The sequence below is a fragment of the Amphiprion ocellaris genome, chromosome 12 (assembly GCF_022539595.1).
Source record: "Amphiprion ocellaris isolate individual 3 ecotype Okinawa chromosome 12, ASM2253959v1, whole genome shotgun sequence".
Lineage (NCBI taxonomy): Eukaryota > Metazoa > Chordata > Actinopteri > Pomacentridae > Amphiprion > Amphiprion ocellaris.
This window is the reverse complement of record NC_072777.1, coordinates 31,127,340-31,391,605: the sequence shown is the minus strand read 5'-3', so window position 1 is coordinate 31,391,605 and position 264,266 is coordinate 31,127,340. Positions and strand designations below refer to the sequence as shown.

At 39.4% G+C, this 264,266-nt stretch overlaps 3 protein-coding genes and 1 long non-coding RNA gene across 8 annotated transcripts in view; 2 read left to right on the top strand and 2 right to left on the bottom strand.

The window, feature by feature from the left end:
* Positions 1-24,240: 24,240 nt before the first annotated feature.
* On the bottom strand, positions 24,241-29,895 carry bmp2b (bone morphogenetic protein 2b). The gene is made up of 3 exons (XM_023271946.3): positions 29,501-29,895; positions 28,268-28,635; positions 24,241-25,354 (listed from the first exon to the last, which is right to left on the bottom strand). Exons 2-3 carry the CDS (start codon positions 28,620-28,622, stop codon positions 24,459-24,461), a joined length of 1,251 nt encoding a protein of 416 aa, XP_023127714.1. The 5' UTR covers positions 28,623-28,635; positions 29,501-29,895; the 3' UTR covers positions 24,241-24,458.
* A 40,333-nt stretch (positions 29,896-70,228) lies between these two features.
* On the top strand, positions 70,229-247,978 carry LOC111569671 (1-phosphatidylinositol 4,5-bisphosphate phosphodiesterase beta-1). 4 transcript variants are annotated; one of them, XM_055015912.1, is made up of 34 exons: positions 70,230-70,676; positions 77,560-77,637; positions 125,008-125,076; positions 168,619-168,759; positions 170,949-171,028; positions 174,203-174,256; positions 177,729-177,804; positions 179,928-180,028; positions 180,716-180,882; positions 191,889-192,035; positions 193,169-193,326; positions 199,034-199,116; positions 199,388-199,472; positions 206,326-206,500; positions 208,984-209,070; positions 209,494-209,564; positions 209,804-209,900; positions 211,305-211,389; positions 212,272-212,396; positions 212,498-212,652; positions 212,741-212,905; positions 213,263-213,362; positions 213,907-214,011; positions 214,096-214,211; positions 215,943-216,081; positions 217,270-217,323; positions 218,103-218,322; positions 219,613-219,781; positions 222,189-222,265; positions 222,364-222,453; positions 222,581-222,638; positions 224,136-224,222; positions 226,061-226,085; positions 243,864-247,978. In XM_055015912.1, the coding sequence occupies exons 1-34, from the start codon at positions 70,578-70,580 to the stop codon at positions 243,959-243,961; spliced, it is 3,636 nt and encodes a 1,211-aa protein (XP_054871887.1). In that variant the 5' UTR covers positions 70,230-70,577; the 3' UTR covers positions 243,962-247,978. The 4 variants fall into 4 exon arrangements, 3 of the variants coding, with proteins under 3 accessions (XP_054871887.1, XP_054871888.1, XP_054871886.1); XM_055015913.1 differs by lacking the exons at positions 226,061-226,085; positions 243,864-247,978 and adding an exon at positions 224,358-224,522; XM_055015911.1 differs by lacking the exon at positions 226,061-226,085 and having other exon boundaries at positions 70,231-70,676.
* Positions 118,562-128,730, bottom strand: LOC129350189 (uncharacterized). The gene is made up of 3 exons (XR_008603517.1): positions 128,451-128,730; positions 126,446-126,588; positions 118,562-119,480 (listed from the first exon to the last, which is right to left on the bottom strand). It is a non-coding gene; the product is annotated as an uncharacterized LOC129350189 (long non-coding RNA).
* Positions 247,979-251,680: 3,702 nt separating the features above from the next.
* LOC111569680 (1-phosphatidylinositol 4,5-bisphosphate phosphodiesterase beta-4) overlaps positions 251,681-264,266 on the top strand; it is a 109,510-nt gene continuing 96,924 nt past the window's right edge. For both annotated transcript variants that reach the window (XM_055015818.1, XM_055015817.1), the window contains exons 1-2: positions 251,681-252,020; positions 260,385-260,430. The gene's annotated coding sequence lies outside the window, so the exon portion shown is untranslated. The remainder of the gene's footprint in view (positions 252,021-260,384; positions 260,431-264,266) is intronic.

The following is a 264,266-nucleotide window of genomic DNA, read 5'->3' as shown; positions in this document are numbered from 1 at the left end:
TCACTCTAACTAGGAATCTTAAGTTATATCTCTTTACAAAATCCTCTGCAGGGTGAATTTAGTAAATGATTATCTGGTTTTCTGTCTTAGCACTGCCGGTGAACTGTGAATGACAGCATTACTATCCCTAGTAGTCAAAACTCTTTTTCTGCCACATGGTGGCGCCATTAGACTATAACAGAGTTGGAGGAGAAAAGGCTCCTGAGCTTAAGAACTAGTTTTAAAAGGAAAATTGTTTATTTCTTGTTGAAATGGGGCACTGTTGGCACTCCCTCAGTAGTTCTTTATAGTACGTATTTACTGTCTGTGTTAACATTTAATTTAAAACATCCCAGTTATTACATTATATTTATACTTTGGAGGAAAAAAAAGCAATAGCTGATGAATGCCACTGTAGTTATCACAACACAAAAAGGGAGCTTAATTGACCACAAATTCAATTGTTTTAATTATTGTGAATTAGAGTCATATCTCTAGCTGCTCTGTCTGTCTAGGTTGTGATTAACAGTCCATGCGAGCCACCTCAGAGGAAGTCTGCAGTGGTGTCTTTTTCAACAGAATGATATCATACTGTTTTAATTAAGTGACAAACTTGTCTCTGTGTTTGTCCCATCCAGGGAGGACTGGTGTCAGAGTCAGCTGCAGAAAAAAAACAACCCTAGATTTGGTAAATGTTCAAGGACACCTTAGCATAGCGGCCGTTCGCCAACCCACAGACTTAAACCTGGGCACTCCAGTTGAAGGACACTTTCTCTGACCATTTGACCATGTTGACCACACCCTACAGTTTAGGTGTAGCAAACATGCCTGTGAGTCTGTCTGCTGCCGCTGAGGGTTTGGTGCTGGCACATGAGGTCGTCTTGAGTCCTTGTGTAAGAGAGGAAATGTAAATTCCATGACAAAAACAAACAAATAAACCCTGAGCCTCATAAACTGTGTCACTCGTGTAAGGGCACATGGAAAATAACATAATTTGGACCTGTCAGGCTTGGACACCATGTCATCATGACACCTGCGGTTCTAATGGCAACTTGCTACACACAGTCCCAGTTAAAGGAAAGGACAAATATTAACTTTACTACAGCGCCTGGGAGAATGATAAAATGCAGTCTTTAGAGTGATGAAGAGAGAGAAGGAAAACTTTTGGACTGTGGTTTTAGACACAATAAATTACATCTACTGCCTGAAGCTGGTCTGAACCTACTTGGAAGCGGGTGGGAAACAACATCTGTAGAAGCCTTCGTCGGCGCTCTGTATTTATGGAAAGAGAAACCTCCCGGTGACCTGGGAACACGCTTACCCAATTAGCAGCCTCGCCGACGGATCAAATGGAAGTGAAAACATTCACTGCCGTGACGGAGACGCATCACAATGCTCCATTCATGCTGCCGGGCCCTATACTTTGGGGGTGAGGTGGGGTGGAGGGGCAGTTCTTTTAGGCATGTAGTGGGGAGATGGGATAGGTGAAAGGGAGTAAGCAGTGCAACAAGAAACTAACTTACCTCACCGGCTTCTTTGACGTGCCAGTGGAGACCTAATGCGGATTCAGGACTTTTCGAAGGTGTTGTTTTCATAAGGTTACCGACCACTGCTCACCTTTCCATATCCACTTCACCTCATCCCCTGCAATACAACACAACCAGGGGTTTTATCCTGTGGGACTCAGGGCTAAGGGGGTCAGGAGAAGTGAATTGACAACGCGGGTCTCGGGAGAACAAAGGCTACACTGCCTTGCGGCCTGCAGTGTGTTACAAGCTGGATTCATTGTCTTTCTTTGAATCTGTTAAAGTCATCTCAGGTCTGTTTCTTACTGTTTTTTTTTTCATGTGAGTTGATTTATTTGTCAGCCACAGACCTCCCTAGTTAGCATGAAAATGAAAAACACAGGTTCCTTGTTCGGGAAATACCGGCATAATTTGAAATTCAGTCATAATGAGAGTCCAGACAGCCCAGGTGTGAATGTCAGAGGAGGACAACAACATTAAAACCACCTGCCTAATTTTGTGTAGATCCCCCTCCTGCAACCGAAATAGCTCTGACTCATCGAGCACAGATACGAGAACTCTGGGGAAGTCCTGCTGTGTTTAATACTGGGAGGCTGGGATGGAGGGGATCCTTCGGGTCCTGTGGGTTGTGGGATGGGGCCTCCGTGGATTAGGCTTGTCCCACAGATGCATTCGGAAGCTGGCCTTGGGCTCTTAGTCATGTTCCTCAAGCAGTCCCTAAGCAGTGTTTTGGTCTGTAACAATAGGTTTTTTCCCCCTGCTGGAGCTTGCAGGTCGTTTTAATGTGGCTTTAACCTTTATACGTGTTCTAATTATAAGAAGCGTCTCTGTATAACCTCTCTTAGAGCCATTTTCCTGCGAACAGAAAGTGCAGACTTCAGGGTAGATACTTTTGTGGTGCGCTAAGCTCAGAGAGGAGATGACACTTACGTTCATTGATGTCCTCGTCTGGTAGCAGTCTTTTCTCTAAATCATCAACAACATAAAAGTTGCCACCTCCATTGTTCTATTTTAATTTCCCATATGCTCATAGAACTCTAGTTAGTCCAGTAACTATTGGTTGTTGTTTTTAGTGCACTCCGAACACTGCATTGTAACAAGAAAATCAATGTTATTTACTTATTCTGTCAGTGGGTTTTAATGTTGTGGCTGATCAGTGTATAACTGATATATATATGAGCAAGCTAAATATAGACTCTATGTGTTGCTAAAAGTGTCTTTGTTTCCCTGAATATTATTGAGTTATCTTCAGATAGACCGTGTGATTCCTGCACTGCAATGAAGCTGCTGTATAAAGGATCTTTTATTCCTAAAATTAATTGTTTATGAGCCAAAGGTGCTTCAGTAAATTCTGTCTTGTGTTCTTGCTTGTGGACTATTGAACCTAAAAATTAAAAAGGAAAAAATGTCACCAGGCAAAGGTCAGTGCTATAAAAACTCTAAATACTTCAAAAAGTGGTTTTAAAAAGTGAAAGTGACATTAAAACATACAAGTTCATGCATTCTCAATTACATTTTCCGTGCCATACAGCCAAAACTGATACTGTTTCTTTTCTGTTCACCTCTTCTCGCATGGAAACATCTGATAGAAATAAAACTTTTCATGGTGTCAGGTCAGATAGCCATAAATACAGGTTGTCAGTGCAGTGTGACCCTCACATTGAGAAGAGAGGCTGTTCTGAACTGTGGTTTGGAACAGGATATCATATGTTTAAATATTGCGCTTCTTTCTGAAAAGTGGCTACTGTAAAACAACTTCCATCACAGAGTATCGCTTTACCTGTCACTGGCAGTATATCATCCCTTTGCTGCCCAGAAGCATAAAAGATATAAACGAACACAGGCAGACAGATAGATGATCATTCACCTCAGACAGATACTCGGCTTGTCCAAAATTGAAAGGACTGATAGATGACATTTTTCAGATATTAATCCTGATGAGTTCACTGTCCTTTGCTTGTGAAAACTGTGTCAGTTTCAGCAGGTGTGCATGAAAGTTTGAAGCAGCTGACAGGTTTGCTTTCATGCGAATCTCACATATGTTGAATAAAGCCATATGCAGTGTTGTGACTTTTATTAGGTTTGTCAGGGCACACAGACACACGGTGGGAATGCTGCCCATATTATGTTAAAGATAAAATAACACCTTTTCTTGCAGGTCCTGCATGCAGAGGACTGTCGGTGATCCGGCCACATGTGCACGGAAGCTGTCCAGCCACGTCCGGTGCTGCTCGGCCGCATGGAAGAAACAACCGTTGACACTGGCCTTGAAGTTGCCGTGACTGATCTCACAGGTACAGCGTAAGAGGAAGCGGGCGTTGTGTTCCTTTCCCCACCACATCAATTTGCCAACTGGTTTGTGAATGGGTGCCATTTTGAAACATGCAAATATGGGGTAGCCTCTGCCTGTATCAGCTGATGCAGGTCAGTGTTGTTCTTGGCCAGGCCTTAAAGGCCCGAGGGGAGAAAGACGTACTGAGTTAGAAAAGGTCGCATAAACTCTAGCGGGATTACTTTACCAACACTTTCCATGGCTGAGAGCCCGTGAATGGATCCATTGTGGGGTGGGTCTCTGCTCGCGGAAAGCAAACCCTGTCAGGATCCAGTTCATTAGCACCTAGTTTACTGTTTGAAGTTATTTATCCGGTGTCTAAAGGGGAACCCCGTTCAGACGTATGCAAGTGTGTGTGCGGTTGTGTGCGTGTGCATTCGTGCATACATGTGTATTCATGTGCAGGCATGTAGTATGTACTTGTACTAGACTTATAGGATCTACAGGGGGTTTCCAGCGCAAATGGCTCAATAAAACTTTCCATGGTGCAATAAAATGTATGGAGAACGAACAGGAGGTACATTGGTGCAGCTCTGAAGGTGGGAAATAACCTTGAGCATTTGTTGAAAAAATATATCCATAAGGGCTTGATGTATTTGGGCTCTGACAGTCACTGACCTTGACTCTGTAAATGTAAAGCTGATATCACAAGGATGATAGTTAGAAATGTTAAACAAAGCACTTTTTTATTTCTTAAAAAGTGAACATCAATTTCTATTCAATTTTATTTATATAGCAGCAGTTACAATTTAGATTGTCTGAAGATGCTTTACCCAATCAAGGTTGTATTACACCATTTTGTATATTTAATATAAAAATGAATTGGTATTTGTAAACACTTCTGGAAACACTGTTTACTTGTGGATTATAGCAGCAGCAGGCTGAGTTATTCTACTGTATTTCTAACCATCATGTGAGAGTGCCTGTGTGTGTTTTCGCTTCTCTTTTCTTTTGTGATCTGTTTGTTCTTTGGAAGGCGTCCCTGTGCCTCTGGTTAGACAAAAGTGCCGCGTTGAGCAAAACCTCCACTCCACTTTTATGGTCTGTGTGGGCCGTCCTATTTGTACATGCTTAGAGCAAATTAGACCAGCAGCTGCGCATGGCTGTCCTATTCCATGTTGGCTTTCATGATAAAAATATGCTACGGTAAACCTCGCAGCTTGGTTCCAGAAATATGCGGCCCGTTTCTTCTGGCACTGACACCTCTCCATATTTACAATCAGCACTTCTCCTTTTTCTGGCCAAAAAAGAGGCAGAGAATCAGAATGGAGGGTTGGGATAAATTGAGGGGAGTGGAGAGAGAGACACAGGGGGGCAGAAAGAAAAAGAGGGACCACCTATGCAGATGTTTTCCACATGTAGAAGGAAAACAAGCTGCAGCAAGATAAGTATGGGGGGACGGAAGTAAGAAGGCTGCACCTGTTGTAAGGTGATGATCTGGCCACGGGTGACATCAGTCCTTAACATGTCATGCTGCTTGAGTCATTCACCAGCTACGTGCTGGTGAAGTCTCCCACAATAATATGTCCCCAGTTCACCTTGAGTTCACTTTGAAGTTCAGAAATGTGGAAGAAAAAAGTCTACTGTGTATTTTTAATGCTTAGTGATGGAAATATAGGTAACAAGCTACAACAAAAGCTTCACAAACTGCAAAAGAAATTCAATTATAAAGAGGCAGCATGCTTTTTAGTGTACTTAGACTTTGTAAATGCTTCCAAAGGAAAACATGTAAAACAAAGAAAACATTTAGGATGCATTGGTCTGTTCACACAACACTGTAAGCCACTGTATCAAACTAATACCAGAGCAACAGTAGCAGCAACAGCAGCAATACTTCCTAACTTTAAAATATTGCTGTGCATGCAACAAAACAGTATTTTCTTACATTATTTATATCTACAGAGACACACTTGTTGATTTCTTGTATGTTGCACACTATGTTCTCTCTATGAGTCCAATAATCATAATACGTCCAAGCTTTTCGGCTTCTCCAGTAAAAAAAAATAAAAATAAAAAAAATGGGAGAATGTTAAGGTGTTGAAGGAAAATAGTAAGACCTATATACAAAAGCACAACTCTGTGTTGTCATTTTTTAAATTATGCAGTAAAAGAAGAAATATCCGAGTTAGTATAGAGGCTTTTTGACAGCCCAGGGCTTTGGTAGTTTTGGCTCGCTTTCTGCTTCCCTCTTCAGGTCCTAATCCTTGGCTTCTGCTGCCTCATTGAGGGATTGTCCTCACCTGCTTTTAGTCTGAATAAGCCGGTTTCCTCCCAGAATGTCTCTCTGTCTCCCATCTGGAAGACTGGAAAGCCTCTCATCTACCCGACTTGGTTTCATCTGGTTTGATTGTGTGAAGTTTGCCCTGCATTTAAGCTACATGTCATTTTAGGTTAGCACCCACTTATATTCTGTTTGGTTTATTTACTCATAATAAATAGTTGGGTTAATTAAATTGTTGCTTTTTTGCCTGGAGGGATATTTTGGGCTCATTATTGCTGCTGTACAAGTAACCCATCATTTGACTGCATATATCAAGCCCACTGAATGAGCTTTACTAGTATATAGAGGTGTTTCAGGTAATTGTCCTCATGTAAACATTTTTCAAGGGCAACTGTGAATCTCTGTTTTTGTGGATTTTCCCATGTTGTTTGGCCAAATATTGAACGATCTCATTCTCCTGGACATGGGATGTTGAGATGGATAGAGGGATCATGATGGACAAGTTTGTAAAAACATTTGAAGCTAGAAATAAGGTTTGCAGTTGCGGAATATGACCGAATTTTGGATTAACAATGATAATTTAACATTTTAGCAAAAGTTTCGTGAGGCGTTGAACCCTTGCTTAAAGCTTAATATTTACATAAGTGTATCGGAGATCTCCATTTTATGCAAATGGCAAGTGAACAACACAAAGCCTTGTCTCTTAAAACACAATGCGATGCTAGCAGAATGCACTGCGGGTTGTTTCACATTGAGAGTTAAGCAGAAAACTATTGAAAACTATTGAACTATTGAAGTTGAAACCAAATTGGTCACCTTCTAAAAAAACAGCACGCTTTTCTCCCTTGGTAGTTGATTCTTGGTAAAAAGGAATTTCTTTTATGACTGTACAGTGATGATAATGTTAGCTGATGTGCTGTTCAGGTGAGTGCTTGCTAGTAGATGTTGCTGTATTGATAGACTGACAGTAAATGCAAAAATCATGTAGTATTACTGTCAGTACGTCGTACAGCAACTCAAACACTGGGTCTGGCAGGCAGTAGTAACTGAAAGTTTCCTAGAGGTACCAAAATTCATTTATTGACTGTTTTACAGATCAGTCAATTGATTTTTTGATTTAAAATTTTGGAACTTTGTCAGTGTTTTAGCAGCTACAAACAAACTATATTAAAAAAGCTCCTTCTACTAATGAACACACAACATTTCTGGTGTTTTTTCTGGTGATGCATCTTCCAGAGTAGTGTTCATGTGTTTCTCTTCAGGTGCTAGTGTTGCTGTGGTCTGCCATTAAAACTTTGCCCAGTTTTCAAGCCACCTTTTTGCTTATGCTAACTTTTAATATTCTCATACTTTAGAAGCCTTAAGTTGGACTCTGATGCGACTACCGTTTTCTGCTGCACTGAATGCAGCTTAGCTACATCTGGAGCCATGAACTAATTATGGAGTGATACGGAAGAAAAACATTTGTTATAATGGAGTGAAACATTTCAGAAGAAAATAATAAATCAGCACACATATTGCCATATATAAATGATGCGAACTTGTCTGTTGTTTTATTGGTGCGGATACAGGATGTTCTAACTATTTCCTCTGTATGACTGACAAAAGGCAGCCACATCCGCTGGAACCTTGTCTGATCTTTTAGTGCGCCAGATTTGTTTCTTTCCATCTCCTCAGTCCACTTGTAGCACTGAGCTTCCTTGGATTCTGTTTGATAGAGTTTTGTCACATCAAACCGCACCTTATTTATCAATCTGATTAGACATGTAGGCTGTTCTAATGCCAAACGTGTCGTCAGCATCCCGACAGTCCTTCATAGTTTGTTGGCTTAATTAAACTCTTACTGTGTGGGTCCTCCTTCTTTGTCATGACCTGAAATGATCCTGGAATCACAGCTTTTAAAAAAATTCTTCACTCCCTACATCACCTGAATGTGGCCCGTTGTGAACTGCTGTGTACTTTTTAAATATGTAAAATAAATATCACACCTGCATGATTTCCATTGATCAGTCAAGTCTCTCTTTATGTCCTGAGACAGTTGGGAAAAGTGGTAGGTAAATATAATTTCTGACAGTGTGACAGGAATAAGGAATAGTCCCCGCTCGGAATTGAGTTCTTAGGCTAATCATGCATGATTATAGCCCTGCAAGCCAAAATACACTCCATGTGAAAGAGGTTGTTTTCATTTGCATGCTGCAGCAGAGCGACTGGCTGACAGTGTTACCTATTCTCCTGAGGGCTCTCACTCTCCTTCTGCCTCCATTCGACTGGCCTGCAGCAGGTCTTGTAGCCCACAGGGACTGTCCTGGGAGACCTGGACAACATTGGCAGCAGGCAGCTTAGCGGTGTCATTTCGCCGCGGTGAGCCGGACAAAAGCATCTCTTGTTGTCGCAAGCTGTTTGTGGTGCTGCTTTCCCAGCCCTGTGGAAAGGAAAGGACAGCCAATGACCAATGCCAAACAAACCTGCTCCAGCTCACCTGTGCGCTGACTGTGGAACTGAGTGACCCAGATCTGGATGGAAACCATTGCAAATATTTCCCAGCAAGGTCTGTGGAAGAAACATTTAACAGGGCCTCTCAGCAGGGAATTTAACTAACTGTAAATTACTTTGACTCCCTCTAGTTTGTGTCATCTGTTCCTAAGAAGTAGTAAACAGTCGCTCTGCCATCAAGCCATCCAGCACGTAGCCCAATGCGGTGCAAGGTTTGGACTGCACCGTAATAAAACTTCAGTGCTTGTGTTTTCACCTCGCGGAAGAATTTATTGTACAACAGAGCAAGGAATGAGACTGACAGTGTGATTAGATGCAGAACTGTTGCTGATGAGCAGTGAATCTGTTTATTGCCTTGTCCGTGCAGTGCTGCTGGTGAAGCAGACCTCTTTTACCCAAAACTACAGCTCAGTTTAGAAGTGTAAGCCATGCTGCAAATATTTGGCTTGGCCACAGAAATTGAATTATATTGGCACACAAGGCCTCGAAATAAAAAACAGCAACCTTGGGAACAATTATGCAAAGTGAAACGCGGTTAAACCAAGTGCTACTGGTTTTCCATTCCATCCAAAAGGGTAAAAAAAAGGAAAAAGCTGTTTTAGCAGAGTTTATCCACCTTCATAAATATGTTGAAACATTTACTCTTGTCAAGCAGTTAACAACAGCTCATTTTTGTAGAGTTACATAGCTTCTCTGTGTAACATGCAGCCTTAAAAGTGAACTCATCTTGTGGGGAGTTCATTCATGTGAACCCAGAGCTGTGGTGACTTGATGGTCCATTTCAACCACAGATGAAGTCTCATAACAGATAGCATTTAATAAATGTGATTCCTGTTTCCACAAAACATTTGATACGCTGACAACACAGTCAGCGTGATTATAAATAAACAGCAACAAACATCAACTCTGCTTCTACAATGAAGTATGAAAACAGGATGATTTATTCATGTGTTAAAGTATTAATTTATTTTCTCCTCTCAAGGTTGCTGTTGAGAAATAAACAGACCACAGCTGTGTAATAACCGATAGCAAATAATACCAGTCACAGTGCCATATTTTCCTTTAGCAGATAATGAAATCGCTCATTATTGCTGTACATGATGTGACTGTGTAATGTGAAATCGTTACCAGTGTGCAAGTTTGATGAAACCGTTGACTGGAAAAAAGGTGGAGGAATCCTCCATGACTTCACCTATAGTTTACCTGAAGAGCAGTTTTAAAGCTCAGTGTGGTGACATCATCATCTTGGCAGCGACCGATTCTCTGTAACTTCCAAGTAATTCAAAAATCTGTGAAGTGGTGAAGCGTGACTGTCCAATGATGGCTCCAATGATGGCTCCAATCTGTCACTCAAAGCATCCACCTTCTTAATTATGCACAACTTTAAGACATGTTTATTTCTGTTTTTAAATGGGACATGAAGGCCTATGGGGACTGACTCTCATCTGGAGTCAGCCTCTAGTGGATGTTTGAGAAACTGCAGTTTTTTGGCAGTTCAATGCTTACTTCATTTTTCAGCCCTGGGAAACAACTTTTTTTGCAACCCGTGGACAGAATGCACAGACTAAGGTTGGCTTTAATAAAAGAATATATGTATATATATATATATATATATATATATATATATATATATATATATATATATATATATATATATATTCAAAAATAATATATATATATATATATATATATATATATATATATATATACATATATACACACACACACACAGGGAATAAATTAAAGTATAAACCAACATAAAGTGTCTGAGTAAGGCATGGGGCCACCAAATGCCACCAGAATAACTTCAATTTATCTTGGCATTGCTTTGCCAACTCTCTAGAACTTTACTGAAGTGATAAATAGCATTTTTTTAAAAAAAAGATTTTTCCTCATTTGGTGATTTGATAATGATAGTAGAGCACTGTCTAACATGCTGGTCCCCTTTCTGAAATATGCTTTAAGGTGATTTATGATTTGGTGATTACAAAGTACATAGCATATTACATAATTTTGATACTCGTCAAAGCGTTTAGTGACCCCTCTTGTCCTTTGGATGGAGGCATTGTCATCCTGGAGGACACCAACTGTCATCAGGATAGAAATTTTTCATTGCAGGACAACTTTTTATTGATTTGCAGTGGCCCTTTCCTCTAAGGGGGCAAGTGGACCCAAATCATGCTAGCATAATGCCTCCCACAGCATAATTAGAGCCACTAAATCCCCTCAATGTAGGGGTTCAGGTTTCGTATTTTTCCTTTAATTTGTGTTGAGATGTGTGTTTATGTGATCAAAAATCAAATCATGACTAACATATCAGACTGATAATAGATTCACAAATACTGTAAACTTGAATACGTCATTGCAATATAGTGGACATTTATGCTACTGTGTTACACATTGTTCTAACAGTCTCCTCTTGTCAGTCATTGAAGGCCCACCTGCAGAACACAGGAAACACAAACTCCATTGCTCTCACTGACACAAACCCTAATGCGGCTAGCCAGCTACCTAGCTAACCATCATGCAGACCTTTAAGCCATCTTTGTTTGCTCACAGCTGAGGCTCAAAAGAAAGGCAGGACCGGTGCAGAAAAGGGCCAGCTTTGACAATTTTCACACAAAGAGAGCACTGTTGGCTAACAGTGAGCGGCCTGTTTCTGGGAGGTTTGCACTGTTCCTGGGGCCCATTTCATGGAACAGTTAGCAAGGCCAAAGGCAACCCCGTGGACTGGAGTGATAGTTACGGCCTTCGGGGCCAAACCTGGGTCTGGCCCTCTTGCTCTCCCCTCTGTCCCCCACCCAGTTCCGAGGCTTTCACAAAGCTGACTGGGGACGCTGGGGTGCTGCAGGTGTCCTCTCATAAAGGCCCACATCACACGGGCTGGTGGACCGACTGACTGAGCTGGCATGTTTGGGTTATTTTTTTCTCCTCACCACGGGTGTTAGAAAAATCAAGACAATAAAGAAGTTCCTTATATTCATTCCTCGACTAGTTGAATTATTAGTTGTATTTTTCATTTTCTGTTTTCATATTGCCACTAAATGTGAAATACTACTTGGATAGGCAATTCTTTATCAGCCAGTTTAATGATGTTGATGGATGTCGGTGATGTGTGTGTGTGTGGATTTAGGAAGAATGCGGTTGGCCTCGCTGGTCTCAAGTGTCAAGGAGAGTGTGGTTGACTTATTCAGGTTAAAGCAAAACAGCCCAAGCAATTATTAATGGACAGATTAACATTAAAACATAACCCAGACCTCAGCTTGAGTGGCTGGCACTATCCATCACTTGGAGGCCAGATCGTTAATTCCTTTCTTCCTCTCAACCGCAGTGTTTGAGAGGATGCTTCCTCCAGCTGCAACTGCAATTGCGACAGCTATCAAAAGCAACACTCTGTGCCTTCATGTGATTTAGCAGTAATGGGGATGGAGAGCCCAGATAGGCAGCGTGCAAAAGGGGAAGGAGGAAGAAAACATGCGAGTAAAGACGAGAGAGAAAGAGATTAATATCCAGGCTTCTCTCCTCCTGACCACAGAGTGGGCATAAAGAGCCCGGCGCCTCATTGATGTCAACCCTAGCTGTGCCTGTCCTGTAGTTTTCAGTTTGGTTTGGACAGAACAGGCGGCCTGGCCTACAGGAGTTGGGAGGACAGGGCCCAGGCTTTCCCACATCACTCAAGGGCCTCTGATAGGCGGTCACACGGGCCGATAATGACAGGGGGAGAGATTTAGTATTAAAGTCTCCTCTGCTGCCTCCTCTGCTCCTGTCTGACGTCAGACTGTTAAATACGGGGATGAGAGCATGGCATGGCCTATGGGGAAGGGAGTTAGACCTGTCTTAAGTATAGAGTTTTGTGTGAGAGAATCCTGGCGAAGTTCCCTCGGACTGTTTCTGAGGAGTCAAGCTGTACACAGCAAGGGGGAATTTAGGATCACGCTTAATCATTAAAAGGATTTGCATTTGCCATAAATATGGATTCAGTCAAGGTAAATGGTGATAAGATTCATGAAGGAGGGACTTCCTACTAACATAATGACTCACTGGTGGTTTAAATTCACTGGGTGGACTCTGGGTTAGAAACACAATAATACAAGCCAAGACTACCAGTGAAATTATTCTCTGTACTCTTTAGTTGTGCGGAAGTTTTGGCTTGCCATCTTTTCAGTTTTTTAACCACTATCCCACATACAATACTGAGGGTTTTTCCCTGGTTATTTGCAGAGCATTTCTAATATTTGAGTTCATGACTAATGAACTTGGAAAGCCTGGGAAAGGAAAACTACATGACTGGAGGCTGGTTTTTGAAAATGTCATATACTCACCAGTAAAAGACCTCATTGTCTTTGCCAGTTTGCAAGTCAACCGTACAACCAATATCCAAAGCAGCTCAGCTACATAAAAGCAGCCGAATGCTGCACCTGCATCCACAGATCATCACACCATTGTGGCATTTAAAGAAAAGGCCTCAGTCGAACACGCCCCCTGACCTTCTCCAGCTAACATAAACTAATTAGGGTGGCTCTGAAAGGAATGGCCTACCATTGGATTAATCAGTCTCCGCAGATCTGGACCATGCAGTCCTGCTCGAGCCTGTTCTCCCCACTAGAACCTCATTATCTCACGTTTTCAAAGGAGCGCCACGGCGGATGGAAGGGGCTGAAGGGATGGAGAAATGGAGGAGGTGGTGGTACAGGAAGGGGCTTCCCCAGTTCCTCTCTTCTCACATTGGACTCAGAAAGGAAATGTCAAGCGTGAAGCTCCAAGAGTGGTCAGTGCTGCTCAGTCCAGCAGGTAGCACAGAGGGGGCCTTTGTCCACCATCACTTAGCGCCAATTACAGCCCGTCAAAATAGTTTTTCTGCTGTGGGGCGACGTGTTAATGGGCCCGGCGTTGGGTGTGAGGAGCGACCTTGTCCACACACACCAACCAGGGGTCAGGGGTTAATAGGGCCCCTCTGATGTGGCGGATGAGATTTTGGCAACCTTTAGCTGGTGAGAGAATGCCAGGACAAAGCCTGCAGAATGTGATACAATTAGGCGGACAGCTAGCCATGCTGAATGGAGTTGCTCTGTGAAAGTGGGATGACTGTGTTAGCTGGGAGCAGATGGGCAGCCGGACGATCGCCAAACAGGTGCCTCGGAAGGTCAAAATCCCTCCCAAATGAGAAAGAGGTCCCAGGTGAGGACACAAACACCAGCCAAACTCATGGCTTCACTTGAAGTGAGCAGCAATTAAAAATCCTGTTGAACAAATGACTGCTCTTCTGAACACAAAGAAGGTCCCATTGTACTTGTGAAAAGGTCAGAGACCATCCAGTCTCCCGTAGCATTTCCCATCCCAGTACTGAACCCACGGAGCTGCAGCTTGGCTCAAACAGACGACTGGGCCAGCAAGCCTGTAGATCGCCCTCAGCCAAACTTGGAAACTGTCTGCTCTCCAATATGAGAAAGCGAACTTGGCTCGGTTGACGTCTGACCTACACTGTATTTCCTGAGTTTAAGTAATCAGTGATTATCTGATGCAAGATGAAAAAAAAAGTCCTGGCTAAATAAAATGTGCATAACACTGAATCGTGCTACGTGTGTTTGGTCTGGACATGAGAGCACAAAGCCAGGCCTCCATTTACACCATAAGTGTGGGAACCGCACACATGCCGAACTACCCATGGGCCCTTAGAAGGTTCACAACGCTCTGCCAGGGAGAGCTGGAGATTTTTTAGAAAAATACCCAACACCACACTGAGCAAATCCAACCACATGCAAGCCTGTGGGAACTAGCGGATGACATGTATCCGCATATAAATATTCTCAAAATACTTTCTGGACTTACTGGTGCACAGTTCGTTCCCCTTGTTCGTTCCCCTTACCCGATCCTCTTGGAAATGGTAGTGGTGATCTGGCCCCCAGCTTCATCTAGTTAATGTTGAAATAAAAGAGGTGATTGAACTCAGCCTCCAGATTGGATTTGTTTAATCTGCATCAAGTTTGAACATCCTGTGTAAACACAAGCGTGTGCAGATGCCGGAAACGCCACGGCTGGAAACGTAAATGCCCGTGGTTGACTTTGGCAGAGAATCAGAAGAGCAGAAGGGGGAATGAGGCCTGAACACAGGCTGGATAACGTCCATTGTTACTATAGGGTCAAAGGCTGCCTCTTCAGTGTACAAACGAGTAGACAGAAATTGTATAGATTCATTAAAAGTGACAGGGTGCCAAGGATTAAAAGAGTAATTACCAGATTGAGGATCCTCTTCAATATTGTCGTCATTTAAAAAAAAACTATGTTCAGAGTGTTTGGAAGTGCTCCCTCTGGGAACAGAATCTCCAACCTCCCCTCATAACCTTTACACCAAATTCTACTTGGCCAAATGATGTGGAAGCAAAATTGAATAAACACAAACATCATTAAGAGTTCATGTGTTCCAGTTAAACAACCCTTTGGTTAGACTCTCATTTCCTTAATGGCTTTGCAGCTGTATTTCACCCTTGTGTTAAGTCACAAATCATTGGCAACCAACATGGTTTCTTTTGCCTTGTTTTTCTCACAGATACGTGAGAATATGACTTAGCTTTGATAGGATTTATTTGCCTTACAGCTGAGGCTGCACCCCTTCAAGCCCAACTCATTAGGGAGTGTGTTTTGGGGAAGGGGGGAGAAGTGAAGGTCACCGAGGTTAATTCCAATCGCAGTGCCTCCTTGAAGCAGCATGACAGCATGTCTCCTCTGCTCACAGATTGGATGAGTTCTTGGCTGTCAGGCTGGCTTGATGACAATGTGTGCAAGATTGGGTCTCCTGCTCACACACATATTTTTCCTCCTTCTCCTGCGTATATGTATGTATTGTGCTTGTTATTTAGGGGATTTGTATTGTGTGTGCACATATCTCTATTGTATACGTTAAATTTATTCAGGATGGTTGCGACTGCGTAGAGATTTGTGATATTATGTCTGCCACAACGAAGACAATTTCAATAGACCAAATTCTAGACCTAATTTGTGTGTTTTGACAGTTTTATGTGATTTATCAGATCAGATGTCTGGAAAGGGCTGATATGTGATTGTGCTGCCCTTGTTCTTGCTGTTGTCTTTTATTGTTTTCATTAGCACAAGCTGCCGCTTTATGACTTATCAAAGTGTACACCTTGATCTTCAGGAAGGCAAAAAGAGCAAAGGGGAAGAATGAAAGAAAGAGATGAAGGAGACAAAAGAGTGACCACAGAGTGGTGAAGACATAACAGCAAAGAAAGAAAGAAAGTATTTGAAGAAAGAGGGAAAGAATGGCAGGCAAAATGAAAAAATAAGAATGAAAGGAAGAAAAAAGAAAACAAAGACAGGCGAGAAAGAGTGAGATGTGGGCCATTCATAAGCAGACTTCTCCAAGGGATCTCAGGCCAGCACACCTGCTACTATTCACTTCAGAGGAAATAGACACTCTGTGGAAGAGAGGCTCTTGGCCTCGGGACAAAACCGCTGCAGCGCCAAATTAGAAACAGGAAGGACTGTGGGTAAGGCTCAGATTAAAAACGCACTCCCCACATGGACTCAATATACTGCAGCCCTGATCCCGCTCTGGAAACCCAAAACCCAACAGCACTATTTTATGTCCCAGTCAACAGAACGCCCGCTGTTTGCACAGTGACAGTACCGAGATTTAGTCCAATGTCAACCCTTGAATGTTGGTAAACTGTGGTCCTCTAAATGCTGCCCATTCTAATGAGGAAAAGAAGTTTCTAAGTATACTTTCGGCATTCTCAGTATAGCATCAATTTCTGCAGTCACAGCTGTATTTTCACTAAGACTTCTTTGTTCCATACAGGTAATGATTTACCTTCTATGAGGAAATTGTGTGGACGTCAAAAAGTAAACCAGAGTGGACCTGAGTCTTCCTTTTCTCTCGCCTCTTTCTGGTTTGTCCCATCCATCAGCATCAGAGCCACACGATGTGATGCGCATGAACACACCTAAAGGAAGGGCACATAGCTCAGTTTCCCACAGACGGCCATTAGAATAGCTAATGTTGTCAACAGGCATCGAGGAAGAACTAATGATCCATAACACGCACATAAAGAAGTAAAACTAGCAAGAGGTCTGGGAATGTACCAGAAAAGGAAATGAATATTGATATATGCCTGCTGCCTTCCTCTTGCGACCCTTGACCTCAAACAGGGTTTCTCCTCCGCTTACGGGAGCTGTAAGGCATTTCCTGCCCATTCACGTACGTTCACATTCAACGTGAGGGAGAAAAGAGCAACAAAAAAAAAAAGGAAGGTTGGTTTTCTTTCATCCCAGGATAAGGGAAAAAATTATTCACTCATTCTCATACAATATTTCCATTGACTCATAGGCCTGTCCAAGTAGTGTGTTCCCCTCAATCTATCATATTCACTGTGGTCACCGACGGTAGAAAGGCCTACTGTAATTATTCCTACAGATATTGAGGACATCTAGAGGTTGTTTCTCATTGGAAAACGGAGCTACTCCTTTCTCATAAAGGTCAAGGTTCTATTAGCTCAGTCAAGGAGGCAACAAAAGGACATATTTGTATGTTACGAGGAAAAAAACGAAGCAAAAGGGGGAAAAAATTACAATAATCCAACTTTGGGAATGAATCCATGTTCCATCTAACGCTGTCCTCTTCCTCCCCGCCTGTTTGATGTGCCTTTCTCTGCAAAGACTTCGCAGAGGAGGTCATCACTAAAAGCAATGAAGGGCCACATTCACCGCAGTTCCCTGCGACTGATGTCTGAGCCAGGCACACTGATGGATGTATGCACATAAACACACACTTGTGCGCTTCATGCCAGATGGGGGAGTGTGTTCGGCAGCGCGACTCCGAAGAGGAAAACCTACCATGACATCACCCAGGAGAGTGCAGGTGCAGGGCCGGGACCGAAGTGAGTCACAGGAAGCCTGGTGAGGCAGAGTTTGCCATGCCGGTGACAGGCTGTGGGAGAGCGGGGTGAAGGGACTGTGAGTTGTAGCTGAATTTACTGGCACCCTGCAGGTTGTAGAGCTGCTCTGTACGTAAACAAGCGGCTCTAGTTTTTCTTTACAGTCAGATCAAAATAACTGTGCAAGATAGATAGACATACATATATATATATATATATATATAGATATAGAGAGAGAGAGAGAGAGAGAGAGAGAGAGAGAGAGAGAGGAGAGAGAGAGAGAGAGAGAGAGAGAGAGAGAGAGAGAAAGAGAGAGAGAGAGAGAGAGACTTTATTCATCTCCTTGGGGAAATTCAAGATATCCAGTACCCCACACATGTTACATACAAGATGGATAAAGAAACAGTGTACAAAAGAGTGTGCAATTAACATGCAAATCATTCTTGGTCGAATACATAGCACAGAAATGTGCAAAAATTGTTAATATTTATAGCAAGGTGCAAATTGGTAGTATTTGGTTTAGTTGCGTTAGTACAACTAGGAATTGCATGATTTTCTTAATTTTTTTTCATCAGCTGAGGTTGGCATTTGTGAACACAGAATCTCCTAGCAGAATATTATTGTTTTCTATCGTAATTCGCAAGGACATGTGTGACAGATGTATTGTATGGATGAATGGATGGATGGGTAGGGGAGATGGATGCGTGTGTCCTTGACAATGGCAGTCCAGTGGTTTATACAAAGCTTATTACTCCTAATGAGAAAAGTGTGGGGGAATGAGTTTGTCCCATACCACCCAGGGAAAGAGAGTCTGTTTCCCTACTGGTGCACTGCATCTGGAAGTAGCCTTCTGGTAATCTGCTCTAAGTACAAAAGGTTCAGCACCAGCTTGTTCTCATAGACCACAAACTGAGGCCCTGAACTCCATAACAGGTCTCCCTTTCATAGCTAGGGATCAACCGATGCTTGGTGGACTCTCTTGGTGGGTTCGAGGCCCGGAGCTCCTCAAGGTGCCACATCGAAGCTTTGAATCTGGTGACGGTGGTGTTAGTGTTAGGATTCTGTAACCTTACACTGTGGAGAAATGTAGTAAAGAAGTCAAACATGCTTTATCTCCATAGCTGCTGGCTGGAATTGGTTCTTTTTGTTTTTTTTAACTCTCGTAACCCCAAGCAGTTTGTGGGCGATGTTTGCTCCAATCATGTTTTTGCTCGCCGTAGGCTCATTTTTCACTGCAGTATAAAGTCCTGCAAGTCCTGGAAACAACACAGCCATGGCAGAGAGCCCAAAATGTCTTCTGTTATAATCCCATAACTCATAAGAAGAACCGAGGAGCTTCAGAAAACAAGCAACTGGATTTTTAGATTCTTAAAGAAGTTTCACCTCTCATTTAAGAGGCTTCTTGGGTGAGAGGTGAAACAGCTTCAAGAGCCTAAAAGACAAGTCCAGTTGTTGTTTTTTTACTGAAGCTGATTGGATTACCATGACCTGGGTGACTGAGAGCCTACAGAGACTTAAAAGAAGAAAAAAAAAAAAAAAAACGAAAGGTCATTATTCATTTTACAAAAAATGAAATAAACCTGGAAACAAGATGTAAAACATTTTACCCACAGGTGTTACCAATCCCGGAAAAAAATGGTAACTCCACATACTATAGATGTTTTTCTTCTTACATTTTTAATTTGTTTCATACTTGGTCTGTGTAAACATAGTCTGCAGTTCAACTGAAAAGCCCCTGAATTTTTGTCAGGTGACTATGCCCACAGGTGTTACCATTGCTGGAAAAAAAATGGTGACTATATACTATAAATCTTTTACTACTTACATTTTAGAACCACTGAAAACTAGGTGCTTTTACACTCTGAAAGACATTTCATCTGAATGTATCTTTCAACAACGCACTGACAAGATCGTCTTTATGCTGTTTTAAAGTCATGCTGTATTTAATTTATTGCTCAAGTAGCTTTAATTTTCCTTTCAGTCTCTCTAATTTGTGCCTATGCTCATCTCCTCTCTGCTCTGTGTAAACACCGCCTGCAGTTCAGACGAAAAGTCCCTAAACTTTTTACACGCAGCTGTTGATCACAGCAGAGTCACCAATGGTGTCGCGGTTATGCGGAGAGGGCAAAATTTTCTGTTTTTTGGAGAATCTTGTGTACATGGTTTATTTTTGGAAAAAGTGACACATAGAACATAGTGATTTTGATGAAACGTCACAATTTTTAATGTAGATTTAGTTTAAATTTTCCAACAGAATGGCATGCCACAGATGAGTACTTTGAAGGCTATCTAAAAGTTGTTGTCTTTCTGGTTTGGCGGTTTCTGACAATGATAAATGGCTTAAAATTGGCGAATTTCATTAAAGATAACATGCCTTTCATCCCTTGGTTTAGAGTCCAAAGGGTTAAACCTAAAGAAAGTTAATTGAGTTAAATAAAAACTGTGCAATCTCCTCTTTTTGTTTTATGTACAAATTTGACATAATAACTTGAAATATTAATGTGTGGGTTTGTTCTGTTTTAAACTATTCGTCATTATTCATTGTGTATTGTCATTTTTTGTCAACTCTTCTGTCATCAGACAAGACAGTTAAGTTCAGAGCTTCCTTTTCATTGCCAGCTCAGAATGGGAACATCACTGTTTTGAAGTCGTATGCGTGGTAATGTGCGAGATTTATTGTGTCTGAGATTGACATTTATTTAACAGGCATGCTGGGGGATGTCATGTAGCTCCCTTTGATTGATCTCTTTACTTCCTGTTACAAAGATGGAGGCTGCTCCCGTAACCACACGGCCCCTTTCAAGCTCGGTGTGTAGGAGACGCCCTTCGGCAAGGTTCCAGGATCAGTCGGGTTTAACCCTTTTACCCCAAACCTAACTGTAACCATCAGAGGAGCAAACATGACACTGACCTTAGATCAGTGTCTAGAGGCAAATCCATCCTCGAGCCTGTTGGCCCATATGTGGCCCATATGGAACTCCTTCCTGTGTCCTCTGTAGAAATGTGTGAGCCCACAAAGTGCAACGTACACACCTTGAGCTGCATTCTTGCTGGAGTTAAAAAATAATGCGAAATTAATAGTGTTATCAAGAATTCACACTATTTTCTGTCTCTGTAGCAAATATTATTTACTTTGATAAATGCAGAGGAAGCAGAATACAGAGAGTTTTGCACAAAATATCCAGATATAATGAGAAATATGTGGGTTATTCAGGCCTTTAATGAGAGATGAGCAACTATAAAGCTATTATCTATTGATATAAAGTGTCTAAAGATTAGTTCATAATGGCAGACAGGCTTTTAACTCTGTGCTATAGCTTAACAGCGAGATCATTCTGCTCTGAGTGTAAGACCATATAATAGTCTATTCCACTGAGTTCCAGCCAGAGGTAATGATTTCAGCATGTCACTCCAGGCCAACTCCACTGTAATTGCATGGATGATTAGCTCTTACAGTAATGGTAGTAGCAGAACATAGTTCAGAAGTTAGTTTTTAGTAATGTTGTCATTTCTTACATGCCTTTTACAATGTGAAACTGCCAACATTTAAGCAGTCAGAAGTAGTACATCTGTGGCACGTGCCCACAGGTAAGCAGTAATTCACAGACATATGCATGTGGAAGAAAGAAAAAAGTCAAAGATTGTATATATGTAAAAGCACCATCATCCGTGCAGTCATTCTGGAAAAGTAATTTCCATATTTGTCTGCTCCTGAATCTGTGGACGCCCGTCTGTTTGATGTGTTCAGAGCTGCAGCACAGATGCCACAGTCTTAGCTATGCTGGACGTCATCTCACTGGCTGTTCTCGGAATACAGAAAAAACACTATGTGCACCACCTCTAAAATTAGTGTGTGCAGCACATGAAGAAGAAAAGACCCAAAAAAACCCTCTAAAGTGGCCGCTGTCTCTCTTCACTTCTCTAAATTTTCGTGTCCCACGTTGGCGCTCGGCCAGCTGAGATCTCCGTTTCATCAAGGATACACGGCACACCACATACTCTCCAGTTCGAGGCCGGCCCAGAAATCTGGAAATCTGATTTTTATAACCCTTCGCGATTTGGGTTGTTTGGAGCTGCAGATAGTTTTGGTGTGGTTTTGCTGCTGCACCAAACAAAATGAATGAGCCCTGCCACGCTAGTAGGTCCCAGCTCCCAGTGTTATGCTCATCAGTTGTGTGGCTGTTCTGTTGTGTGTTTGTGCGTAAACAAAGACAGCGAAGGACACCTTTAACTGATTTACCAGATGTTCATGGAGAAGGAAGGGGAAAATCTGTTTTCAGAGAGCGACTTTGCAGAGGTCTGTGTAGCAGGTGAAGACAGCCCTGCCAAGAACACATATCTCACACACAGTTGTGCTTTTATAACTTAATCATGAAATTCTGTCGCCCTCAGACCCAATTTTTAGCTCATCATCAGCTCTTTCATGCTGTTAAATAGATGATTTTCTAATCCTTGTAAAAAGAATAGACTCTAAAACATGATCACGCTAGGAGTCTGTGATGAGCCTGGAACTTGGTCGGAGATAATAGGTCCTTATTACTTTGACCCCTGAACCGTCTTCTTAGTGAGAAGTTCAGAAGTGGTCCCTAAGGAGCTGCCTGATACTAACATGGCTCTAAAAGGAGAACTCCTTGAAGATGGAGGAATAGTGGCCGACTCATAGCACCGACTGGAACCCAATTCAGCTGGGATGGGGTGCAGGAGGGGAGTTTCAGGAGTGCTGCCCATGTGTCACCCACCCTGGGAGCAGTATTTCCGCCCAACCCAATGAAAGGTTTATGGACTTGAACTATAAAGGCACTAAATCTCACACTTTTTTTTAAAACGCAAAAAAATTCTCCCCCATCCTGCTCCTTTTTTTTTTTTTTTTTTTTTTAAGTTAAGGTTTTTTAGTGTTGATTTTTATCAAGTGTTCATTAAGTGTGCCAGCAAAGTGACTTCCTCCTAAAGTCCATTAAACTGGTGCTGCTACTACTGGCGGAGGTATGTGCAGCACCATGTGCAGGGTTTGTGGGATATGGTGGGATCCACAGAGGGAAAAATGGACACCAGATGGGACCGAGGGGGGTGGAGATGCAAGGTAGAATAAAATAGCACATGCAGGAGATTGAAATGTGGGAGGACGTGTGTGTACGGTTGTGCTGGGAGGGTGTAATGTAATTAAATAGTTGCATCATCTTGAGTAGACGGACCCCCTTGGAGGATGAGAATGGGCGACCAGACGTGATCTGAAGCTCGTGGAAAAAAAACACAAAAAAAGTGACATCTCGGGTGTTTTTACAGCCCTTGAATGAAGTCTCACGGCTCCTTCTAAACGTTTTGATTTACATTTCCTATATAAGTAACAAGCGTATCTTTGTTCGATGCACATTTGTTTTTGAAGAGAAAAAGCCCACCAGGAAACCCTTGAATAGATGATTGAAAAAACAACCACGTTGGTTTTCCATGCAAGCATATGCATGTGTCTGAGATTGAAAACCAACATTCCACGGTCCCAATGTGCGCTCACATAAAAACAGTCTATTTAGAGCATTTTCAGCTGCCTTGTGATCCCTCCAAACCCTTTCTAATGCAAACACAGCAGAAAACGCAGTCAGTCAAACTCCGCAAAAACTCTCTCCTCCTCTCTGTTTCTCTTCTCTCTCTCTCATTATCTGATCTGCTATTGTGGCTGCACTATAAATTCTCATCTGTGTCTTTCTGGAGCAGTTTTAGTCATTTCACTTTGATTTAGATATGACATTGTTTTCCTTACACTGAAAACACTGCAGTTGTATGCCTCCAGTTCTGTTTTTGCAACATATGATGTTTTGTGTGTTTTGTTTTTGCCGTTCTTTATTGTCTTAGTGGACTTTTGGTGTCAGTTTGTGATTTTGATTCCGTTGCAGTTCATTATCTGCTGCTGCCGAGTTGTTTTGTGAAACATTCCGAGATTTTTTTCCCCCTTTAGTGCCGAAACACATTAGAGCCTTATGACTCAGAGATGACAAAGGAAGGCAGCCAAACTCTGAAGTGGGAAGAATCTGTCTGAGCATGTGCAGTATGTGGACAGGTGCAGGTGTGTGTTTGTTTGTCTTTATTAATTAAAGTGCCAGCAGAGTCTTTTTCTCGCTGAGGGCCTGTCAGTGCGTCTGTCTGCAACAGTTTGCAATCTTTCTGCCTGCACTGTAAATAAACCTCATGTCCTGTCAGACCTTCCACAGAAGTGCTGCTGCAGCTTCACTTTTCATCCGATAATATTGGTCGGGAACAGAATAAACACACGAGCTAGTTTTTAGAGGAGTCTTCCCAGGGATCTTTGCAGTGACATGTAATGCTTAAAAACATGCTCTGCTGCTTTTCTAATCCTCCCCTGGGAGTCTATCACATTTGTGGGCATGTAAATTGTCCTCTACCGTACTACAGTTCATTACACCAGTGACCCAGTCTTGTCAGTTTCCTCTCCTAAACTTCTATTATTGTTGGTTTCCAATTACATTTACCCAAATAGTTGAGTGCTTGGTTTGCAATCAGTGTGGTGCGAGCTTCTTGTCATGTGCTGTATTTTCGCAGGTAATTTCTGTCTCATTTTCATGGCAGCCACACATGTCGTCTCCCCCCCCAGCGGATGGTTCTTGGAAAACTGGATCAACCACGTTTTTTTTTCACGATAAATACACATTATTTATTTACAAATAAAGTGGTTATAATAGAAATAAATACAAAATAAAAATCTGAGCATTATACTTCATGTGGTATTGCACCCATTTCAAAATGTACATCAGAAATACATTTTCAAAACCAGTAAAGGAATATTCCTTTGATTAAAATATTTATTTTTCCCAACTTTTACGTAGACATAAATATATTCATATATAGTTTTTTTTTCTTCTTCCACAATAGCTCTGTTTTATGTTTTTCTTTCATATAAATAAACGTCTTCATTGGGAAACCGGGTGTCCATAATAACCTCTGATCTCTTTCAGTCTCTCTTGCCCACTTGTTCGCTTTCTTTTTCTATCCAGACCACCAGTTTCTCACCGGCAACCGCATCCCTCCACCACCATGTCCTGGTAGTTTTTCAGAATGACTTTCTCATATTCGTCCAGGTAGAGCAGGGAAATGGGGCTGAGGTCAGTGGGCACGCAACAGGCTCTGGGGATGTTTGAGTTGACTGAGTTGACAAGCGTCTGCACAATGGCATGATTGGTAGAATTGAGGTGGTCTGCAAGGGGGAAAGGACATTCCCCATGGCAATAAAAGGCATGGTAGCCAGGGGGTGCCACTATCCACTCATTCCACCCCACATCACTGAAGTCCACATACAAGGCATGCCTCTTGCAGCTCGCCTTGTGCTGGTGCTTCCTGCGTTGTTTGCGGAGCGCCGCCTGCCTTTTTTCCCGTGTATGGAGCACCGAGTCCCCGCGGCCGTCGTGGCCGTACGTCACCAGCAGGGGCCGAGCCTGAGGCCACGAGTCCTGGTCCTGGTGCAGGGACCGGCTCACCCTCACATGCCTGCTTTGTCTCTTGGCATGCTCGCCATCCGTCTCCCCTTCCCCTGGGTGAAGCACCTCCACCACGAAGCCGTGATTGTGGCCTTTTCCAGAGGCCCACTGAGATACAGCGGGACTGACGTCAAAGCTTTCCCAGCGGCTCAAAGAGTCCTGCACCAGCCGAGTGTCCAGCAGACGTGTCAGAGGTTCTGTGGTGTGAGGAACTCCGAATATCTCATAAATGTTGATGCGATGGAAGCCGCCAGCGGGAGCACTGACATTAGTGCTGCTGTTGTTGTGGGCTGCAGCTCCCATGACCTGATCCCTGTAAATGCGCAGCTCTGCAGAGGTGATGAGCTCCTCAGTGGGGATGGAGGTGAGGTTGAAGTAGAACTGCTGGGTTGTTTTGCCTTTCAGGCTGGCCAGGGCCTCCATGGACTCTATAGAAGACAGCAGAGACACAACCATAGTGTTAGATGAATGGGCTGTGAAATGCTTACTAAATATGAGGCAAACAATTTATACATGGCAGAAGAATCTGTGATTGAATCCCAGCTGGACTTCTTTCCAGCAGGCAAACAGTTTCTTTTGCTGTTTCTCACTCTCACACAACTTCCAGCTTTCGTCTGTGCAGCCACCCAAGCTGCCACGTGGTTCAAGAGAGTGGCTGTGGGCCATTGTCACACAGGTATATCAACACTTTGCATGTGTGATTGCAGGCAAATGCTCATTCTGATGTAATTCTACCATTACTGTCTCTCACTCATAGGTTCACCTGGCTAAATGTCAGCAGATGAAAGCAGAGCGCTTCCATCTATCGATAAGATCAAACGGGCTCGTCTGCCTGCTTCCAAATGGCTCATTTGCACTGTGACAGTTGGCTGCTACACACAATATCCAGCAGTGTACATGAAAAAAGTTGCACTATATAATCAAAGATGAGTATGGTCAGTAGTAATCAATATAAAAATGATTGAATAAAGGCCAACTGTTGCATTAACCTTTACAGAACTTGCAAGCTCTGAAATATCACTGCTAAATGCTGCAATGTGAAATTTAATAATTCATTCTAAGAGCCATTACAACGACCTAACATACTATTAGTGTCTAAATTCAGGGGAACATCTACAGACAGATGGATATTTTATTATTAACTGGGAGCCGGGAAATGCTATCCAATATTATCCATCTGTTCGTCTATTGTAACTGTTGTCCTGAGGCATATGAAAATCATATGTATGTTGGAGTTCATTGGTATATAGTGTGCAGTAAATGTCAGAAGTCTTTGTAAAAGCTGCAATTTTCTTTGAGGCAGCCACACTTTGAACTCTAACTTATGAAGATCACAGATGATGTATAGACACACTTTTTAATCTGTTTGGTGCGGCAAAGTAAACACAAACTTTGAACTTTTTTTTTCAAAGGAGACATTTAGGAAATTCCACCATCTCATCCTAAACCTCCCTCCAGAGGCACAAAGACCTCAATTAGGCCCATCACTCCTCATTTGATGTGGGAAAGCCCCCTGTTTCTCGTTCCCTCTCCTCTGTCCCCAATCCCTCTCTTTCTTTCCCTCCTCAGCTCCCAAATCCCATTTTCCCTCTGTTCTCTTAGCCCCAAATCCTCTTTTCTTTTCTGTCTCCTTCTCTTGTCACTCTTTTTTCCCATATTCTCTCCGCAATGGCGTTTCTCACTCTCTCTGTCTTTCTCTCCTTTGAGCAACAAGTCAAGGCTTGTCAAAAACGTGTGAACCACAGATATGAGTGTATCAACATTCCTAATTTCTTTTTTGTGCTGCATGCCAAAACAAAAGATAAAGGCTAATGTCGGGTCATTCATCAGGGACCTGTCTCTGGCAGCTCACTTCCTCTGTAATAGTGGAAATGTTCTATTTGGCATGGAAAATGGTTATTTTTTGAAAACTGATAGCGGTGCAGCTAATTATCCCAGTGAAATGAATATCAGCCGCCAGATGTGATGAATGATTGGAGCTGTTTACTTTGATGTGCCGCATTTACATCTGTAGATACACGCTTATTATATGGAGCTGCACATCTCCTGACATGGGAAGACGAACAACCCCGCAGCTCTGTATGTAAACACAGCCTGAGCATGTCGGTAACGGCCGGTGGTGTCAAGGTGTGTTGGCCGGGGTTGCAGAGGTTTCCAGTGGCAGGCTGGGAGCAGTCGGCTCAGACCAGCTGCCCAGGCCAGGCTTGTTTGTAGTGTGTCAGTGTAGCCACTTGGTGTCATTGCACTGGGCCTCTGGAGAGCACCCAAGCAACCACTCAACCACCCCTCTGACTCACCCCTCATGGAAACTTCCCCAGTCAAACACTTAGGACTCTGTATGAGGACTCTGTGTCGAGCCCCTATGGACTCGGTAACTTGTATGCTGTAAAAACTGGAATATAGGAAGTGGAACCAGTTGCTGTTTGTTTTAGAGTTAATATAAATCATTTAAATATCACGACCTGGTGCATCACTCTGATGTTTAGCTGTTCAACTCACGTTTGAATTCCATCTGTTAGATTTTTTTAAAGATAGCCACACTTCATCATTGTGTAAACACAGAGTAACTTTTGAACCCCTGTGAACCTCATTCATGTGAGCAGCATATGTTGTCCTGGAAGTAAAATGAACTGAAATACTAAATTTCAACAATCATCCACCATATAAACTAAGTGAGCAATTATGGTGTTATTGGAACGTGCGTAATGGCGCAAGGCACGGAGAGAGGGGGTGATTTGGAAAGAATAAGGCGCGCTAACCTCCCCCCCACCCCCTCCTCCGTTACTAATTTCAGTCTTGTTAAAAATGACTCAGAATTCAGTCTGACACGATGACTTTGTCATAATGCGTGTTAGTGTAATGTCATGTCGTGTGTTATTGAAGTAACAGGGTGATGACTATCACCTGCGCAAAAAGGCACACCGCCCTTTATCCTGCTCCCGTGGTGCGTGTCTGGAAAAACTGTTTTCCGAGCCCACGCAAACACCATCAATTATTAAGAAACAAATTACCCCAGGGATACCACCGCCCCTTCATGTTTTTGAAGCCGGTGACAGCTGCGCCAGTGGGATGTTTGCGTAAAGGTTGCATCACTGCACATATATGAGAGTTGGTTTATATTCGTGCATGAGCTGCTTGTTTGTAAATCGAGGCAAACTTATTAAAGAGTTACAAATAACTTGGACGCGTGTCACCTGTAAATGACTAAAGCTCGATAAAACAGCGAACACTCTGAAGTTCAGTCCTGACGCACTGAGTCATGTTTAAATATAGGTTTGGGTTGTCTGAGAGCTCCGAGCTGCTCCCCGTCTGACAGGTAAAGGTATGTCACTAATACATACCTTCATGGTGAAAGCTTCTAATCGTGTTGGCCTTGCTGGCGGCTCTCTCTGCGTGTTTCCCCATGCTCTTGGGCCGTTTACTGCTGTGGTCTCCGTTGGCTGAGTGCATGCGGTAAAGGTCCACCATGTACTGCGGCACCACGGCTTGCTTGCTCGGGGTCGGCCTGCGCCCCAGTCCAAACATATTGAGAAGCCGAAGCTCGAACTCGTTGAGGAAGCTCTCCGACTGCTCCGCGGTCTGCTTCCCGGATTCGCTGTATTTCCTCCGGCCGACCTCGGGGATAAGTCCCGTAGCACCTTCCAGCAACACCTGAGCGAGCAGCAGTACCATGAGAGAGCGGACCACGGCGACCATGATCAGTCAGTCCCTGCGGAGAAAGTTTGGTTTCTGTCAATACAGTGGCGCTGAGGTATTGACATGTGGTGGACACAGCAGGAAAAAAGGGGGCTTCAGTGCTGCAGCATTCTCCAAACTGTGTGTGATCCCCCCCATACAGTGATTGAAGGAGAGCAGGTTAAAAAAAAAAGGGAAGACACCTTGTTCGCTTTGAAGTAGAACCAAAAAGAAAAAAAGAAAAAAGAAGAGAGACAACCCCACCGGCGATACAGCGCGTCTAACTGAAACACAAGTTCGGTCTTAACATGAAGTGGAACATGAAAAATATCAAGGTGAAGAAGTTATGAAAGAGGAAAAAAGACAAATCAAAGGGATCGTGGAAGGAGGGGGGAGAAAGACTGCACACAGTCTCCAATTAGAAGAGATAAGAAATGATGTTCGGTGAGGTGAAAAAGAAACGTGCAAGATCACAAGAAGCGTTTAAGAATGTGGAAGAGGAGAAGAAAAAAGGGGGTTAGAGTGCACAGGAGCAGCAGAGGCAGGCAGACGGTGCAACAAGCGTCTGTTTGCAGAGGCTTTGACGGTCATGTATAATCATAAGGGATAGAGTTACTTCAAGAGGCTCGCAGGTGTTAGATCTGACGTGCGTACCAGGGCCAGATGTAGCCCGGGAAAGCACATCAAAAACAAAAAGAAAATCATCCAAAGAGACTAACTTCTCCCTCTTTTCAACACGCTTCAACTTTTACGCACACACCCCGTAATCATATATAGAGAAAGAAGCCCCGAGATCCAGCTGTAAAGTCAACTTTTCCTCACAAAGCAGCTGATTTTATAACGTACTGAGAGTTTATTTCTACTTGGAAAATAAACAAATCCATGCCTTTTCATTTTACCTGACGAGGAAGCGCTGTGTCCGGTCGTCGTTCCACCTTTGGGCTCCGATAAATTCCACATTAATTCGTGTTTAATCCACGTTGCTTCTCCTTGGGGGACCAGAGACAGCCCATACCCTTCGCCGATCGCCTCTCGCACATATTCTCACCAGCTGCAAAAAAATCTGGTTAGATCTTGGTCAGGACGGAGAGGAGGAAAAAATTATGAGGAAGCGAGTTCGCGTAGCCGATCTAAAGAATCCTGACTGAACATCTTAAAGTGAGGCAAAAAAGTTTTCTAGTTGCTCTTTTTTGGAGAGATTTTACGCACTCAGCCGTCGCTCCTTGTGGACGTTTTGCTGGAGAGCGCGTCGCCTCTCCGCTGTGCGCCACACCGTAGTGGTTCAATTGATTGGTGCCTTCTCTTCCCACAGCGACGCTTTTTGTCGTACAGTGATGTCACCAAGGGGCTGTCAATCATTTGTCCACTTTAAAAGCGCCTCCTGCGGACCTCAGCCCCTCCAGGCTCCGCACTTTTTCACCAATAATGATGTCAAATAAACACACATTAGAGGCAGGGACCCCCCCAAACTTTCAGTAAGATTTAGTCAAAGGGAAATTTTAGTTTTGTAATTTAGATTGTAGTGGAATTAAATGATTCCACAACATGTTTTGAACTCTTTTGGCCACCAGTGTATATATAAATATAGTCTATCTATAGAAATATGCATATATTCCTCATTACAAATAATTTTATCTCCTGCATCATTGCAAATCCTGGAAATTCAGTCCTATAAAAAAAGTTTTGCATTATTTCTGATATAGCACAAGTCCCCCACAGGTAGATAGTGGAATGAAATGATTCCACAAAATGCCGGGGACCCTTTTGGCCACCAGCTTATGTATACATACAGGCTGTATATGCATTTATTCATGATTACAAATAACCTTTTTGCTTGCATCATTACACATCTGTGAAATTCAGAAATGTAAAACAGTATTTTAGTCATTTTAAGTTACAATGAAGTGATTCCACAACATGTAGGGGATCCTTTAGGCCACCAGAATGCATTTGAATATAAGCTATAAATGCACATATTCCTTTTTACAAACAACTTTATCTTTTGCATCCTTCCACATCCTGAAAATTGAGACCTATAAAAAAAAGTTTTACATTATTCCTTATACATAGCAAGCGATCCTCACAGAAAGATTTAGTTTTTTAATGGACATTGCAGTGAAATGAAATGACTCTACAACATGCCTGGCACCCTTTTGGCCACCAGCATATGTATAAATACAAGGAATATATGCATATTTTCTATATTACAGTAATCCTTTCTCTTGTATCCTTACACATTCTAGAAATTCAGACCTATAAACAAGCTTTAAAGTCAACATTTCAAACCATTCTTTTGTTTTTTCTTCCATTGACAGGAATAGCAAGAGACTATCACAGATTTTTGTTTTGTAATTTACATCATAGTGGAATTAAATAATTCCACAACATGCTGGAGACCCTTTTGGGCACCAGCATATATGTAAATATAACCTCTATATGCATATATCCCTCAATACAAATAACTTTTTTCTCTTACATTTTTACATATTCTGGAAATTTAGACTAGCTAACAAGTGTTAAAGTCAGTTTTAGGTACAGTAAAATGATTCCACAACATGCAGGGAACCCTTTTGGCCACTAGCATATTTAAATACAGGCTCTATCTCTGTCTGTATAAATGTATAGATCATTACAAATAACTTTTTCTCTTGCATCATTACACATCCTGGAAATTCAGACCTATAAAAAAGTGTTTAAGTCAACACCTAAAACCACACTGCTGTTTTTCCTTCCATACATAGGAATAGCAGTCGTCTGTTTGCCTAATACTTCTTAAATAACATCAAAATGGCTTGTTACAGTCAATAGGTGGTGTAATATTCCAGTGAATGTCAACTGCACGGAGAGCAAACATGCCAGCTCCTGCCGTTTCATAAACAGATAGTTGATCAAGAGGCGCTAATAGCCAGGATCAAACGCACTTAGTTTTTGGATTAAGGCTGATAGGTAATGGCATTATAACGTGGTTGCTTGTGTGGTTTTGAAGGATTAGACCCCACGAAGGGACCGTCGCTGTCATTCTGCTGCTGAATTTCACTGAGTGGGTGCTTGTGCATGACATCAGTACTGAATTATGCGTCATGTTTCCTCCTGGATGGATTAATCTTTGCGTTTTACTCCAATTCACAACAGAAAACAGTGTGTTAGCATCAGATTTGGCTGCATGACTATAATAGTCAGAAAAGTACAGATGTTTTCCCACCTTCAACTTGCATCTTAGAAATGTCCATCGGTCATGTGTAAACTCTTAATAAACCTGACTTAGTGTGCTTCATGTATTTTTACATCACACACTGTCACTCTACTGCTGAATTTCACTGTGTGAGGGCTTGTGCATGACACTAGTACTGAATTATACACCATGTTTCCTACGGGATGGAGTGATCTTTTCATTTGCGCAGTTAATCAATGTATTAGCTCCAGATTTGACTGCATAAGTACCTACAATACTCTGACAGTCTGAAGAGAAACCTCTGAAGTTTTCCCACTTACTTTTACTTTACCTAAAAATGCTCAGTGGTCAAGTATAAACCATTTTTAAACCTACAGTATGCATAATATTTCTCATTTATGTTGATTCAGCCAGGTTTTGGGAAGTACTACTTGTATTTTTATAGTGCACACCGTCATTCTGATGCTGTATTTAACTCTTTGGGTGCTTGTGCATGACACTAGTACTGAACTATATGAAGGATTAATCATTACATTTTGTCAGATGCGAGTGAAAGAAACTTTTTTTTTCTTTTTTTTTTTTTTAACCTTGTGGGGTGCAGCTTTAATGTTTGGCTCATCTCTATAAGAACAACCTCCACTGATTCCCTCTATAGACTTCCACTAGGTGAGGATAATGGGGCAGAACGCTGTGTTTTGGCCAAAGCACTGAGTCTGTTTTCTTCGCGAGATAGCAATAGATTAAATCCCACAGAGATCACAAGATATCTTTGTCTCCTTTCAGGACAATAACATTTTATGAGGGATAATCCCAGATCATCCACTTAGCAATTAAAATACAAGAGAGGCCCGTGGGTGCATGCTGTTACCTGAGCGGCATTTTTTTGGCCTTCCCCTGCTTGGATCTAAGCACTTTTGTTGTTTTTGAATCTATTATGCTTCTTTTGCTTCCCAGTCTGTGTTTGCTTTTTATGCATTTACAAGAATCAAGCATTTCTGTCCAATCTTTTCCATTTAGCTTTACACCCCCACAGTTCATCCATTCATAAAGTCAGGGCATGTTAATTCATTCACACTGCGCAGATTTTCTCTGTTGTCATGTTAATCTGTTGGCAGTGATAGTTGGGTCTGTGCTGTTGCCAAAACACCACTTGGGTGAACCAAGTGCTCTAAACTCAAATCCAGGTAAAAGCTGCTCGGCATTTAGGAGCTGTAGATTGGAGGATAAGGCCTCCCACGGCAAGCTGTGAGTATTTTTAATTATCGAGTGAGAGGATTAGAAAGAGAAGGCTTTATCTGATGCTTTCTCCCCATTTTTCTTACTGTATCTGTGTGTGATTTCAATGAGCGTGTGTTTCTTGGCACAGCTTTCGTCGGGTCCGTACTGAGGAATGTGTCTAGCTGAGGCTGTTGACGGACTTGATCAGCAATGCCCAGAGTGGTTTGAGAAGATCATGCAGCTTTGACACTGTATATATGATTGCTTATCAAATCGCTGCCACTGATCCAATTACAAGCCGATTGAAAGGACAGCATGACAGAGTGAAACCCTCACGGCTGGAGAGGACTCGTGGAGATAGGCTATCTGAAACGCAAATGAGCAAGGGGGAGAGATTTGAGAGCTTAAACTGTGACTCAGCCAGACAGTGTCAAGCCAGCACAACCACCAACACTAGCATTGTTATTGTCTCTTCAGCAAGCATTTGCTTGTTTGTGATTGCAGTAAATAGTCTCTGCACGTTACAGCATAAAACTCAAGGTCAGGACACACATGAGTCTCTGCTGTTTCTAAAGCCTCCCGGCTCCTCAGGACAGCGGTTTACAAACTTTATCTGGCAGTATTTCTAGATGCGCCACTACGCCGACCCTCTGCTTATAGAAAAGGGAAACATTATTCAGTTGAAAATGCACTTTTGTCAAAACAAGCACACATGCTCTGAAGGGTTTCCCACACTTATGTTTAAGTTCGGATCTGTATTTTAACAACATACAGACAAAGAACGGTGCTCATCTCTCCAATAGAGTTCCAGAGATTTAAAGAATCAACACTAAGGTGCATTGAAGTGGTTTTGGTGGCACATTTTTGCCCAACACCTGAACAGATTGGTGACAAATTAAAGGAAAAACTAACAAAGCCAACATAAACTGTCTTAGTAAGGTTTTGGGGCATGTTAACAGCTTCAGTGCACCTTGGCTTTAGTTCTCCAAGTCTCTGGAACGCTCCTGGAGGGATAAACACTGTTCTTGCAAAAGATATTCCCTCATTTAGTGCTTTAACGATGGTGATGGAAAGTGCTCTCTTAATACCTCCCCTCCAAGTTAAGTGTAACTTCATGATCTCTGATGCGTTTACGAAATACCTCTTTCTGTTTTTTCCAGTCTGGATTTAATCTCAAGACAGTTAAAACACTGCTGTGACAGATTTTGAAAAGATTGTACTTTATGGCAGAAATTAAAATGAGGTAAAAGGGTCAGAGGTTATTCTGCTGCTGTGTGGGTAGTCAAATTGTGTAAATTTATAGTTAAAAAGAAACTAATTTTGCTAGTTTAACATGTGCTAGCTGAGCATAGTAGTTAAATATTCACAAAAATGGCTCCATACCTCCTTACTTATTCTTCACCGTCCATTATTGGTCCGGTTTTTTGTCACAAAAGTTGTGAAAGACTGAAAAATTGCCACTCTCCAATGGCTGCCGTGTAGTTTCCATCCATCAGTAAAGAACAGAATTTTCTCGTGTTGAACACTAGAGGGTGTGTTGTTCATTTATCATACAGAAATACACACAACAAACAAAGCTGTGTGCAAAGGCGTAACTCGTAGCCCAAAATCTCTTATAGATGATCGATTGAGTTGTGGTCTGGTTACTGTTAAAGCCATAGCATACATCATTTTCTCTTTAAACCATTTGATAAACCCTCGTGCCCGATGAACGGAATCCTGAGGGATGTGCTACAAAGCAAGCAATGACATAGCCAGGTTTTTTTAACGTGTTAGCCCATTCGTCAAAACCTAAAACCCCACTTAGAGTCACGGTTGTCATGATGGTGGTTATCACCTGTCAGGCTCTGTGGATGCACTAATAAAAGTGAATTTAATAGGAGTTTAATGTGTCATACACAAAGTAGACAGATGCTGGAGCTCTTAAACTTTAAACGTAAGTGTATTTTGGTCTGACACTGACCCATAATATTGGATACGTGGAAATCCCTTTAGTTTTTTGGCCAAATCAGAAATTAATGTCATTGATTAAATATTATCTGTGCTAAATACCACAAGAATAATCAATTTTCTAGTCTATGTTCTATTGGCTGCAGTGCTAGCAGTGGAAAACGATCTTAGTAGCCTGCTGTAACGGCAAATTCAGTGTCGCTGCTGATTTACAGCAGACAAAAAGGAAATTTTATTCGCTTAGCTGAAAATTTGTATCACTCAGAGAGAACAGTCAGGCAAATAATTGGCAAAATTGGCTTTTTACAGCTGATTTAAATCTGAAATTTTAAACATAGCCTCCTCTGGACTAGGTTAGCTGTGCAGCATCAGTTGCCATGGTGATTTAGCAGGTTTCAAGAGAATGAAAACTCTGATTTTAGGCTACCTAGCTAACCACCACCATCACAACAGAAGTACTACATCATTGGACAACTTTGTTTTGATTTACAGTGACCCAAACCCAAAATGCCCTCTGTGGCACAACAGAGCCACCAAATCCGCTTTCTGTCCAAGTCACTGGTTCAAGTTTTTCCTTTAATTTGTCACTTGTCCATGTATGTTCTTTTTTTGGTTTCTGTTTTACTATACACACAATCTTGAAGACATTTTATCTAAACTTTCATATTAAGTAATGTTTTTAACTTTTGGTACTGCAGGTAGGAAGCATTTTTGCAGTTTTGGTTCAAATCTTCATCTGAAACAAGCTAAATATTTTATCATCCCTTGCAGTTTTTTCCAAGTCTCCCATGACCCACAGGTGGGGTGAAAAACAATGCTGTGGACCATCTGTACATCCTCATAACAATCATTTAGCTATAGACTGTAGTTATCAGATTAAACCGGTGTTCTTGGAAATCCTTTTGTCCCTGCAGTCAGGGCTAATGCGACCGGTCTCTGATCCGACCCCTGAGGCCTCCAGTCTACACTTAAGAAAGACTAAACTGACATTTCTCAGAGCTAAACACTGTCATGAATCACTCTGCGTCCTTTCTTCTTTGTGCCATCTTTTCTCTCTTTTTCTTAGCACGATGTTCTGATCCTTCATCGTAATTTATTGCCCTTCTTCCACAAGACAGTATGGGTTTAGCGGAGCACCTGAAGAGCTTTTGTATTATGAAACACGCAGACCTTCACCTGTAAATTAAATATTTTGCGAAAGTCAAATTTCATGGGGAAATCAGCGGCAGTAACCACAAGAATAATATACAGTGAACCACCATCATGTACTTTTTGCTTCACCTAAAAGATGGATCTTTTTCTTCTACGGAAACCCCCTCAAAGGAGAACAATGTGTAACACTTATAATCAAAGTATAATGAACGTATTGAAGTGGAGGATATTTGAGGTTATCTGGGGGGGGGATTTGGATAGAATGTGTTGTTTTAATACATTCTGATGAAGAGGAGAAGACTCGGCTTATTGTCCTGTATGTTCACCACAGCATGTTCCACAGTATGTGTCCGTCTGCACATGTTGCGGTGAACGTGGACGGCGCTGCCTTCGCTTGTCATCGCATACATTCCTCGAGTCACTGGGCAGACAAAGCCCCGAGATGACACCGCAGATCCAACTATTAGCCTTTCACCTGCTGTTAACAGTAGCTTGGCGAGACACGGCAGCCTGCATTCCTCTGCCTCGAGCCAGATGTAGCCCTTAACGCCGCAAAGGAGATAATCCTCCAAGAGATGCTGCTCAAAAAAAGAAAAAAACAGGAAATGATGTGTTGCCGTGACTCACCTCTAATTCAACTCGTGGAGCAGAGTTGTCTTTTTAATTTAGAAAAACCAATAAAACCTTCATCAATCCACATGTGTTTGACAGCAGAAGCACGACTGCCGGACGACGCCGAGCACGTGCGCGCTCTGCATGACAGGGATTGTGGCGAGATGGGACACATTTCATATAGGTTTGTCCCAAAATGGAAACCCACCAAGGTCAGAGACGGCTAGCTAGAAAGCCAGAGTCAATATTTATGGATACTGAACATGTGGCACACTTCTCTACCCACTAATTTGAGCAACAAGTCCACCTCCAGATTATACGGCCTCTCAGAGATCACAAGAGAGGGTCCAAACCTTGCTCGCATGCTTCAAATATTGTGAAGTACGCTGAGGTTGGTCGCTGACAAGAAGCTAAGTGCAATTTGGTAAAATGGCACATTGTTTATTTGTTTGTGTTTTAATTTCCTGTGTAAATAGGAGACGAGGAGGCTTTGATCAGTCTCCTTTATCCAGAGCTGTAATTATCAGTGTCATTTGTATAGATCGTACTATTTATCATATTGTGAAGTGACTTTTAGTGGGATTTTATTAACCCTCTAAATGCCAAGCAGTTTCTGGGCATTTTTGGCCATTTTTACTCACTGTTTTTTCACTGCAATTTAAAGTCCTATACGTGTGTGGAAACGGCACAATCATGACTGCAAGTATGTAGAATTAAAAAGATCTTTTGTGAAGTATGACGTTGTTGTAATGCCAAAAAAACAAAATGGAAAGATCAAAAGTTGAGTTTCTTTGGAATCATAATGTACAACATTTTTCAAATTTACCACAGGTGTTACCAACACTGGACATAACAGAAATTTCTCATACGTACATAGATATTTTACTACTTACAACTTTATTTATTTTTTTTTTTATACTTGTCTGCCATTCTGTTTTAATGTGAACACTGCCTGCAGTTCACCCGAAAAGCCTTTGAATTTTTTGCCATTTTACTGGTAGAGACAGCCGACACAGTCATGGCGTCACAGTTGTGCAAAGAAATGCAGAAGTTTCATGTTTTTTTACATAACAAATGGTTTAGTTTGGGCAAATTTGTATGTATCTTCTTTTGAGCCTCTTCTTAAAACATTCTTTTGCCTGACAGCCTTGATTTTAATCGCATTTTAATTCCTTTTGAACTGTATTTCATTGCGTTCAGTAATGTTTTTTCCTCTACTAACATTCTTGGTTTTTATTCTGTCTTTTAAATTCCGGTGATTTTAAAACATTTAGTATTTTGATTTTGAAAACTGCTAAAACTGCAAAATAGAATTATTGTCATTATCATGTAGACTGAAGTAATTTTGCTAGGATATCATGATTTTAAGCTTAGATTTGGTTAGCAGATGGGCAGTTTAAGGACCATCAGATTCTTTTTGATGATCCCTCACTCTGATAAATGGTGTAATTTTGCTCATTTTTCATGGACAACATACTTGTCAAAGCTGCTGGTTGATTTTAAGGTTCACAGAGCTGAAACCTAGAAAGATTTAGATTTTAAGTCCTCTGTTACTTGTGTCGTGTTAGAAAAACAGAGGTGTTGGCAGGCTTGCTGTTAGAGAGACTAAAGTGAAATCTGCTGCCTGGTGCTCTAACTACACAAGACACAGCTATAAAATCTGTACGAAACCTTTAGCTGTGCGCCGACCTCCCGCTTTAACAGCTTACAATAGGAATCATATAAACACACACGCTCCATTTAGCAGAGTGGAGATGAGATGCATCTACTTCGATTTTAAAGAGAGAGAGAGAAAGACATAAATACAGGGATCTGCCCTTTGAATGCAGCTCCACTCATAAAGACACCACGCGTCACTCAATTATACGTCTGCATGATTAGAAGCTTGGGCTACGTAAACAGCCAGCGTCAAGATTTACATTTTACCGCTTAAGCACAAGCAGCTGTTTACAGGCTAAGGAAGGAAGGAAAACACTTAGCACGTATCCATACATGTGAGGGGATCTGGAGCTGACATCTCCAGCAAAGATGGTTTCAATTAATAGCTGTTTAAGTAGCTCTAATGCAATACTCGCTTGGAATAGTAAATTGGCTTTTAAACCCACGGGGGCTGCTGCTTCTAAAGTTGTTAATGTGTGTATATGCACCTGAGTTAAACTTGGAGTGTAAAATGCTTCTGTGCAACTACGTGCCCTTTAAAGGTTCACGGAAATTAAGAAGACAAATAGAAACATCCTGATAGAAGTGTTGTGACCTTCACAGGCAAAAACACAACTGACAGCATTTTCAATCACACGCTGGACAAGATGAAAGAGCAACAGTCTTCATATATTTCATCCGCAGTGTCAAGCCATAAGCAATAACACGCACTGTAGCTTCAAATGTTCTGCACTTTCACAAAGACCATTTCAGCCACGCAAGATGAGATTAGACTGTGGGATGACGTAGGACGTTTCTTGAATCTGTGGGTTTTATCGCATGTGAGATACTGTGAAGGTTAGACGAAGCTGAACATCTTATATCAAACAGAGCAAGGTCAGCGTAGAAACAGCTATTACTCATAATCACTAATATATTTAACACCAAAAGCTGTGCAGATTTCTTTCATATGTACATAATACACTGTAAAAACAGATTCTACAAAAAATCTGGCAGCAGGGGTGCCAGAAAAAATGTGTTTAAAAAAACTGTTGGAAGACTGTAACATTCAAAAACATTGAAAACACTTCGAAGTGTTTGTAAAGCAGGGATGTCAAACTCATTTTAGTTCAGGTTCCACATTCAGCCCAATTTGATCTCCAGTGGACCGGACCAGTAAAATCAGAGCATAATAATCTATAAATAACCACAACTCCAAATTTTCCCCTTAATGCAAAAAAAGTACATTCTGCAAATGTTCACATTTAAGAAATTATCTTTTTACGAAACATTATGAACAACCTGAAATTTCTTAAGAAAAATAAATTCAATTTCAACAACATTATGCCTCAGTTTATCATTTACACGTTACAACTTAAAGATCACAGAATGTCTACAAAGGCACAAAACATTCAGTCATCTGGAACTGAACAATGTAGTATTTTACTTTATGATCAAAACGACAAAAGCCAGACAAAAAAAGACAAAATATTACAAAAATGAGACAAAATTACAAAAAATGAGACAAATGACGTGAAACAAAACAAAAAAGAGGCAAAAAATTGGACAAAAAAGTTAGGAAGCGACAAAAAAATGAACAAATGACAAAAACAAGACAAAAAATGACAAAAGCGAGGAGCAAAACAACAAAGTATACAACACAAGCGAGACAAAAAAACACTAAACAACACAAATGATGCACAAAACAGCGAATGAAGCTGACTGACTGTATTCTGGTTTTAGATATTTCTTCAATAGCCCATAATAAATTTTACTGCTATAGTCAATTGGAATGAAAACATTAACTTCACATAAACAGCATTTGTACGAGAGATGCCCTGTAAGCATGTTTGAAAGTCGATAAAAAATACTCTGCTTTAAATGGTAATTGTCAGAAATGTTCAGTTACATGGTGAGAACTTTTTAAAATTATGTCTGCTCCTCCTCAGTCTGTGAAGACTTCTGGACAAGGATATCTCCAACATCACTCAAAGACCATTTCTCAGAGTATTTGCAGTGTCAACTTGCTCTCGTTCCTGATACTGTTTAGTCAAAGCTGCTGACGTCTGACAGATATGCAAAATCCTCAGTTAGACGTATTGCAGTTTTTTTCAGTTTAAAACAGCTACAGGGAGGTAGGGTGGGTGGAGGCGGCAAAACTTGTACGACTTTTACCCACAGTACTGAGGTTTGTGTGTGATCTCGAACCCTCATTTTTTCGTTTAACTTCACTTCAGATTGTGATGGATGTTTGGTTAAGTTTAGGCACCAAAACTACTTGGTTAGGCTTAGAAAAAGATCATGGTTTTGGTTAAAATACACCCTTTCACAACACTAACCACATGTTAAAAGCAAAACTTCTCCTAAAAAGTAGCAACAGTGGCAACACCAGCCAGAGATTTGGCTACGAACTCATGGCATCTATTTCTGACATTCATAGATCTTCACGGGGTTATCAGACTGCTCTGCACATTGAAAAAAAAAATGGTAATTAGGGTTCTCCAGTGCATTTAAATATGACACCAAAGGGTCCTGACAAAGCGGCAAGATGTGAAAATTTGGGAGTGTAACTGGCTTTTTTACGAAACATTTAAGTTGCTTTAGAATTAGCTTGTAACTGCACAAGAGTAGAATATTTCACAAATGAAGACCAAAACAGAGCTAAAAGAGAGTAAATATTAGACTTACCTGGTAGTAAAAAACACAATGCCAAATTAATTTTGCTTTGAACTAGTGCATGACAATTCATCACACCAAACTGTGTACTAGCTATGTTGATTCACAGTCCAGAAACCCATCAGCTTTACAATAAAAGCTATAAAAGTCTTGTGTTTTTTTTACCTTTTGCTTTTATTTACCTGTGTCCACATCATGTGTTTCTTTGAATTTCTTTCAGTTTACTCATTTAAAAAGCAACAAAGTCCGCAAAAGGAGTCACAAGGAGTGAAAGAGGCATAAGCCAGGAAGCTTTGTGACATTTTCATTTGCTGTTGACCTTTATTTCTACTTACTGTCCTTTTCAGTCACTTTTCACTTGCGTTTTCACTACAAAACAACTTGGTTACTTTTCAGTAAAAAACGTGTAAATGTGTGTCCGTTTATTCTCACCTTTGTTTCCTGTAGCTTTTTTCAGTCGCTGGTTTCTTTTTTTCACTCACTGTTTGTTTTTGTTTGCATGACAAAAGCCAGTTAAGGGAAGGTACCATAACTACTTGGTTAGACTTAAGCAAAGTTTAGGATTTGGGTTAAAATACAACTGTGCAAATGCGTTTCAGTCGCTTGGAGTGTGTGTTTTAACTTACTGTTTTCTCTCATTTTCATTCACTGTTTGCTCTTGTTTCTACTGTAAAACTACTTGGTTAGACTTAGATCTCTGTTTGGGGTAAAACTCACTCAGTACAAACGCTATTCAGTTGCGTTTTACTTTAAATTTCACACATTGTTTTCTGTTATTTTTAGTCACTGTTTGCTTTTGTTTACACTACAAAAACGTTTTGTTAAATTTAGCCACCAAAACTACCTGGTTAGTCAAAGGAAGAGATCAGGATGTTGGTTAAAATACATTGTTGTTCACTGTTTTCACTTGTTTTCTGCCATTTTTATTCACTGTTTGCTTTTGTGTAGGCTGCATGGAGTAAAATTCACATTTTCAGCCATATTTACTTTCTTTTGTGCTTACCGTTTTCTGTTGTTATCATTCTCTGTTTAGTTTTGTTTAACCACTGACACACTTGGTTAAATTAGGACAACAAAACTTCTTAGGATTATGAAAACGTCATGGTTTTGGCTGAAATACAGCGGTACAAATGCTTTTAATGTCACTTTTAAAAGTCAGTCATGTTTTAACTTGCTGTTTTCCTTAGATTTCAATCACTGTTAGCTGTTATTTGCATTGCATAACTACCTCGTTATATTAAAGCACCATAACTACTTAGTTAAGTTTAGGAGAAGTTCATGGTTTGAGTTAAAATACACCCATATAAATGCTAGATACAAAGTTGTTTTGAGTCCTGCCTGATGAATAGCCCATGAAAACATAAGTATCTCACAATTTTATAGCGTTTTTATGTGAAGACATGCTTTGCACTGTGAACAGGCACACTGGGTTTTATGTGAATAGGATTGCTCACAAATTTGCCATATCAGCTTAGAGAATCCAAGCCATCTGAAAAGAAAATTACATGTTATTACACGCTGGCTGTGCTCCTGCTAATGTTGTGGCCCAGCTTTTAAAAATAGTTTTCAATTTACTATTTTCTTTTCAAAGGTGAATAGGTCACTTCTGAAGTAGAAAAATGACTTCTCCTCCCTTTTTGAACACCTACACAGTCTTTGCTGTGGGCTGGTAGAAGAAAAAAAAAACACCCATCTACAACATCTTTATACAAATATATACAGCTGTAGGAAAATGCAAACACCGACTTTCTCATGGTTGAAGTTGGTCCGGAACAAACGCATTTCATTGTCACATTTCATTATGGTGGTGTCGTGCTGAGTCTGATTCCAGTCGTTCAGCCTTGAGGGAGCAGAACAGCAGGGTTGTCTGACAGAGCGAGAGGGAGAAGGCTAGTAGGCTATAGGGAGGACCTGATTGTACTCTGGCATCCACAGAATGACATTATAGCTGTGTGGTTTCATGATAATAATAATCTTCAGAGCAGCTGTATAAACATTTAACTGACATCCACTCCCTGGGCATGCTGTATGTATCTTTAACTTCTGCTAGGGCCAGTCTGATGCAACTATTCATATCTCCGCCCCTCTCTCTCTCTCTCTTTCTTTCTTTCTCTCTTCCTTTCTTTCTTTGTCCCTCTCTCTGCTTGAGATACATGATCCATGTTAGAATTTGCTGCAAATGTCAATGGAAAACGAATGTTCATATCGCACTAAACCCTAAGAAAAGCACATCATGTTACGAGAACGAGCTCAAGGAGGCTGATTTACTGTGCAGAGCTGTTGTCTTGTTTCATTCACATTTGAAAACCAGTTCTCAAAAAAAGAAAAAAAAAGAAATTTAGAGGACTCAACAGAGGCCAATAAATTTAGACAAACCCTCACTCCGGCCTCTCACAATGTAGACTATTTCCTGGTAACATTTGTCTTAATTCGTGGCAGTTTGTGTAAATATTTATGCCACTAAACTAACTGTTCTGTATACAGTAAGCCCCCCAATCTTCCCTGGAATGTGATTTAATTGGCGGTTTCCTCTGTTTATCCTGTTTCATACGGTTATGGGCCAGCTTACTGTAATGAATAATCAGGTAGATAAACTGCAGCCTTAAATTAAATGTCCTCCTTAAAGAAAATCAAATGAAGGTTAATACCTGTTTCATGCTCCTGTCTGTAATTCACATTCTCTCATCACATGCCAGATTACCATTATGTGTCATTTGTAATACAATAAACAGACTCCAGATGGCTTGGATTCTCTTGAATATACACAGAGTAACAGAAGCTATGGGGAGAGCTGCTGTATTTTACTGTGTAGTCACTTTGACTCAGACAGCCCAGGCAGCTTTTCTTTTTAGTTTCTGGCATGTTATGTCCTGAAACCTCATAAAGTAAGACAAGGAAATGAGGACAATCATTAAAAAAAGGATTCAGAGTTTGAAGATTAGTGCATGTTTTGTTAGTAGCAATGAGAGTAGATGACTAAGCTCGAACAAATGCAACCTTACGGAGTGTTTTTCCTGCGTTATTCATTCATAGATGTTTAAATTTGTCAAGCTGGCAGTGCAGCGAGCTATATCAAAGTAGTTTCCTCGTTGCTCACGTCTTTGACATTGTGCAGCAGAGCAGGCAGCGTAAAGCGGACGGCAAGAACTGAGTTTTCTTGATCTCCCGGTTCATCTTTTACTCTTGCCTTGTCATTGCACGCTGAGCTTTTTATATCCATATCGTGGAGTTTTGCCACCGCGCCGCAACACAGACGTGCGCAAAGGCTGGTTCTTCTCGAAAGCGCACTGAAACACATGCATGACATATGAGATGTGAACTGCAGTCTTACCTAAACACCTCTGTTATGATGGCTATCTCACATCCGACAGTGATTTATCTGTGATTATTTGGCCTCTCTGCGTTTGGGGCAGGGGACAAGGAAAAGACCACTAGTTCAGGTTTAAGCATGGATCATTGAGGAACACTGGGCCTCTTGTCAGTATGTCAAATTTTACCCCGGAATGAAACATTGTATTTTCCTAACCTGGTTAAATAATCACATTACCTAAGACTCCATAAAGTGGAACAAACAGTAGCATATTGCCCTGACTTCTTTTTATGTGCCATGAGTGACAGATTGGCTTTCATCAAAGCAGCAGCGAAAAAAAAGTTATAAAGCCGTTTTGCTATGCTAAGAACACTAAATTGATCCTCATATGTAGAACATCTGGTGAAAAGCAATTTCCACCCAAGTGTTTTAGTATTTCCTCCTAATTAATTTCACATGTACATGACAAGAGTGAGCGGTCTCCCAGAACCAAGGCACAAAAGCCAGCTTTGTTTCGCCATTAAAAAAGTCATCTGTGGTTCGTAGTTGAAAACTGGCTGCCGCTTTGACACTTGGATCACCTCTGAAAGCAAAATTTCTGAGGAGAAATGTCACATCGTGCTCCGACGCTCAGTCGATTGACCGGTGGCTCATGGATCGATGGTTGCAAGGTGAGAAAGAGCAATTACAGAGCCTGCAGCATAAAGTGAGCGCTAAGCTGCCAATGCAAGCCATAATGAAGGAGTGTGTGTTAAAAATGCAGAGTATTAGAGGCACTTCTTGGATCTGAGTGAAACGCTTGAATCAGTGCCTCGCAGCGCCTTGAAGTAGTAATTATGTTAGAGGAATCCCCGTTAAACTGAACTTTTCTGTAGCGTTTCTCACAGATGATCTTGCAGGAGATTAAGCCCCGGTGTCATGTCGAAGGCCTACTGTATATCACAACTGTCTGAGCAACAGGCGCCGCAGCGTGTGAAGGTGATTGTGAGACCGCTGCGAGACACAACACTTCTTGTTATTACTTGTTCACATGACAAGTCAAAAGAGCTCCTCTCACATTTGGCGTCGACAGATGAAAAGTTGGCTCGATCAGATTAATCATTAAAGCGGGGAGATATGAGCATACTGTGCCATTGTTTTTAACTCAATCTTGACGCCGCTCAATCCGAGACGTCCGTTTGGATCGAGCGTCTGGGACCACCTGGATGAATGTAACTTTTGTTTTGCCAAAACCGCACATTTTCTCACCTGAAGCTCTCTTCTTTTACAATGGGTTTCCCCCCCTGAGAGTCAGAGAGTCTTTTCATCTCCGCCAGCTCTTCATCTTGAGAGGAGATGTGACGCATGGCTACAGAAGAAATAACTGTCCAGAGGTACAGCTAGCGGAGGTCTTGTCTGTACATAGACGAACAAGAATGGGTGGTATTTACACACAGATGCAGGAGCGAGATACAAGCAGGTGTTTACAGGAATGTTTGAAGTTGAAGGGAGATGTTGTGTTCCGATTAGAGCCCTGAGGAAGGCAGCAGACACTGTAGGTGTTTCTGCAGATACAGAATGAAAAGTCCTCATCCCCTCCTTATCTTTTCATTTCTTCTTCCCATCTGCTATGTGTTTTTACAGCTAAGCTTGACTTTCAACTCAATTTGGCACTGGTGAAGCATGACATATTGCCATTCCAAACATACTCCTGCTTTCCCTTTATATATATATATATATATATATATATGTATATATATATATATATATATATATATATATATATATATATATATATATATATATATGTATATATATATATATATATATATATATATATATATATATATATATATATATATATATATATATGTATATATATATATATATATATACACACCACCAAACAACAGTAAAATAGCCACCTCTTGGGAAAGGATCAGTCACTCTAACCTCCCAGGTCAGCGGCTGTAGTAAAGAGGATTTCTATTGTCCGGTGTCCTCTCTTGTTGTGAAGTTTGACTGCAACTCTGCGGCGCTGCACTGGCTGCAGCGAAGAAGCCCTCCTTTCTATTGCAGCTTCAAAGCATTTTTCCCTGGGCGGCAGAGTTACAGGCTCTTTGTGGCATGGCTTATTTGTCAGAGGGTTTGGAGAGTGACTTGTTTCGCTCTGCTCCCTGCAAAAGGCCTGTGCGTGAGTGCCGGAGCAATCTAAAGTTACAGCCATGAGCCCCGGTATTACAACCTGATGACTGACAGGAAAAATGGGGTGAGCTCTTTTTTGCTGGGCTCTAACAAAAACACCAATAAGAAGGAGAGGGAAACAACAGATTAGACTACTGATCTCAATCTGCTCTCCTCTGGTTATTGGGAAATAATAGCTCTGAAAAGGAAGTCATTTAAAAAGGGCCTTTAATCAATTCTCCTTTGACGAGCAAAGCAGCATGAAAGGCTGCAGCGAGAGCATGCTCCTATAGCTCTGAACATTATGGTGTGGGGGAAGTACGGCAGAGATGGGCTCTAATTTGTGTTCTCATGGTGTCCAAGCATCTCCAAAGCACTTGATCGCCACCACAGCAGGCCTTGATGCCATGTGTGAGTGTAAATGGTTCCAAGGCTCCCCGGTGGTAAAATCACATTGCCAAAATGACCACCAACTCTAAATGAAACACTACCCTCTTTTTAAAAGGTCCTATTCAAAACCCTGTGGGTTTTTTTTTTTAAAGGCACATAAGGTAGCAATTTCCCTCAAATATGGCGTAGCCCAATAACTGTTGAAGTAACTGACACCATGTCACCACGAATGAAGGAATTTTTTACAATGCATACGAAGCTAGATTTAAGATTTGTGTCATTGTAACTGTATGCAAACATGTTCAGCCTCAGGAGCTGTCCTGTACTACATTCTTGCCATCACTGTAATTCTTTGCCTCTTTTTTGTTTTATAGTTACAGCCGGAGTAGAAAGGTCTGCGCACGGAGCGAGTACTTTCTTCATTCCAAAGCATGCACAAATCTGTTTTAAGTTCAAGGGAGGAGGAACCCTTTAATTTAAACCCTGAAATGAAGTCATTCATTCCCTGCTAAACTGCACTGTGACCCATAAGGTTAGGTAAACAAGTGTCCCTTGCATTACTGTCAAAAAAGACCCAGCCCCTCGCTCTGCCGTGATGTATATTATCCTGTTACAGTTGCACGAGGGGGAAACTGGCTGAGATGGAAGAAATGCATTCATGTGTAAGTTTTCTTTTTTGTGACAACACGGGGAGGGAAAGTCGGTACCTGAGGCTGTTCTCAGGAAGGTGTCCTACAAGGAGAAACGCTGTCTTGTTCCAAAGCAGAAAACTGAGGAAAGGGGAGGACGGGCCACAGTGCGCTGAGCCCAGCAGGCCTGCTCAGATCTATTACCAGCTCCAGCTCCAGCACGGCCTGGAATGTGAAGAATCCTACTGGGCTGGGGTTCTAGTGCAGGGGTCCAAACCTCACAGTGCTGCTCATACTCATTTTTCCTTCTCTTTTAGTATTGTATTTGGATAGGTGATTGTAATGTAGCAGGAATGTGGAGTAACAGCGCTGGGGATGGCTGAGACTTTAAAATATACAAGGGATCTGTTCTCATGCAGCCTGTGCGTTAGGCGGGTTTTTAACATTTTAAAACAAGAGTGAGTTGAAACAAAGCAGCTGTTTATTTAAAATAAAATGAATGAGCAGCAGAAGCAGCAGCAGGAGCAGCTTTGGCATGAATAAGAATTATATTGTGGATATCACTAATGTGACACTAATTGCTTCTTAGTCTGTCAGAGGACTAGCGAGAGAAGAGACAGAAAGACAGAGGATGAGAAAAAAGGGGGAGAGAGAGTACCAGGTGCTGACTGAGGGCAGTAATGACTGCCAATGGAATGCCTACACCCATAATCCTCTCTGTCACCGCTGACAGATCCTCTTGACCTCTGAACCCCCGATGTAAGGAAGCAAAAGAAAGGAAGTCACAACTTAATAAAATTACCTGGTGGTTAGCACTTGTTTCGGAGTGGCAGTTGTCTTTGGCTGTTGGACTGTTTACATAGGTGAAGCATGCTCTCTCTCTCTCTTTCTCTCAGTATCCCATTTGATAGATGGAGTTTAACCTCCTGCTGTTTTGAATATGCACTTTGATTGTTGCTGTGTGCATGTGTGCACTCCAATACGAAAGGTCAAAGGGCACGGATTTCATAACGGCGGCGGCGAGCGCAAAAGCCGAGATCAGCTCCATGTAACTCAAACTGAAATCCAGATTTTTCAGATTTCCACTCCTGCTCTCCGTTGCTCTTGCTTTCCTGTGTCTTCGCCTGGCTGATCACTCACACATTACACAAGTATCTGCAGACCTGACAGTGTGTGTGATGTGTGTGTGTGCTGGAGGTGCACTGCAATCTATATTTCAGCAGGCAGCCCAGGCCTGAAGACACGGGCCAAAGCTGTCAAAAGTTTGTCATCGATTCCCTGTGCCTTGTCATCAGTCTTATCTGATCACACTGTGTTGCTCGCTGCATGTTCTCCTCCCTCATGGCTAATGGAAACACAGACTCGCAGTGCTTAGGACATTCAAGGTAGAGCCTCCAGAGGGCTTCTTAAACTATTTGTTCTGCTGTTTTTATTATATATGTCCCTCTGTGCTCTGGACGCCAGGTTGAAGTTGAGTTAATATGAAATAATGCGTCCTGGAATATTTGTAACTTCAATTTTAGCCCTTTTTTTGCATCTTAAGCATTTTAAAATGTACTTTGAACAGGAAAGAGATTTGCACTGTCAATATATTTTCAGATAAAAGTACATTGAGTTATGCAGATGACCCTTCTTTTGTTGACCGATGCAGTTTGGTAAAATTACTGTGACAAGTTTGACACGAGTTGAATGTGACAATATTGCAGCAAAACCAGTAGCTGGAAGTAACCAGTTCTGCTAAGCATCTTAAACTCTCTAACTAGTAAACTACCACCTATCCAGCCGCTCCTCGGATGCAGGGGCGGAGCAAAGAAGTGGCCTGAAGTTGCCACGGCTACCACAGACTAAAATCATGGTCATCCAGCTCAACTAATAGTGAAGCTGGTTAGAGGGCTGCACACATAGAAAAGGAGCTACAGCCAGTAACTAGAATGTTTCTACTAGAGTTTTCTTAGTGTTCTTATACAGATGCATTTAAACAGTGCAAGTATTCCATCACACATACAGCAAGTACTTCTGACCAACCAGGAAATATTTACTTTGATTTTGTAGCAACGCAAAGACTTAATATTAATTTCATAAAAAGTGTACTGAGAGCATAAAAATTCATTCATTCAACCTTTATTGAAATCTCAAGGAATCATATAAAGGCAACAATCAACGAGACAACAAAGAAAGGAGCACAGGTAGAAACAGTCATGTTCATTAGCAGTATAGTCAATGATCATGGCTTTGAACTGGGCAACATACAGCTGCAGCAAGCGTTAATGTTTTCTACAACATGTTCCAACTATGTGCGAATAAAAAGCTAACAGCATTTTTACCACCAGCAGTGAATGTACGTGGGACTTCAAGTGTTAGCCAACTGCTTGAGCGAGTTCAATAGTTACTTTGGGATGAACTTAATAAGGAAGTGATGTCTTGTGGCATTATTTTGCCCATCAGTGTTTTATAGATAAACAAAAACAAATGCTTGTCTTGTCTTACTGCTAGACGTGGCCAGAAATCTTTTTTTAATCCAGCAAGCAGTGATGAGTGGTATAGCTGTAGCAGGTAATGAATCTGAGGACTGAGTGATAAACTGAATCTAAAGCTTTCAGAGTAGAGGTGGAGGCGTTTCTGTAGATGGTATCTACATAATCTAGGATGGACAGAATATAGGTGAAGTGTCTCTGTGTCTGTAAAAATGTCAAATTTACTGCCCTTGTTTGCGGACTAACATTCCAATGTGATATTTAAATGTGAGTTTTTTATACTGCATCTGTTTTGTACACTTAAATGATCCATTTGTACATGTTTTATTCATTAAGGTGTGCATGGTTTAGCTGTAGATTTAGTTGGAGTTCTTCTATAGACTCTTAAAGACTGTAGGGATGAAACCTACTTTGAAGAAACAAGTAGTACAAATTGCAGAACAATGCAAGACTGATGCAGAACCTGCAGCTGAAATATGGCAAGAAACATATAGATGGACAGAGTGTGATGGCATCCTGAGCTGAATGCTTTGGAGATATTAGTCATACATATAATTATCTGTCTGTAATTTAAATTGTAATTATGTTCTAAGCTTTATCTGCAATTAAAAAACATACCTTAAACCTATATGATCTTATTACACTCTATATGAGTTCTCATCTCTCAACAACCTTAAAGAGAAGTCCGGTTGGCTTTTACTGAAGGTTCAAGGATTCACAGAGGGACTAAGGATCTTTGCTGTCTTCTATATGTTATGTAATTTAAACTGTAATTATCTTAACAGCTTTATCAACAGTTGAAAAGTAACTTTAGCAACCGAGGGCTACAAAAAAAATAAGTATTTTATAACGTATACGAGTCTTTGGCCTACAGCGATTTGCAGAAGACATTTTAGCACTGTAATGTAAGCGAAGGTCTCAGTTTGGTCACCGTTTTGAAAGCTGCTCGGATGTTTACATATGTACTATTTTGCACATTGGTGTCTTTATCATTCATCCTACAGATCCTATAGGACTACAGGATGATACTATTGTGCAGGCTCAGTGTATGAGAGTGTCATCATCATGTTTCTGGCCTGCGCTCTTCCTTCTCCTGAGTCTGCAGCACCGACAATTCGTTTGACAAACATGCAATCACCATAGTCACAGACAACCCCTTTAGTTAGAGCAGAGCGCAGTGTGAATTATAGTTGAGATGGAAACCTTTGAATTATGGGTGAGCTCTGAAGTGCCTCTCGTCCAGGGAAAGAGCAGGAGGAGGGATCTTTGCAGACTTGTGCCACAGAGGAGTGCTGACAGAGACCTGGCTCGGCGAGCTGCAGCAGAACCAGAACAACAAGAGGCTAACCCAAACACGGACCAGCAGAACCGGAGAAACCCAGCCTGGGCAGGGTCAGACGGTGCATCTCACCGCGGAGAGGTTGACGGCGTGTAACCTCTCACCATTCAGTCCGCCGTTTGCTCAAGCCAGCGCTGCGAACACACGCTTGGAAAACAGCATTGCAGGCATTCCTGCCTAATTGTACATTTGTCCTCTTTCAAAGGGAAGAAGTGTTAGGCCAGATACAAAGAATCTTGGGATAGGGCGATAGCGCCAGCATCCATCCCTAGCCTCCTGAGGGCTATTTAAAGGTACAGTAGGCTGTATTTTCCGCTGCACAGTGAGGCACCCACCCTTCCGCCTGGCTCCATATTGGAACCAGATGCTGCTGGATGCGAGGCCCCACTAATTTAAGTGGACAGGGCAGATGGAAGCGACTCGCCCTGTATGCATACCACCCCCTGTTGGCTTTCATGTGATGAAAAATCTCTGCAATATGGCGGGGGAGGTCCACTCAGTGATGCACACATGCGCTGTGCGTTGTACACATTAATACGGCATGAACACACACATAGCATGTGCTCTTGGGCCTTTAGTAACTGTTGTACACAACCACAGAAACATAGCAACACAAACACAAACTCTGGAAGATACTAGAGTTTTCCAGATAGACAAAAGGGCATTTATACCCTGTGAAAAAACAGTGAAGTGCATGTTAAAGTTGTGTTAAATAAAGAATCTGCACACTGAGAGCGCTGAGAGACAGTCTGAGAAAATATGTGATGTTGTTGGCCGGCGCTGCACCGCTTGTTTGGCAGAAAATTTATATTAAATTCCTTTCAAAATCTGAAATGGTCCAGAAAATTTGCTGCTAGCCTCAATAGAAAAACACCACCTACCAAGTTACTTATAAAATTTCTTTTTCTTGTTTATACTCCAAACACTCAGCAAGTGATGAGGTCTCCTCTGGCAGCTCTGTGTTATGCTGAATATCTCGGCTAGTTACAGGACGAGGACTAAAGCCCTGTCAGCAAACGCTCATCACCTGGTGGGAAGACACTGATGCGACGCTAAGCCTGCAACCCAATCCCGCCATAAATTACAGCAGCGCCTGGCAACCATAAGAACTATTGTATGGTACCTCGATGTGTGTATCTGTGTGTGTGTGTGTGTGTGTGTGTGTGTGTGTGTGTGTGTGTGTGTGTGTGAGTGCATGCATATATGTCTGCATAAGAAATTGCCCTCCGTAGCCCTTTGTCTGGGGAGGTGACAGGTAATTGAGTCTAAGAGGATGGAGGAATTATGGTTGGGAAGCAATTTGAAACGTTGCAAGGCTTTAGAGCCAAACCATCACTGGTGGTTAATTGCTGTGGGATGCAGCCGCATGCAGTCTTTCTGCTGGGTCGGACCTGAAACGAAAAGGAGTCGCGTATACTCTAAATTCAAATACAGTGTTTGAAAGTTACATAAAGGCACCAAAAAGGTCTGAAAACTCTGCATGGGTACATTTTTTGATGCTCTCTTTTCCTTACTGCTATATATGATTCCAAGATAAGCATTTACAGTATATACATTAAGACAACCAGTTAACAAAGTTTCCTCATACTGACAATCATATGCAGTGGTGGAAAGTCACAAAGTACTTGTGCTTTAGTTGAATATTTCCATTTTATGCTCGTTTATACTTCCACTCCACCACATTTCAGAGGGAGATATTGTACTTTCTAGTCCACTTTGCTTATCTGACAGCTCTTTTAAGATTTAAAGTTCACAAAATGGATTATCTAACACATAATTAAAGATCAACAGAACAACCTTTTTGGCTTCTTCCAAAAAGCAGTGTGTATTCAGCTCACATTTCAGATGTCTATGAGTTGTTAAGAGCTCCACCAAATAGTGATTTTTTCCCTCTAAATGTTCCAACCGTGTAACATCTCACCAATAAATAAAAGATCAGAGAAAGCATCCAAAAACTGAAGATTTCTGCATCTTTTTTTCCTCTTCCTTCCTCTCACATTAATCATGTTTGGAGCTCTCAGATTTATCCGCTGTCCCCGTAAATAAAACTGGATATGAAGTAGTTCAACCCTGTAGCAGCTCCAACAGTAACCTGCTGCTGATAATCTAATCTATCAGTCAGAGGGACCAAATCAGGACTTTAACTGCAGTACTTTAACTTCATTTACCTTCTATGTACTGTTACTTAAGTAAGATCCTTCAGGCAGCACGTTCACTTGTAATGGAGTATTTTTACATTGCTGTTGTGGTACTTTTACTTAAGTAAAGGCTCTGAAAACTTCTTTCACCGCTGATCATATGTACAAACCCACTGTCTCATCCCTTGGGATCATCTGGTGAATGTACACTAACTGTGAAGCGAAAACTTGCAGATTGGACAGGAAATTTCCTCTTTGATAGTGTATGTTTGTTTAGCTGGACTCGGTTGACCTGTGTTGACCTGTCTTCTCAAGTTCAGCAATCTGCAGCCAGAGCGCTGCCTCGCACCAACAGCAGTCCACCAAGGAGGGTTACTACACTGCATTATACTACATACACATACAAGTACTAACCAAAGTGTTCCATTTACACCAAAGGGGAATGTGTATACATCAAAGTAGGGCTGCAGCTAGTGAAATGTTAGTTGTTTGATCCATAAAATGTCAGAAAATGGTTCAAAATGTTCAGTGTTACCCAAAGCCCAAGATGACAGTGTCTAGTTTTGTCTAAAAGTTACTCAAAACTGGACCAAATTGAAAAAAAATCTTGTCTAAAAATGACTCAAAACTGGACCAAAACAATAGGTAACTTGTCCAAACTGACTCAGACCTTGTCCAAGATAACAAAACTTTGAACAGCACCATTAAAAAACTATCCAACATGACTCAAAATGTCAAAAACAATTAGCTGTTTAGTCTATAGAAACTCAGAAAATGGTTAAAAATTTCAGTTTCTCAAAGCACAACATGAAAAATGTCTAGTTTTGTTCACAAAGTCAAAAATATTCAGTTGACCATAATAGACGATTTTTTAAAAAAAAAAAAAAGAAAAAATACACAATTTTAAGAAGGTAAACTTTGCAGATTTGGAGTTTTTGAACTAATTAATTATCAAAAAAGTTGACAAATAATTTATTAGTCATCAGCTAAACAATCATTGCTGCATCAAACAGATTGATACTCAGAAAAACAGAATTTGAACCATGATTGCTGGTAAAAATCTATTTCATGGTTACATAGATTGAGTTCACTCAGAAACTTCTGTACTTTTAATTAATCTTATTGCATTGCATAGTTTTCCAGTATTTTGTAAGAAAAGCAGGAGATGAACCATGATGTAAATGAAAATAAACTTCTGTACTTTTTTATTTTACACCGATTTCAGTGTTATCTTACTATTTTAAGTAAAGAAAGCAGAGCGGTAAAGAAAAGTTGATCCAGATTTGTAAACTAAAACTATTTTTGGCCACTGTACAACCTTCAGCGCCTTTCTCCGCATACAGTAGATTTTGAGAATCCATCTCTATGAATACATAAATATACCCGATCTGTGTGGAATTACATGTGATTATCAGAACAGGTTTCTCACTGATTCTGGGAAAATTAAGTTGCCGACTCCTTCAGAATCAATCTCCTCTGAATGTTTGTGTTAAAAAAACGGTGCATGAAATCCTACCATGGCAACGATGAACCACACACACACTCACACGCATGCACACATACATTAAGGAGCACACACAAACGCAGAGGGGTTAAGGGGTTGCATTGTTATCATGGGGGTGCCCTGTGGCTGTGATTAAGCGTTGTTTTCACGATCCCTCTGGTGTCCTAAAGCTTAGCTAGATGTCACAGCTATGGCAGGAATGCTTGAGTGAAGAGGCCAAGAAGGGGTCACGGCGAGGATGTAAACATCAACATTTTCTTTCTTAAAAGGATTTAGGTCCACTTGAAGGGAAAAAGGCTCTACCACAGCACAAAGCCTGATCCCTAGCACCTGGCCTTAGGCGCAGACCTATGACCAGCTTACCCCCACCTAATCCTCATTTAAAACCATTTGCGGGGCACAAAACTGACCTCAGATCAGCTTCTTAGCGTGGCCTAGGCTTAGTCAGCACTGGGTTGTTGCAGCGTGTAGGGATTGGGAGAGAGGCTTTAGCTACAGATTGCTATCAGAGCAGACAGGAGTTTTACGCCCTCTCTGGATCTGTGCCACGGCGGGCCACGGACAATAGCCCCTTTGTGCATTTCTGATTGGCAGATCTACTCATAACAAACACACTAAATGGTAAAGTCACAGTGGGAGGAGCGAAGTTCTGATAAATCCTGCTTCTCATTTAGACACAATGATGCCTTTCGCCTTGTCTAAAGATGTCAGTTCTGAAGTGACAATTGGATATTGTGCAACCTAAAGATGACTGGGGGAAATACCGTACGGCCAAGCCATGACTGTGAAAACAACAAATGTCCAAAGAGGCATAAAACATGTTTCTCTTCGTTTTATTCCTCTTCAGAAAAGAGCCCACTTCTCTCCTCCAGCTGTGCAGAGATGGTTTGAATTAACCTCACCGTCTCCCCAGAGGATGAGCTGTAATGATGTAAATTTAAGGCCTTTCTGACAAGACCTGGACACTTGATATCTCGGTCAACTCCCCGTTTCATGTCGGTTTTAGTGATCCATAAATACTGAGTCTGCCGCTGGCAAAGAAGGAGAAAAGAAAAAAGAAAGACTTGTGTTTGTGGTGATACAGACCTGCAGCCCCATCTGCTGTTGCGCCACACAAAAGTAGCAGAAGAGGCACAGACGTCTGGGAGGGGAGTTAGTGACAATCGATTTTGCATTTCTTCCTTGTTTGTGTTTTTATTGTTCAGTAAAAAACTTCCAACATCTCTTTCTCCCTTCCTCCCTCTGCCTCTCTGCCTCAAACATGTGACCGTGGTTATGCTAGCACAGCATGGGGATGTGAACCATTTTTAGGCTGCGGCTACAACCATGGCATCTGCAATCCTTCCACTGGCCTCATCTGGAAGTTGCAAAATCTTGGATTCATGTGGCCGACGGATAAATTTAAGCAAATATTAATTCAAACGCATAAAAACCCGAGGTTTGTTTGCAAAACCTCGAATGCCTGATGTCTCGTGACAACATTTAGTCTCTTGGTTTGTATGTAAATAGAGCTGCAACATAACAACTGCTGCCGTGAAGATACTCACATTCCTAACACCAAAACACAAACTTTATAAGATGCAAAAACATGCAAAACGCTTTATTCACTCCCCTGCTTTCATCTTGAGTGCCTTCTGTATTCTGAGGGCTGCAGGAGCTGTGCAGACAAATACATCCACAGAGGTGGAAACAAGCAATCGCTAGTGTTTGTTGGCGGTTTGAAGAGGCTGTGTTTTCCTTCTCTGATCATTTTGACGTGCAGGTAATGAGTTCTTTGTGACAGAGTGAAACTGGCCCAGCTGCAGCTCTGCAGGTGAATGATGTCTCCTACTTCCTGGCTGTGAAAGGGCTCTGTGTGGTCCCAGTTTCTTTACATCACAGCAAAATGTGCGCAGATTGAGGGGGAACCTGTCATCCCCCGTTGCCATTTGATATTCAAGAATACTTAGCTGATTGTTGACATTACCAACTGACCTTTTTTTGTTTTTGGTACCGTGTGTGTGTGAAGCTTCTGTGGAGGTGTATAGTATCCACAGCTGTGAGGAAACTGTGCCTATAATCTGTCTCACCAGAACTGTGTAACCTGAGTTAGAGCGAGGTTAAGGGTCAGTTATTGAACTTGAATTACACTGGGAGAGGCCTCCCTCGGCCTCTCGCCACCCCTCTCAGCCACCCTGTGGGGTTTGTTTGTTTTCTCTCCCAGTCTCTCCCAGAGCTTACCCAGTCCTCTGTAATGAGTATTTAATACACACCCTCAGACATGTTTACACTGCATGTAACAGCACTGACTGTGTGATCTTGCAACACACTTAGACATGTGTGTCAAAGTATATGCTTGTGCGTATATATGCGTGTGTGTGTGCATGCATGTTCCCTTTCATTGTGACTCCCACTCTCTGTTTTCCTCATTTCTGAAGTCTGTAGCCTGAGGCAAGGAACACCTGCCAGTTTTTTCCCTCCTCAATCTCAGATAAGACAATAGAAGTAGTAGAGGTGTTTGGTTACGCACAGAACCAGAGCGAGGAATGAGACGTATTAAAAACCTCTCCTGTCTCTCACACGGTCGCTGCAACTCTCCAGATGTGAACGCCGTCAAAAAAACAAACATATTTGTGTGAGTCGAGTCGGGTTGGGGAGCGAAAGAGCTTCAGCATTTTTTTCTTTAAACTCATAATTTGACCTGAGCCACAGGCCCTGGGCCCCCTCTGCAAGCTGTTAAGTTTTTAACGTATCGTTTTTCACTGCACATGTTCCGTGTTATGTTAGTTACCAGGAATTTGGATTGAATGGACAATGAAGTTCCTGAACCTTGAGAGAAGGATTATTGTTAATGGTAAGCAGAGGAGAGCCACTGGGTTTGGTATAAAGTGGTGCCACAGTGACCTCTGTTGGTGAACTCGCAGCACTGCCCCCATTAAAAAAGAAAAAAACCTTGAAAGTCCCAGTATGACTTTGGTCTTTTTATAGGCCAGAAACCACATCCCTGGTGTCTTTGAAGAGCTTGTATTCACTAAGTAGTAGTTAGGGCTGCCACTACTTACTCACTATTTTATAAGTATGAGTGGTAGAGAAACCCTTTGAACTGAACCCATTTAGAATCCCAAAGCTGATGGCTTTATAATACAGAAGTAAATACACTATAGTCACATAATTAGCAGGGATGCCTATGAATTACTGTTGAGTGTTTTCCCTTGCACAGGTGGATAAGAGAGTGTTTATTCCACATCCCTGTAGTTGGTGCCCAACATACACTGTGTTGAATTTGCGCACTTACATATATACCACACACCTTTAGCTCAGGACGTCAATATGCAGCAGAGGTTGTAGACACGTCCTGCCCAAGTAATTGTCTGAGGAGAAATCTCAGTGTCGGGTCTCTGAAACCACACCAGAAACACCACAGGAAACAATTAACTTTTAACCTATAAAACCTTCCAATTATAGCACAATTATAACCACTTATGTCCGAATTTGGCACGACACATGAGTGCAGAATATGTGTCCGACCCGCAAGTTCACTTCAAAGCATGTTTATGAGCGAATCATAGCGAGTCATTCCGACACGTTAACAGGAACAAAGAAAAGTCACAAACTAAGTCTGTCCATTCATTTGTCCGCCCGTTTGTCTGTCCGTCCATCTGTCCGTCCTTCCATCCATCCATCCATCCATCCATCCATCCATCCATCCATCCATCCATCCATCCAACCATCCATCCATCCATCCTCTTGAATTATCCAGAGTTGGATCTCGGTGGCAGTAACTGAGCACGACATTTCAGTAGGACTGGACCCGAATATCCGGTTATTCGGTCGTGACGGTGGTATCCGAATATTTATTTTGAGATCCGTACATTCAGATCCCCACCCCTACCTCTGTCGGACAATGTTGCGTGATTGATATTTGTCTTGTCAATTTGCCCAACGTCGGACGTGGCGATATGCACCGATCCTAACGTACGGTTCATCACCACCCCCCCGGATATTTGTCATTAATCAGGCCGAATATCCAGAGTCCAGAAACTGCTATTCGGGCCAGCCCGACATTTCAGACGTCTTTCTCTTCAGCAATGCTTTCTACCTCTTCCTGGGGGAATTTCGATATGTTCCTAGGCCAGATGAGATATGGAATCCCTTTAGCAACTCCGGCTCTACCTCAGGGCTGACGTTCATTCACTGAAGACACCTCATCTTTCACGATCCGAAGTAACAGCTGGGTTACATCAGAAAGCCCCTGAAACTCCTAGTTGAGTAGTAGATACTCCATCATCTATTGGATGGCCAAAGCCATTAATAGTCATTGATGGAGGATTCTAGTGAGACAGAAGTGACACTTTGCCAGTAATATAAAAACATATGTGCACAGTAAGAAGTTCAGCTATTTTTTTTCTGCAAAGACAATTAAGTCAGCTCTTTTGACAGTGCATAAGACATCTTCATAATGTCTCCTTGTTGGATGTCCCTTGAAAACCCCCAAAGGAAAGCACTCGGGAGGCATCCGAATCAGATGTTAAACCACTTCAACTACCTTCTTTTGATAAGAGGAAGCAGAAGCTCTACTCTGAGCTTCATCTGGAGGTCCAGGCTCCTCACTCTATTTCTAACACTAAAGACCTCATTACAATTGGTGAGGGCTGGAATGTAGATTGATCGATAATTTGAGAGCTTGACCTTCCAGGTCAGCTTCCTCTTTACCATGACAGTCCAGTGCAACGTCTGCATTACTGCTACTGATGCTGCACCTATCAATTCCATACTTCATTTTTACCTTCAATCATGAACACAATCCCGACACAAACTCCTTTATAGAGGAAGCACATGACCTGTTGCTGGGATAGAAGCATGAAGTCCATTCCTTAAATACAAAATATACTGGAGAAAAGGAAACATGTTTTGTGTTTTGGTCATTTTTTAGTATTCTGTCAGTTCATTATGACAATGAAAGCTTCAACTAGGGTTGTGGAACATTTTGATCCTAAGTTAATATATTACTTTGTTAACTATCGGAGTTGTTGGTTATCTACTGGAACTGGTGGAGAAAAGCTTTCCAGCTGTTGCTACAGAAAAGTGAGACATTTCATCTCTTTAATATATGCACAAATGGAGGCACTGAAGGGCATGGAGAACATAGAGAAGCTTGAATCAGCAATCGCTCTGGATTTCAATGCATTTCAAACTTTAACATTTCAAAAAGCCTCCCTTAGGCAACACAGAGACGTTTCTGCTGACATCTTCAGCCCTTTCATGCATGAATTATTAAAAAAACTGAGTGAGAATTTTTTGTTTCAAAGGCTTTTCACAGTTCAAAACAAGACTTAAAACATGTCCAGTTCGATTTTTGTGGTGAGATACACCACTGTAAACATTAAGGGGAGGCACTACAGGTGAATGAGAAAAATTCAAACTAATAGACATGATCATGAAACTTCCTCAGTTGATTATTTACAATCAGGCAATTATTTTTTGTATTGCAAGCTTTGTCTTTTTTCTGTGTTTAAATACGCAAATGAGATATTATGTCATTAAACATGCACTATTTTGAATACATATCTAAAAACTGGATAATGTTTACATATTAGAGTCAAAGGTTTTTACTGAGGACATTGTGGATATTTCTTTTTAAGATTCCATAAATCAGAAAATACCATCAACAGCAAGAGAAGAGCACAGTTTTGCCATGTTTTTAGCGATAAAATATTCTATAAATCAGGTTGTGAATGTTACATGAACAAAGCTGTCCGTGAAAGCCGTCAAAATATAGATCTGAGTAAAACTTGAAGGTTGCTAGTCTGAAAGAAGACGTGATATGGAAGCAAAATATCCCAAAATCTCACTCCAAATCGACCAGGGCATGAAAAATGTACGTTTTTGTGTAAAGTATATATTATTTTGACATACATAAATACATGTACGTGCTTGCATTACATTCACAGTTTTGTTTCCTGCATGTGATAAGATAATACTTACATCTCAAGATTAATTAACTAATATTATTTCAGTAAATACCATAACCAGAATATAACCACAACAGAAGATGTACAGATCACGCCATATAGATTAAACTTTGCTCAAAGGATACCATACGCTACAGTTAATCATGTTTCTTGTAGAATAAAAGCTTTTCCACAGGTGACAAAAACCTTTCACTTTTATGTTGCAATTTCAGCATGACAAGTTTTAATAAAGACAGTAATCATACAGAAATACAGAGATGGTTGGTGAGATTGTTCCCTGCTGGTTTGAAGTGATTATTACAAGTGATGTGGTTTTACTTGTTCATAATAACTGTCCACTCTAGAGAACAGCAAGCACGAAAGGACTAGTGATGTGACGAGAAAACAATCATTCCACTGATGATGAAGTGTTAAATACATGATGGCCAGGCTTGGAAGAGGCTGAACCAATGCTTTTTTTGTATTTTATCTGCCATTCATGCCATTTTAGCTACCGTTTTACAGCGATAACTTAATTTTTTTTTGCACAAATTGGCAAACCAATTATTGGTAGTTGAAGGGGCAGTTTTTGAAAAGCCACTTTGAGCCACAAGGTTGTCCAGTTGACAATAATTTGTTTTTTGGACTTGTTTCCATTTCACAGCTTTTCACTGTGCATCCATCTCAGACTGAAGAATTACTCACAAATCCACACTGGAGAACAGTTGATTTGACTTGTCTCTCCGAACAGACATAAACAATTCTCAGTTTTTGCACAGCAAAACATATCGTCCTGTTGAACAAAATCATAAACCATACTGCATTTTTATTGCATTTTGCCTCACTGTCTAAATATTTTGTTCATAAGTCCATATGTAGTGTAGAATAATGTTGCCACATTATTATCCACATCATTGTTGTTTCTCTGTGAGCAGGATAACTAACAGACAGATTCTATTTAAACTTAATGCAGAGGTAGAACTATGGAGGTGGAGTAAAACTGTTGTGAAAAAAATATCCACATATTTATGATGAGTTTGGTTATGGATTTGCAGGTCTGTCCCCTCCAGGTGCACTTTTAGTTCATTTAAGTTTCAATTAAGTATCTGTCACATTCTTGTCTGTGATGGAAGTTTACCTAGCTACAAGAGCATCGGCAAAATAGGCTACTAAGTGGGAAGCCATTCAATCTCTTTCATGATTTAGGTTCAAGTTTTAAAACCTTCAGTAGCTATTTTGAACAAAGCCTCAAAGTCTGTTCCACATATTCCATGCATTAAAGCTTTTTACTGTCCACAGTTATTTATAGCCGGTCGATATTTATTTAAATCCTGGATCTTTGACCCCTACATTGAGGTAGCTCTGTTACGGTGTTGGGAGCATTTTATTGTCATGGTCTGTGTCCACTTGCCCCTTTAGAGAAAAAACTCACAGCAAATCAGTGCAAAGTTGTTATTACTGATCACCTTTATCCTATGCTGAAACTTTCTATTTTGGTGGGAGTGATCTCTTTCAGGATGCCTCCATCCATACGGCACAAGGGCTTACTGAATAGTTTGATCTAAATTACGTGAATTATATCCTACAGGAAAGGAGTTTCATCCCTCCAGTCCGATTCCACAGACTTGTGGACCAAATGTCAAGATGTTCTGCTGGTAAATGGTCGCCCAACACCCAACGAAGACACTTTACCTTGTGTTTTCCTTTAATTTGTCCCATATATTCACTCACGCTCTAGGGGGAAAATAGTAATCATAATCATACTTTAGCTGTTTTCTACCAAGTTCACTCTAGTCTTCCATCCATCTATAAGCTACACTTGTTTTTATCTTGTAGAAGGTGTCAGGGGCAATACAATTCATGAACCAGTGTTAAAAGACACAAAACTGCACTTGTAGGAAATCTCCAGTAGATGCTGCTAATGTGCTGCCTTTGTACTGTGAGACTACGTTAGGGTTCATTGAGAGGGCAATGCAGACATCATCTTAAACAGACCCTTTGCCATTCCCAGAGGCCTTGTTCATGCATTTATATATTGAAGTCCTCTGTACTCCTGCCCCAGCACATCTAAGAGTACAGTAGATTACTAAAGGGGCGATTTTCCTGTGAAAATTTAAGAGAATCTTGGATCGATTTTGGATTGATTTTGCCGTGAGGTTGACAGAGAAATGTTAGTTCCATGCTGCTGTCAGATCCAGGCAGCTGAGTGGTTAAACAGCACTGCACTGTCCTCACGTAGAGCTGTACTGGAACGCTGAATTTACAGAGATGAAGCCCATCTAAGCTGCAACTTCTCAGCATTTTCTCATAAAGACACATATTATTCTTATGTGATTTCAGACAGCTACACTCTGTAAACATCCAGCCTGCTGCAGCATCTAAAATGACTGATGCTTGACAAAATAAATAGCTAAGATGGCAAAAAGGCACGGAGGTTTGACACACTGAGCTTCAATATTCCACTCCATCACTGGTATGCTGAATGTGCAGCTTTGGATGGATCTTGAGCTAATATTGATAATGAAAGCTCCAGGAGGCAGTCATTTGAGAACATCTGTTACTCATCATGTGTGGGTAGAACCGCTGCTGCGACGCCGTTCAATCTGTCAGGAGATATGAAGCAAATCACTCATCTCACTTCCTCACCAGTACAAGCGTAGGTCTGTGGAAGCGTTTGTATGTCAGGTCCTGCAACCTTAACTTAATTGACGGTCAAGAGCAAGGTCAGAGCAGCATCTTAAATATTGTGTGCGGATGACGACGTAGACCTCGAGTAGATCTTGAATGATTCAGAGCCCCAGGTCTTGTCCTGAATATAAAAACGTAGCGGGACTTTCATTAGTAAGTAACTTGCCAGTCAGTGAACTTGCCCTGCATAAAAATATAAGACGATCACACTCCACTGAACAAACATTTCTCCTTATATGCAGGAATCATTCACCATGGTCTGATTTGTGGTATTTATAAAAGTACATACTAGAGGTTTGTATGGACATTGTTGAATTTTTTGACATATTTGCACAAGTAAGCACTTTTTTTTGCCAAAAAGTGGTAAGAAGGTACTCACCTGGAAACACGGGATGTGACCTACATATTGGGGCATAACTGTAAACTATAAAGCCTTTTATCACTGTCCACAAAATCTCAAATGTTTGTCATCATTTCATTACAGGTGACACCCTTTAAAAATAACTAGATGAGAGAGAAACCCAAAAGTACAGCACAAATAGCAGAAGCAGCCAGATCATCTCAGAACTTCACTATGGTCTGACTTGCACAGTTTGCAAGAGCACAAACTAGAAATCTATATGGACATTGTTTACTTTTTTTGACATATTTGGACAAGCAAATATCCTTTCTGAGAGAATGCCGAGAAGTGGTACAAGGGTACTTCAAAAAGCTGTCTGACTCATCCAGGACCAAGGGCCGTGACTCCCATTTTGAGGCATAACTGTACACTATTAGACCTTATGTCACTGCTATCCACAGAAAACTCAAATGTTTTAAGTCAGTTCTTTGCAGATAACGCTCTTTGAAAATCAGTAGGTGAAAAGTGAACAAAAAAAAAAGCGTAGCACAGGTGTCAGAAGCAGCCAAATCATCTCAGAAATTCACCATTGTCTGACTTGTACAATTTGTGAGAGCACAAACTAGAGGTCTGTATGGACACTGTTGACTTTTGGGACATACTGAGACAATCAAACATCCTTTCAGGTCCTTCAACCTTTTTGAAAGAGGGCCAAATGGTGGCACGAGGATACTTGAAACGTTTGTCGTGATATCTTTGTAGGTAATGCCCTTTAAAAATAAGTAGTTGAGAGGGAAACCAAAAAAACATAGCACAGGTGGCAGAAGCAACCAAATGTGGCTTTGAACTGCTGCCCCATGACCCTTACTCACCCGACCTGCACTGTCTGTTTCCCAAACTGAAATCTCATTTGAAGTCAAGTATGCAGTTGAGGAGAGTCTGGAAGCTCGAGATGTGACCTTCTACGAAGATATAACAAAGTGCATTGAAATTAAAGAGGACTTTGTTGAAAAGTAATAGAAGAACTGTCTTTCTCCTGTGATGTTTTCTGGTAATGCTGGGAGCTTTTTGAATACCCTTATATGCCTGCACACTACCACCAGGAAAATTAGCATTTAGCGTTTTCAAACATTCATCCAAAAAAAATATCAATATATGTAATATTCTGTGGAAAAAAGTAACTACACCCTTTGCATCAGAAGTTAGTATTACCCCTTTTAGCAGGAATAACTTCTTGTAGGAGTTTTGCGTAATTGTCCACCAGTCTCTGACGTTCAAAAGTCCTTCAGTGACAAGGTGTTACAGGGTTTTCTTGCATGTTCTGCCCGTTTAAGGTCACTAGACAACGTTTCAATGCCGATTAAAATTTGTGCTTTGGCGAGGCCATTTCTTGACTTTCCTTTTCTTCTTTCTGAGATGTCCTTGGTGGAATTGCAGTATGCTTTAGGGTCATTACGCTGTTGAAAAGTCATTTCAGATAGACAGCCTCACATTATCTTCAAGCGCTCTTTGATACGATGCAGAGTCCATAGTTCAATCAATGACGACAGCTGTCCAATCCCAGAGGTAGCAAAGCAACTCCAAACCAGAACATTTGTAGCACCATGTCTAAGGTTCACAGCTGGCTTTGGTCTGCACCAAACATGTCTGCTGTTGCTGTGGCCAAATAACTGTTTTTAATTCATCTGCCTTGAGCACATATTCCAAAAGTCCTGCTCCTTGCCCGTATGTTCAATAGTAAACTGTAGTTATGCTTTACTGTTCTTTGTACAACAAAGGCTTTTCCCCATGAAAGTCAGATTTGTGGAATCTCTTTCTGATTGTACACGCTGTCTTTCTGCCACCAAGAGTTGCAGAGTTACCTGCAGATTTTGTCATTAAAATTTTGCCTCCTCTGGACTTCTATATCCATCAAACGCTCTGCCACTTGTCTGGATTTGCTGGTGTGGCCTGTCCCGAGCAAATAGGCAATCGTTTTGAAATCGACGCCACTTGAAGATGAATTTCCTCACAGTGGAATGATTTATTTCAAATCCTGAAGATTTTTTGAAATCCCCTGCCAGACTCTTGGTTAGGCACACTTCAGACAACCAAGCTATGAATGTTAGAGGTTGAAATAAGACAGTTTCCACCTGTCACTTCTTAAGGAGTTTTCAATCATTGGCAACTAATCTGGAATTCCTGCTTCTAGTTTACTGTATTTGAAGATGAGAAATGTTGTTACTTTTCCAAATGCGATTGATCTTGTTTGTTTAAATTCTGCAAATGACTACAAAATGACAAATTTTGTTTGAGTGCATCACCTTTTCTCAGTTTGTTGCAAATCTACTGAATTAGTATACTACGTTTTTTGGTGTAGTTGTCCTTTCAGCAAACAAAACAAAAAAAAGCATGAATATTTTACATGATAACCTGATCTGGCAGACTGGCACCAATGCACTGGAGATATGGAAGATGAATTTCATCATCAAGATTAATGAAAGTCAGAGATTTCTCCTTGTGAATATATCATCAGAATCAGCATGTGGAAAATGTGGAGAAATTTCACTCCATGAAGACACAGACTGGAAGTAGTCAAGTTTAAGAGAGACTAGACTTGTTCTGTGGCCCAATTCCAATCCAGTCTGTCTGCACAATGGGGTCCGCAACAGTCTAAAGCAACTAGAATGAAATGGGAGTGGGTTATAAAACCGCAAACACTGACTTTTTGCATCTGGAAAGAAGAAACACCCACATACCTACAAATGTGATTTATGTCTGATTAATTTAGAAGGAGCTGCCTCAAGATCAATAAATACATTGAAGTTACTTTGGTGTAAATGTATTATTTAAAAATACACTGGCAGTTGTTTGTGTTTAAAAGCAGAATCGATGGAATACTAGTTGTGTTCAGAAATGCTTCCACTTGTCTTTCTTGCTCTCCTTTATTAACCCTCAGAATAATGATACACTATATTTATGCCCCGTAGGTCATTTCACATGACAAAAAGAAGAATCAATCAAATAAAAAATACAATGCTCTGAATAAGATGGGGGAACACGACAAGCTACAAAACAGCATTTTAATTTTATTTATTGAATTGTTTTATCAGAAATTTCTTGTTGAGCGCTTTGTTTCTCTGTCCTTCATTATTTCATTATTATTGCTGATGTCGTTATTAAAAGTACAGACCCAGATAAGAACGAAGGCGAGCGGAAAGCTTTTCAGAAAATGTTTTTTCTTGTAAACGCGACTCAGATAATGATCTTGAAGCAACCGTCTGATAACGGTATAAATCCCCACAGATGCTAATTGGAAGTTCCTCTTTCGGTGGGAGGACTTCCTAAAGCTCGCCGCTGTGTTTATGCCCTTTAATTAATCAGCCTTCTACAGACTCGACATGGAGCTACGCTGTGTGACAGAGTGGGAGGGCTGGATTGGACCTGGGCCTATAAAATGGGACTAATCTCTCCAACAAGTCGCTTACTGCTGCCACTTGTTTAAGAACAATGTAAAGCAAACATTATGACACATTATGATGAGAGCTGCCAAGTCACTTCCTGCCCACAATAAATAATAAATGCCTTCTTAATTTGTCATCTACCTTAAGTGTTCCTGTAGCAACATTGTCAGTTTCCCCAAAATGGAAAAAGTGAAACGCTCCATTTGCAACTTCGGATGACTTCATTTTTATAGCTCGTAGCAAGGTAATAGGAAATTTGTGGTCTTAATGCTTTTATATACTCACTATCTAATTATTTCTCCTTACTGGGGGCCTTTGTCTTTCACATGAGAGTGCTGTGGCTGATTTTAGAGCCAACTGAAACCTCCGGGCTGATAGGAAGACATGACGGATGCCGAGGTCTGAGGCACGCAGGATAACAATGACTCATGCATCTTATGAAAACATTTGTGTCAGGAGCCTGGACATTTGTTGTTCTTGCTGGAATAAGTGCTTCTACTTTTGAATTCTGACTCATTTGAAATATTTCTTTCTTAAAATCTGACTTCCCCCTCCTCTTTCCTGAGCCGTCATCCAGCCATGACTCTTTATTTAGGGCCTGGTCCCCAAACTGTCACAGTTAATCAATCATTAATGACAAGGGGCAATTTCAAACAAGCTAGTATTACAGACTAACATGAAAAGTGCCAGTCAGGATTTGACAAGTTTGAGTAGTTTGACATGTCTGACGGTTAGTTCCAGTCAGCGACTGACCAGAGAGGCTCACAGAGGGAACGCTGCTTGTAGTCCCCTTTTGGAAATGGCAGAAAATACACAGTGTGGGTGTTGCAAAAGCCCAGAGGAGTTGTATGTTTTATTTAATAAGAAAGTTAAACTCTGAAAAAGTCTTGCAGGCAGCGAGGCACTCTTGGCTCACCAAACTTTAAAGCAGTTTAGTCATGAAGAAGTAAAAAGGCCCAGAGCTGTGTGTGGGCACTGAGACAGAAGTTAGCGTGGATTGTAGCTGATGGGTGTGGACAGATTTGTGAAGTTAGCACCTGTTACCTTGATGCAGGTGTGAAGCAAATCGATCATATCTGTCTTCTGAAGAAGATAGAAGGAAATGAGAGTTTCTATACAGTATAATAAGAGAAGATGAAATTTATTGATCTTTTTCCAGGGAAATTCACACGTTACAGCAGCTGGATACAGATAAAGCATTGTAAAAAGTAAGGCAAGAAATACAGTAGTATAAAGATATAATAAAGACTATGTACACGTTTTACATGTACAGATATGGCATGATGAATGTACCCAAATTGTAGGACACATATTGTGTGTATAATTGTACTTTAAAGTTCTAGGAGCATCCGTTTACATTATGTTATTGCGCTCGAGGAGCCATAATAACAAAATTTTCATGTATCTGCTATAGATTGCATTAATGTGATGTAAACACCATAGTAAAGATTTTAGAAATACTAAAATATTGTGTGCAAATTCGCAACTTTCCCAGGTGAGGGATCAATAAAATGTTATCTCAAATTTCAGCTCACCTACTGAGGCAAAGCCAAGAGCTTAATTAGAGAGTCGACAGCCACCACACAACAAATGGTGACACCTGTAGAAGACTACACACATAAAACTGGAGTTATAGCTAGTATTCTGGCATAACATTTTTGCAGAACTATTTATCTGTCACTGTTGTTGCTTCAAAGATGCATTTTAACAGTGCAACCAACCTCTATGTAACCAAATGAAGCCAAGAAGCTGTGACCAACTAGAAAGTGTTTCTACTGATTTTGTGGCATTTTGAAGATTTCTTTAAAATGCATCTGTTTCTTTTTCACATATAAACTAAGAATCTGTGCATGTTTGTATTAGTTAAACTGATTTAGCTGAAGCACATATACAGACTGTAGAGATGAAACCTACTTTAAAGAACTCTGGAAACGAACACTAAGCAATGCAAGACTGATGCAGAACATGCAACCAGAAGACAGAAATAAAAACCTGGATGGACACAGTACTATGTAGGTGGGTGTCCTGAGCAGAACAAAGACACTGTTGACACAATAGTCTTATGTAGTTTGTATAAGCTTCAGCGAAAATGCAACTGGACTTCTCTCCTGGACTGGATCTGGGGGATGAAACGTTTTGCAAAACCAGTTGCTTTTTGATGAAGCTCAACAGAAAATGGTCTGTATTTATATAGTGCTTTACTGTACCTGAAACGATACCCAAAGCACTTCACATTATACATCATCATACATTCACACACTGATGGCGGAAGCTGCCATGCAAGGCACTAACCACGACTCATCAGGAGCAGTTAGGGGTTCAGTGTCTTGCTCAGGGACACCTAGACATGAGCTCTCCAGGCCAGGATAGAACCAGCAACTCTCTGGTTACAAGACATCCACTCTACCCACTGAACCAAGCTGCTTAAATAATGTAAATTGAGCAACATAAGGTTAGATGAAACAGCTCATTATTAGTGTATATGTGTTCTCATGTACTTCTACATGGCAATCTTGCCTTTCTATGCAAAAATGACACGGAAATCTAAGGAGACATTGTGCCACTCCAGTGGGATTGAAGGCCTGAAAACAATGTCCATCTCCTCCCCCAAAAAAGACCAAATCCTGCCTGATTTACCAAACACAAAACACAGCATTCCTACTATTGCGCAGCCTACTTTCATTATTCTTCTGTTACCAAACGACAGATTTGCATACACCTGCTCTGAGCCTCTCATTTGCTTAAAGCCTGCGGTCACTAAAAGCCCGTCGTGTTGCCTCGGACGCACGGAGGCGCTAAATCACTTAAAGCATCGATCCGGTCCCTGCGCTGACTTGTACAATTTGTAACCAGACGTGCAGCTCATTTAGATGCCCCCTCCTTCTCCTTCTCCGCCTTTCTCTCTCTCCCTGTCTCCCCCCTCTCTCTTTCTCCTCGTCTTTAGCTGCATGTCGCTCACTCAGTCAATCAGTCAGTGGCTCCGCTCCGCTACACGCCTGCGTCCGCCTCCACAGCTCTCCAAAGCCGAGACGCGCCACCGCCACCGCCGCCACAGCTGCAGCCGTCAATGCGGGCATGACACACTGGCAGCAGTAGTGGGCTTCCGTCAGCCCGCTTTTTAAGGCAGATAACACAGAGGAATAAAGAGTAGGAGACAGTGAAGTGACTCCTTGCTGCTTGTGCCGTGCGTCGAGACGAGTAGATGAGCCAATGGCTGGGGCACAGCCGGGAGTTCATGCGCTGCAGCTCAAGCCAGTGTCCGTGCCCGAGAGCCTGAGAAAGGGCAACAAATTTATGAAATGGGACGATGTAAGTAGAGATCAGCTGGGCGTCTTTGTTTCTTTATTTTGCTTATTTTTTCTTGCTTTGCACAGAATGGATTACATGTAGAGGCTACTCGTGCAACAGTAGCAGGTTCATTTGTGTGGATCTGCACTGACACACGGCTGATTACGTTTGGCTTCCTGCTTTCAGAGAAATGCTGTAGTGTCTACTGACATGTGCTCTGTTTACGTTTCCCAATGCACAGTATGTGTGCGCGCTTGTAGGGAGTGCACGCGTCTTTGCCAGTGCTTGTGTGTGTCATTGAATCAAATTAGACATTTGAGCTAATCTCACCCTCCTTCTCTGCACTGGAATCAATTAACTGCAATTAATTAGAGAATCTAACTGTTGACAACACTTGGATGAAAGATGCAGCATTTATTATTATTTTTTGCATGTTTTTATTCATGTTTTATTGCTTATGCAGTGACTGTCCAGCCGCAATGACATGACCTTGATTAAAATTGATTGCATCCCCGCTGCTGAGTAAAACATAACAGTAGTAGCCTTTTAACAGACAGCTATAGCTGCACTGCACCTCTCCAGAGCAACAAATCAACACATAATCCAGTCCAGGATTCACTTACAGCAGCTGCACTGCAAACTGAGTTTAAATGAAATGACTTTATTGCACTTATTTGCTGCTTATTTACATCTTCTGCGTTCCGTCTTCGTGCTGACAGAGCTTTCTGTGACATTTGTTTCCATGGCCCACCCCATTTGAATAACAGCATGCATTCCTCTGGTTTGCCCGGCCTTGATGTGTGTTTATTGTGGGAGCATTTGAATATGATTGTGACTGCTTTTCATTCTGGGAAATTGGTTTCTCTTTTCCACTCAGAGAAAACATACAGTAGAAAGATGCCCCCACCTGTAACCTGCTGTTCACCATGATTCTGATACTGTCTCGTCTTGTGGGAACTCAAATCTGGTTACAGATCTCGCTGCATGTAGAGCTGTAGTTTATTAAATAAATCATCAACTGCTTTGATAATGGAATAATCAGCTTGAGACATTTTTTTACGAAGCTCAGCCTCCAGCTTCATAAACATGAATGTTTTCTGGTTTCTTCCCTCCTCTATGAGTTGTTATGTTGTGGACAAAACTTTGGCTTCGGGAAACACTGGGTGATGGTTTTTTTTCACTTTATACACCAAAAAACTAATAATTTTTGTCATTTTGGACAAATTTTGACTCATTTTGGACACATCATTAATAATTCGGAAGTTTATGTCATTTTGGTCTGGTTTGGAGTCATTTTGGTCTGGTTTGGAGTCATTTTGGGCTGGTTTGGCGTCATTTTGGGCTGGTTTTGAGTATCTGATCAATTAATTCAGAAAACAAGTTAATCGACAAGGGAAGTAATCATTAATCGCAGCACTATTTGCTTGTAAATCAGACATGCAGACCAGCGTAAGCAGTCGGGTGCCACAAATAAGTTAAGTATAAGTGGCAGTTTCATGTATAATTTCAGGAAATCTTCCGCGCAAAGGCAAGTTCAGATTCACTGAGCTCAGTTGTCGGGGTCGACCAGGTACGTTTTTCAGTACTGATGTCAGTTATCAGCAGTCAAGGAGATCAACAACTGATACTTAGAGCTGTAAAAAGTAGGAACTGAAACAAAACAAAATATTGTTGAAGTTCCTTTGTTTATTAATGTTTTACACATGTTTGTTGAAGATTGTCAACATTTATCTTTTAGCGTTGACTGGCTATTGCTCACCCAACAGCTAATAATTATTTTTATTATCAGCTAATCTGTTGGATATTTTCTTGACAAATAGATGAATTGTTGGGTAATTGTATAAAATGACAAAAAGTAGTGAAAAATGTTGATCGGTGTTGTCCAAAGACAAAAATGACTTGTTTTGTCCACAACCCAAGTATATTCAGTTTAGTGTCACAGAAGAGGAATGAAATCAGAAAATATTCATATGAAGAAGCTGGAATCAGAAGATTTAGACTATTTTTTTGTTTAAAAAATCACTTAAACGGATTAATCAGTTTTCAAACAAGTTATCAATTAATTCAATTACTGATAACTAATCGATTAATTTTTGCAGCTTTCGTGATGTGTAACTAATCAGATACTCATAATTTGTTCAAAATAACTCAAAATCTGACCAAAATTACAAATGAACTTTACTAATTTGTGACCAAAAATGACTCAAAACTTGACAAAAGTGACTCAAAATGTGTCAAAATTACTCAAAATCAATTTATTGATGCATCTTTAGTGGCATGTATCCAATCAGAATTTGCCCAAAATGACTCAAATTCTGTCCAAAAGTGACTCTAAGTATGTCCAAAATTACTCAAATGTTGTCCAAAAATGATTCAAAATGTGTCCAAAATTAGGATGATTTGGTCCAAAATTACTCTAATTTTGTTCACAATTATTCAAATATGGCCCCAAATTACTCAAATTTGGCCTCAAATTACTCAAATTTAGTCTAAAATGTTGTTGAAAATGACTAAAATGATTAGCTGTTTGGTCTCTAAAATGTAAAAAAAAATCTGAACAAAAATTGGAATGAGAATTTTTGCTTTCTTATTTTTAATTTTTTTGGAAAAAGTAATCAATTCTCCAAATAGTTAGTGATTGAATCATACAGGTTGACAACTGATTCATTAATTAATCATGCAGCTTTAGTGCGGTGTCACCACAGATGCAAAGAGGCAGCAGCATCAGAGCTGAAGTAGCACATTTTAAAATTATTTTCTTTTATCTGGAATTTACCAGTAAATGGAAAAATACTGAATATCAGGTCTGATAATCGGTTGATTCCTAACACATACCACATTGTACGTAACTCGTAGTAAAGGTAGTCAGGTTCTAATAAAATATGCTGTTATGGTATATAATCTATAATTTAATTAGATTATGCTCACAAATACATAATCAAATCCCAGATCTCAGGTGAGTGGAGCTCAGTGCAGATGGCTTCAGTGGATGAGTGTTCTGAGAGAGTGAACGTGGTCAGTGCAGATGGCTGAGAGGAAACTGTGCTCGCTCTGTCAATCATCAATCCTCAGCTTGAATAACAGCACTTGAGTAATTACTAATGAGCTCTCATTCCTTCAGCCTGCTCTCTGGTTTGTTGTGAGAAGGGGTGTGAGGTGTGAGTCTGTTTCCCCTGACAGCCCTGTTTGTGTACCGTAGTTTGTACATGTGGGCCAATGTCCAGAACCAAATGCCCACCAGGCCTTTCCTGAGAAAACACACTATCGAACACAGATACTTTCTCTGTTTCATTTCCCATGCACTCCTTCCTTCCTCTTTCCCTTGCGTATCATTTCATGGAAAGAATCACAGAGGAATCCAGAGCCAGGCTGAACTTTTTTTTTTTTTAAAAAGTGAAAGAAGCTTGAATGAATTATCAGTGGGAAAGGATGAATTAGATCATTTTCTTCTTATCTGGGCTTCGGATGTTGGGCTCTGCTCTAACCTCTCGCTGCAAGAAATTGTAAAAGCAACAACACGGAAAAAATCGGATGTACGTGCTTTAATTTATTGCTTAATTCTGTTGGGGATTTTTCCTTCACTGCTAGAATCCAACGGGGACATAAAAAGGTGTAAAGTTTGTTTGCTGTGTAAGGACACAGTACTGCAAGGAGTTTTCAGAAGCTGAGCTGGTGAAAAGCAACTGCAGACTCACAGTATTTGTGGATGAAAAACGACTAGAAGAGCAATCAGAAAATCTCTTTAAGTCCCAGACCTCACCAACCTCCCTCTTACAGACACCTTGTACTTTTGTTGCTGCCACTTGTAGACAGCCGGTGGCTTCTTTAGCTCTTGAAATGCCTGGTTATGGCCTGAAATATCGCCTGGATTGTGCTGTTATTTCTCACTCAGTTCAAATGCCACATTTAGCACCAATGGCTGCGACAGAATGGAGGACAGGCAGCCGTCCAAATCCTCTCGGAAAGAGACCCTCCGTCTTAAGGATCACTGACGGAGAAGATGTGAATTTTGTGAGAGATGATGCTGGGCCTTTGTAAACACAGATTTTTATAAGCTTACACTTGCATCATAGCCCCTTTGGTGTGGTGTGTATTGAATAAGATATCATCGGGCTCCACGCGGGAGCAGAAAATCCCTTAAAAGTAGTAGAATATGTCATTAGCATACAGAGCAGAAATATGCTGAGCTCAAACGTGTGCTCTAGCTCACCCCCCCTCAGGTGACGGTTAATGGTACAGACTCGTCACTAAAAATAATGGCAGCGTCTCCTGCCTGGAATCGGCTCCCTCGGGGTGTTTGTACTTTCTCAAGTCAGCCACTAATCTCATCTTAATTCAGCAGAAAAAAGCCGGCCACTGCTGCCTAATGTTGTCCCATTAATGACAAATCCCCAAAATAGCCGACTGGCAACAAAAAACCTGGAGCAGGGCCGTTGTGGAGGTAGTAATCTCAGCAAATCACTCTGAAGTCTAATCCACAGTGCTATAAGTACTTTTTGTTTTTCTTGTAAATGTGCAGACCCAGGAGAAAATCTTTGCTTCGAGTCCATAATGGCTTAATGTGTTTTGTAGCGGTGGCCATGGAGAGTTGGGACATTAGGGAAGAAGATGGGGAAAATGACTGCTCTCACTTCATTAGGCAGATTCCCGGTGCTCTCAATCTGTCTTCTTTTGTTCTTTGACATCGCAGATGAGCCATCAATCACCCCGTCTTACCCGCTGACTTGATTTTACTGGGAATATGAGCAACTCGCTGATAAGTTACAGATCCGACTCAGTGTCGTGTCATGAATGTTTGTAGGAGTAACTAGACCTGGATGATAAAACATTTTATACAGAGACGGATACTTCATCAGTAAGAACAAGAAAATTGTTTGAAAGATGTTAGATAGTTTCACTTTAACCCTCTGAACCCCACGCTTTCTTTCTCACATCACATTTACGTCACATGGTGTGATTTTGGTGCTTTCTTTCTTAAATACAACACACCTTTCAAACCTGCTGACTGCTTTTTAGGATTCAGAGGGTTAATGAAAATACGAATATTCGGATCTCAAAATTAATATCCGCATACCACCATCGGACCGAATATTCGGATATTTGGGTCCAGCCCTAGCAGCAGGTTGACGTTTCATGGAGAAAAGTAAGCAATGAAATTTTTGTCAAACTTTTCAGAGAATAACTGAAAACATGCTTTATTGTGGTATATTGTGATATATATTGTTATCATGATATAAAATAATCCATATCGTGATATATGATTTTTTCCATATCGCCCAGCACTACACCAACCACTGAATTTCAACCTCCGTGTGTTGTAGCAGCTTCACCCTGGTCACCTCCAGATTTGGTTGTCAAGATCATTCTTCTATCTTTATTTGTTTCCATTTAAGTGCCTACATTTCATTGCTGAGTTAACCCAAAAATTGTTACCCGTGTTCCTTAATTAATCCCCTTTCGTGGTTCATTCAAAATAAACTTTTTCCGTCTTGCGTTCATTAAAAGTAGGTCATTAGAAATTATCAGTGGTTATCGATACTAGCTGAAATTGAACATTTTATCGTCTTTGGAGCAACTCGGACGAAACAGAGATAGTCATCTGTAATAACTAAACTGGAGAAATTGAACTGTGGATTGTGAGCTCAGTGCAGATCACTGATATGAACCGGATTAGGTATGAGATTCTTTATCTAAGAACTACGATCAAAGACGCGTTTTTTTCCCTCCTCCCTCGGGCTATGAATAGTGTGTACTGCATGCATTCAGCGCTATGAGCTGCATCTTTGTCATTCAATCAAGCCTGCAAATATTGCGCAATCATGTGAACACGACCAAAATGATTCCTCTTGAGTCTCTAATAGATTTCTACGGGAACGGTGGGTTGCCATAGCAAACGTCACAATAACAAATTCCTCTGATGCTGCACCTTAGCATTTTATTTGCTTACCGCTCACTTCCCCTCTTTCTTTTTTTGTCTTTCTCTCTGCTTTGGTGAATTTTTCTGTGGATTTTAGGTTCATGATGGAGCAGCTGTGGCAGATTGTCTTATTTAGACAGTATGAAATGATTTCTAATGCTTCTCCACATGTCAGCACAGACTTCTCTGTCGTCTCTAGTCTCCCAGCTCAAACATTATATGATATTCTTCCCTACAGGTCGTGTAGGGTCGCATCCGAACGTGACAAGTGTGTAGCAGATGCAGACCATTAGCTCTGTCTCCCAGTGCTGTGATAGGGAAATCATTAGAACCCTCATGAAGACACTTTGAAGATTTTCTTGCTCTGTGCAGCAAATGCGGCTTCCATCTCTGTGATCTCGTAGCCATGGCTGATTGAAGAGGACAATATGCTACTGTTCAGCTGAACCACAGCCACCATGGACACAGGAAAAAGAAATAACAGGCAAAGGCTCTGTCTTTTTATAGAAGCATCCAATAATATCTGGTGTTGCCATGTTATGCCTCAGGGTCAAACTGTGTGTGCGAGACTCAAAGGCAACTGTATGTAGAAACTGTGGGAAAGCATTTGTCTGATACAAGAGAGGGGAAATGGAAACATCAACTGTGAAACAGCCGTCAGTTTGTGATTGCTGTCATCACAAAGAGTCGCACCAGGCTCTGTGGTCATTTGTGCTGATGGCAGGTCATGGTTTGGAAAGTTCCCTAGAAGGAAAGGATTGTGTGCGTGCTCGCAACATAAACAGCACTTTTATTGTCATTTCAGTTTCTGGTATGCAAGTGGTATTACAAAAAATGGTGCTTTGATCCCCACAAATGATTTTTTATTGGTTTAGCTAGAAAGTATACCATCGCACACATCAAAGAACATACTCATGTAAAATACTCAGGCAGGGACAAACAGATATCCACACACATTGACTCCAGATGTTTTCTGTTTTACTTCAGGATTCTACCACTGTGACCCCAGTGACTCTGACAGTTGACCCCAAAGGTTACTTCTTGTATTGGACCGACCAGAACAAGGTAAGACAACACAACAACAGGAACAACTGTTTAGTCCTTTCAATCCTTGAATCTTGGACTTGTAAAGCTTGTGAAACACTGCTTTTGCATTCTGTTGAATTTTGAATTTCAAGATGGAAATTCAAATGTATAGAAGCCTAAATTTAAACCTAGAGGGCAAAATTTTTTTCTCCTCCCCAAACATGTAGAAGCTTTCTGGGTTTTTGTTCCAAGTTGCTCTTGTCACGACTATGGATGCAAATTTTGATAGTGGACAATATTATTAATCAGTTATCAGTTAGTTGTTGAATCATGGATATTGGATAATTTTTGGTATGCTGGTAGAGCTTGCTGCTTGATAAGCTTTAAAGCTTATCAAGCAGCAAGAAATCACACAGTGTTATATGCTACATTGTGCCCAGACTCATTCAGCGCTATCACAGCTGCAGTAATTGTCTCCTCCTTCTCTGTTTTTGAAATGTTAAATAAATCAAATTAGCACAACGCTCTGAGGTGTATGATACATGCAGGTTTCACACTTGGACTCTATCAGTGCATTGCCAGAATTTTGAAACCACTTGCCTAAAGTTGTGCAAGTCCTTTTTATGATGTCATTAAAGCTCTAAATTGATGGGGCATGGACATTGGACCTGTAAGGATGATGATGGAAGCAGATTCTTTGGGTCCTATGGGTTGCAGGGTTGGGTTTTGTGGATTTGGTTTGATGTGGTGCATCCCAGAAATGATCAATCAGGAGTTTGCAGGCTGGACAGGCTCATTGTTGTGTTCCTTAAGCCAGTTCTTTACCAGTTTTTGGATGCATTGTCCTGCTGAGGGAGCATTGATGCTGTTACGGCCTTTGGTAGCAGGCTGTTTGGAAATGGACTTTGAACAGCCTCTTTGTCTGGAAGTCTTGCGGAGAGTGGATTGATTACACCTGACCGAAGACTCAGCTCCAGATTTCCACCTGGCACTGATGAGGAGCTTGGAGCTCCAGACCTCTTCCCAGCCCTGATCCTCCACACCGAATTATTGGTCCGTCACTGGTTTGATGTAACCAGTTCATCCTGGTGCCTCTTTGTGATTCGTTTGTATTCTGGTATGGTCCGTCTGTTCCGTAGCCACTAAGGGGTGACTACAGACATTTAGAGCTTCTGTTGGTGGCTGCTAATTCGGTGTGGAGCCTCCAGTCCTATTGGAGACTGTTTCTCCTGTTAGCAGTCTGCCACCTTCGGGAAAAAGCTATTTTGTAACTTGAGTCTTCGTGTATTGTGTATTAAATGTGTGTGTTCTGAGGCACCAGTTATGTTTACTTAGTTCTGTGCACTGTTTGTATTAGTTTCTGTTGTTTGTGGTGGATGTTGCTTCTATGTTTAAGTTTAGCTAGGGTGTATAGTTGTTTTGTTTGTGTTTAGCTAGATTAGATACTCTGTTAGCCTTCCTTTTATTTTATTTTCAATTTCAATTCAATTCAACATACTTTTATTGTCCCACTTGGGGAAATTTATCTTGGACTCAAAAGCTGTGCCATCAATGCCATCTCAACAACTACAAAACAGTATTGCACATATCCCAAACATTACACATAACACATACATACACCATAGTAAAAACACTAAAAAAATTATTGCACAATCTTCGGCCTAAGCAGCATTGTTCCGGAATTTGATGGAGGCTGGAACAAATGAATTCTTAAAACGGTTGAATCTGCAGTTGGGGACTCTATATCGTCTACCTGAGGGTAGGAGCTCGTATTCTGAGTAAAGGATATGTGACGGCTCAGTCACTATCCTCTGGGCTTGCCTAAGAACAATTTGTTCATAAATGGACAAACTGTTTTTTGTTCTTTAATTTAGCAACACCCACCAATCTTGTTTTGCTTTGTTTGATCACTTTTATGTTGAATTTGCTACTGAGCAATAAATTGCTTTGCCTGAACCAATAACATCTGGTTATTTTGTTACAACCAGCTGACCCTAGAGGTTGGATCATAACTGTTGCCATTGGGTGTCTTTCTTAATGTGGAATAATGTTTAGATAGATGGTAAGAGTTAAAGTAACTTCCACATGAATGCAAGGATCCAAGATTTTCCAACAGAGCATTGGATTGCAACAAGATGATCAGTGTGATTCACTTAACCTGAGAGATTTAACTTTCATGCTTTTCTATCCACATATTTTTCCAGAGTTTTTTTTGTATCTGGATTCTGTGATGCACTAATGCATTAGTCTTATTGAAACCAGGCATTTTTGTCACAATGCCAATGTCAGTCTAAATACTCAAAGTGAGCAGTGAAGGATGTAAAATTCAGACAGAATATGAGAAAGTGTGGGATCTGTTACTGTGCTAACAGATGATTGACAAGGAGAAAGTGTCAAAGCACTAAACTACTGTCTGTTTGTTGTTGTCTAAAGTGAAAGTCAAACCTGCCGACGCATCTCATTTTGTTTGGCATCAGTCTGAGCAGGTGTCAGAAGACGATACGGAGTTGATGGAGTGTGTGTCTGCAGGCAAAGTTGAAGAAAACAGAATGGCCTTTGTGTTTACAAACTGTTTATGATATAATCTTACCTCGCGATACAGGTCAGCCGTCAGAAAACTGATTTCTGTAGTATTTGAATGAGAAGCTGCTGTGCTTTGGGCTTAGAAAGCTGCTATATTGCCAGGGCTAAGGTGTCATCTGTCCACAGAGTTCATGGAAAACAAACAAGTTTTTCATTCACTGCTGCCATGACACGATCCAGTGCTCATTACCATGGCAACACCGTTGGAGTTTGTTGAGGCCACATTAGGCGTTAGGGCTGCACGATGTTGGAAAAAGGCGATATTATGATATTTTGTTTCACTGCCGGTATATAGCACAGGTGTAACTTCCCAGCTGCGGCCAAAACACTACACTATCTGCTGTTATGCAGACTTGACATCTGTCATTGAGACTCCAAACAAATTCTCTCTTCCCTGTTGTGATGTTTTTACTTGTATGATCATCAGAAAAAAAATGCAAACAGAGAATTTCCAGTTGGAAGTCCTCATAAATAAACAGTTTGACTTATGTAGAGCTCTGTTGTTGTTGCATAATATTCCACTCTGACAGCTCTATTTCAACTTGTGCCTTGCACTTTTCATGCATCTCTTGAACGGCAATTTGAGAAAAATATTACGTACTGCTTCTGAAGCTACTGCATCATGTTTTTAAAATCCCTTTGTGTTAATTAGTATCACGTCTTTTGCAATGTGAATATATTTCCCTCTGCTGTCTGGAATCTTTTATATGGTGTAACACTGACAAAGGCATCTGAAATAGTTTTTTTTTTTTTTTTTTTTTGCTTTGGATGGCAGCCAGATCTGGGTTTGTACTCATCATACAGAGCTTTGTGGTGCTGAGGCAAAGGAAAAGCACCTGTTTTTGGTCAACATCGTCCTTTCTGTTGCTGAAATATTTCCATACAACTGACTTTGTGTTTCTTATTGACATCAAATCTTCCCTCCTGTTTCTCACCTGTTCTTCACTCATTTATCTGTGCACATGTGGAACCTACATGTCAACAAACTCTGTGTCCTTTAAATAAAATTTAAACAAGGACCTTTAAATTGAAATTAATTATGTTCAACAGACTTTTCTTGTAGACTGGACAAGGAAAATAACAACTATATGAGTTTTTGTTTGCCTTACTTCACTTCAGACTTACTGTGTACACATTGCAGTGTTGATGCTAAAATACAATTTTTAAAACGGTTTATTCAAGAAGCCATACATCGGAGTAAATTGTTATGTTTTGTTATGCCAGTTTTTACCTCTAGATTAGTCCTAAGAAATGAAGATGAGATCAAGCAACAAAAAAAGTTGCAGCCTGAAGTGTTTGAGTTAATTTTCTTTACTTCAAGACACATTCATGCATCCATCCACCCATCCATCCATCTATCCATCCACCCATCCATCTATTTTCTTCCGCTTATCCGGGGTCGGGTCGCGGAGGCAGCAGACGAAGCAGGTCATTCCAGACGTCCTTCCCCCCAGCGAACGACAAAGAGTAGTGTCTCTTAATCACTTTTGAGTGTCACTATTTTCTGATTCCTACGAATGGAACTGAGGTGAAACGAGTTGAATCTGTTTCTGTTTTTGTATCATATCTGGTGAGGCCAGTGAAAGGAAGTTTTCTGATTTTGTCTGCTGTCTGTAAGAGTTGTTTATATGTTTATATAGAGGAGAAATGGAGTTATTCTGTGAAGCGAAATCCTAAATGCTGAAAGTCCAAATAGTAAAAGCAAGATAATTGATGGTCTGAAAAGATGAAGATGAGATCAAGCAACAAAAAAAAGTTTCAACATAAAGTGTTTGATTTAATTTTCTTTACTTCAGGGCACATTTCCTGTGGCGTGACTATTGAATATCAATATATTTAGCACTTTTCTTAGGCGTTCCATTTGTAATCATCATGGGACACCTAAGATTCTGAGGGAGAGCACTGTTGGAAGCACTTGAAACTTGAACCAAACCTTTATTGTGATGATTTATCTTCTTTTTTTTTTACTTCCCCAGACAGATTTGAGTTTGATCCTTAGTTTTTAGGACATGCATGGCTTCTATTCTGTCCTTGATATTACAGGAAGTGTGGTTGCTCTTCTCTATTCTTACTAAAACCAGCAAAAGAACATAGCTAGAAAACAGGCAGAAATCTGAACTGCTGCACCTGCAGAGCTAAACTTGACACCTGTGAGAATATTCCATAGCTCATTGTGTGTGTTTTTTTTCTTTTTCCTGCACTCCAGTTATGGTGAAGAGTTTCGTAAATACCAGGAACAGATTAGAAACTTAAGATACCGGCCTTTGTTACCTTATCAAACACTTCCTCTCAGGTTAACCTTGAAACTTTTGGTCAGTTGATTTGTCCATACAGCTGCTGATTCCTTCCAGTCAGCTAATCTAGTGCCTCCAAACAGACGTAATAAGATCTGGTTCTATTAGTGCCTATAACTGTATCCAACTAATTAATAGCTTCCATTAACTTGATGTTTTCCTAGACGAGGGAGTTCGCTGCAGTGATATCAGAGCAGAAGCAGCTGACCGAGACTTTATCTCTGAACACACACCGATTCCTGCATGCACACTCTGAGTACACGTCATTTACCACTGCACCGCCACTCCTGGTTTGTAATAGAGAAAAGCTCTGTTATGCTGCCAGCTTACTGTAAATTAGGACACTGAATGTGGAAAAAGAGATGCTGTCTTCAGGGTGTATACGCTGTTCTATTAAACCATCTCTTTCTCCATGCTGTGAAAAAAAAATCTGCCAGCGAGGAAGCAGTTGAAGACTGTAATGTTCAAAAACAGTAAAAAAAAAAAAAAAAAAAAAACAACAACAAAAAAAACAGCATCAAAAAGTTTGGTGGAATAGTGGCAAATATCTTTAAAATAATTATAAGTGGATTTAAATACAGTAAAATTATTACTGTATGGTAAAAATGGTTATACATTGTAGAAAAAAAAGAACAAATTAATGCTCGAAAAACAGATTTTTTTTTAATGTACACATTACGTACAGTTTTGGCCAATGTTCAAAACAAATTATATTATTATTATTATTTTTAAATTTGTTTTTGCTCGATTTTTTTCTGTAATTTACCAAAACAAGGAAAATATGTAAAATGTGTATGTAAAAACATATATATATATTTTCAGTCCTTAATATACACAATGTTTGTTTCAAACAATGACAAATATCTATACAATATTGATATTTTTAGCTAATTTATTTACATTAAAATGGAATTTTGTTTTGCACGTTTTACTATTTTTTTCAATTAATTTTTAAATCATTAATGTCTTTCATAATTTAATTTTATGTAGTATTATTTTTTTTAAAAATATGTTATTTTTTACATTTAAAAAAAGTTTTTTTCTGCAAATTTACAATATATTATTTGTAATTTAACATAAAATCATGACTTCAATTTGTCATTATTTCCTGTACCTCTTTCATAAAGCCACAGTTTTGAATGATGTGTGTGTGTGTGTGTGTGTGTGTGTGTGTGTGTGTGTGTGTGTGTGTGTGTGTGTGTGTGTGTGTGTGTGTGTGTCTGTTTTGTCTCTCAGCGCTGACAACAATCCTGCTTCACACATAATAACTCAAATTAATACCAAGCACAGCCAAAGACAGAACTCTATTAGGGCACGAGGAAAGGCGCCGGCTCCGTTCCTCTGTGTCACCGTGGACACACAAGAACACTCGCATGTGTTTATAGAGACGTCTTGTGTCGCGTTTTCTCCAACGTTTGTCCACTATGGGGTTGCACATCTGTTCAGCAGGCTGGTTTTAAACAAGCTGCGATGCTCCGTCCAGTTGATATGTGTGCGTTTGTGGGAGACTCAGCCGGACGGCCTGCCGAGTAAAAGCATTCCTCGGATTCTTCAGGAGCACAGCAGAACCGTTTGCCCACTGTGCCGACTTCCAGACTCACAATGCCACAGATGGAGACAGTTTTTACTTCATTTTCACTTCTGTTTCTTACTGCAGGCCTTAAAGAGGCACTCACTTATATTTATGTTTAAATCGTTTCTCCTCCTTATAAAAGAAAACCCCTTTTATTAGTTTAAATATTTGTGTTGATGCAGACTGAGTCAAATAACACTTAAAGTCTGTAAACAGCGTCTCATTAATGTGGACGTACGTTGGACATGATTCAGACTTGAGTCCCAAATCTGATGACTTTTAGACTTGACAGATTAAAGACTGGCAAGACTCCAAGGCTTTCAGACTTATTTAATATAAAGTAGTGTGTGAGTCAAGTGTGGATTTATGGCATGTCAACAGGTTTACTGCAATATCTTTATAAATAGCTTTCAATTTCAATTTTACTCAGTTGTATATAGAATATTTAGAAGAATCTTTCTGCAAAAATGCCATGTGGTGTTTGGTTATAGGCGGCCATGTTGATTTTAGGCCTGAAAACAGCAAAAATGTCAACTATGATACAAAAAGTCCCACAATTATATATTGACCCTCGTACAACATTCCACAAGTCTACATTATTACAACGTGTCTACTTTACTACTCTGCACATCAGCTGTAGAAAGAAGTTTCACCATGCTGGATGCATCTTCCAACAATTTGCTCCTCTATATACTGTTTTTCAGTCATGTTGCATTTATTTTGTTGCTTCAGTATGTTTTATTTTGCTCTTAATCTCTCTAACTTGAGTCCATATTTGTGTTCTTTCTGCTCTGTGTAAACACTGCCTGCAGTTCAATCAAATCCCTTAACTTTAGTCACGTGACTGTTGGTCACAGCTGAGTCACTCGAGAGAATCTGGTGCAAATAATGTTTTATTAGCAAATTTTTAAATGACACATGTAGAGAAAAGCGATTTTAATGAACTATTGAGATTATAAGATTTGATTTGGTAAATTTGTGAAATGAAACAAATTGAAAATCAGATGATTCTTTTTTCACTTTGTGGCTCTGATAAATGTAATTAAATATATAAATGTAGCTTTGGTGGTTTTAATGTGCATTTTAAACCCCGTTCGGAGGGTTAACAGTGAGAAACCGCCAGCAGGAACAGTCTCGGGGATGATGTGAGAGCAGAGGGGAGAGAGAAAATGATAGCAGAGAGAAACAGACAATAAATAAGAGAACAATAAACACTGTGCAGGTCGGTGAGGTCGGTAACCACAGATCAGTATCATGCTGCTCTGTGGACAGAGATACCTGCAGAGAGAGAGAGGACAGAAAGGACAAAGCATAAAGTACTGGAGAGAAAAAACAGTGTGAATAACACGCATAAATGTGTGGTAAGTAAAGGAGAGAGTAGACAAGAAGTGTTCAGTGCATCATGGGAATATCGCACAGCAGCATAGGCCCATGTCAGCACAACCAAGGTTCACCTGAGCAGCCCTAACTATGAGCTAAGGAAAGTTTTAAGCGTGATATTAAAAGTAGAGAAGGTGTTCTGAGCCTAAACTGAGAGCTGATTCCTGAGCAGAGGAGCCTGATAGCTGAAGGCTTTAACTCCCCGTCTACTTTTGGAAACCTCAAGCCAGCTTGAGAGCAGTGTGTTCTGTCGGGATATTAAAATGCTACGAGGTCCTAAAGATAACCTGGAGCTTGTTCATTAGGGGCTTTGTATGTGAGGAGACGGATTTTAAATATTCTATTCTTGAATCGACACAGAGCCAGGGAAAAGAAGCTAATGTGGGAAATATGATCTCTCTCACTGCAGCATTTTAGACCAGCTGGAGGCTTCTCAGAGCGTTATTTAGACGTCCTGGTAGTAAAGAATTATGATAGTCCAGCCTGAAGTTAGAGCTGCATGAAGTAGTTTTATAGTGCAGGTGAAAGATGTAATCAGAGGCAATGTTCCCTTCCATTTGAAGCATTAAAGAAAAAACTTGTATTTACTAACATTTACTAATTGTGTCTGAATTTCCACTATGAAATTGATGCAGAAAAGGCACATAATAGTGCATGAAACGTCACCAGAATGAAGGAAATTAAGTTCTAATGAAATGTATTCCTATGGATGTACTTTGTAAAAAAAAAAAAAAAAAAAACAAATCCTGTAAAAACTAAAAATGTGACAGCAGGGTTACAAGAAAAAATACACTGAAAAACCTTGGAATAATGTAGCCTTTGACATCTGTAAAAAGTGGTGAAAATAATTACTAATATCATTAATAATTAAAAAGGATTAGCAGATTTAAACACAGTAGAACAGTGAAATTTTATGGTCGCAAAATCAAATCACTATTTGGGAAAATATTTCATATAGACATTTTTTATTATTATTTGGAATGCTTTTTTTGCAGTCAACATGTAAGTAATACTTTTTTGTGATTTTACGTGACATGTATAATTTAAATTGTTTTTTTAAATTAAAAAAATCAACATAATTTATTTAAATATATAATTTAACAAACCAAAAAAAGTAAAATAATTTCTCTTCAAAATATATATTTTTCTGCTGATTTAAATAAAAATAAATAAACTGACCACAGGTTTCAAAGTTAACCCGAGAGGAAGTTTTTGATAAGGTAACTAAGGCCGGTATCTTAAGTTTCGCATTTGTTCCTGGTATTTACGAAACTCTTCACCATAACTGGAGTGCAGGAAAACACAAAAGCCAAATAAACTTTTGCTGCTTGTCCTAATTGACTCGTCTAGGACGTGCAAACCAAACTTTTGGACTTGACTGGAGACTTTGCAGTAGGGACTTGAGTTTTAATTTGCACTTTGTTATGTTGGTTAGCTTGACTGAGATGCTGGGATACAGAGAGGATGAGTGGGAAAGAAGTCTCTGCTGTCTTTTCCCTTCACCGATCAGCTCTTCTGTCAGATCCAGCCGTGGATTTCAGCCATGTTCTGAGGTCAAAAAGGCAAAGCTTAGTTTTGACGGCGGTGTCAGATCTGTTTAGGTGTGACGTTCTTTGCTGTTTCTTCCTGGCTAGCCTTTCGGTCGATGACTCAAGGCCCCGGGATTCTGCTGGTTTCATCTCAACGCCTTTGGTGTAGTCACAGTAAGTTGTGCTGACAACCCGGCGTCAGCTTCAAAAAGAGGAAGAAATGTCAAAAGTGTAATCAGATACTTTCATTAATTCTTGTCAGGGTGTGTCGGGGAAACTTGAGCAACTTAACAATGGCAGCAGCTATGAGCTAAAACACCCTGGATCCAGTGATAAGCTCAATATGATTGTTCACTTCCCTCCCTGTAGTAGTGGACTTGTGCCAAAAGGAGAGCTGGAATAATGCGGCTCTTGTTGAAGGTAGTTAATATAACCTGATGCACAGTATTACACTTTATCTGCTCTTCCTCTGGATAGAAACAGGTGCACACTCTGCAGAGTCCAATGTGATGTGAGCTGCGTCTCCATTTATGCACACTGCTGTATTTTTAAACAGGCCACTGCTATGTAAACTCCTGCAGTCATAACTCTCCCATGTTTGTATGTGTTTGGTTCAGAGTCCATTTGGCTGGCTTTTTTATGTTTCTGTGCGCTCTCTCCTTCACCTTGAAAGACAAACTGTTTTGAGCACACACAAACACACACATTCACACGGGCAAACTGACAGATGGAATAAGTGAGATTTCACTAACAAGCATGATAAAGATCAAATCAAGTCCAGTTTATTTATTTAGCATCTTTAGAAACAACTGGGGTTAGCCAAAGTGCTGTACATGTTATCAGCAGGAATGCAAAAACAGTTTTGTTAATTAATCGTTGGCCGTGCTAACAGTCAACCGATTAATCACTGAAATGAATGCAATACAATTTTTCCGCTTGGGTCAGATTATAATTGAGGGACTTTTGAAATTCATGGGATATATCTTGCATACATTTTTATTAAAAGTAAAAAAAAAATGAAATAAAAATAATGTTTTCATGTTCATTATGATCATGTCTTTACAAATTCCATAATTATTTGTTATGGAAGCAATCACTTATTAATAAAAAATGACTGGATATCACTAAAATGTCAACTAAATAACTGTCCCAATTTAATAACAACCACCTTCTAAGTAGCTAAACAATAATAAAACTAATGTATTGTAAAATTGTTTTGATTGTGTTCTTTTTATAAAGTTGAGATAATCATGACAGATATTTCTTTTTTGGCAATATATCAAATTTTATATGGAAAATAACAAATTCTATCTGTGTCCCAGAAATGACTTTCAACTAAGTTCCCCATTACAAAAACACCTCTCAAGGAAGTGTGTTAATTCCAGATCACATGACCTGCTCCACATGATGTCATTTCCTCCTGAAGAAAAGTCTGGCCAGACTCCAAGGCTTTCTGAGTTATTTAATATAAAGTAGTGTGTGATTCAAGTGTGGATTTATGGCACGTCAACAGGTTTACTGCAATATTTTTAGAAATGATTTTCAGTTTCAATTATACTCAATTGTATATATAATATTTAGAAGAATCTTTCTGTAAAAAATGCCATGTGGTGTTTGGTTATAGGCGGCCATGTTGATTTTAGGCCTGAAAACAGTGAAAATGTCAACTATGATACAAAAAGTCTTGCAATTATGTATTGACCCACTCATGAAACCATTTTAACCACTGACCCTACAGATGCAGTAAACACGTTACATTTGCAGACTGTCTTCTAAGCTGCTGCTGCATCATTATGCTTCCAGTGTGATTAATTAAAATGGCTACAACAGGCTGTGTGAGCAGCATAACAACCAATGCGTGCTTTCTGTGTGTGCAAGATAATGCTTTATGCTACTTTATGCTAACTGTCGTTTTTAAATGTCAGCTTCTCCTTGTGTTTATTGCACAACCTTATTGACAAACCTAACATTTCACAGCGCTGTGAAGGGTCCAAAAATCAAAGACGGAACAATCTCACAACTGAAGTTCAAAATCTTATCTTGCCACAACCCAATACGTATACTTTAGGTGCAGTTGGTAAAAAGGTCAACTCTACAACAAATTTGCTCTACGAATGGTCCCTAAACCTTCAGTGTAGCCGTGGCATGACATGTAATGCCTGCCACAAGAGTGGATTAGTTTTATTACAAAATTGTGTCAACATCATCATCTACATTAGAAATACATGAACTACAGCCTCATAAACATTTATGGAAGTCACTGTGTTAACTTTAAAAGTGTCACCAATAATCAGCAAGAAGTTAGAGTTCAACAGTTGCCTCGTTTCTCTCTGCTCTCAAACAACAACCCTTTAAGATGAAAAGCACTCTGCGCTTAAGAACAAGGAACTGGAACATATTTTTAGTTTCCTCATTCAGAACTCTGAAATTAAAGTCCCTCTTTGGAGTTTTTCAACAGTGAGTTTAAAATGGGCAGTTGCATGGTTTTAGTTCAGCTGTGTTGGTGACAGATTGGCAAATTTATGCTTGAGTGTATGATTGTTTGGCTTCTGCTCACAATCAATTTGGGGTAAAAAAATTGTCACCGATGAGCCTCCGAGTTACTTGTGCATTCTTGTAGTGACATAAGAGACTACTTTACATATCCTGGCTACAGTGTCATGGTAACTAGAGACCAGTTATTTAGAAGCAGCTCTTTAGACCACATTCACATACATGCACTGTATATGTTAGACCCTCAAGAATCACACTTGTAAGCACCTACACACACACACACACACACACACATGAACGACATTCCTGTAAAGTCCAGCCAAGAACAGGTGCTTCTTTCGTGAGTTAAAAATAATGTTTTCTCTGTTGGTAGCTTTCAGAGGGGAGGAGCTCTGCAGCCCTGAGAGTGGACTGACTCAGTCAAATTAACAGCCTTTTGGTTTAGTCGCCATGGTTGCCATGCGACAGCACACACCTTGGAAATGTCACATTCTCTTTCAGCCCCCGCTCATATTCAGGAGAATGTTTCCGCTTTGAAACTGATATCATTGTTTCCTTGTGTGTGTGTGTGTGTGTGTGTGTGTGTGCGCACGTGCGCATTTTTATGTATTCTCCTGAGCAGGCTGTGGTTATAACAAAAGGTTAAACGCTTTCTCTCGGGAGATTTATGTTTCAGCGATGTGCCAATTTCAGGCCGTTGGCCGGACAGGCACTCGGCATATGGCGCTGAATGATGTTCAGAGGTGAAAGACGGCTCACCCCGGGCCAGAACCTCGCTGGCAGCTGCTATGTGAAGGGCATTCCTGAGCGAGCCTCCAGTTTGACCTAATCCAGAACAGCGGCAAGTCTCTCTGGGTTCATGTTTGGGCACACTTGATGCACAAACGCCCTTTTTCTCTCTCGTCTGTCACAGCAGAGTTCACACATCTGCTTTCCCCCAACGCAGCAATTTTCTGTGATTACAGAGGCTGCTGCTCCTCCACCTCCGTCAGCACTATATGGGAGTGAGAGACGAGGCATAAATCTGCAGCCAATTTACCAAAAGTGAATTGTGACCTCTGCCAAGTCATAGGCTGGCACACTGAGGTCCTATTTCATCTGGACTATGAATCGGAGAGAGAAAAAAAGAGGAAAAACAAGAAACAATAAGAGGATGATGATGATGATGATGACTGTGGTTTGTTAGCTGAAATACGTTGTCAGTTCATTTGCTTTACGAATCACTTTCATGCCACATTAGCATTTCGGTTGACATAATTTAGTCTGGCATTTTGTTTTGAAAGAGATTTAATGTATGCTGATGTAAAACTGCCACACCGTTGTAAAAAATGACCGTCTCTGTCCCCCACTCACCTAAAAAACATGACATAATAAAAATAACGAGGAGTCCGGGAAACTGTGTCACCTTGCAGGTAAAGTTTTAAATTTCATAAATTTGCTGAATGTTTTTCATATTTTAATAATGTCGCACGCACTTTGGTAGGACTGCATGATATTGATGAATAATGAATGCTGTCAGACTGGGGCATATTTGGCTGGTTGCCTGGTAACCCTGGTGGGATAAAAGTGCGATGTAAGTGTGACGTGGGGAGAAACACGCAAGAGAGTTGGCTTGAAAGGGGAAAGGGAAGCTTTAACTCCGCTGCACTCGACTGAAGGGCAGACTATGGATTTTCTCTTTCTCTTAGAGACTGTTTGGGTTTAGAGTTTTGTGTCTGTCTCTGTGAATTAAGTGGAAACCAGAGTCAAACTAGCCCAGATTGACACATGAACATTGAGCTGCAAACTGACCAAAAGAGACCAGACTTCCAGTGTACTGGACTCCAACATGTCAGGACTGTTGGGAGTTGTCAGTCTAATAGCTAACTTGAAATAGACTCCCATACTGAAAGAGTAAGTACAAGTCATCAGTTCTGAAAACCAGGAAAACATCTGAGAAAGCAAAAGAAATACTTGAAATTCTATCTCCTCAGAGTGGTTGATGCAGTAGACTATCAGGCTGTCATTCTTCTTCTTCCTCTCCGTCTTCTTCTCCTTCTTCCTCTTCTCCCTCCTTTTCCTCTTCCTCTTCTCCTTCTTCTCCTTCTTTTCCTTCTCCTTCCTCTTCTCCTTTCTTCCTCTTCATCTTCTCTTTTCTCCTTCTCTTTCTTCTTTGTTTTCCTCTTCTTCTTCTTATTCATCTCCGTCTTCTTCTTTTTCTCCTTCTTCTCTCTCCATATTTTTCTTCTCCTTTCTTCTCCTCCTTCACCTTCTCCTTTCTTCTCATTCTTCTTATCTTTTCTTCTTCTCCATCTTCTTCTACTTCTTATCTTTTCCTCTTCTTTTCTCCTTCTTCTTCCTCTTCTCCTTTCTTCTCTTTTCTTCTTCTCCTTCCTTCTTCTCCTTCAAGTTTCTTCTCCTTCTTCTTCTTCCTCTCCGTTTTCTTCTCCCTCTTCATCTTCTTCTTCTCCATCTTCTTTTTTCTTCTTCCTCCCTTCTCCGTCTTCTTGTACTTCGTCCTCTTCTCCTTTCTCTTTCTTCTTCTTCTTCTTCGTCTTCTTTTTCTTCTTCTTCTCACAGTAGAATCAACCCTTGTCAAGTAAGACATCCAACACATAAAGTTTAACAGTTCTGAATTTAACTTCTCCAGAGTGAGACCTGCTATTCTGCAAACGCTTAACAAGTAAAACGTACAGCTAAAGGTCAGAACAGGTTTATTGCATCGGTCCGTACCTCTCAGAGATGACTGTTAAACAAGCCACTCGGTGTTTTAACATTCAAGAACAGCAAATGTGTACACAACAAATGTAAAACAAGGATCCAAGTTCTAGTTTTTATTAGGTGTCCTGAGCAACTGCTTGGCTCAAAGCAGCCAACCTAGAAAAAGAGAATGTAAACCGTCAATCCATCTGCTTAGCAGGGCAGAACTGTAATTGTAGAGAAACGGTGGCCTGGATGTTGGCTCTGGGAACTTGGCACTGCAGACTGAAGGAGCTCTTTAGCAGCGCTGGGAATCAAAAGCGGAAAAAGCAAAGGTGTTAAATGAAGACAGGCGTTGCCAAACTATTAAGGATTAGTAGTTCCTGGGTGACTTGGGGAGGCTTTGTTTGTGCTTGAGCACATCCTGTTTTTCCTCTTATAATTCTGATTAGGACGTCTCCTCCGCTGCACTGTGCAGGTTTGGTAAACAAGTACACGCTCAAGCACCCACAGTGACACCAAAGAGGAGGAGGAGGGACGTTGTTCTGTTCATTTCCTGTCCGCAACAACTGCACAACTTGGAGGCACTGATCCGGAAAGAGGAGTTTTTGGGCTGTTGTCGAGCCTCTCGGCTGATTAAAGGTTTCCTCGGTGCCAAAGCTGTTCAGTGTGAATCTGTCTGAGTAACAGAAACGGAGGCAGCTGCTCTGACTGGGCAGCTCAGAAGAGGAGCTAAGACCCTGGATTCAGGTGATAAGCTGAGCTAATCACGCTGCCTGTAGTTGGTGATGATGCAGCAAGTGAAGGGTAGCAGTTGTGGCCCAGAGTCAGTATTATCAGTCAGGGATGAAAGCAGGAATATATTATATACTGGTAAATAAATAACTCTGTGCATTAAGAGTTTATCATGCAGCAGAACATTTTTCTAACTTTGCCCACTCTGTGTGACCAACGCCCCTAAACAAAATGTTGACTTTGTTTGCTCAGACTGATATTTAAAGGATCAGAGAGGTATAATTTGAGTATTCTTCTATTACTGTTTTTAGTTAGAGTCCAAATCATACAGTCAGTTATCGTAACATTTGTCAAGCAGAGGTTTTTATATAAAATCTGCATTATGTATTACACTTTTTAAGTAAAATTGTAAGAGATCATTGTGTGTATGTACTTGGTGTGGAATTCTGCTGCTAAAAGTGAGCCCATAATTATGCTTTTTGGATTTTTCCCTTTTCTTGCATTAGGCTAATCTATGAGAAAAATCAAGACTGATCTAAAACCACAGACCAGCCTGAAATATCTTTGTGAAACTCACCCCAGATCTGGACTATAGCCCTAGCAGAAGAGGTTATAGTGAGAGAATAAAGTGAGGAAGTTACTCGTTCCTTCTGCTTAACTAGCTGTTAGACAGGTGTTTAGCAAATGTGTTACATAGTGATGTAGATAAGTAACAAAATACTTCAAAGGCTCAGGTAGGTGAGGAGCAGTGTTGTGTGTGGTCCAGAATAACTGCATTTAGTAAGGATTTTGTAAGTTTGTAGACCTTTCATATATAGACAACAAAGCTATAACAAATATATAGTTATATGGTTATGTTTCTTAAAAAATACAGACTGATTCATTAAAAAAAAGACACCTTACCCTTAGGCTAGCTTAGACTTAAGACCCATGTTATTATGGTAACAATCACTGACACCTGACACCCAGTAGCACCCAACAAAACAGATGGAAGTGTAGCTCATCATTTGTGTTTAGCTAGCATTGTTAAATAGTGCAATAATAAAGGAGAAGCTTTGGAGACTAACCCGCTAGAAATATACAGCATTAAGGACATCTCCAGTTGTTTTCAGCTTTTTATCTTCAATTTAATGAAGCCAGAATTCATTGCACCACAGTCTGATTAAAGATAGTCAAGGACTAAACTGCTTTGTGCCTGTCTGAAGTCTGACTGTTTGCTCTATTTAAGCCATATTCAGAATCTGTCTTTGTTAAACAAGTTATCCAGCTGTCCAGCTGTCCAATCCAAGCAGACTGGGAGCCTTAAAGAGACAAAAGAGTATTTCAAACAGAAGCTTAAAAGAAATGCTACGGTAATGTATAAAATAATGTGTTTTTTGAACATTAAAACATATAAAAATATTCGAGTGAACCCTAAAAATACAATTCTAAACCTGGAAATATGCATAATATGGCCTCTTAAAAATAAGATGTGTTTAAATTGCACACATAACTATCATTTTGCCCACTTTACTGGCTGCAGAATTCAGTAAAACTATTGCAATGTGGCAAAAAATGTGTAATTAGTTAATAAATAATAAAAATCATTTACTGTACTTATTTGCAGTTCTACTTTACTTAAGAATTTCCATTTTCTGCTACTTTACACTACCACTCCACCACATTTCAGAGGGAAATATTGTACTTTTTTACCTCTCAAATTAAAATTAATGATGCAAAAAAATAATAAATTATGATGTAATACAGTAGCTGAAAATAAATGTATTGATCTCTGAGGGGAAAATCACAAGCTGATCAGGAGAGTCGCTGTATAAAGTATTTAAATCCTCTTTACTAACTACAACATTGACCTAATGAACACGTTAATGCATCAGTAATTGTAATCTAATAGCATTACTAATTATAATTATTACTTTAAGTTTTGGTACTTCAGCTTTCTTGATGCTTTCGCTGAGTACTTTTTCATTAGATTATTCCAGTAGATTCACTTAAATTATGGACAAATGTTGACTCATCTATAAAAGCAGAACCATAATCTGAAGCTCAGAGTGGTCACTGCTGGTGTAATCAGTGAAATAGACGATATTGCTATTGGACTAAGTGCTTGTGTACGGCTCGTGTTGGCCTAATCAAAGGTGCTCCATCTGCCTGCCTGTTTAAAACATGACAGCAGAGTGAAGAGGATGATTAAGCGTCTCATTGTCTCATGGGTCCAGGTATTTATAACATTTTATGCCGGCCTATTTCTGCGCCACTTATTCAAAACTGATCTCTGTTGTGTTGACTCCTCTCGTCTGACACAGTTCCCTCAGACTGCAGTTTGATTCTGCATGCTAAGTGTTTGTATGAGAGGAAGATCGAGGGAAGAAGAGGCAGACGTGCCTCGAACGGAGATGACTCAGATAATTACGCCGCCTTTCTCTTTAGCTGTCTTGATACGCTCACTTGAACACCGTCGAAAAAAACCTCTCTTATTTCAAGCATAAACGAAAAAAAATCCAAGGATGCCTTTCTGGTGCCGAAGAAAGGGCTTAATGAAATTTTGATGTGGAGCACTGAGATGTATGGTTAACAGCGATGGCGGTAAATTGACTTTGTTTCTGCTCAATAAACTGCAGTCATCTGAAAGGTCTGCTTCACTCCCCGTTTCTGTCAAATTCTGCCTCTGTCTGTCTCTTTCTGTTTGCTTTTACCTCCATGTTTTGCCCACTTTTATTGGTATGCGGCTCTAATAAGACACTGCAGTCATTTTTTTTCTTATAAAATGACATTTCCTGCATTTTACCCCTCCTGTTGTCTTCATTGACGAGCACCAAAAAATATCGTTTCCCTGTCTGAAAAAAATCCAAAAATTCAGCCAAAAAATTCCTCAATTTTCTGAAAATTTGCAAAACCTTCAGGAAGAAAATTCCAATAATTCCTTAAAAGTTTCCCTCAATCATTTAATTTAAAAAAAAAAAAACAAACAAAAAAAAAAATTTAGCAAGAAAATTCTTGTAAATATTTTCAAAAAATGAGTAAATATCTTCCAAAAAATCCTAAAAATATCTAAAGTGATTACATATATATCAGTAAAACTTATAATATTTTCTTTAACAACATTCACATAATTTTTTTGTGAATGGTCTTAAGACACATTTTTAACTTTTCTTTTTTTCCACCAAAAAACGTTCAAAGATTTCCCAAAAATGTTGAAAATGTGAACATCAGAAGTTTCACTGTGACAATATATATTTTTCCCCAAATTTTTAAACTTTAAAACAGGTCAATTTTGACACGCAGGACGACACGAGGGTTAAACTAATAGCATCAAATAGCGGATTGCTTTTTCTGATTCCCCGCTGCATGCCAGGAATAAAACTTCAATATTTGCATTCGTTACATGTAAGTTACATGATCCTTCCAGGCGACAGGGAGCATTTTATCATAAGCTGAGCAAAACGTGAACCTTGAACGTTGGAACCTTTAACATGAGCTCTTCTCTGTAGCTAACGGGCCCCTAGGCGGGAGCTTTTCACCGAAGTTCAGAGTTGTCATTCTGACATCGCCGTGATTTGAATAGATTTAAATTTGCAACGGAGGCCAGGCAGCTGTTGTAGCTGTCAGTTAGATATTTGCATGGATGAGACAGAAGTGAGCTGCAGCGAGCGCCGCATCACAACACGGCTGAGTCAGTCAGTGTCAGGCTTGTTTATGCGTGTTTTGTTTAGTTTTTTCCACCCAGACTGGGTTGGCAGCGACATGCCACCGAGCCGAACCAGTAAAACCTGCATATAGTTCACCAGAGTCAGACAGAAAAGAATGAAATGTACAACCATTGTTGCTCCAATCACAATTTTACTCACTGTCGGCTCATTTTTGGATGCAATATAAAGTTGTGCACCTGGACTGGAAAAACATCATGACTGTAGATAATTTAGTGCTGGAATTTTCAGTTTCTTTTCATACTTGTCTCCTCTGTATATGCAGTTCAAGAGCTTTTAAATGAGACATATTGAATAAAGTGATTCTGATGAATTATCACAATTTAAGCTTAGATTTGGTTAAATGTTCAGATGAAAAATTAAAAAATATTTGAAAACCCTGTGATTTATTCTTTTCTGACAGTTTCTGCTTCTGATAAATAGTGTAATTTTAGCAAATTCCTAAATGATAACATGCCTTTCAAACTCATCGGCAGGTTTTGAGGTCAAACTTGGGGCTTTCTAATGGTTTTGTTTACAAAGGTTAAGTTCAATTTGTTCATTTTTCACTTCACAGGATTTAAAAAAAAAAAAAAACCTGGAATACAATATTTTTCTCAGAGTCCTCAGGTGTTACCAGGGCTAACCATAATGTAGATATTTTACTACTTTATTACACTCTCTATTTTTCACAGTATTCTGCATATCTGCTGTAGAAAGATGTTTCACCATGCTGAATGTATCTTCCAACAATCTACTCCTCTCTATATTGTTTTTGAGTCACGCTGCAGCTATTTTACAGCTCAGTTATGTTTTATTTTCCTCTCAATCTCTGTTTCAAAACTTGTCTACTATTTGCTCTGTGTAAACACATCCTGCAGTTCAACCAAACATTTACTGAATTTTTGTCAAGCGACCATTGATCACAGCTGAGTCGTTCGTTTTTGTTTTTTTTGTTTTTTTTTTTTACAGGATCTGGTGCAAGTGGTTGGTTTTTGGAGATATATTTTTTTATTAAATGGGACTTAGGCTTTGATTTGTTTAATTTTCCCTAAAGAACCACTGTTCCTTTAAACTCCTTCAGTGGAAAGTGTTCTGTAAAGTATTACCTCATTACCTATAATATTACTGTTCTGTCATCTGAAGCTTTGATAACATCTTGAAAGCATCTTTAGAACTTGTAGATAACGTTGTTGGAACATTCCCTGTTAGCTGCATTGTGTATAATTGTTCCTCATATTTTTGCTGTTGCTTCTTTCAATAATTTGACCCACTTATAAACACAGCATTTGCAAATAAGCAAAAACCCCCCCCAAAAAAACATGATTGTGTTGACTCAGCTGAGCACTTTCGGCATCGTTTGATCCACCCGTACACAAACAGTTATGTTTGGGTGCTGTAGAATATGGAAATATGCTGTAAAAAAATTCTCTAATCCCTAATTAACATCACTGTGAGTAATTCTGCTTTGCTCACCAGAGCGTTTCCTAATTGGATTACAGCTGGACATCGACAGCTGCGGTCAATAAAATATGTGGAGAGCTGTTCCGTGTCTGTTGTGCTGCATGCTGGGGGTCAGAAATCAAAGGTTATTGTTGGCCACCGTAGCTTGTGGTCTTCTTGTAACGATTTGTCGACGGGATGAAATCCGTCATTGATTTGCTCTAATAGTTCTAATTATGCCGAATCAATCAGAGAGGAGAACTTAGAGCCTGAACAGCGGCACATCTGGTGAAATGACATTCAAAATTTGAGCTTTATGAGTCAGCCACAGAGACACACACCGACTCTTTCTTTCTTCTTCTATTCCCCTCCTTCCACTTCAAACACTAACCCAGCCCAGTTGCCATGACAATCCAATCCATGCAGCTTGTTTTTTGATACTGCGAAGTACTCAAAACCCCCCTGCTGCTGTGATTTGACTGCCGTTGCTGTTCCAAGCCAGGTGGCTGCTTTCCTCAGGGAGCCCTTTCAAATAAAGGCATTCAGCCAATAGACTTTGAAGTCCCACCGTAGACGGGCTCTCAATAAGAGAACACGCTTCCTTCCTGTTTCATCCCCGGCTTTGACAGCAGATCCTAATGGAGCGCAGCCTCGTGCAGCTCATCAATGTGTTGTGGTGTTGCTGCTACGAAAAAAACTGACTCCCACTTAAAATCCTCAATGCAGCTCATTCCCTGATGAAACACGTTAGTTTTTTTGATCCAAAGACTTGAAGCTGAGTGAATGCACCTTATTTTTGCAATGCATTGTAGTTTGCCTTTAATTTTCAGTTCTTATGTCTTCATGCTGAAGTCAGCTGTGGCTGGAGGCTCTGTGTTTTCAAGTTGTCCATCCCATCCTTGTGATGTGGTATATAACAGGAACACCTTGAGGGAATTTCTCTAAATTTTGCAGCAATGTTCACTTGGAATGAACTGATTGGGTTTTGGTGATCGAAGGTCACTGTGACCTCCACATTCCTGCAGGGAATTTCATTACACTGGACTAATTTTTCCTACTGCAATGTAAAATCCTGCACTTGTATGGAAACAAAACAACCATGAATAGATGTAGAGAGAACTGAAAAATTTATTTTGTGCAGTATATGAAAGTTAGAATGCCATAAATCATACAAAAGTCAAAACAAAGGTAGAGTTTCTTTGAATATTTGATTTACAAAAAAGTAAGAATTAAATAAAATTAAAAAATGGAATCAACACATACAATGTTTGTCCAAGTACCTCCAAATATGCTAACTGGATCTTTTGCTGATTACATTTTGAATTTATTTCCATATTTATCTCCCTTTTTTTGTCATGCGTCTTTTGGTTGCAGTTATGTCACTCATAGCTCTGCAGTTGTGCCAAAAGTGTGGAATTTTTAGTTTATTTTCAAAGACACGTATTGAAAAAAATGATTTTGGTGAAATATCTCAATTAGATTTGTTTTCTAATGGAAATCCATGCCACTGATGGGGAGTTCATGGACCGCCTGAAAGTTAAAAATCCCATGATTCTTACAGTTTTTACTGTTTCTGACTGATAAATGGTGTAATTTTGACCTTTTTTTTTCAAGGATAGCATGCCCTTTAAACCAGATTGCAGGTTTTATTTAGGCTACTAAGGATAGAACACCTGGAGTTGGTAACCGTATATATTTTACTACTTCCTTGTTCATTTTGGCCAAAGAGTCCCATAATTCTGGTCATATGACTGTTGGTCACAGCTGAGACACTAATGACTTTTCAGTTGTTTTCTAAATAACACTAAATAACAATAATAGATCAGTTGTGCCCTGAGGGAATTTCTTCACATTGTGCACAAACGATCACTTGAAGTCAAGAATCAATTGATTAGATTATGGTGAACAAAGGTCATTGTGATTTTTCCAGTTTTTTGGAACACAATACATCAGGAACACCTGGAGGAAATGTCATTACATTTAGAACAAACGATCACTTGGATTTATGGATAAATTGATCATAATTTGGTGCTCAAAGGTCATGTTTTTTGACTATGACTCAAGAGTTCATCCAGTAATTATGGCAAAATTCATTTTCTTACGCTTTTCCAGAGTCGGTTCAAGGATGTCTAATGGGACAACATGATGAAATGAGGATGTTTTATACATCAATTAGAGCAGTAAATTCACCTGCCTAATATTATGTAAGTCCCTCTTTGTGCTGCCAAACCAGCTCTGATCCATCAGACCATAAACACAGGACTTCTGGGGGTGTCCTGTGGGGTTTGGCATCCTTTCCAGGCATCGGTCTTGTTTTGGCACATCCAGTGGATACTCCATTGGACTGAGATCTGGGGAATTTGGAAGCCTTGAACTCTGTCATGTTCCTCGAGCTCTTCCTGAACAATTTTAGTGGTCTGGCAGAGCACATTGTAGTGTTCAGGGAGTTCTGTTGCCATTGGGAGGATGCGCCTGGTTTTGGACAATGTTTACGTGGGTGGTGTGTGTCAAAAATAACATCCACATAAACTTTAGGACTCAAGATTTCCCAGCAGCACGTTGTATTGTAACATTGGTGTAGACCAGGGGTGTCAAACATGCGGCCCGCGGGCCAAAACCGGCCCTCCAGAGGGTCCAATCCGGCCCATGGGACAACTTTGTACAGTGTAAAAATTACAGAGAAGACATTAACTGCAGATTGTAAATTTGTAAAACTATAAATTTAAACTAATTTCTAGACCATGACAAGTTGTTTTGATCACAAATAAAATGCTATATTGCTCATGGTTATTTTATCATTTTGTGTCTCATTTTTGTATTATTTTGTCTTGTTTTTGTTTTTCTTTGTCTTTTTTTGTCATTTTATGTCTCGTTTGTGTCATTTGTATAATTTTCTGTCTTGTTTTTGTCCATTTTTTGTCGCTTTGTAACTTTTTTATCAACTTTTTTGTCTCTTTTTTAATTTGTCTCATGTTTTTGTTTTTTTGTTTCTTGTTTCTATCATATGGTGTTTCCTTTTTGTCCCATTTGTGTTTTTCGTCTTATTTTTGTCATTTTGTGTTTTGTTTTATCTGTTGTTTAGTGTATCATTTTTGTCGTTTTGTGTTTCGCTTTCATCACTTTTTGTCTTGTTTGATTCGTTTTGTATCTTTTTTTAACTTGTTTGTGTCATTTGTCCATTTTGTTGTCGCTCTGTAACTTTTTTGTCTAATTTTTTGTCTCTTTTTTTGTCTCATGTCATTTGTCTCATTTTGTTTCTCATTTTTGTGATTTTGTGTCTCATTTTTTGTAATATTTTGTCTTGTTTTTGTTGTTTTTTTGTCTGTTTTTTGTCGTTTTGATCATAAAGTAAAATGCCATATCATTCAGTTCCACATACCTGTGACTAAATGTTGTGTTCCTTTGTAGACACTTGCTGATCTGTAAGTTGTAATGTATAAACCATAAACTAAACCATAATATTGTTGAAAGTTCACTTATTTTTTTTAAAAGAAATTTCAGGTTCTTCGCGATGTTTTGCAAAAAGATAGTTCATTAAATGTGAACATTTTCAGAATGTACCGTTTTACACTAAAACAAAGGAGAAAATGTGGAGTTATTTATAGATTATTATGCTGTGATTTTACTGGTCCGGCCCATTTGAGATCAAATTTGGCTGAATGTAGCCCCTGAACTGAAATGACTTTGACACTGATGTAGACCTTCCTCCATATTTGAATCTGCTGTCACAGCCACTACTTAGGGTTTTATTGGAATCAGCTTAATTGTCTGAGCATCTGAACACACACAAGACCTTTTATTGTGCTTTTAGTTTCTCTCAGTGGACTTCCACACTTCAAAGTCTTCACCACATGTATTTTATGGACATACGTGGATGTAAACAGGAGCTTCATTGGTCAGAGGAGGCAAACAACCGCAAGGCACTAATCCCAGTTAACTATGCAGCGTAGGTCAGAAGTTCATCCGGTAATGAAGTTCTCTCTTTCTCCTTCTCCTCTCTTTCATCTCCACTGTCACAGAGAACTGAAAGATGAGAAACTAAATTAAAAGAGTATTGAAGTCAGAGCTGCGCGTCTCAAATTATCCACAGCTCCTCCGCAGAGTGTTGTGAAATTGGCAAAAGGTAAAGGTAGCTTCGACAGAGAATTCATTAGTTGAATTTTCATTGTTGCTGCTCTTTCATGCCGGCATTAGCAAAAATTATTATTTCTCACCTCCTGATAATGGCGGGCTGGTTTGTTGAAGGAAAGCATCCAGTAAACAAGCTATATTTTTGAAGCCATTAACAGCCAACACAAAGGAGAAAAATATCACCCAGCAGGTTCCAAGAGCACAGAATGTTTAAATACTGTAGAGAACATAAAGGCATGTCCACCAGGTATGCAATTTTCTTTTGACTTTAAGTATATGCAGGTGGTATTTCAGCATTGCACAGTAACACGTCTTCCATATTCTGCTTGAAATAGACAGAAAGACTAGTTAAAATACTTGTCTTTTTGGTATTTATGACAATTTCCTGAATGTAAGGCAAAATAAAGTCCCTCTCTAGTCATTGATTAAACTCCTAAAAACTCTTTTGTGAGTATCCAAAGCCCTGTTCACATGGGACTAGTATTACCTGGGGGATTGTAGTAATTCGGGATAATTGTGGAAGTTGTCTGAAATCTCAATCCTGTGCAAATCTGTCATGTCTGTAGTTAATAAAGTAGAAAAACCATCACATCTTACCTACCACATTTCACCAAATATAGAGGTCCTGTATTATTATTATTACTGCTGTGTAAACCTGCACTTCATTGATTTTGAGGCATTTTTTACATGTTTTTGCAAAGTTGTTTTTCTGCTTAGCCTTTTCTGTTCAATAAATGAAGGTTTGGAGCATTTTGTGTGCAAATTCATGGGGCTCATGTCGCTATCCAGCATGGAAGCCCATTCACGGAAGCTTAAATAGCAAGATCTTGAAGGATGATTAAATGGATGACATGCTTGGCAGTATGCATTAAGGAACATTTTGCTGTCTTTCAATGGTAATACGATGAATAAATGAGTGAATTTGAATTAAACAGACTTTGCTTGTAGCGTGCAAATATCCATGTAAAGCACAAACATGGGAAGCGTAATTTCTAAATCACATGAGGTCTAAGTTATTTTTTTCCCATTAAAATTAACCCTTCCTGCCTTAAAATGGCTTTAAAACACAGTTACCTCCTTTAGAAAGTGCAAATTTATGAAGTTTCTGCCCCTCAATCTACCCAGACTTCCTCATTCACTGCAGCTCAAGCACACCAGCTCACCTACAACTCTGCGTAAACACCATAAAACTATAATAAAACAACGGAAAGTTGCAATATTTGAATAATTCAGTCATAACTGCTCAAATTAGTTGTACTCTGAAGGAAAAATAATGATAGAAAAGCCCCACGCTGCAAGTCGATGGGGTCGGTTCCTTAGATTTGTGACATATGAAACCCTAGAAATTTGAATCTGTGTTTTTTAGACCCACATTTATGCACTGCAGTTTCAAAGTAGAAATACTCGGCAATGGTATTGACTACTTATTTCTCCCATGATGTGTCTTTCAGCATATAAAAAAACATCATATGTACATGTTAACAAGGAAAAAAAGTTTAATTTACAGCCACAGTACACAAATATCTGATTTGTAGGCATCAAGAGCAGAAAAAGTTGTGTCTTTTGTAATGCAGTGTTCATTTACAACACAGAAATTAAACATTTTAACAGAGCTTAGTGAGTTTAGTTGAGACAATTATCACTTTCTGGTTTAGGAATGCAAAAAGAAACTTCAAGTAGCTCGCTAGCATTGGCACGCTAATGGAAAAAGCACAAAAGGGTTTAACGTCACAGGGTTAAATACAGATCAACACGACGAGCCTCACTTTCTTCTCATACTTTATCTTGTAACACTGCACATAAGCGCTTTGCATTAATTTATTAACCCCGTTAATATATAAAGAGCTGTAATTGGCTCTTCTTTCTCCTCTCCTTCTTTCTGTCTTCCTCTCTTGACTGATGTTTCCAGCTGGGTTTTTTTCCACATTCACTGAAAGGCCTCAATAAATTTCACTTTGCTGGAGGAATCGGAGCAGTGGATGGCTTCCACTGAAGTCCCATTTGTTAATAAGGCAATTACAGGCTTTTTGCTTTCGAACAATTTCCACTGCTTCCTGCACATAACTGAATGACCAATTGCTCAGCTGGAAAGTAGAGGTTTTCAGCTCCATTTCAGAGACACAGAGTGGTCATTGGCATAGTAAGTATAGATAATCACAGAGAGCAAAGTTTTTTTCAGCCCACTGGGTTTGTTAATCATTTACAAGCATGTTGGGAAAGACATATCTTGTGTTTCAGCCCCGAATCTCTGTGTCTCTCTGTGTTTAGCCGGTTCACTCTCATAAATTTTACTTTGTATTATTGATCGCTTTGATAGTCATAATAATTACATTAGATGAACTTCTGATGTTTTAAAGGACTGTAATTCCCACCAGCTGGGCCTTTCTGGGTTTTCATTCCTTCCTGCTGCTTTTCATTTTAAGCTGAATTCTTTTGTACTTTGCAGCAATTATCTTGCTGATATCTCTCCATTTCCAAATGTTCATGTCAGAAAGCTTATTAACAACACACAGAGGGACTCATTTTCACTGTAGATTATTAAGATCTCTGCATAGACCCATAATTCATAGAATCTATCAAAGCTAGACTTGTATGATATTGCAAAAAAAAACCCAACATTATGATATTTTGTTTTTCAGAAATCGCTAAAATTGCTGAGTAATTTTGGCATAATTGGTTGCGTAATAGTTGGTGTAACTTCCCAACTACAGGATGCAATTGTGGCCAAAACACTGCGGTCTTATTGCAGTTCTCATTTGTAAGATCATCTGGGAAAAATGCTGCTACTTTTTGTTTTGAAGTCCTCATTAGCAAAGTGTGTGTTCAGACTTATGCAGAAGTCGACTGTAGCTACATAAGATTCCACTTTTAACCGCTCTGTTTGAACTTCTACCTTCCGTTTTACATATATCTGAGAAAAATATTACATCCAGCTTCTCGAGTGGCTGAATCATGTTTTTAAAACCCTCTTTGGTAACTGTGTCAGCTGAAATCATGTCTTTTACGAGGTTAAAAAGTTATTGCATTCAATGATTTCTCTCTTGCGTGTTGAACTGTTCTTATATGGTGTAATCGCTGGCAAAGGCATCCAAACTAGTGTTTTGCTTTGGATGATTTTCAGATCTGGCTTTGTACTTGTCATACAGAGCTTTGTGGTGCTGATTGAATGGTCAAACAAATTAGTTGTGTAGCCTTATGTTGTGGCAACAACACGGATGATGGAGAACCGTGTTTATGCTAAACATCAACCTTTCTGTTGCTGAAATATTTCCATACAGCTAATGTTGTGTTCATTACCGCAGCCAAATCTCTGTTTTCAGTGTTTCTCTGCTGTTCTTTGCTCTGTAAGTTGCAACAACAACTCACTTGTAGATTAGTCATTGAAAAAAAAGGATGAAGGTGCACAAAATATCCTCATGAAGAACTGGTAATTTTACAGATATGAATTTATTCTTTTACAACATTTCATTGTAAAATTACTGTGATTATATTGTATTTATATCAACAAACAATTCACAGCATTGCTTTACAGATATTTGCCATTATTTAAAAGAAAAAATAATAATTTTTAAAAATTAATTTTACAGATTTCCCTTGCTTTTGATGAATTACTCATGTGTTTTTACCAAATAATAATTTGCTGTTTCACGATGCGTGATTTTAAAATTACACTGTATACTGCATTTAATCCACAAAAATGAAAATATTCTACATATATTTGCTATTATTTTCACTTTTTTGTTGTTTTTGTTGTTTGTTTTCTTTTTAACTGTTTACATTACAATATTCCATCATTTCTTAACTTACTTTCTTCTCCTTGTTGCCATTTTTTCAAATTTTTACGGTCTTTTATTTTATTTTACAGAGTATCAAACAATACAAATGTTGTAGCATGGTATATTTGAGTTAATTTGTTAATCACTATTTACCACAGTGTTTCCCATGTACACATTGCATTGAAATGTTGATGCTGAAGCGATTAGTTGTGCAGCCCCGTCAGAACCCAAAAAAGTGCAACAAACAGCACGTACTTCTTTAGATTTCAATCCACACTCCTCTGTGACAGACTTGTTTGGTGTCTGTAAATGCATTTTATCCACTATCATGGACCTCTGCGCATCTCACATTGCAAAAATGATCCGTCACCTCAATTTTTCTTGACTGGTAAACAGTGAGATTAGGATGTTTTCTGCCAAATAAATCACTCCTGTTGTCCATCCCTAAATTTCCTTGCACCCCTCTCTACGTCTCGCTGTTCCATTTCCGCTCGAGCGACTAAGTGTGTCACAGATGTGGGTCAGTCGCTTTTTTTTTCCCCCCAACTGAAGTCAATTCAATTTGGTGGAATGATATGAAGGTATCAAATTTAAACAGCTTGGAGGTGCTCTGGGCCAAGACAAGAAGCACAGCAGTCTGCCACACTTAAAATACCGGCTTCCTCTCTGAGAGACTTCCTCGAGAGAGCAACATGACGGGAGGGAGAGCAACAACACCTGGCCCATTAGAGGAGAGGAGGAGATCGACACACAGAATTAGTTTCCAACAGTACATTAGCAGACGAGCTCAAGTCAGGATGACAGCGAAACCTTTCAGGCAGATTTTCTCCTTTTTTGCAGCCTCATTGTGCTCTGCTGATGATTATGGTCTTTCCCTCAGCTCTGTTATTTGTATCAGACGGTACAAGGACGCTGGGGCTGATGGAAAAGACTAATTTTCCGGCTGATTATGTGTTTTGTTCCTTGACGATGCTGCCTTTACTATAGAGGCACAACTGAACTGAACACAGATGTTTGAGGTAAACGGGAATCTCTCCAGCGATGTACAAGTCGTCACACATGCATTTAAATACCTGTGTCATGACACAGGTAGCACTTTTAACCTGTTTTGATCTCATTACCTCTGAGCTTTATGGCTGTAGCAGCTGCTAACAGGCCACAACATTCTCTGAATGCTTTCTGTTTCAGCACCAGAGGATCTTATCTGAACTAGCGCCCTGCTGCTGCTGCTCCACTCAGCATGTAGTTTACTGATAATCTACAACCCACATTAGCATACAGGCTAATTTAGCTTGTCTCTGATATGTTGGTATTGCATGTATGGAGATAAATATCAAGAATTTGCAACAAAAAACTGTGTAAAATATGTTAAATCATTTGTAAATAGTGTTTGTATTAAACAGGTTGTCCATCAAAGAGAAAGAATTGTTTTTTTTAGCCCTGGATTATTGTGCACAGAGAAGCCTCTAGTCTCCACTCAGTTACTGCAGTAAACAAATCAATCTGATGTTTGGCCCAAAAAATACTTTAAAAACAAGTAAAATAGGATGTTTTAACATTAGATTTACCCAAGCTGAAACTAAATGATTTTATCTACATGAACTTGAACAGCTTGGAGGTGCTCTTTTTTTTTCTGAGTAGAACATACATTTGTCACGTGTATATAATCTTAAAACATGATTGTAAATAATATTTGCTTAATTGTGCCACCCTGGCTCAAGGGAAGGCAACATCGGTATGTCTGTTTGTTGGTTGTTCTATGACTGTTGGACCAAACAAAAATGTCCTATTGGATGGATGGCAGAGAAATACTGTACAGATATTCATGGTCCTCAGAGGATAAAGTAGTGCCCAGACTTTAATTTTGTATCATCTTCAGGCTTTTATACCTTGACAGCTATTTCATCGATTGGCACAAAATTTGGTGCGGACCTTTATAACCCTGTGACAGTAAATACTAATAACTTTAAATTGTACCATCTTCAATTTGTTCAATGCTTTATGACCATATACATGCAAAACTAATAACATTCCCATCAGTCAGAGCTATGTTACCATAACGTGCTACACTGAGACTGTGAACATTGCTAACATGAATAAAAAATGAGCCCATAATAATACAGTACAGGTTTGATTGTTGCTGGAATGGAGTATATTTACAAAAGTTCTTAATTCTGCTCTAAAAATCATTTGTGTTCTGTTTTCTACTTCATCCTCCTCCCACTGCAGTGTTTGCTTGTTCTGTTCAAGTATAAAATGCAGGGTGAAGGAAAGGATAAGCAGAGAGTGTTTAAAGAAGGATCCAGAGGAAGAAGAGACACAGGTAGAGATTTAGAGACAGAGAGGTTTGCCTGAAGAAAGTGAGAAAATGCATTTCTTTTCGCCGTCCTGACTTCAAAGGGCCTTCACTTTGCACTTTGGAGGTGTTTAAATGAAGTGATGTGAAAGATGAGAGCCAGAGCTGCACTGTATCTGCCACTGGCAGTGATTCTCAAAGGGCTTCAGTGGAGAGCTCACATAGACACACTGATCACTTTCAGCCCACAGACATGAAAACAGAACTGTGCTGTGGCTCAGCGTACCTTTTAGCCGCTGCCTGAATACCAAGGATTTCATTTGTGCGACTTCTTTGAAATGCAAACATGTGGCGAACTGCGTATTCAAACAGGAGAAGGAGAGGAGGAAGAATAGGAGGACACATTGCAGACATGCCCAGAGCAGCCTGAAGACACTAACAAGCACAAATGACTGCTGTCTACATGCACATACACTGAAGAAATCTATCGTTTAAGGAGGTTTTTTTGTTTTTTCTTCACAAATTTCTCCATATTTTTGACATACATATCAATTAAATCACTCACAAGCAATGTTCCCCCTAATTTTTCATGAGTCTGAGCAAACACACAAACTCCCTGAGCGTTCCTTGGACCACTGTGAGCAACATCAGACATGTTCACTGTGGTCACACCAGCATCACATCCATTCAAGTTACATGGTTCATTAAAAGAATCAAATTACAGCATTTACATTTCTGTTAAAACACTTTGTCAACAGGAGCCAGTTGAAGGCTGCAGTGATTTTAGTGACACTACAATGTATAAGAGTGAAGTTATTGAATATTTGTCTCTCTTTACTGTTGCAGTGGTTTTGCAAATTGCAGACGGACCCTGTTCACTCCATAGACACCAGTGTTATTCCTGTAGCTTGAAAGACAGCTACTTTTGATAAAACTGGGCTTGTAGCACATTGTCTGCCTTGCAACAATGGGAAAGAGGCACCGTTTATGTTTTGACAACCTATATCTAATGAGTTATTGATGCTGGAAGTCCGAATCTGTGAATATCTTTCCAACTTTACTGAACTTGGGGCCACTACCACCTAAGGAGTGATATATTTAATTTTGAAAAAAGCATTTAGCCATACTTAAAGCTTTAAGTGCTTTATTAACACGGAACTAAACATTTTGTATTGTTTTATTATCACAGGTTCTGTCTGAAAAGAGGTGGCATCATTTTAAACAGTGAAATCAAACTAACAAAATGTAATGACCAACCAGTGAGCAATACTGGATTCTGCAAAAACATAAACAACTTTTTTAAAAATCTAAATCTTATCTTAACACAGTTAATGTATTAACTTATTTTTGTGTGTATGCATGTATTTATTGATTTATTTATTACTGTTAACATATCAGAGTTCTGAGTGAGTTTTTCTTAAGATAGGCAAAGGCCATTTATTGATTACATATAGGCTGTTAAATGTTTATTAAAAACTAAAAAGCATTAAAAAAAAAAAAAACAACTTAGGCATTTATTGAGTCACTAAAATACTGTAGAGTACAGACCACATCAGCATGATTATAAGCATCCTCTGGTAAATGAACAACCAGATACTGATGTCTCTCACCATATGGACTTCAGGAGATGACTGGGGGATGATAAACTGTGACCTACTGGTTGGGTTCTCTCTGTTCTCATGTTTCTTACATGTTTGTCCCCTGACAGCCGGGTCCTAATGTTTTTTGAGCAACACACCATACTATGACGTTTTTACAATGATGGTTCTACTATGGAACCAGTTTGACATGTTCAGGTGTTCTTTGTGTGAAAACTCAGAGATTTCAGGGATCAGAAGGTGGTTTTCAACTTTCTTTGTTAACTTTCTGCTTCAACTTTAAACTAAATTTCCTTCACTAAGCCAGCCCTCTGGACTTCCAGGAAGCTGTGTTCCTATTGGCTGTCCAGGTGGCTGCTTGGTGTTATCAGGAACACCTGAGCAGCTCAGTGTTATCAGGAACACCTGAGCAGCTCAGTGTCTTCCTGCTTTATTTAGCTGCAGACAAACATTTCCTCTGCTTCTCTTCACCAGTGAATCGGGTTTGGCTCTGTTGCTTTAGTTTGTTCTTTAGGCGTTGGCTTGCAGCTTCCAGCAGTAAAATCATCTTTAATGTGTTTCTTGGTGTGTTTTAGGGCTTTGTACTGAATAGTTGTCTTGGTAAATGAGGTTCTTTAGCCACAGTTAGCACATGGTGCTAATGTGTGCAGTGATTAGTGGATTTGGTACAGCTGAGTTGTGTCTTTATCTTGGCTGTAGTGAGTCTTCAGAGGTTTTTGGTCAGACACATTCTGTATTCTTGTTCATGAACCAGCGTTGGTTGTCCAGAAGGTAAGAGTTCCTGTCCTGATTCTCTGTTCTAGTACTATCATCAATATTTGTTTAATAACTTTGATTTTACGTTTTTCAACTCATTTTATAGGTGGACATGCTTTGTCAACATTGAAGAGATGTCCAATTTACAAGATTTTTGTGTAAAGTTATGTGTAAAAACTCAAACTATACTTGATATGAGGTAAAATAAGACTCTTGCAATGTGAACCCAAATTACTAGTTTTACAACACTATTCTGACTTTTTTTTTTTTACATTTTTTTTTCATAGAATTATAAAATTAAGCTTTCCAGCAATAGTATTTTACTGTAGCCTTACTCAATTTTGTTTAGGGGTAATTTCATTGTGTTGAGACATCAAATATCTTTCATTAACTAATAAAAAAATAAAGATATACAATATAAAAATTAAGGCTAGAAAATGTACTTTTTTAATGGAAAATGTATGTATTTTTATGGGAGAGGTATTTTTCAATATTTTACAGCAATTTTTTGTGCTCCAGCTACTGTAATGATTTAGTTTATTTGTTTTTGTTTTGCATCAAATGCATTTAAGTGAAACTGTCCATTAATTTTCTTGATAAAGTGTCTGTTGCTTGGAAATATATATATATATATTTTTTAACCTCCCAAGCGTATTTGTACAGACTGTAGTGTCTGTTTCTTACTCATGTGGCCTTTAGTTAACATAAACAATCATTTCTAGGGGGTTCGTGCAAGTCTTTATGAGTGTTTTTGTGCTTTCCTGCCTTTGTCACTCATACTGCGGCTCTGAGATGTTCTCAAATGTTCCACTGCAGCAGATAAGTGTCTTGGAAGAAGCCAAACTGATAGAAGAGCAGAATGAATGGTTGTGGAGGGGAAGGGATGGAGGAAATTGGAGGAAGTGATGGGGATTGGTATGGCACCATGTGTGTGCTGGTGGGAGATCAGACAAGACAAGAAGTGAACCGTCATCTACGTGCACGAGAGCTGCTGGTTAGATTCAAGCAGACAGGAGAGAGGAAGCAAAGGAAGGGCGAGGAGAGAAACAGAGGAGGCAGATGTCCAGAGAGAGGATGGGTGAGACGAATGAGGAAGAGGAGGCACATGTCCGGGATAGACGTACGAAAGAGGACAAGGTAAAAATCGGTCGTGGAGGCAAAGACAGCAGCAGAGAACAACAGAGGATGATGGACGGATGAGGCTTTGTTTCCCTTGTCGTCTCGCTCTGCTCTACTATCTATCAGAGACAACTCCACTCCCTCCAGCCTCCTTCACTGCACTCCATCCGTCACTGTGCATGCGAGTGTGTCCAGGATTTGATTGGTTGCTCCGAGGAAATTGTTGACCAGTGCGAGCTGAAGAGCCGCTCACATCGTCGCTCACGGGCCCTGAGTGTTTGTAATGACTGCAGCTCGGCGAGGCAGACGGCAGAGTTTGGATGTGTTTTTGCAGAAACGCGGGGGTTTACGCGTATCGAGTTGTATTTGTGAATGTGTGCGTTACCTGATGTGAGCGCCATGACATATAGAACAAAGCTTCCTGCAAGCTTTATCTTGGAATTGGCTGTTTTGCGGAGCGTGTCAGCTGCTGATAGCCGCTATCAGCCGCAACCATGCGACTCTGCAGCTCGGCCTCAGAGTTCTTCCACCTCAACATTCCACCCTCAGTTCTTCCTCGTTGACCTCAGATCCCAGTATCCTCTCCACATCTGTCCGGCCGTGAAACCAACTGATCACCAAACCCACTCATTAGTGAGTTAAATCACGTTCTAATGACTCAACGCTACTTGCACTCAGGTAATCCACTACAAAGTGTTTCTTGACAATGAGGTTATAATGGAATCAGAGTAGTTGCAAGTCCAGCAAGTTTTCAGTGTGTTTGTAGTCATGCCTGGAGAATACATAGAGGAAAGGAAATTTCAAAATGCAAATTCTTCTTCGTCCTGCATATTTCTCCTGAGATTAGCTTAACATCAGTATGAGATTTTGAATGATTTCTCATCTTTTTTTTACATTTATCTCTTGAGAAATAGCTTTCCTCTCGTCTCACCAATTCAAAACATAAAGTGCTTTTTCTATTTGCTAGCTGCACTGATCTGTATTTGTCTGTAGTAGGGTTACATCTGAATATTGTTTTCATCGTTAAATTAACTCATTTGTTTTCTCAATTGATTAGTTTAAATGTTAAAAAAAACAAAACAAAAAAAAAAATGCTGAAAAATGTTTCCCAGAGCAGAAAGTGAGATAAAGAGAGATACTGAGAGTACCGTCATTTAAGAAGATTTTGACTTCAGGTCATTAAAATAGTTGTTGAATAATTTAATAGTTGACAATTGATTGATTAATTGTTGCAGGGCTTGTGTACAATTATTGGCTATTACGCGAGAAGATAAGATGACATTCTTGCTTAGGAGCATTATTTGGAGCATTATTTTCAAACACAAAACAATACAAGCAAAAAGAATACTGTGGCTATACAAGGATGACTTTTCCAAGAAATTATTAGGAAGTAGTCCATCATACCTATGTCTCCACCATTTTTCCTTTAGAAGAATAAAGTACAAAAAGAATTCAAGTTTGTCAAACAGTCCAAGTCTTTGGTCTAATGTTGGGAAACATATCTGAGGTAACATATTTAAAGAAAAAACATACATATGAATTTGAATATGGTGTAAAAATCCAACAAATTAATTTCAAACAGTCAGTTTAAAGTGACATCAGACAACTTTTCTTTTCCATTTTCTGACAGACTGGATCAGGTTCCATCACAACTACTGACAACAACATGCTACACAAAATGGTCAACGCCAATTTGGAATTAAGAGCAAAGAAAGAAGCTGCTGGTTTTAGTTTTTTGTGTTTTTTTTCTAGTTGCTTGTTTTTTGGCAGCTGCTAATAACTTGACTGAAGCAGAAAACAACTGCAAGACAGCCAATTAGAAAAAGAAACCCATATCTCTAAGACAGGCAGAATAAAATCATAGATTTATAACCAAGTTGGCAGGTTTTGCTGCTAATTTTGTAGAAGAAAATGTTTATTTTTATTTTTTTTACCCTGAATATAAATTCTATGTTAGCACTGATTTTACAGTTTGATTTCGGTTCTTCTTCCCCATTTTCCCATTTTCTCTCCACTGTATCTACTGACTATGGACAAAAAGCACAAAAAAATAATCTTGAAAATAGATGACAGTTGCATCTAGCCCTACAAAAGCAAACAACTCTTACAAGAAATGCACGCTATTTGCCAGTCCATATACAAGGAATCAGACTGCATAAGAGCGCATATCTTCTTTCAGCCACTCTTGTGATAAATCGCCAACTGCATTCTCTTAAATGTCACAGTGATTTTGGAGGCAGATAAAACTGAAGTATGATGCATCATCGCTGTAAGATGCCCAAAATCTTGCTGGCGATCACTGCATGAAGAGTGTCCATGGGTTAGTCAAATCCTGTAGCTGGAGGCCGTCACCAGAAAGATCCCAGATTTTGCAGCAGTAAAGGTTGGAGATGAACTTGTTTAAGAGGCTTGTGAACAGCAAATTTAGCTGCATGTAAATTAGGTTTATGAATCTACACTTTGCACAGCTTATTTAGAATCGGTTTTTACAGATCCACAGTGCAGAATTGATTTTGCCCTCACACAGATTCTCCCTTTACACAACCACTACCCACTGAAGAAAAATAAACATATTGCTTGGTTCATTACATTCACATTGTAAAGAGAAATTGTCCTTTGCTGGCCGCCTATGACAGAGCATTGATTTGTTTAGCAATTTTATTTCATTATTTTTTCAATATTTTGTAGGGGAGTAGAGGGAAGGGAGTGAGTTAGAGGCGGCAAACAGAGTAGATGGATGAAAAACAGAGTGAATTAGTTGCTCAGTTTAAATACGCCCTCGGGCAGCCTCATGGCGATGCCAGACTCCAATTTGGCTCAAGGCCTTTGTCGCACACCATACGTCATTTCTCTCTCGGTTTTGCTGCCACTTTTCACTTTATTCCGACTGATAAAGCATTTAATCCATGGAAATAATTTAAAATACAGCAGGATTTTGTGTGAGTTGTAGACACTAAGCCTTCATAGCGTGTTCGGAGGACCGGAAGGAACACGTAAACTCTTGAGACGCTGCATGCAAATGCTCATTCAACCTTTACAGTAAATAAAGTACTTTTCTTCTGCATACAGGCCCTCGACTCTTTTGTCTGGCTGTTTGCAGCTTCCTCTGCTCTCTCCAGTCAGCCACTTCAGGTGAATAGGTTTGTGACTTTATCGCTGTTGGAGAAGCTCCATAGGAACTCAAGAGTGGAGCAGCAGCAGCAGCAGAGTGGATGTGACTCTCGAACAGCTTCAAGCACGGCTCTCCAACAAGCATTTTCGCCGCTAACAGTATGTGTTTCCTGGCAGCCGAGTGTCACTGGAGGGCCACTTACAGGGACAGGCACAGTGCCCGTTCAGCTTTAGTGTGTTTCCTTCCATATAACTAATAGCTCTATTTATGATTAGGGGACACATCCATGCTTAGAATCCTTTGGCCCTGAGTCAGTGGGCTTTTCAGAACTCTGTTGCATAGAGGTGGCAGCAGTACAAATGATTATGCAGTGATACTATACAGCTGTGCCCCGGTAAAAAGCAACCTTTGTCTCTTTTTTCTTTTGTTTGTGTTTCATTGTTATTAGCATGTGTGTATTACATTGTTATGATCCAGCCTCTAGGGTCAGCTGGATGTAACAAAAATCACCAAATGTTTTTGTTTTGGGTAAAGCAATTTATTGCTCAGTTGCAAACTTAACAGAACAGCGATCAAACAAAGAAAACAAGACTGGTGGGTGTCGCCAAATCAAACAACCTAACAGAATCTAACTTAGCTAAACACAAACACAACTACACTCTCTAGCCAAACTTAAACACAAAAGCAACACCCACAACAAGTAACAGAAACTAATACAAACAGTGCACAGAACTAACTCAACAAAACGTGCCTCAGAACACACACATTAATATAGAATACACAAAGACTCAAGTTACAAAATAGCTTCTACCCGAAGTTGACGGACTGGAGGCTCCACACCGAATTAGCAGCCGCCAACAGAAGCTCGAAATGTCCGTAGTCACCCCTCAGTGACTACAGAACTGACAGACTATACCGAAACATGAACAAAACACGCAGAGGCACCACGGCGAACTGGTTACGTGAAATCCCAGCCGCCACAACTGAGAGTTTGTTTGTAGATTCATCCTCATGTGTGGTGATTGTGGGAGAAGTAGTCGTGGCGGTGGACCAATCCGATGTGTCGGGAGACGGGGAGATCAAGGACTGGAGTGCAGGTCCCGACTCATCAGCTGAGATGAGTGGCAGCTGGGGTTCCAGAGAGGCTCCCAAACCAGCCACAGCTGGAACCACAGTCTCCCCATACAAAGGCCCAGAAGGAATCCATCCTAACAACAAGACAGCACACAATTACCTGTGGCCGTAACAGCATACAGATGTGTCGACAGAGGTGTCTGTTTTTTAATATTTGCCATGAATTGTGCCTCCTCTAATGCCTGTTTTTCTATTGATTAACCTATCTATTATTTTATTGATTAATCAAATAACCTAAATGTTTAATTTTCCTGCAAAAAAGCAAAATGACCATTTCATTTAAGTTGATTTTATTTTTGACAAACTCCTGCAGCACAGTCCAAAATAGAAACAAAGGTTTACATATTGAGATGCAAAATGTAGGGGTTCAATTGGGAACTAATAAAACATGAAAATGAGGTGTTTATTTTTGAAATCTGTTGTACAACTCCCAGAGAAATCTGAGTTTCTGTGAAGTCCCTTAAAATAGAAAAAATTGATCTGCATATTAAATGACGTGCAGCATTGACACAGTGGATATTTTAGAAGGTCAGAACACCTGAAGCAACTCCTTATTCACTTAAATAAAGCAAATTTACTCTGACTTTGGTAGGAGCTTTGGATTTTAGAAAAAAAAAATCCAAATACTGCCATCATCTTTATCGTTTATGTATGTTGAGTTTGTTGGGAGATATTTATAAAATCAGGATTTTAAAGTTGAAGAGCAGCAGCTTGGTTGATATCTAGTCTCAGGCTGTGTTTCAGTCACTAGTTTGAGCAAGTTTTGATATCTGAGAAAGAGAAACGTAAACGAGAGCATCTTTATTAGGAATATTCAAATGCAGTGCATGCGAGCGCAGTGACAGGAGAAAAGCAAAATGATGCAAAGTGTTTCCAGTGTGTTTTCAACTGCAGATAGTACACACCACCTTTTTACTCCATAATTTACCTACTTCGTCTTTGGAAACTTTAGTGTGAAGTCAGACTTTGCTGCTGCTGCTGCTATTGTCTGATACTATGATGCTGAGTGCAGCTGACCAGAGACTGGAGCCAAAAATGTCCAACATCGTGAAACAACAGTTATATAGAGATATAGAAGAAAGACATTTGTTACAATGAATTTTAACATTTTTTGGGGGGAAAAAAGTAATAACTTGCATGAGTTTTAAGCATGGACACTGACACATTTTTGGCAATAACATAATCAATTGTGCCAACTTGTAATGGCAGCCCTTTCTGAGAGCTTTGCCAGGCTTTGAAGACCAGTTTTTTACTTTTCAGTAAGCTTTGCAAGTGATGTAATTTTGTCCTCTGCCCAAGTCTATGAGGGCCTACTCAGTCAGCCCAGTGTCCACGCTGCCCTATGCTACAAGGGCAGTGGTGTGCATGCGTGGAAATCTACAATGTATGTATGAACGCACTACAGAGTGGCAGAATTACAATAACAATACATCTTTGGTTTCCACAACTGTCCACCAGAGTATAATAAAGCTTTTCACAGTGCTGGTATATATATAATGTATTTATGAGAGGGATTATTTTGGTCTTTGAGATGACATGAAGGTGTTATAGACCACCCTGACATGTTACTCCAGTCTTGTCTTTGTTAGCTTTGTGACACAAACCAGCAGTTTGTCAGCAGTCCTGCAAACAAAGCACATCTGACTGGCCTGGCAGCTTGATTCAGGCAGATGAAACATGACAGGACGGAATTAACCATTAAATGCTTGTTAGCGGATTGATGATCTCGTGTACGTCTCTTGTTGTGCTTTGTCATTATTCAAATAGATCCATTTTATCCTGTATATTAATATTATTGTTATCATAAAGCACAGCATAAATACGATCCATCACAAGTAGCAGAAAGTGTGACCCTGCTGCGTATTTTCCCCTGTTATAACACAGCCCTGTCTCAACTTTAATTTTCTTGATGCGTATTCCCCTGTCCCTCCGTCCTTGCCCTCACTTTCTTTGCTTTTCGTGGCTCAGTAGAAGCCCTGAGCCCGTGGGGCGCACATCCATTTTGAACCTGGAGGCTGCCAAGCATACTGTTGGTAAATGAGCAAGCTACCGTAACCTGTGGCTGTCCACCTTCCATTTATCCCCGTCTTCGTCTCTGCCTTCTATCCCATGTTGCTTTAACGCTCTCTACTTTTTTTCCACCATCGGCACATCCCTCCGTTGCTTGTACCGGTAAAGCTGTGAAAGTTTGTTGCTTCAAAGGGCAACAGAACTCTTTGTTATACAACCACCCACCCGGCTCTTTCTATGCCAGCCTCATTGTAGATGCTTTAATTCAAAGCACCATTTTTTTCCCATCTTGCCTCAAGTCAAATATTTTATATCATTTTTTTCCTACACGAGCTCAGTTCAAATTTACCCCCTGAACCCCAACTACTAAGGGCCCATTTTTAACTGCAATTTAAAGTCCTGCACCTCTAAGAAGCAGCACAACAATAGCTAGAAATAGAGAGAACTCTTGTTTTAGTCCAGTACGACAGAATTTCAATGCATAAACCCAAAAAAGTTGAATGTCAACATTTGAAAACACTTGGAATCAATATGCACAACATTTTTCCAAGTGTCCACAGATGTTGCCAACAATGGAAATAAAGATGGCTCCACATTCTGTAGATATTTTATTACTTATGTTTTATTTTTTACAACTTCTACAAACGTTTTACTCTACTCTGCACATCAACTCTACACACATTTCACCATGCTGAATGTATCTTCCAGGAACCTGCTGACAACTTGCTCCTCTGTGTACTGTTTTTGCATCATGCTGCATTTATTTTATTGATCCAGTATGTTTTATTTTCCTCTCAGTCTCTGATTTGTTCTCTCTGCTATGTGTAAACACAGCCTGCAGTTCAGCCGGATATACACAGAATTTTTGGTCGCATTAGTATTGGTCAAAGCCGTGGCTTCTCAGTTGCACTGAGGACTGCAGAATTTGTATTGTTATGATTTATTTGTTGGGAAGTTTTAGACATGTAGAATAAAGTTCTAAGTTTAATATCACAATTTTAAACTTAAATGTGGATAGTCTTTCTGACCGAACTGCATGACAAATACAATTTATTAGAAAGGACACTCAGAACGTTGAAAATCTCATGATTCTTTATAGTTTCTGGCTCTGATAAATGGTGTAATTTTGGCAATTTATCAAAGATAGCATGAATTCTCTTGTGGGGTTTAGAGGGTTAAGTGATAATTAAGTGCTTTAACATGCAAACATGGCAGATACAGAATGTTCCATGTGCAAAGTGCCTGAAGCAGACAGCACACAACTCACAGACCACTGATGAGTTTCCTGCAAAGTGCCATGTAAAAAACACCATCTGTACTTGCTACTTGGAATGCGTTTAGTCTTAAAAGGAAGGCAGCATGTTGTGAACATTGCGTGAACAGTAGCTTCACAGCAGAGACAACCAGGCGTAGAAAACATGGACGAGGGCCACTGCAGGTTAAGCATGTTCATTAATTTCTGTAGTTTCTCTCCCGCTGGCCCTGCTTGCTTCCTGGACGTGCTGTGGATTCTAATAGGCTTTGGATCCACGCTCACTGTTTTGAGACACAGAAAAGCCTGAAGAGAGAAAGAGAGAGAGAGAGAGAGAGACATAGGGAAATATGAGGGACAAAGACAGAGTGAGAGTGATAAATAAAGAGATGAATAGATGAAGAACATATGTCATAGGAAATAAATGGGAGAAATTAAACAGGAGGAATAATGGCTGGACTGCTAGGCTGAAAAAAAGGGCTTTAATTAGCTTACTGTGCAGTATTTGCAATTATAAATCCAAGTCAGTATTAATAAAATGTTATTGGCATCAGATTTTATTTACATCTGCATAATGAGTAAGTCTCTGCACACAGCCACAAATGCTGACTGAGGTCTTTGCAGTAATGGCTGCACACATATATCGTCACACAGCGCAAGCAGCCTGTCACCCGTACAGGCCGTTTACTTTACCTTTAATGAGTCGTCTCTATAGGTTAACTGATGACGGTTAACTAGCTTAGAGCTGCACTAACTGTGCAGGGCCAGAGGGCACTAAAGAGGACCCCATCAGCGAGCTACTTCCCGAAGCCCCACTGTTCCTCCAGGCCCCCATGTGGAGCTCCATCTCTCTAAAGAGACTTCAAAGGTAGCATTTCCAGAGCCGATGTAGGCGTTAACCTTTGACTCAGTGGCTCTCTCTGTGCAAACAGGGACAGTCTAATTGATGTTATGCACATAGCAAAAAAGGAATAACTTGTCCTTGTGGGATACTGCAGCAGAACAGAGTGCTTTAATTTCCACATATTATCTGGAGACAGGCAGCAACTGTGTATCCACTGTAGCAAAGTACCAAAAACATTTTATTTAAATATTTAACTGTGCTGGATGTTCCTCCAAAAAAATTGGATTCAGTTGTTTTATTGCTCATCTGCACTTGGGTTACATATGTCTTTCCATTGAAAGACAAAATAACCTTTTTTGTTTTCAATGATATATTAGCATCATTTCATCTTGAGTACCAAACCTGAATTTATTGAAAGATAACCTCTTGAGACGTAGCCTCTCATTTTCAATAGAGTCCTCAAAATGCATGCAAACACACAATTATATTAGAAAAGCTCTCAGAGAGTTGTTCATTCCCTCATTTGATATTGTCAGAAATACAACTTGGTTTTTTTTTGTTTTTTTTTAAAGGAATGCAGAATTTGTTTATTAGTTATTGATGATCAGAAATCATGGCAATGTAGAATGTGGCCATTTAATATAGATGTACCCACAAAAAAGAAAATGACCTTGGGCTGAGAACAGACGTGAGTTATGCATGTGTACGTTATGTACGGTTACTGAATCGCATGACCTAAATATGTAGCAGGCGGTCGGAATTGATGGGACTCTGAAACACCCCCACAATTTAATCAGTTGTTCCTTGTATCATTTCCGACGAATAAATCCTGATAGGTCGATTTGTAGTAGGATCACAATCATGTGATCGTCAGCAGGCAGCTAATGTAGGGTTCACTTGTCGTCATAGTTACAGTTATGCCGTTCTGCTATCTCACAATGATAGAGAAATTTTTAACAAATCTGTGGATCCAGACTATAAGCCGCATCACTGCTAAAATCTAATGAAGTGGTCCTTGTGTCATTTCTGACCTTCCCTGAAAATTTCATCCAAATCTGTTAGTCTGTTTTTGAGTAATGTTGATAACAGACAATACAATACAATACAATACAATACAATACAATACAACACAATAACTTTATTAATCCCGGAAGGGAAATTCAATTGTCTGGGGTTTCATCAGACAGACAAGCAGACAAACATACACTGATCGTCACATAACTCTGCTGCATTCCTTGGCGGAGTAATAGCAAATGCTTCAAAGACACAAAAACAGACAACTCTCCAACCCTCTACCCCAGACCTCAGCTGTTGCAAAGAAGCAATCAGCTACAAAATTACAATAATTACATCCACATGAAAAACAACTGAGGTAGTTTTAGTTTTGATTATTTTTAGTACACGCAAAAGCATAACCAGGTTGCTTCAAGATGGGGAAATAAAGATTGAAGATGACCTGAAGCTGCAGAAAGAGGTCATAGATCTCAGAAACAGAGGAAGATTATCCAGTCAGATGGTGCTTTGTACTGGAATAACCTGCATCCGACCTCTTTGAAAATTCAAGGGACACGAAAGTGAAAAAATGTCCAGGGGACCAGAAATAGTTTCAAATAGGAAGGACAGTATAAATTAATGAATCTGAAAATGAACGGGATCCAGTGAAACTGCAATTTTAGGATGTAACCAAGATTAAGATATTGGTGAGTTTTATTTGGTCACATCAGACTAATCTACACAGAGAATTAAATACATCAGAAGTGATTTTGTAGATATTGTCAGAATAATCAGTAAATATGTACTTCACCTAGGATATTATTGTTTGTCTTACTTGGAATGTGAAGCCATCAATTGGGCAATAAAATGAACACAGACAGACCATTTTTTTCCTAAATTAAGTTGTTTTTGGGGCTTAAAGGAGAGTTCAGATTAAATGTTATTTAAACAAATCAATTTCCAAAAGGGTGACTCATCTACAAAAATAATATTTCGCTCACAGAGATGGTGCAGTACTTTATCTTACTTGTGCACATTTGTTGTTACGAAACCAGTTTTAATCCAATTTCAAACTGGACTGTGAAGAATTTTGGATTTGTAATGTATTAAAGTCATAAGCAGAAATAACAGTATCATCAGCATAAAGGTGAACACAAGAACTTAATGATAATTGAGATAAGTTGTTAATAAAACTATAAAAAGGAAGAAATCCAAAGGTAAAATAGTCAGACTGTAAACCCTGAAAGACATCACATTGATGTCAGTTATGAAGATAACTAAAATATAAACGGCACATTTCGACTGTTGCAGCTGGTAAGATTTGCATAGACAAAACATTTGTGAAAAATCAGGATATGAATACAAAATAATCCTGGGGGAAGGTTCCCTGAGGTTGGTATAGTTCTATAGATAACAAAGATTGGTCAGTAGCAATTTTCCACCAACCTCATAGTTTTGAGATGGTAAGATATCGTCGCTGGAGATTGACTCAACCCCAAGTCGCCTCTTGTTTGTTCAGATAATGCTGAGTAGACACACAGTTCACTCTGGTTAATTTTCCACCTCATGTCCTGGCTCTCTGTCAGAGAGATGGCGAGTGAGATAATCCAGACTGATAAGAGATGAGGTGACTGGAGGGAGGACCTCCTGTGCTGCTGCATTTCTTGTATATCTATTGCTGACAAACATTACAGGCTTTTTACGGGACATTAGCTTTGCAAAAAGACACGAAGCAGAGCTGGTCGATGAATTGATGAATGCATGAATGGAGATGGATGAGTTGATGGCTGCATATTATACGTGTGTCCTTTTATAGTTGGACACAGGTGTCTTTCCTACAGTTGGCTGGTTTAATAGAGGCAGAGCTAAGTTTAGATCACCGGGAATTTCTGTTAAATCGCATTGTTTGGTTTTGATTCTACACACAGGCTTCTGTAATTTGAGAACAAGGAAGGAGTGTTCAGTGTTGTCAGGCATAGTGCTTTATGGTGTCAATATTTCAGCACTACTGTTTTGAATTGCTGTCCCACTTTGCCTCTGGATTACAATTGTGTGATGTTGGAGCTGTTAGATGGAACAGGGAACTGTGACATGGCTTCCTCCTCTGCTGTATTTTTTATGAATCAACAATTGGGCCACAGCTTTTGTTTAGATCCACAGCGATGTAGTTGAAATGCTGCTACAGAGAGCTCTGCTTCACTGTTTGGTTTGCTCATCATGCCGATATGTAAGGCTGACTTCATGAGGGCGCTGTGTTGTGTCTCTTTGCCAGTTGACTATCATCACGCAGCTGAGTCCAAGGTGTTATGGCAGAGCAGCAGCGGAACATTGTGTATGTGTGAAGTGTTTTGCATCTAATCTCTTTCCTGCCTTGCCAGCAGTGATTCCAGCGGTACGATTCAGCGGATGACATTATCTGCAGGGCTGTAGTCAACCAAAGAAAATGTTTGTTGACTAAAAGTGTACCTACTCTTTAACCAATCAGTTGTTTGGAGGTGAAAAAAAATGTGCACATAGAGGACTCAACCCGCTAGCCCTATTGGCCTAAATTAATGGTAAATAAACACTTAAAGCTAGTATTTGCAACATATTAAATCATTTGTACTTGGTTGTTGTGTAATGAAAAGAACAGCTGATTTTTGTGAATAGAACTACATTAACTAGTGGTCCCTGCACTAGAACTATTGAGGAATGTATTGCAGAGAAGTTAGCTCACTGTTTTTAGCAGATATGGCATGTTGGTTGTCGTAATATGCAAATTGATGTTTGAAAGATGCTTCCTGGTTTGAAAAGTGGAGGCAGTTGGAAGTACCTTATACTTGCATTCTTTCTAATGGCCAGCCGAGGGCGACTCCCCTGGTTGCAAAAAGAAGTCAAATTCTGTAGAAGTTCATGAGAACATGAGTCTACCTCTCACCTGATTAGTTTCCTCAGTAAACGTTATCCTAATGGTCTCAATCAAAAGTGTCAAATGCCCTTCAATACAGCATCATTTTATAAATTTAGGTCCCAGTTAGAGTGAAATAGACAATATAGAAGGGGATGCTTTAGGGTTGAGTGACCTTGAAATTGGAAGGTCACTACTGTATTGTCTTGTATAGTGTCCTCAAGTTTTAAGTTGGATCCAACCATTGCTTTTTCCATCTGGTTTAGACGACGACTAAATGCCAGACATGAAGTTTCAAAATGGTCTTCACAAATCAGTGGGTGGCGCCACAATGATTGTTCGAACAAAAAACAGCCACGTCAACAACTTCTTCGGTATGGTGTCAATTAGTCCCGAGCCAACTCAGAGTAAACATTAATGGTGCATGAGGTAGATCTTTCAGTCTCTGTTAGGTTGGGTCATTTTAAAGTTCTGTAAACATGGGGGTGTTCGCAGGTAGCCAAAAATAATGGTTTAATCCTGAGAGGGTATCGATGTAGCACTTTTCTCCCTATGAAACTAATACTGGCAATTATCCGACCACTGAGAATTGGATGAGAACATATCGACCAACCATTCGACCGGTCCACCTGGACAGAACAGCCCTAAATATTTATCACGACAAACAGTCAGCGTACTCTTTGGTGCCTGGTATGTTGCACCAGACGTGTCTCTGCTTTTATGAAGAAATTCTCCCAAAAACTGCTTTGAATGTTTGTGTGGGAGCCACTCATTTAGCCAACTCATCCGTCAACACGGAGTTGTTCCACTTTTGCCCTCATTTGACACTTTTTTCAGAGCTGAATGTCATTAGGGCTGCATCTGTCGGTGCTGAATGACTCCCATGTGACGTCCAAAATTGAGGCTAATGCGTGTCCTTCAGCACATGTGGCTGTTTAGACACACTTTAGCCACAGGTGACAGGTTTGATAATGGAAAAGGGCCCTTAAATGTTTCCTGTCACCTTGAATCCGAGTGACTTCCACGGGCATAAAATGTCTTTTTTGTCCAAAACAGTCTTTGAAGCCTTGGAATTAACACTGCTGCTGCTGCTTTTTTCTTGTTCACAGGATACAGACCTGCTGGATATAGCGTACATAAAAGATGCCAGAAATGGAAAGTGCACCAAAACACCAAAGGTAAGCTGACATTTCACAGATTTGGAGCAATGTTCTGAAAGGAATGAGGGGTACTTTTTTCTGTGATAATGTGCTTGTTAGTGTTTATTTTTGCACATGAATGAAAGCCATGTGTGGGTTTGAGCCTGACCTTGAATCCATTTAGCAAAGAATTCCATTAGGGATTGGACTGGAATTGGTTCAAGTGGTTGTAATGACTGATATTTAAATCCAAGTTTATTCATACAGCACATTTTAAAATGAACAAAGTTGATCAAAGTGCAACAAAAAAATGTGCAAAGACAGAAAGCAGGACTGAAATGTGTAAAATCAGCTTGTAAAACAACATATCAAAATATAAAATGCTAAAATCTCGTGACAGAGCTGGATAACAATTAACAAGATTGATTTCGAAAATACATTTTACTCACTGTAGGCTCATTTGTCACTGCAATATAAAGTCCTGCACTTTTCTGGAAACAGCAAAACCAAAATTTCTTGTTTTCTTTGTGTCTTTGTTCTTCTGTTACACTTTATTTGCTTCCATACTTATTACTATTACTATCTGTTTTGTGTAAACACAGCCTGCAGTTCAGCCTAATTCAGTTGAATAGTCCTTGAATTTTTGTCTTGTGACTGTTGGAGTCACTCATGGCTTTTTCGGGTCCACAGAGAATGAAAAATGTTATGTTTCTGACAGAATTTGGTTAAAAGAAAGGATTAAATTTTTGCAGATCTTTCAAAACGTGAGTGATGTGGTGTACTGAAGCGACAGTAGTTTCCTGTGTAATGTTGAGTGATTGATTGACTGATGCGTGTATCCGTGTGTGTTGCTGATGAAATGCCGTCACAATCACAAACAACTTAGTTTTTCGACAGTGATTCGAAGACAAAAACGAGGAAGCGAAGATAGAATGACACTGACAAGACTGACAAACATGATTAGCATGCAGACCCTGCAGTAACAGTACATGGATGGTTTCCCAGGAAAGTGCGCCAGTCCAGGGTATCCAAATTGCGATTTCACAGCTAATTTAAATGCGGTTGATTGTGAGCAAAGAGAGAAGAATGTGTACACATATTTTTTTTTAGAGTTTTGGCACATTCTGGTGCTGCTTAAAAGCCAAATTCAGTTCTTGCATTTAATTTTGCACTTACTGAGTGACTATTTGGACAATAACCCGCATTGTCTTGCTACCCTTTTATGCTTGCACGGTAAGTCAGATTGAAATAGCTTTTTGGATGGAGTCAGTCTTGCGATGCAATAGAAGCGACAGTGCAGCAGGAGAAGCGAGTGGGGGTCGTGCACCGCTGCCCTGTCTGGGGAGTGAGTAATGACGGAATGAGTACAATAACACAGAGAGGATTCATGCATTTCTAAACAGCTTACAGAGTGATGCTACCCAGGGAGGAGACACGACCACGTGACAGGTAAGATGGTCGAAGCATTGGAAATCCATTACTGGGAGATGGAGCGGTGATGCACCCTGGGCATTGTAATGGGAGCACCAGTGAGACGCAGTGTCTGAGGAGCTGATGAGATGAGGAGAGGAAGGAAGGAAAGGAAAGAGGGAGGGGGAGATGATGAAGAGGCTGTGGCCATAAGAGGAAGGCAAGTAGAAAAGGAAAGGCAAGGAGAGTTTTTTTTTTTTTTTATGTAGGAGACAGGTCAAAGAAAGATGGGAGTCGAGAGAAGCACCGATTATAGCAGTCAGCAGCTGCTCTAAGTGGACAGCACTTTCCATGGCACGAGGCACTTCTCCCTCACACTTTTTAGGGATCTTGTCAGAAATGATTAAGGTTTTACGAGGATGACTGCACTTACCAAAGCACAAAGTAGTTACTGGACATAACTCTGTCTTGTAGTGGCAAACACCCTTGACCGCAAGATCATACAGTAACCCATACAACAAGCATGTCTAACTGACAGTAGTTTATAATAAATCAGATAAAATCCACAAGTAGTTTGCCAGGTAATAAAAAGGACAGTAGTTTTAAATAGTAACAAAAAACAGCTCTAGTCAAACCACTGAGTGTAAAATAAATTATAATAAAAACTGATTGATAAAATAGATTGATGTAATGAAGCTTGCTAATCAATGCAAATGAGTCACAGTGCATGAAACAGGATAAAGTCATAGCATCCTCTTATGTATTGACTTGTTTATTATCTTGATGGCAGGTAGGATGAATGAATTCTTGTGCCGCTTCAGTTTACACTTTAGCATCCTGAACTTTCTTCCTGATGGCAGCACTTCAGATTCAATATTCATGATGTGTGCTGTATAATTCAGAATCTCCTGCGTCTCCCTGAACTGAAAAATGCACCAAAACTGGAAGATTTTTTCCAGTCAAAAAGCTTGTTGAAAGAGATGGTACTGGATATGCGGAATTGTTTAGACAAGTAAAACTACATATGTTGGCGATGTCGACTGTTGCCAGCATATGTAGGCTATGAGACTATGCCTGTGGGTAACAAGGTATCAACTGGTAATGAAAACACATAAATAAATCACTGAGTTCAGTTACATGAACAAACCCCAAGTTAGCACCTCCCAGACTCAAAGACAGCCTTAATAATGGAGCTCCTTTGCCCTCCATCGGTACCCTTGTAGTTTCCATGCAGGTCTCCTGAGGCATGATAGTCTGTTGCACCATAGGTGTCTCAATGCCTCCATCCAGACCCACAGATCTCTCCTGGTGCAGACTGTAGTTGGTAGAAACCTGTATTTTCCCTTGTGAGACCGAGTTTGTGGCCTAAAACGCACCTTTAGTCTTATTTATGTATATGTATGTGTGTAAATATGTTTAACTCTTTGTGTTTAATGGTGTAAATTATTACCATGAACCTTGATGAATACCTAATGTGTTCAATAGCTTATTAAAACTCTTCAATAATTCTTAATATCAAGTGCAATGGCACATTTTATATTGCTAGACCTCGACTTCTATCACCCAGCCCTATAAGAGACAAAAGTCATTCATGTTAAGTTGAGACTAAGTGCCAAAAATACAACATAAAGACATTCACAGCAAAAGAACATAGATTTGAATGGTTAACAATTCTGTCTACCTATGAAAATCACTGAAACTGATCAATATTAGGGTTGTGTCAATGCTGTCTGTCCAGGGTTACATTAGAAGGTTAAAATAAGAGGAAGCAAATAATAAGAAAAATTCCTTTTTTCTTTCAACATCTCAATTTTACACTCTACACTCTGCAAGTCATAGCACTCAGGAAACTCCTATTTTTACTCTGCTGTTCTTCTCTCTGTTGGTTGTGTATTTATATCCTCTCTACTCTTTAAAGCTGCTCCTTCTGCTCTCACTCAAGGTCTCCCCGGGCGGCATTCATTCATTCATTCATGCAAATTGCAGGAAACCAACACACTCACCAAGGCGAGATGAGTTGTTGGACTCCTGATGACATGTCGGTAAAAAGCTTCAGGAGTGCTGTCATTGTGCTGCTCAAGAGTCCTGCGTCTCAGCTCAATATTGTCAGCCTCAGATACAATCACTCTCAGCAGACTGGCTTGAAATGGGCTCCAGATGGCAAAGGCTGCTTTCCCCTCGCCTCTTTTGAGCTCTTGTTTCTACTCAAGCTCAAGTTACTTTGCATTGTCTTTGAACGACATCGGAATTTCTGCCCGAACGTCATTAAGATTTGGAGCACGATGCTGTGTTCATTGGCTTGTTGCAGTGTGTGGGCAGCTTGTCTGACCTCTGATGAACCTCTGCCACCCTGCCCACGGGCTCCAGCTACTCAGTTATGATTCATACGTTCCCTGAGTGAGGACACAACATAAATATATTTCATAGAGAGGAGCTCTCACTATCATTTGAACATTGTGTCCATTTGCAGCTGCACAGACACAAATCCCACACGGAATAACAAAGCATGGCAGAAACGGCACCCTTCGTTTGGCTATGCTCGGGCTGCTGGAGCTAATTAGCATGTGTCCACCCCGTCATCATTCAGGCTGATTAGATTGGCCGCTTGTCAGTATGACAAGAGGCAACCTTTGCATGATGGGTGGCTCTAGAAATAAATCACACACCCTTAGGTCTGGTGAGCAAAGCAAAGCGCTAATGATCATCTACACTCACAAATAGCTGGCTGATTTGCCAGGTGCCGTGCAGAGAGTTGAGGCCATGAAGTCTAACAGAAGCAGTTACTGTTGCTTCCACATTCACTTATTTTTCCATGATTTAGTTTTTTATTGTGCTATTTAAACTTTGGTGGCAAGGAAGTAAGTATTTGTTTCATTTGGGAAGTTCCTACTGCAAATAAACTGTATAAAAAATGGACTAGTCTTCAAATCTGAAAAATGAAGCCAATTTGGAAGCACCTTGAACCTGCATTCTTTTTAATGGCCAGCAGGGGTCTTCTGGTTGCAAATATTGTATAGAAATCTATGAGAAAATAGCTCAACTTCTCAATAGATTTGTTCCCTCAGTAAACATGTTTCTTAATCTTTCAGGGTCTCAATTAATAGTTTCAGATGTCCTTCAATACAACAGAAAATAAACTGAGTTGTTGTTTTACATGGTTTTGTGTTTATTGTGGTGTATTCAAACTGTGGTGACAAGGAAGTAGGTGTCTATTTCATTTTGAAAGAGGCTCCTACACATAGAGGTACGTAGCCTCCAAATCTAAAATATCAAGCCAATTCGGAAGTGACTTGAACCTGCGTTCTTTCTAATGGTCAGCAGGGGGCAGTTCTCTGGTTGCAAATATTGTATAGATGTCTGTGAGAAATGACCCAACTTCTAACTTGATTTTTCACCTCAGTAAACAATTTCCTTATTAGTTTATGGTCTCAGTTGCTAGTATAAAGTGTCTTTCAGTACAGTATAATGTACATTTTGTCAACTATGGTCCCATGTACAGCAAACTTGATGATAAAGCAGGGTTTCTTTTTGCAGCTTTCTGATTGACAAGTTGCTACAATATCAAGTTTTCACATTGAGTTTCTAAAGACCAAGATGGCCAAAATGCCAAAAACTGAGTCATCAAAACAGAACCGAAAAAGGCATAACAGCCTTCCTGGCTCCTTTGTAATCTTATCAACGCAGGTTTATTTGGTTTAAATGACCTGAACTGTGGTGCAATGGCATGTGGGCACTTTAATTGTGCGGTGTCCCTGTTCACAACAGGTTTTTTGGCCACAACAACACAATCATTCCTCCCTACCTGCCTTGCTTGTTAGATTGGGCAGCCTGTGACTGCTTCCTCCTCCCCACAATGCAGTACAAGTTGAAGAGCTGCAGTTTTTGCACAGATTAGGAGATTCAGAGATGGTTGGTGCTTGACATGTTTGCATAATGGGAGCATTGCAAATAAAAATGCAGGAGCACTGGGAGCAGAGTATAACTGCACCCTGAGTTTACTTTGATGGAGATGGTGGCCAAATTTCTATCAGGTAAAAGCTCGACAGTGGAGAATAGCATGATGCCAAACATTTATGTGGTGGAACAAAGACAGACCAAAAGAAAGCAAAGGATTTCTTACCTGCAAAATCATTGCTTTTCTTATAATTTGTGGCAGTAAGAATATTCTATACATTTGGAATACAAATGGAAACTGTAGAAAAGGTGAACCAGAAGATTCTGCATAGACATCAACTTGTGTTCTTTAAATAAGTCTGTTTTATTGCTTTACATGTATTAAAGCCTCTGGTCACTTTTGCAGGCCCCACTGTTCCAAATCATCCATTCATATTGTCTCTTTATTAAATCAGCACATTAGCTTGTTCCCGCACAGCATGTTCCCTCTCCTCAACACCAACCAAGCAGCTAATCACATCTGCAAGCTTTTATTTACACTTTACTACACAACTGACTTCTAAATAACCAACTTCAGGTAACTTCCACTCTCCATTCTGCCTCCTTCTACAATGTGAGGGGCATATTGTAAGGCTACCTCTGTCCTTCTGCTTCCTCTGACTGTTCTGCATTGAGGACAGAAATGTAATGAGCATCTCACCATGCTGCTTACAGCAGGTGTCTGAATGACTAAATTACATGTTTTCTCTCCCTCTTTGACAGCCAAACAAATATCCGTCTGTGAAATGTCCTGCCTGTAGTTCAGGCTGTAATATACATTCTGCAAATGGAAAAACCTAAATGATTTAGTGTCCTGTGCTGCAGACTTCATTCTCAGGTCTTTCCATTTTGTATAACAAAGTAAGACATCAAGCACAGCCACTGTTACACTGTGGGAGGGCAGAATGTGCAGACTGAATGTGGTCTGATAATTCAATATTCTTATCTTATCCCAGCTCGACTCCGACACGTACTGGTGATTGTCTTGCTGTGTGTGATGAAGGAGGCGTGAGGATAGCATAGTTTACCCATCCATGCTCCATGCATGATCATACTGATGTAATACACTGATAAAAAACAATCTACTTTTAAAAAAATGTTCATTTTTAAATTAAATTATTGTGTAGCTCCAGCAAGACAAGTCTTTGTAAAATTATTTATTTATTTGCAAGTAAACTTAAACCGAATTTTTTAATTTCTTTAATCGTTTTATTGAGTGTATGATCTATTGTGTGATCTTTAAATCACGTCGTAAACAGTAAGTGGTTCATATCTGACAGATAGGAGCGTCTTGGTTTACTTGAGCAAATATTCTTCTCCTGCTGCCCGTTGGAGCTGCATTTTAGGCTCAATACTCATTTTGTTGTATTTGCTGCCCTTGAACTCCATTTATAAAAAACATTTCTTTTCATAGTCTTATTGACGATATTAAAAATCTGTCTGCCCAATAAAATAAAAAGTAAAGACTCACTGCAGCCCTTGCTGGGTTGCTTAAGAGACCTTCTAACCTGTATGGATTTAAAATTTCGCACTCTTGATGAAAATAAGACTGAGATCATTATGTTTGGTCCACAGGACCTTTTTGAAGACCGGTATAGGGCACTTTTGGGGTGATCTTTGACAGCTCCTTCAGTTTAGTTTGACAGATCACCTCTGTTGTCAAAAGAAACTTTATTCAATTAAGACTTTAAGCCAAGGTAAATTTCCATCTTGCCCCCAGAGACTGTGGAAAAGTTATTGATGCCGTTGCTGTGTTGACTGTTATGGGTGAAGAGCAGTCGTCTCTTGGGTATCTACAACCCATCTTCTAACTGGAAAAATACAGTCTTCAGTTTGACAGTTGTCCCACACTGTGTAGAAGCAACAACAACAAAAAAAGTCAAGCTAGTATATGTGTGTATTAATAGGAGAAATGAAGCAGGCATTTAAATGTAATGCATAATTTGCTTGTCCTACCTGCTAAACACTTTCATATGCAGAAACTGGTGACATCATTCAGTTGCTCTTGATAGAAGCTAATAGTAACCGTAGCTAATGATACATTTTCAGTAATTTGAACACCACTGCTTAGAGGTACTGGCTGTATTTAGACGTATATTGAACTGTTTGATGGACAGAAAAGCATGAAACAAAGTGGGAACATTTAGAAGCCAAAGCAAGGTGCTGTAGTATTGTGTATTTATCCAAGAGATTCCTGTAATTCTGTTGTGATTGTTGCTGAAAGTAAAATTCCAAGTGGGGAAAACAATGGGGAGATACTGGAAATACGGAAAATATGGGCATATGTGGAGGGGAATAAAATGCACGATTTCTGGTGTTTTGAATGCAGCCTATTCAAACCTAGATATGTAACTTTGGAAATAATTTTGAGACCACATGTTGTTTTGTTTACTATTTCTACACATCAGATCTTCAACATTGATATTTTTTTGGTTTTTACATCCGCTGTTCAACAGTTACAGCATCCTGAAAAAAAGTCTTAAAACACAGAATAACTTAAGTTTAGAAATGTGATGTATTGAAAGTGTAAAAATGTGAAACTTCACACTAGGTGACCGAAAACATTTCAGTGCTTTGTGCATTAACTGTGTACGTAAGCTCAAAAGATAATTTAAACTAACTTGTCACTCACCAGTGCCTTAAAGAAGAGATTTGAAATGATTAGAAGACAGTATTTTCCACATAGAACCACAAAGGAAGAGGAAGAAAAAGGTCAACACTTATTTCCGAAGCTGTATTCATGCAAAGTTACAAACTAAATGTTATTGTCTTTCATTTGCAAATGCTCAGTTCTGTTTTTTTCAGTGTGCTGACTGAGTGAGTGGAGCAGATGGCTGTATAGACTCACTTGGCTGCACACAGGCAGAGGAGCTGAACCGAAATAGAATTTTTTTGGTTGTAGTATTGGTAAATTTCACACATACACACCATGTCTGCTTGTGGAGGCTTTTGCAAAAGGGGTAATCACAATCAACAGAGAGGGGAACAAATTGATGTCTGGAGTCTTGTGAAGGGAGATAGTTTACAAAGGTGGAGCGTCTACACTGATTCCCTGTTATCAGCAGAGAAACACATGGAAATCTCTGTTAACTCCCAACTGGAAAACAGCATAATGGAGGCTGAAGGATGCAGTTAAAATACCAAATGAATGAAGTGAGTAATTTTGAATGATGGACAGTTTCTGTGCTTTAAATCAGCAGCAACGCTTAATTCTTCTAATGCATTTAATTTCTCTGCATTTGCTTGTTGTGTGGATGGTGAATGAAACTATAATGAATCCTCTCAAATCTGCAGCACAACCGAAGCTGCGATGTTCATTTCCTCCGGAGCTATTTGTTCCTTCTGACTTTTATTGTGAGGTGAGAGGAAGCGTCCGGCAGCTCTGTTACAGTCTAAGCTTACAGTAGAAAGGGCTGCTGCTAAATACAGAGCAGCTTGTGTGTCCCCAGCAGTGTAACAGGATCTGGGAGAGGCCAGCAGGCCATTATCACCACCGCTCTGTCTGGCCAACAAAGTCGGCTAAAGCTCCATCTCCCACAGCAGTAAGTGCTAAACAGCTCCTTTGAGTACACAACGAGCTACTGCAGGGTTTAGATCTGTCTTTTCTAATATACTTATTCAGGGCACATTCAAAGCAGCTGCGTTATCTCAGTGTTTAAAACATGATTACAATATATAGACAGTAACCGTGAAACAGGGCCCACAGTGTCTCTGCCTTGGAGTTTATTTTTGGCACTGTGGAGCTGTACCTTACCAAATTACTTTTCTTTATTTGTTCTTTTATTTATTTTTTTAAACTAAAGCAGACGCAGTTTCTGAGTCGCTTTGGATGCCACTTTGCTATTACTGTGACACTATCTGGAAAGCAAAGCTCAGTTAAAACCGGAGTGAATATGCAACATAACAAAAATATTAACTTCTTCTTTTCATACTAATGTACCAGAGAGGAATGGTTTTTTGAGTCTCCTGTGTAGGTACACAAAGGCTCTTGCTGTGGCAGTGTTTATTCCATCATCTCTGCTGTCTGGTGCGTATTGATGAAGGACGGGGTCACAGTGTGAGCTCCAGCTGCAACAATCGCTGCCCTTCAGATCTATTGATGTGAAGCGTGGGCAAGGCCTGTGTGTGACCCTGGACACGCTACACTGTATATAGCTGAGAAGGTGTGGAAGTATTAGATAACATGAGTCCTGTCTGCTGTACTGTACAGTGGAACGTCAATACAAGCGTCTGCAGCTGGAACCAAGTGAGTGACAGCACTGTTTTGCATTACAGTGGAGGTAATATACAGTTAGGTCCCCATATATGTGGGCAGTGACATGATTGATGTTAATCGAAACGCACTGAAGTTGCAGTTGTATAATGAATATGGGCTTAAAGTGCTGACTCATAGCCTAATTTGACTCACATGTGATTAACATAGGTTGACTGGTAGTATTTCTACACGATTAAAGGTCTCATATTGTTTCCCTTTTTAACAAATCAATGAAAATCCCACGTTTTCAGAACGTTTCTTTAAATTTTCAGCTCAAAGATGGTGCATTTTACCATGAGGTTTCAAAGCTGTTTTAGTGTCAGCAGTCTTACATGCAGTTGAATTGCTGCTGGTCCCGCCCTCTTCAGGAAGAACACTCTCTCTGTGTCTGTCTAGCTTTTTCACCACATTGTACCTTTCATTTCTTTTGTATTGTGGTCATATACAGAGTCAAAATTAGGAAACTTGTCACTGTTCAAATATTTCCAGACGTAACTGTGAGCACAGATATGAATTTAAAATCTCTCCTAATAACAGGCTAGATATATCTTCGGATGTCTCTGTTGGTTTTGGCATATTGTACATCGTGATGCATTTATAGCAGGTCCAGTTGAACCACGTTTTAGCTGAGTCACCAATTGATTTATTTGTGTGTGCCAGTAGAAAGATAATATTAGTGCTATGTAGGGGTGTTATTTATGGTATTTAATGATGTGTACATGAGCCTGTGCTGCAGACGTAACGCAGTAATATGCATGTAGACCATCATCTCACCCACATCGCAGAGAGCACAAACTGTAATTCAAACCCTGCACTCAACTGCTGCACAGCTACTCGGTCACCTGCAGTCTAATGGAAATAACAGGTGATACTCGCTCCCACTCTAGATTAACGTCCCGGCGGCGTGTTCAAATAGCGGACTTGAGATCATTGTAGTTTTCAAGTGTTTTTGAGTGATTAAATCCTTAAGAATGACAGTTGCACGACTGGGCGCTGATAGTTTGAGAGATGAGAAGCTGAATGTGAAAGGAAACTTCAGGAGGACAATCAATGCTAATGAGTCTCTGCGAAGGCCTTTCTTAGAAATGCTGCTATAGTGGCCAGAGTGTGTCTGCATTCATCTGCATGCGTTTCCTCTGAAGGACAAAGTGAGAAAGGCTGAAGGCAAACTGTATCTCTGAGGCTCGTAGTGCAGAGATGAAACTAATTATATGGTTTGGGGATTAAACTAGAGCTGAAAGGATTAGTTAATTAATTAGTAAGTAGGTTAGCGAGTAAGTAAGAATAGTAAGCTTATTCGTCAGTTACAGAGAAGAGGCAACATTCTCCACTCAAAATGTTTCCTTTTCTTTGTACCATGTGGTGGTAAAGTCAATATCTATTGGTGCTTTTTAGGTCAAGATAAGTCATTCAATGACAGCACTTTGGCCTTAAGGAATGTTTGCTGGGCATTTAGTTGTGATAGTTAATGCATGGGTTTCTGCTTCTTAAAACTTCTTAAAGTTTCTTAAATGTTAATATTTTTTCCTTCTCCGTGATGATAAACTGAACATCTTTCAGTTGTGAAAAAAACAAGACATTTGTCATCTTTATCACCATTTTCAAACATTTTTCTAGACCAGACATCTGATTGTTTATGTGACAAATTCATTGGTTTTCAGTTGCCTTTTGCATTTGTTTACGCTTGGTTAAGTTTAGGTATCAAAACTGCTTGGTTAGGTTTCATAAAAGATCATGATTTCAGGTATAATGCACCCATGGGAACACTAAACACAAAGAATAGCCCCTTAAAAACTTAGGTGCCTTACAAAAGTACAGCTTTTTTGTGAAAATACTGCATTTTGCTATGTGGACAAATGTAACTGTTACACATTTTTGTGGGACTGGACAAGAATCCAACATAATCAAACTTTTTAATTGAATCAAGAACCACCTTCTCAGATACATTTTGTTTTGCTTTGTCCAAACAAAAATCCAAATCCGTGAGTTTGGATACACATTCTGGTGATACTCGAACACGTCATCAGTGAAGAAGCTGGGGTCATATGGTGTTTCGAGACTTTAATCTTCATACACCGTCGCTCGTGCGACCCAGCCAGGGGTGATCAGTCCCTGGCTTTTGTCCAAGTGGCATGTTGCTCCACAGATCCCCCCTACAGATCCACTGCCACCGTGACTGTGGAGAATAATAAGAATGTAACATTAGCAAACTTTTTAAGTGAATCAACAACTACCTTCTCAGAGTCTAAGGATAAATTTTGTCTTGTTTTGTCTGAACAAAAATCCAAATCCCAAACATATCCAGTTTGCTGTTACAGAGAACTAGTTAGCAAACAAAGATTGACACTACAGAAGCTGACACCAGTGGATCTTTGGCATTTTTACTTACAGCAGTTATGCTAATGAGTAATTAAAAATGCCAAATTGTTAGATTTATTCTCATTTGACTCATTGTTTTTATCTCAACTTGACAGTTTTCAATTTATTGTTGCTACATACAGATTTTAGCCTGAAAATACTGTTTAGAGCCATAGTCAGTATTCAGTTGGTAGCTATTTTTGTCCTTTTCAGAGCTTAACCTCTTCCACCCTGGAGGTATATGATATGAAAACACAACCAGCACTTTCAGAGGGGAGGCCACCTGGTACTACTTTGACTAAAATGAATGTGGTATTCACAGTGTTGCATTTCTGCTGCATCAGATTTGGTTATGTTGCAGTTGAGATATTTTAGATCTCACTCTAGCCTGGTGGCGGGGATAAGGAGATTTCAAAAATCTCTCAAGTGTCTCTGATCCACAGAGCCCAGGGTTGATCATGCTGGTGTTGCAGTTTTACAGCAGTGGAAATTTTAAAATACACCCTAAAGGTAAAGGGGTAAAAACAGATGATGTCAAACATGCCTTAAGATGTCCCTGCTTAAACAGAGTTGGGTAAAATAGACCCATACAACACAGTTAATTGAATGAAAAAGGGGAGAGATTTGTATATGGTAAATGTGAATGAATGGAGTGAAGTGCCGCTCGTCCTTCCCTCCCAGCGGACTCTGCTCGGAGACGCTTTAGTTCACGGAGGCATGAAACTGTCTGTCAGTTGACAGGTCTGCAGAGAGAACTCCCACACAGTCCCGTTTTAGACACAAATCACACATGCACATACATACCAGCATGCAATCATACTCACGACACTTTGTGTTATGGCGGCCACTGAAATAAACATGCCATCGCACTACCCAAGCATGCATCACCCCCCCCAGTGTTCGACTCTCCCCATCTATCTCTTCATAGGCAGTCTGGCAGTCTCAATCAGACAGTAAGTTCAGCCGGTGCCAATATGCGAAGCAGAGATTGGAAACCATTGCCCTGACTATCAGTTTCATCAGAGGGATTGGCCACAGGGCAATTGGCAGCTTGCAGTAAGAGGTGATTAAAGTAAACGGGCATATGGAGTCATTGATTTTCATAAAAGAAACTGCAGCACCATTTGTCATCAGCCAAAGACAAGCAATTGATCAGCGTCATGCATCGATGTAACCTCCGGGTGAGCAGCAGCAGTGGCAATGAGGAAAAGGGGGTAATGTAAGAAAAAAAAGATGAAGCAAAGAAAAGGTTAGCGTGATGGATCCTGATGGGTTCGGCTTTGATTCTCCAGTCATTTACGAAGGTAATTCCCGCACACAGATGAATTCCCTTGATGTCAAACAGGCCGTCTCACTGTGGAGAAATCGAGGGGTAAGCCAATAGACTCTCATCAGACCACCTCAGAAGCTAACATGAGTCTAAGCTACTGGATGAGGATGAAAAGGCGAAAAATGACTGAACGGATGAAATAGAGACTGTGATGATGAACAGAGTGGTCTGTGTCAGCACAGAGGGAGAGTTACCCGAGTTGATCCAGAGATTGCTATCGTGGTGAAAAGGCCTGAAGGAGCACAATGGTGCACCTGTGCAGGTAAAGTTTCCTCCTTTTCCAGAACCTTCCCTGGAATGTCACAAACATTCGGGGAAGAGAATCCTCTTTGTGCGTGTTTTTCCTTTGTAATTCTTATTCGCTTTATAGTGAATAAAGGAGAAGGAACATGAGTTTGTATGTCTGCTTTTTGGATCATCCATAACAAGCAAGAACAATCTTTCACAGTAAGCTTCACAAAGAAGCTGTAATTTGTAATAATCTAAGGCATTCATACTGGTTTTTTTTTTTAAATCAGCTGTTTCTGTTATTGCGTTAAGTCAAGTTAGTGCAACATAACACCACTGTTTGTTTGAAATGTTTTTACATATCAGCTGAACAACGGGAGAAAGGGAAGGAAAAACAGTAAAATAAACAAATTACAAGACATTAAATGACAAACCATTGCAAAAACTGCCCAAATTATGTTTCTTCATTCATATAAAAGTTGCAGTGATGGAGCAATGGAGCATCAAGCTGCTTAACTAAAGAAGCTCCTACAAAATAAAAAGTCTTGAAAACTATCACTGGACTGTTGTGATGACCCTTTTCTTCAGTCGTCGTTCTGGCGTGGGTCCAACCAGTGGAACTTGGCACACACACGTCTCCGAGTCACTTGATGCCCTCTGTGAAATCAGATGTGACATTTTGTTAACCCAGCAAAGGTCATCCCACTGGAGCTGGAGCTGATCAAATAAGAACCAGTCAAGACAGGAGCTCTTAGATGAGAGAGCAGGGTCGCTGCCAGCGGTGAAGTCAGCATTTTAGCTGGTGAAGAAAAATTGGCGTTAGCACAGACACACATTCAACTGTCATTTTTGTTCCTTGCAGGCGGGGGAAAGGTCAGTCCACACTTACAGAATAGACAGAGAGGTGTACACCCACACAGTCCTACCACTTGAGCTTGAGTACTCCTTCGACATCGTACATCATTCTCCACACATGTTCGTGTAAGAAAAAATGTCAGGTTTTTACCCTGTTAATATATCCATATGCTGATTTTAATGCAGGAAGACTTGCAGTTTTAGAATAATCACCGCTTACAGTCTCAATTACACAGATTCAGACTAATGGGTTTTTGTATGTGACAAATTTGGAAAGTCCCGAATTCAGCCCATAAAAATTGGAAGCAGGGCTGATCAGATGATTTTTAACTGCTTGTTGTCGATGAGAATATATGCCTGATCCTTTGTTTGTGTCTGCTGCCGTGCATGTGTTGTAAACTTGAGTAATTTATCTCATATGTGTAGCAATATCCATCATTTATTGACAATTGATCATATAGATTTAGCACTTTCTTTATTGGACATGCTGACAGAGCTATTGACATATGATACAGGACGCAAAAAGAGCAGTTAAATATGCCACTGTGATATGAAAATAACACCCAAAATGATCTCAGTGTGATTTCATAGTTGTGCACAGGCCGGATGTCATGGTGCCCCTTTTAGTATTTGATGCCCTACAATCCTTAAATTGTGATCAGGTCCAATTAAGACAATTTTTTAACTTATCGGTATCAGCAAGAACCTAAGCTTGATCCTATGCTCATGTCCGCTGTCACGTGTTTTATATTTGAGTAATTTAATGTAGTTTCAATCCCAGCTTGATTTAGTACATGTGTACAAGTTGGAAGTCATGAAGCTTGACAGAAGACTTTGTCACGATGTCCCTTTACTAGCTAGACCTGCACAATGCTCTCTGCTTGCCAACATGAAGATTTGCCCACCTCCTTTTGTCACTAAACTATTAACAAGTAAGAAGTTACACCAGGTAATACAGCTAATCTACAATACCTGACGTGTTTACTATTGATGAAAATTTAATCAATAAATACTAAATATGAAATGACTCGCATCGAATTCGAGGTGAGAAGTGAGGAGTAGTTTTAGTGTTTGACCAGAGTTGCTGGTGTGTTTGAGCTGCAGTAAATGGTGAGATGACTGTGAAAAAGGAGGCAGGGTCTTCATAGATCTGCATATGCTCGAAAATGCAAAGTTGTACTGTTACATCTCAGCCATTTTAATACAGGAAGGAATTATTTTCATGGAAAAAAAACAACTTCTAAACCCAACAAATGCTACAAAAAGTGCTATTTTTCTAATTTATATTAATGCAATTGACTTGGCAATGTTTAGGCTAATATGGTCAGTTTGCATTTATCCTATATACACTGAATGACAGAAGCTGAATCTTTCAACTGTTTATTCATTACTGCTAGCTCATTATGTTAAGTGCCTCCTCTCTCAGCTGAATTTGACACCACACATTTTAGCTTCTTTTTTTCTTGTCTTTTTTTGGTTTCTCTGTACCTTTCTAACTCATTGATTTTTTTTGGTGTTATAACTGAGTGGGGTTGAAAAATTGTGTGAAATGTACAGGCAACGTATTGGAGCCAGTGATTTGAAGTAGAAATATTTAGATTCTTGTTGATCCACTGTTGCACCAGCTGCAGTTTGAACTACTTTATATCCAGTTTTATATACAGGAACATCAGTTGAATGTGACGGCTCCAAACGTGATTAATGAGAGAGGAAGGAAGAAAACACAAACTTTTGATTCACACATCTGTTTACAGTTTTCTCTAATCTTTGATTTTTGCTGAGATATTGAATAATTGGAACATTTTTTGAAACGTGAGAAGTTTAGCGAGAAACGTCACTAAGTTTAGAGAGAAAATTCACCTTTTGGTCTTGCTTTTAACAACTCAGAAATATCCGAAAGCCTGACACTGCTTTTTGTAAGAAGCCAAAAATCAAACGTGGGTAACCTCTGGTTTAATCTTTAACTGCATGTTGTATTTTCAAAGCTTGTTTATTTTATTCATTGTCTAAAATCTGCATTTTAAAAATAACTGAAACTGTGTAGTTAAACAATAAGCACAAAAATGCCTCTATAAATATAGTGAAGTGGAATTATAAAGCAGCATGAAAAAGGAAATATTCAAATAAAATATAAGCATTTGCACTTGACTTACTAGTTGCTGTAAGACTAAATTTACTAAACAGCATTTCAGGCTCATTTTTGGTTCTATTTTGGTTGTCATTTTCAACTTACACAGAATGTGCATATAGTTTTTTTTTTTAACCATATATATATATATATATATATATATATATATATATATATATATATATATATATATATATATATATATATATATATATATATATATATATAATACCTCCTTAGGTACAAAATCCCCAGTTTTTGATTGGCTGATGTAAGCTATAGCAGCTATGTATCTTTACAGTGATTCATTTCGTCTGCCACAGACAGGTGACTTACAATAAGTCTACAGTCTGTTACTCTTGGCAGTCCTGATATTGACTGGTCTCAATTTAGCTCTTTTTCCATGCAGTTCAATCAGCATGTGACTGTCAAGATATTGAACCAGCTGCTCTTTTCCAGCCATCAGCTAGGGATCCCAATCATTGCTTAGTAAGGCAGCGTTCGACTCCACCGGGGGCGCCGACCCTAACGCTGCACCTTATTTTGCTTAATTCACAGTCAAGTGATTGATAAATGAGTCTCTGAGGATTGGCTCGTTGGTTTTTAGCAGCACTAAATGAGAGCGTAATCGGGGCTTGATTTTATATAGTGATGAGTGTCTCGGATAGTCAATCAATGTAATTATCTCAGACAATTATCCCTGAGTTTTAATGCCTGATGAAATTAAACCAACCAAACAACAGAATTAACTTTCAGCAGAAACACGCAGCACTGTCTATACACAGTGATGTACGCTAGCCACCCTGCAGGTGAGTATGAAAGATGAAAGGGTTATAGCCGGTCTAATAGGTACGTTACCATGGAAACCATAGGAAGGAGACAGAGCTAACAAGGGCAGGAAAGGTTCTCTGACACCAAGGTAGCGTTCCTTTTTGACAGGAGAGTATAGAAGTGGTCACATTAACCACTAATTAGCTCTCCTTTCATCTGCAAACCTTAGCACCTTTTCCACCTTTCTTTTCTTCTTTTCTGTCGGTTATTTCTAACTGAAAACCATAACTCTCAGGCAATCTGGGGAATTTGTTTAACTGCAGTAATTGGAGCTACATTTGCTGCAACTTGTTCACTGTTCCACACTTGTGATTCTTAAAGTGATTGAGTGACACGAGTTTTTAAAAAGTTATCATTAATTGTAATACTTTCCCAAAAACAGACTTTTGCAGCATCTGTTCTTAATTAAACCCAGCAAAGTGACACAATTTGCCTTCAAACATTTATGTATTTGCAGTAAGAGAGTTTTGAGTTCCCCTGGCACAGCTTCAGAACCATTTTCATGCTAGTTTCTTACTTCTTGCAGAATTTCCTCCAAACAAATCTGTAAAAGTTGATGATTTTGGAAGCAAAAACATCTGAAATGACTCATAGCTTTAATTGAAACCTATAATCTTCGCTTTGCTAATGATCATGAATGCTAATGAAGCAGAGCTAATGCGACAGCCCTCACCATCATGGATCATTTCGGATATCTCATTTTGAAAACCAGACTCTGCTGGTGAATAGTTAAATAAACATTCAGATATGCCTGCAGGCAGAAGCGAGTTTCTCCCTCTTTCCTTTCTAATTTGTCCGGATTTAATTGGAGCGATCAATATCTCCTCCAAGTTTTCCACCATACTGTTATCATCCATTCATTCATAACAGATATGTGGTGAGCAGATCGTGGAGGATGGATGAGGAGAGCAAGGGGCTCTTGGGAGTTCTGTTAATTGCCGTTTCAGTCACAGCAGTCAGCTCCTAACACCATTAATCACATAGGTGAGACTGGCATACATGGGTGAGCTTTGTGTGATCACTTCTGTGGCTGCATATGTGTGTATTTGTGGGGAATTTTAAGCACCTCTCCGATGCAGATGCATAAAAAGACAGCTGACCTTTCTTACCTCCTTCCGAGCACATAAGCAAGCCAAAGACTTAATTTGTTTTCGATAGTAAATCTCAGGAGGGTTAGTAAAGAAAATGTCTGATTCCTACAGCTGCTGCTGCAGAAACCACAGAGCTCTCCAGAACTATTTCCCAAGCAAACAGAAATGGAAGCCACATTCACTTTGTCCCTTTTCTCTCGCTTCTTCTTCTCCATTGAATCATGTGTGAGCAAACTGAACTTGCATAGTTGGTCTTTTTCTTCTTGAATGATTTCACTTTCTTGGCATTTCTCTTTCCTCTGGAAGTTGTATTACCTTTTGTGCAGCCATTTGTTCGCTTGGCTGAGCTCCCCCCGTTACCATTCTGGACACCACATGGTTTAGAAGCTGACAGACTGCAGGTTCTGTTTCCAAAGTGTAACACTTACCAGAGATGCTGACAACAGTCTCATGAAAAACATGTCCACTTAACAAGTACTCTGGCCTTGTGCTGCATTATAATCTTATTCCTCTGAAAGGAAGTGAAAAGTTCTATCAAAAGACTGAACCAGCTCAGTTTCTTTTGTCTGTTTTACACTTTGTTATGCCAGCTTTTTACTGCGTTTCATCACCTTTCTAACCGTGTCTTTTGTTAACATTCAATACTCAGACAGGCCTTTCCATTAGCATCAAGAAAACTACACTTGATCCAGGAATACCTTCAGTGGAGACATTCTGCTTGAAACAGGTGGAATTATTTCATCCCACTGTGTAATGTAATGTACTGTAATAATGGAAATGTTTCCCTGAGCGAAGCCGCTCAGAGGTCTAGTGTTACATACTGTACTCTAGGAAGCCATACTATATAAACTAGCTCAAGGATATAATGGTCTTTGCCAGTATCTGCTGTTATGAGTACAGCCGGGCTGTGCCAAGTGGTTCTGTGAATACTGGTGATGCTACCAGCTAAATGTGCAACAGTTACACTGGTGCAAAAACTACTAGTTTCATAATTTTGAAATGCCTATGTTCTGTTTTTTTTTTCCCCCTGTTCTTTTCTGCTGGACTGCATCCATACCTGGACTTACAAATTCCTTTTACTTTGCATATAAAATGGCAGAAAAAAAAAATCCATTTATGACAGCCTCAAACTACAGGAGTTTTAGAATCTTAGCAGATTTTGAAATAAGATTGCATCATGCACATAAGGAGAAACTTCACACATTTCCTTCTGTCTAATTTAAAACATGCTCACACCACAGGATAGTACTGAGATTATTCTGCTTGAGAAGGGATAAGGGAGCAGAGCGCCACCTCGTGAGTTCTCATGGGGAAGCAGATGGAAATAGAAGGGAACCTGTGATGCAACAATTTGCTTTAACATTAAACATACTTTGTAGTGGAAAAAGAAATAAAAGCAGAGGACTAAACGAGACTTTTTATTCTTCAGAGAGAACTGGTAGTGCGATTTTAGCTGTTTTAATATCTGCAGCTAATGTTAGCCTTCAGCTCAGGAATATTTAGCATTATTTGGCATCATAACCATCCCAATGAATATCAGCCATGTTTGATATTTTTAGGGAGGCCTTGTTGAGTGATATTTATTTGGGGTTATAGTGTTTTGCTTCGGCATTTCAGATTAGTAAACTATCTGTAATTTTCCAGTTACGATCAAATCAATCTAAATGATTCCACCTCCAAATAAAGAGCTGGTTAAAACCTGAATGTGGGATTTTGCTGTTGCACAGCAGATAAAGATTTGATTATGTGCCCCAATGAAAGGGGATAGTGACGCCAATGTGTGCCATTAACTACTGTCATGAGTACAGCCTCACTGTGCCAAATGGATCTGTGTACACTAGTAATGCTTATTTCAAACAATTTTCTTTACCAAGAAGTTCAATCAAATTTTGAGTAATCATTAAATTAAGTGAAGGTGTTTCTGTATGCTGATGATGCAGCCATTTTTAACCAAAACAAATAATGTTTGCCATAAAGGGGGCTTGGTTATATTAACCACTCAGTTATAGAGGCCCCCACTCTTCTTTTCAACACGTATGCTTTGGCTGAAAGGCATGAACCACCACAGAAGTCTTTGTCACGGTGGCCCATTGCTCGCTAACGATGCTCCCTGCTTGTAACACTGCACATCATCTGAGGAACAGCCGCCTCAGGTTGCTAATAAACATAAACAAACTACAATCTTCTGTCTTGTTAACCATATACTACATCTAATGTACAATATATCATATATATTTTGTCCTCTGCCTTATTGGGTTAATGCAGTTATAGTCAGTTAAATTATTAACTTCAAATAATGAATTGACAGCTAATCATTATCATCAATAATGAGTTTTATTCTAAAGGCTGTTTTGTGGTGTTTCACTTGCCATTTGGTTTTCATTTCCTGTTTTCTTTTGTAATCCCTTCAAACCCATTTGGTTAAGTTTAGGCTCTAAATCTAATCAACCTGGTTAGGGTTAAGAAAAGATCATTTGGGTTAAAATGCAAGCAGGTCCTTCTCAAGAGTACATCTAAAAAAGTTACAAGTCCCACAATTTCCCAGCCTTCTTGGTGAACATAATATGTTTTGCAATGTAACTATCACACATTTTTTCTGTGACTGAGCTGAATTATGATGATACGGTACGCATTTATCCATATGCACGCACAGTAATGTGGAACAGTTATAATCACAGCCATTGTGGCAGTCATCAATATGTTCTTTTTCAGAGTGGAAGAGGATGAATTGTCTGACTGAATTTGGCTGAAATGTTCCAGCTTGGATTGGTAGACTGACAATGTTGGAAACAGAAAATGCAGCAACATTATGTTTGGCCTGCCTGTTGTGCAAGCATCTGTTATGTTACAGGAAAACAGATAATATGTTGCTTTTTGTGAGAGTGATAACCCAGTAAGTTTCTGTTGATCTGTTGATCTGTTCCACATAGTTCTTTAGGTCTGTTCTCGTTAAATTATAGTAGATAGTGCAGCCTTAAAGTTGGATGGGGCTGTTAGTTTCTGGAGTGAATAAGAAGATTAATGAACATAATTTTCACCCAAAAGCCTTCCAGCTCATTTCCATAATTTCTTCAGTTTCTTTCCCTGACACCAAAGCAGCAGTGATTTTAGTAAAAGCTCAGGATCTTTCAATTTCTTTTTCTCATACAGAACCAAACACTGCCAGCAATAGATTACAAGTTAGAGGTTTCTCTGATAATCAGCTGTTTTGGATTGTCTGTCTTGTAAGCAGTCGACAGGCATTTTGTCTAGACACATCCCCTGGTCTGCCATTAGAAAACCAAGACTGGATAATTAAGCTTCGGTGCCATAGGTGTCTGTTGTGTCTGACAGGGAGCAGCAGTAGATTGATAATGATCTTTTATCAGAGATCGTCACACAGAATCAGATAGGAGTCAGATATGGAGGCTGGTTCAGCATGGAGTGTTGATTTCTCCCATCATGTGTGTGATTAACACCACGAGATCATGACATGGAGCATCCCCAGATCACTCAACGTAGCCCAAAGGATTAACCAGCCATTTGAATATTGTCACATATCCAAAGGCTTGTTTAAACATTCGGGAAGTCTTTGTTGGCAGATCAGTGGAGCACACAGATGCCTTACCAAATGGGGCGTTGTGTGAGGGTGGTGGGTGGCTGGATGGTTGGTGGCTGGCATGGCCTGGTCTGACAGATGGACTGGGACTGTCAGGACAGCAGGCTCTCTGTGTCACAGCAGAGTTAATGATGGCAAAAGGCTAAATGATGACTACAGACAGATGATAAATCACAATTATCGCCGAGCAGTGCTCACCAAGGAGCCTCGGATGTTTGCTGAGGGATTTTGAGGTCCAATTAGGGATGTTTATGCTCGGAATTATGTCATCTAGTGAATTTTCGCTCTCTATGCGGCGAACAGCGTGTGAACTGTCTTGACAGCGTGCGACGAAACAACTGTTTCCTCATGTTTTGCGGCAGCCTGAGCGACCCAGCATGCCCTGTTGCCTAAAGCACAGAGCTGCTAGCGTCCTCGCTTTCATAAGAGGGGAAATAGTTCCACAGTGATTTCACAGAAAAGCAATGAGCTCTGATGTGAGGGGCAGATTCACTCAGGATCTGTCGTGACAGTGCTGTCTTGGATTGAATTTGTCCCATGAGACATAAAGGACTGTTACAGTTTATTTCAACCTGGCCTATTTCCCATTAATGTGACTATTGTTGCTCTAAGTGTCGTGCTAACTCATTGTCTCTGTTGTAAAGATTCAGGGGAACAGTGTTTAGTGGGAGGCAATTAGTGGAGCTCCCTGCAGCTTTACAAAGAAAACAGCTTTTATTTGAGTCATTTTATACATTTGTTTCCCAGTCTGACTGAACAGAAATTAGCCATCTGGAATGGATGTTTTTCCAACTGCATTAGCTGTTACTCAAAGTATCGACAGCTGATCTTGATCTTTTCTTCCAGTGGCTGCTGGAGAGGTGAAACATCATCTCTAGGATGTTTATCAAAGCTGCAGATTGATTAGTTGTAGCTCCACTGCTGCGAGCAGCTCTCAGTCAAGGACACATGGAGATTTTCCCAGTTTGTCATCAACAGGTCTCACTATGTGCAGCAACAGTTTCCTCCTCAGATGGCAGCAGCAACCCAGTCCGTACAACTGAACTGCATTCTACTGTTTTGAGAAGAGTGTGTGTTCTGTTGGATTGCATTGTTTTGCAATGCATTACAAATATATTTCTGATCACTATGTATCTTTGCCATTTGTTTTACTGTTGCTACTTTTCAGCCAACCAATCATATGTTACATGGGGTCGGCGTTGTCACCGTGGTAACACGAAAAATGGAGAAGGGTTGTATTTTTACCCACACTGTGATATGTGTCCTTACTCTAACCAAGAAATGTTGGTGTCTAACCTTAAGCATGTAAAAGTGTCTGCTTAAGCATGATATTTCCCTAAACCTAAATTTTGGTGCCTAAACCAAACCACAAAATAAGCGAAAACCAAAGGGAAACAATGACATTCAACATTTTAAGATTGAGACTGATGGTCTCTTCCACCATGAGATGCAAACTCGGATCTTCTGGGTGAAAATCTGGTCTCTTGCTTCCACCACCAGCCTTCCCTCCTACATGTGGATTTTCTGACTTTTTTCACACTCACAGCCTTTCATACCTTCTCACAGGTGGCAGATAACATCCATTTCAAAATGTTTCCCTCAATAGAGAATGTGGTTTAGTTGTTTAGGAATGAAATTTTGTGGAAGCAGTGTTGGCAGCATCACACATATGTGTAAACAAACTGGCAGACAAATATGTTGGTTATTAGGTTATCAGCTGGCAAGTATTCCTGGAAAGTGATCATTAATGCAGTTAGCAAAATGTCTGTTCCAGGCATGCCGCTGGGTAAAAATCAAGGTTTTTACCTTATTAACTTGTCCATATGGTGTTTTTTATATTATTGATGACATATCATGAGCAAAATATGCAGTCAGTGCCACGGCAGAACATTTCCACCTTCAACCGAAGACACATTCCGGCTGTGGAGTTTTACATGTAACAAACCTAAAGAACCAAGCCTGTTAACCTGCCTAGTGAGGCTTTCTGGATCATTATTCTTCTCCAGAAGAGTGGCTGAGCTACTCCAACATTACAGCTTGTGTAGCGTAGAATAGCTTTACAGTGTTTGAGCAGAGTTGTAGTAGAGCTGGTGTGCTTCAACTGCAACAAGAGGTGAAAATTTGAATGAAGAGAGAGGCAGGGGCTCTGTAGATCTGCACATTCTAAAGAAAGAAATAGTATAGAATGATATATGAGACATTTTACATCAGGAAGGAACTATTTTCCTGGTTTTAAGGATTAATAAAAGTCAAGGGAATTATGTAAAAATTGTCTTTCTTTACAAAACTGCAGGGAGATTTAATGCTAAATTGCTTCGCTAAATGCCAATCACAAGCTCTTTTATGTGACTCTTAAATTCTTTGATTCTAAGCAGTGAAGGAAAAGATTGCACCATTTGCACGACACCTATAGCCACAATAATGGAAAATATGCAGGTTGAAAAAAGCTGAAATTCTCTTTTTATGGTACTAATACTGAGCATAACATTTGTTTTGTAATACCAGATTGATTTTTAAATCAAGCTTGAACACTGAAATGTCTTAAAGTCACCTGTCAGCTGTCTGGCTATTCCTTGTTATGCATAAAATAGGATATTTTTGAGTTGTTTTTTTTTTTTTCAAGAATCCCTTTTGTAGTCATCTAAAATGCTACTTCAAGTTTGCTGCAGGACATTTGCAGTCCATTTCATGTCTCTTTAATAAGTAGCCTTACTTTGTAGCAAGTACACGCAACACTGTGTGTTATTACATAACACCTGTGCGTCATTTATATTAGCCTAACAAATCATGACAGAGCCGTGTCTCTAGGATGAATAAAACCAGGTTATCTGTGTACATCTCCATCAGCACTCAGACAAAACACAGCTCCCTCTCTTCAGCTTCACTATTACTTTACACAGCATGTCGACCCCTCGTGATGCTACGCAGCCTCCTCTTCCAACCTCCCCCCCCGTCAGCCCTGCAGGAATGTCCCCCAATAAACCCGATTGGTTCTGCTCAGAATTATTAAAGATGTCATTGAGGTCGGAATCTGCTCAGGGTCTTCTACGCAGCATATGGGAGTGTTTCGTCAAAATGGAAAGAGAGGAGGGGTGTAAATAAAAGAACACTACAATGGAAACAGCCAAAGGCAGAGGGCATATGCTGCCTCCTTACAGCAGCTGCAGTGGCAGAGCATCTACAGCCCGAAGGCAGGACTCTGCCAACAGGGACTTGTATGAATTATTTACTCCTAGACCCCAATTGTGGACATTTCCCCAGTGACGACTCTCTCTACAGGGGCTCTTGGCTGGTGGCGGGCCCCTAGCAGGGAGCCAGAGGGAGGACTGGAGGCTGAAAATGGCCCTCTTTCCAAACAGCCTGATGTATTGAGTGTTCGCAGGCCAATCTGAGAAAAAAAAGAGGCTGAATCTGATGGTGGGGAGCATAAATTGAGATCAGACAAGATTCATTTTTCTCTGGGGAAGACAAAATTGTGCTCTTTCTGAACACTATCCCATTTTTTGATGGTTTGAAGTTTTCTCTCATTGAAAAGCCGCATTTTATATTTTTACTACAGCTGACCACCAGTGCAGTAGTGGTTGCCATTGGGATTTTCAGTGATTTGTTGCTTTTTTTAACCCTGTGAACATGACAGACACACTTTGCATCCGAATTCACATCCCTTCTTCTTCGTTGAATAGCTTTTATTGTAGCAATGTGGGATGCAGTTCAAATAAAGCTACACAATTTGACGTCTCCAGCATTGTGCTTTGCTTTTCTGTGCAACAAAGCATCAGTGAGAAAACATTGTTATGAATTTGCATCAAATTTGATCAGAGTTACAACCAACATAGTCCTTCTATGTCTACACCCATTACTCTTATTGGAGAAACTCACAAACTTGTCATTGCGTATATATGGTAATATCGAAGCAATGCAAAGATATGTGAATATCATATCACAAGAAAGAGCAGAATCATTGCTTTGCGTTTATGCTTATAACGTATTCATACACACTCAGACAATGACACTATGACAACAGTTTCAACTTCTGCAAAGTAGTATCTTCACTTTTCTCCATCAATTTTCATATCCCTACTTCTTGACTGAATAAGACATGAATAATCTGTCATTTTATAATGTTGGTATCCCATATATCAAAATTACACTTTCCAACAATGCTAGTTCTCTCTGTGTGCCAAAGACTAATCCAGTTTTAAAACTACACCATATTGCTGCATTTTATCCAACACAGAGCCGACATGTTGTCCTACTTTGGATCCAAAAGTTGTGGTCAAAAAAATGAGATTGAGCCACCTGCAAGGAAGTAAGCGCAAGCGATCCTAGTCTCTTGGAGGCCAAGATGAAGTGGCCATTGTTTGGATGGAGGTGCAAAAATTTGCCCTGTTTGCTGCTCATTGGTGAACACTTACATGAATGAAATAATGACACTTGCTTCCGTATTTTTCACAATTTGTAAACCATACAGTTCATGTTACAGTTCCATCATCATGCCTCTGATATTGCCAAACTCAAGACAATCTTGCCTACAGTGATGAAAAAATGTATCTCTGCTGCCAGCATTTAATGGTGTGATGCATGTAAAACATAGCAATTTATATGAAAAAAGATTTTTTTCTTTGACTGCAAGTGCTATCATATCAAATGATGGAAGGTGGAGATAGTCCAGACTGTCCTGAAATAAACGTCATGCAGTATGTATGGCTAACAATTATAATGACCAAGCTAAAAGTAAAGGTAGTGAAATTACACAGCTAATACTAGCCAAGGTTCATTGGGTTAATAAGGAACTATCCATAGTTTATCCATCTATCTGAATGCGTGGACATAGTTACTATCTGTACTCATAACTAGATTGTTATTGCTTTACCTCTAAATACACACAAGATCTCAGGGTCACTTAGAGAATTGAGCAGGTGGAAATTCAGTCTCTAGCTTAAGGAGGCATCATAAATGTAGATGCCTGTTTCTCTGGTCTCCTGGCTGTTTCTGTCTTCATGCCTATTTTTGCACCATCTACGTTTATTAGTCTTTGTGTGGGCGTCCATGCATCTGTGCCTCCTTGGATGCCAGCACACATGCATGTGTCATTCCCATGTGTGGAGGTACTGTATGTGCTGATTGCCGTTCGCATTTCTCTGCATTTCCACAAGTCTGTCCCCTCTGAATTAGAGCTTCGGTATGACTACGGGATAATTACCATAGTTATGTACCTGCCAGTTTCTGGTGCCTGGGAGCTGTTTTTAGTGCCACCCCTGACAGAGTGCTGCTTGACGGACAGCTTAAGCAGAATGGGGTTCAGCCACCTCACAAATTGATGAGAGTGAGTCAGAGAGAGTAGGTGGGAGTAATGACCAGAATACCTGGGACACACTGAGATGTGCTTTAAAGTGGCACAAAAGGAAAATGGCAAACAGAGTTGCAAAGTTTTTCAGAGTTTCACAGCTGGTAATTTGGGTGAGATGGTATCAAGAGGGCATTTTGTCACAAGTTTAAGTTTTTTGTATTTGTTCGTATAAAGTTGCTGTTTTTCCAGCAGCTGATTTAGTTTTAGTTTAATGTTTGTTAAACTGTAGTCAATTTTGATCTGAGTCATTTAATGTTTAGTACTTGGATTCACCAGATAAGTTGCAGGTATACCTCATTTCAGTGGTTTTTGCTATTTTCATGTTGTCATTTTTAAAATCCGCTTTGCTGCAGGAAACAACAGCTTCCAGGATAACATAGTACCACACTAAAAATGTCAAGTTTTGATGAGGATTGGGTTTGTGCAGCAAGGCCCTGCTTGTTTTCTTTATGGTGGATTATCCATTTTATTGACAGTGCTCCCTACATGCAAATGTTCCACCAGAACAATTCCGCTTTCTGTGATTGATTTAAAGGCATACAAACTAGCCATAGGTTGTTTTGTTTTTTTGTGTGAAACCAAACCGTTTTGTTTGACAGAATAGGCTGGCTAAGCAAGACTAATTAGTATCTGCCTGTACTTTCAATGTACAATGTACTTTCCGACCCTCAATCTGATTTCATTTTCATAGCTAATACACAGTTTAAGTATTGTCGATTAGCTGTAGTACTAGAGTGCACTGCCAGTTTACAGTTTAATACTGTCACAACCAAAAGAGACAGGTAATTCTGTATTGGCAAGCAGAGAGCAATTATGGGAGTTTAGCTAGTAAAGGGGCACCATGACAAAGTCTTCTGAGACACTTGGTGACCCCCGACCAGCATACATATGTTAAATGAAGCTGGAATTTACTGGGATAATGTTCCTATATCCCAGTGGCCTGTGTGATTGCCATATTTGTTCCCTCCACCATGTGTCCGTGGCTTAACATAACAATATCAACAGGACAAATGCACTGTGTACTAAGTTTGTAATGCCAAAAAGTGAATCATTGATTTGATGATGCTAAGAAAGTTCCTAACTTTTCAACACCTGCAGAAAGTGTTTGTAAAAAACGGATTGGGTTTGGAATAATGCTAAAACTTATCACAAAAAATTGTCTTGATTGGATCATCACTAGCATAAACTGTAGCAAATAATAAATGTAGTGAGGTTGGGCTGCAAAAATCTGAAGCAGAAATGCTCAAAAACATGTATTCCTGACAAATTTTCATGTTCAACAAATTTTCTTTTTTTTCTTTTTATCAAACAACAGGCTGATCAACTTTACTAAATATTTCTACAAAGTGTCTGATTTGTTCGCCGGCTCGGCTTTTGTTGACTCACGTTGAACAAAGTTCCCCAGTTTTGCTCGGTGCTCGTTCTAATGAGCACATCTGAGCCGGTGAGTCACAGCAGCTGATTATTTTTCTCCTGCTGGAGTTCATGTGGTGTATCTGGGGTCAGCTCCCTCGTGTCTCAGCCTTCCTGTCTGCCCAATGTGAGCTCAGCCAGCCAGAGAACATGCCAGGTAGACTGCTTCCACCTCATCAAGCCTGCCCCTTTGCCCCGTCTGTCTCTCCGTCTTTTCTTCACCGTGATTCACACACAGCGTGAATCGTCCCTATTTTTCTGTTTATCCTCTCTCGCTCCTTTAAAACGCTCCTCCAGACACCAGCCTACCATAAAAAAGTTCCCATGCATGCCCCACGCAAGTGTACGAACACATGTTAAATTTACAAACTCATTTCGATGCTGGATACAGAACACGTGCCCTTGTAGTGGATTATTATTATGCAGGTTGCATTCCCAAGAAGTGAGCAGTACAGGGACTCTCAGTGACAGAGATGTCCCCAGTCTCCTCTGTATAATTATCCTTACGCCCTGCCCTCCCAGTTTTTATGGTCCGTCTTAATCCAAACTGGCAGTCTGCTTCCCTGCAGGTCACTTCACTCTCTCAATGCTCGAGCATCTGCCAGAAAAGTTTGTTTTTCGACATAAATGGCCATATAATCTTGTATTCATTGGTGGCATGTCCAGATGTTGCTGTGAGTTATGACTTTATGAACATTCACATAAAGAATCGAGCAGCTGTAAAAGAACATTTTCCCAATTAAGTCGTTCTGTAGAGAGTTTGCAAAGTGATTAATCGCCACCTTAAAGTTGAGTGCAGAATTTCTACTTTTTTTGATGGCTGCCCCTTTTTGTATCTACAAAGTCAAATTGTTTTAAAGTTTTTTTCTTCTTGTCTGAATTGTTATCCAGCTTTCTTTTTCTAACTTGTTTTCAATGATCAAAAATATTGCTTGTATAGGCTTAAAGTGTCAGACAAAAAAATTAAAACCTTTATTTTTATCTATTATATGTCTTATCAAGAGACGGTGGAGGAGTTCAAGAGAGAGTGTAATTTCTTTTTTGATTTTATCCTTTTCTAATGAGATCTGTGGTTAAAAAAGCTAAACCAATACAACATCATTGAATGCTCATAGATTTATTTTGCCCATTCCTGCTTCCCCTCCGAATTGTAGACCATTTGAAACTGGTTCTTTGATACTTACATAATAATAAGAGACTTGGAGCAGACTAGCTGCCTATATACACACAATTTCTTGAAATAAAACTGTATCAACTGGTGACTTCAGCACAAGAACTATTGAAGAATATAACAGAGACAAGTTAGCTGCTGTTTTTAGATGATCGGACATGTCGATTGTTGATGTACAAACTGCTGCTAGCAATGTTTATGCTCAAGTTTTTGCCATTAGTTTGAACAAAATGCAGCCACAACATGAGTTCCTTGACATGGTGTCAATTAGTTTGGAGCTTACTGCAACGAAATGTCAATAAATGTTGAATAAGTAAGGCCTGGTAGTCTCCATTAAGTTGGGACATTTCAAATAATAATGTGTTCATCCTGGAATGCTAAGGTCGTGGTTTTTCTCCTTATTAAAGTAACACCGGTGATTGCCTAACCATTGAGAATTTGGTCAAATCAGGACATATCAACCAATTAATCGACCACTTGACCAAGAGACTCTGTTAGTTTTTTTTATTGGTCCTTCAGAAATTATCTTATTATCTGTGACAACTGTTGGATAAATTAAGCCACAGAGCATTAAAGACAAAATTACTGGCAAGAAAATGTCAATCACTAACAATCAAGACAAAAAAAATCTAACATGTCATCTGGATTTGTTCACCTGAGCTACACTAGAGGGTAAGATGAGTGATTCACCAAAAAGACACTGTGATACATCATGGTTCTTTTTAGATGGCACTCCAGTCATTTTCAGGCTTTCCTCAAGTAAAATTTTTCATTTACATGAATACATCTGTAATTTGTGTGGTATAAAATAGCATAATTTTGTTTCTGAAGCATTGTTCTAGGAATACTACTTGTTGTACGTTGAGGTTTTGGTATTATCAGACCTGAAGCAGCTGCTTCTCATATGCTTCTCATGCTACTTCGATGCCCGAGCAAAGCAGATTTCTCAGCAAGATTGTCCAATTTCCTCCCCCATTTCTGGAGGATTATTCTCCTCAAAGCCCTGCAGTCATCATGTGCAGCTAACAGAAATTCTTTTCTTATATTTTCCTTTGGAAAAACTGCGGTCATGTGGACCATAAAATGAAAAGCATTTGCTTAGCATGCTGAAATATCAGATTTCAACCATGAATAGATATGACATGAATTAAATGATACCATTTCTGTTGTAAAGCACAGTAGCTGTTTCAGTTATGTTGTGGTTATTGATAAGCTGCTTTCTGTATGTGCTGCACATACAAATACAAAAACAAAGACATACATGTTCTAGTTGTTCAAGCTCAGGAGATGAGTTATATTGAGACGGTATTGAGCTCCTTAGTCGCCAGTTCTTTGTGACTGTCTGCTGGGTGACAGTTAAACCAGATGATTTATGTATTGAGTGGGCTGTGATTTGCAGTCAGATGCTGTCAAGCATTCCTTATCTTTCTCGTGAAGAATGTGTTTCTCCTCAATGACACAGCGCCCTGAATGAGATGTCAAGGGTTTTTATGTGCGAGGTGGCAGACTGAATTAGGACTTTCTGCCATTTTGTGGCCGAGGCAGCAGGCACAGCTGTCAACAGCTGTCACACAATCTGAGTTTTATTCCACTTAAACACTGTGATAGTGGGCTGGTGACTTTTGTCTTCCTTTCAAACTTCTTCAGAATCTGTAGGATTTGTGTTTGAGGCTGAATTCAAACAAAGAAAATTGTGGGGAGCTGAAATCTACTGTAGCATTACTGGCTGAATGATGATCTCTGAAATTGATGTTTCACAAAGCCTTTATTTATGTGACTGTGATCCATAAATACTCATAGAGAACGCATTGTAAGAGTGAGTTCATTATGTATGAACACACCACTACATAAAATGTTAAAATTATGTCCACCTACAGTACACCATCAAAAATGCTGTATTTATTAATCACGTGAAATGTAGCCTTGACCAGTTGCCTCATCCTTTATACCTGTGAAAACAAATCTGCCCTTCCTTTAACTAACAAGGTCAAGGTCATACTAACCATGGCAGAATTGTAGTGCATGTCCCGGCACAGTAGGTTACCTAGCAAGCTGAGAATAACAGTAATTTTATGAAAATAATATGTTTACAACTTGAAATGAAATTCAAACAAACCTTTCAGGAAGGTCCAAAATAATAAAGATCTGCTGGTGTCCTACAAACTGCTTTAATGACAAAGTTCTGTAGATAAGTAAACAAGGAAAATATGACAAGTTCTTTAAGGTGGAAGAATCATAACTTTTGCAGAGCAAGGCTTGGTGATCCGAATATTCGGATCTCAAAATAAATGTTCGGATACCATCGTCATGACCGAATATTTGAATATTCGGGTCCAGCCCTACATACTGCTACTGCTAAAACACTGTAAAACTGATCCCCAAAGGTCTGAATCTGTGTTTTTGAGACTATTATTGGTACACTGCAGTATCAAGGTTGTGTCGAATTCTTATTTCATTCCAAATTTGTCTTCTAGCATATAAAAAACACCCTATGGGGATGTTAGTTGTATATATTTTTATAGATTTTTACTGGAGTCTTTAACAAAATGCAGCCACAGAGTCTTCATTTTTACATGTATTATTGTTTAAGCTGCTCAGAATTCAAAATGAAATTCAGGAAAAAAAACAGATTTATTGTTACAAGTGTGTCTGCATTGGACATTAATGTGGCAAAAAGAAAAACATCCCATCGATACACATAACGAAGCTGCAGATGGTCCCAGTCTCCCTGCCAGCTTTTGTCAGAATAGTTTCTGCTACAGTTCTGAAAATTCAGTTATTATTTTTTGGGGTGGATCTGAGTAGAATACTGAGTAGTACAAAATTATAAAAAGTTTCTGCAATGATACATCAAACATACCTCAGCTTATGAATTTCTTCCCAATACGTTTTTGCCTGCAGTGCGGAGTCCAGCGGCCCAGCAGGCGTAATGAAATTTTGACAGAAGTCTAGCTGTGCATTAGAATGAAGAAGAATTACTGTAATAAGTCGGAGGAGTTCATGATTAGATTATTCATGATAAAATGAGAAATAAGGGCAGGTTGTGTAACTGCTCTTTTCAAAACATGAATGTTTCACTTTCCCCCCTGGAAGCGTGTGATGCTCGGCTCCGCTGTGAGATGATTAGCATCGGGTGTGAACGTTCGGCTACTTCCCCAAGACGTGAAAATGGACGCCTGTCAGCACGAGTTATTGCTCATGTGTTGGCATTTTGGAAAATGGTGTGATATGTGCTCCCTCAGTCCACCCCTCCAGCGCTCGTTTCATGTCTCACTGCTTCGGGGTTAATGAAATGCCCCCATTGAAGAGATGGAATGAGGGATTGTTAAGTCCACATGAACCTCCTCCTACGTCTTTCCTCAACCGATGCTCCAACGTCAGCGAACGAGTGCTTATGATGAGCTGAAGCTTTCCCCTAATCAGGAGGTGATTCTTGTTATTCTAATTCTCTTCTTAACCATTATACCCCTCAATCAAACACAAGAGGAAATATTTAGCTTAAGAGGGTTAACTCTCAAAGATAATACAATTTAAATCACTCGGTTTTGCTTTGCTCATGCCTCGGAGATAGACAGGAGCCAACATGGCCACATCACAAGTTCGCCAGATGGCTTAAATGAAAATATTAAGCATCATTTTGGCACTCTCAGTCAGAATCAAACCCTTCCCTTCAAGATTTTCTGAGAAGGTGTTGTGCGACTTGCAGAGCGGAGCTGAATGTGTGAACACTGTGTTCTGTACTGTGGTCAGCGATGCATCACCTGACAGCTGACTGATGAAGCGCTGACCTTTTAGTCCCGGCCTTGTGAGTAATTCCCCGCCTCATGAAACTGCGGCGGTCTGCCTCTTCTGACACTTGAGTGCTCGAATGAATTATGATCAGGAGAGTAATGAAATGAAGCAGAGACGGTGGATGGTACAGATGACAGGATGAGCGCAGGATGCAGATTGCAAAGAGGCAAAGAGGGGGGAATCAAAGATTCTCCCCTCCCTGATGCCTCTGTGATTCCCCTGCACTTTGCATCTTGTCCTCTCCTGGTCTTCTTCAATCTTTGATCCTGTTTACAATAGAGTTGTTCGTGAAACTTTTATCTGTGGCTTATCCTTGGGCTGCACACAGTGAACCGTGCAGCAGCCGAGCTTCACCCCAAGCTAGAAAAGTTAGCAAAGCAGTTTTTCCACACTGAGGGAGTTTAAAATATGAAACTGCAGAGCTGTAATGGGAATAGACAGTTCTCCTGTACTTATATGAAAGGCTGCTGGTGCTGTGGCTGAACCAAACACAGCTTTTGATCAGCAGAAACGCTTTAAAGCTGAACTACATGGTGTCCCTGTGTAGCAGAAACGCTTCATGCTGTAGTTGCCCACTGCACTGAGGGTTTGAAGTGAAGGTGTTCTTTTTTTAAATAAAGTTGTTGCTCTCTTTGTTTTTAGGCTGTCTTTTTTGCTTGTGTTTCTGCATACAATTTCTACAGTCCATTTTTCTGCAGGTCTGTTTAACTTCTCAAATCTCAAACACCAAAACTCATCATAGCTACAGTGGACATTCAGGTTCTTTCATTTTTTTTAATCTTCTTATTGACCATTCTATTTTTTTGATGCATTGTGTATTGTAGTCACAAAAACTAATTGATTAATCGACACCTGCATACTGTCTAACTTGTAAAAACACATTTATTTGTGAATTTTACGTGCTACATCTTCATCATGTTAATGGGTTGTTGCAAAGAGAATCCACCTTAAATAGATAGCAGCTGTAATACAGCAACCAATCACATTCCTCGGGTGCTTTCTGAAGGCTTTAGACCCAGATTTACTGAATGACATTTTTCAAATAAAGTTTGAAAACTCTCCATACACTGAAAATCGTGAACGCACACCAAAATTGTTCACATTAAATGGGTAAAATACGATGATGTGAATGTTGAACCACATTAACAAAAACAGATACATCTCCAAAGTCTTCCAAGGATCATATGTAGGTGAATCTGCAGGAATACATTCACGTGAATAAAGAGCATTGATGAGTTCCTCATGAGGAGGAACTGGTAATGGTTGGAAACCCAGATCAACAAGAAGACAATCTGGATGACCAGTACCAGGAGGACATAGCTGGTAGACAGAAGAGAGATGATGTAGAAGACGAAGGAGAGGACCCATATAATGAAGAGAATATAGAACAGGATGAGGTAAAACACCAGGAAGGACAAAGAAAGGAGGGAGATCATGGGAATGGCATGAACAATAATGAGGAAGAGAATTACAAGGAGGAAGAAGAGGATGTAGAGGAGGATACAGCTGGTCGAGACAAGGGAACCAATCGGAGGGCAGTAATGTAGGACGGACGTGAACATTGACCAGTTTCAGTGCCTTCTTTGGCTGCTGTAGTGCCTGTCAGGTCTTTCTTTCTATTGATTCCCAAAGGAATAAAACCAGTCATCCATTCAGAATTCCAGTTAGGAAAATCGGGATATCATTCTTGGAGGATGGCGATGCTATTCCAAATGCTGTGGGGTTGGAAGGGATCAGCTTACACTGTGGAAACGGACACGTCTTGTGGGGTGCAAAGCGGATTTATTCTGTTTTCTTTTTTTTGTACTGCTTACTGCTTGAGAGGACAATGTAAAAATTAAGTACATTCTGGCTTCTTTCCCTGCTCTATGACAAATAACCATTTTGTTCCCCAACCTTGAATAAGTTTCTAACATGTAAAAATGTCAACCAAAGCATGGCATTTTTGTAAACCTAACCAGAAAGCAAGTCAAAAACCATAAACAACGGGAGAAAACAAAACTTACCTCTGAGACCGCTGCTCTCTCGTCCATAACAAGTCGTGAACTCGGGTCACTGGTTTCAATCTGGCCATTTTTCCACAATGTCACAGGCCAGAAATTATGTGTAGTTCAAAGCAAAATTATATTCCCTTAAAACCGTAGCTGAGAATCCTGTTAAGTCGTGTTTGAACATAGTTTAGTAGAGACCGGGTTGGCATTTTTCGCTATTTTCTAACATTTTATTGACCAAACTACTAATTGATTAAATGAGAAAATAATCATTAAAATCTACAATTAAAATAGCCATTAGTTGCAGCTCTATTGTGTATTGTCATCTTTTGTTGAGCTCTACATTGCAGCATCCAGGATAAATGCATTGTGTAAGAGGATATAAAGCAATCCTCTTGCAATCTGATGTATCTGCATGCTTGAACAATGTGATATGTGTGGTTTTGCATCTGCACATGTGTGTCTGGACATGCGTGTGAATGATTAGAAAGGCCATTTTGAAGGAAACGGCCACAGCCTGGTGAGAAAGACAACCCTCTGTCTTCTAATGGGATCAATGTTTCAGTGCTTTCTGTCTGTGTAAGTTATGATGTGGCTAATGTTTAAAACATGCTCTGCAGATGCAGCGTGACCCTCTTAAATAAATGACTGCATCGCCAGGAGAAGGAGTTGTCTTAGGATTAGCTTTGCTGTGGGTGAAATGCTCTGTAGACTCTGTGACTCACCGGCTGCTAAGTAAGGACACACATGAAACAGCAAATAAAAAAGAACACATACACAAACCCTTAACGGCCACAAAATGGCACAAACCGACTTGAGGCGTCTCTATCACTAAATATCTTGTGCACATGTGAGCGACAAAACACGTATTTGTGTGGCAGAATGGGCACATGCCCTCCAGCTTAATATCCCGTAATTTCCTTCCAAAAACCCAGAGGCCTCTTATTGCCCCACCAGCAGCATGTTGCCGCTCCATTAGTTAGCAAGGCTACTCAGCAGCAGGAGATTCGGCGCCCAGTTCATAACCTGCAGTCCGACTCTGCAGTTTCATGGCTCCATACGTTAAGACGTGCTCCTCTGAATACTGATGAGGCTGGATTTGCAGCTCACAGATCCATAATTGGCCTATCTGTTAGACGAAACGGTGAGAAATTCATGAGCCACTGGAAATTGAAGTCAGACGGGGTGATGTGTAGCAGATGATGATGATATCTGACTGTTTACAGAAGTTTCCAAACATCAAAAGCACTTTATCATGCTTAATATACACACATGAGCCACAATATTATGTGCACTTGCAGTTTAATGGAATAAATTTGATTATTTTGTGACAACAGTGCTGCATTCCCTTCCCTACTAATTCTGCAGATATCGTCCGACCCCCTAATTTAGACCTCAAAGATCATTTCTAAAAATCTGTCCTTTTTATCCTGGGCTCAGACTGCAGAGGTTTCAAAATCCTAACAGATTTTGAAGCCGGGTTGCAACACACACATAAGGAGAAACTTCACAATCATGCTCATACTGCAGGATTGAAAAATACTGGAGCATGATGTTATTAAGATTATCATGTCAGAGGGAGCAGAGCATCGCTTCATGTTCATAGGGAAGCAGATGGACACAAAATAGAGACTGAGGTGCAACAACTTTGCATAACGCTAACAATGGGGGGAAAAAAACAAACAAATCTTGATCAGTTCTAATGTCAATAGCTGAAGTTCTGAAGTTAGCCTCAAGGGTTTGAATGTTTAGCTTTGCTTGGCAACACCATCTGCAGCTTTGGGCAGTAGCGTAACTATAACTGTAAATAACAAAAGGTTTCAGATTTGAGAAAACATCGGTTCAATCCAAGATGCCAGACCACTGAGTGTCAGGAGAGGTGACACAGCAATAAAGAAGCCGGAAACTCGTGTAGTCTCAGCCCAGGATTAAAGGTCCCAGGTGGTGAAAATCCATTTTTATTGTGTTTTGTGATTTGCTATAAACTCGGAGGTGTAAAATAAAAGCTGTTAAAATATGACACTTATATTCCATTCCTTCAACCCCACCACAACTAGTTATGCTCCCAGCTTTACACATGAATAAGAATTCGACCCAGGTGCTATATGACACATAACTGACCATGAGTCGTCCAGCTCTGGCTGTTAATCACAGATACAGAGAGAGTTTTCTTCCTGAAGGGGTCAGGAGTTCATTGGTTTTCAGAGCAAAACAGATCTTTTGGAACAGGAATAAAAGCAGTGGTTGAAATGAACTGTCTTACAGCATTTGTAAGCTCAATATGGTACCTGTAAAGGATCACTGTGTAGTATTCATCCAGCTGTGAGGTTGAAGATTGCAACCAAATATACGTAGGAAAACTTACGCTGGCAGCCACTTCAACATAAAAATGTGATAGCTCCTCTCTGGAGCTCTGTTTGGTATGTCCGTTCTGGGTTACTGTAGAAACATAGCAGAGTGTATATGTAAATGCAAAGGCTCATTCTAAAGCCAGTTTTATACCTTTGAGGGTCTGAGTGATGTAACTGTTGTCATCTGCCCAAGTCTGCAGGAATCCATGCAGCTCTTCCAAGGATATCTGCATGCACTCCAAAATTTGTCCCCAGTTGCTGCACTGTTCCCAGCAGTGCACATGTTCAGCAGTAGAATGCATTCAATACGTAGACATCAATCTATTATGCATTTATGGAGCAGATAGTATAACAACCACATCTGCACATCTGCGAGTATAATCAAGGCTTAAGCTAACAAAAACACAATGATTCGCCGCTACAGGTGATTATTTACTAATGAAAACATAATTATGGCTGCTATATTCAGTGTCTGCTAACAGATTCCCTCTAAATCTTTCTCGCTGCTCCTTTGAACGTCCTTTTGTTTAGCAAGTGCAGATGCTTTAAAAATGCAGTGTGAACTGCAGCAAACTGCACAGCTTGGTAGGGTTAGCTGAAGTGCAGACATCCTCAAGACGCCAAACAAAATGTCTTTTTTCTGACCACCGTGCCATGAAATGTGGGTCTTCTGAGGTTTGGTGCATTTAGGAGAAAAATAAGGAATCTGCACGAGTCAATTTGGACATTGGCTACGGCGTTCACTTTCCTTGACATGATATATTATGCCAATCACTTCATAAAAGCATTAAATATTTCCACTACTCCTTGCCCAGCATAGGAATCAGAGTATCATATAACTGCCTTTATAAACATTGATTTTAGTTTTCCGTATGCAGAGTGAGAAATCTGCGATGCATGGCACTAAAGGTAAATGTCGAGTGGCGATTAGAAGGAGTCTGTCTGCGTGAGCGAACTTATAGCTCAAACTGGTGCCTCTGTACAGGGCACATGGTTGTAGTAAAAGCTCTTACTATGGTTCTCTGATAGTTGAATAATTAAGATCAGGGACGTAGATTTCAGGAGGGATGAAGAAGAAAAGTCCCCACAGATGCATTTGTCTCCTCCAGTAACTTTATTCTTCTTCTTTTTTTGAAAAATGCTTACTCATTTTGTCAGATTTTTATGTTTTACTTGACATAATTACAGATATTTTCACATAAATTGATGCAGAAAAGGGACAAACCGGTTCTTAAAAATTCACCAGAATACAGGAGATTAAGTGTTTGATGCTCTGTATTTATGCTTTGTGCCTTTTCACTAGTCTTTAGCTCTCAATACATTCCCTTTACTCTCTGCATGAGTAATAGTAATAATAATGATAAAAATGTACATAAAAGCTCTTACTATAAAGGGGTTCTCAGGTCTGATCTTTCCAGATGAAGTCGAGTTGCGTGTGTGTAGGTAGCCGGGTCAGCATCAATCATTCATACTGACATTTCTTTTGATCTAAAGTCCCTTTGTGTATATTTATACTCACCACAACATGTGACTGTGTGCATGTATGTGTGTGTGTTTTGATCTCTAGTGTAGTTTTTTTTTGGATGTGGGTGAGTTCAGGCAGGTGCCGTGCTGCAGGTTTAATGACCTGAGGTGACGCTGACTTCCCCCCTTTGCCTAATCCGACTCCCTTCCTCGTGCCCAGCAGAGTGCGACACAATTTGGCGGCCGACAGTTGAGGCCTTGTGACAAACAGCGGCGGTAGACAGTCGAGTGTGAGTTTTCTTCCGGCTGCAGCTCCACCTGAAGGTTAAGAGTCTGATTTGAGTTCTTGTACCGGCACGCTGCAGCTGCTAACAAACGCCTGACTAAACCCCGGAGCGTGAATACACAGGTACATGACTCACATTCACGCTGGAAATTGAAGACATTCAGCCGTCCACGACTGTGTTTCACAAAAGGCCGAAGTTCTCACAGTGAAGTACAAAACTGTTTTCTCATCCCAAATCCCATCCCGCTCAGCAACCCCTCGCCTGTTTTGCTGCAAACCTCCAGTCTTTTGTGGTAACTGGGACCTCAGGCATGCCTCTAATGGCTCCCACAATGCACCAAAACAAATTACATTTCGCTCACATGGCCAAGCCTCCCCTCCTCTCATCTCCAGCTGCTTTATGCTCATGGCTTTCTTTCAGTTCCTCCTCCTCCTCCCCTCCATGTTTTCTCCCAGACAGAGTCTTTTCCCAACATAACTGCTGGTGTTCCTCCAGCTGATGTGCTGTAAGTGCCTGTAGCGCCCTCCCAGATCCCAGATCAGCGCTGCCGTCTGCATCAGCTGTACGTTTTAGCTAATGGCTACAAGTCGCATCAAAACAGTATCAGAAGTGTATCGACGTTCAGCCACTGTAGTAAATGAAATATGCATCTTACTGTCATCTCGTCTGTTCTCAGAAGCCTTTCAACTCTGGCAGTCTGCCGGAGCGTTCCTCAAAGGCTGCTCTGTCATTGTGTCCATCCATCCATTATCGATACACTGCTTAATCCTCACTAGGGTCATGGGGGGGGGGGCTGAAGTCTATCCCAGCTGACTCAGGCGAAGGCAGGGGACACCCTAGACAGGTCACCAGTCTGTCACAGGGCCACATACAAAGACAAACAATCACTCTCACATTCACACCTACGGGCAATTTAGAATAATCAATTAACCTCAGCATATTTTTGGACTGTGGGAGGAAGCCGGAGTACCCGGAGAAAACCCACGCATGCACAGGGAGAACATGCAAACTCCATGCAGAAAGATCCTGGCAAAGCCGGGACGCGAACCAGGGAAGGCGTAAGTGCTAACCACTACGCCACTGTGCAGCTGCTCTGGCATTGTGTGTTTTAGCAAATTGAAAGTGGCTTTTTCTGCTTTGACTGATGAGGCCGGTGGTGTTCAGAATACGTTTGGACAGTGATGGATTCTCATTTAGAAGTCTGTTGATAGGTGGTCAGTCCCCGGATCACCGGTGAATGCAACTCTCTGAATAACACACGGTAAAGAAAAGCTGCCACTTATTGCTACAATATTGGGGAAAACATTTTTTTTCTTAGAATATTTATTCATTCATTCAACCTTTTCTTTAAACTTTTACTACACTGAGGTGAAAAAGCCTCATTTACGGTCCAGCTGAGTTGGAAATATGAAACTTAGAGAGCAATACAGTTTTAACAGGCAAAGTTAGTGAATAATACATTACTTAAAACATTTCAGTTTGAAATATACATAAATATATATCTATATAGACATAGATATGGACAAAATGACAGAATTTTTACCAGGTGTTTCACAAAATTAAATTTTGAAAGAATTAGTCACGTTAGAACGATTGCGTTGATATATTCATAGTGAAATTGCATTGGAAGTTAAAAAATGTATCTGAAAAATAGGTGAAAATAAAGCTGTTTTAAAACCAGACTCATATGATGTACCACCAGCAAAGGCATTCAAAAAGAGTTACTTGTTCTGAAATGCAATCAAATCTGCTTTTGAACTCGTCATACAGAGCTTTGTGGTGTAGATTTAAATGGTTACACAACTGATTTTATGTGTCTTTTTGCAGCCAAATCTCCATTTTTAGTGTTTCTTTCCTGTTTTTTGCTCATTTTGCTGTGCACATATAAAGTCTGCATGCCAACAAACTCTTTGTCTTATAAAGTGAAATAAAACACTCTCTGCATGCTAGAATCACCTAAATCTGAGTACAGGATGATCTATCAGACGGATCTCACTTGAAAATGAAAATGTGTGGGTTTTCTTTTTGTATCAAGCAGCAAAAAAGTCGTAGCATGATGTGTTTGAGTTAAATTTGCATGCAAGCAATGTGACTATCGCCCATGAGCCAATTATAGCGTCAGTGCTGAAACAATATGTTGTGCAGCCCAACATTAAGACACAATTTGTAATTTTAGCAATGTGCAGCATTCTTCTTTTCTGACAATTCAAGGAAGGCATATTTCTTTCAGAAAGTGGCTCCTCGCTGAGCCACATAAGACTGTAGCCGCTTGTATGAGACCGACATGCTGTCAGAAGGGAGAGATTGTTCTTTAGAAAACTTTAGCGTGATAATAATGAGCGCTGCTAAGCTGCACAATTTGATTGGGGGCGTGAGGGACGTGTAGAGGACATTTATCAGCATGACACAGGACACAATACTCTTTGTTTGATTGGTTAAATTAGTTGGAGCTCATTTGCTTTCACTGCAAAATCCTTTACAGAGCTTTTTTGTTGTGTTAATTAAGCCCGAGCAACCATTTTGTATGCCTCTTGCGTACTGAGCCGCAAAGGAGAGAAGAAGATCATTGTTATTCCTCTCTTGCACTTCAGAGGATTGTAGGCAGTTTGTGTATTTTTGTGATCTGAACCAAAGATGAGCAGCTTAAACGTACATTTTGCTAAAATTAGTTTGGTTTAGTTTTCCTCAGACAGTGATCTCAGTTCAAAACAAGCTCTTCAAAGTTTTTATGTGTGTTATCTGGACGGCTGCCAGCTTCTAGTGTTTGGTTCCAGCTATCTTCTTCCTGCAACAACCTGCTGAATAAAGTGGATGATAAAGGCACTTAAAGTTGTATTAAATCTGAATTTTGCAAGGTGCACACATGAATTTGTGATATTTTTGTAAGCATTTATTAAGAAACTTTCCAGAGAAGTAGCAGCATCCTCATGGGATCTCCTCAGATAAGAGAATCCGCTCATGATTTATAATGAAATATTGTTTTCCTGCGATGTTATGGCTGGTCACAAGGTATTCTGAGCACTGTGTTTCAAGTTTTAAGCTGGAAATGAGATGAGACAGGAGGAAGTTTTCCAACTGAAAAAGAAGCTCCAAAGTGAAGTTTGAAAACTATCAAGCTTTTAGAGTTTGGAGAGCTGTCATGATGTCATGAATTAGTAATAAAGCCCAAAAAATACATCCCTTGCAGATATTTGTGGACTTTTGTGCTCTGAAACAATAAAAAACCCACACATTGTCTACAAATCAGCACATCCAGCTTCAGTCATTAGTCTTTGAATGTAAATATCTCCTATCATAGCTGCCTAACCCGCCTCGTTTGCTGCTTTTACATCCCATAAGTCGACCCTGTAGCCTCACTCTTCACTCCTCACTCGATCTGACCTCCAATTAATCAGCCAAATTAGCCGCCTAATGAGTTGTTAACTCCAAAATGCTAACACGTCTGTGTTCGGTTCGCTGCCTTCACACGGCCAATTTTTGTTGCGAAACAACATCAAACGGTGTGACACAGAGCAGCGCTGCCTCATGCTTCCTCAAAAAATCATTCCATGTCTGTTTTCCGTGGCCTGTTTTATGTCGTTTGCTTTCCGCTGAAGTTTTGTTTGGGCTGTTTGAATGCAGGTCTGGTTCACTGCAGTGTAAATGAAGCTGGGTGTAAAAACAGGCGTCAGAACTGACTTGGATGTGAAAATGCACCTCACGCTTTGAGTAGATGATTTACATCTTTTTGTGTTTTGTTTTTTAGGAGGCAAAGCTGCGCGAGCTGCTGGACGTCAGCACACTGGTGGGGAAGATGGAGAACAGGATGCTGATGGTGGTGAGCGGCACCGACATGGTCAACATCACCTACCTGAACTTCATGGCCTTCCAGGAGGAGATTGCAAAGGTAAAACTCTGCATACAGTTGAAATGTCAGGTGCAATATTTCAATTTTAGGTGTAATATTTTATTATCATGTGGAACATTTCAAATTGAGGTAGAATATTCTAATTTTATGTGCAGTATTTTATTATCACTTGTGATATTACTGTAGTTTCTCAATATCATTGCCAGTATTACTTCTCTATTCTCTGTTTCTATTGTATGTTTTATTTTATTATTTATTTGTTCATTTTATCCTATTTTACCCTTCATTTATTGACTTATTTACATATTTATTGTATTTATTTATGATGGCTAGTATTACTTCTACTTCTAGCCTTATCTTTATGGTTTTACCTCCGATGTTTTCTTTTATTCCTCTTGTTCTTTTTCCTTACTTGGATTTGACATTTTTGGTTCTATTATTATTTTATCTGTTGGTGTTGTATTGATGTGTCGTAAGGACTGACCAGCCTTCTGTTGTTCAGTGGTCTTTCTGAGTGTCGTTCTTTTCTTTTTTTGCCCTTTGTAAACTCTTTGTAAACTTTTTAAGAGGCGCTATATAAATAAAATTATTATTATCGTCTTATTTTAGCTTACTTACTTATTTTCAGTAATGTATCATACTTATATCTTATTGCTTTTCAATGAGGCACTGTGTTTCTCATATTGTGTAATTTTATTTTCTGAACACCTTTTTTTTAAACTTATCTTATCTTAAAAACAGCAACTGAAATGATAAGTACTTTGTTTTGTATGTATGCATACCAATGAGCCGCAACACCACTGACAGGTGAAGTGATTGAAATTGGTTTTCTCATCCCAATGGCACCTGTCGAAGGGCTGCAATATTTCAGACAGCAAGTGAACAGTCAGTTCTTGAAGTCGATGCAGCAGGAAAGCAGGAAGGTGGGAAGAAACTTGATTTGAGAGACTCTGACAAGGACCAAAATGCAATAATTAGATCAGGTGTTGTGGGGTGTTCCTGGTACGCAGTGATTACCAAAAGTGGTCCGAGGAAAGACAACCAATGAATCAGTAACAAAATCATGGATGCACAACTGGAGTAAAGGCTGGCAGCTGTGGTCTGATTCCACAGAAGAGCAACTGTAGCACAAACTGCTAAAAACCTCAATGCTGCTGTGATAGAAAGGTGTCGGAATACACAGAGCATCACAGTTAGTTGTGTATGGAGTTGCTGTTTAGCTGTAGTCTGGTCAGAGTTTCCATGCTGACTCCTGTCCACCACTGAAAGCTCCTACAATGGACGCATGAGCATCAGAACTGGAACATGGAACAACAAAAGAAGGCAGCGTCTAATGAATCATGTTTTCTTCCCATCAAGTTCACAGCTAAGTCTCCAAGCCATTGGAGTGTGACGCTCTGGACAATATTTTACTGGGAAACGTTAGCTATTACATTTATGTGGATGTTACTTTGACACCTACATAAATATCGCTGCAGAACATGTACGCCCCTTCATGGCCTCTTTGACAAAGAGTTAAAGGTGTTGACTCATCTGTGGCATGTTCTGGAAAACAAGTCCGATCCATGGAGGCCCCACCTTGAAAATTCCAGGATTTAAAGGACCTGCTGCTAAAGTCTTGGGGCCTGAAACCATAGAACACCTTCAAAATTCATCCGTTGACGGGTCAGAAATGGAACTACATAATGATAAGTCACCGGCTTCAATATTGTGGCTGATGGGTCTATGTATTCATTTAAAATAAGCTATTAGAAACATTATATATGATCGTTAGAGAATGAAAACCTCCATTTCTGATAATTTTATGGGTCTGAGGTGTTCAAATTCCTCCTGTATTCTTGAAGTAGCCGGTAGTGTCACAAAGGTTAATTAAAATGATAAAAAGGCAGCCCAACAGTGATAATATGATCTCAACTTCTTTATTTTTTTTTTTAGGGTGAGGAAACAGGAATGAGATTAAAACACGTTTTCCTGTATTATTTGTTATTAATCGTTCGGTGAGGACATCAGAGCATCATTAGCATGTAAATTATGAGAGACCGTTGCTACTCTGTCACCATATTCAGCATTCAGATTGAATTTATTAGCATAGCTATATGCATGAACGGATGACTTTGTGTATTTCACATGGCAGTGCAATATTTCAGCCCTCAGCAGTTATCAGTGTCAAACTGCACTGGGATGGAGCTCTGCATTCTCACATGTGTTTTGTTGTTTATTTACTGCAGGAATGGGCCGAAGAGCTGTTCAACCTGGCGTCTAACCTCTTGGTGCAGAACATGTCCAGAGAAGCCTGCCTCGAAAAAGCGTACGTCATACACACATACAAATGCATCAGCAGCCGCCCATAAAATGTAAATCCAAGATAACCTGAGATAAGGTTTGCTAGCATTAAAACTCATCACATAGAGTAGCATCAGGCATCTGACATAAAGAGAAACAGCAGCCAAAAAAGCAAATGAGGCTTGTTCTGTAAAAGAGACATGACAGCGCTCTCATCTCCCTGCACAACTAGAAAATGTTTGCTTACAAATGCACGAAAAGGCATATTTGTATCACTGCTGCTCGAAGACGCATTTGTGCACACACGAAAGTACATATGAGCTGCACGGTACAGAATATATACTCAGCAAGGCAGCCTGAGGGTTTGAGTTCACAAAGGTCTCTTCAATGTACATCCATAGAGGGAGTAAGGAGAGAGAAGAGCAGACAGGAGGGAAGCAGGATTAGTGAAACAGCTGCAGAATTTGTTTTAATGTGATGCTGCAGCTTATGTTTTTGTTGCATGAGTTACATACACTGAGGGTCAGTTTGGGCCTGCGTTGGAAATAAAATTTTGACACTTCCATCCTGCTACATTAATCAGCCGTCGTCCTTATCAGTGGCTCTACATCTAGTCAGACAGACAGTTTTCATCATCAGCTGCCCCCAGTCCACCTCTGATTCCGTGCAATAATTGCGTCTTAGAGCTTAAAGAATTGCATTCTCATCGATCTGATCGGAGCTGATCTACGGTCCAACGGCTGATTTATCTGCGCAGTGAGTGAAGCTCGTGCAGACTTGGCTGAATTATAAATCTGAAATGTTGTTTTTATGGAACATTCTGGGCGTGCTCGGTGACAACTCCCAGCTGCCTGATGTTTATCAGCCAGCAGAGGCCATTAACTCGCACCCCTGAGGAGGCTAATGGACTTATGAGACAATAAAAGTGGCCATCGACCACATAGTACAGAGAGAGTTGAATGGAATTGAACAGAGCAGGTTTCGGAGTCACGTCGGTTGCTCACAGCAGCTTGTGCACTGCTTGCTTACAAATAAGGCTTTGCCATACCGCTGCTGCAGCATGTGGAGGCTGAATCCCTGAAGAGATGTGGTTAATTCTCCTCTTCTACCTCTTAGAGCTGTGATGTATGTTTTTTGGTTTGGGCAGCAAATATGTTCTCAGCATCACTGCTACAAGATGCTGCACAATAGACCAGAGTAGACTCTTTGTGTTCCCTTGTGCATCAACAATAAAGGTTAGAAGAGCACGATATAGAGCAGTGACCTGTGGAAAAAAGGGCAATGTAGATGAATTTTCACCAGATGACTTGAGTAAGTCTATTACTGAAAAAGCCCTTTGGAACCTTTAACATCGTGTAACACTGACAAAGGCATCCAAAGTCATTTTTTTGCTTTGGATGGCATTCAAATCAGGCTTTGCACTCGTTATTTAGAGCTTTGTGCTGCTGCTTTAACCCTCTGAACTCCAAAACCTAGCATGTTGTCCTTTCAAAATTGCAGAAATTTGTCAGATCCAGAAACTGTGAAAGCAAAAAGAATCACCAGGTCCTTGAACTACTCATCCATGACAGGTTGTTCTGTGATGAAACATCCAAATGTAAGCTTAAAATCATGATTTTTTTTCATCAGAATCACTTTATTCTACATGCCTCATTTAAAAATTCACACTTAATAAACAGTTTCCTCTAGATTCTGTAAAAAATTCTACAATCCTTAACACAACTATGAGCCATTTGTGACTCAACAGTCGCTTTACGAAAATTTAGAGAGTATTTAATTGAATTGTAGGCTGTGTTTACACAGAATGGAACAGAAAGTACCGAAACATATTAGAAAATTCAAGTAGTAAAATATCTATGCCATGTACAGTCGTCATTTTTTTACTGTATCATTTGTGGGCACTTGGAAAAATGTGCAATTTGAATCCAGCGTTTTTAAGCTTTGTAAAATAAAGAAAAAACGTCATCATTGTGTTGTTTCCATAGATGTGCAGGACTTTATATTGCAGAGAAAAATCTAACAAAAAATGCCCAGAACCTGCTTGGGATTCAGAGGGTTTAACCGGCAAACAAATTTACTGTGGTTACTTGTGTTTTGGCAAAATTTGCAAGACACTGCTGACAGAGAACCTGTTTTTGGTCAACACCATCCTTACTGTAGTTGAAATATTCCCACACAGCAAATGTCACTTTGTGTCTTGTGAATAAAATTGAAAAAAAATTAAAATGGGAGTAAAGGATGTTCTGTTGCTGATTAGTCATGGAAAACACAAACTGTGATAGTTTCTTTTTGTATCAAGTAGCAAATACAGTTGTAGTTTGATGTGCTGCACATCTTGCAGTGCCACAACTGTGCACATCACAGTGTTGATGCTAAAACAATATATTGTGCAGCCGTTAATGTCAGCTAATGCCAAAAAGGTAACTGACTATACAGAAACAGGCAGGCCTTCCTGCTTTAGGGCTAACTCAATGGGGTAAGTAAGGAAAGGCAGAGAAAGTTAAACAGAAGAGGAGACTGTGAGTAACCGGTTTTCTCTTCCCTCCTTGTCATTATGAATAATACAAGCACTTGTGAGCCACATGAGGGTATCAAGAAACATCTCACTGTTTCCTTCTTCTTTCTTGAGCCTTTATTTGGATTTTGTTTTTTGTTTTTCAGTAACAAAAAGCTTAATGACCAGCTCTTAATGTTTTTCACTTCCGCTCATTTATTTAGAAACGAATGCTGGAGACAAAAACCCGTCTGACCCCTGTTAACCATTAAAGTCAGCGGTGACTTTGCCGGTGGCAGTCGGCCTGCCCTGTGAAGTGGACACTGTAATGGATATTAATTATTAGCCAGCAGCCACTTAAAGCCCAGCCTGTAACGATGGCTCCTGTTGCAGCGGAGCTATTTATAGCCCAGGTTGTGCTTGCTGCTGTTGCTGCATGGCTCTGCACTGCCAATGCTTGAGACTTCCAGGGCTTAACCGCAATTCTAGCCTGTCATGTAAACACAGACAGACATGCATGGTATGTGCAGAGAAATCCACACATGCATTCAGTCACAGAGAAGATGCTCCGAGTGTTATCTTTCACCACAGTGTCGTATGGAAATCACAGCAAATTGTTCTGCACATCACACATAAATTGAACAAGAATCTTGCTCACAAAGAGCCATTACGTGCTGTTTAAGGCGTGTGCTCTGTCCAATGCAGATACACTCGGCTGAAGCTGCAGCTCAACCCCGAGGGACGAATCCCTGTCAAGAAGTAAGACTCTCTGACTCATCCTCCTCTCCCCTGCCACCTCTCTGCTCTTTTGATCAATGCATAGTTTCCTCTGCCTTTTCTCCTCACTCCCAGCGTCTGTCTGTACGCTCACACCCTCCCCCTATACGTATGTGTATATTTGTGTATTTATTAGAATGTATTATCCCTGTCTTCTGTCATCACAGTACACTCATTATTATTTCCACAACATTTCAGCCTCTACTGTAAAATTTGCTTCATTATTTCTGTCATTGCTTTTTTCTTTGTCCTTACTAAGCAATACTTCGCTTGTATCCTGTCTGCTCCTGGATCTCCAACTTGACAGACGTGGCAGCTCATTTGGAAACTTTCTCTTCTAATGTGACAGCGACATTTCACCATAAGGTTGAAAAACATTTGAGAAATAAGCCGTGCAGCTGCTGAATCTGTTTTCACGTTAAATCGACAGCCGTTAGTTCAAAAAGTTTACCCTCTGTCATATCCAGGGGCAACAAGTTATGCTGGATGTCCCTGATTTGCATGAAGTAGCTGAGACCAGAACTTTATGAAAATGAGGAGCAGCCAACGTGACGCAGAGACTGTTAAAATGCAACATACTACTACCAGAATATAATATCACACAGCTGCCGCATTGATTGTGAATGGAAAGCTTAAAAAACACGGATCCCATGGACAGTTTATAAGCTACAGTTGCACAGTGCATTTAGATTTTTCATTATTTATGCATAATTTTGTAATAAACATAACCTAATGTACTGTCCAGTCTCACGTGAGTGACAAATATTGAGTTCTCGCTGTAGCTTTATTTTTTGCTGTGGTAGGAACGTTAAATGTTCCATATGACAGAAGGCTGTCACTGAAGCAGATTGATGTATCCTTGACGTATCCTGTGCCTGAAAAGGGCTGGGTGAAGCTTATTTTTACCGCCTTCAGCTCAAACTTTAACCGTATGTGAGAATTTTCCCGAGTGAATCTCATTTATCTGGGAGTTTGTCATCACCTCATTGAAACCCCAACTCTCTCCATCTCCATTAGTCAAGTGGAGCTTTCAGGCAGGCAGCAGTGAACTTCTGCGATAACCTCCCTCAGAGCCGCTGAGGAAAGCGGTGGGTGTCAAAACAGAGGCAGGGAGATGCTCCTTGCCGTTTAGGGAATTAACCTCCTCGCTGGGAGGACATGTCAGTTTGACTAATGTCAGCTTGACACTGCTCCCCCGCTGTGCATACAGTATGCACTCATGGATCAGACATACCTCTGCCAGTAACTAAAACAGCCTATGGCCGGTGGAAACAGACCTAAACATCCTGCAGCGACTGTAATGACAGCAGAGTTCGATGCGGTAAATCATATTTATACAGTAGTTTATACAGTCTATATACAGTAACTCCACAACACACATAAAGTCCTGTCTATCAGAGCTGTCTGCAGAGTTACGTGAACCAGGATTATATAGTAGTTTGACTATATTTTGAATTGTTTACACACATGTAAATGAGGAAGCATTATATTTGCATGTCTTTTGTTTATTGGCACAAGAAGAAAGATGCATCTGATGGCATTACAACAAGAACATAACTGATACAATAACAGTAATGATGACGATAATGACAGTAATATAAGAAACGACAACACTGAGGATGCAGCTGTGAGCACTCATCTGTGTCTGGGGTCACGTCGACTTCATAAACAATTACAAACACTCTGTTTTTGTGTGTTTTTGCTGTTTGCCATCTGCAATTTAGATGCATGCAGTTCAGTATAAGCAGTATTGAAATCAGATTATGTCACACCTTTTATATATAAATGCGAGAACATCGATTACAGAAAGTTTATTTAGTAACTATACTTGCAGTGTATGTTTGTATTACGTTTGTAGAAAGTACACTAAAGTCCTTTTCAGACTTTCTGGATTCATTAATTTGTTAAAGTGACAGGTCACATTTAAATCACTCACAATGTTTGTTACTTACTGAAGACTGGACAGAACATCAAGTGACACATAACCCTGATAGTAATTAACAGTCTGAACCCCATAACACCCGCAGTTTTGAAAGGCTTTTAAAAACATCACCAAAATTACAGCATTTAACAGAGCCATAAACCGTAAAAACAGGATTAATCATTAGCCTTTCAATTTTCCAACAGGGTTTGAGTTATTTAAGCGCAACTGAAAAGCCATTAATAACTCAGTTGCAACCAACAGTCACGTGACAAAAATTACATTTGGTTGAACTGCAGGCAGTGTATATGCAGAGCATATAGAAGACATGTATGGAAAGAAATTAAAATGTAAGTTGTAAAATATTTTTAGTATAAAGAGTCTTTTTTTTTTTTTTTTTAATAAATGACCAGATATATTCAGCTTTTGATTTGTCTGTTTTATTTTGATAAACTTTACTATACTGTAGAAAGATGAAGACATAGAAATGAACAATAATATCCAGATTTCTAGCCTTGGTTGTTTTGTTTTCATAGAAGTTCGAGACTTTATACTGCAGTAAACAAATGAGACTACAGTGAATGAAAAGGTGACAGGACCAAAAACTGCTTGAGATTTGAAGATAACTGAAGTTTCTGCTGTTATTCCACATGCATAAATATATGCACAATTGTCCTGCTTTGAAACTCTTATGGATCCTGCAGATAATTAATCAACTCAGAGGAAAGACTCCTACAAACAACTGGAAGCAACAGACTCAACTTTAGTCAAAACTCGGATTCTGGATCTCATTAATCTGACCCATTAAATGCTCTTTTCTGTTTTAATTGCAGTATAGTTTTATTTTCATGTTAATTTCAGTTTGTACATGATGTGAAAAGAAAGATGTTTGGTGAATTTGACACTCAAACTGGGCCTTTTGCTTTTATGTTTTTTGGACCAGTACTGGGGATGAAATGTGGAATAAAAGTTCCTCAAATCACTTCACACGCGAAGCTGACATGTTCAAAAACTGTCAGATTAACAGAAAGGAGTCTGAAAGCAGCTTCATGTACTTCAGTCTGTACATCTATACCAATAAGCGTGAGCGTATTACAAACACCTCTCTGTGAAACACAATATAATTCAGCAGCATCAGGGGCTACAGCTCCAAAAAAGCTGAATCAATATGTCTCTAAAACACTTTCAGCAATAACAGAGGCCTGCATGAATGTAGAATTTATTGCAAGGCTGTTAGACTGTATTAGTTTATGCTGGATGTGCTTTCTTCTACATCTGCATTTTTATTATTCTGCATTGTCTGTATTACATTTTTCATTTCTGTCTTCCAGTCAGTGTTGTGTTCTGCTTTGCCTACTTTCTGTTTCATTCTGTTTTCCTTCCTTTCATTGTTTAGTGCTCCTACAACACAAGGATATCCTTAATACGAGGCGATATAAAGCGGTTTTAGACGGATGGTCAGAGCGAGAACTCCTCTGTCTGTGTGGCGTCTTCTGTGATTACTCATCAGGGTGTGTTTTTGTGTCCCTGCAGTATCTTCAGGATGTTCTCGGCAGACAGGAAACGTGTGGAGACAGCGCTGGAAAACTGTAACCTCCCTTCTGGCAGAGTGAGAGAAAACACCGAAGCATCCCTCTTTTTCTGTCTCTTCATATTTCCTCTGAACCTGCCTCCATTTGTGTCCTTCCTTCTCTTATCTGGCTCCCCTTTCATCTCCATCCATCCATCCATCCATCCATCCATCCATCCATCCATCCATCCATCCATCAGTCCGTCCTCTCGGCTCGTCCTCTATTCTCCTGACACGGCGGCTGATTGCTGCTTTGCTCGTTTGTTTTGGAGTCTTATTTTCTGGATGTCTGCATGACTTCCCACTCAGAACTGATTTCAGCCTGAGTTGTAATGAAACAAATAGACCCAGTGGGAGCAATAGAGACGACAAAAAGCTGTTTTTATCTTTATGTCTTTTGGATTTCGCTGCGCCTTCGTGAATTGAGTCCCCAAACGCACAATATCTGCATTCTAGCAGGCGAATAACAAGTGATTTGTGTGGGGAAAATGCAGTTTAATGCACTTCTGAACACATGCCGAAACATATGCACATACAGTAGGGCAGGCGCTTCGCAGCTGCAATGAATGGCTTCTGAATACAAACAGATTGAACACACACACACACATACAAACACACACAGAACAAGCTATAAATAATTAGCACTGGGGAAGAGCAGGAGGTAAAAAGGTGTTGCCGTACGAAGGTCTGGTGGGATTTGCAGTTATTCCATTGCGCAAGTAATTACAGCTAAATGGTATTGCTGTTAATCCCTCACACGCACACACTCACAGGCGAATACACAACTCGGCTCGCACACTGAGGTCTTTCGAGCGACTCAGTGAGTTTCAGCAGGCCTTGACCTGCATCCCTTCTCCCTCAGTGCATCTTTCCTCACCTCCCTTTCTCCTTTCCAACATTGTCTGGTTCTGCTCTGTTTCCCGCTGGCACAATGCTGCTGGGTGCTGCTGGGTGCGCTATGTCTTCATCATACCTGTGAGGCTCTGATTGCTCTGTAAGGAGCCGATCTCCAGGCACAAGTTACAGAAGTGGTTGTCTTCTGTTAATTATTTGCACCTGAGATCTGTTAAAGTACCTTAAAATGGTCAGCTGTTGAGAAAACACTCATAGGACCTCATGCAAGAACTGCTTTTATGTACAGATTTGATCTTAAGTTGTGGGTACATGTGATTTGCAATGTTTAGAAACGCCTTTTAGAGCCAAACAAAGTTCCACAAGTCAGTTACAGATAAATAAAGGGGCATTGTTGTTGATGGTATTATGTCTGTTAATGTGCAAACAGGTTTGACTGCAGTTTGATTTTGAAGAAACAATAATACACTGTAAAAAAAAAAATTTAAATGAGTTTTAACTCTGCTTTCATGAGCAATTTACTGTTGCTTTACAAAATGTCTGTATTTAAATTTAAATTAGAAATAATAACATGTAAAATCACAGAAAAAAAGAATTTACATGGTAACTGTAGAAAAACAGGACAAAATTGCAAATTATTATATACAATAATTCATTCTTTTACAATGAACAAAAGATTACTTTTTTCTGTATTTTCATCAACAAAAAATTTGAAAGAAAAAATATACATATTAAGGATTAAAAAACATTATTTTACAGATTTGCCTTGTTTGTTACATTTCACTTAAAAATCCAGTAAAATTTCAGGAAAAATTAGGAATCTTACTTTTTTTTTATCACAAAAACTATAAATATTGTCCACATCAAATCTATATTTTTAGATATAGTGGTTAATTATTTTGTTATTTTTCATGTGACTGTAAAATTGCACAGTTTTACTTTTTTAAAATCAGCTAGAATAATCCATATTTTACAGATAACTACCATTATTTTCAATGTTTTTACAGTTTTTGAAAGTTAGAGTATATCATTTCCCTTGCTGTCAGATTTTCATGTTTTTGTGGATTTATTTATTTATTTATTTATTTTTGCAATGTAGTATTTAACAACACTAGTGGTGAGCTAGAAGTGTTCAATTCAGTGTTTTTTTTTTATGTCATCTACCTATGGGGTCTCTAAATTTTGAATTCACTGAATCTGTACATTTGCACTTCTTCTTCCACAGTGTCTCCATCCACTCTTAGGCTGCCCCATATTTTAAAAGCATGTATATGAATGTATGATTTATATGTTGCTGTTGTCTGCTGCAGAGTGACTCCATCCCCCAGGAGGACTTCACTCCGGAGGTGTACGGCTTGTTTCTCAGCAACATCTGCTCTCGACCTGAGCTCGACCACATCTTCTCCGACGTGTAAGAACTCTTTTTCTATTCCTTTTGCAAAATTTGTATGAATACACACCTTTCATACTGCTACATAACACAGTAAATAGTAGTTTAGAAGACAAACTTGTGTATGAGAGGGATATTTTTCTCAACCACCTCTTGCTCTTGGTAAGACAATGTGACTTTGAAGGTTAAAACATCTGCTTTTATCTGTTAAGGCCATCATAAGAAGGCGATTAGTTCAGGAAAGTGTGTTGTAATGGCTGTGGTTGTGATTTCCTGTTCCTGGCTGTTTGGACCAGCAGAACTGCCCCTTTAACCCCAGAGGGCCTCAGACCATCAGCCGGGGCAGCAAGCCAGCACTACTGGTGCCACTCCAAGCCATAAATCTAGATTTTAATCACAGTTAAGTGAGATGGCACGAGAGCCAGGAGGATATGGAGAAGATAATTTACTGGAACAGTCCTAGATATGAAAGGCGTTTTAATCAAATCTCATAATTTACTCAACACAACATTTAATCCTCTGCTCCTTTGCACGTCTGTTGCTCTCCCCCTCCGTCACGTCTCTTTAATTACAGCTCCTCCTTCTCCTGGTTTCATTTTCTCATATCTCAATTTTAGGATTCTGTTCTTGTACCCGCATCATGCTGACTAAACCCCTATCATGTTTTCTCTAATTTTCCTTTTCTGTTTCCTCCTCTGCTCTGATCAGGGGGGCTAAGAGTCGACCTTACCTCACGGTGGAGCAGATGACGGAGTTCATTAACAGTAAACAGCGAGACCCTCGACTCAATGAGATTCTTTACCCTCCTCTCAAGCCGGAGCAGGTCCAGCTGCTGGTGGACAAATATGAACCCAATGCTTCGCTGGCACAGAAAGGTCAGTGGCTCAAATTTCTGTCAATACAAACCCCAGGCTCACTAAGTGTACACAGAAGGACACGTAACACGCACTCAGAAGCACCTTGTCATACAGGGAGGTTAATTAAACACAAGTACAAAAACATGTAAAAGCTCTGACTGCTAATGAACACACAGCATTTCACAGTTGTTTTAACTTATCTGGGGGTGCATCTTCCAGAAATCCTGCTGTGTGTTTTCACTTCATTGTGCTTTTGCTGCTGTGTTATGCCATCAACACTTTTTTCTTTTGCAATAATTGGAAAAACTCCCATGTTTCCGGAGGTCTTTGGGAAGTTTTACACTGAACTGAGCCAGACTTTCTAAAACTTAGAAAATTCCACTGCTGACTGTAGCTTACCAAGAACAGAAGCCAAAACAAACTGATGTAGAAATTACTTAGTGATACTGAAGAAAAACAGTTGTTCCAGTGATTGTTTTGACAAAAAATAGGCAAAATAGGCAAACCCCCCCCCCCCCCAAAAACACCAACATTGGTTTGAAATATTGATGTTAGCACATTATAATCATCATCAATGATGCCCACTTACTGTATTGTATAAAATTATCCCTAATTTTATACAAGATGCGATCAAAAAGTTCTGGGACTGTTCATGGTAGGAGTGCACAAAAAACTTGTGTACTTGTAATATGTGCGAGAAATAACTGTCTAAAATCAAGAGACCATGTGACGCCAGGCTACAAAACAGCCAGACTCACTCATAAGTTCACAGCTTGCTACACTGTACAAGATGAATCTAATAATCTTTGGGCACGATGTGAAGTTTGCTGTGTGCAGATTGCACAATGAAAACACAACCTGAATCGCAGGCTGCGATGTACGTGAGTCGACGTGAACGTGCAAGAATAAAATGTCATAAGCCTGCGCTGTCCATCTATGAAAAATAAACAACCCAAGCATAAACGGAGCTCCTATAATCACAGGAAAACTAGCCAAACATGAACGGAGTCCTCGCCCTTGTGACATTTATGTGTTTGTGTGTTTGCTAGCTGCTAATGTTAGGTTACTAACCTGTTAAATGCAATTCTGCCGCTATATCCTTCCATGCTTCGTCCTTTTTTGTCTGGTTGTGGTACAAGCTGGAAGACACATCAAAAAGGCTTCTGCTGCCACAACCCCAGCCAACTGTCTATTTTGAAGTTTTTTTACACACCCTCATCCTCTTCCAATTCAATTCAGTTTAATTTACACAGAGAAACCCAAAGAATCCAACCCAAGTAAGACTCCACCTATATATATATATATATATATATATATATATATATATATATATATATATATATATATATATATATATATATATATATATATATATATATATATATATATATATATATATATATATATATATATATATATATATATATATATATATATATATATATATATATATATATATATATATATATATATATATATATATATATATATGTATATATGTATCACCACCACCAAAATGTCCCATGGGCTCCAAGCAAAGTTGAACCTAACAGAGGATATTCTATTCCACAGCATTTCATTTCTAAGAGAAGGATTACATGAGTAGAATACTTGAGTGGACAGAGAGTGTGTTGAACAAAAAGCAAGTGGTGAACATGTGTAGCGCTGTTGAACATATTCATACATGTTAAACGCACACTGTGTTGAGGAGTCGCATTAATCTTTCTTTTTACTCATTAATCAGAGTATTTTTCTGTGTCTGTTCTTCTTAGAATGACTCACAAATCTTTCTTGTAGCTCCTGCAGCAAATCTAACATATATGACCCTTAAATGTGCACACACTAAAGATTTCATTATTGGAAGAGTGTAATAATCTCATATAGAGGTAGCTATGGTAACTGAAGGAGCTCAATATACTACTCCAGGTTAAAGCTGTAGATATTTCCCTTTTGGTGGGGTGTTAATGGAGAAGTTGAACACTTTGTCATAGCTGTCCATTTAATACAATGTAAGACTACAGACAACAGCTAGTTAGCTTAGCATAAAGACTTTAAACAAGGGGACACAACCAACCAAAGGTACCGAAATCTACTAGGATATTCATAAAACTATATTATATTAACAGCATACAGTACCGTTTTAGTTGCAGACTCTCTTTACCTTCAGACCCTCTTATTTTGAGTATAAATCATTTGCTAACAAAAAGAGACAAAACACACAATGAATTAGGTTAAAATGAATTTGACAGATTTTTAAAATATTACAATATATATTGCAAAAACTTTATTCTTCTCGCCACAATACTCTTGCAGTAAGAATTGGACATTTTGACATCCTTATTTTAAACTGCACAAAAACTGAAGTGTATGACCAACAATTGTTGTCAACAACAAGTGTGCAGGACGGTGGACTATTACTTTTCCATAAACAGTCAGAAAGCAATCAGTAGCAGTTTGGCACTTTCCTGTAATGTCAGTGTTTGATGTGTTATTCTGTGTTCTGTTTTGTCAAATTGTTGAACTTGTGTCCCAGTTTGTTTAATGGGAGATTCTGAAAAGTGTTCTCCAAGAGGTGCCATGCTTTTTTATTCTTTTTTTTCTTTCACTTACTGTGCTATGAGATGGATGCTGTGTTGCACTGTAAAAAGTGGTAATCAACCATTTATCTAAGTGTTTAAACTTAAAAGTAGAGAATGCAGATTTGTAGAAACAGCAAGCTACATTTCCAAAGCATACAACTGAAAAAGAAAAACCCATCCTTTCTTCAGATCTCCTTCCACAGTCAGTGCTTCACTACATTTATGTGGAAGCTTGTTTCAATGCAGATTTCATAATGGATCATATTAAAAGCTCACATCGTCAAAGATTACACCAGTGGTAGAGAACTTTTTTGCCTGTTTCCAAAAAGCAGTGTGTAGTTAAGGTCACATTTCACACGTCTACGAGTCGTAAGCAGCTCCACCAAATAGGGATTCATTCAAAAACACAAAATCAGATTTATCTTCTATCTTCTTACCTCACAGAGTAGCACGTAAAAGCAGATAAAAAGCGGTTTTAGTTGTCGTATTAGAGCACAGGGAGGAGCGACTCAGAATAATTAATTAGGGGCTGAGATGGATGAGTGTTGAGGATCCAACACTGCTGGACATGATGTGCTTTCATGTCGTCTGAAGTGTCAGTGGACCGAAAGCTGCCAATACTGGAGAACATCCCACTCCAGATATCAGCAACAAGGTGGTGGGGCGTGTGCCAATTCAATTTTATCTCTGCTGGAAAGCGTGTTATATAAGCGTGCCAAAATGGACGACTTATTTTACACCGTGTTCTGTTTGTTGTCGAGCAAATCCCTGGGTTGATTTTTCCATCGTGTAGCACCGAACCACTGTGGTAAACATTGAATGCACCACCTTTATGTGTACTGGAATTATGCACGCTCTGTGTTTACCCAGTGTCACTTTATTTCCTCCTTCAGGGCCTAGGAACAGAGAGCACTATTCAGAGAATTTAGTTCCTAACTATAAAAATTGTAGAAGAAAATATTGATAAACCCCACTAGAAGCTTTAAGATTAAATCTGTGTGTGCAGATATTCACAGAAATGGAGAATATTAGCTGCAGGCCCTCAATATTAAACCACCTAATCAACGCTACATCTGGGTTTAACAATATCACAGTATGCCACATCACTAGTAAAGTGCTTCTACCCTAGAGGTGTTTTGCAAACTATAATAAGTTGCTCTTCAACCTCTATAGTACGATGGCTTATTAGATTACGGTATCCACCTGCAGTTAAGCCAGATGTACTCATACCCATATTAAATTTTCATTTATAGTGAATTTTTATTTGACCTGTAGGTTTCTTCTGGGTGGAAATTGCATAAACAGGTGGCAAAAGGCCGTAAGGCCTCATGTTAGAGATGTGGTAATGGTTAATTTGACCTTGCCATATGTTTTATGTTTTGTTTTTTTACTAAAACTGCCAGAAAATGCAGCATTTGTACCATCACAAATACCATATTCTAAGACATTCTCAAACACTATAAACTGAGAACAGCTGATGCAGTTTTCTCCTGTCGGTTACTAGTCAAATACAAGTCATGGCTAAAACCAAAGACCTGAGTGAGTTTGCTATTAGGGTTCATCACCGAGAGACATTTTGCACATTGTGGCTGCTCATGAGATGTTTAAAGTCTATAAAATCATATCCAAGTGTTTTCAAGGTCCAGTGGCACACAGTGCAAAATATTTTCAAAAAATACAAGGAGTGCCACACTGTGAAAAATATCAATGGCCTGGTAGGAAGCCAAAAGTGACCTCTGCACAGGTAAGAATGGTAGAGGCCAAGAAGAATCCAAGGATCGGCACCAAGACCGTGATGATGAATGTGAGCAGTTCCAGCAGCAACATCTCAATCAGACACTGACCAAAGTTCACCTGGACAAAGAATAAACCCTTTGGTCATCTGTTGAATGGTTGGATGAAATGAAAATGGGTTTGTTTGGATCCAAGTATGTGACATTGGCTTGGAGAAAGAAAGCAGAAGCATTCGACCTCATGAACACCATTGTCACGATCAAACATGTTGGTGGGAATGTGACGCTTTCCTTGAGTTTTCCTGCCAGTCAGCCAGGCAATACTGATAAAATGGCTTTAGGACTGTGAAGGAAAACATCGTTCATTCTGCAGAAAAACTTTGGAGCTCTAACAAGACAATGATGTGGAACATACAGTCAAAGTGGTGACGAAATGGTTAATAGAAAACAATACAAAGATGTTGGAGTGTAGACCTTAATCTTATTGAGAATCTGTGGAGGGGCTCAGGAGTGATAGTAAGGAAACCTTCAACCTCAACGACCTGGAGATCATCACAAAGGGGAACAAAATCCCAGTGGAGACCTACAGAAACCTTGTTTGATTGATCTCTCACACAATGTCTTACTGTCTTTTGTTGCTTGTTTATGTTATTTCCAGCCACAAGAAATGTATTGATCAATTAAGAACTCACTGTAAATCTAAATTTGGCATGGTTAGGAATCATTTAGGACTCAACTGTTCATATAACTAACTATTTAGCACAGATGCTGTTTTGAATATTCTTCTGTTTTGTTTAAAATGCTCATGTCTGGTACCTGTTCAGCTATAAAATCTGTTCACTATATCATCAGTGGCATGTGCATGTGTTTTTTTACTGCTTGCAATCACAATAAACTGACCCCAGCTGGCTCAAGCGGAGCGTCATTTAACAATCTCTCCTGAGGAAAGTGGCGAAATGAGTCGAAATCATTTTTTAAACCACGCTCGCACATCGGTTTTGACTGTTCGGTGTTTGATGCAGCTCCCACTGCGATGTTGTGTGTTCATCCTGTCCCCAGCTCTCTGGAAGCATGCCCTTCCCTGTCCCAGTGACAGATTTCCCCATGTGAAGCATTTATCTAGCCGGAGGAAGTGCTGCCATCTGCTCTGCGGAGGGGTCCAGAGCTCTGCATGCTACCTCCACACACACATTCAGATACATGCACACACACGGTTTTTCCTCTCTCAAGGACACTTGTGCATATATGTACATGAATTCAGAGTGCCATTTTTAGATTTTGCGTTCTGAGCACTTACAAGATTGCACTAAAAAGCATCACAAGTGTTCATGTACAGTGGGTTTGCATACATGCATATACTTCCACTGGAGATGCTCCAAAATCGCGTGTATAATTCATGAAGCGGAGCATGGAAACATGCATTTTCATTCTTATCTGCTCACGCTCACTGTCACATTTTGGCTTTCTGTGCCGAATATTATGCCTTTCATTCATCTCCGACGAGCTCAGTCATCGTCTTTGACTGCTTCAGTCTGCGATCGCTCAAATGCTCTGACGTTGTTTGAAGGCAGATGAAGAAAATGCTAAATTAAACGAGACACACAGAGTGTCATAAATCCGGAGAGGATGGTTGAAATATTATCACAAATTTACCTTCGGTGACTGTAGAGAGGAGACTCCATTTCAGATATTATCAGTTAGGGTGCACTTTTGTATTATGGGCTAACATTCAGTGTTTTATATGATGAAAATCCATTCTTGTGTGTTGTTTTGAACTTGGAGGTATACAGCACAGTTCCTCAAGCCTCCCTATAACTAGATATCCTCCCAGTTTTGGAAGAATTTTCCAGAGTTGCTACCTTTGAACTGAGGAACCTCTAGTTGTCTAATTGAAGCTTGTATAGTCCTACTCCTTGCTGTTTCCAGCTGAGCCACTCAGAATGAGCAGCTGCCTCTCAGTCTGTCAGGTTTATTTATTCTCAAGAGCTGCTTTGGTTAAATCTGAAATGTCTCAGCCTCATGGAAAGCTCACCAAATCTTCTGCTGTTGGCTGCAAGAGTGAACACAAGAGATTTCATGCAATCTTAGCATCTGAGGAACTGAACATCTGGTGAATTGCTTATAGCTATGTTACCATTAGCTTTGATTGTATGTCCACAGGTTAGAGCTTTGTGGAAAATGTAAAGCTGTGGACAGAAAGAGATGGTTGAAACTTTAAATTGAGACCAATAGACAAGAACTGTTCAGTTGTGTGTTTGCATGTCACCTGTTGTGCTTCAATTCAACCTAAACTCAGCTGGTGTTTACATCTGTTAGCTTCTCTCCTGCTCTCTGCCCTCATATATACATTTAAATTCAGCCAAATTCTCAATAAAACTGTTCTCATTTTAAGATTTTTTCTGCTTCTGTTGTCAATGAAATGCATATGAAATAGTGACATGACTGCAGCCCATTAAGATTACATGTTATCCAGCCTTCAATTCAGAACCGTTTTCAAACTGCGGCCCTGCACCATGGCAATAAAGATTTCACAACTGCAAGTGACTCATCAAACACATGAGTTGAAAACAGACGCTGGACTGTAAATTTAGCAATATTTCCATGTAAAATGATCAACTGCTTGGGCTGCATTCCAAATAAATTTTTTTTGGTTTTGTTTTTAACTTTCGGTACATACTACAGCCTTCCTCACAACAATACACAGTCTGCTGTTTCATGCAGTATGATTATGCATCATCTTAATAATGCACCTTAAACTTTGACCGTCACAGTCTGTACTGCAAAATGAGCTGTTGTCTGTTTATGCAATGTTACCGGCACAAGCTTGTTTATAGTCGCTTGAAACACCATAACATAACCGTGAAGGATTGTGGGTCAGAATGGCTAGAAAGGCACGCTGGCTAGCATACTTCACAGTCCAACCATATGTGGTAGGACATTTGGGTGTTTTTGGCATACTAAGTTTGACATATTATGTAGGTTGAGCAGGTGATCCATGAACAGGGGCTACAGTCCCCGACGCAGCGGCATGGGTTCCATTCCCACTCGTGGCCCTATACTGCAGGTCTTCTCCCTACTTCCCTGGCTGTCTCTTCACTAACCTGTCAAAAATGGCCAAAAAATATGGCAGCATGGAAATCGAGAGCATCAGAATCAGAGAGAGTCTTCTTCCTGAAGGAATCTCAACTATAGACACCGAAACAGCCTGTTTAGAACAGTAATTATATAATTATTATTATTATTAAATAGTATATCTCAATATTTTTATTATAATTATAAGATCTAATAAGCATATATAATAATATGCAAAAAAATTATATATTTATACATATAGACGACATATAATAAAATAATACAATAATAATCTGAAATATTTAATAAAAATAATTAATTTTTTGATTTAATTTATTACATTTTATATTTTTAATATTATTATGATATTATTTAAGCAGGACATATACAGTCATGGTAAAATTTACCATTTTTGTGATATTTTGAATGAACAAAGACCCATTCTGAGTGCATGTGAGACCTGATATAATTTGCTGAAAAGAGGCACAGTATGGAACCTTTTCAATCAGAATGCACATCCTTTGCAGTATTTCACTTCTTTCACCTTTAGAATACCACCTGTAGGGTGTCAGTCAGACTCCCCTATAATCCCAGCTATGTTAACACCGATTCTCCCTGTTTGACCTACAAATGTCTTGAGAGCTGGTGAAACTCTTTGTCTCATCCTGGCAGAGGAAGGTCCTAACAGCCAGCAGGGAGTAAGACGCTGAGTGTGACTGAGCTCAGATGTCACAGACAGCAGCCAGCGTTAATTAGTCCAGCAACTCTGCAGAGGGCGGCACCGCTTTAATTAGCATAAAGTGGCCGGAGGGACCTGCTGCACCCGTCAAGCTTGCATCGCTTAGCATATTTAGTGCTACGTCAAGTGAGTGTGTGTGCATGTAGGTGGGAAGGAGGAGGCGTTGTGGTTTAGAGCACTCGCTTTTAGAAATTTAATCTACGCAGGTGTGATGCATATGGAAATAATCATAGTGTTGTGTCGAGATGGTTGGAGGTGTGCAGCTGTTTATTACTTATTTATTCAGTGTTATTCGCTTTCTCAGGCACATTCACTGAGGACATGAGCTCAGCGATGACAGCGAAAAGGCAAAGCTTAACATGAGTGACTCTGACAAACAATCAAAACAAGGAAACTTCAAGGGCAGTTCGGCTCCTTCAGATCACTGTATCGCTTGTTACAGACGGGAGCACTGCTGGTTGAATCTACTGAAGCACTGCCATGTAGAAAAGCACTCAAATTTTAATCTACCTGCTGAACAAAGGAGCTTTTTTCAGAATGAATTTTTAATAATTAAGACTCACACCTACAGTAAAATGTGAGAAATTAAAACACTAAGGCAGGGGCTTTTAGGATGAGCCACGAAAGCTTTCAGCAAACAGTGAATTCCTGCTAAATACAGCCACTAATGCAGTCTCAAAGTGGCATTAATCAGTCATTATAAACATTTTTTGTAATTTAACCAGTCTTGCAGCTGCTTATTTGAATACACCTGCAGTACACAACACAAACACTTAAATGTGCGTGTTTGTGTTTCAAGTTTCGTGCTAGACATTGCAAAAGGAGAAAGCAGTCTCAGAACCAGTTGCACATACGCCGCCATATGTCATGCATCACGCTCAGTATGCTTGAAGTTGTCAATAAATCCCACGAAAAGATCAAAACCAACAATATGCTCGTCCATCTGGCTATACTTTATGACTTTCTTATCCTGTCTGTTGCTGCGCCCGTTTATTTCTACTGAAGATGAAGAATCTTGAGAATGCTGGGGACTATTTACAGCTGTGGATTAATACGTTTTTGGTGTAAAACTACATGTTCATTATAGTGAAGGAACCTATCGACCTGAGCAGTTTTGTGGCAATTTAATGTGTATTTTAGTAGGTCTGGATGCCAGTAGAGCACTGAGGCTGAAAAAAATGGTCTGAGTTGTGCTTTGGAGACTTTAAAAGACCATATTCTGCTTTGTGGGTTTTATTTCTTCCCTTTTTTTATGTTATTATGCTATGCTATGCTATGCTATGCTATTATGGTTTTTTTTCTGTCTTGAATGTGGTCATAAGTTCTTTTAGCACTGGACTACTAAAATCTGGTGACCCTTCGTGATTTGTAATCATTTCGGTGGTTGTTTGTGATCTTAGTTTTCTGCAAATCTACCGTCTCTGTAATTTGTAAAGTAAAATTTCCTCTGCAAATTAGCTGCTCTATTTTGCAGAAGTTTTGTGATTTTATTTTTTTTTGGCATTTTTAAAAAAAAAAAAAAAATTGCATGTCTTTCCTGCTTGAAAATCTTGGAGGCTGCATCGGCAATTAGAAATCAAAGTTTGAAGCGTTCTTGGGTGCAAATTAAGGAGTCTCCTGTAACTATACAGTCTGGAGACCCATCCACAGACAGCTCAAACTCATCAGAAGAGCAAAATCTGGAAGAATGATGGCAGCGTGCAGTCATTGTCATCAGCCTATTAGTATCATATCCACACATAATGTCAACTAATTCAAGTAAAACACACACTTTGCTCATCTCATATGTGCACAGGAGGTAATTTATGAATCACATGTGGTCCCTGAGGTGATATTAGTCTTGTGGGCATAAGGCTTTAGTGTGGCTGAGTGGGCTAATGGCTGAGAGTTGTCAGGTAATGCAGCTCACCTGAGGCTTCAGAGCTGTAAAGGCCAACATATGTGTTCACAGTCTCACCTGACATCACTCTTGTTTTGTGTTTGCACCTTAAACACCTCCGCAGCACACATGACACACATCCATTCACCGCTCTCAGTGTTTTCATCGCTGGTTTCCACATGCCGTTGTTGTTTTGTGCTGGTGTTAATACATTTAGTTGGACTTTAGAAAGAGGCTAGGGGAGGTGCTACAGCAATGTACAATATGAGGAAATATATGAAAGCAGGTAAGCATAATCTAGTAGACCCTCAAAAATGCTGTTCTTAACCTATAAATGTGCATAATATGGGTTCTTCAAACAATACTTATTAGTCAGATCAAGTCACTGTTTGTGTCAGTCTTTTTCATACACTATAAAGAAACTGTAAAAACAAACAAACAAACAAAAAAACAAACTTTAATATTCTAGCAGCGAGGACACAAAAAACACTGTAAAATAACAGAAAATAACCATCCAGCAAAAATACAGTCATTTTCTACTTTTAAAATGCACTTTCAAGCCTTAATTTTACGAGATCATGAGTATTTATTTAGCTTTATAATGTCTTTAATGATAAAGCAAGGATTTATATTTATTAATTTTGTGGAAACTAATTCTAAAAATGTTGACATTAATTTGTGATATTAAACTTGAATTAAACAGTTGATTTTATTAAAGAAAAAAGGAAGTATTTGTGAAATTACACTAAGTTTGTGTGTGTGTTTTGTGTCAAGATACTTTAAACTAGAAAATTTAGTTACAGTTTTTTGTTATTTTACACTTGTAAGATGACAGTGTGTTTTTGTGATTTTATTTATGTTTTTGTGTATTTGAAAAAAAAATCTGTAAAATTAAAAGAAAAATTCCATGAAAATTACTATAAAGTTAATTTAATTTTGTTTATTGCGGTGTTAAATTGGAGTTTCAGCTTGTGTCTGGATTAAATTTAAGTTTGTCAAAGTTATTATTTGTGTTTCTGCAGGTCAGATCTCGGTGGAAGGCTTCGCCAGGTATCTGAACGGGGAAGAGAACAGCATCATCCCCCCTGAGAAGCTGGACCAGAGTGAAGACATGACCCTTCCCCTCTCCCACTACTTCATCAACTCCTCGCACAACACATACCTCACAGGTACGCACAAAAAGACTACTTTGTATGTACAGTAAGTAGCTGTGTGCATCTCACGCACTCAAGTGGATTTTAACTCCCGGCTGATTGCACAGGCGCATCCTTTATCCTCCCACAAATGAGCGGATCAGTCGTTCATTTAAAAGCACAATTACGGTCGCACAAGTGAATACGCTCGGCTTCAAACCTCACACGGGTCGGTCAATCAAACGCGCCGGTGCATGTCAGCCTCCGATTCCCGCGTTACCACTCGAGAGGTTATCCAATCAAGTCGTGCCATGAGACTCAATTCATTGATATTCATGATTTAAATATTTCTTTGGGCTGGTAGTCACAGTAACTGCATGGCAGGCACAACACAGAGGGCATTTTCTCTTCAGTGGATATTAGAATTCATCTATTCAAATCTATTCTGGGGGGAGCCAGAGAGCATTGAATCTTTCAAGTGGATCAGATTTCTCCAGCGATGGAAAAAATGGAATTTCTGTAATAGCCCCGGCCTCATAGCCTGCGAAATGAGAAAAACAAACAAGAGGTCCTTGATTTTCTCCTCACAATCAGCATTTTTCTTCACGTATTTTCACAGTGACAAATATTATGCCGGCAATGTAAAAGGCTTTTCTGTCCCTTTTACAACTTAATAACAAGAATCCATATAAAATGACCTCGCAGTGCATCTCATTCATTCATGCTGATGCATTTCATCCTATCGATCCCATGTAAATTAAAGCTATGGTTCTTTCAGAGTACGACACGTGAACTCATTTAGAAAAGTAAATGTAAATGGATACGGTGAGGATGTCAGTCAAAAGCAGAGAAAGGAAAGGAAGCAGAAAGGAATAAAAAAAACCAGAGTAAATTAATGATGCCACCTGAGGTGAGAACACAGATCTGCCTCTCACTTTGACACAGTTCCACTCTTGTGGCTTGAAAGCACTAATGTGAAGGCATAATTGCTTCGCTAATGATGACAAGGTGATGGGATTTGCCTTTTTTTTTTCAGATAACGACAATTGTATTGTTTTTACTTGAGCGACTAATGCAGTTAATGAGCTCCTGAGAAGTGGGAGGAAGTGCTTCTGTGGTGCTTTTTGGGGGATCAGTGCTGCATTTACCTGGATTTGTGTTTTTTGCAGCCGGTCAGCTTGCAGGCAACTCTTCTGTGGAGATGTACAAGCAGGTCCTCCTGTCCGGGTGCCGCTGCATCGAACTGGACTGCTGGAAGGGTCGCACCACCGAAGAAGAACCCGTCATCACTCATGGCTTCACCATGACAACTGAAATCTCCTTCAAGGTAACACAAGGAGAGCCGACCGGCGGCGGTGCAGAGGCGGGGGGTTGGGAAGCCTGTAAAGATTCACTTTAATGTCTTTGTGTAGACACAGAGGGGAGGAGTCGAGTCAATATACCCTGCTGACAGTTGGTAGAAGCCACATTCTGTGCACATGATCCATCCCCAGCATCAAATAAAGTTTGATTTGGTTGAGTCAACAACCCAAATGTAACCATTTAAAAAGAAAAAGAGCATCCGAAGACTCATCACACAAATGCACTGTTTGAAAAACTTTCCTCTGAACCCTAAGGTGTTTTTGCTCCCATCGCATTTTCACCTACTTTGGGCTCCTTTTTCACTGCATCATACAGTCCTGCACCTCTATAGAAGCAGCACAACAATGACTACAACTAGGAATAACACAAAAACATATGAAACAAAACTTGGTTTTTTTTTATTATTATTTATTTTTGGGAAAATTGGGAAAATTCTGGGATCAACATGTCCTATATTTTCACAGATGTTACTAATACTTGAAAAAGAATGGTGGGTATACATGCTATTTATATTTTTTTTCTATTCCTATTTTTATTTTTATCCACACTCTCTGCTGTGTGTGAACACCGCCTGCAGTTCAGCAGAATTTTTGTCATGTGACTTTTGGTTGCAGCTGAGTCAGTCATGGCTTCACACTTGGGTTGAGGACCACAGAATTTTAGTTTTTTTTACAGGCTCTGGATTTAATTTTGATAAATTTTGAAATGAGGTGAATAGATAGATAGATAGATAGATAGATAGATAGATAGATAGATAGATAGATAGATAGATAGATAGATAGATAGATAGATACATAGATACATAGATAGATAGACTTTACTGTCTGTCCCAAATGGTAACAGAAATTCTTCTTTGACAGGTTCCAACAATAAAAATCAACACATACAAACACACTGAAAACATAAGCTCACAAAGTAGATGTCTAAAAGAAATGTTAAAAAGAAACATAAAAGAATAATGCCATTTTGATTAAATGTCACAATTTTAAGCTTAGATTTGGTTAATTTTCTCAGTGGAAAGGCAGATCACATAATTTGATTAATGATTGTCGGATAGTTGAAAATCTGACTTTCTTTTTTTGTAGATTTTACAGTTTCTGTCTAATAAATGGTGTGTTTTTGGCAGCTTTTGGGGCTCAGACATTAAATTTTCATTTCTAATAGTCTGTTTGATGAACATCATTTTCCCCCAGTTGCACACTTTTAGGTTACATGTGAATGCATCGTCAGCCACCTATAAAAAACATCTGCATATTCACACATATACACTTTTTCACCCATGCACCAAGATTTAAGGTTGCACAGCAAATTATGTGAGGAACATTCAACAGCTGCTTCAGTGTGTATTTGTTCAGTACTGCCTTCCTGTTGTCGATGGATAGTTGTGTTTGTTGCTTTTACCTTAATATTCGTCAGAAAGAGTTCAGGCTTGGCTGATCTGGTGACACATGTGGTTAGTAGTAGTGACTAAACTGTGCTTTAATACAACAACAAACACTTCTTGGCAGCTAATTTGTTAGAAATACAACAGAGATGTGTATTCGTTTACAAACAGTGTCACATCATTTTAATAAAGGAGTTACTGGACACTAAGTGGAAATGCAGCAGGGAACAGTAAGGGTTTGCTTACCTTGCTGAGGAGTTGGAGCCATTTGCCTAAACCTCTTCGTCCAACAGTTAACCTCAGCTGCTCCCTCTTGTTCAACGTTTTTTTGCAAACATTATTAAGGATCCGTTGGCAAAAAATGTGGGGAATGACTTGTTTGCAGTTGTATTTTTAATGCTGAGCAAACACATTGTGTTTGCTGTAGCTTAATAAAGTTCTGACAAGTATGATGAGAACAGTAAACATCAGCCCAATAGCAATCTCCACACTCCCAGACTCGTGGACTTTGAGACGCTAATTTATAGGGTTTAACTCTGTCTCACTGCCAAATTATCAAGAGCATAAAGGGGAAGATGGCGACTGTTTAATGCTCTTTCTGAGTGCACATTTCTGCAGACTTTTCTGAGTGACTAGCAAACAGTTGATTGCATTTTATATGATTGTCATATTCCTGAAAACATGTACACAAACTGTATGCATAAAATGGATGATGTCACCATGCCATCACCCATTGGTTTGTGAACTATCATTATGAAGCATCAAGTTTTGAATTTGGTCACCAACATCGTGTTCTTTGAAACCATGTGTGAAAAGTGAAAAACAAGATAGCACAGTCGTAAAACATTCCCTGCTTTATCATTTAATTCCCTCTATATAGGACCATAATTTACTAAATGAACGTCATGCTGTCCTGAAGAAGACTATAAACTAGCAAGCGAGACCTTCAACGTATTAGGAAAATGTTTACTGAGGTCATAAACTGAGTGAAAAGTCAGCTCATATTCTCGTAGACTTCTGTACAATCAGACTTTTTTTTGCAACCAGAAGTCGCCCTCTGCTGGCTGTTAGAGAGAATGCAGTTTTGATGCGTTTCCGCGTTGGCTTCATTTTGAATTTTTTATTTTTACTCAAACAAGCATTTATAGATGTTCACGGCTTTCCTGACATTTTTGTATGACATTTTATTGTAGTATCATCTACAGGTATGAACCAATTACGCAGCTGAAAAACTTGTGGAGTCCAAATTAATTTTATTTTGTTGTGATGTGTTGTTTTCAAGAAACATGAGCTGTCATGATAGTGAGTCTCGGTCCTCCTTTTTATTCCATTTCAAGCCTTCACAAACTCAAACTACAGCTGTGACGTCAGCTAAGTCTCTGAGGGTTTAGTGTTTAGGCTTCAGGCTGGAGGTTGGGATTAGGCCACTGTAGCTGTTATCAGGGAGATAACAGTTCACTGAATTACATGCCTGCCATGCCATTTTCCTCATGCTTAGATTGGCAATATGACTCATGCAAGGCAATACTGGACTGAACCGCTATTAGTAAATTCAACATAAAGAAAGACAATTATTAGGTGTTGAATGCACATTACATGCGTTAATCTACGTGCCTTAATTCCATGAAAATCTTTGCTGTTCTAACTGCACTATCAGTACATAAAGCAGGGACTGAAATACGCAGGCAGAGAAGCAAGCAAATATAGATAAAGATAAAAGTATGAGGAAAAGCAGAGCTGGAGGAGACGTGAGAAAAACCAAAAGTGGGGCACGCATGCAGCAGATGGCAAATCGTAAGGGACGGGGACGCACTGAATAGCCCTAAAGAGAGGCGCTGAGGGGCAATTAATTGAAGCCTCAGAAGATAAGAAGACAAAAAAATGCTTTTATTGGGGGAGAAAGGCATGGAAATGTAAGGGCAGAGTGAGTGTCAGGAGAAAAGAAGAAAGAGATGGGCGAACTGATTGATAGAGGAAATTTACATCTAATGAGAGTAACAGAAGAAGAAGAAGAAGAAGGAGCCTAATGGAATTAGTCTGAGAGTGAAATACAAAAAGAGAAAAGTTGTGAAAGACAGCTACAGATGGAGAGGGTTGAGTTACAGACAAAGATTTTTATTGGAGGAGATGGAGCAAATGGAAATGAAGGCATTAGCTGAGCTGACACTGTTGTTAATGATTCTGTAATTGAGTCAATCAGCAGCTTAGAAATCTGATATCAGATGTTGAACCGTCTTCACCAGAGCCGAGCAGCGACACCATCCCATCGCACAGCTCTCATTTCCGTAAACAGACATACGCTCAAATTTGTGGAATGGCTGAGAAAAAGCTTTTTTTTCTCACATATATTATGAGATTTTCTTCCACATTGTTGATAATTATGTTGACTCCCTGCACAGATCATATGAGCACACAAGGAAATAGGACGATAATACAATTCAGTGAGAGAACATGTCTAAGATGCAATGATTGATATTATTAGGGACGTAATAGCACAAATGTGGTAGTCGGTACCAACACAGCTAAAATTCTACAATTATGAATACAAAACAAAAAATAAACATATTTCAACTTTTTTTACCTGGAAAAACTTGGATTTAGTGTCCAAGTATTAAAAAAGAAAGCACTGATGTTGAAAACAATATTGTGTCAAAAAAATAGAAACTTCTTTATGGCAGCTTACTGCAATGCCCAGCTGCCTTAACTGTGAAAAATGGATGCAAATAATAATTTGGTTAGTTGTAATAAATATGTCAACTGTGAGTTAGCCTTCAAGTATTTAAAACAACCAATGCTGTGTTATGAAACTCACTCATCCGGTTTCATTGTGACGAGTTTTTGTTATGTTTTCTGAGCCTCTGACAAGTTTCACATTATGAGCTATTGCTACGTTTGTGTGGATCCTTGTTACAACAAATGTGGCTGTCACAGTTCATCAAAGTACCATTTCAGGGTGTGAAGAATGAGGAAATATGTTGGTGATATAAAGTAACAGCTGAAATACTTTCAGCTTCAGGTCTGTGTACAGATCTGGATGTTTGTCTTTGACCTGCTCCGGTCAGTTTGTGTTTCGTCATCATTTGTGAGGTGTTTTCTCTCTGTCCTAAATATGACAACACCAGTAGTAGACGTGTATTTGGTCATCCACTCAACACCTGACTTCTGAAGCGTTTTTTTCCCGCTTATTGCAAGACCTGTTGCTTCACCTGCAATTGGTGATGCTATTCTGTGGAAATTAACAGCTGTACTTTCTGTAGCTTGCAGAAAATTAGTACTGTCACATTTCAGAATTTTGGTATGGACTTCGGATCAAAGTGTTGGTCCTGGTGACATATCTAGTTGGCAGCGGTCATATGGACGCAATAAACAGTTTCCAGATGTCTTTGATAACTGGGATTTTCATTATTTTGGGTTTCTGAAATCAGGATAAGAGAAACTTCATTTGTTCCTCACCAGGGAAATTTACATGTTACAGCAACTCAATGGAAGCAAGACAAGAATTACAAAATTACAAAAGCACAATAAATCTAAAAATAAAGATATAATAAAGGCTAAGTAGAGTTTTAAATGTGCACATGTGGCAAGATAAATATATATATATGTATAAATTGTGAACAGGTAAAAGTAAACATGATATGCTGTTTAAATACGGAAACACAAAAACAGGATACTTCAAAAACCCAGTCATAGCTGGGATACTGAAGTCCATCTTTGGGCTGTCCTAATTTGATGTTTTTACTCAGTTCCCACTAGTTTTGCTGATACTAGAATGATGCTGTAATGCCATACTTGACTTTTGAGGTGTGTTTTTTCCCCATAAGTCTCGCCAGACCTGTTGCTTCACCTGCTTTTACCCAATCGCATGAAAAATCGCAACCTCTAGAAGGACACCTCTGACAGCTGCCGTGCTCGTAGTAACTTTGGCACCTTACAAAACAAGTATCAGCAAATTTTCTCAGTTTCGGTATCTACTTGGCACTGAAGCATCAGTTCTCATCAATGGTTATTTCCTTCTCCTGCACTTCTTCATTTCAACAGATTTGTCAGTTTCTTTGACTGGGGCTCTCAGGAATCTTAGGAATGGTAGGGAGTCATAACATTGAAGATAGATATGGAACCCGTCTGGTTTTCGAAAGGGTTCTGTGTGACTCTACTGCATAAACCACAATAGTTTCTAATGTCTTTTATATTGTCTTGATAATAATACAACATTCTGCCTTATGTGTGTTTATTCGACCTAAATTGTGGTTGCATTATTGAATGTTTTCTGTCTTTGTTTGGTTATTAGGAGGTGATCGAGGCTATCGCAGAGTGTGCCTTCAAGACGTCACCTTTCCCCATCATCCTGTCTTTTGAGAACCACGTAGACTCGTAAGTCTGCACGTAGTTTTGACTCGGAGGCTTTGATTGTTGTTGACCTGATTGATGAGCTCTTTTCCTTCACTGAGCCTGTCAATACCACTAATCAGTCAGTTTTTTTTTTTTTATCAACATCTAAAGAGCAGGAGAGAAGATTCTGATTAGTTGTTTTGTCTTTAACGACTCTAAAGGGATACTGAGGGGCAACATGCGTACAAAGAATATTGATATTTAGTAGAGAAATCCTGATTGTGCGTCTGTGTCTGTGTGTTGTGACTCTCAGACCGAAGCAGCAGGCTAAGATGGCAGAATACTGCCGGTCAATATTTGGAGACGCATTACTGACAGAACCTCTGGAGAAATATCAGGTGAGTAGACGAGCACTACATGTGCATGTGTTCACACTCGCATTGACACTTGCATGCTTTCTGTCTGTTTCTTTAGACGAGATAGGTGGCAGTGAAGGACTCTGAGGATGTTAACCTACAGCTGAGTGCACTAAAGAAGTGTCCTCGAACACTGCTGCCCATTAAGACCAACACTTATCAGCCACAACAGTAGAATCACTGACAGGTGAAGTGTGTAGTAGTGTTTACTGCGTTACAATTCAATTTTCTACTTGAGCAGCACCAACATGATGTGTTACAAAACTGTAGTTCGTCAAATGTCCACTTGAGGCTGCCTCTAAAAGTAAGTCAGTCCCCATAGACTTTCATGTTTAAATTACCAACTTTACAGCAAAAATAAACATGTTTGCAACCTTGTGCAGAAAACACTTTTGGTCTCTGTAGCTAATTTTCCTGTTTATGACACTTACACTGCGGGTGTATTTTATAATAAGTCGCCCATTTGAATTGTATTAATGTTTAATGTTGTGCATAATTTAATAGTATGCACTTTAACATAGCACTTTTTCCACCTTAGTGGTACTCAAAACACTTTATACTGTATTTCTCATTCACCCATTGACCTACAAATTCATGCACCAAAGGCAATAGAGCTGCAACTTCCTTTTCCACAACCTCCCTAATTAAGAATATGGCCACTTTAAGTGACAAAGGATGGCATCAAGGCCATTATTTTTGAATTAGCCAAGAGTTAGTAGACATCCAGCACTTCTAAGACACCAAAGCCACTGCACTGAGTTTCAGAACCCCTCAAGAAAACCAATTTGTGATGTCACAAAGGATTGATCCATTTTTATATACTATTAACGGTTCTGTTGGGAAATCTTGGGTCCTGGCATTCATATGTATGTTACTTAAAACATTGTTCTAGACCAAGCACACTCTCAATGGCAGCAGTCTCTCCCAGCAAGACAGTGTATCCTACCACAATGCAAGAAACTGCTTAGAAATAGCATCAAGATCTTGACTCGGCCTCTAAACTTCCCAGATCCCAATCCAATCAAGCATCCACAGGATACACTCAAACAAGCCTGAACCATGTTAAGCCCACATGACCCAAAGTATCCACCATCTTGTTGTCAGATACCATAAGACATTCCCTGAGGTTAGATCTGTTTTTGATGGCACAAGGGGAACCTACACAACATCAGGTAGGTGATTTTAACGTTGTGGCTGATTGGTTTCCATTCAAGAGGCAAAAAGCCGCCACAGCTTATTGCACATTCACATATGTATATGCAGACAGGATGGCAAATTAAAGTGAAACCCAGCATAAAGCGTCTTAGTAAGGTGTTGGGCCACCACCAGAACAGCTTCAATACACTTTGAACACTATTCTTCTTAAAGCTGTTCTCTCATTTGGTGTTTGGATGAACATTTTGGTCGAAAATCTCCCATAGGTAGTCAGTGAAACCATAGAGTGGCCCCTTGTGTCTATCAATGTGTGTCTAACAGTGTCATCCTTGAAGAGACCATTTTCATCAGGATAGAAAGGTTTCATCACAGGCTGAAGGTGAAAAATCAAATCAGCTTTGTATTGATTTCCAGTGACCCATCCCTCTAAAGGGACAAGTATGATGCAAATACACAACCCCCACAGGATACCAGACTCCATCACTGTAGGAGTCAATGTTTCAGGTTTTTCCTTTAATTTGTCACCTGTCTGTATATTAATACATTTTTTACATTCGCCGCTTTTTTCCCCTCTCTCCATCTCTTTTTCTCATATACAGCAACATATTGACTTGCCCTTTAGTACTTGGCAAAACGCGTTGTCACTCTCTGCCTCACAGAAACACATACCTGTTACTATTTACTTGCCAACTTGTAATGACTCATCCCACAATCATTCTTATTCCTCTGCATCACCTCTCCGTTATTGCGGCAGAGACTGCCAACGACAGCCATTTAAGATTAAATGAAAGTGTTTTACGCTGTAATCTAAACGTGGCTTTTCCTTGGCAGCCCTTTATCTGCCTTTCCTCTGTTGCCATGGCTACCAGTCAAAAGCTTGCATTGTCCCTTTGTGGCCAAACTCTGTTTTTTTTCCCCCCAAAGGCGTCTTTGTGAGTAATGACGCAGGTACTTACGTGAGACAAATGTAGACACTTTTCTCACAAACTCCTCACAGTGTCTGGTAGTATGTAAACACGCCTCGCCGACGATCCTGCACATGTGTGTTGCTTCAGTGTTCCACTTATTCCACCTCGCGTTATTCACGGGGGACGCTGTCGTCCCCGTTGGTGGAACACTGAAATTCCCAGCAGTCGGATGCAGCATTATCTCACACATGCAGGGAGCTCCTCCAGCACTGCTGCCTGCCAAAGACACAGCCCACTGAGAATTACAGCCTTCTGACTGGATTTGACATTGAAGTATTATCAGGGAGAAGCCTTTTGAATGGAGTGGCAGAGGGAAGGAGATATGAGGAGACAGTCACCATCAGAGAACTTAGAGACAGACAGAAAGAGAAAGTGCCACTGAGGAATGAGATTTCTACCACTGAGCATGTAATAACTGGAAAGGTGAGCGCAATGACAACCACTCCCCTCTGGCACTGAGACAGCTGTGTATACAGCGTATCGAATGGGATATCAGCTCCAGAAGTCCATAGGGGGCAGGGGCAGATAGGGTAATATAGCTAGATTGGCTCCAGCTCAGCCTTGGGGGAGACTAAAGAGGATTAGAGGTTTCTTCTCCTTCTCCTCCTCCTACATCTCCACCTCACCAAACTCTGAACATAAAAGACTGGTTATGTGTATTTTTGTATTGTCTTTATCAAATTAAACAAAGAAATTTGGCTTATTCCAAAAAAAATAAAAAATTACTGGATTTACTTGAAAACTTGATTCGCAATACAAGTTGATAGGATTGGTTTCTTAACCCTTTATAGGGCAAGTGATCATATTTGGTATCTTCCACACACATTAATATCTGCCTCTAAGTGAGGTCGAAAAGCATGTGGTTTTCACCCAGCCGATCTTCAAACATCACTACATTACAGAACATGACATCGTGGCGTTTGACCAATCAGCAGAGGCCTGGAATGTTTCAAACTTTCTCTTTTCTCCAAAGTTGGAAAAAGATGGACTTGCGGTTCGGTCCTCTTCCATATTTTCAGTTGAAGCGTCAAAACTAACCATGGTTAGTTGACAAAACTCACACATTTTACAGTTGAGTAGTTGTGCCAAGTGATGATATATACATTTCTTGGAATTTTCTTTTTTTTTTTTACCACTAACGATCAAGGAACCATATATGGTAACTTAACTTCATTGACCCTAAATTTCAACATGAAGATTAAAAATTTTTAAAAATGTCACAAAAAATAAGAAAGTCTTGTATCCTCCAATAACATTCTAGGGTTGACATTTTAAATTTCAAAGTTTTTCAATGAGTGTCCTTTAAAGGGTTTAGTTTGTTACCTATTTTGCTCATGATGTATCTTCTGACTTATATAAATAAATAAATAGATAAACACCTTCTGAACAGGGTAAAATCTGGACTTGCACCAAAGGGCACCTTTAAGTTTGTTGTCCAATGCAAATATACACAGTACATAATATTAGAAGATGTGAACATGAACAAAAGAAAGTGGTGATGTTTTTGGAATTGTTTTTACCAATTGAACAGAGAAATTTGACTCATTCCAAAAAAAATGTCCTGAAATTATGTGAAAATTTAATGCAAATTGGCAAAATTGGTTTCTTAAATTCATGGCATGCAAAATCCTTAAAGTCCGAATCTGTGTTTTTAAGACAGTTTCATGGTGGAAATGCTCATGATACATCTTTTTATGTATAAAAAACTCCTTATGATCATGTTAACAAGGTAAACAACTGTATTTTCACCGAAGGGCGCCTTCAAGTTTGTTGTAAAATGCAAACACACAATGTAGGTAATGATTAAAACCGTTAAATAAATGTAGTTTATGAAACATTACAACATTTATATCTAAAATGTAGTGAAGTAGAAATATGAAGCAGCAGAAATAGAAATACCCAAGTGAAATTCCTTGAAAAGTGGATTTGTCATGCAAGTTGACAGGAATGGTTTCTTAAGTTCATTACATATGAAACCCTTGCTCTCCAAATCTGTGTTTTTAAGACAGTTTCAGGGTGGATTTGCTCAGCTGTGCTCTTGATATGTCTATTAATCTTTAACAAAAAAAACAAAAAAAGACATGTTAATGAGGTAAAAAGTGTTTCATCACCAAAGGGAGTCTTTTACTTTGTTACAAACATACAGTATGCATAATAGTTAAAGCTATTAATACATGCATTTATTAAACATTAACATGAACAGAAGAAACTGGAGATGTTTTTTGAGTAGTTTCTACAAATTAAACAGAAAACATTTAACTCGTTCCAAGAAATTAGCTGAAATTGCTTGAAAATTGAATTAGAACACATTTTCTTCTTATGTGTCGTCGCTTCATTCTCAGGAAGGATTTATTGCCAAAACATTTTCACTACAACTGCTGAAATTATAGGAAATATTTTGAGTAATAAAAAAGTTTTTATTACAGTTTGTTTTGGGTTTAAGCTGCAGATGCACCAGAATTGGTGAGGTGCAGAGATATTCAGATAATTTGGACTCGAGAGCAGAAATAAATTGGTGGTGCTGAAAACTGGCAGCAATATTTCACAAATTCAACCTTTAATCACGGTCACTGCTCCTGCCGGTAATGAAGCATCTCTCCTCGTCTTCTATTAGTATTTAGTGCACAGTTACACGATTTAAAAAATTAACAGGCAAAAAAACAGGCAGTACTTCCTAAAGGGAAGGTCTGTCCTTTCTTTTCTAATTCGATTTCTTGCACAATTTTCATAAGTTTGATAGAAGAAACAATGAAATTAATGATATCTCCATGCAAAAATACATATCAAAAGTAAATATCCTACAATAAAAATTCAAAAGAAGTGTCATTTACAAAAAGGGCTTTAAACATCAAAAGTAAAGTTATGCATTTTGCAGAAAATGACTCCTGAATCACAATAGCCAATATATTGATGTGTAGCATTATGCTGCTGCAGTTGGAGCTAATTTTAACTAATTTACATACTGGTAGTTCACTTTTTAATAATGCATTACAGGAGGATTTTATGTAATATTAAAGATTCAACCCCTAAACACTCATCTCTCTATATCAATGTTCAAAGTTTTTCCAGAAAAATAAAATCTTCCTTCCTTTAAAGTCCGAATCTTCAAGACTTTAAACGCTGCACTGGAGTTTGAAGGTGGAATTTCTCAGCCATAGTGCAGACTGCTAATTTTATTCATAATTTGTCTTCTAACTTAAAAACACCATATAAATATGTTAACATTGTTTATGAAACATTGCATTGTTTGCTTCTGAAATGTAGTGGAGTAGAAATATGAAGTAGCACAAATGGAAAGATCAAGGCTTTAAAATTAAATGACATATCAGCAAAAATGAACACTGTCAGGCAGATAAGCAAACATGAACATACATAGGACATGTTTTCCATGTTTTTCTGAATTTCTACATGTAAAAAGCATCGTATTTTGTGTCTGCAGCTGCCAGTTGGCGATCAAGACATCTGATGTTCTCTGCAACTAGGTGGAAATAAATATGTGCATGCATCAGCAATTGGCCAAAATGACTTGGAAAACATCAGATATCTGCAAAAATCCAGTGATTTGCATCTACAGATAAAAGCACAAGAAAGAAAATGCAGCTACGTTGAACTAGTGGCCAAATATCAGGGTTTAAAGCGATAAGAGCAGCCAAATAGACTTGATTATTTACTTTTTAAGACTGTTTTTATGTTTTTGGTGCAGTTTTTCACCTCCTTGTTAACTTTTTTCAGTTGAATCCATCCAGATCATGTGCAGTTTTATTCAGAATGTTTTATTTGGTGCATTTAAGTGCAAAATCCAGTGCTGCATTCAAGTGAAACTATTTGACTGTTTATTATCACCTTCCAACAACAACAGCAGCAGCAGCAGAAAGGTGCTGTTGGGAACATCCTGGAAAATCTTGGCTCCAGCTGCTGCATGAATCACAGTTTTCTTGCTCCTCAGAGAATTCAAGTAGAATTCAAGTGAAAGTTAGAAATGTTTAAAAGGAGGTTGTTTATAGCTGATAAGCTGTAAACACTGTGTGTGTGTGTGTGTGTGTGTGTGTGTGTGTGTGTGTGTGTGTGTGTGTTTGTTCATTCATCATCGCTGCCGACTTTCCTCGATGATAAATAATTAATAACCCTAAACACTGTGATCCAAAAGCAGTGTACCCCATAAATAAATCAGGGATCTACTTCTGGCCGGCTCCCTGGAGAGGCTGAGTGTTTGTGTTTAACACTCGCTATCCCCCCAGGAAGCTGAACTAGGTGTTGAAAGTGTAAACTTCTGAGCTATTATATCAGCAGAGTTTGGGGTGATGGGTGCGTGGTGTTCATATTCGTGGTCACTAACTAGGTTTTTGCTCAGCAGATTCTTCCTGAGTGAGTTTTGAGCAGAATAATGGCCATGAATTAACATTTTAAGAGACACACTCCAGTAAACATCTTCCTCAACTCTAATGAGCTCATTTGTCAAATCTGGTGTAAATTGTGGCACTCTGCAGTCATACATAAACATTTTAGAAGTTGCCAATTCATTTTTTATGTATTTTTTTCTCTTTTTTAATCTGTTTTTAGAATTAGTGCCAGAAAAATCAGTAATAACCCAGCAGATCCAACATTAATCCAAGGAAATTCTGCAGGAAATCTTTCATAATTCAGTCTTTTCTGTATTTACATTTCTTTTCTGTGATTTAATGACCTTTTCTGCTTCCTGCTCCTCCTTCCAGCTGGAGTCAGGCGTGCCGCTGCCGAGCCCCATGGAGCTGATGGGGAAGATCCTGGTGAAGAACAAAAAGAAGCACCACAAGACGGACGGGAGCACCAAGAAGAAGCTCAGCGAGCAGGTTTCCAACACCTACAGCGACTCTTCCAGCGTGTGCGAGCCGTCCTCGCCGAGCGCAGGTACGACTCTCCCAACGCCACCCACGTTTCGGCTAACAGAGCCGTCGAATCACACCGAGGGGCCGCTGAGTTATGAAGTGCTGGACGTAAAAATGCAGCCTAACAGTCTGCAGTGTGTGCCGAGATCTCAGCGCCGAGGAGCTGAATCACTGAAGCGAATCACTGCTATTGTTTATCATTCATCATTTTCATGGCCCTCTCCATCAGCTGAGGGTATTATTGGCTGTTGCATACAGTCTCCGTCAGACTCCTCATCACTGGGGCACCTTAAACGTTGGCCAGCGTTGCTCTTTAATGTGTGCATGCAGCTGAGTGTAACTGTCTAATATGAATTTAGGGGTTTTTATATTTTCACAGCTGTTCCGGACTTTCATTCATTCCATTCGTTCATAGCTGCAGTAAAGTTGGCTGCTCTTCTTTTGTGAGCTTTATTGTTTGTGTGTGTCCATGCTTCAGTGTTTTCTTGCCTTTATTTGTGTTTGTTTGTTCAGTGCATCATTCGGTTACAATAGACTGTGCAATCCATCACCTTTTACCTGAATTTCTGAGCTCTGAGCCTGTGTTGCTCTGACACACACTGCCCCCTGGTGTAAGAAAACAAGCAGCACAAGCAAAGATTCCCTTTTAAATTGGTCCGCACATGGAATCTGAGATTTTTAACCTAAGTTGTGACATTTTGAGACAAAGGCGCATTGAGGAAGGGAGGCCAACAAGCAGAGATTTGGTTTCTCATGTGGATTTTGACAAACAAAGACTAAGAAGGCGCTGTTCAGTTGGGCTGTTGTCAAGATCCCATTGGTCAGAGAGAAAATAATTATCTCTCGACAAATTTAATCTTTTAAAACTTTCCACTTTTCCTTGTAGCACTGCTGTAAATAAACATAAATGCTAGTATTTATGGCATCTTAGGTCATTTCAACCTGATTATACTTACCTGAAATGATAAAAACTGGAACTATAGTGAACAATGTGCCGCTCCTGAATGTATTTATCGAGCCATTTTCTAATTTAGTGGCACTCAAAGCCAATCACTGTGTCTATTCTGGTGCAATAACTGTAGACATTATATGCAGTGTTCTATACACTTCCTACCAAATTCTTATTTCTCATCTTATTGTATTTATTGAATGTGTTTGCAGGTGTGCTAAAGAGTGTGTTTATGTGTGTGTAGTGGATTTTTCTTTAGACATTGCACAGCAAATCTCATCATACTGATTCTGATTCAGTATTTCCCACTCACACATTCACTCACCAACGGTGGCGAAGCAGCCATGCAAGAGAGCAACTGTCTTTCATGCTTCTTTCATCCACATTGGGAGCAACTTCAGGCTTTAGTGCCTTCTCCAGAGGACACTTGTAGAGTGGTTGGTGATCGAACTGCCAAAATTCTAATTAGTGGGCAAACCTCCTCGACCACCTGAGCCTCAGAATGAGATGTCGAGAGTTTTTATATGCAAATGGCAGATTGAATTAGGACTTTCTTTCGTTTTCTGACAGAAATTTAATGACTTTTGCCTTCCTTTCTTGATAATCTGTTCTGTGTTGGTTTATTTCTGGGACCAAACAGCAAAAATCTTCATCAACTGAAATTGTACTAGCTCTTGAAATGAAAAAAAAGCCTTTTATCTGATAAAGTAAATCAAGTATAGTTCACTCACTTGCTGGCCTTATTAGCATATTAGCAGCATATTTAGCATACCTGGTCACTTGGTGGAACGTTCAAGTTAGCTGCACACATATGATGTGGGAGAACACTGCGTTTAAATGTGCACTGACAGAGTTGTGTCCATTTTTTAAAAATTTTTCATTTACCATTTGTTGAATTGTTTTCTGAACCATGAGAAGTCTGGTGCTGAAGGAACATCTCCAAGCAGAAAAATGTGTCAATGCATTCATAAAGAACCTCGAAGGAATTTATTTTAACATTCTGAGTTTGGTCAAATTAAATAAATGAATCCTAAAACAACACAAAAGGTCTGTATTTGCAGTGTATTAAACCAACAGAACCTGGTTATTTTATACTGAAATGATAAAGATAGATTCAGAGCAGATCAGCTGCACATATTCATATGATTTCTGAAAATACAACTATATTAAATGGACAAGTTAGCTGCTGTTTTTAGATGATCTGACATGTTGGTTGTTGAGCTGTGACAGTTTAAAACTGACTTTTGGCATCCAATGTATCCACAACAATGACTTCTTTAGCATGGTGACTCAAAATAAATGCCTTTAGACGTTGAATATGGTGAAAAAATAGCAAAAAAAACGTGCTGTTCGAGAGTTCCTCTGGCTGCCAAACATGATGGATTAATCCTGGGCAGGTGGGGATGTAGCGCTTCTCTCCTCATTAAAAAAACACCTGGTTGTCCAGCTGAAGAGAATTTGGTCAACTGACTAACTAATCAAGCAGAGAGAGATTTTAATGAGTGAGTCAACCTGTAAATGTGAACAGAATATTAAAAAGTTTTTCCTCCTCGCAGGTTCGACCAAAGAGGAGATGACCGATTCTTCCCAGCCCTCAGAGGGAGCTGAGCTCAGCCTCAGACCACAGGGCAGAAAGTCCATCGGTGAGTCATACATACTACACGACCACAGACTGGATTCTTTAGCGGAGCCCTCATTAGGCCGCCGCAGAAGCTATAGGTCAGTACGACCATTACACCGGTAAAATTAATTTCCTCTGTCAACGTGACCTCGGACTCGGTGGGAAATCTTTAGCGGATCGCTCATTATGTGGGTGCAGAGGCTGGGGCAGCGCAGCCAAAACAATATTCAGATTAATTTCCTCAAACCAGCAGCTCCAGGAGTTGGGACCCGTCGGTTTAGCCTTGTTAGTGTCGCCGCTTTTTAAATGAAATGATCCCAGATAAAGACTGCTTAAAGGCTATCAGCTTTCAAACCAGCCGCACTGACATTTGCATCGAGTTTGCGGAAATGTCAATTAAATCTAAGCATGCTTAGCTTATCTGTTGTATTTATCTGTGCTTTAGGTGAGGTGGAGGCTGAAAGTGAGGATGAAGATGATGACGATGATGACTGTAAAAAGGGCTCAATGGATGAGGTTTGTATCTGGCAGCCATTAGTTCAAACATTAGCATATTTGTAAGTAAAATCTGCTTAGAATTTATGTGTCTTCACAAGCCTCACTGAATAATGAGAACTTTGAGGCTATTTTGGGGCATGAAAAACTCAAAAAATCCTTCTTATCATTGTAAAATTTGATATTTTGTTAAATCATTGAGTTGCTTTGTGTTTAGATATTTCTTTTATGTTTTTTTTTTGTTTTTTTTTAATGTGTAGGGCACAGCAGGCAGTGAAGCGTTTGCCACAGAGGAAATGTCCAACCTGGTCATCTACATCCAACCTGTCAAGTTTAACAGCTTCGAAGCTTCCAAAAGTAAGAACAGAAAACATATATATACCTTTATGTTTAAACAACAAGACATGTCAATATTTAACATTATAAAAACTTTAAATCTTAAACTTCCACTTCATTTATTCAGTTTGAGTTGTTTATAAAGAAAAAATTCAACATTTTCTGTTTCCAGCTTCTTAAATGTGAAGATTTTCAGGTTTCTTTCATCCTTTATGACAGTAAATCAAATATCTTTTTGTTGTGGACAAAATAAGACATTTGTGGAAACACTGGTTGACCATTTTCTGACAATTTATAAATGTAAAAGCTTTTAACAGAAAAATTGCAAAATGTATATATGAAACTTAATTTGAAAGGCAACAGCGACTAGTTTTTGAAAATGTGCTTTCTTAGAATGTGACTAAAACACAACTTCAACTTCATCAGTTCAAATATCCCTCAAAAAAGTGTTTTTTGTCCTTGTCTATAATATTTTATGTCTGAATAACCAGGAGATGCTTTATGCCAAAACTATGCAAATCACCAACCTACATCTATATTTCCAAATGTTGCAAACTGACTCCTACACCTTCCGTTGCTTGAAAAAATGTGCCTGATGAAAGTTTAGCACTGAAATGTCATAAATAAGATGTATTTTTGCAAGTTAGACAGTGTGCAGGAGTCTGTTTGAAACTTTGGGATATGCTCATCTCTCTCCTACGCATCATTTTATTTTATTTTATTTCATGAAAGTTCCTTTATCTGCAACCACATCTGTATGAAATTCTAGGCTAAAGATCTTCTATATAGTGAATTGTGGAAAATCTTGACAAAAGTTGAAACATTTTTATTCATATAAAACAGAATAAACTCCCTTTATTGACATTGCACAGCTGTACAACGAAATTTTAGAGCAAACTCTGTCAGTGGTACAAAAAGAATACAAACGAACTCGCATACAAAGTAAATTAACTGGCAGAGGCATAAATATTTATGTGCAATGCTGCCAACCTCATGGCTGTTCAAGAGGCTTTTATGCTAGTTTTAGCCACGGCTAAACATTTTCAGAAACTAGATGACCTTTCAGATCTAGCCTCATAGATGCATTTTTGCCTTTGTTTAAAAGTTTGTTTTCCAGATATGAAGATTCCTTAAAATGGGGAGATTGTTAAAGTTAAAACATCCCTGCAGATGTTAGCTTTCTTAAAGGTGTCGTCGCCTTGAAACATTTTCTTGCACAATAAACTACATGCATTACAAAAATGCTGTTTTCACTGATACCTAAAGGAGGAATATGACTTTTGGTACTTAATAACTCTACAAAACAGCTGGAAAAATGTCTACCTATACATCAAGAAAAACAAGATCCCATGATTTATTTTTTGTAATCTATGTAATAGCCATTAGCTTGTTCTGATTAACTGATAATTATCTCTTTATCCACAGAGATCAATCGCAGCTACCAGATGTCGTCCTTCGTAGAGACCAAAGCTTTGGAGCAGTTGACCAAATCCCCTGTAGAGTTTGTGGAGTATCCGTCTGATTTTTACTGAAGCTTTGTTCTACTTAAAAACACCTCTGAGTGTCTGAATCTAAATTAGGTTTATGTGTGTCGAGTTTTTGCTTTTGCAGTCTCATTTTACCCCTTATGATAATAGCTTACAGTAGACTGATGCTGACTATGCTGTTCTTTGGTCTGTTTTTCATCAGTTTGGTAGCTAATCTTGTTCACTTAAGATGCTATAAAAATAATATGCAGATCACTGTGTGTGATTTGAAGTCACTAATTCATATTTTGAAAGACCTGGTTATTCGGTCTATTCAGGTAGTCAGCTGACCTCGTTCTTTGGGAACATAGTGTTGCTGAACCTGACCAACCCCAGATCATAACTCTAACCCCCACAGGCTGGTAGGAACTAGCCATGATGAGTTCATCACTTCATCTGCCTCTCTTCTTACCCTGATGCCCCCATGACTCTGGAACAGTGTAAATCTGGACTCATCAGACCACATTTGTTCCTTGAAGATGATGGTTCTCCACCATCCTTCAGGTTTTAATAATGCGTTGGACGGTTCTTAACCTGATTTTAGTAGTTTCAGAAATCTCCTTGGTTGTTTTCTTTGCTTGATGCAGGTCAATAATTTGAGACAGATTAACATCCTTTCCATGACCACAGGATTTGTCTTCCAACATGGTTGTTTTAGAAATGAGAAGCTCCTCACTGCATCAGCTAAGGTTAAAGTAAAGCTTGTAAAGTAAACATCTTCATATCTTAATACTAATAGTTTATAACAACCCCAAAACACAATAAAAATAGACTTTCACCACATGGGGACCTTTTTTGTACCCCCCCCCCCCCGGGTCCCACATAATACAGATCGTGCAGACTTTTCCTTAACCAGCTGTGTTCAGGTACAACAAGCTGCAGCTGAGCAGGATTTACCCTAAAGGCACTCGAGTGGATTCATCTAACTACAACCCTCAGCTCTTCTGGAATGCAGGCTGTCAGCTGGTGGCTCTGAACTTCCAGACCATCGGTGAGGGAGGGTTGCAAAAGAATTCATTTATTTGTATGTTTGATTTCTGTCTGTTATTAATCACATATACACTTGATCGTCACTCTGTGCTCCCTCTGCAGACTTATCGATGCAGCTGAATCTGGGCATGTACGAGTACAACGGGAAATGTGGCTACAGGCTGAAACCGGAGTTCATGAGACGGCCGGATAAGCACTTTGATCCTTTCACTGAGAGCACAGTCGATGGGATAGTAGCCAACACACTGTCTGTTAAGGTGTGTGTGTTTGTGTTGGACTTTTGGTGCCGGTGCAGCTCTGTCAATGTGCGTTTGGTTATATTTTTTTCACTCTCCTTCCTTCCAGATCATCTCAGGCCAGTTCCTGTCAGATAAGAAAGTCGGCACGTACGTGGAGATCGACATGTTCGGCTTACCAGTGGACACCAAGAGGAAAGCGTTCAAGACGAAGACGTCTCAGGGCAACGCCATCAACCCCGTCTGGGAGGAGGAGGCCATTGTTTTTAAGAAGGTAAGGCAGGGCGAACATTTCTAGTCTTTGCCAAAAAAAGTGTGCTTTAAATACATCACAGTGTTTGTGGGTAAAAATACAGGCATCTAGTTGTAATGTCCAAAAGTCATAAAGCCTAAAAACAAAGCTGTGACTCTGAATAAGGAATTTCAATTTAGTTTCATTTTGTAACCACAAGTAAATGTAGTAACACAGAAACACAAATTTTTATGCAATTTTATGCTATTGAAAATAAGCATATGCACTAATCTGCCACAGCGTTAATTACTCCTGATAGTCAGTCTCAATTATTTACAGAACAGTCAAAGACATGTCATGATACATGCATTTTTTACCTTTTTATATGGTTATTCTCAGGTTGTTCTGCCCACGCTTGCCTCACTGAGGATAGCAGTGTTTGAAGAAGGAGGGAAGTTTATCGGCCACCGCATCATTCCTGTGTCAGCCATCCGTCCAGGTACCAAAGTCTTTTATTATTCATCATCATTTTAACATTTAGTTCTTGTCTGACCTGCTCGACTGACAGGTTATAGAAAACAGGGCTTTTCCTGGATAGAGGAATTTTTTGCACCCCTTTGTGGAGTTTTTAGCAAGTACCTAAGGTAACTAACCACCACCAAAATGATAATAATTGAGAATAACAGCATTTTTAACCAATTTTGGTTAACTGGGGCTTCATTTACTCAAGCATTGTAGACATTTTTGCTTTTGTAATTTCCAGAGATATCAAGAAAATGTATAGATTTGTTTCAAGAGGCAACACAAACTTATTGGCTTTACTGTATGAGGCTCATAGTCATCCCCCAAAGGCTCATTCTGAACCAGGAAAACCCTGTAAAACCAAACGTATGTTGGTCTGTATGACTATAAGACAGACCAAAACCGTTACATGAAAGATTTTAGTACATTTTTGCATCAGCTGTGGTTGGTTTTTGAATTATGTTTAACCGTTTGGATTATTTACTGTAAATCTGAGAATATTTGTGACTCAAACCCTGCAGGTTATCACTATATCAGTCTGAGGAATGAGAAGAACCAGTCGCTGACGTTACCTGCTCTGTTTGTGTACGTTGAAGTGAAGGATTACGTCCCAGACACATTTGCAGGTGAGTCAGATGAACATATTAATGACACATAAAGAAAGGTTTCATGTTGAGTGTTACAGAAATGTTTCTGTTCGTGTCCTTCAGATGTCATCGAAGCCTTGTCCAATCCCATCCGCTACGTTAACCTGATGGAGCAGAGAGCCAATCAGCTGGCTGCTCTCACCCTGGAGGAGGGAGGAGAGGAGGAGGGAGACAAAGAGGTGAGAGATTGTTTATATTTGTCTCTGTCATGCATGAAGGTCAGAAGGATGGAAAGTTTACAGTCTGCCAGTGATGAGCTGTCGACTGAGACGCTTTCTCTTCTAATTGAGAGACAGTCTGGTTTAGAAATCAAAGCATGTAGTTGGAAGGAATGTAAAGATGCAGAGAACAGAGCACACTTTCTTCAGAGAACTACTCTATTATGGTCCATTTCAGGAGATTTTTGATATCAGTACTTTAACAGTCTGAACCTCAAGCAGTTTTTGTGTGTTTTTTGCTCCTGTCACATTTTTCAGTGCAATATAAAGTCCTGCACCTCTGTGGAAACAGAACAACCATGACTAGAAGCAGAGAGAACTCAGGAATGGTGTGTGAAATGAAATATGAGTGAGAAATGAATTTTTTTTAATTTAAATACACTAAGAAAGAAATTACAATTGTGATTTGACAGACAGTAAAAAGACAGATTAGTATTTGTAAAATTTTTGGTATTTGATATTGACATTATTTACAGTTTTGGACTTTTTTTAGTGTAAAAGTGTTTTTTTCTGTGAGTTTACTAGTTATTGTCTGGAATTTAACAAAAGAAAAAACTATAAAATAAAAAAAGCTAATTTATATACAGTAAAGATTTAATAGGGCAAATTACCATTTTTAACAAAGAGATTTATGATGTTGACATCATTTGATCATAGTTGTTATCTATAATTTAACAGGGCAAATCTAAAATATCATTTAATTGAAGAATTTACATTTAAGATCTTCCAAAAAGTTTTTATTCTTTACATCTCACTGACAATCTCTGAATTACTTCTCATAAAAAAAGCTCCTATTATTCACTGAGTCACTGTAGGATGTAATTGTATGTTTTTAAGCTGGAGCTGACAGCGACCTTTAACTTTAAGACAGGCCTCAGTTTGAACCGAAATACCAAACAGCTCGGAGAATTTTAACAAGTCGCGGCTGCTTTAGAAGATGTGACCTTTTTTTGTTCCATCCGAGGAGAGACTTCATTGTTAGCGTGTCACACTAATGGGCCATCAGCGCTACAACAAAAGCCGGAGGAAGGATTTTACCAGAAACTGCTCACTTGTATTCTTGATGAATAGTTTCAGTCGTTTTCGTTGAACTTGACAAGCCGCTGAGGATTCATGAAGGTGCACAAGTGGACGACGTCTGAGGAGAGATGTGACAAGAGTCTCTAAGATTGAAGTGAGGATGAATTTCGAGTTGTCTGGGGTTATTGGTGAAGGGGACTGGAAGGAAAAGGGCCGCTCCTGAGGGGCTTCATTCATTTGCTTTGCCAACTGATACGATTACCCACGAGGACGAGGCTGCTTCATCCTGCGACCATGGCAACGGCAACCAAAAGAGGCAGCGAGGGGAGATAAATGTGGAAGGAGCAGGGAGAGAAAAGGGAAAAGATCTGGCCGGCATGAATAGAACAGATTATTGAAAATCATATTAACCTTTCAGAGATAAAAGCACGTAGTCCGAGATTCAGGCGAGCCAACGGGAAATTAAGAATCCGCACAGGAAGCCATGCTGAGGCTGGGTTACCAAAGTTATGTCTACAGACTGACCTGCAGCACTCGGGTACAACAAGTGAGCTCTGGAAACAGCAGGAAAAAGAAAGAAAATGCTCAGCTTTTAGTTCAAAGAGAGAGAGAAAAACTTGTGGTCTGTTGTTCGGGAGCAGAAAATGTCTGATGTAAATGTTGAATTGACAGGTGGAGGCAGGCAGCGATGCTCCCTCAGAGTCTAAGGTGGACCAGAGGGTAGCGCTGCCTTCAGAGAACGGACTGAGCCACACACCGATCATCACCCCGAAGCCTCCCTCACTGGTCGGACACCAGCCTCAGTCTGCAGGTACTGGAACACTTCACCAGCCTGCAGCTCAACACACATGCAACAGCTCAAATCTCACACAAGCTGCATGGTAGACGCACTGAAAATAGTTTCCTAATTACATTCCAACATCACAGTCATTTAGGTCGGCGCTTCACTTGAAATATAACGTTAAACTGGTCATATTGTCTTACTGTAAAGTCTTAATATTATGTCTGTTCTATTAGCTGCCATCAGACTGCACGGGTACAAATGTTTATTTATATACATTTGTTACATATACAGTGGTGGACAAAAATAATATTTTACACAATCTCAAATATTATTATGAAATATTTGTGGAAAAGTCTTTTTGTGTTTCAAGACGTGTGGCTGCATTAGACAGACACAAACAAATACAAATGATATTTTATGTTTATTGTTTACAAGAAAAAATAACAAAACTAAATTCTACCAAAATGACCCAAGGCTCAAAATTTCTTATTTTTATGGAACCAATCAATTTTAAGTTTTTAATGGCTTTTTTAAGGATTTGTTTAGTATTATGGCTGTGATTGTACTGAAAGAAATGCACTTGAAGTCTAAAGGACTTTAATGAAAATGATGACATATTTAATAGCATTTTGCACCGTTTGAATATGTAAACAGGAAATTTTAAAAACTCGAAGTACAAAAAATAACTTTCTTTAATGCACATAATCAACTGGAGAAGTTTCATGGTGAAAATTATAGCTCATCCACTTGTATTGTCTCCCTAACATAACAGTGACTTGATTTAAACACTAGAATTGCATTCTGACTGTATTACATAAATATACACCTTTATTTCTATGTGTGTGTTACTTTTTTAATGCTAAAATTTGTTTTAAAATACGTAAAACTAGATGAGAGAAATTACTGTTGGAATCCAGTTTATTTAATAGTGTAATCCTTGAGTTATCTATTAAATTGTTGCATGATACTAAAAATAAATGCTATTATGTTTTAATTAACAGTTTAAGTAACAGGTTGTGAATGAAAAACACAAGTTAAAGTATTTATTTGCATCTAAGATTGTACTTGCAGAAAAAAGAAAATACTCTGTAAATATACTCTATTTATATTTATTTACTGTGTATCATCTAAAGAAAACTTTGTTTTGTTGGATATACAAATCAGAAGCGCTTCAGAACTGACTGATAACCTGTAAACTTTGTTTTTGGGCAACAGGCTCATTGAAACCATCAGTGAAGACTGAAGACATCATTCAGAGCGTCCTCACTGGTGAGATTATATCCTGACTGCATCTGTCTGCTCATTTTATAGATGATATTCTGTCCATCATTTCAAATCACTTGAACATTTATTTGACCCTTTGACTCCCAGACTGATTGATTTTGATGTTCATGTATTTAAAACAATATATTTGTTTTGTTTTGTTCAGTTTGTTCACATATTGATTATTCCTGGTAGCAGGTTTCCCACACAGTTTGTGAAAAAGTGGATTGTAGTCATTTCCAGGTCTGGATAAGTTTGAAAAAAGAATGGGAAACTGTTGATATTGCCAGTCTTTTGATGCTTTTCTGGTTTCTAAAATATAAACTTCTGAATTTCTAAATTGGTCGTACAAGCCAAATGTTTTTCATGCCATTTGGATCAGGCAACTAGTGACCATGATGTAAGAAATATGGCAACTAAAACCCACGATCTTACATCACCTCTGCATCAAGTTCCTGCAACCAGATTAGTCTTAAAGAAAGTAAATATACAAAACATCACAAATAATCACATCCGTGAATTATGCAGTGATGTAGCTTTCAGAAAAGCTACATCTTTACAGTGTAAGCGAACCTTTATGGTTGCATTCGTCATCATTTCCAAGGATATTTTCAGTTCATGCCCTTCAAAGAGACAAAAAAATATGTGGAGAACAATAATATAGCCGTATTTGTGCAACAGATGGATTGGTGCAACTTGTTATGAGAAGACAAAAAAGTTTTTTATTATTGAGACAAAACTTCAACACTTTCCTCATTTTGTCATCTTGTCCCTGTGGTCGTCAGAACTGGAGGCTCAGACGGTGGAGGAGCTGAAGCAGCAGAAAGGCTTCGTCCGAGAGCAGAGGAAGCAGTACAAGGAGATGAAGGAGCTGGTCAGGAAACACCACCGCAAGACCAGCGAGCTCATCAAAGAGCACACGGCTCGAGTGTCCGAGCTGCAGAGCCAGCATCAGCGGCGGCGTTCAGCCCTGCAGAAGAGCCACAAACGAGATGGTAAGAAAAGGTAGGTAGCCCACCGCTTCTAATGTCTTTCTTCTTGAAGTCATCCCCCTTCTGCTCTGTTCTGTCTTCAAAGGGAATCCAGAAGAAGCAAGAAAAGTTAGTTTATTGGCTCTAATGTAGACAAGGTGTCACATTAAGCTTTTTCCAGCAGCATGATGTAAGAAAAGATCAGGTTTTGGCATCTGTCATTCAGAATCAAAGAGAAAGCGCCTCTTTTATCAGAACAAGTTTTTATCAGAACAAAGTGCAGCATTCTCTCCGTAGATCTGAGAGACTCACTAATGGTTTCCTTCAGCTGCAGAGAAAATTTCTTCTCTTCAGCATATTTTAGTCACTTTTACCAGCTGCAAACTCTAAAGACTGTTTGTATTTTGGTTGTTTTAAAAAGCAGCTTTTCTGGCGATAATTGGAGTCGGTGTATGAAAAAATTGTATATTAAAATCTGACACAGAAATCAAGAGAAAGTGTAAAAACCACAGAAAAAAAATCCGACTTCACATCCTGAATCATATCCTTCTGTCATCCATCTACAGAAGAACACAGAAAAAAATGCAACATAAAGCACATTTTTAATCTACTATAATATACGCTGCGTATTGTATTGCTTTCCGTTCTTCAGAAAGACTGAGTGATGCACAGAATATAAATGAGTGGAGAGACTTGCTGTGGCCCTGAGGAGTGTCCATCACGCACTGAAGAGGCACTTTTCAGCACACAGCAAAGATTACAGTCAGTGTTGGACCTCAGAGGGCTTCTTGTAAGAAAGACAGCAGATTTCAAGGAAGTTACAGCGTGACAAGTTTGCTGAACGTCCTTCAGAAACAAACATCTGTGTTTTTTTACACTAGACATGGAGAAATGACGTCCTGTCCAATTACAGCAAGGAGAAAAGAAGTAAAAATAAACAACAGAGATATTTTAACAGAGAAAAGGTGGTGCCACAGTTTGTTAAAATTGGTAAAATTTCCTCTTTAGGCCAGATTTATTGTAAAATATTTAAAATGTAAATTAAAATATAATTATATGAGAAATCCTAAAACTTGCAAACAAAATAATTAGTGAATAGATAAATTATTAAAATGCAAAATAGAATTCCATAATATTACAAGAAGAGATTGTGAGGTTTTAAAACTAATTTCTATTCATTGTAAGCAGGTGCTGCATTTTGTTCAAGGAGTCTTTGCAAGTTCAGAATATAAACTTGTTGTTTTTAGCACAAACGTTACCATCATTCCAGCAAGTATGATCATTTGTGGATGTTCTGTTTATGTGTGCGGCTGCTTGTTTGCAGTCGGTCCGAACATTCGCTGTCGAATCTGGACCAGGACCTTTGTGAACTGGACCAGGAGTGTAACCAGAGACTAGCGGAGCTGAAGGAGCAGCAGCAGCAGCAGCTCCTCACGCTGCGACAGGAGCAGTACTACAGCGAGAAATACCAGAAACGGGAACACATAAAGCAGGTACTCTGTCACAAACTGCACACTTACATAAATCTGGGGCTGGATAGAGAAATAATAAGCAAATTGACACTTATACAAATGTACAGGTGGGTGACAAATTAAAGGAAAAAGTAACATCAGCTGTAGATGGGACTATTGTCAAACTGTGAAACCATTCACATCAGTATAAAATATATGTGCCTATAGTTTTGCATTTCTAAACTCTTTGTGAGATGTTTATGCACTGAACATCTGCTACAACATCTCTTTTCTTTGTTATTACTGGCGCCAGGATCACATCCTGCATTGAGATTTTAACTCACCTGAAAAAGAGTTGCTCTTCTTTTTTCTCAACTGCAGTTTCCGACTCTGTTTATTGACGTATTTCCTCTAAATACATAAATCGCTTCAGCCACTGTTCCTGTTGAAGCCAGCTGAGCAGTCTTTGTGACTGAAGCTCCTGCCCTCTGTGCCCCACCAATGAACCCTCATTCAAAGTTACCGTCTTAAAGTAACATCAGAATCAGCTGTTGGATGTTAACAACAAACAACATAGTTTTATTACTACATCACCAATACTGGAACAAAATGTTAGCTTTACATCCTATTGATATTTTATTGTTTACATTTTTACGGCCTTGACAAACTAAATGTTTTTCGGATTACTCTGCACATCAGCACAAGAAAGATATTTCACCATGCAGAATGTATCTTTCAACAACTGCTGAGTCAGTCATGGCTTCTTTGTTGCTCTAAATAGTGCAGATTTTTTTTTTTTTTTTTTTAAAGCTGCAAACTCTTTGTTTTTGGCAATTTAGCAAAGTGGAATAAAGTAACTGTGATTTTAGGCTAGATTTGGTTAATTTTTTTCTGATGGAACGACTTTATATGCTCACAGTCTCTTGGAAAGTTAAAAATCTGACAGTTTTTTTTGTGTTTTTTTTTTTTTTTTTAACAATTTCTGGTCCAGATAAATGGAGTTTTTAAGGACTTGGAGTTCAGAGGGTTAAACAGATTCCCAAAGCTAATATAACCACTCAGTGCTCCCTAATATAAACAAGTACATAATGTATTTAGCACTGAGATAAACATGTCTCACGCTGACTTGCCCCGGCTTGTTTTGGACTGAACATTATGCTGACAGTCTCCTGCTGTCCTAAAGCTCAGAAAAGCTCAGCACACATTAACTATATCCACCAAACGAGTTAATGAACTCTGCTATAGACTGCAGGTCACCCCCCTGTAGAGTATTATAGACGTCATTCTGCTGCTGTGCTCTTGTTCTGCTGTATGATGTGGGAAAATGAATGTTCTGCTTCAGTACATCTGCACAGCGAGCACAGCTGAGGTGTCAGGAAGGTTCATCCAAGCGAAGGATAAAGACTGTGTTGTTTACCTGAACTCAAAGTTTAATTATGATCAGAAACAGAACAAACGCCGCCTCAGTTAAATAGTTTTAACATCAAGTAAGTGAATTAAGCCCGGAGCATGTAACAAAATTAGATTCAAGTTGTGCAATGGCAGCTACAGTCAAGACAACACAGAGGTCAATATATAATTGTGGGACATTTTGTATCATTGTTGACATTTTTGCTGTTTTCTGGCCTAAAATCAACATGGCCGCCTATAACCAAACACCACATGGCATTTTTACACAAAGATTCTTCTAAATATTATATATACAATAGAGGAAAATTGAAATTCAGAGTTATTTATAAAGATATTGTAGTAAACCTGTTGACTACTTTATATTAAATAACTCAGAAAGCCTTGGAGTCTGGCCAGTCTTTTCTTCAGGAGGAAATGACATCATGTGGAGCAGGTCATGTGATCTGGAATTAACACACTTCCTTGGTGTAAACATTTCTTTAAATTGTAAAATATGTGTTTTGGCAGTGTATTGTTTTGAAATTGAAATAGTAATGAGAGATGACTTGGTGTATTATTGGCAGCAGGTTAAAAAAACATTAAATACAAGGTTTACATTATTATTTTTATCATTATTGTTGTTGTTATTGGAAAAATTGTCATTTTCACTAAGAGTGCGAAGTTTTATCAGATCTGGACTAAGTGGACTGAGTGAAAACCTCGAACCTTCAACCTACCTGTAATTACATACAACCAACTCTCTTTGTCCATTTTTCTTTTTAATTTGTCTTTTTTTGACATGATGTGAGGATAATTACAAAGAACAAGCTCGCCTGTTCGGATGTTCTCATTCAATAACAAAAAAATGTTTAAAAATAATAGTAGCAAGGATATTCATCTGATATCATCTAAATACAATGTGCAGTTTAAATTGTAATAACTTTCCTTTTTCAAACCATACAAAAAGAAAATTGAAAAAGCAAAACATAAATAAAAGCAGATGTTTTCTTTCTAACTTCGTTCACGCGTTTGTGTTTTTTGTGTCTTTGATTCTCTCCAGCTGGTTGAGAAGTTGACCAGTATAGCAGAGGAGTGTCAGAGCGCTCAGCTCAAAAAGCTCAGAGACATCTGTGAGAAGTAAGACGCACACAGCATTTAACGTGCAGTAAAACACATGGATTAACATTCTAATTACACTTCCTGTCTCTCTATTATCCCCGTCTCTCCTTCGACAGAGAAAAGAAGGATCTGAAGAAGAAAATGGACAAGAAACGACAAGAGAAGATAAATGAAGCCAAATCTAAAGACAAGAATGTGACAGAAGAGTAAGTGGATTATTATTGATCTGTTTCCTTGTTGGGTTGGATGTTACCAGTATGACCACTAGGTGTCACTAAATACTGCAGATTTAACTGGTTGCTGCTTTGACTGATGATAAAATTCTCCCCACAGAGAGAAGTTAGAGATCAACAGGTCGTTTGTCAATGAGGTGGTTCAGTACATCAAACGGGTAAGAACAAGTCTGGATTTAAACATTTATTTTACTATAGTAATGTATTTAAATTCCATTCATAGAGTATTTCCTATTAATGTTTCCACTCTACTGCATTTATCTGACAGTTTTCATTCCATTTAAGCTGCAGATTTGTCTCAGTGTTTATTATACCAAGCTTTTAAAATAGAACACATAGTTAATAATTAGACCAGTGGTTTCCCACAATGTCACATAACAATAAAGTATTGACATTCTCAGTGGAACAATAAATATTACTAGAACTTTGCCAAACTTTCTCAGAACGTTTTAGATCTAAAACAGTCCAGCTAGGATTTTTTTTCCAGTGATAGAAAGTATGTAAGTAACTCCAATAATGTTCTTAAGTACAGTTTTGATGTACTTGTACATCAGTTTTATGCGAGTTAAAGCTTCCATTCCAGTACATTTATCTGCCAGCTTTGGTTACTTGTAGATAAAGATAATATTACAAGCTTTAAAATAACCAATAAAGATGAAACCAGCAGTTTCTGACCTTTTTGAGTTCTTAAAATACCTAAAAAACATTCATGAAAAGTATATATTTACATTTATTCAGTGCTGTGGTTCAGTACAATTTTAACTTCTTTTAACTTGAGTGTTTCTATTATTTGATACTTACTACTAAAACATTGCACTTTATACTTCATGATGATTATCTGACAATTTTAGTTACTTTTAAAATGATGTTTTTACACAGAATATAATACAACAAGCTTGAAAATAACTTTTAAAGCATAAATCAGTGGTTTCCAACCTTTCAACCCAGTTGTGGAGAGTAAATAAGAACATTTATTCAAGACTTGTACTGCAATGTATTTACATTTTCAGGAACTTTACACTTTAATCTAACTCTACCATATTTATATGACGTTTACTTACTTTTAAGATGAAGATTTTACACAATAGCTAATATAACAAACTTTAAATGTCATATTGTTAAACAGAAAACCAGTTGTCAGAGTCATGTCAGATGTCTATTAGTTGTAAACAGCTCTGCCAAATAGTGATTTTCTCCTCTAAACTTCTAACATGGTTTAATTTCAGTAAATGCTCAAATTATCCAATATCTCAGCAAAAATAAAGATTAGAGAAAAACTGTGAACACATTTGTGGATCAGAACTTTTTATTTTTTCTCCCATTGATCGTGTTTGTGGCCCACTTATTTATCTGCTGTTCCTGAGTATAAAACTAGATATAAAGTAGTTCAAACCCGCCGCAGCTCCAGCAGTAACCTGCTGCTGACACACTGATGCTTCATTATTAATAATCTAATGGTGGCACATAGAATAATAATATATCAGACAGGTGGAGCAAACCACAAGTACTTAACTACACACTTAACTCACACCAGATTTTTACTTCTAAATGCATTATTTTTACATGAGTGTGTTTTTTTTTTTATTTAAATAAAGGATCTACTTATTTTTTACATGTACATACTTTATAATCTGTGTGCATTCATGTGTGTTTAGTTGGAAGATGCTCAGAGTAAAAGACAGGAGAAGCTACTGGAGAAGCACAAGGACATCCGCCAGCAAATCCTGGATGAAAGGCCAAAGGTGAGACTTTTATTAAAGACATGTTTAATAAATAAATTAAATCTTCCCTATAAATGTACATGGTCAATGTATAATTGCAGGACTTACTGTAACATAGTTGACAGGTATCATAGTTGACATTTTTGCTGTTTTCAGGCCTAAAATCAACATGGCCGCCTATAACCAAACAACACATGGTATTTTTACAGAAAGATTCTTCTAAATATTATATATAGAACTGAGTAAAATTGAAACTGAAAGTATTTTATAAAGATATTGTAGTAAACCTGTTGACTACTTTATATTAAATAACTCAGAAAGCCTTGGAGTCTGGCCAGTCTTTTCTTCAGGAGGAAATGACATCATGTGGAGCAGGTCATGTGATCTGGAATTAACACACTTCCTTGAGAGGTGTTTTTATAATGGAGAACTTAGTTGAAAATGATTTCTCAGACAAAGATACAATCTATTATTTTCCATATAAAATTTGATATATTGCCAAAAAAGAAACATCTGTCATGATTATCTCAATAAAAAGAACACAATCAAAACAATTTTTGAATCAGCTCATTTTATTATTGTTTAGCTTATTAGGAGGTGGCTGTCATTAAATTTGGATGGTTATTTAGTTGACATTTACTGATATCCAGTCATTTTTTATTATTAAGAGATTGTTTCCATCATAAATAATTGTGGAATTTGTACAGACATGATCATAATGAACATAATAATAAATGTATGCAAGATATATCCCATGGACTTCAAAAGTCCCTTTATTATATATTGACCCACACACTGATTAATGAGATATCTCCTGCTGTGTTGCATGACTTGATCATCCATCAGGGGCTCGGCAAACAGGCTTTTCACAAAGATAATCACCTTTTAAGTGTTATAATCTTGAAAAAATTAATTTGCAACTAGCAGTAAGTCTCATCTGTAACTGGTCTAGCGACAAGTGGCATTCTAGCTGCAAGATTTAAAAACATAAAGGCATATTTTTACTTTATTGAGCAGAATAATGTTGAGAATAACAATGAATGTCATTTATAGAGCACTTTTCAAAATCCAAGTTACAGCGTGCTTCAAAAGGCAGCGAAATAAAACAGACAAGCCATAAAATGTTATTTAAAGAAATAAAAGGCGCCACAAAGGACAATATAACCTCAAGTGACACCAGGAAAAGCACTCTGATTAAAAGTATGTTTAAAGAAGAGACATAAAAGAGGTCACCGACTCAGCCGACCTGATTTTCTCAGGCACATTGTTGTAAAGCCTCGAGGCCACGACTGCAAACACTCTGTTCCCCTTTAATTTTCAACCGGGCCCCTGAAGCTGGAGTTGTGTGTACTATAAAGAGTAAATACAGACATATATAGTGATTTTACACAGATTTAATGCTCAGTTGTTTATGTTTTTGGGCTATTTTTTCTATGTTGCAGGGATAAAAATAGTTGTATGAAACAAAAAACCATGTATGTTGTCCTTCAACTACAACAGATGGGGCTGTAATTCAGCACATCATCCACTAAGTGGCAGCATAGGCCAGGTTTAGAGAGATGCTGCGCTGTAATTTGAATCCACAAATGTCTGTTAGACATTGTGGTGTCAGAAGATTGTTGTGGCTTCTTTTAACAATACATATATTTGGTTTGTGATCCTATAGACTTTAATGCTAATGTCAGAATATTTGATTGTCTTCAGTAGTTTCTTCGCTGCGTTAGTGGTGTTTTTTAGTGTTCTTCCTGGCTGTTAATGCCGTCATGCCACTCTGAAGTGGATGCTCCAGTGTGTCTATGGGAGCATATTAGCTTTTCCTTGCACTGTTTCCAACCCTGTCATTGTCACTGTCATTGTAGGACGATTGTGCGGCTGCAGATCATGGTAAGAACAAAGTCGCATCCCAGCGTCGACCACTAACATAGTCTAAGTGTTGCAGTATTAATACGCAAGCTTTTAAACATGATGGCTGCTGAGTGGCAACAAGTAATCATGCGACTGTCGAGAGCTGCCAGACTTTACTGTGATGCAGAATGCTCTCCAAATGTGTTACTTATCGCAGCATTTTAGCAGTAATCTGCACAACGCGGCAGCATAATGTCAGAAGAGGCAGCAGATTGTCCTCAGTGTGGTGAGATCACACCTCGGTTGTGTGCTCAAATTTAATCTCCCCTGTCAATGTGTCCTTGGGTGAGATCCTCAATACCAGCCACAAAATAAATTAGAAAGATGAATCTCCCCGTTTTGGGATATTAATAAGACATAAAAATCTAATTAACGGTATATTTTATTTAAATCGTACCTGTTTATGGCACATTAACGCATAGTTCTTCACATAGACTGTACAGACCCATTTAGAGCTACAGTCACCTCTGGGGCTGCATTATTAATTAAATATTAATCACAACTTCCCACATAGAAATGAACATTATCGACTGCAGTATTGACTATTAAAATGCTCAGCTCATAGAATACTGCCCACGTAGATGAACCCACTTTTATATATGTATTTTAATAAGCGGCATGTTAATAAATGTGCACGTTTTATGCATAAAGTCCAGTTTTTAGTGAACGTGCAACAAAATAAGCAAAAATTTCAAAATACTTTATATAATGTTAAAAAAACTAATATACACCAAATATCCCCTTGTTTTTTAAGGAAAAGAAGAAAGCATGTCCTAAATTTCATTTAACTCCAAACAAACTGCTTCAAATTTTACAGTTTTAATCGTGTTTGTGGACAAACTGAACATTGCTGTTATGATTTAGCTGAATTTTTACTTTTTTACAATCATTTTAGTCACATTTGTGCAACCCTAGTTGTCGCACATCTAAGATATTTGTAACTTTAATGCTTTGTGCTTCTTATGAGCAGATTTTCTTGATTGTAACACTCCTTATTACGTTGTACTACTATATCTACTAGATGCAAACGTTCTCTTCGTGTTTTCTGTTCTCTTTGCTTGATGATTTTGGCAAAGTGTTTGGTCTAATGCAGAGTAAACTGCCAGTACAATCAAGATCACTGCAGGTTGCTAAGGACACGCTCTGATATGAGTTGGTATCGTTTTTGTTTTTTTTGTTTTTTTTTTAACTTGTGCCTGCGTAGAGGAGAACTTTGAAATGATAAAAACCGAGAATTTAGAAATAAAATTTACGAGTTTGGTCATTAGGGTTTCATTTGCTCTGGTATAATAGACATTTTTGTTTATCAAATGCTCAGAAATAACAGGAAAATGCATAGTTTCACTGACTTATTGATCGTTCTGTACATGAGCCAATCATGCTCGCTGTCGTTTGTAGTAAACTTCCTGCTTGTGTTATGAAACGAAGGCCACAGTGTACGTTTTAGTGTGTGCTTTTAAAGGCAGGCATAAATCAGAAGTCTTCTGTTGGAGACGGCTCCATAACCACCCACACTCAAGTGACAGCTCCTCTGAAACCACTCGGTGTGGGAGGTGCAGCACAGACATCCAGCCCAACGGCTCCACAACATACAGCAGGACGAGCACATTTTTCCTTCAAGCTGCAGCAGCTAGAAATGAAACTCTAACGTTGGCCAGCAGGTGGTGAGTTAAGCAGAGATTGCAGAGTCAGAAATGATTGTTTTTGCCTTATAAACAATCTGCTCGGTGCGTGACTCACTCAGGCTTTTAACGTGTCCCTGTGGTGATCATCATTATCTTTACTGAAAAATCTCGAGCTTCTTGTCCCTGTGAGTCCAATTTTATCGATATGATGTGTGTGAAACGGCATCATCGGGGTCTAATCAACACTCAATGTAGCAGGTTTCCTCAGGGGGAAACAGGAAAATGCTGCTGTTTTCTTCTGTTGATCACTTTTGCGCCACAGTCACATTTCATTCTGTTCCCGGTCGAGGTTTCTCCACCAAATCGTAACTGATCATCCCTCACCAAACCCACTGTCTCTTCTCTAAATCAGAATGGGGACTGTGGCACATTTAATTGGCCTGAAGAAGGCTATTACATAGTAATCAGCCCGCTCTGTAATAGCTTTACTCATGAAGCGACAGTCTTCTGCATGCAAAGTAAAGAAGATGTCAGAGGCCACAACTCTGGAGACAGTCTGCAGAAGATACGCAGGGTTTTGTTTATTCAGAAAATCTGGAGGCTAAACACAGCACTGCAATACTGCGTTACTGGTTAATTGGCATTGATGTGAAATCCTGTGACGAACCGAAGCAAACCGTCCTGTTTTCTTGACCTCAGAAGGCCTCAGGAAAGAAATTAAAGGCTGTAATCACTGAGAGCTGGAGGGTGTTTGTTTCTGTCAATACTTCAAGTCTGTCGTTGTCGATAGTTTTCATACTGTTGGTCTTTACTGCCTTAGTCGACGTGTTTTCATCGATCGTGTTCACATGTGTAACAGGATCCTGGTTATGAGACTTAAGCTGGTTTGGATCAGGAAATAGTGTTTACATGGAGCTCATGTTTCCCGTAAACATAATGGATACTAGGACCATGTACAGTAACACGTTTTAACTGTAAATTTTGAACTATACACTCTTCACAGTTTTGTTAAATTACAGATAATGACAAGTAAAATCACAGCAAAAGTATTAATTTGCATTTTGACTGTGAAACATTTTTGGAAAATGGGTCAAAACTGTACATAATGCACACATCAAAATCTGTATTTTTTTTGCAAATAATAATTCGGGGTTTTTTTCTTTTTTTTGAACCAGATTTGGCAGTTATTTAAGTTAAGTTATTTTCAAGATATTTGCTGATATTTTCACGGCGTTTACTATTTTTTTTCCATACTTTTTTGACACCTTTGCTGCCAGATTTTCACTTTTTTTTACACTGTTTTTTACAGTGCGGTTTCTGTGTGCAGTCACCTGCGACGTTTACACCACAAACCAGCAGTTTAATGTGACATTCCCCTGACTGTTAGCCTAACCTTACATTCATTTGACTGAGGCTATTATAAATGCGGCCACTTTGATTTACAGCGGCCTTAGTGCTATTTTTAAATGCCAAATTTGCATTTCAAATTTGGCTTATCCACCACGACAGGAAATACTAAACATGTTCTAAACATAGAACAAGGGAGCAGTGATTGAGGATGTGATATGACAAACGTACTCTACATTGACTGATACAACAGGGTTATTATGACGGAGTTCAGTGAGACTGGCTGGAGGGAACGTTTCCATATGAGTACAGCATCGTTACATGAGCTGTGTGACAACTAAACCATTCATGAGACCAAAGGAAACAACAGCTTCAGTTCCATCATTTAGCTGAAGCAGCGCCTCAGTCAGAAACCAGGATGAGATGTATACATGCAGCAGTATCCTGTATTCTTTTAGCTACAAACCCCAGTTCCAATGAAGCTCGGACATTGTGTTAAACACAAATATAAACAGAATACAATGATTTGCAAATCTTTTTGAACATATATTCAATCGAATACACTACAAAGACAAGATATTAAATGTTCAAACTGATAAACTTTATTTTTTTTTTTTTTTTTTGCAAATATTCACTCATTTTGAATTTGTTTGGAACATCTCACGGGTGAAAAAGTATTTGGAAATGGGTAAGTGTCATGATTGGGTATAAAAGGAGCAACCCTAAAAGGCTCCGTTGTACATCAAGCATGAATGGGAAAGAATTCCACCTGCAAAGCTTCAATAATTAATGTACTGAGTTCCCAAACACTTATTGAGTGATTTCCGATCAGGAAAATTGTTCAAGAATGTTTGATAGTTTCATTTAAATGCATGAGATGCTAAGGCCAAGACAACACTAAACAAAATGCAAAGTTCATTTGCATCAACAAAACCTAGTGTGCTTTCTCGCTAGCACCTAACAACCTGTCACGGTTTGAAAATGGAGCCCGCTCATCCTGCATAACTCTTCCCTCGGCTTCCATGTAGGCCTCAGAGAGCAATGCAGGGCGAGGGGTCTCCATTATGAAGGTATAATAAGCCTCTCTGGTGGAGGCCAGCAGGGACCAACGGTTGCCCTTGCAAGCGACATATTTGCAGCCTCTCATGGTTGACGGACTTGATATAGGGGCGCATTAGAAGACCGGGGTGGTGTCAGCCACTGGAAACCTTAACGTCAGCACGTTAATTACTTCCTGTCTTTATTTAAAGTATAACGAGGCCAGGTGAGTTCATTTTTTAAGATGTTTGTGCTTGTTAACGTTGGTATCAGCTTTGTATCTTGATAAATGGACTCAAACGGTTAAATGAAGTGGTTAAAATCAAAATAAATTATTTTTTTCTGCTGGTCTTTCCGAAAAATAGGTCATTGAAAAATCGCCGATTATTACTATACTGACTGAAATGAAACATTTTACCGTGATAAATGCTTCAGCTTCACTGCCCATCCCTAATATGCACGTATCATAGTCATTGTACCACTTTTTGGCTATCCTGATTTCATGTTTGACTTAGTTACCACCAGATATATCAAGGTGAGATTTGTCATATTAAAAAATGTATAAAATTATTAGCTGTGTGCCTTGATAAAAAGGTTAAGCTGCTTAAATTGAAAGTAAAGTAGTTAAATTCAAGCTCATTTTTTTCTGCTGGTCTTTCTGAAAAATATGTCAACAAAAAATGATCATATATTCTTATATTGACTGAACTCACTGCCTAGTCCTAATATGTATCCGTAATAGTGACTGTGCCAACTAGTTCCCACCACATGAATGGTGCTAACATTCAGCTGTGTTGAATTTAGTTCTAGTGTTTCCAGCTCTGCCTAATATTATGTAGAAGTGCCCTTGAACAAGTCACTGAACCCAAAACTGCTCCCACTGAGCAGGTCATTGCCCTTCCATGGCGGCTCCATGACCATCTGTGTGCGGATGAATATGATGAATTATAAAAGGCCTTCGACAACCTCTGTTAGTTCAATTAAATCACAGGAAGAAAACAAAACTCTCTTAGTCATTTAGCTCTTGGATGGACGTAAACAACAACAGACAGACACATAAACACAAAAAGCAGCAGACAGAATGTTAAAGGCTCCGATGTGGGATAATGGATGTGGGCATGTAACCAAGGCTGAGCTATTATAAAAATACTGTAGTGTTTGGTGTGTGTTGGTCTTTATGAATCACAGAGAGGAAGATACAACACTCCTCTCTCTCTCATGCAGTTCTGACCCAGTTTCTCCTCTGGGCTCAGAGCTGCCACTAATGGACATCTATAACCATCCCTGCTGGAGACCCTGAGAGCTGAGCGGCCCACTACACTGGTGTTTGTGTGTGTACTCACATGTCATATAGCAATCTAAAAACGACGTACAGCATCTCTGTGGTGCAATTAAACCCAAATGAGTCCTCAATGGGTGCAATTTTTAAACGTTTTGAAGCTGAACAGGTCTAAAATGAAAGATATTTGTTACTCTCTCTCGCCGCCTTTTCTTTTTGAGATCCAGGCTGGTTATAGTATAACAAATTGAACCAGAAGGGACATAGAAGAGGAAAGACATGTCAGGCTTTATCGCCACTCCCAGCATGTCCACTCAGGTGTCACCGTCTTGTTAATGATCCAATCAAAACGCCCCCCAGGAGTCATCAGTGCACAGAAGATGCTTCCGCTCACCTCACCTCAGCACCCGACATCCCGACATGTTGCTTCCTCTTTTCTTGGTCAGGGTCACATTGCCATATGTCTAGATGGAAAGAACCTCACACCTCTTGTTGATTGCATTTTTGGCAGAACATAAGTCTTACTTGTGTCGCTTGTTATCCTCCAACTTGTACAACGATTGGCGCCAAAACAGCGCAGACTTTTTGGGATGTGGAAATTCTTTGGTGTCGTGTGGTTTATTACATCATGATGTTGGCAGCAGATCTGTTGGGTCCTGTTGGGTTTCAGACTTATTCCGGGTCACTTTTACAAAATTTCTCTCATTTTTATATCAACCTTTTGTACCAGATTCTATAAAAAATAATAAACTATGCGTTCTTGGTGTACCAGTCACATGACGAGATTTTTTTGAAGGTAAACTACTGGCCAGAATAGCTCTCCAACATCACACCAGAGGAGTTGAAGAAAATGAACAAAATAAGCAATTAAGCTTTCAAATTTAACCTTTATATACAAGGAGAGTCAAGAGGTCGCGCTTCATTTTCAGTTGTACATGTGCATAATCATAATCTTTCTGTTGTGTTGTGAAATCAGAGGTGGTTTAGTTCATTGCTCAAAGGAACTGAGACATTGGAGAAAGTTAGGAAAGTTCATGACAGGTTTAATTTTATCACCAAACCAACCTTTTGAACCAGATTCCATAGAAGTTGTTAGTGACTTTGTACATCCTTGATTCCTTTCCTCGACTCCTTTGGTGTTGCATTTTAGTTCCTCCTTCAAGAGATGCGATCAGAGAGGAGTCGAAGCAACACGTTTTTCACAAAATTAAACTCTCTGACCTCGGGTTTCAATTAAACATGACATGTGGCACAGCAGTCCATTGTTTTGTTATAACCTATTGCTGTATTTCTTTTGTTCGTGATGTACATTTTTAATTTAAGACACTGGATGTGGTGAAGTATAATAGAATCGTGGCACACAAAAGAAAACTTTATAAACAAAGAGGGACATATGATGTGTGTGTGTATATATATATATATATATATGTATATATGTGTATATATATATATATATATATATATATATATATATACATATATACATATATATACATATATACATATATATATATATATATATATATATATATATATATATATATATATATATATATATATATATATATATATGACATTTGTCAGTCATTTGTCATGAGTCTGGAAAAGACTTCATACTGGCTCATAGCTCCTCCAACAGACCTCCTCTATTCTCGAGATGCTTTTTAGGAACTGAGACATCCTTTGTGGTGATGCCCCGGGTTTGATTTCAGGGTCACGGGCAGGAATTCTGAGGAGACAAAGAGGCTAAAATCAGCTTTTAGCCTTTTCGGGACCTTTGTCTCATATAGGAGCTTTAAGCTTGTTGAGATTTTCTGCTTCGACCAGCCCACATGTGGTCGGATCACATTTTTATTCAACCCATAAACAAGATGTAGTGAAAAGCATCCTCGCCTGGAGCAGGCTAAAGGCTTACCAGGGCATGTTGTAATTACTCTGCACTAGTCATCTCTTCCACACCTTTTTTTTTGGCTGTGAAAGAAGTATGAAATTGTGAGAAGGCAATATGCTTCACAACATGGTGCGTTGGCGTATATGTGTGTGTGTGTGTGTGTGTGCGTGCTTGTGTGTGTGTGTTGTTACGTAGGAGACGTGCTGCTTTGTTCTTGATTAAATGAAAAGGGGAAGAAAAAAATCTCACGGTGTCTCCCCACTGTGAAAGCCTCGATTCAACACGCAGAACACCACACATGCGTGCGTACACACCCATTCCTTCGACAGGCGGGAGTCCTGTTCGGTCGTCATGGAAACTCGGATACCCCCCCTCCACCTCTCTCTCTCTCCCCCTCCCTCCCCCACCTCTCATATCCTCTTCTATCCTTCATGACTCCTTGCAATCTGTTAATTTGGAAGCGAGTTCTCGTGACACAATCCCAGAGACGGTTACCGGAGGTGGAGGCAAGAAGCAGGGAGGACGAATGAAAGGGAGGATGAGGATGGAGGGATGAAGAGCTAACAGGTTGGGGGAGACGTGGAGGCCTGGAGTTGAATAGTAAGAGAGCTCGTATCTCCTCTCTGACTCTTTCTGCGTCCTCTACTCTGGCTGGGTGGTGAAGAGGTGGCCACCATGTTCCCTCATCACAGACTTTGATCTGCATCATCTCCGCCTGGCGGGTTGCATCAATAATGCACTTGTGCACGCAAACACACACACACAAAATACCCACAGGGAACACTGAGTGCAAACCAGAGGCAGCAAGTAAAATCCATTGTGTATGTGTGAGCCTGCATCCATGTTACATGCTTGGTTACACTTCTGCTCTATTATGCTAGCTGCTATTTTAGATCAGTGCACGAGTGTTCATTATGTATGCCAACATGTGCTAATGAAGCTCTCCGGGATTGTGCTCTGTCTAAGGAACATTCACTGCCGAACTGTCCTCTCTGCAGTGGGGTTTGCAAGGTCCTTTCACCTGTTATGTATTTAATCTGCACCCATTGTTAGAGAGGAAGTAAAGAGTGTTAAAGTGCATTATGGTGGCAGGTTTGCACATTTTGAGCTACACACAACAAGCACAGTTTGTTGGAGATGTTTGAGAACACAACAAAAGCTCTCTGGAATGTTGAATTTTATGAAAAATTAAGCTGCATTACTTACTACTTACTAAGAGATTAGTAAAAATTGACATAAACAAACAAGGCTTAGCTCTGCATTTTCCACGCTTGTCCTCTTCACTGAATTGAAAGGACAACAAGCAGCGATGTTCTTCTGCAAGCAGCAGGGTTCAAAGCTGCACCAATCAATAGTTTTAAATTAACAATGGATCAAATGTCTGTGTGTAACTGGAAAGGTGTTTCTACGTGATGAAGTCAAAGAGAATTATTACCCAGCTCAGTCGTTTCTCTCAGCTGCTTTCGGCTCTTTTTTTTTTTTTTTTTGTGGTTTGAAGCTTTAATGTTTCACTGCAGCAGTCTTTCTTCCACCACTTTTCCAGCTGTGACACACAGATGTTTTCACTTCTCACAGTCTCGTTGTCCGCTACCTGTTTATTACAGCAGTGGCCCTTATTTATTGTGCAACATGTACACTTTAAAAGAAAGATCTGTGAATCAAAACAGAGCTTGAAGTGAATGTTGGACTGCTGGATGTGTCTGTTTTTGAGGTGATAATATACTGATCAGCCACAACATTAAAACCAGCTGCCTAATGATGCTTTAGTCATCCTTCTGCAGCCAAAATATCTCTGAAATGTTAGGAATTAGAGCAAACAACATTAGCAGTTACTAAGATGTCTAACTTTTATTTACACAAGGAAAGTCAAGAGATCACACTTGAATTTTTTAACCAACACTTCCCATAGTTGCTTGATTGGATTTTGATCTGAGGAGTTTGGAGGGCTAGTCTTCACCTTGGAGTGTTGGTTGTGTTCCTGGAGTTGTTTCTGAGCCGTGTGTTGAGCTGCATTGTCCTCATGAAAGAGGCTGTTGTCATGCGAAGGTGTGTTTGGCCTGGAAAGATATGTAAGTGGGTGGTATGTGTTCACACAACATCCACATGAATACCAAATACTGTGCATGGCAACGACATGATCAGTGTTGCTCACTTCACCTTTTAGTGGTTTTAATGTTGTGGCTGATTGGTGTATGTCAGTGTTTTGTTTATAGCTTGTTGCTTCACTGAAAACAGAATTAATTTCACCATTATATATAAATGTTGTAAAAAATCTACATTTTATGTCATCTCGTTAGCATCCATATCTGAGGTAAAAACATTCCCATCTGGCACATTCTTCACAGCTAACGTTCCCTTTTGAACCGAACCTTTTAGGGGAAACACTCATTACTGTACATACATGGTAGAGATATGCAGGAGTGATTTTTTAAATTCTTGGACCTGAGGAGAGGAATGTAAGAAAAACTCCTGCAGAGCAGCAGATAAATTATCTGAAAGGAGTCTGAAACGGGCACTGAAACACACACAGTTGTAAAAGCAGTCAGTCTATTCTGAGTAGTCGCCACTTCTGGCTCTTTCATTACTCGTGTTGTTCGTGCACTGGACTGCCGCAGTTCATTTTCATACTTACGACCAATACAGTGGAAAGAATGTAAATGAAGGAATGGTGTTCGGTGTCCTCGTCTCGCACACTCACATGCACGCACACACACACATGCACACACTCATGGCTCACTTGTGTTGAACGGCCTTTTTTCCTTCAAACAGCCGGTAAAGCTGACAGGGTTGTGACCGTGTCTCATCTCAGACATGGGGTGTTGGATTTAGCCTAATTGGGCTGTGTTTGGGTATGAAGGTATATCTCAAGGTCAGGACACACACACACACACACACACACACACACACACACACACACACACACACCTATAACACATCGCACAGTCACGGCTTTGTCACAGAATACTCTCAACAAAACCAGCGTTCCGAGACCAAAGTGAAAAAGCACATATTTCCCCCAGAACTCCTGACTGTGACTGTAAGTGGAGCTACTGTAGCTGCATGCTGAATGTGTAGCTCCTTGCGTTGCCAGCTGAAGGCTTTTTTTGCGACGCTGCAGCAGGCGTTATGTCACGGCTCAAAGCAAAGAATTAATTTGGCTCTTCGGAGGCCTCTCTCTGCTTCCCTCGATAGCTCCTCAAAACGAGGACAGCTGGTGAAGAAGGTCACTGAGTGCCGTATTTTAAGAAAGGCAGAAATGTGTGCATGTGGTTTGTTGACAGATGACGGGTCTTCAGAGATGAGATACAGATTGAAAAAGCTACTGCTGCCACTGGTTTGTGGCCTCACAGAAACTGGACCACACACACACACACACACATATATTTGTACACAGCACACATACGACAGCAAAAGTACATAGAATTAACAAGTAAGTCTACACTTAACCAGCACTGGATTTATCAAGGATTTCCTTCAGCACTGTATCTTCAACCTTACCTGAACTTAGTCTTTTCTTTTCACAGTTAGTCAGTTAACAATTTGGATGCTTTTAGCCCTCTGAACCGCAAGCATTTTTTGTTCCTGTCACATTTCCACGTACTGTGGGCTCATTTTTCATTGCAAAATACAGTCCTCCACTTCTATGGAAACAACACAGCCATGACCAGTGCCATGATACTGCCATAAATCCCAAAGATTTCGCAATTTTGTGAAAAAAGTTTTTACACCTGCTAAAAGAGATAAGCTAAGATCTAGATAAGATACGATCTATTTTATTCATCCCGGAGTACAGCAAAAAATAAACAAAGGTTTGTGGAATATACACAATTACACAGAGGTTAGTAGTAAAATAGAAATAACAAATAATATAAAGTACAAAATACAAAATGTAAATTTCTAAAAGTGTTTGTGTGAAGCGTCACAGTGTGTCAAGTGTCTTAAATGGATAGAGTGTCTTCAGTGTGTAAGTGACTGTACACTACAAAATCTAGAAAGATTAACAGAAAATGAACTGAAGTAAAGAGTAATGCTACATGTCCGCTAGATGCATTTTTCCCGCATGTAAGCGTGACGCATGTGCTTGGTGGGCGTGTACTTGAGGCCAATAGCCGGTGATCAACTCCTGCCTACTCCTGGATTTCAAGCCGGACCAACATGGCGGCTCAGTCACAAACTTTCTCTTTTAGTACGAAAACAGTTCAGCAAATAGTATTTCTGAAAGCATTTGAGGAGAGAAATAAGCTGTGCAGTAGCTGAATCTGTCCTCGTTTTAGTTCTCCGATGACTAGACGTCCTTTACCGAACATTTAATTCACTTCTTTCATTGTCTTCTCCTCCAGATACCATGTCTGATGCCATCTGACATGAAAGAATCATTAAAACTTGCCCAAATGAAAAGTTACTGAAGACCTTTCTCTATTTGTCTCTCATAGATGGACAGCATTTTGCTTGTTTCTTCTTCTTTTGGGTATTTTTAGCAGAAGACAAGCAGCTGGGCTGCATTCCATAATCTATACTACAGCAATATATATTATGCAAGGAAGAGATTCAGTATATCAGAATATGTAGTATGTGAAATGTAGCAGGTGAAATATATCCAGATGTCGCACTACAGCTGGTCAGATTTTGCAATTTGGAAGCCATCATGCATATAAACAAGCTTTATATTGTAGCTCATTTCACACTACAGCCTGCGATGGTCATAGTTAAAGGCACATTACTATGGCAAAGTAGTATTCCCCAGTTGTATGCATGCTGCATGAAACAGTACCTGCTTTGTAAGGGCTGCTGCAGTACATATTAAGTGTGTGATTAGGAACACTGCTCTGGTGTTGTTTCCATCTTTTATGCTGTTTTATATCAGTGTAGCCTGTTCACCACCTTCTTGCAGAACTACACAGCCTAGTTTTTTTGCTCCAAAGCAGTTAATGGAAACACTTTTTTTTGCAACATTTATATTAAAATTCACTTCATACTGATATAGAAACACGACTTCCTTCCCTCTATTTCCTTCAGTCCTGTGATTTCCTCACTGCTGCCCTGATAAGACGTCAGATGGGAGCCACAGATCGGGGAAACTGTCCAAATACCGCAGCTCCGGCAGTTTGTTCTCCCATCCGTGTGTCTCTTTTTCGTTCATTCAGAACGTTTGTAGCTCGAGCTGAATGCAAAGTGGCGTCTTCATCAGCACCTCGATCCTAGCACACGGCTGTTAGCTTCTGAGCTGCTGATTCCACGTGTTTGGGAGAAGCGCCTGTCGCCCCTCAGACTTCTGCCCTCTGCTCCCACCTCCTTCTGGTGAGGCAGGGTGTCATCTGATGGGAGTAAGATGACAGCTTTAATCAGAGGGCCTCAGCAGGCGGAGGAAGGCAGCCTGCACACATACAGGCCACGCAGACTGTCCCACCCCTAAGTAGGTCATGCGCAGTGCAGATCAGGGAGAGGCGAGCCGCGGTGCATCTTTAGCCATCTGGTTTTGATGTGCTGGATGTCCGCTCGGTGAGACCCACTGAGAGAGTGAGAAAGAAGGAGAGAAAGAACGAAAAAATGACACAAAGAAAGAAAGAAAGATGGAGGGAGGAGGAGGGCATGTTTCAGAGAAGGTGACCTTGAAACACTGAGCTCGGTGGGGGTTTCATCAGCTGCTGCTCCACTCAAAAACATCAGAAAGACACAAGTCAAGAGCTCCTTCATTTTACAAACAGCTTCAGTAGCTGATGCAGTCTGCGCTTCATTTTAATCAACAGACACTCAGAGGTACTATGATGTGCCGAGTTAGTAACAGTGCTCTGGAAAAAATAAATCAATGTTTGTTAAATTTATAACATTAACAAAAAATTTTTTTCTGTAATTTTAACAGATAATAAATTCTAAACTCAGGAAAATGTGTTTTAATTTACAAGTTAACTGCAGGGAAAAATGCAAAGCTGTCAATAATATTCACATCAAAATGTTTTTTACAGATTTTCCCAATTTCGTTTAATTACAGATAATATCTAGTAAAACCACATCAAAATGTGTTTGAATTTACTAGTTAGCTGAAAAGAAAGAGCTAGCGAATTATTACTTTATTTTAAAGAAAAATGTTGTGCATTGAGGATTGAGACTTTACATAGTTTTTCAGCAGTTATATATTTTCAGTTTTATTTATTTACAAAATTAAAAAAATCGTAAAATTACAGAAAAGTCAGAATTTACATGGTAATTAAGAAATTTTTTCTAAAAACTTTCTACAAATAGTGTCATTCTTTTTCAATGTGTGACTGTAAAACTACATAATTTAACTGAATTGTAATGAGAAAAAAATAAATAAACATAAAAATATGTATATTTATATATCTTTAGAATAAATTTAAACATGGATTTGCTGTTATTAGAAAAAACTGCTGTCTATTAGGACTGAAAAATTGTCATTTTTATATTTTACAGATTTTCCCAGTTTTGTTAAATTACACACAATATCTTGTAAAATCACAGAAAAAAATCCATTATTTTACATGTTGACTGTTAAATGAACAGCTATAAGTGTATATAATGTCCACATCAAAATTCTGTGTTTTTACAAGCAGTCTTTTACCATGTGTAACTCCAAAATCACTGTTTTACTATATTTAAATCCACTAAAAACATCATTTTTTTTCAGATGTTTGGGGTTATATTCACCAGTGATGCCCCCCACCTGCCACTCAGAGCAGGCACACATAACTTTAAATGTGAGCACAAATTAAATGAGTGAGTTATATAGAAATATAGCCCCCATACAGTTGCCTCAAATGTGAAAATAAGCTAAAGAGACCAAAACCATTGTTTGTACCAGGTTATAAACATGTTTATTTCTACTGTAAAGTTGGACAATTTAACATGGAGGTCTATGGGGATAGACTCGCTTTTGGAGGCAGCCTCAAGTGGTCATTAGAGGAACTGCAGTTTTTGGCACAGAGCATTGACATAAAACTCTAAGCTTGTCACCGGCATTTTAAAATATTAAGCATTTTTCAGCACCCTCTTGAGTCAGAAACAGTTCCTACTCGTGTGTAGATTTGATACTTGGACATAGTCTTAATCTAAACAAATTAATTCCAGTCCCATTTACATGTGATGCCTTAAATTGCTATGGCACTACTCTCAAATAAAGTGGATGTACTGTCTCATTACCTGAAGTGGAGAGGACAGAAAAGTCATTCATTCTCTCACCTCTTCTCTGTTCTTGAACTTTCCAGTGAATATTCAGAGCTCCTCTTTGCCAGCTGTGAAGTTTGTGGACACCATATTGCCAGTAGGCGAGGTGAAATTTTGTGTGTGAAGCTTCTGGAGGTGTATATGAGTCTCTAAGTTTGTGCAGATTTATGGCGAGTGTGTCCACATCGCAGCTGAGATTGTTTTGTGTTTTAGTCTTGAGTGGGCTCTCATTTGATTAACGGAGGCCTCTCAGACAAGATATGGATCCTTTAGAAATCCTCAGGTATTTTCGATCCCTCATATTGCTGACGTGACTGTTATCGAGCCACACGACTCTGACACCATTCGTCTTAGCAGCTTTTCTTTTAATTACTGTTTTCCCATGGGAGCCAGTCGGGTAGTTAAACAGAAATCAGCATTACAGCAATTATTGGCTCGCAATGAAATGAATACAATCTTGTCATCTGTAATCATTGGGGGCGTCTATGCCTCGGAGAAAACAGCTTCTCCTTTCTGTTTCTCGTGAGGGGAGGGAGTGTAGTACGTGGAAACACAGAGAATCCTGGTCGGCCTCAGTGGACCAAAGTAGCTTCTTAGCAAAGTAAGGCATGGTTGAAGGCCGTTTCCTATCAGAAGGTCTGTTTGCAGTCTTTCTCTTCAGGCCAACATGTGTCATGGAAACACGTAGGATTCTTAGCAATATGATCTTCAGATGTGATAAAGTCTCTGCAGCAGTGTTTGATAATGTTGCTGTGAAGGTTGAAATCTTCAATGGGGTCGCTCATACTTACAAACCCACAGAGAATTATTATACAACTCTGCAGCTCCCCTCGCCTCTTTCAGCTCATTGTTTTGGTTGTGAGTCAGTTCAGCCTCAACGCCGTCATCAGCGTCTTCTCCAGACAAGCAGGCTGCTGTTTCCAAATCAAAACCCCCACTGTGCACCGCTCGGCCTGCACCGAACAGCAAATATGTACAGTTAGCTCTTGTGTCGTCCTGCGGGTCAAAATTGACCCGTTTTAAAGTTTGAAAATGTGGGGGGAAAAAATATTTTCACAGTGAAACTTCTGATGTCCACATTTTCAACATTTTTGGGATTTCTTTGAACATTTTTTAGTGGAAAAAAGGAAACGTTAAAAATGTTTCTTCAGAACATTCACAAAAAAATCTACCAAAATCCAGCGAATTTCGCTGGTTGATTTTTTTTGGTTGATTTTTTTTTTCTGAACGTTCTTAAAGAAAATATTAGAAGTTTTACTGATATACATGGAATCACTTTAGATATTTTTAGGATTTTTTTGGGAAGATTTTTACTCATTTTTTGAAAATATTTACAAGAATTTCCTTGCCAAATTTTTGGAATTGTTTTAAAATAAAACTTTTAAGGGAAACTTTTAGGGAATTACTGGAATTTTCTTCCTGAAGGTTTTGCAAAGTTTCAGAAATCTGAGGAATTTTTTTGCTGAATTTTTGGACAAGGAAACAATATTTTTTGGTGCTGGTAAATGAGGACAACAGGAGGGTTAAAACAAAATTCAAGAATTATGAAACGTGGACTCTGTTTTCCATCTTTTTGGTTCTGAATTATCAATAGGAACAAATCTTTGGAAATGCTCCAATATAGAACAAGAACCCTTGAACAGGCAACTGTTAAAGGACTGAAATGTGATCCTTAACACACTGAAATTATTATGTGACTGATTGTAAACACAAAATGATTCGCCGACATGTTCTGTAACAGCTGCCAGTTTGAGTGGCTTCACAGCACAAACAAAAGATGTCGTGTACAATGCTCTGTTTATTTTATCAAATGCTTTGCTTGTACAGGAATTAAATTAAGTCGCACCTCATCATACTTTATGTTAGGGTTCAACTGATGCATTTATTTCAGGCAGATTATCAATAATCAAGGATATCACAGATGTTTGAAACTCATAAACATTTGCAGTAAAAAACAAATCAAAATTTCAAACTCCAACACAAAACTTAGTTGGAATGCCTTCATTTAGATGTTTGATTAAAAGAAAACTTTTCAACAGTTTCCTTCCATGTTGATAGATGACATTTGTGATGTGATTTTATGTGTTTTTTCATGTTCTAGGAGAATATAATTGTAAAATACAGAGAAAACGTTTATATAACAAATCTGCTTTCATGGCATAGTCCAAGTATGCAACTTTACACTGCAAAAATCTGTTATTTTAGAACAAGGTTATGCAATTTTTAAACAGTTTAGAGTGTTTATTTAGTTAAACAAAACACAGACCAATAAAGTTGCTTTCTATTTGTTAAAAAAAAAAAAAAATTTAAAAATACAAATCTGGCAGCAAGAATCTGAGGGGAAAAAAACACTCATCAAAATACAGTAGAAGATTCAAAACTATAAACTCCAGTTACTGTATGTGCCACAATTACAGTAGATAGCTGTTATTTAACACTTAGAGCTCTTTTCTCTTACACATTTAAAAATACATACCTAAAAATATCACATATAGAAGTTTTAAAAGACAGTAAAATGTACTTTAAATTCAGTTTTCTATATTTTTCTGAAAGAAATCTGTACATCAACAGGCCTATATTGTAGGATGATAATATTATTCAGTAAAATAACATAATTATGTAGTTAGTAAGTAAGTTAGTAAGTAAAGATACAAACATTCAAATTTGTACTTTAAATGCATTTATGTTGCATTTGATTGATTTTCTTATATTTAAGAAATGTTTTCTCACAGGGAAATTTTGCGATTTCACTTATATTCAGCCATGAAATTACTATGTTAATGTTTTTTTGTTTGTTTTTACTGTGTAGTTTCCCAGAAATAGGTTTATTATGTCTCAGTACACAGTATGTCAAATGCAGTTTGCCAAAAACACCAGAATGTCCTGCTACATGAAGTTGCATTTGTGCAGTTTTCTGCTTTTCTAAACCAATATTCCTCTGTGAGTGGAGGATACGCCACGGTCTCTTGTACGAATAAGGGCAGTATTATCCATGTGGGTCCATGTGACACCAGTTTCAGAATTAACCCAAGTATGTGAGAGTCTGAATGAACCCCTCTACAAACATCTGTGTGCAGATCAAAATTTATGTAGCAACTGTACTACAAGGGCAAGCGTGATATATGACGACGCTGATCTACTGCACATGTATGAAACGGAGGTCCAGCCTGAGTAGAAAGTAATAGAAAAACAAGAGCTGTAAGGGAGTATAATCAAGGCTTAACCAGCTTGAGCTGCAAAGAGCACACAGACAAATGACATTTCAATTCACCCAACACACGGTGACGCATCTAACATCCAACAGTGTTTTCTTTGTAAGGGCAGCTGATTGATGCAATTTGGATCCCAGAGCTAATCTTCTAGTTGTAATATTTCTGTTTTTTTGTCTTCTCCTGCAGCTACAGAGCGATCTGGACCAGGAGTACCAGGACAAGTTCCGCCGGCTCCCCGTGGAGATCCAAGAGTTTGTTCAGGACAGCAGCAAGGCCAAGCTTAGCGACGACGGCGGCGTCCACGGCGGGAACCTGGTTTCCTCCTCGACGACGGAGAAGCTGAACCACAAGGCGTCGCAGTCGGAGGACGACATGGAGGAGGGATCGTCGGAGCGCGTCTACGACACGCCCCTTTAAACGGCGGTGCTTTGCTTCACACTGGGACTCTGATTGGTGGATGTGGTTGTGGCCACAGATACAGGATGAGACTGCCCCAACTTTGGTCCTAAATGTAACCAATGGGAGGATTAGATCAAATCTGAGCCTGAGCTGGTGAGTAGAGGTCCTCTCTGCGTAGAATGCAGTCCTGTCAGACAACCGTTTCATGTAAATAGTACTTTTTGTGTATTTGTATGTTCCCTGTATGTTGTCGTCTCTTTCGGTACGGCCACAGGTTGTGTTACGAAAACACTAACTATTTGCAGGAATTAACTTACTTGAACTATTGCACAGAGAGAGTAGTTTGTTTTTATTAGTTTTTATTATCATGACTGTAGTGGTGGTCGCAGAGCTGCGTGGTGCCAAGTTTTGAATTCACTTACGGTGGATTTTTGTCATTTAAGTGGAGTCAACTCGTACTGTAAAGAAACCACTGCTTATTCAGCCTTTGAAGCTTCCATCTTTATAAGATTTAAACCCACCTTTACATATTTGCACTGAAGGCTCACTAACTGTGTAACTCTTTTACTTTTACCCAGAGGCACTGGTGGCTTGCTGGTTCTCCATTTTTGTTCTCACAGAACTAAGCCTATATGTTGCTGCTATTTTGTTTTAAAACCCATCATTTTTTTTAACCATTATTTGTATCGTGAGATATGTGGCATGATATTACGTCATCCTTTCTTAGTTTTGGCTAGTTTTTAGCAGTAGTTTGTGGGCACTTCTGTCCAGAGAGGAAGAGAAGGGAAGGTTTGTTGTACAGTGTCTGCATGTGTTTGAACAACTGTAAACGTTACAGTAGCTCTGTAGCAGAGATGTTTATTAATGTAAATCTATTTTCTCTGAAACATTTCAACTAAACCTGCAAAATGGTTGACCCAGTGTGGCTTCGATACATCACTGTGGAATACGCTGAACAGGACTGAAAGAGTCACGACACTCTGTTTTTAGTTTTCTTTTGTACGACAGTAGGCGGCTCACATTAACAGGCTGCTCTTTGTTTTCTTTACTCTTTGCCCTGCTGAACTAAAACTGTCAAACCAGAAGCAGAAGAGGATCCTGTTGTAGTTTATGGAAGTGGCCTTCCTCCTAACTGGTTCATTGTGTTCCTACTGTTCCCCTGCAAACACACCACAGAAATTACAGTCAGCTCTATTTGGACCGTCATTTGCCTCTGCACACCACAATAATGGATTCAAAATGAAGCAATCAGGATGTGTTTGAATTGCAAACTTTCAGCTTTGATCCCAACAGTTTAACAAAAATATTTCATTAACCGTTAAGAAATTAGTCTTTTTTATAATGTCCCTCCATTTCCACAAGGTCAAGTCAGTATTTTTTACTTCAAACCACATCTGCTTCATCAAAGCACTTAAATAATATGAGAATACCATTGTAAAATTACCCTAACCAGTTGAAATATTGGTTCAAGACCTTGAAGATGTGATTTCACCTGAATAATTTACATATTTGGAATCAAATCCCACCAAAATTTACATAAAATATTACTTTTATCTGACCACAATACAGATTAAGGCTGAGATCCTTTGGAATTATAAATTATGGAGCTTAATCTAACAAATTTAAACATGAAAGCTAAGACCCTACAGCATTATTACTTTTGAAAATTAGCCAAACTAAGGTTGTGATCATACAAAAATGACATGAAACACGAAAACCTAACAAATCTAAGGATTCCCTGTATACCCTATGAGCCAGCACTGGTTTTTATTGTTAGTATTTATTATATGTAGATTGGTTTATGGGTTTTTGAGTATTTTATTTATGCGGCTGCCTAAAGTCTAGACATCACCAAACGCTGAGTTTCATCCCTAGTTAGGCCTTTACTGCAGTTGTTGCTTCTTTTTGGGCATTTCTTCTCTGAGTTTTGTCTTCAGTAACTGAAAAGCAGCTCAGTTAGGTTGAGCTCAGGAGACTGACTTCTTTGCTTTTAGCCTTTGCGGTATTTTTGGCTGATTATCCATCAGTACACCTCAGAATCCATCCTGCTACTTCTGTCACATCGTCATTAAACACCAGTGGTCCAATTCCATTTGCAGCCATCCATGTCCATGCCATAATACTGCCTCCACCATGCTTGACAGATGATATGGTCTTCTTCTTTTGCCATCATTCTGCTCATCTGGGGTTTCATCCGTCCAAATCAAAAAAATCTTTTTAGATTTCTGCTACCAAGTTCTAATCTGACTTTTCTGTTCTTAAGTGTCACTAATAGTTTCTTCTTAAGATAAGCTCTCTGTATTTACATTCATGAAGGTGGCTCTTGACTTTCTCCTCGAGAGTGTTGTGAAAAGGTTCTTCTACACCAAGGAAGTAATTCTGCAATCATCAACTTTAGTTGTCTTCTATAGTCTTCCTGGCCTTTTGGTGTTGCCAAACCAGTCACCAACATATTCCTTCCTATCAAGAATGTACCAAATTATTGACTTGGCCACTCTCTGATTATTATTATTATTTTTTTTAGCCTTATGATTGCTTCCTTCACCTGCATTGACACCGCTTTGGACCACATATTTCCATGACAACCCAGTCTCCACAAAATTTTAAGTCATCTAAACTGTGTTCTCAGTTACATTTTAAGGGAGCTGCATTGTTTGTGACATACTGCAAATACTTTTCAAATCAGCATATGTTTCCTGTTAGTTTCATTGCTTCACTGTCTCTCCTTTTCAACCAACCAATCATATACCGTAGTAGATGATTCTGGTAACCCAGGGAATGGAGGAGAAGCTTCCAACATGTAGTGAAAGGGTCACATTGTAAACCACACCGTGATATTTTTCCTAACTTGCCTCAAAACATAACTGAGAACGTAGTTTAGCTGTATGAGAACATAGATCTGTGAAGGTGGGGTTGATCATGAACAGAAACCGAATGCAAACTCAACACTTGGAATCCAGTCTAGATCTTTAATTTCTTTAATTTGTAATGAAATAACAAAGAAAGAGGCTACGCTGGGCTCTTAACTGCTGTGAAAATAGAGGAAGGATATAAAAATTATTGTAAATCCTCAACAATATGAGGAATGAATTGAAGCTAAAAATATGCACTTCAATCACACATTGATAGCTTCATTAAATTCAATTAAGGAGTTGTAAAAAACAGGAGGGTATAAAGAGGCAAAAACTGTCCAAATACAAATGGAACTGACTGCATGTTGTGTATTCTTATCATTTGCCCACAGTCGTGAACTTTGAAGTGGGTAAATACTTCGGTCAAACTCACCACAAATGTTCAGTTTATATCCACCAGCGTTCACATGAACTCATTTATAACTGGACATTTTCCTCTTGAACGTGTAAACTTCCTTATTTTGATATTTTTGACTTCCGGTGCCATTTAACTCACAGGTGTGTCACTTGATATCGAATCACATTTCAGCTGATTTTCCTTTTAAAAGACAGAAAGTGAAGGATTACCTGACATGTAAGTACAAACTACACTTTAAAAAGATATAGATGTGAGAGTCCTGTGCCTTTGAATGGGTTTGCCTCGTTTGATGTTGAATGTGTGAAATGCATCATTGTTTAAATTGCCATTATATTATAACGAAGCTGTCTGGTATTGAATAGACTGTGTGCACTTTTTTAGTACAGTACCACTACTGAGTAATGCTTGTGACGAGCAGTATTTGACATGTGTCTCGCAAGAAAAGAGAGACCTTTTTAATTTTTCTTTTGTGTCTTATTTAACAGCCTCCCTCCCTCCTTCTTCTCATCAACTTAAGTGTATGCACTCTGGAAATGTAAATGTATGACAATAAGGATAAAACATGACAATGAGAAAAATATAGTGTAAAGGGAACTTGCTTGTAATTACAAATAAATGTGGCTATTATTGTACTTTGCCAGAGTGGAGTTGTGTCTTTTGATTTGTCATTATTCAACCTGAAAGTGTGTTTTCATTTTTATTATCACATTTCAGTATTTCTATGTTTGTGCTTGTGATGTTGTGTTATAATTACCTCCATAATTTTATCATTTATTAGTCTCTCTTGGTTTCAGTTGTGTTCCTGAGTCCGTCTGTTGTCTTATTATTTTTTAAACAGTCCGTAATTGTTGTTGTCTTAATTACTTCAGTTTTGTTTGCCTTGAAATCTTTTGGTTGTCATTCTTTTGTCATGTTTTCTACTTTAATCTGAAATATAGATCTCACTGTTAACCCACAGTCTTTGTAACACGGCGAACAGTGGAAATGGTGCTGAAAAATATGTTAGAAATTAGAAAATAGTCACATCTAATCAAAAAAAAAGTCAATTTCTGATGTACAGTTCTGTATATCTATTTCTCTGGGCTGCCAGACCAGGTAGATAAGTTCATTCAGCTTCAGCTGAGGTCTGACATTAAAACACCTTAATTCACTGTTTCAAACTAATTTTGGTCACTTAACTGTCTGAGCTGCTGCGAGTGGAGCTGAGGGGAGACTAGAGGCTTCTAGTAGCGCGAGGCATTCAGGGAACATCTGCAAATTGCAGCATCTACCGGAAGTCTACATGTGAGGCATTTAGGGAAAAAAATTAATTCTGTAGCTTCAGAAAAACCAGCCTGGGTTATATATGCTTTTAGTAGCGTGAGGCATTTAGGGAACATCAGTAAATTGTAGCATTAACAATAACAACACACTTTACATTGTAACTTCAGAAAACAACCATCAGTTATACGTCGACCTCTAAACTGCAGGAGTCTTTGCATTCACATCCAACATCACAAGTAGGTGCACCTAAATATCAATGTTTGTCTGAAGCCCAGACTGCATTTCAAGAAAGAAGGCCACATATGAAACCCAGTTCCAGAGTGTTTGGTAGCTTCTGTGTGCATTTATGTCCTGTAAGTACAATATGTAGGTGGGAGTACATGTATGATATATATGTCACAGTGAAGGGCAGGGGGAAGCCTTGATGACCTACTTCCTGTTATCTCCCTGGTAACAATATCTCTGAAATAACCCAAAGAGGAACACCTCCATGATAGAGTTACTGGCCGCCGCTCTGATATTCAGAAGCACTGAAATCACACAAAACCGCTTGTTTCTGATGCAAATTTGCTCTTCTTCTCGCTACGGTGTAATAACAGGCTGTGAACTTTAGTCTGGCGATGCAAAAGCGAGAATGTGCACACGTTATTTGACTTTTCTGAGCCTAAAAAAGTCACATGAATCACTACAATTTGCATTTCCACTGCAGAAAGGACTGTTTCTGCCTGTGCTCTGCCGCAACTTCTCTGCTTTGAGACACCTTTTATTTTTTTCTCATCTTTAACACATTTTCAGCAACACATTGTGCGAGTGTTGGTGGTGGTATGTGGCCGGAGAATTTTCAGCTGTCGCTATAACATATGTGTGTGATGCTGGAGTGTGTGTGTGTGTGTGTGTGTGTGTTTTCCAGACTACACAAACGCTGTGTCCTTCTCAGTCTCGGCTCCTCAGCAGAATCCCAACAGGCAACAGGAGATAAGGCTGAGCCTGGTTGCCCATAACAACCGCTGCGACCACTCAGAAGCCTCGATGCATACCGGCAACTAGGAAGTGAGCTAATTAACCCCGAGTTCAGGACGGAAGGAGAGCAGCTTTTTAATAAGATTCTCTGGGTTATATAAACAGTGACGCCCCTCCAAACTCCCAGGAATATTATCGCCCTGCGTCTGTCCATCTGCTGCTGAGGAGGAGGAGGAGGAGTCCAGCAACTGGGCTTTAATGAGGAATACCAAGAGGAGATGACCACTGGAAGCTGCTCTGAAGGTACACTGAACACTCACACATACATACATGCACAGAAACTGCTTTTTTTTTTTTTTTAAAGGATATTCGCTGACGTTTTTCAGTCCTTGACCCCTAAATCTTAATCCTAACCCTCAGCTGTCCTAATCCAACCTTAATCCTGAGCCTAAGAATGTAATGTTTGCACTAAACCTAACCTTGGATCAAATTCTGATTGTAATTCTAATATTATCCCTCCAGTGTTAGACCATTTCACTTTGTCCTAAAACCTAAAAATGTCCTCTTCAGAGGGAGCAACAAAGGCACGGTGTCCTTGCTTTGCAGGGTTTTCCTCGCCAGTCTTTTATCACAGTTTTTTTTTAGAACATTTAGTCCCTGAACTTTAGAATCACAAATGGTAATTTCCTCTGAATATTACAGTTTTTATTTAGAATTTGAATTCCGTGGCACAATTTGACTGGTTTTAAGACAAGAATTCACAGATTTTATAATTGTCAAGTGTCTTATGTGTGTGTGAATGTAAGAAAAGAACTATGGAGGCTGTGATTTTTGTAATTTTTTGAGCAGAAATATTAGAAACTGGAAGGATGTTTGAAACAGAGGTGTGGGAGTTGCACTGTGGGTATTGCAGAAATGAGTATTTTTGGAATTGGATCAACTACTCCACCTGTGCTGCACTGATTTTGGCACTTTTTAAAAAAATTTCTCTCAGATGCAATTCAAGATTGGCATTTATAGACCATATGAAGGGAAAGGAAGTGTTTGAACTTTAATTTTAAAACTTCTGTCTGTAATTTAGATACAAAGATGTGAGTTTTTAGGGGTTAAATCAATGATCAGAGAGGGACTTTAATGTATCCCTGACTTCACGGTAATACGTTGTAGTAACTGTCTTTAAAAGGATATTGCTTTAACATTTTCCCGGGAAGACGATATATGTCTCTCAGCTGCAGCTCCCCAGAGGATCAGGATTTGATGTGAACATGTTGTAGCTGCAAAATCCATCACCGCAAGAGTCATATGGCAATGAAAAATGGCAAAAATAGGTTTCTGACTGAATCTCTGAGAGCTACATGGTGGAGAAACATCATATAACTTTCTTTTTGATTCGGGTTGTGGTTATGAATGAATACTATAAAGATTCTCAACTATTTGATAATATAAAAACTGACATAATGAATCCTCTAAATGAGGTGACAACACTGATTAAAAAGAAAAAAAACCAAAATAAATTGTAGTTGCTTTCCATGGGCATAGATTTTGTCTGAAAATTGTGGCAGACTGTCCTCCCCCGGAAAATGTTCTCTTTAAATCTGGTTGTTATTGTTGTTCGGTTAACACTGCAATTTAACAAAACATAGAGTGTATTTAAAATAACATAAAATAACAGTTAACAATGATTTAACATTTTTAAAATTTATATATATGTGTGTGTGTGTGTGTGTGTGTGTGTATGTATATATGTATGTATATATGTATATATATATATATATATATATAGTATATGTAAATATATATATATAACCATGTATATGGGGAGATAAAGAACGAAATTTCTTGTATTGTGGTGACTTATGCACCATTTTGTGCCTTTTTTGCATTAATTCGTGCTGTAAATATCTTAAAATCCAGGCAGTTCTTCTCTCTTTTTTTTTAAAGTTTTTATTAGTTAAAGATGACAGATATTGAATGCATCAATGAAGCCTGCAGCAGCCTGTTTCTGTGGGACGGCAGGGTGAGGAGGGGGAGTCTGTTTGTGAACGCATGGCGGCTACAGTAGTCAGCTGTTGGGGGAGGACGGAGGGGGGAGGAGCTGGAGCTGCTGGATGACTCACTCTGTCAACCTAAAGCGCACTCATTCACACACACACGCACGAGCATCCACGCGCGCGAGAGAGATAGAGACAGAGACGTGCACGGACGCGCGGGCACGCAGGAGGTGGAGGGAGCAAGCGAGCGGAGAGAGGGGCTCCTCATCAGCGCACCGGGGCCGTTCATTCTCCACTGGAGGGCGGCTGGTACAAGAGCACCGGGACGCTCCGGCAGCCGGGAGACGGGACACAGCAGCTGGAAGAGCCGCACAGAGACGCCCCCCGAGCAGCAGCATCTCTCTCTCTCATCTCCGGATTAAACCCCCTTCACCCCCGCGTCTCCTGCAACCGAAATCACGTAAGAAAGCTCCACTCTAACTGTCGCTGCGAATTTTTATGTTGTGAGGGTTTTTATTTATTTATTTTTCTTTTATTTTGAACGCCGGGGCTTTTAATTTAAACTCCATAATCCCGCATCCTCCCTGTCTCACACACACAGCTGGAGACGGTAGCTTGGTAGCTTGCTAGCTAGCTTAAAAAAAAAAAAAAAAAAAAGGTTAAACCGGACCTCGTTTTGAATTAACTCCCTGGTTTGGCTTCTCCTACGAGGTGAAAACCACACGACATGTGAGGTTATTTTAAGGCTGGAAACTTGACAGTAAAAGCTGGGGTTTAATTAATTATATTTTATTGTCGTTCGCCTCCAACCGGCGGAGGGAGGTTAGCCGGAGGAAGCTAGCAGCCGTAGCGGGACAAGAGCAGACGGCAGCCGGCCCATGAGCGGCAACAGTGGCCATAAAGTCAACTGAGTCACCGACACGCAGGCTGCCTGCCGCTTTATGGCTCGTATTTACACTGATTGTGGCTCAGTGCCGCCATATCTGCAGCCTGTTGACCTGTGAGACGAGTGTAATTAGTGCTAATGTTAATTTAATGTGCTGCATCCACAGACTGCTGCTGCTAGTCTGGTAGCTTCAGTGAATGTGGGGGCTGCAGCTGCCACATTCATCCAGACTGCAAGGTGTCATTGATCCACAACTTACAAAAATGCCCATTGTTAGTGTATGTTTAGTGTTTGTGTTTATTCAGGGAGATAAAAAGTGAAATATGTAAGATTTTGATGTTGCATCCTCCAACAAAAATAATGTTTTGGAGGTTTGCTCTGTCCAGCTGCATCAGATGAATAATCAGGTGTCATTAGATTCAGTGTGGAGACCTTGACATTGATTTTGATATTGTTTCGAGGTTAAATCAATATTACTTGGCTGTTATGAGGCTCTCCCATATTTTTTATTGAAGCGAACAGGGCTGCAGCGAACCACTTTTCTCGTTGTCGGTTATTTTCTCAATTAATCGATTAGTTCTCGGATCTGTAAAATGTCAGGATATAGTGAAAATGTCAGTTTGTGTTTCCTGAAGCCCAAATGATGTCCTTAAATGTCTCGTTTCGTCCACCACCCAAACATGTTCAGTTTACTATCACATAGAGCTGCAAGTCAGTTGATTTGAGTAGTTTTTAGAGAATAAAAAGGTCCCAGATGTGAATATTTTATGGTTTATTTGGACAAAACAAAGAAAGACATAATTTTTGTCATTTAGGTGAAGACGACATTGTTTTGGGGTAAATCAAAATCAGTTTGGTGCCAAGAGCTTCTCACATATTTATATTGAGTTGAATAGGGCTGCAACTAATCATTATTTTCATTGTTAATTATTTTTCTGATTAATCGATTGGTTTTTTGGTTTATATATCAACTTCTTGGTTAGAAAATAGTGGAAAATGTCAAAATTACGTCCTCAAATGTCTTGTTTAGTCCACAACCCAAAGATATTCGGTTTACTGATGTATAGAGCTGCAACAACTAGTTGATTAGTTGTCAGTCAATTGATTTGAATGTATGTACTTTTTAGGTCTAAAACAGTCTAAAATCTTAAATTTCAGCTTCTCAAACTTGCATATTTTCTAGTTTCTTATGGTTGTGGCCAAAACAAGACTTTTGAAGACATAATCTTGGGCTTTCATGAAACACTGATTGAAATTTCTCACTTTTTCTGACATTTTAAAGACCAAACATAGTTAAAAACAGTAATTGACAATGAAAATAATTGTTGGTTCCAGTGCATCTCTTGAAAAGTAGACCTTCAGCTAATGATTATTTTCATTGCTGATTATTTCCTTGATTAATCTGTTATCAAAACAAATGGACGTTAATCTAATAGTTAAGCTCTAATTGTTGTTGTGCTGCTGCTAGTCTGGTAGCTTCAGTGAATTTGGGAGCTGCAGCTGCTACATTCATCCAGACTGTAAGGTGTGGCTGATTGACTGTCGACTAGAAACATCTTTAAACATGTTCTGTTTTAGTGCATCGTTAATGTTGGTATTTAATCAGTGAGATAGAAAGTAAAACATCTAAGATTTTGGTGTTTGTTGTGTCCAGCTGCATGAAATGAATAATCAGGTGCGATTAGATTTCTGTTTGGAGACCTTAACATTGATTTTGACATTGTTTCGAGGTTAAATCTATATCACTTTGCTTTTTAGAGCTTCTCATATAATTTTATAGAGGAAACTAAACATTATTTTCATTATCGGTTATTTTCTGGATTGATCAATTAGTTTCTTGATCAATAGACTGTCAGAAAATGATGAAAAATGACAATCAGTGTTTCCTAAAGCCCCACTGACATCCTAAAATGTCATGTTTTGTCCATAAGATGTTTAGTTTCCCGTCATATACAGCTGCTGAGTAGTTGATCGATTGGTTTGAGTAATTTTTCAAAGAAAATAAGTCTAAATTCTCTGATTCCAGCTTCTTAAATGTGAATATTTTCTGTGTTATCTGGCTAAAACACAACAGATTCAGACTTCATCTGCATTGCATGGGCTTTCATAAAACACTGATTAATATTTGTCACCATTTACTGGCATTTTATAGTACAAACAGCTAATCTAGAAAATAACTGACAAGTTGTTTAATTAGTTGTCAGTAAATTGATTTGAGTAACTTTTTTGAGAAAAAAGTCTCATGTGAGTATTTTATGATTTCTTTGGCTAAAACAAAGAAACATAATTTTAATCATTTAGATGAAGACCTTGGCATTGTTTCGAAGTGAAATCAATATCAGTTTGCTGCCAAGAGCTTCTCACATATTTATATTGAATTGACTAGGGCACAATTAACCACTGTTTTCATTTTTGATTGATCAATTAGTGGTTATGGTCTCCAAAATGTCAGAAAGTTATGAAAAATGTCAATCCGTCTTTCCCAAAGCCCAAGATGATGAACATTGTAGGTGCCAAACTTGCATATTCTTATTAAGGTGAACAGGGCTACAGCTAACAATAATTTTCATTGTTGATTACTTTCTGTATTGTTTAATTACTTGTCATTAGTTCTTGGGTTTTTATTTCCTCTTCTTTTGTCGAAAAATTGTAAAATTGGTTCTTACAGCCCAAATGATGTCCTTAACTTGTCTTGTTTTGTCAGCAACTCAAAAATGTTCAGTTTACTGTCGCACATAGCTGCAACAATTAGTTGTCACTGTTACGCTTTGGTTAATTTTTTAAGAAAAATGTAAAGATTCTATGATTTCAGCTTCTTAAATTCGAATATTTTCTGTTTTTGTTCCTCCTCAGAGACAGTAAACTGAATATCTTTGGCTTGTGGACAAAACAAGACATGCTTTCATGAAACACTGATTGACATTTTTCACAATTTTCGTACACTTTATAATCTAAACAGCTAATCGAGAAAATAATCAACAGTAAAAATAATTCTTAGTTGCAGTGCTACTCACATTATAACTACATTTCAACTCTTAGACAAAATGCAGAGCTTCAACTAATGATTATTTTCTTTATTATTTATGTCCTTGATTAATGAGCCATCAGAATAGTTGGAATTTAATTTAATAGTTAAAAACTAATTCAATAATTGTTGTGTTGCTGCTTCAATGAATCATCCAGATGTTTGCATCCAGACTGCGAGGTGCCATTGATTCACTGTCAATGAGAAACACTCCATTTTAATATATCTTTTATGCCAGTATTTAATCAGTGAACGAATTAAGTGAATTGTTAAGATCCATTGTTTACAATGATTTTGGAGGAAAATTAGCGTTGGCTCTACACAGCTGCATCAAATGAATAGCAGATGTCATTAGATTTCAGTGTGGAGACCTCTTCATTGATTGTGACATTGTTTATAGGTTAAATCAATACCAGTTTGCTGTTAAGAGCCTCTCATATTTTTATTGAGGCGACTAGGGCTGCAACGAACCTTTATTTTCATTGTTGCTATTATTTTGATAAGGGATTAGTTCCCTCATCTGTACAATGTTAGAAAAAGGTGAAAAGGTTTATTAGTGTGTCCTCAGGCCCAAATTACATCCTCAAATGTTTGTTTTGTCCACAACCCAAAGACATTCATTTTACTGTCATATTAAGCTGCAACAGTTAGTTGATTAGCTGTTAGTCAGCTGGTTTGAGGAATTTTTATGAGGAAAAAAGTAAAAATTCTTAGATTCCAGCTTGTTCAATGAGGGTACTTTCTGTTTTTGTTCCTCCTCTGTGACAATAAACAAGACATTTGTCATCTGATCAGTATTTTTCACCATTTCCTAAATATATTTACTTTACTGATAGATTAGGAAAAACAACAGAAAATAGTCACATTTAAGGAGCTGAAACCTGACAACTTTTTTCCCCTTAAAAACTACTCAAACCAATGAATTGATAATCACAGTAGTTGGAGATTAGTTTGTTTATGACTTCCCAATTAATTGATTAATCGCTGTACAGCTATAAGGTGTCCTTGATTCATCCGCTGTCATAGCAACAGCAGAAAAATGAACTTAGAAAAACACTTTGTGTCCGTTTTATTGTCAGTGCCTAATTGGTGAGGATTGAGATGGTAAAATAATTAAGATTTTGCTGTGACATCCAGTAAATTAGCTTTGGAGGTTTGCTGTGTTCGCTGTGCACAGCTGCATCAAATGGATAATTAGATGTCAGATTTTAGAGTGGAGACCTTGACAGTGTTTCAAGGTCAAATCAATGTCAGTTTGCTGTTTGGAGCTTCTCACGTTTTTATTGAGTTGAATAGGGCTGCAACTAACCATTATTTTCCCTCTATTAAGTTATTTTAATGGAAAATTGTCTAAATTCTCTTTTTTTTTAACCTTTTGAATGTCAATGTTTCCAGGTTTCTTTCCTCCTCTGTGACAGTAAACTGAATATCATTGAGTTATCGACAAAACAAGACATTTGAGGATGTCATTTTAGGCTTTGGGAAACACAGATCGACATTGTTTTCTGACATTTTATGAACGAAACAGCTGATTGATTAATCAAGAAAATAATCAGCAATGAAAACACTGGTTAGTTGCAGTGCTACATAAAAACACAGACTTCCATTCTTGCAGCCGTGGGATTTTTCCGTTGTTGAATAACCAGTCAGTTATTTTTGTTCATTAATCAATTAGCTGTTTAGTTTTGTTTCCCAAAACCACGATGAACGATGTCTTGTTTGGTACAAAACCCCAAATATATTCAGTTTACAGTTATAGAGGAACAAGTAAAACAGAACATATTTACATTTAAGGAGCTGGAATCAGAAAATTTAGACTTATTCTGTTCTAAAAAGTTACTCCAACCGCTTAATCGATTAGCAGAATAGCTGGAGAATACAGGTAACAACAGGTAATTAACAACTAACTGATTAATTGTTGAAGATATTTTTCTGAGAACGTGATAATAAATGACACAACTGCTCAGTTTGACCAAGAGTCAAACAACAGGTTTCTGTTTTCAAAACCAGTTTTATCACACACACACAGGAGGTGGAGGGATATTTGTTCAGTAATAACTGGTGGGGAACTCTGTAGGCCTGTTTGCAGTGCAAATATCCCTTAACGCGTTATTTTCACCTGGCTTTGCAGTCACTAAAACTACATGATGACGGAGTGTTAACAAACATGTTGCATCAGCTAGAGCATGGCTGTAGGTATCTGCAGGAGTATCGTCCCCGCAATGTTTAGAAAATATGGGATAAAGACATGAAAGAAGCAAAGTATTTTAATTTTGAATAACAGCTATAATGTTACTGAGTTTTGTGCTTTCTATCTACCACAAATTGATGGAGAAAAGGTATGAATTTGTTCATAAAAATGTTCCAAACGTTTCCCGTGAATTCTACACTGATGATCTACAGTAATCCACCTGTTCTCACCAACTTGTTCTGTCCATATGAGCCTTATTTTGCAGTAGAACTCCATTTTCTCCTTGCAAACTACAGCACAGGTGTGTTTGGATGCTCTGTAAATGCATTTCTCTCGGTGTCCTTTCAGTCAGAGCCCACAGAGTGTCTCTATTATTGTAAATAAAATCCCACAAGGTCGTCTCCCACTCCTCTGTTAAAACCGTGTCCTCTGCCACCTGCTAAAGATCGCCACCGTTACGTAAAGAAACGCATATTTGGCTCCAGCGTGTTGACTTTGCCACATGATTGTTTCAGTGGTGATTACAGAAGCAAACATTACTCTCTCTCGCACAATAACAATCCCTTACCTGTGGCTTAAACCCACTGTGAAGCATTTTGATGAATAGAGGTGGACTAAGAAGCTTAAAGGCTAACTGAGGGTGTGCAGGTGTTTTATTATTTTCTTTTTTTAAACCAGATGACATTGTGAGTGTCTTTAGTGCACTCAGTGGTCAGAGAAATTATTTTTTTTATTGTTAGGGAGGAGCGACACAGGACAGTGCTGCATGTTTATCTGCTAATAGGATGTCTGCACGATCTGGGCTTTGGTGATAATCCTTGTTATTTTTGTAAATACTGTACTGTGATACAGACTGTTGGCCATTATTAGTAATTTTAGTGATCTGAAGAGCTAAAAATTGACTATTTGATCTTTACTTTTAAAATCGGGCTTGAAAAAATTCTGTGCTTTTTCATTTTGTTATTCTGATAGATGTTGGGTGCACGTTATCTCCAAACTTCCAGCTGGTTTTAAAATACTGTAAGTACAAAGTGTGTACTGCTACAAATGTGTAGCACGTAAATGTGCAGTGTAGGCAGTAGGGATGCAGTTTAGTTTTGCAGTATTGTTTAATATCGATGCAATGCAGGCAGCCAGAATAAGTGTATATTTGCTGCTCATAGAGGCAACCAACTAGAACTGCAACAATTAAACTACTAAAGTCTAAATTCTGTGATTCCAGCTTCTGAAATGTGGTTATTTTCTGGTTTCCTGCCTCCTTTATGACAGTAAACCTGGGTTGTGGACAAACAAGACATTTGAGGATGTCTTCTCAGGCTTTGGGAAATGCCGATCAACTTTTTTCAACATTTTTTGACATGTTATACACCAAACTACTAACTGATTCGAGAAAATGCAATACTGACAGTGAAAATAACTGTTATTTGCGGGCATACTTTGGTTGAAGTCCTGTTTTGCTGGTCACAGTAACTAGACAATAATTAAAATTTTCATAGTTATGTGGTCTAAAATATGTCGCTGCTTAATGCAGGACAAATGAAAATGATGATTTCTGTCTCAAAGATACAACTACAGGTCATTTCCAGGACTTTTCGTCTAGATTTTGCCATACAGCTGGCAGTTTTTAACAAGAAATTGTCATTCTATAATAAGAATATTTGATACAGCTCATGTTGTTCATCCCATTTTTCCACATTTTGAGCAGATTAGTGCTGCATCTAATGATTAATTCCTTTTAATATGTCAGTTAATTTTTCATTCACTGACCAAGCCCAAGATGACAAATGTCTTGTTTTGTCCTCAACCCAAAGAAACTAGAAAGTATTTACATTTAAGAAGCTGGAATCTGAGAATTTCGACATTTTCTATTTAGGAATTACTCACACTAATCGCTTAATCTTTGCAGCTCTAATAAAGAGACTGTGCCTATAATAAAGAAGAGGGAAAGTAAAACATTTCAAAAGTCTGCACACACATCATGTCTAGTGTTTAGTTTCAGGTTGACTGAGCTGCAGCCGCAGACAACAGTTTGATTAGTCAGTGTTGTCTTCTGGGATGTTTGTAGTTCAGTGCTGAGGTTGAGTGTAGCTGTGAGGCTTGGTACAATGAAAAGGAAACTCTGTTTTTCTCTGTACATCTTCACAGCAGCATGCTTGCCAACATTATATTGATTTGCTCGGAGGTTGAAGGTTTATTCTAGCGGGACTTAAGTTGGAATCCATCCCGATCCACCACGATCGCTTGTCGAGGTCTGGCGTGCTCCCTCGCTCATTTCCTCTCTTATTTATTCAGCTCTTTAATATTTTGGAGGTCTAGATTAGCTTCATCCGATTGTATCTGTTTGTTTTAATGTGCAGCTTCTTTTCACGTCAGCCTCGACAAAGTTGTGGATGTTTTGACACCTTGCAAGGAGATCTGTGAATGCAGCCAGATGGATTGACAGACAAAGCGGCTTGAAACAGCGACTGACAGCCTCGTAGTGTTGCGGCGGTATGGTGAGAATATGTTAAATCGCAGCGCTCAACATGTCTGCCCTTCATGTTTTCCTTGGCAGAACAGTAGTGGGATGTGCTCGTCTCTCTGTGTGCCTCTATCTCAGCTCCTGCCCTTCCTGCTGTATAACTGGGTTTTAGACCTCAGCCAAATAAGTCCAGATTCTTGCCTTTGGTGATTTATGAAATTTTCTCCCCTTCTTACCGTATGTCCTTTTTTGTCTCTGCAGGCTGAGACATGAGCTTCTCCCGCTGAACGTTATTGATGCTGAACTGGTGAGTTTTGGAGATGTTCGCTGCCAGCGATCTCTGCAGCAACACACATTTCATCTTCTGCTGGGGTTATTTTTACTCAGTACTACTTAGGTTAACCCTCTGAACCCCAAGCTGTTTGGTCCTGTCACGCTGGGCTCAATATTCATTGTAATGTATAGTCCTTCACTTCTACGGAAACATCATTGCTAGAAGCCGAGAGAAATAAAAAAAATCCATTTGTATTGCATAACTTAGCTACATTACCATAAATTGTAAGATTAGGAAGAGTGAAAGTTGAATTTCTTTGATTATTTGTTTCACAAAAAAATAAAAATGCCCAAAATGGAGCTTCCACATGCTATAGATACTTAACTATTTACATTTTTCCAACTTTTACAAAGTAGGCATTTTTCTCACTACTCTGCACATCTCCAGAAAGATATTTCACCATGCAGAATGTATCTTACAACATTTTTGAACCATGCCACATTTATATTTTTAATCCAGTATGTTTTGTTTTATCTAATTTGTTTCCGTATTTGTCCTCTCCTTGCTCCATGTCAACACAACCTGCAATTCTGCTGTGTATTCACTGAATTTTTGTCACTTGATTGTTTATCACAGCTGAGTCAAATTTGGCTTCTCGGTTGCGCCAAGGACTGCAGAATTTTTTTTATTTGACAGAATCTGGTGCTAATGTTTTATTTTTGGCAACTTTTGGTGACTTGTGAAATGTGCCATAATTTGAAGCTTAGATTTGGTTATATTTCAGACTGAACTAGTTTTACTACATGATATCTTTAGGGACTGTCTGAAAGTTGAAAATCAGACAGGTCATTTGGCTTTTATCGTTTCCTGGTCTGATAAATTGTGTAATTTTGTTGAATTTTTAACAATAGTATGCGCTGTGTTTAGTGTTCAGAGGATTCATAACTACCTGGTTGCAACTGTTGGAAAAAGACTATTTTCCTAGAATTCAGTTCTCTTCAATATTAGTGTCTTCTTTCTAGAGCATCTGGTTCATGATTGCATATTAATAACTTAGCCTGGATTAAATCAGTTGATGAAAATGTATGCATATTGTAACGTACAGCCTCATCCGGGCGCTTGGTTTTTACCTGACAGGTTATGTAATCTCAGTATTTAATCTAATGTGCTTCTATGGGGAAACCAAAAATGAACAGCCAACAAAAAACGAGAGGAATGATAAGGTTTGCCTTACGTCTATATATTGAGCACAGAGATCTACCTGGATTTTTTTTTTTTTTTTTAAGTTGTCTTTGAGGCCTCATGAGAGAATACAGACGCATTTTCCTCCAGAGCATTCCACATTTCAAACACGCTGCACCGAGATCTGGATGCAACAGACATTTTATTGAATTTGTGCTGAATGATGAAAGCAAGAGGCCTAATTCTTCACTGTGTCTTTCTCACAAGAGTGATGCTCAGCGTTCACCAATGCACTGCCAGACATCACTCATTGATAAGTAGGTTGCATAGCTGCTGTTTGCTGCTGGATGCTCTCTTGTGCTGAACCCGACACCGTAATGGAGCTGAGATGTGATTGCTCTCCGTAATATGTTGTGTATTAATGACGTAATCTGCATTATTAATGTAATGTGTAGTATGAAGGCTGCCTGTTGGCGGTGCCTGATTAATTTTCATATGGTGCGAGCTTTACTTTCATAGAGGAGAGAGGTGTACATTTTCATTATGCCATAATTATATTTTTTCCTGGAAAGCGGCCGGTGAGTGACGATGAATAGGAACAAACTATTAGAATGCTGTTGGGGTGCAGCTGTTGTTTTAAAAAATGAAATGTCGTAGATTTAGTTTAACAACATGAGTTTAGCAGAATAGCTTGAAGCTTACGTGTCCCACTTGCATGTTTTGCTTTTTGAGAGTGTTCTGTTTAACTTTTTTGTGTGTGTAAAATCTGCAAAGCCCAAAGTTCACAGCAAAGGGAGTCATTCTCTAAAGAATACACTAATAATTAGCTGCCTGAAACACCTCGTTTAAAGTCCAGGAGATGCTTCCTTTGCTTATCTATGTCGTCATGTAACACATTTGTATAATTTCTACTTAGTGGCTAGTTTAGACTCCCCATTATTCCCTCCTTATGCGAGACCTACGTCCCTATACTCGTAGATTTGGAGTTACTAACCAACTTTACCTGGTTTTGGTCAGATCAGCCGACCAGTCAGAGCACATTGGGCTTTCCCAGAGGTGGGTCTTAAGAGACGTGGACTAAAACAGTGTTTCAGACAGAAGCTGCGAGGAGCTGCTGCAGCAATGTACAGAATTAGAAAAATGTGTTTTTTGAACAATCTTCTAGTAGACCCCAAAAAATATATTTAGGAACCTTTAAAATTTGCATCATATAGAATCTTTCCGTAAATTCTGTATTAAGATCACATACACCACAAAATTTGCTCATTATCATTCATGAATATGCTAAGATTACCTTTGCTTACTTTTGTAATGTCAGCTTACTATTGGCTTCTCTCTTGATTAGATATATTTGTATGTCGTCACTGCACTGTGTAGTAAGACAGTACAAGCTCAACAAAGAATACATACAGTTCCTTCAGCAAAAATACACTGGTAGTCATGTTTGTAGCTTAAATTAATCTTAAGTTATTACCCCATTATCTTTTCACTGTATTTAATACCACTTGTCACTGTATGGTTGTTTGTTTTTGACAGTTTTTACTCAAATTTAGGATTGTATCACATCATAGATATCGATGTACAATAGAGTGACAACAAATAATGAACTAGTAGACTAATATATTAATCTCCAACTAATTTTATCATGGACTAGTCAGTTTGCGCAACTTTTAAAAGAAAAAAAAGGCTACATTTTCTATTTCCAGCTTCTTAAATGTAAATATTTTCAGTTTCTTTCCTCATGTATGACCATAAACTGTCCTCTTTCTAGGCAGTGAGGACATAGGTCATGTGACTCAGTTAAGTGATTGTGGTTCAGACTATAAAGTAATATACAACAATAAACATAATATGCCGACAAATCAGTGACACAAGCGTCAAATTACCAACATTGTTCATAGTTGGACTGTATTTGACAGAAGATCCTTTGTCCAATAAGAATGTCTGTCACACTGTACTTATATAATAGAGCTTTTCTGAATGAACTGACTCGTCTAGGTCAGTGTTCTCTCCTATAAAAACTAGAAAACCCCAGATCCAGTGCTAGCAGCGGTCGTGCATGAGCGTATCTTGTACCAGGAGCAGTGTCAACAGCAGCAGAGTCAACACACCTAAATTTCCACTGCAAATGTTTGCATGGATCCAGCAGCCTGAAATGTTGTCCTTCCCTCAGCTGCATTTTCAGACCTTGACATTCATCGAATTTATGGATGTGACAGTCACTGGAGGCTGCAAAGGAACTGTCACTTTCAAAGGAACTGCATCATTAAATGTAATGCAGTAGTAGGAAGAAAATGGTTCCTTCCTAAATGGCCATAAATAATAGTTTATTGTACATTTAAACCTGTTGAGGCAGCTTGTCAGCATTGGCATTTTAAAAAAGTAAAGGAGGGCAGGTATTTTGAGTATATATTAGATTTATTTTTGGATATTACATTTGTGCAAGTTAAGTGTTAAGAATACTGCTTTATTGTCATTAACCGTCTGAATTTCTGTCGCGTTTTGCTCACTGTGTGCTTGTTTTTAAGCACAATACAAAGTTCAGCAGCTCCATGGAAACAGCACAACCATGACTGGAAGTAGAGAGAATGCAGAAATGTCTTTTTTGCAGTATAAGGCAGTTAAAATGCCGTAAATCATCAAAAAGAAAAAACAAGTCCCCACCGGTGTTGCCAATCCTAGAAAAA

What these genes read in the sequence shown, in the direction of transcription:
- LOC111569671 (XM_055015911.1), top strand. Translation starts at nt 70,578, where the DNA reads ATGGCTGGGGCACAGCCGGGAGTTCATGCGCTGCAGCTCAAGCCAGTG. An exon ending in TGTGTCAGCCATCCGTCCAG is followed by an intron (nt 213,363 to 213,906) that starts GTACCAAAGTCT and finishes CAAACCCTGCAG; the next exon opens with GTTATCACTATATCAGTCTG. An exon ending in GACAAGAATGTGACAGAAGA is followed by an intron (nt 222,454 to 222,580) that starts GTAAGTGGATTA and finishes TTCTCCCCACAG; the next exon opens with AGAGAAGTTAGAGATCAACA.
- bmp2b (XM_023271946.3), bottom strand. Translation starts at nt 28,622, where the DNA reads ATGGTCGCCGTGGTCCGCTCTCTCATGGTACTGCTGCTCGCTCAGGTG. An exon ending in TAGAAGCTTTCACCATGAAG is followed by an intron (nt 25,355 to 28,267) that starts GTATGTATTAGT and finishes TGTCTTCTATAG; the next exon opens with AGTCCATGGAGGCCCTGGCC.